This window comes from Mus musculus, chromosome 7, assembly GCF_000001635.26.
Source record: "Mus musculus strain C57BL/6J chromosome 7, GRCm38.p6 C57BL/6J".
NCBI classification, from domain to species: Eukaryota; Metazoa; Chordata; class Mammalia; order Rodentia; family Muridae; genus Mus; species Mus musculus.
The window spans coordinates 48,650,674-48,939,031 of record NC_000073.6 but is presented as its reverse complement, the minus strand read 5'-3'; the positions used below and the strand labels follow the sequence as shown (position 1 = coordinate 48,939,031).

General features: G+C 42.9%; 3 protein-coding genes, 5 long non-coding RNA genes and 1 pseudogene across 17 annotated transcripts, besides 1 other annotated feature; 5 read left to right on the top strand and 4 right to left on the bottom strand.

Moving 5' to 3' along the window:
* Positions 1–29,023: 29,023 nt before the first annotated feature.
* Positions 29,024–29,900, bottom strand: LOC115486410. The gene is made up of 3 exons (XR_001778365.1): positions 29,713–29,900; positions 29,315–29,418; positions 29,024–29,089 (listed from the first exon to the last, which is right to left on the bottom strand). It is a non-coding gene; the product is annotated as an uncharacterized LOC115486410 (long non-coding RNA).
* A 22,523-nt stretch (positions 29,901–52,423) lies between these two features.
* Positions 52,424–57,732, bottom strand: Gm2788 (predicted gene 2788). Its single transcript, NR_155436.1, has 2 exons — positions 57,515–57,732; positions 52,424–53,595 (listed from the first exon to the last, which is right to left on the bottom strand). It is a non-coding gene; the product is annotated as a predicted gene 2788 (long non-coding RNA).
* Positions 56,959–72,603, top strand: E2f8 (E2F transcription factor 8). 3 transcript variants are annotated; one of them, XM_006540554.3, is made up of 13 exons: positions 56,959–57,042; positions 58,631–58,754; positions 60,329–60,607; positions 60,934–61,090; positions 63,261–63,575; positions 63,899–64,060; positions 65,635–65,772; positions 66,746–66,946; positions 67,132–67,219; positions 67,816–68,341; positions 70,741–70,873; positions 70,993–71,378; positions 71,803–72,603. In XM_006540554.3, exons 2-13 carry the CDS (start codon positions 58,740–58,742, stop codon positions 71,983–71,985), a joined length of 2,583 nt encoding a protein of 860 aa, XP_006540617.1. In that variant the 5' UTR covers positions 56,959–57,042; positions 58,631–58,739; the 3' UTR covers positions 71,986–72,603. The 3 variants fall into 3 exon arrangements, with proteins under 3 accessions (XP_006540617.1, NP_001347741.1, NP_001013386.2); NM_001360812.1 differs by lacking the exon at positions 56,959–57,042 and adding an exon at positions 57,436–57,624; NM_001013368.5 differs by lacking the exon at positions 56,959–57,042 and adding an exon at positions 57,991–58,371.
* LOC115486422 lies at positions 58,408–60,991 on the bottom strand. Its single transcript, XR_882082.2, has 3 exons — positions 60,920–60,991; positions 60,585–60,701; positions 58,408–58,511 (listed from the first exon to the last, which is right to left on the bottom strand). It is a non-coding gene; the product is annotated as an uncharacterized LOC115486422 (long non-coding RNA).
* An 18,377-nt stretch (positions 72,604–90,980) lies between the features above and the next one.
* On the top strand, positions 90,981–108,634 carry Csrp3 (cysteine and glycine-rich protein 3). 2 transcript variants are annotated; one of them, NM_001198841.1, is made up of 6 exons: positions 90,981–91,034; positions 99,474–99,611; positions 103,397–103,565; positions 105,161–105,293; positions 106,377–106,470; positions 108,326–108,634. In NM_001198841.1, the coding sequence occupies exons 2-6, from the start codon at positions 99,500–99,502 to the stop codon at positions 108,400–108,402; spliced, it is 585 nt and encodes a 194-aa protein (NP_001185770.1). In that variant the 5' UTR covers positions 90,981–91,034; positions 99,474–99,499; the 3' UTR covers positions 108,403–108,634. The 2 variants fall into 2 exon arrangements, with proteins under 2 accessions (NP_001185770.1, NP_038836.1); NM_013808.4 differs by lacking the exon at positions 90,981–91,034 and adding an exon at positions 95,361–95,436.
* A 2,957-nt stretch (positions 108,635–111,591) lies between these two features.
* Zdhhc13 (zinc finger, DHHC domain containing 13) lies at positions 111,592–150,034 on the bottom strand. 4 transcript variants are annotated; one of them, XM_006540896.4, is made up of 17 exons: positions 149,895–150,034; positions 142,986–143,126; positions 139,081–139,203; positions 137,648–137,725; positions 135,972–136,116; positions 134,618–134,682; positions 133,680–133,842; positions 133,338–133,463; positions 130,106–130,239; positions 127,607–127,707; positions 123,456–123,580; positions 122,550–122,612; positions 121,793–121,886; positions 120,312–120,395; positions 116,305–116,462; positions 114,301–114,398; positions 111,592–112,163 (listed from the first exon to the last, which is right to left on the bottom strand). In XM_006540896.4, the coding sequence occupies exons 5-17, from the start codon at positions 136,098–136,100 to the stop codon at positions 112,025–112,027; spliced, it is 1,479 nt and encodes a 492-aa protein (XP_006540959.1). In that variant the 5' UTR covers positions 136,101–136,116; positions 137,648–137,725; positions 139,081–139,203; positions 142,986–143,126; positions 149,895–150,034; the 3' UTR covers positions 111,592–112,024. The 4 variants fall into 4 exon arrangements, with proteins under 4 accessions (XP_006540959.1, XP_030098440.1, XP_006540961.1 ...); XM_030242580.1 differs by having other exon boundaries at positions 137,648–137,708; positions 142,986–143,131; positions 149,895–150,029; XM_006540898.4 differs by having other exon boundaries at positions 137,648–137,708; positions 149,895–150,003.
* A 20,673-nt stretch (positions 150,035–170,707) lies between these two features.
* Gm32263 lies at positions 170,708–183,891 on the top strand. Its single transcript, XR_391444.2, has 3 exons — positions 170,708–171,033; positions 180,670–180,794; positions 183,159–183,891. It is a non-coding gene; the product is annotated as a predicted gene, 32263 (long non-coding RNA).
* Positions 188,052–190,031: an enhancer, noted in NCBI's record as "VISTA enhancer mm1586". NCBI's record gives its function as "enhancer in: hindbrain (rhombencephalon)[6/15] | trigeminal V (ganglion, cranial)[9/15]" and the evidence as "EXISTENCE:transgenic organism evidence [ECO:0001131][PMID:17130149]".
* On the top strand, positions 190,841–218,885 carry Gm45086. 4 transcript variants are annotated; one of them, XR_001778122.1, is made up of 4 exons: positions 197,169–197,213; positions 212,210–212,296; positions 214,278–214,652; positions 218,800–218,885. It is a non-coding gene; the product is annotated as a predicted gene 45086 (long non-coding RNA). The 4 variants fall into 4 exon arrangements; XR_001778121.1 differs by lacking the exons at positions 197,169–197,213; positions 218,800–218,885 and adding an exon at positions 190,841–191,024 and having other exon boundaries at positions 214,278–214,377; XR_001778123.1 differs by lacking the exons at positions 197,169–197,213; positions 218,800–218,885 and adding an exon at positions 198,565–198,598 and having other exon boundaries at positions 214,278–214,377.
* Mrgprb11-ps (MAS-related GPR, member B11, pseudogene) lies at positions 253,472–254,410 on the top strand (annotated as a pseudogene).

The following is a 288,358-nucleotide window of genomic DNA, read 5'->3' as shown; positions in this document are numbered from 1 at the left end:
TTAAAAATGGCACCTGGTGTGGTGGAACATGCCTTTAATCCCAGCAGATCTCCATGAGTTCGAGGCCAGCCTAATCTACATAGTGAATTCTCTGGCAGTCAGAACAAATGGTGAGACCCTGTCTCAAAAGAAAAAAAAAAAGAAGAGAAGAGAAGAGGAGAGGAGAGGAGAGGAGAGGAGAGGAGAGGAGAGGAGAGGAGAGGAGAGAAGAGAAGAGAAGAGAAGAGAAGAGAAGAGAAGAGAAGAGAAGAGAAGAGAAGAGAAGAGAAGAGAATACAGAGGATGGTTTAAGCTTTGTTGAATTGAATTTAGAAGATGCTAAAGAGGTTTTAAACATGGTAGAAGAGACAGACTCTGACTGCACCTACATATCTGGGTGACACCTCTGTGGCTCCCAATAGGCAGAAAAGGAAGTCAGGAGGAAGATTCCATGGGTATTTTTTTACTCAGGATTTTACAAGCATCAAGGATCAATTGCAACATGTGAATTTTCAGTAGCATCTTCAAAAAGGAAAAGAGTTCACATTTTAATTTAGAATGCTTGTGTCCTGTTATGATGTAAACGGTTTTTGTTCATTTGTTTTAACCCTTGGTCCCCAGCTGGGGGCGCTGTTTAGGAAGGTTGTGGAACCTCTGGAGACTTAACAGATGGAAGTGGGTCACTGGGCCAGTCCTGAGGCTTAATAGCCCTGCCCCGTTTCCTGTCTGCTCTCTGCTTTGGGAGTATAGTTACCATGTAAGCGGCTGACTAATATTTCCACCTTCATGCTTTCTCCACCAAACTCTCAAGCAAAGTTAAGTCTTTCTTACATCAGTCTCAACATGAAAAGTAATTATTTTTTGCATGAGAACAGATGACATTGCAGAATATCCTTGAGATAGAAAACATAAAAGAGTAGGTTGAATTATATAGGTCTGTACTTACAGGGGGCCAAAGGGGAGCGCAGTCAGGACATGACTTCATGATCTATTCTGCACCTCGTAATACTCAGAGACCCTTGAGAGAGTCTACACTTACTTCTCTACCTCAAGAGAGCTTGCTCTTCTCAAGATTTAGATTTCATCAGGAAAGAAAGCGGAAAAGGACCACTTCAGAACACAAGCCACATGCTACCTGCAGCTGTTTCGATGCCTCCCCTTCTGTAGATCTAGCCTTGCCCAAGTGCTAATCCGGGTGTGTGAGATGCTCATGCGCCCGCCTCTGATCAGACAGCAGCACACGAGTCCCCAGCTGCATGAGAATGGTTCACACTCCAGCCGAGGAACCCACCATCTCTAACCACAACAGAACGGAAGCAAGACTGGCAGTGCGCATGCGTGCCTTACCCACAGCCCACATCAGCCCCTGGGAAGGCTTTGTGGGTTTTGTCCTCCACAGGCTTCAGGATGGTGAGCTTCCTCTTGGTGGCATGTCTGGTGCTAATTTCTACTTAGCTGGCTGAAAAAGTTCCTTATGACGTTACTTTCTGCAGGTGGTCTCCATCTTTGCTCCTCTAAGTGCATAAGTCTTCCTTTTCATATTCTAGGGTTGGTGTTGCAGGTATAGTTGATGTCTAAGAAAGCCTCTTTCTCTCTCTGTGACTGGCTTATTTTCCTTGTTAAAGATGGTGCTGGATTTTTCTACTATATATATATATATATATATATATATATATATATATATATATATATATATATATATACATATACATACACACACATATATATACATATATATGTTTTAATATTAAAATCCCATATAATATATAAAATTGAGACTTCATATTCACATATATATTAAAGGTTGTCTAATATTTCTCCTAATACATATACACACGCTCACACATACACACACACACACACACACACACACACACACACACACACACATATATATATATATATATATAACAAGTAGAAAAGTAGTAAGATTTCCTCTTACTGGATTGTTCTCACTGCATTACAGCACCCTCACTCTCCACCTCCTATTCCTAATGCTACCTGAATTTTATGGGTACCACCATACATAACCCTTGGAGAGTGGACCACATGTGCTGACTGACAGCTTGAGGAGTGAGGAGGGAGATCATAGAGAGATGCTCTGCTTTCTGGCCAGGACACCTGGGTGTGTTTTTCACCAGACTGTGAACCTTTTAAGAACAAAGGTTGAATCTGTAACCCTTTCTAGATTCAGACAGGGTATGTTTTCCAAGGCTTTCTAAGCACCCCGGCTGTGATTCAAATGTGGTGCTGCTCAGCAAGTCCACAGCTGCTCACTCCCATACCCAACCTCACCCATCCTCCACGTGGCTCTGCCCTTGTCCTGTGTCTCTCTAGACCCCACTTTCACATTGCAACTTTTTTTTTTTGCCATAGATTGTAAGAAATGTGTGTACAACAAGTATCTGAACAAAGTGACCCTTCAACTTAATTGTGAGGTTGCGGCAGAAATCAAGTCCTATTCAAGTTCATGTCACTGGGCCCTACTTCAGCATGTCATGTGACACAAAGCAGCAAACACTACACAATTGGGCTGAATAATATAGAGAGAGGATTGCCCCCAGATCGGAGCACTTCCATATTATTATAAGTGTTGAGGCTTGAGTACCATGGAGTCAGGAAGAATAAGGATAGAAAATGTATTATCAAGTTCCTAAGACGTGCCAGGCACTGTACCAGGTGTTATCTCAGCATCAAAGGGTGCGGCTTCTCTAGTGATAAGTAATACTTTACGTATGAAGTTGTACCTTGCAGTACTGAGGTGAACACTGAAGTTTACAAAAAAATAAAAAGAGGTGGACTGGCTGGTTCCACACTGCAGAGCTTGTAAGTGGCAGAGCTAGATTTGAACCCAGGCACTTTGAGCCTGGAGACAAGACTCCCAGTATTAGGATATGCCAGGGTATAGACTGTGTCCAGACCAAGTCAGTTAGGTAGGTACGCAAGGAACTGAGGCTCCCCCAAAGCACATGATTAGAACCAAGCCACTACGTGGCAATTTCCTTGCTCTTGGAAATCATTTGAGTGGTGGTGGTGGTGGTGGTGGCGGTGGTTGTTGTTGTTGTTGTTGTTGTTGTTGTCTTGAATTTTGCACATGCAACAACCCTTGGGATCCAGCCTCAAGAGACCATAATGGTCCCGAGGGAACGAAAGTCCTCATGAACAGAAGCTGAAGAATAAAAGACCTCAGTCATTCGGAATAGAGTTGAGAGAAGCCAACAGATGGATAACATAACAGAGGGGGTCTCAAGTCCCACCTGACCCAGACTGCGGGGTACAGACTGCTCTAACAAGGTCCCCTGTTACAACCACTCACTCTGTGGAGCCCCCTTACCCTGGGCCACGTGCACTGCTCTGTACCAGTGTATGTGAACATGCCTCCTGCCACCTTTTCAGCTGCCCTCCTATAAAGATCTCTTCCTCTTTGCAAAAAAACAGTGCCAAACTGGCATCCATGTGCCCAGGCAGTGAGCCTTTCTGAATAGTAAGCTTTCCTCTCAGACAGTGGCTGCAACATGGGCAGGAGGTTAACTCTTGGTACATGGCCTCGGAATCAGAAGCAAGCTTTGCTTTGCCCTACAGCCATTCATCCCCTTCACACACATGACCTCCCCTCCTGGCCTTGTTTGAAATGGGGGTGCAGAGGACAGCATTCCAGCCACACCACACTCCCTAGATGCATCTATGAGACAGTGTGAGGGAGAGGAAAGTGGGGATATCTACGACACCCTTACATTCCCGGGTGTCCTGAGCATATGGGAAGCCTGGACATGCAGGCTCTTGAGCTCCAGCCAGTAAAGTTTGTGCTCAGATGGTCCCCATCGCCATCTGTGGATGGAGATGTTAATTTATATGTGATATCTCTTTAGTCTCTCACAACCACATGAGAGAGCTGTTAGCCTCATTTTTTGCAGAAAAGATGAAGCTTCTGCCTTCTGAGCAGTGAGTGGCCGAACTGGACTCTGCTTTCAGCTGTGTGTGTACCTGACATCCCAACCGGAGAGATCTCTGCTGGCAAGTTTGGCTCCAATTTCACCTTTGCCCCATATGCATGTCCCAACAGGCCTGGGTTACTGCTGCCAAGCTTGTGGGTGAATTGGTGAAAAAGAACAGGGGAAGGAGGAATGAGAGCACCCCAGGCCAGGAATAGGGAGAGGTGGGGAGGGGAAGGGAAGACACATGTGCCCCCTGCCTGGGAGAGAAGGATGAGAACCAGGAACCTAAGAAAACTGTGTCAGGGGGTCTTAAATGCAAAGCACGGAGGCTGAACCTGGGTGAGGACTCAGTGTCACCAAGACATCTTTTTGCTCTGTGTTCCGCAGCAGGCATAAGATCAAAGGACCCTAGATGTCCAAGTTTCCAGCCCCAGCCTGAATATGTGCCGCAAACCCAGAGTCTGTTTCTGGTCAAAGGTGCCATTTGGGGTAGATAATAGAGGCATACTGGGGATGTCACTGGTCAGAGGGTCTGCCCTGGCTGGGACTTTGGCTCCTCCTCTCCTCTGATCACATAATCAGAGCTGTGCAGTATGGCCTTAAAGTAGACCACATCCACTTTTACCTCTGGAGCCAAGAAAAAAAAATGAGTTTTGTTCTTCCCAAAGAGAGGCTGTTCACCAGAGAGTCCTCTCTTGCTCTTAGAGCAGATGCAGGCCTGCTCTGGCCAGCTTTGGAGCAAGTGATTCCTCCCCAGCGGTCACCTGATGCAAAAATCTGTTTAAGATCTGCAGAGGGTGATGGGGAAGCAGCTTGGAAGAGAACCCAGTACAGGGGAACTTACTCCTAATTCCTGCTTTAGAGAAATTTACCAATCTTGACAAGAACAAAAACCACAAAAAAAGATGTCTCTTAAAGCTGGGGAGACAGTTTAGTTAGCAAAGTGCTTGTCACAAAAGGACCTAAGTTTAATTCCCAGAACCACGCAAATGATAGGCATATGCCTGTAGGTCCAACACTGGGGAGGCAGAGAGAGGTGGCTCTCCAGGGCTCACTGGTCAGCCAGCCTAATGGATAAGCCACGTGTCAGAAGGCACCCTGTTGCAACAAGCAGAGCAGGCTGGTCTTAAGGAACAACAGCCAAGGTTGCCCTCTGGCCTGCACATGCATGAACATACACGTGCACCTGCTACCTGTGCACCCAAATATAAATATGCACACATACAAAATGGTTCTTCTATTAATGCCTATCTGTCACCATGTGTCCATGTTTATCATCTATAATTAAAATAAGACAGCAGAGACAGCCACTAGGAGGTGATGGCTCAGGTGCTTGTCCTGAGACCTGTCTTAATACTCACTAACTCACCTGTCCGCAGAACTGCAGACAGAACGAAACCTCATGTTGCCAGGTACTCTGTTGATTGAGAGATGGTAAAGCTATATCCATAACCCTTAAAACTTAGGATTCTAAAATAAGAATACTCGAAAACTGATCTCACCTTTCAAGGTTAAGATGAACTGCATATCAAGGGATGAAATGGCTAACCGTGTTTGAAGAGTGTATCTGTGACAGTCATGTCTAGATAGGACATGGGGAAAATCATTCAGTCTGGACAAACCATACATAGGAGCTTCCAAAAGACCCAAGTAAGAGCAGACACCAGAATAATGTGTATCTGCAAGCCTTGGTCACAGAAGCCAGGGGCTGGAGGCCTGCAAAGACTGCACAGCTGTTCTAGCCACAACCTGCTCCAAGCAGTACACACAGATCTCAGAAGGAGTGGAGAATTGGGGTAGACCCAGTGAGGCCTTGGGGGGGGGGGCAGCTGGGTGCCCCGAGGCTTCAGCTGCACCCCAGTGTGACTTTAGACAAAACCACTGCCTCTCTTGTCCTCAGGTTTATCCCCTGTATAAAAAAGGATATAGAGGTCACCTGTGCCTTTCCCTTTCCCTTTCCCTTTGGTAACCTGAAACTATGAATATCCTTGATAGAAGAAAGTCTCCATGTGTAGCCTAAAAGAGGCTATTTCCATCACCACATGTTTTGTCGGAACTCCTGCTTGCTCCTGCACAAGCTGGGAAACCCCATGTCACCACTCCTTGTCTGTGTATTTCCAGCAACCTACCCAAGAGTTCCCACCTTGGGCTCAGTTTTTGACCATATATGGGCACAATCCTAGCTCCTAGCTGACATGTCATCACTCCTTGCCTAAGCTCTATAAAACCCCCTTGCTTTTGACCAGGAGCACAACTCCGCTAACCTCCTGCTCTGAGATAGGTGAAACCATCCAAGAGCTATCTCTCAATAAACCTGCCTTTATATTCTTGATTTGGCTTGAATTGGCTTATTGTATCCACAGAGGAAACCTATTACCTTGAGGCTAAAAGATTTCTAAGCATCCTTTCAATCTAGACAAGTAGGAGAGGTTCTGTCTGTAGAAAAGTTTTGATGTCAGGGTTCAGTGGAGTGCAGAACACCACGGAAGGCAATGAATGAAGGCTTATGTGTTAGAGATACTCACTATTCAAGTTGTCTTCTCATTGAGGGCCTATGAACAATTAACCTAGCTGACTCTGAGAACACACACTGAAGCCAGATCTACCAAAAATGACACAGTGGCCCAGTTTCCTGGAGAAGGACCCAAGCAGGCCCACGGCAGAGGCTGAGCACCACAGTCTCTCTGGACTCACAGCAAATGAGAGCCCCACACACTTTAGACACAAGATGCTTTTTCATTCTCTGAAATACATACCCATATGCTTACCTGTAAGTCCTGCCCAGGAGACATCTGTCACCAACTCCTGTCCAAGCTGCCAAGTGACAGCTTGGGTTGGAACAAAAATGAAGACCCTGCTGACATTTGAATTAGGTTGGGCATCTTCTGGTTACCACATCAAGTCAGAGCTGAGGACTATCTTAGAGATCTCTCATCTCTCCTTTTGGGGTTGGGGGCCAGGATTGAATTGCAAGAACGAACTGCAAGTAAGACCACGTTAAAGGGGAGGTGGTCTCCAACAATTCTATCACTGGCTGCTTTGATTGTACCACAGGAGATTGAACTATATTGCTTTCCACTGGGGGCCAGTTTTTCCCAGGTGAGGCCGAGGATCCCAGAACTACACTTATAGGTGCAAACACTCTGAGCATTTACTTACCCAGCTCAGGCCCCTTAAGAAGGAAATCATGCAAAATAGTGGGTGTTGAATCCATGTATGCACACACAATGCCCAGGAAAATGGAAGTATAATGATGACATGGGAAGCTTTCCCAGAAAAGCTCTTAGATGTTGGGTCCTGGAGGCAGCAGAGCCTGTGGAGGCAGCGTGGAGAGGGAGGTGCTCCAGCCAGAGAGAAGCTTGAGTAGAAATCTAGAGGCCGAAGACCCTGCTGATGCCTCAGGACTTGCACTCTCGGGATCTTCAAATGAATGTTAAAACACCCATCTAAACTGCAAGCAAAAGAGGGGCTTCTACATGCTCTGAGACTGCTTAACAGTGCTCCTGACAGTCCATGGGCAAGACCCCATCCCTGATACCATTAATGATAACTCTATTCTGCTTGCAGACAGGAGCCTAACATATCGGTCCTCTGAGAGGCTCCATCCAGCAGCTGACTGAAACAGATGCAGAGTCCCACAGCCAGACATTGGACAACACTCAGGGACACTTATGGAACTGTTCAGGGAAGGAATGAGGGCCTTAAAAGCTATAGGAACACCACAGGAAGACCAACAGAGTCCACTAACCTGGACCCTTGGGGGCTCCCAGAGATTGAACCACCAACCAAAGAGCAAGCATGGACTGCACCTGGGCCCCTGCACACATGTAGCAGATGTGCAGCTTGGTCTTCATGCAGGTCCCCCAAAAGATGGAGTGGGGGATTTCCCTGAATCTGTTACCTGCCTGTGAACCCCATTCCCCTAATTGGGCCACCTTGCCTGGAGAGGATGCACCCAGTTTTGCAGTGACTTGATGTGCCAGGGTGGGGTGATACCCAGGGGGACCTCCCCCTTCTCAGAGGAGAGAAGGGAGGGGCTGTGTGAGGGGGGACCAGGGAGATGGGAGGGCTGCTATCAGACTGTAAAGTCAATACATAAATTATTATTATTATTATTATTATTATTATTATTATTATTATTATTATTATTCCTGACCTTGCCCTTAGTTCTTTCTTCTGGAAAAGGATCATTCTGCAGTTGGACCTGGAAGGGAAAGGGGGTGGGGGATGGGCATCTAAAGACCTGTAACAGATTTTCCACACAATTCTTTAAAATACTTCCTAAAAAATCACCCTTGGGAGAAGGACAAAAGAAAAGTAGCCACTTTTTTTTTTGTTGTTTTTTGTTTTTTTGGACAGAGACAAAGGCTTCTGCCCACTACCACACAAGTGGGCACCATCAAAGCAATCTCTTACCAATTTTGTGGACTCTGGGCAACCTGCCCTTCAGGACAGAGCTGGCCAGCTGGCTCACTCAGCAATTTGGATCGAGAAATCCCAGCACTACGGCCAGACCAGAAAGGGCAGTGCCATAGTCGCCACGGGCCACTAGGCATTCAAATCTGTTCATTTGACCAGGAGCAGGGAACTAAGAAAGCAAACAAAGCAGACCTGGGCCCTGTCATCGCTTGATAAATGGAAAATCAATTTAGTCTCCATAATCCTCCTGTGCCCCTAACTGCAGGAACAGTCACCACATGCTTTATTGCCCTGCAGAGTTTATTATCTGGCATTTAAAGTGACGCTTTTTAAAGAATTTTCACTACATCTGTGTTAGTTGGTTAGACTTTTTATTACTGTGACAGAAATCCCCCAAGAAAACAACTTAAAGAGGCAGAATTAATTTCGACTCATAGCTCTGAGGACTCCTGTCTGGGACAGGATGGGCCCATTTTCCTAGTCCTGTAAGGAGGCAATCTGTCATTGTGGAGGTCTGTGGTGACCACCACAGCCAGGAAGGAAAGGGAGAAAGAGAGGGAGGGGCCCAAGACATGGCACAGCTCCTAAGGACACCCCCCCCCCCAAAGATCGGCTTCTTCTAGGTAGGCCCCACCCTAAAAGGTTCCAGAACCTCCCAAAATAGTACTACCAGCTGAGGAAGTCTTCCACCGTCAAGCTTCTGGGCAGATACTTCATATCCAAGTCATGACAGCTCCTTCTATAGCGTTACTTAAAATTATACACGCATTTAAACATTTCAAATTAATATGTTCACTCTGAACTTACAGCATGAATTAATGTCATGTTAGATACTATCTTGGGCATTGATGAATTATCAGTGAGTATCTAGAGATGCACCTTAGCTGGTACAGTGCTGGCCTTGCATCATGAGGCTATGGGTTCTATTCCCAGCACCATATAAGTTGGGTGTGATGGTGCAGGTGCAAGCACTAAGGAGGTGGAGGAGGCAGGAGGATTAGTATCTCAAGGCCATTCTTAGTTGCAAATCAGACACCAGCCTGGGCTACAGCAGGCCCTATCATTAAAAGACAAAAATTACCACGCGACAACTCACAAGCAGAGTTAAGGAGAAGACCCTAGAAGTGCAGACCGGAGAAATGAATGAAGAGAGGAAGATGGGAGAGTGTGTCTCTCCTTTATGCTTTCTTGTGTTTTTCCAACATCATTGGCCTGTTCCTGGTGTGGCCTTCCACAGTGACAGCTCTTTCCCAGGGTGGGCAGCTCTATCAGTGACTTTCAGGAGCCCTGGGACATTCATATGAGTTTCTTTTCAGCCCTTTTCTGGGCTGTCTTTGCTATAATCCTGTTCTTCACCTAATAGATGGATGGTTTAGAAAACTGAGAATAGAAGAAGTAGATTCGTGGGGTGAAGGATATAAGAGCTAATGAGACTCTCAAAGGGTGCAGAAAGAGATGGGATGCTAGTAAAAGATGGGCTGGGGCCAGGCACTTCATTGCACTCTGTGCCCACCTCGCTGGGCAGATGCACTCTATGAGTTTGGTCAACACAGTAGGGCACCTGTAGTGGTCAGGAGAGATAAAACTGTACCAGGAAAGCCATTGCCTTCTCCACCCACTGAACTCCCCTCAGTAATAGCCTAAAGCCAGATCCACTTTTCTGCCTGCTTCTAGGTAGGGCTCCAGAGTCCAAGCCCAGAAAGACAGACGTCTAAGATCAAGCTCTGCCCCTCCTCAGTGATATGATCTTGGTCACAACATTTAAGCACTCTGGGACCTATTTCATCATCTGTTCCTTTGAAAGGATGGACAGAAAGAACATCTACAAAACCTGGGTCTCTACAGGCTTCCTGCTACTGTCACACTCACTCTCCTTCCTTCTCCTCTTAAAGTAGTGAACTGCCTAACAAAGGTCTTTCTTCCCCTGACTCCCAGTGAAAGTCTTTCTCTGTTAGTCTAGGGGTCTTCCTGTGCCCTGAGACCACACTCTGCTGTGAAGACAGTAGTGTCAAGAATTTGAGATTACATGAGTCACAGGCTGCCCAGCCATGGTGTTGCTCCAGAAGAGGTGGAGAGAGACACAATAATGAAATTTGTTTGGGGTTGGGACTGCCTGAGCTGGCCTGGCTCATCCCTGCTCTCTGCCACCCCCTGTTGGTTCGGCGCCAGAAGAGCTACTTTGCTGCTTACTACGAATGCTGTGGAAATGAGGTCAGAGAGGTAGCTCCAAGTGGGATCTATAGATGTCCCAGAGCCTTCCTACTCTGCTGTGATGTCTGCTTTGGGATGCTAACAGATCAGACCAGGTGCCTTTGTAATCTAAGGCTCCAAACAAACAGAAAACTCAGGCTCTCAACCCAAGCTTTGGGAGGTAGAGACACCAAGGCAAGTGGATGGCACTTTTTCCTTCAGATCCTTTTGCAACTGCACACATGTTGGAAGGTGATGCCCACTCCAAAATAGGGACTTCCCTCACCTATCCCTTCCTTAGAAAGACCCCCACAGACCTATCCAGAGGTGTGTCTCCTAGTTAACTGCAGACCTCTCCATGCTGACTATCAAGATTGATCACTATGGGCACTTGCTGCAGTTTAGATGAATTTGAAGATGTTTAGATGAATTATAAGAAATGGGCAGGAGCCGGGCGGTGGAGGCGCACGCCTTTAATGCCAGCACTTGGGAGGCAGAGGCAGGCGGATTTCTGAGTTCGAGGCCAGCCTGGTCTACAAAGTAAGTTCCAGGAGAGCCAGGGCTATACAGAGAAACGCTGCCTCAAAAAAAAAAAAAACAAAAAACAAACAAACAAAAAAACAAAAACAAAAACAACAACAACAAAACAAAAACAAAAAACCCCAAAACCAAAAAACCAAAAAACCAAAAACAAAACAAAAAAAAAAAAAAAAAGAAATTGGCAGGAACACTGTCCTTTCCTCACCCCCAGACCCTGCTAAGCACTGATGTTCATTGTTCCTTCTCAGTGAGACTGACTCAGTCTCAGAAGCCTTCTCTACAAAGTCTTTTCCACAAAAAGAGTCCCAGCCACCCATAAGTGTTGCTGCCCAAGATAAACTCTGTGTGTCTTCTCTTAGGGGTTCAAAGCACCTGCCCTGGAGCCTGCAACCAGAGGGGTGGGGGGGGGAGGATGTGGGTATCAGTATCCTGTTCTGTACCTGATTCTGTGTCAGATCTTTCCAAGAGGTCTGGATATGTGGTGGTTTGAATGAGAACGGCCCCCAAAGGTTCAGATATTTGAATATTTAGTCCCCATCTGGTACAACTATTGGGTAAGGATTAGGATTAGTGGGGCCTTGTTGCAGCAGGTGCGTCACTGGGGTCAAGCTTTGAGGCTTCAAAATCCTCCTAGCATCCCCAGTGCACTCTTGACCTCCTGCTTGGGGTTTTGAGATGTGAACTCATAGCTGTTCCTGCCACCATGTCTTCATTCTGCCATCATGGACTCACCCTCAAAAAACCAAAAGCCCCCAAATAAACTTTTTCTTCTCTAAGTTGCTTTGGGTGTGGTATGTGATCACAGCAATAGAAAAGTAACCAGGACAGGCAGGGTGCGAGATGTAATGAGTAAGTCAAAGCTGCGGGTTTCCCTCTCTTGAATTATACAGTCAGCCTGTTTTTGGAGTTCCATAAGGGGCAGGAATCATTACTCAGAAGCATCCCTAAGGCAATGGATGCTGGCGGTAAAGGGTGGGAGGGGGTGGTTCTTAAATGTGAAGGTGGTTGATACAAAGGACTCCTGCCAAGCCAGTTAGCCAGGGGACAGCAGACAAATAGGCACAGGGATAACTTTAACTGGTGTCTTCCTTAGGATTACTATTGCTGTGATAAACAAAACAAAACAAAACACCATGACTAAAAAAAATTTTTTTAAAAAGCAATTTGGAGAGAAAGGGGTTAATTTCATCTAACAGTTTCACATCACAGTGAAGATCACTGAGAACAGCCAGAGGAAAAACTCAAGCAAGGCAGGAACCTGGAGGCAGAAACTGAAGCTGAGATCGTGGAAGAATGTTGCTTAGTGGCTTGCTCAGCCTGCTTTCTTGTAAAACCTAGGACCACCAGCCCAGGGATGGTACTGTCCATCTCCCACATCAATCATTACCTGGAAAATGTACCACAGGCCAATCTTTTGGGCCTTTTTTCATTTCTCAATGTAGGGACACTTTCTCAATTGAAGTTCTCTCTTCCAAATGACTCTAGGTGGAGTCAAGTTGACATAAATCTAGCCAGGATAACTAGTGTCCTTTCCCCTGTTGTTGCCCGAGGCCACATCAAAGCAGCTGAACTGGAGCCTGAGGTTCCGGGGTGATAGCAGAGCAAGAAGAAACAGAGGCAAACTGTTGAGCTAAAGGCAGGAAATCTTTCAAAGTCCCCCTTGCCAGGCCTGGACATAGGAGTGTCAGACCCTGTAGCTGTCTGCACAGAGTTCATACTGTCAATAGCAGACCTGAAAGAAACTAGGACTAGTCTGAGTCACCTCTTACCTCTCCCCTAACCGAGTCAGATACCATATGCTGTGATGAGCAGGAGAGACAGGCATGGCAGAAATCTCAGATGTGGGGAAATCCCCAGGCAGGGGTCCTGCACCTAGCCCATGTGCACCAGTTCTGGCAAGGTGAGCTAGGCGTCCCAGAGAGAGATAACTTCAGAGTGATTTCTGGGCAAAGCCTGGGCAAGTGAAAATCTGCCTGAATTCCTCCTCTGGAATCCAGCAGGCAAATAAAGACCAGGAGACGCTATGGCCAAAAAACATGTAATGTATCTGTTTTTAACATCAGAAAGACAGAAACCTAACCTCGGTCAGTTCAGCAAGATTTTATTGAATCTCGTATATCATCACTCTTCTTCTGTGTGGCATTTGTTCTATTTAATCTGCTAGCGAGTACTCAGGCAGGCAGATAGGACTCTGTTTTCAATTATCACTGTCCTGTTGTTCAATTATCCTGCCTGTGGATATATCCACAAATATCACGCACTCAAGTAAACCTGGGAGGCTCCTACCTAACGCTAGCTCACAGGCAGTGTAAGCCCAGGAAAATCTCTATATGCTCTCTTCTTGACTCAACTGCCTCTCCTGTAAAATGGGCAGAGCAAGAGTACTTGCCTCACAGGGTTACCATGGGAATTACGTGAACTAATGCAGTCTAAGCACCTAGAACACTACAGAAGTGCCTAGCAGTTCCATTCTTTGCTATTTTAAGGAGTGAATATGAAAGTCGCTCTGTGGACAAATTCCAGGCATTTCCTGTTTAGCACAACTCTTCTGCTATGTCTTCCTGATAAGGAGAGAAAGAGGAGGGTTATAGCCAGGGCATTGGGGGCAGGACATAACACTGGAATGTGCTGGTGTCAGACCTCACAGAGCAGTCCTGGAGGCCACATCTATGCCAGCTATGGCCCTATTGGTGCAGATAATGTTCTTAACCGGGTGGAAGAAGAATGCTAGGTACTGGTAGACATATACCCTGCTCCACTTTGGTCTTTTAACAGCCAGTGTTGCCTCCCCTCCCTGGTCCTGGGGATGTCCATGGGAAGTCATGGCATAAGAACATCACTGTCATGATGTTATCCGCCAACATAGAGAGCGGGAAGAGCAGCAGGGTGGGGAGCAGCCTCAACTGCTGGCTTGACTGAGCAAAGTGTCTTTGTTGGGGTTCCACCATGACCAGAAGGAAGTTGAGGAGGAAGGGGTTTATGTGCCTTACACGTCAACAGCACTGTTCATCAACAAAGGAAGTCGGGACAGAAACTCAAATAGGACAGGAAACCTGGAGGCAGGACCTGATGTTGAGTCCTTCATGGGCTTGCTCTCCCATGCTTTCTTATAAAATCCAGGACCACCATCTCAGGGGAGGTACCATCCACCATGGACTGAGGCTTCCCCTTCAATCACTAATTAAGAAAACGTCCTACAGCCAGATCTTATGGAGGAATTTTCTCATTTGAGGCTCTGAACTTTCAGATAACTCTATCTCCCATCAAGTTGACATAAAACCATCCAGCAAACAAAACTACCTTGCTTATTCTGTCACCTTACCTGTAGAGTAAACTCTGGGAACAGACCTTTGTCCTAGCCCTTAGCCCATCCTGAACTGATGGTTTTAGCCACCTCTACAGTTCCTGAGTTCTACAGCCCTGATACCTCCCTCTGTCTGGTGCCTAAGGGGTGTCACTGGTTAAGCCTGCTGTATCCTGGGTTCTGTCTGCAATTATCCCCCCAGAGTGACATCTGCTTCTCTAGCAATGTACCAGCTCAAGGAAGGAAAACAGGATTTACTCCCAATGACAACTTAGACTGATTGGCCATGTCTAGCTAGAATGCAGTATCTGGAGAGTGGTCCGTGTACAGGCCAGTCAGCGTCAACTAGTGCAAGTTCAGGGGAAAGAGATAACAAATTTATGGTTTGTACATTGGCTGATACTATTCTGGGCCCAACAGCCCAAATCTTTAGCCTCTATAAGAAAATTTCCTCTATAGAAAAAATCCCTCAGATTTGACCTCTGAGGGTTCCAAGAAATTGCCAAATTCAGGTTTCCCAAAATGGAAAGCAATCCCCACAGACTCCCAGGGGACCACTAAAACCTTACTAGGTGGTGGCCAAGGACAGCCTGCCCAGCCCCCACAGGCCTTAAAGGCAGCCTATAAATTGTTCCAGCTGAGATGTTTCAGTTTGAGCACGGAAAGCCCCACATCCCAAGAACACGAGTCCCATACATTTTTGTTTGACCGTTGACGATACCGACAGCGGAGGTAACCAAACCTCCTCTATGTGGAGGAAGTGTGCCTCATTGACTCTGCACTCTGCAGCTCATCTGGGAGATGTCTAACCCCAAGGACTTCCCATTCCGTGGTGCGTCCACGGGGCGTGTGGCTGAAGCAGGAAGATGATAGAGAGATCCATCTGGAACCAGGGTACTTAGCCACTCTCACTGGCTGCAGGAAATGAGATCCATGAGACTGCCCACATGGCCTGTCTGCTAGTTACTCACTAATCCCAGGGACTTGTGGAACCAGGCAGGTCTTCCTTTCTCTGCAGTTAAGTACCACCCATCCTCTAACATCCAAGAGCTGATCTTCTCTAGTATGCAAGAAGCACTAAGCACCTACTTCTTTGGCACCCAGAAAAAAAGAAAATAGCCCTTTTTGTTTTATTGTAGCAAAGTCACCTCCACTTTGGCCTTTTAACAGCCAGTGTTGCCTCCCCTCCCTGATCCTGGGGAATGCCCATGGGAAGCAAGGGGGAAAAAATGAAGACCCAAAGGAAAGCATAAAGAAAAAGCACGTGCCACATTTCAAACCTCCATAGACACCCATCCAAACGAAAGCAGGAAAACGAAATTAACTGTGCCCCCCGAGTTGTGTGCTTCTGCCCGGACTTGCTAAGAAAAACCCGCTCTTGCCCACAGCCATGTCTGCTCCTGCTGGCATCTGTCAGCCAGAGTGTTTAATTGTTGGTAAAAGCGTGTCCCCCGTTATTTGAGCCCCACACAAATAGCGTAAATACAATTTAACCACCATTTCCAGAAATCACAAACCTGTGTGTCGTGCGCACCAAATGCTAAGGCTGATTAGCGCAAAATTTAATTTTCGTTAATATCAGCCCAAGACAAGTGGAGCATGAAATTACCCTGATATGTTGATATTATGCTCTGGAGTTCCAACTGTGTCCGGTAGACTCCCGTTGCTGGAAACAGGTGCGGCCCTCATGGGGGGAAGAGCCCCAGCAAGGAGCAGGGCTGGATGGGGAGGCAAGATGATTGGGTCTGAGGCCATGGGGGCAGCATTCCTACAACAGCAGGGGCTCAACAATCTGTGCCCGATGACTCCAAAGGAAACTGAATGGTAATTAGAGATGATGGCAGAAATTATGGACTCGTTGACTATGAGGTACTTTCTAAGAACCTGGGGATCTAAGATTTTTTTTAATCTTAGAGTAAACTTCCACAGGTCGGGTACTACTATTGCCTAAATAAGTCACAGCCCAGGCAAGGCGATTTTTGGCTACTACTTACCCCTAAAGCTAAGAATCATCTGTATGTCTTCGTGTGTTTGGAGGGAGGGGGTCAAAAGAAAACATTATAATGTGAATGAACTTTTTATGACGTTCGAACTTTGGTGTCCACATAACCTGTCCAGTCCGATTGGTGACTGGAACCCAGGCACGCCTCTCGTTTGGTTTTGTTTGCTGCTGCCCTGGGCTACCAGAGCAGACCTGGGGGTCTACAGCTGCAGACATGTAAACTGACAAGTCCTAAATGTTTACTTTTTGCCTCCTTCCTAGGAATGTCTGCCAATCTCTAAGCTAAAACAATAGTAGTTTTCAAATGAGCTCTCCAGAGGAGGGGCCAGGAGTCAAAAAGAGAAGAGGGGCATTTTGAGTGAGGCAGCCATTTTTTTGTTTTGTTTTGTTTTTTGGTTGGTTGGTTGGTTTTTTCGAGACAAGGTTTCTCTGTATAGCCCTGTCTGTCCTGTAACTCACTTTGTAGACCAGGCTGGCCTGGAACTCAGAAATCTGCCTGCCTCTGCCTCCCAAGTGCTGGGGTTAAAGGCATGCGCCACCACGCCCTGCTGAGGCAGCCATCTTTGTGTCCATTACACACAATGCACTTTTGTTTGGAAAGTCGAACTCCTCCAGGATCTGTACAATGGATTAAAAAGTGCTTTCTCTTTGGTGATTTCCACTTGGCCTTGGCATGGTGGGCCATAAAGTGGCTCCAGGAAAGTCAATACTAGCCACACACACAGCTCAAACAATAACAGGGTATGTGTATTTGAACACAAGCGTTTATCAAGCAAGCACACAAGGAAACGTTATAATCCCCCAATGGAGCCCATGGCAAGAACCCTCCCATGTGCAGGCTTCTCTTCCCTGTGTGCCTGTCAAGCCCCCACTCACGTATTTTAAGACAAGTTAGTGCATATCATTGATTACAGAATTTGGGCTATGCTAATATTTTTATTAATCCCTGGAATGATACCCTCCCTGGGGAAGGATCTTTGTAGCTAGTAATAAGTCAAGGCTCTTCAAATTACATTATCCTGGTTTTCTGAGTAGTCCAGTGATATTCCAATCCCAATAATTCTGTTCATTGCTCTGTATTGAATACTCATGTGTTACTTTTTTTAAAAAGGAATCCTGGGGCTGGAGAGATGGCTCAGCGGTTAAGAGCACTGACTGCTTTCCTGAAGGTCCTGAGTTCAAATCCCAGCAACCATATGGTGGCTCACAACCATCTGTAATGAGATTGGATGCCCTCTTCTGGTGCATCTGAAGATAGCTATAGTGTACTTACATATAATAAATAAATAAATCTTTTATTTTTAAAAAATCCCTATTTGTGGTGTAAATACTTCCTCACCCCACTCCCAGGGCCATCCCAAGAATCCTAATAAGACAGATACATGGACTAGAAGGCCCACAAAGGGGGTATGACGCACAGGCTGAGATGGAAAGGGTATGGCCACAAATTCAGGAATACCATGACAGTCACCATACACAGAAATAAATAAATGCATTCTTCTCAACTTTGTATTTCTGGGCCCCAGAACTGAGAATCAATTCCTGTTATATTATACTTCAGAATCTATGTCAACTTGTTGTCTGAGTTTCCAGAAATTAATGCCAGCTACGAAAGGTTTTATCATTTAATTATAAAAATTCCACAATCCGAATGAATCTGCTCATTGCTCCATATTGAATACTCATGTGTCATTTAAAAACTCCTAATTGTGGTGTATATACTCCCCCAGGCCCAACTTCAAACTTCCAAGATAGCATCCATCACCAGGAGGGTGAGGAAGAAAGAATACACTGTATCATAACATGTTACTCTGTAGTTGATTATTTATATTCAGACTGGGTACAGTTAAACACGCGTTGACTTTTATCTCTCTCTCTGTGTGTGTGTGTGTGTGTGTGTGTGTGTGTGTGTGTGACAGAGACAGAGAGAGACAGAGAGACAGAGAGACAGAGACAGTGACAGAGACAGGCAGACACAGAGACAGAGAGAGACAGAGAGACAAAGACAGAGACAGACAGACACAGAGACAGAGAAAGACAGACAGAGGAGGCAGGGCATGCCTGTGCATATGCATGAGCATATATGTGTGACTATATATGTAGAAGCCAGAAGTTGAAGTCAGTTAGCTTCCTCAACTTGAAGATATATTCTTTTAGACGAGGTCTCTCACTGCACCTGAAGCTCTTGGGTTGGCTAGACTAGCTGACCGGCCAGTGAGCTTCAGAGTTCCTCCTACTCTGACTCTCTAGTGCTGGGATGCCAGATGCATACTGCCTTGCCTGGCTTGTTATGTGGGTCCTGGGAACATAAATTCACGTCCCAGTGCTTACACAGCAAGCATGATAGGGGTTGCTTTATGGACTCGGCCACCTTCTTGGCCCATTAACCTTTCTTTTAAATTTATGTTTCTACATATTGATTTTTCAAATAATATTGGTGTTTAAGAGCTGGCTTGCAAAAATTCTGAAAATTGAATAATCAGCTGCCATAATCTGGTACTTCTTCCCCGAGGCAGATGTTCACTGGCTGGTCATGTCCAGCCTTTCCTATGCCAGCATGGTACTCTTTCTGGGTGAAACCCAGCTGCCTGCCCCTGAAGCCAGTGCCCCATCAAATACGAACAGCACACACTCTACAATGACAGGCTCTGCACAGTCTTCTGGAGATTTTAGTTGATGATATTCCAACCCATAGGAACAGACTTGCCACGACCATATTTTCCCAAAGGAGTTGTGCTTTTTGTATGGAGAGTTTTCTTGGTTTGTTTTTATTTAGTCTAACAGTCTAGCCAGCACAAGTAAGAATGCAATATGTTAAGTGTTCACAGAAGTTTTTGATTGGCTGAAGGGCTCTTGGATCAAAACTCCCACACATATCTGGGCTCCTTCACAAGCCCAGCCTGCATGGGAGCCACATGACCACAGGGACAGTAAAGCTCTCAGCATTAACCATGCTGAGGAAGGTGGATGACGTTCGTGAAGCACTTACTATGCACAATTCTTTCTCACGTGCTTTTATGTGAGTAAACCAAATTCATCCTAAGGTAGGTACCATGCCGTCATCCTAAACTCACAGAGAAGAAAAAGAAGAAAGATTCAGAATAATAGAAACCTAAGATTAACTTCATCAAAGCTAGCATCCAACCCAAGAAGCCACACTGTGAATCATCAAGTGTTTCACCATAGTCAGGTGTCTCACCATGACCACACAAATAAGCTGAGAAGATTGGGAGGGTCTGCTCACTAGTGCCAGAGAAGAGAAGAGATACAGTTTATCAGAGCTATGACTTCTAGGCTGTTTCCTGATACATATGCTACTCATTCCATTCCTAAGCCACCCCCTTTCTAGTGTTGTTCTGAATGGCAATCCACAGTCATAGGAGCATCCTTGGAGCTGGACCCTGAGCTCTGCATGCAGAAACACCCATGATGGGTTGAGCTAGTAGTGTCTGTGTATGACTCACAGCTGTGCTAAAGCGGGTGTGGGGGTCTTCCTCCCAGATCTGTAACCCACAGTCTAATGACAAACACCGGCAGACTAAAATTAAGGGATGCTAGTATCCCTCAAGGTGTCACAGCTAAGGAAAGACAGAAACTGAGACAGGACCCCCCACATGCAGTGTGGTATCCCAAATAGAATCCAGAAGAGGATGGTAACATAGGAACAGAGGCTGGAGTTTAGAAACTACTAGCAACATGTTAATAATTTTCCTTCAAGTTTTGAAGGTGCCCTGATGACACAGATTTTAATGGCGGGAGAAGCTAGGACCTGGATACCAGTAGAGAGCTTCCTTGTAACCCTTACATTATGACACAGTTGTCTAGTTCAAAGAACATTGGTTCCTGCAGTATATGCACCCCTGCCTCCTTTTGAACAGTCTCCCAAGAAGTAAAGGAGAGGTTTTCTTTCAATCAGGATGATCACATTTTGGGTCAAGACATTAACCGTCTTTTTTTGGACTCACAGATGACTACACAAGGCACCCCAATGGTGACTCACAAGTTCCTTTCACCAGAGCCCCTGCCTTCTCCCAGGCTGGCAACAGCACCTGGTCCCTTGAGTCAGTAAAGCCAACTGGTCATATTGGGACCCACCCAACGATCAGAGGGCAGGCAGGGGCTGCTCTTAAAGCCTGGCTAGGTGGGTCTGTTCGGACCACTGCTTAAGGGCAGATTGCAAAGGATCATCTCATCTGAGGCCAAGTGTGCCTCGTGCATGAAGTGTGTGTGTGTGTGTGTACGCGTGCGCGCGCGCGTGTGTGTAAGAGAGGCAGGTGGGAGAGAAAGGAAAGAGGGGAAAAAACAGGAGAAAGGGGAAAGAGAAAAGGAGAGGCAGACAGACAGAAGGCAGGGGGTTGAGGGGGGATGGGATCCTGAATCTGAAAGAGGAGGTCATGGTGAGTGGTCTCAAACAGGCTTCTGGAAATACCCCAGCAGGGAGGCGGCGAGTTCTTTTGGAAACCATCAGAGCAGGAAAGTGGTGTTGACCTACCTATTGTGCCGGCCCTTTCATTATCAGCAGGTAAGGCAGAGACTGAAACCACCCCTCAGTACCCAGGCTAATAGTCTCTGTGACTCCTGTCTCAGCTCCCCAACATCCCCCCATCCCCCGCTCCATTCAGTCACCTTTGGAGACCAACTTTTTACCTTTATTCTGTCAGCGACATCTGCATACAAGACATCTGCATACAAGCGTCTTGACTTTTACTTCAACAGTCTCCAAGACCCCTGGTCTTTCTTTCTCCAACCAGGCTAAGTCTTTCCCTCTCTCTCTCCCCTCTCCTTCTCACAGGACTGACTATTCTGTTTCCAAAATCGGTCACTAGATGCTTTTTAGCTCTGCCTGTGTCTGTGGCAGCACCCACAGCCCCAAAGCACAGCCACTAGGTGCCAGACCTCCAGGGCATCTTCTGGGGCTGGGATGTGGTAAGTCAAAGTCAGGCACAGCAGTGAGTCAGTCCAGAGCCAGGGGACAAGCGGAAACATCCACACCCTTCCTTCGGAGCAAAGTTTGCTCTTAACTTTAACATTCCTTTCTCAACTGGCTCATTTGAACAGAGTGAAGTTTGGACAGGATATTAAAGAAAGCAACGTCAGGAAGCGGAAACCACACCAGGAATTTTAAGAGATTACTTGACCTGAATTGTTTCTCACCAGGAATCAGAGAACTGCAAGACAAAGAGGATGCTGGAGCTGCACTGAGACAGGCACAAAGGGAGGCCCTCAGAGATGGAGCCACGCATTGGGAAGGATGCTAACAAATGTGGTGTCTTGAGACTGCTCTGAGAATGGAGGGTGAAAACGAAGCCAGAGTTGCAATGCTCTCCTGACATGAGAGGTCACTGCCAAAAGGCCTGAGTAACAAGGAGTGTCAGAGGGCTGGCCGGGTGACAGAGGGATGGGGTGATGAGCAACTGGGATAATGGAGATGGTGACCAGAAACAAACAGGAAGTCACACTGTACTCTCTCCCTTCTCCTGATTCCACAGCAGGTAAGCCTGCTCTGGCTTCAGCTGGCAGAGGCGAAGTGGAAGAACTGAGTACCAAAAGGTGTGTGGGACTCACAGTGATGGGATGTGCCTTGATCCAGGACTCAGGGAAATGGAGGAAGGAGCTCTGGTGGCCCAATTTAGACTGCACGGAAAGTCTGAGGCTAGAATAGGCTACAGAGAGAGCCCTGCCTCAGAGAAGAATAAGATTAAAAATAAAACTACGTGTGAAATGGAAGCTTATTACCCTGCAGGAGGGCAATGGAAATAGAAAGGGGAAAGGCAGACCCTTACAACTTACCCAGTGACTGTAGCAGCAATAAACCATGAACATGTATAGCCATGTGAAAACAATGTGTGTGTGCCTACCCGCACAGGCTAATAGTCTCTGTGACTCCTGTCTCAGCTCCCCAACATCCCCCCATCCCCCGCTCCATTCAGTCACCTTTGGAGACCAACTTTCTACCTTTATTCTGTCAGCAACATCCGCACACAAGCTTCTTGACTTTTACTTCAACAGTCTCCAAGACCCCTGGTCTTTCTTTCTCCACCGGGCTAAGTCTTTCCCTCTCTCTCTCCCCTCTTGTTCTCACAGGACTGACTATTCTGTTTCCAAAATCAGTCACTAGATGCTTTTTAGCTTATTACCCTGCAAGGGGGCAATGGAAATAGAAAGGGGAAATACATATGTGTATGTGTGTGTGTAAAAAGCTAGCTTTCAATTTCTAATAACAGAAAATGTTTATTAAGACAAACAACCTAATTCGTCACTTGTAAGGACCCAAGGAGGTTCACACCTAGAGAATCTTCATCTCACAGATCCGAGCAGTAAAGTCTACAGATGGTAAGGGGGTTGCTTGTGATGCTCAGAGTAAAAGACCAGAGATCAGGCCCCATAGAGTTCATGTATGATCCCCTCGTCTGCTAAACATCACAGTTGAGGCTCTACTCTCTCTTCCCACACCCCCAAGGCCCCCTCCTGAGACCACTGGGTTCCTTTCTGCTGTCTGCCCATGTGCAGCAAATAGCTCTAGGTCTGAGTTTCGTCAAAGCACCACATTAAACACCACAGCACCAAAAGGAAAGCAGAGAAGAGGGCTTACAAATCAGCACCGCGGTACAATTCACAGCCAATGCAACTGTGCTGTATGTAGATAGAAGCGATAACTTGGAAAGATAACAACAATGAACATCTAATTACAGGGCCACATGCTGGGTGCGGCACTAAGGTCTATTGTCTCTTTAACGTATTTTACTGTCATAATAACCCTAACATCACAGATCTTATCGCTGGCAGCTCCACTTTACAGAGGAGATTTCCAAGACACCTGAGAAGCTATAGAACTCCAGGTCAGAGAGCTGCTCACTGACAGGATCACAGCTGGCACAGAATCACGGAGCGCAGAGCATATGCCATGCACCACGCCACCTCACTCCAGGAGAGTGAGAGACCCTCCTGGTCACTAAGATGGTCATTAAGGACACCGTTTATAAATTAGTGTATATATTCTACCTTGTGCATACAGTGTGGATTCATTTCAGAGAAATGTCGGGGAGGGCTTAATATACTAATAAAAGTTCCCTGAGTGAGGTGGTTGATGCTTTTAAGTAACTATATGGCTTTCCACACTAAAGTTTTCATAATGACATTTTAAAGAGTCTTAAAGAAATGAGTGTCTCCTTGAGCAAACAGTCTGTCACTTGGAACAACGGAAATATTTGGGATGAAAAATAAAGGCTATGTGTGTCCCCAGTAGGCAGACACAGCAGAAATGAGACTTAAAAGTGTGTGTGTGTGTGTGTGTGTGTGTGTGTGTGTGTCACCTGAGCGAGACAAAGAGCTGCACTGACAATCCCCCTACACAGAGATAAACCAGGAACCACAGCCTGTACCCTGTTGTCAGCCTGCTCTTTCTCTGCACAGGAAGAAAGGTTTTTCAGGTTTAGTGAATGGGAACGTGACCATTGTACTTTGAAACTCAAGCCTCCCCAATCCTAATCATAGGACAGCTGGGTCCCACTGAATACTGACATCTGTGCGTGGATAGCATTGTCTGCTAGCTGGATGTTATCCTCTGCATCGGGAATATTCTCCGATTTCCCCCAAGCCATGTGTTGCCTTGGAAACATCATGATTCTCACAGAGATCTAAGTAAAGAGAAATAATAAAAAATAATAAAATCTCACACTTAAAAGTCTAGTTTTCGTGCCACCAAGGTATTTCGCTAACCTCTTCCTCTGGATGAAAGGACAGGCAGGCCATGTGGCTCGCACTGAGAGTCACCCAGATAATTACTAATTAGAGAAAACACACTGCTCCCTGTTCTCTGGGTAATTCGGGTCAAAGTGGAATGAAGCAGACTGCAAAGGCCAGCGCTTCTGTGAACAGATTCAGCCCCACATCTAATACTGAGACAAGAGAGACAGTTCTTCACAAGAAAACATGAAAGAGCTTACCATCACCATGCCAACTCACACTGAAGGAAGGGTGTCCAGGGATCTTTCCTCCGAGTGACTGTCTACAAACTTGTTTTGTTTTGTTTTTTATGGTTCTTTTTTTTTTTTTTTTTTTTTTTTGAGACAGGGTTTCTCAGTACAGCCTTGGCTGTCCTGGAACTCACTCTGTAGACCAGGCTGGCCTTGAATTCCGAAATCCGCCTGCCTCTGCCTCCCAAGTGCTGGCATTAAAGGCGTGCGCCACCATTGTCCGGCCAGACTTGTTTTGTAAAAAGCCAGATATGGAATACCCCAGCTTTGCAGGACCCATGGACTTTGGCGGAACCACTCAGCTGTGGTGTAGATGATAGGTAACAAGGGATGATCTGAAGAAAACTTTATTTGTAAAAACAGACCATGCCATGTTTGACCCACGGGCAGTCATTTGCTTAGCTTTCTCTAGAATGTAGGCTGGACATTTCCAGGGTGTGCCTCTGATACTCAGGGATGAGCCTGAGGAAACAGGCAGGTTGGTAACCCTGCCCTCAGTGGCTTCTTCAGAGAAAGCATTGTATCCTGTAAGACTGGCTCTGGCCTAAGCATGAGGTAAACTCCCTGGAGTTTACACTTAAGATAGGGAGGCATAGTAAACAAGTGAGAGCACTTCTATTAAACATATGTAATGTAAAGATGATAGATTAATGCAGTGGGGGAGGGGAGACAGTTTGTTCAGCATGCTCAGCGACCACTCCTAGTCAAACTACCCACTAATGCAAGAGTAAAGGAAAGTTGTGGCAAACGTGGATATTTAGTTATCAAGCGTCAAAAATCCAAATGAAGAGCCTCAGGCACGGGCCTTCCCAGTACCTCTGCAGAACAGAAAAACCAGTCCGGCTGGAATGAATATAACAAATAGGGAGATTCGGTCAAGGGTTACTGCTGACGAGACCTTCCCAGTCGGAGGACACCTCTTCGACCTCACCTAGCTCCCACAGGAAGCTCACCTGCAGCTCTCAGGGGCTCGGCCTCTTGCTTGATGGCTTCTGCATCAAATGTGGTTAGTTCTGGGGGTAGCAGATTAATAGGACACATTCTGTCAAATAAACACAAGAGCTTTCTTTCCAGGCAATTGAATATGCATTTAAGTAAAATAAATTGACTGGGGGGTAAAATTTGAGGTTCTCATCAAGCGTTATCTTATTGTCTTCCTTGATGAACATGAATGTTGAGACCAGGAAGAAACTAGCTACCTGATTCAGGGTCCTGTTCACAGAATGGGACAAAAAAAAAAAAAGCAAAAGTTTTTTTTTTTTTATCAAGAGATAGCAGCTTCAGTTTCTGTTTCTACTGCCAAAGCATTAATCTTTAAAGTAGAAATCATGGAATAAACAGGTTAAGAAGACACTGAAACCTAGGTAAGATAGTCTTAGGCTATGCAAATAAGAATACCGGCTCAGATCCACACCGTGGCTAACCCCAGGCAGAAAGGATGTTGGAACTGGGAGAACAGAAGAGAGCCCTGAACAGGCAATGCTGTTTTCAAAAAGGATAATGAGGCAGATGCCAAAACCCCCACCTACACGTGAACATCCCTCTCCAGACAAATCAGAAAGTGCCAAATGACTTTTTTTTTTAAAGGATATGGGGAAGTGGACCTTTTTTTGTTTTTGTTTTGTTTTGTTTTGTTTTGTTTTTTTAGATTTATTTATTTTTTTATTTTATGTATATGAGTACACTGTAGCTGTCTTCAGACACACCAGAAGAGGGCATCAGATCCCATTATAGATGGTTGTGAGCCACCATGTGGTTGCTGGGAATTGAACTCAGGGCCTCTGGAAGAGCAGTCAGTGCTCTTAACCGCTGAGCCATCTCTCCGAATGACTTTTAAAATTCAACATTTAATGAGCGGTAGGGAAGAGGTGCTTGTGCAAGCAGCTCAGTCAATGGGGACAAAACTCTCAAGGTCATTCTACCACACTTTTGGAAGAGTGTCACATTCAATAGAAGATGACTGTCCCAGTGTTGAGCCTGAGCTACGGTACATAGTGAGACCTGTCTCAAAAATAGGTAGATAGATAGATAGATAAATGATAAGATAGTCAACTGGCCACAGATGTTGGTCTTTTTCCTTCTCAGGCAAAAAGAATTGGTAAGGGGCTATCAGTGAATATGAGATTTTAAGATTTGATTGCCTGTCCAGCCCTGGAACCTTGGCAAAAATTAAGATTTGATCAGCCACGTGGAAGGTCAGACAAACCCAACACAGGGGCCCTGGCCTGTCTTTCTTACTGCAGGATGTAGCAGCTAAATACCTCCACCACCGCACCTGTCACCACCTTTCCCCAGGGGAAATTCTTTTCTGAAGAAATTGAACAATTCCAAGCAAAAGACTCATAGTGAAAGCTGAGTTTCACCAAGTACCAGCTTCCTCACCAACTGCCCAAGACTGAGGGCTGCCACAGGACAAACCATGGTGACACACAAAATCCACATTGCAATGCCTTAGTTTTAGATACAGAAGAACAACCTGGAAACTCTTTGAAAGATTCAATGTGAAAAAGAGATGACAACCAACCAACAGAAAGAAGGCAGGTGAAGGATACAGATACAGCAAAGGAGGTAAGAATTGGAGGGAAAAATACACCCAGTAATTTTCCTTTAAAAAAAAAAGAAATTGCAGCCAGGCACACACTTCTAATCCCAGTACTGGGAGGCAGAGGCAAGTAGAATTCTATGAGTTCAAGGCCAGCCTTGTCTATACAGTAAGCTCCTGTCTCAATCCATCCATCCATCCATCTATCCATCCATCCATCCATCCATCCATCCATCCATCCATCCAACAAATAGTACATGTACAAAAGAGCAGAACACTGTGAAAAAGAATGAGAGAGAGAGAGAGAGTAGAATTAAACATGTCATAAACAGAGAGTTGGTAGATAACGTTGACCTCTAAGAAGAAAAGAAGTAACAAAAACTGAGAATACACTAGAGGACTCAACAGTGGGTGAGAAGGACTAGTGGCTAAAGAGATTTCCTGAAGAGGAGATCAGACACTAAAGGGATGAGTAGGAGGGACAGTGACTCAGTGATGAGCCAAGCCACCTGGATGAAGGAGCCATGTGGTCCCATTCCTGGGATCACAAAAGATCCCAGCAAGGCTTTGAAGTCCTTGTATTCAAAACCAACTCCTACAATTCTTGAAAGAAAACCCAAAAGAGCTACCTATAAGAATCAGCCAAATGGGCAAAGACTCAAGAGCAAAGTTGTGTCTTTGAGACAGTAGTTTTTATCCTACATCTTAAGATGTGGCCAAGGACCAGACTCTGCCAAAGAATTACTAGCAAAAACAAATCCAGTGAAGATGCATAGATTAAAAGCCCACAGTTTTACTATCAGTCTCAACAGACCAAAAAAAAAAAAAAAAAGACTCAATCAAATTAACATAAAAAGGTTTGAGCATTTCTGCTTCTGTGTTTCCCACAGCAGATGGATGACATAGAGCTCACAAACTAAGCCTGGGCCAAGGCCACATGTGGGAGCAGAAACATCTGCAAAGATGCTTTCAAGATTCTAGTTCTCAACCCAGAGTTCTGGACTCCGATGATGGTTTGAATGGATCAGAGTAGAAAGAAAGTATGTTGAGTTTCAAACTAGTGTAAGCCACTTGTCTTCTTGGCTCTTCTCTCAGGACGCTACTGAGAGATATTCCAGCACAATGAAAGGGGAAATCAAAGGTCAACAACCAGCACAGGTTAGAAGCAGATGCATGGAGGAATCCAAGTGCCCAGCTATGCAGGCCTAAGCGGCCGGTGCTTCTGCCTTTCGTTTGTGCAATCTCCCTCCATAGCCACAAGTGTAAATCCGTGCTGAGGCCTAGAGAAATTAAGATGGCCCTGTGAGCAAGGTAGCAGAAAGAGGCTTATCTGCCTCTGCCTTTGAGGGGCCCTCCCTGGTAGATGGGGCTCAGTTATTCTCAGGTTCAGTATCAAGGCTGTCCCTCACAGACTTCCGTAGAGTATAGGCAAAGGTAGCAGAGAGCGAGGAAGCTTGGTGTCTGTCCTCCTGAGGCCTGCTCAGTCTTACCCTCTTTTCTTTGCACACACTAGCGGTCCTAATGAACAATAAAAACTCTAAAATGTTTAGATTCCATTCAAGTGAACGCCATATTTTCTCTAATTATCCCTGCTGCTCGAATCATTTTGTTGTGTGCTTTTTGAGCAGGAGGAGGGGGTGGAGAACCAAATTAATTCCTTGGCAACAAAAACCTAATTAATCAAAACCTGTTCTCATCCATTCGGAGCCTCTTTAGCCCGTGGAAGCAGCAGCCAAAAGGGAACAGGAACATTTAGCTTGACAGAAAAAGAAGACAGGTGTGTCCTAGGATACCGGTTTCTCAAGATGCTCTGTGGAGGCAGGGCAGCTTACAGAGAAGAGGGTGTCCTGAGACTGCCTGGGGTAGGCTGGAGCCCCAGGTTGGTGAGGCCTGGCTGCATGACTTTGAGCAAGTCTGGTTACCCGTCTTTGGTGGTTAACCTTCCTGGTCAATTGATTCGGTTTAGAATTACCATGGAAACAGGTGCTTGGGTGTTTCCAAAGAGCTTTAACTAGGGTGGGAGGACTCATCCAGAATACAGGCAACACCGGCCCACAGGCTGGAGTTCCAAGACTGAATACAAAGAAGAAAGTGAGCTGAGTACCAGTCATCTCTCTGCCTCCTAACTGCAGATGCAGTAAGACCAGCTGCCTTCAGCTCCTGCAGCCATCTTCTACCATGATGGGCTTGGGCATCTTTGAGCTGTGAGTAGAAATAAGTCCTTCCCTTAGTTGCTTCCTGTCTGGTATTTGGTCCCAGAAATAAGAGGTGCAACCGATATACCACTCCGTACTGCCCGTTTATAAGACAGGATTAACGGCACCCGCTCTCATGGTGTCAGTCAGTGGAAAGGTGGAGTGGTGTCAGCGGCACCCTTTCGGTGATTGACACATCTCAGGATTGGTGCTGGTGGTTACTGTTATTTACCTGCAAATGTGGCTGCAGTTATAGAAGTTGGCTATTTGGAGAACATTTTAACGGCTTTTCCAGGAGCCTCTTCTTTTAATTCCTTATGTTTTTAGAAATATACTCTGAAAAAAAAAAAGAAATCAAAACAGATGCACAGAGATCAAGCTGCAGGGATGTTCGCCATGCTGCTCACTATAACTGAAACAAGGAAACCATCCAAGTGCTTTAAACAGGACCAGGCAAGACAGTCACACTGCCCCACCCCCACCCCCCACAGCAAACATCCCTGCCAAGTTAGGATGTTTACTAATGAAGTGGGTTCTTTGTGGCTAAACAGGGACGTAGCCAGCCAGCCAGCCAGCCAGCCCCCAGCTTCCAAAGCACATCTCACGTTTATTTTGTCAAGTATTTCCAACCTGTATACACACAGTCAGAGAAAACTTCAGGCAGGAGAATTTTGTCTTGTTTCGCTTTGTTCTTTGGTGTTTGTGTGGTTTCCTTTCGCTCAGTACTTTTAAACTTCCTTGTAATGAGCCACAGTCTTTATGGTTTGAGAACCAACACGTGGGTTTCAACATATGAGTGTTGACCAAAGAGTCCTAAGCACCTGTGGAAGGGGCAGACATTCGCTGTCACCAGGCCTGTTTTACACAGATGCTCCCTGCCTGGTGTCTAGAATACTAACTTTTCAACCCCTGTCTTCAGGATTCTGACGGCCAGTGAAGAAGGCTTCCTCAGACATGAGGAAGCTTAAGGAACTCCCCCATAGCATGCTTCCTTCCAGCAACTGCCTTCTCCATTTGTGCTAGCTCCCTCCTGTCAGCGTGACTGATGGACTTCCTCTTTCTTTTCTTCCTGTCCCCACATCTCACCTCTTCCTTCTCTGGCACTCCCTCCCTCCCTCCCTTCCCTCTTCTTCACTCTCAAGGCCCCATGGTCAGTTAGGCAAGGTATCAAGGGGAAGATTGCCTGGTGGCTTATCATCATCACCTTCCACTTTCCTGACATCACAGAGCACCACACAGCTGCTAAGAGTTGCAGAAACCCTCTCCTATCTCGTTCTATCTTCATAGCAGCCCTCAGAGGCAGGGGGAGGTCCCTACACTCTACACATGAGTGACATAAAGCGAGGCTCAGAAGGTGATGAGCAGGTCTTTGTTCCAGCTCAGCTGTGGGTTGGCATAGGCTCTTCCCTCAAACTGGGCTTCAGGTCAGAGTTCCCGAGGCAGCAACCTGAGGAAGTGAGGCCTAAACTGTAATTGCTCTCATACCTGAGGATCAGCTGGGGGATGCTGAGCTACACAGGAGAAAGAAGGAAACAGAAAACTCATTTATAAGCTACAGGTCACTATTGAGGCTCTGTCCATGTTTCCCTAGTTAATTGGAGCCTAAAGTAATCCTGTAATTAAGCCTCAGAAATACAGTTTCAGGACAGCATGGTGGTTCAGGTTTTTTATCCTAGGACTTGGAAGGCATGTGCAGGCAGATCTCTGTGAGTTTGAAGCCAACCAAGGCTATATAGTAAGACCTGTTTCAACCATCACCATCACCATTATCATCACCACCATTACCACCACCATCCAGTTTCAGGATCCCCTGAACCTCCATGAAGAGCCCTTGGAAAGTTCCAGAAAAAAAAAAAGTAAAAACCAAGATTTGACCATAGCTAGACAAAGCAGAGAGGGGGCAACGATATCCTAAAATTTTCTTGCTCTGATGGGGGCTTCTAAGTCATGCCTGAGAGCCTTTCTAGTATGTCCCCACAGACTTGTGCCAGGTACAAAGCCGACGTTGATAGTAGAATGCCGCTCCTGTTTGGCAAAGCTGAGAGAACCAAGCCATGTTTTACACAAGGTGGGATGTTCTGTCTGTAAGAGCAAAAGAGAAAACAGTAAGAAATCAGAAGAGAAATCACAGAGCTCTCAGATCAGTTAGACTCAGTTATTCTACATTTATCCATTTGATTCAACACATACTACATAGACTTCAGTGTACTGAGTGATAGATCAGCTTACGGCCAGGCGGGACTCATGAGCTCACCCTCTAGCCATAAGCTTCCCTCATGTGCTGTATCAGAGTTCCTAGAAGTAGCCAGCCATACTAATAGTTCTGGCCATAGATCTTCTTCCCAAGCTCTGCTGTTCTTCTGTCCAAACATGTCTTTCTGTCTGTCTGTCTGTCTGTCTGTCTCTCTCTCTCTCTCTCTCTCTCTCTCTCTCTCTCATTTTGGCTCCATGTGAGGAGATAACAGATGAGTGGAGCCCCCATGGAACTGATGCTTCCTATTTTCTGGAGCCAAGAGATTGAGGAGGACCGGACATCCGGTTTCCTTTGGGGATCCCATCGCTCTCAGGTAGGAAGGAAACACAAGTGAATCCATTCAGAGAGACCCCTTGGAAAGACTGGTATAAAAAGAAATGGAGGCCCCCAGGCCCAAGCTAGCTTCAGATGCTAGACCCAGGAGTGAATGAACTGTCAGGTGTCATGGACCTTGTAGAGACCCTTGACACTAGGGATTGGACCCGGGTCATTCTTCCTGTGCCTTGTCTGTGACCCACAGAGTCTGTGAGACTGATCAGTGAATTGTCCTATGCCCCTAAGTTGAGGGGTTATTTGTTATTCAGCAATGGGAGCCGTTACATCTCAGTTCTTGAACAGAACATGGTATTGCAGAGCTCAAAGACCATATTTTAAATCCTGGCCCTGCCGTTTCCCAGCTCTGGGGTCCCAGCAAAGTCGCTTCACCTGCATAACCCTCACTTTTCCGTTCTGAAGGAAATAACATAGTCAGTATAAAATTAACCTCACGAGGCTGAGTTAGGAAAAACCACCACCCTGTGCATTATGCAGCAAGGCTGGAGCTGTGGAAACAGAAGTTGCTGTGGGTATCCTGGGAACGTTCTGCCCATTCATGGACACTGAAGCTGTCAGATAATTAAATGATAAGATAGATGAGCCTGTCTTCACCCAGAGAAAGGAAGTCATTGCTGCCAGTGAGCCTATAGGAATTTTACCCTGTGAGCTCTTCGTGCCAAGGCCAGGTCTGCACAGGGAAGCCTTCTTTCTGTTTCACATACCAGCAGCACTGTTTGGGGGCTACTTAGAGTCACCTGGAGTCTCTTCTTTGCTCTGGAAACCATCCTGGCCCAGTGACCTAATCTTTGCCCACTCCAATGTCCTACAAGACAACTCATCAAGACAGCTGTGAGAACACAGGAAAATTCCAGATCATGCCTAGGGACTCTACCCACACCTCTAACCCCACACCCCTCTAACCTCAGCTTTTCCCGACAGCCATTCTCATATCTGTTCTTTGTATCTTCCAGGTTGCCGTAGCCTGAGCTGCAATGTTCTCTGATGCTTCTCACTCTGGTTTGCCATGTGGTGGTGTCGTATACCTGCCCTTAGCTCAACTCTAGCATCAATAAACAGCTACCACATGTCAATCACTCATGCCAGACACATTCTGCATTAGCTCATGTAAACCCCACAAGTCTCTGAAGTTGGAATGACTGGTCCTGCTCAAGAGAAAGAATAGATGCTACTTGGAGAAAGGAGATCATTAGATGGAGGTCAGCAACAAGCTGATGGGAAAAACAAAAAACAAAAAAACGCCGAAATCAGCACATTCTTTTTGCGTGCTTCTTTGTGGGCTTGGGGGGGGGGGCAGTATTTTTGTTTTGCTTTGTTTTGAGATAGGATCTTGTGTAGCTCATAATGCCCTTCAACTCTCTGGATTGCCAAAGTTGTCCTTGAACTCCTGATCTTCCAAGATGTTCTGATTACAGGCATCCAGTACACCCAGCTTGCTCAGGATATTCTTAACTCTGCTTTGTTACAAACATGCCCCACTGAGAGCATGTGCACCCCATCTCCACGGGCAGCTGTCTCAGTCATTGTCATGGTTACTCTACTCCTCTCTGGCCTAGTGTCTTTCTCAAAAACTTATGGAGAGCTGTCTGGCCACAGGCCTCTCCAGTGTTGCCTTCATGACCTTAGCTCCCTGTGTAGACACGGCCAGGACATCGCCAATCCCAAAGGCTGCCTCCCTAGGATGATGCAGATACTTGAAGCAGATTAGCTACAGGTAGTAGGGATAAGACTGGCTACAATGAGAGAAGTACAGCATCCAAAAGGCACAGAGGCAAGCTCTGGGATGGCTTCCTTAGCTCTGGCCTTCCTGTGGTGCTCCTGGTCATGAGTTAGATCCACAGATAAGGCCCTAGCCCAGAAGCTCTCTAGTTTCTAAGGTAGATAGTGTGAGAAAGAATGTAATTTCCTAGGCAATCTTTCCATTTACTGCTGCTAATTATCAAAGCAATTGCCAAGCCCTCCCCTTCAGCTCATCTGGGAAGAACTTATCTCCACCTGTCGTGAATCTAACCTAACCTGACAAGGTAACACTGTAGGTGCTAAATAAGCGCACACCCATGAATGCAGGTGTGCACACTCTAGCTCAATATGTGTTCTATGAGGAAGGACCACGTCTGAGTTCCCCGTCAGTATACTCTTGAAGCCTGGCTTTACTTCTTGTATAAAACTCCCCTGTCTCTTCTTACTTGGACCCTCTCTATAGTCTCTGCATTCTCCTGTGTTGCTAATGTCCCTAGTGCACCATGCCACATCTTTTACTCCCACAGCAAGCCCCTCTGTTGGCTGAAAGTAGCCATCAGATGCCAGCTAAGTGTCTTCATCTCCAGGCTGAACATGCCCGACTCCCCAGTATCCCTGTCTATGCTAGGGATTTCCTCTCCTCTCTCTACTGGCTTCAATTATCACCTTTGTAGAAGGGTCCCCAGAGGATGGTTTCCTGTCTAGCCACCTCTAGACATTGTCTTGTGGTGGTGCTGCCAGTCCCCCGGGATGGGGATTATTATGGTCTAGGTGTGGTCTGATGAAAGCATGGTTCTGGAACATGACAGAAGGAAAGCTACCCTGAGAAGAAAACCCTAGTGGAATAGATGACAGTTTTGTTTAGAAAGTAGAGAAGAGAGAACTGTTCCTTATGGGCCTGTGCTTAGGCTTGAAGTAGACTCTGATGCAACAGATAAAGGACAGGAGATGATGGTGTTCTGGAAAAGGCTCAGACCTACTGCCAGGCATGAATGGGTGGCTTTTAAGCAGGAGGAAAGGTGAAGGCAGGAAAGTGGAAAGGTTGTTTTGTTTTGTTTTGTTTTTGTGTTTGGTCTTTTTTTTTTTTTTTTTTTTTTTTTTTTTTTTTTTTTGGTTTTTCAAGACAGGGTTTCTCTGTATAGCCCTGGCTGTCCTGGAACTCACTTTGTAGACCAGGCTGGCCTTGAACTCAGAAATCTGCCTGCCTCTGCCTCCCGAGTGCTGGGATTAAAGGTGTGCGCCACCACACCCGGCTGGAAAGGTATGTTGTACTTAAGAGATACTAAAAGAGTATAGTCACAGGACAATGTCTAGCAGTAGCTACAGGAGCCATTCTCGGGGGAACCCTCTACAAAGGCCAATGGAGAGAAGAGAGGAAATCCGCAGAGCTAAGTGGGATACTAGGGAGGTTTAGCTTAGAAACGAAGATGCTCAGATGGCATCTGACAGCCACTTACAGTCAACAGAGGGGCTTGCCATGTGAGTGAAGACTGTGGTATGATGCAGTGGGGACTCCAGCACGGTAAGGAATTAGGTAGGACGTCTAAGTAGGATACAGATGCTCCACAGCCCAGAGGGAAGAACTGGGACCAAGGATGTTTAGGGGTCAGTTGGCAGTCCAGCAGCGAACATTTTCTTCTAAATATGGAACACCGTAACAGAGATATGGATTACTTATCACTAAGAATCTTCCATATGAGGCAGAAATGTTGATCTCAGCAAAACCTCATCATCTGGTGTGCTTACCCCCTCACCAGCCACCCCAACTTCTAGTTACCTATCACCTTCCACTAACAATCCACAGCACCTTGTTATCAACTAATGCTTCCTTCCCTGTGCATTAACTCATAATCGTTCTCTCCTCCCCCTGTCCCTGTATTATTATCTACTGCCACAAAAACAGACTGTACGGACACTGTACTGTGTCCTCTCTAAATTCACATGTGGAAGTTCTGATTCCTATGTGATGCCATGAGGAGAAAGGGCCTGTTTGGTTCCGGGTAGAGTCTCTGTGACAGGACTGGTATCCTGAGAAGAGAAAGAAACTCGGGCTTCTGTTTTTCCATTATATGTGGAAGTCAGAAGGCAGTGCCTGATCTGGCACAGTGACCTTGGACTTCCCAGCCTCTAGAACATGAGAAATGAGTGTTTCTGTGGTGTTCCCTGTCGTGTTCTGTTTCAGCACCCCAAACTGGATGTTGAGAACGCTCAGTGGCTCCCAATGTCTGGAGCAAGAATCCAGGAGATGCTGGATCTCTCTCAGTCTTGAGTCTCACAGGCTGTGCTGGAGATTCTGGATGGGGCAACTGTCCCCCAAAGGGTAACTAGGGGAGCCTTCTCCATGGTCCATCCCTGTGGTTGTGGCAGTGATCCTCTGCTTTGCCACAGCCTGCTAGTCAGAGGTCGTCACCGGCTGCTTATGCATCAGTTTTCCAGGCCAGACTGTCGGTAAGAGCAGTGCATACTCTTAACAGCTGAGCCATTTAATTCTTCAGCCTCTTTATCTTAGAGGTTTTGAAGTATAGACATTATCACACGCTTGTTGGATGAATGAGTGTCCTTTGGTGAGTGTTGAATTGATGCAATACCTAAGCCACTATAAAACAATTTACATGGCTGAGTGGCTTTGTGATTGCCACAAACAAACAAACAAACAAACTCCCCAAAAGACAAAAACTACCAAACAACACCCAAGAGAGTTCAAGCAACTTACCCCCAAGTCCTGTTTCCAAACCATGTGTCCAGGGGCCACATTGCAGAAGCTTAAATAACCTAGGAATCCCCAGTAGAAGATCTGTGGCAAGAGAGACTGCTGTCCCTCGAAAAGGAGATAGGAAGCAGACCTTTATCCTCTCCCAGGCTGAGGCAGGGGCTCCAGAGAATTTAACATTTAAATTTGCATAATTGTTTCCTCTTGACTGGCTCCCCCTACCCTGCTAGGGCCTATGTCCTAGAAACGCATTTCCCAGTGACAAGCATATTGTCAGCATAGATCAGATCTATGCACTGCAGCACCCTGATTGGCAGGCCTATTAAAAACAAAACAAAACAAAACAAAACAAAGAGCCCCCAAAATGAGCAACTTTGGGGATCAAAATGGGGAAGCTATAAGAACACATCTTAGCCCTCTCCCACCTCAACCCAGGCTGCTAATTGTGAAGCAGTGTGTCTGGATAAATTATATGGAAGAGATAAACAACTTGAGCTGTGCTTATTAAAAGAATAGCAAGTGGCTCAGGCCTTCCTGGCTAAGCCTCTCTGTGATCACTGCATTTATTTCACCCCCCAAAAAGTCTGCCTGGGTTTCTTTTAAGCCTGATAAACTCATTAGGTTAAGTTTCAGCCTCCATAAGAATGAAGGCTTTTCTATACATTAATTTATTTTAGTAAATAATTATTCTGTTTGGGTGAGGGAATACACGTCTCCATAATTTAATAATTGGGAGGCTATTAACGTGTGATTAATAGGAGTCATAAATGAACACTGATAGTTTAAAATTACTTTTTTCACTCTGAATCAATGAGATAAAGAGGGGTGGTGGGGTGGGAGAGTTTCCCCCCTCCACCTCCCACTCCTGAGAACAGAATGTATTATTTCTTCTTGGTGTGAGAGCTGACTCTGACACCTACTGTGCTTCTCTTTAGAGGTGTGCGTGTGTGTATGTGTGTGTGTGTGTGTGTGTGTGTGTGTGTGTATGTGTGTATGTGCATGTGTATCTGTGTGTTCATACTAAGAAACAGAAGAGCTAAGGAAAATCGGCAAGGAGGCAGCACAAAGTGGCCCGATCTTTCTAGTCTAGAGATCCCTCTGCCTCCTACCACCATGCCTATGAGAATTTGTTGCTCTGGCTCTGAGGAAAGCTAACAAGAAAATAGCAAATACTGGTAAGGACATGGAAAGCCATGAACTCTCATGTGTCCTTGGTTAGCGATGAGTCGGCGCAGCAGTAATGGAGCGGTATGGACATCCCTCAGAAAACTGCTTGCTGTGCAAGAACGAAGACCCGAGTTCGGATCCTCAATGTCCACTTAAAGGTGCTCATCTGAAGTCCCAGAGCTGGGGCAGGTTGGGGATGCGTCTAGACAAAGAGCAAGTTGGGGGAAAAAAGGTTTATTTGGCTTCTAAGCCACAGTTCTTGATTGAGGAAAAGCAAGACAGGAACTCAGCAGGACATGAAGCTGAAACCACAGAAGAGCCTGCTGACTGGCTTTCATGTTCATCTCATGCTCAGCCTGCTTCCTTATATAACCCAGGCCCACCTGTCCAGGGGTGGCACTACCCACCGTGGGCTGGGCCCTTCCACATCAATCAGCAATCAAGAAAATGCCTCAGAGACGTGCCAGGAGTCAATCTGATGGAGGCAGCTTCTTAACAGAGGTGACTCTAGTTTGTATCGGGTTGACAATAAAAAACAAACAAACAAACAAACAAACAAAAAACAGTATAGTATGTGATATCGCAAAGCCCGTGGTCAGGCGAGAAATAAGTTTGCAGAGAGCTATATAATACCAAGGGTGACAGTCCTCCTACACCAGGAGCAGGAGACAGAGCTGTGGCAGCAGTGTTAGGGAGGGCTCCCTGCAGGAGGTATCTTCATGGGGACTCTTACTGCATTCTCTGCCTTTTTTGTTTACTAGTAGATGTACTTATTTCTGCACTTAGATGTGGGTGTCAACCCTCTACACAGAGAGAGACACACACACAATCTATTATTAACCATGTCTGGTTTGCTGCTAAACTAAACAGAAAAACAGGATGCAAAGCTGGCATTAAGTTCTCACAATAATCCTTCCTCCCCACAGGCCCAAGGCCCTGAGACAGGCTCCAATGACATTACAGACCTGGGGACACCATTTCTACTGGACATTTAGTACGTTTTAGTTAGTGACACGAGTAAATAAAGTTCATTTCAACTCTGAAAGGATAGGACCAGGTGCCTTGAACAGCCAACTATCCACGAGTGAGGGGAAACAGAAACCTTATGCCTTAGCATCACACCTGTGGCTGCACAGGAAAGACAAGGGGGGGGGCACTGTGGCTCTGCATAGCAAATAGCCAGGAGCCATGCTGCTAGAAATCAGTCACAGTGAGCTTGTGTGATCAGGGAGGGAGGCACAGAGGAGGGGGCTTAGACCTTTTTGTCCCGCCAAGTCTGGGGGTGAGGGGGTGCAGCACATTCACCAGCCAGTGGCCGAGATAGCTGTGAAGGAAAAGATCAGGCTTACACAACTGCACAGAAAGCAGAGCACACCCAAGGACGACTCACTGTGGCTTCAGAAAAAGAGGCAGGAAGAGGGGAAGGCGGGTGTGGATTCTGTTCACATTCATGACCCAGAGAAGCCCCCTCAGGAAACAGGATGGTAGTGACTCAGTCATTTATTTATCCCATGAGAACTAAGAGAGAGGTGACATTCCATGAAATAACTGAGTTCCACGAGAACTCAGAAGAGGCAAAAAGCAGAGCTGAGCCTGATAGTTCAGGCGGTACAGGTGGTGTGCCCCTGTAGTCTCATCTACCTAAGAGGCTGAGGGAGGGAGATGGCAAATTCAAGGCTCACCTGCGCTATTAGATATGTTCAAAAATAGCTGGAGAAACTCAGCAAGACCCCGTCTCAAAAAAACAAGTAAAAATAATGGGGATGGAAGCAGAGAAGATATGTTCAAAGGTGGGGCAATTGTACAGTGTGGAGATCCCAGCTCAAAGGATAGTATTGAAAGAAAGGGGGGAGAGAGAGAGAGAGAGAGAGAGAGAGAGAGAGAGAGAGAGAGAGAGAGAGGGAGAGAGGGAGAGAGGGAGAGGGAGAGGGAGGTGGTAAAAATACAATATTGCAATGTAGGAGTATTAATTGTAGCATTGTAGAAGCTATCAGCAATACATCAAGATGAATCACAGTTGCTCCTACTGAGTAATCGGGTTCCCCAGTCCACTCATTTCCCCTACAATGATAGACTTCAGGCAGACAGGAGGCAGAGAATCCAAACCAAACCCCTTCTATACCACAGAAAGGATGCTGATTCGACCAAAAGATCATCCTCTGAGTAGCCACAGGACCTCAGGAAACTGGCCTCGGCTTCCAAATTGCTGAGTTTTGCTCTGCACTGCCTGGCTATTCCAACCGACTTCAACCTGGGTTTTGTCCTTGAAGCTATTGCTGCATATATAAGAAGAGCCTTAGTATTTCTTGGGTGCAAATCTTGCTGGTGCTTAGTAACAACAGCCCATAGGGATGCTGCAAGATACTGGGAAGGCGAGTAAGAGATGTGAGAGTGCAGAGGAGGGTGTCGCAGTTGCTTCTATTTTTAACAGGTGAAGAAGAGGTCCCAAGAGCCCATTATCAGCCAACAGGAAACAGAATGAGAACTCCTGACTCCTTGTTCTGAGTTCTGTCTGCCAAGCCATCTTACCCACACGGCAAGAGTGTTGAGCATTTCTTGGTTAAAGGTCTTCCTGGCATTGAGGAACAGCATCCGGGAGAGATGTTATACGGATGCAGGGAAAACATACAGAGCGAGCACACCGTGCCAAGCTTTGCGCTCCGTTCTCTTCGTGTACTGACCTCTTTCGCAGTGAGACAGGGACATGAGGTTGCCATCATGATCTCTACAAAGGAGGAATTGAGGCAAGGGTTATGAAAGCTGCGTGAGTCCGCACATCCAGTGAGCAGCTGCTGTCTCTTCATGGAAGCCATCAGGTTGAGAACTGGGCTCTGACTGTTGTGAGACTATGGCAGCAGACGGACCTGGCTATGCTTTCCCAGGAAAGAAGCCACCTTCAAGGGTGTAGAGGAAGCGTGACCCCTGCTTACACGTACCGCCGTTTCCGTTGATTTGAAGCAAATCCTGTGATCTCTTTTGTGGTCCAGTATCTCTTTGAACATATTTTCCTCTCCAAAAGATTCACCAAAAATTTGCCCTGGAAACAAGAAGCAATATTGTTACTTGTCAATTGCTGTGACAAAACACCATGACCAGGGCAACTTATAGCCGGAAGACATTATTTTAGCTTACTGTTCCAGAGAGATACAAATACGTGGTGGAGGGGCAGAGGGCGTGGCAGCAAGTTGCAGCCATGGGGGCAGGAGCAGGAAACCCGAGAGCTCGCAGCTTCAAACACTAGCAGAAAACAGAGGGCAAGCTGGAAGTGGGGCAAGGTTTTTTTTTTTTTTTTAATCTCAAAGTCTACCCCCATGATGTCCTAGCAAGGCTGCATCTCTCAAACATCCCCAGATAGCACTCCAACTGTAAGCATGTGTCTAAACATCTGAGTGTAAGGGGGACCTGCTCATTACTGCCACACACATCCACCCTCACCTGGAGTCCAGAAGCACTTGACAGGGTTAGAGAGCCCTTTTGTCTACTAAAAGGGCTATCAGGACTCTTTGAATCCTGAAATCTGATGCAGACAAGTATGGAGTAAAACTAACATCCCTATACAGCCATTCCCATCATACTTCTGTGGCAGAGCACTTGGCCCTATGTAGTCGATTTTTATGATTCTGGTTACTGTATTCTCTATAATGCCTCCAACCGCGATTCAGAACCACGGCTGAAGTACAAGGTTAGGATCTTGACACGTTCTAAAGTCTCTGGCCATATTTTCGTCTGCCAATCGATTCACAACCCTCTTTGATGTGTTTCTGTTCGAGACACCTTACTCCACATACGAATTCATTAAAATTGATTCTCCTCCAACGGCAGAGCTGAATAGAACCTGTCAAACACACAACTCCTCGGTAGAGCACGCCACAGCTTGCTGCGCTTAGGAACGCTGGAGAGCACGCAGCCTGTTCAGGAATGTTTCAAACAGCAGACTCGAGAATGCACAAGTATGAAAAAAAAAAATCCAAAAAGCGCTGCGCAAAGTGGATCACACAAAAGGCACTTGTTTGTGACAACTGAAGCACAAAGAAAACCACCTCCTGGCTTCACTTCCCCCTGGGAACGCTCCGGAAGAGTGGCTCAAGTTTTCTCTGCTGCTATGTACATGTCTAAAACTGACCGGAAAGCACAATTAACATCGATTTATGGGTGACAAATGCACTCTAGCAAGTGATTCAGAAGCCGTAGGCCACGAGGGTCCAATGCATACGTAGAGATCCCTCGACAGTCTCTCATGTTGAAAGGCAGGGGTTGGTTTCGTGAGACTGAATGGATTCTGTTTTCAGAAACGACACATCTGACACCCATAGTGAGGCCTGACTCTCGCAGCCACTGTGCACCTCAAGCTAAGCACTGTGGGAAGGAGAGTGAAAGGGCATGTACTTAGATGTGGGTAGAAACCATCCCTGGTCCTCATCCGTTGTCCTGCCAGCTATCTGGGAGGAAGTACCACCAAGTTCAAACTCTTCTGCAGTATGTGCTGAGCCCCTGGCTCTGGAGTCGGCTGAGGAGCCAAAGCTCCCTCCACTCCAGCTCATCTCTGTCACTCTTCCTACTCCGTCTTGCTTCTGACATGCTGGCCTCCTTGATGTTTCCTGGGACACCCCACGCAAGGACAACCCCTGCTTCGAGCCTTTGTACCTGCTGCCTGTTCTACCAAGAGCACCTACTAGATTGCCGCCGCCTTTCCTCTCTGCCCCACCCCCACATCCCCATTCATTCCCTGTTTTGCCTCAGTAGCAACTATTACTATCTGTTATATTACCACTTTCTTCATTTATTATCTTCCCCAACAAACGAAGTGATGAAATTTGACGTTTTAAAAATGGTTCATGTGCTGTGCACTTTCACTTCAGGAAATTCCCAAAGGTAGTACCGTCATGCTCATTGCATCTGAGGAGACCAGGATCCAGGGTCCATTGTGCGATTTAGCTGGGCATCTAGATGGAGGCTGAACTTCAGCCCTCCCAGCCTTTCCTCACTTGAGAGCCACCACACCAGTACTTTATTGTGATGAACCTATGGTGTCTTCTCTCCTCCTCCTCCTCTTCCTCTCCTCCTCCTTCCTTTCCTCCTCCTCTGGCACTTGAGATTGGTAAAAGAAAGATAATGTAGAGGAACATTCCAGAACAAGATACATGCTCATGATGCCACAGCAGCATTAAGGTGTTTGAACTGTCTGCACTGACTGCCCCAAACAGGTGGGAGCCACCGAGGGCACAGGCTTTTGTTCAGCAGCTCCGCCCTAAACCTAAAGCATTAGTTGTCCTAGGTCGTCTGGATTGGAATTGATGGGCCACGAGAAACGATTGGGGGAACTTGAAATCCTTTTGCTCTTGGTGCTGTAGAAGTTAAGTCTCCTCTCTTCATTTTCAGGTAAGAAAATAGATTTTTTTTTTCCCTCTGTCTAGAATGTGGCTTCGTGGCATCTCATGGAGTGACTCTTAGTGAGCTATAGGGTCTCCTCCCTAGAGTGACCTTGTCCCTCCCGAAGCATCTTATCAAATGACACTGCCAACCTGTCACCACCATGTTACCCATCACTACCAGAAATAGATTGTTCTCCCTTCCTCCCTCCTTCCCTCCCTCCCTCCCCTTCCCTTTCCCTCTTCCTCTCTTCCTCTCTTCTTCTCTCTCTCTCTCTCTCTCTCTCTCTCTCTCTCTCTGTGTGTGTGTGTGTCTGTCTCTCCCTGTCTTTCTCCGTGCAGTGTGTGTGTGTGTGTGTGTGTGTACATGTGTGAGCATGGACTGCAATTTCAGGGCCTCTCATGTGCTAGGCAAGCTCTGTGCTGTGCTGAGCTGCATCTCCAATCAGGATACTTCTGTCTATTTTTACTTGCTTTCTTCCCCCACTCACTGTGTCTCCTCTTCCTACACCTAGGACCCTGCTGAGTCTCTTCAGGACAGAACAGTAGAATGCGGCGAGGAAGCTGAAGAGTAAAGGGAGAAGCTTGCCTGAGATCAGTGCAGGAAAGGGTCCATGCCAGACACCAAATCCATTCAGTCCCCCAGCAGATGCGGTGGGCATCTCCTTCTCCATTCAGCTGCCAAGCTGGGTGCCTGGGTAGATGGGCAAAGCTCCTTCCCACTGGCAGGTCCCCAGCTCAGCTATACACAGGCTTGGTCCTCCTTGTCTCCCACACCTTCCTTGTCACCTGCACATATTTCCACCCATAAACACTCTCACATGGCTCTGCTGTCATGTAAGCGGATGACACCTGCTCCTGAGGTTGCCAGGAAAATGCAGAGGAGCAGGACCTGGAAGGAAGGGACTAATTGGACTTCTGAGCTGTGCAGAGAAAGCAGTCTATTGCTTCCCTGAAATCCAAAGGGAACTGAGCCTTTAGCTTTTTCTTCTCTTCCCTTTTTCCCCAGTTCTAGCAACTCCACTTTAAGATGAGAAAACTGGGTCACTGCAAACAAAACAAACGAACAGATACCCCACCCCGTCAAAAAAAACCCAAACCTAAACAGCAACAAATCTGCCGCAGAGCTCAGCTGAGGAGTGAGGCCCCAAAACATAGACAGAGAACGTGGACAAGCCCTGACCACTAGCGAGCGATGGACAGAAACTTGTGAGTCTGTATGTATACCTGTCCTCTGCTGCTCCCTATTCCCGTGTCAAGGGCTCTGGTGCTGCTAGGCCCAAGCCAACCCACCATCATGACTAGACCCATGTCCAGAACACTGTTTGGTACGGGAGTATCTCTGGATTCCAGCAAGAAATGACTTCCCACATATTTCGTCATTTTAGCACTTCTGTTTATAAAGATACTAACTTGCAAGGCTGGAGCACTGGCTCAGAGCTCAAAAGCACTGGCTGCTCTTTCAGACGCCCCCAAACTCGATTCCCAGCTCTCACACAGCAGCTCACAACAGTATAACTCCAGTTCTGGGGGATCTGATGCCCTTTTCTACCCTCTGTGGACACCAGACGTCCATATGTGGGCACATAGACACACAAGCAAATACACAGGCAAAGTAAAGTGCTCTTTCTCTGCCCTAAACCAGACAAGTATCAAAAATAAAACCATCTGGAGTTCCACCCTGAGCTGATATCTGACATTTTTGTGTATTCTTCCAGATCGTTCCCAGACAGCATTAGCTCCTCACAGCATTTGGTAATACCACTCACTGGAGGTGCTAACGTATTTAGGAGGCTAATTTCCTTGGCCATGCCTTTCACTTAGCAGGAAGCCATAACACAACCAGATTTAATTTGTCCATTTTTTAAAAAGCATGGAACAATTAACAGCAAATAAGTTGAATTAAAATAAAATTGAATATAGTCTTTCAATATGTCTTAGAATTTGATTTCAGACACAGTAATGGATATGAAAATGAAAGCTTTGGACTATACAAACGGTTGGATCGTCTGGAAACCTGAGCGCCACCTACTGGCCACAGCCTGCCATGACATGCCAACTTTCTAAAAACCCGGAGCCATGGTCGCCCCTTTTCCTGTATGGATTTGTATACTCTCCCAGGAGCTTTTCCAAAACCTCCTTTCCCCTTTTCACTTCACAGTTCCTAGAACACGGGAGTGCACTAATAAATTTTAGCTGAGTTAAAGCAAGATGGATGAATGGATGAGTGGACAGACGGATGGAGGGACAGATGGATAGGCCTTATTTTCCTTTTTTCCTTATTGTTCCTTGTGAAAAATAAGGGAATAATTCCTGCCCTTCCTGTTTTACAGGTTTCCCTGGAGGAATGAGTGCTTGCCACTGATCTCGACCTTCTGCTGTGACATGGTATGACAAAGCAGTGTGAGACTGTACCAGAGTCAAATGGCTGGGGCAAGCCCAAGGCTGCCCAAAGAAGTCTCTATGTTAAACATAAGAAACAGGGACAAATGTACAAACTCTCCAGCCACGCTCCCAGCAGGCATCTGGAATTGGACAGGTGGTTCCTGCCCTTCTCCCACTTTCAGCTTCTTTCACAGATCCTTCCCAATATCTGAAGCATGGAGAGGTAGGTGCCTCTCCTGGGCTCACTCGGAGGGAAAGTGATGGACGGCGCTGGTTGTCAGTTCTGAAAGGGTCACTGTGCTCCGGGATGTAAGCTGGCCCATCATATGCCCCGCCCTCAAGTTAGGAAAAGTGGTGTTCTGAACCGGGACTGTCAGCCAAGCTGACGGACGGTGTCCATCTGAACGTGTCCACCATCGACGTTGCTTGACAAGTGTGGTTCCAGCTTTGCGTTTAGCTCCTGCCAGCAGGGGCTGTGATATGAATAAAGGCACTATGATGTGGCAGAGGAGGGCTGGCATGGAGTTTCATGGGATGACCTAACAAGAAAATGACCGTGAAAATCCTTTGTAAAATAAAGCGCGGGGTTCTGAGTAAGATATAGCCACCACTTCCCCAAGCAAACATCATGTTAGGGTGTGACTTGACCCCGTGCAAAGGCTACAGAGAGAGATCCCCATATGTGCACACACCTGCTTTCTTATGGAATCTGACCCTATTCTACAGCTGTGCGAAGAATTCAGCCATGGCCCACTATGTCCTCCCTCCCCTGCTGGCTTTTTTTATAATAGGCTTACGTTTTATTCATTCTTTGATTTGCCTTTAACTTAAATGTAGACTTTAGGTTGCATTTCCACTAGATTTTGTGCACATGCACATGAGCACGCACACACCACACACACACACACACACACACACACACACACACACACACACACACAGACACACTTCCTTCTGGTTTGTATGAGGTGGTTTCATTATGTAACACTGTAGACCAGGCTGGCCTTGATCGTTTGTCCACCTTCCTGCCTCTGTCTCCCAAGTGTTAGGATTAAAGGTGTGATCCCACATCCAGCTATTACAGTACAGCAAAGCTTCTTTGTCTGGTCCATATGCCGTCTCAGCCTGCAGACACGGTGAGGACTGAACAAGTCACCAGGATCCAACCCACTGAGGATGTATTCCTGTCCAGAATTTACCGCTCTCTGGCCTGGATTAGAAGTCAGGAGATACTGACAGTGTGTCTATCTGACAGAGGGCAGCACCAACTGCTAATGTGAGAGTGCTGCATACCCAGTGACAAGCACACAGGTTTTCCAGCTCTGGGAGTGGGGCAGAGGGTAACATCGAGGGGTTTGTTTGTTTGATTGATTGTTTTGATTTGTATACTTGCATATGTATGTTCACATGTTTGTGTGCATGCGTATATACAACTGCATATGCACACGTACATAGGAGCCAGAAGTTCTTTGAATACCATCTCTCAAATGTGGTTTGCCTTGTTCATTGTGTTTATTTGTTTGTTTGGTTGGTTTTTGCTGAGGTCTCTCATTGGCCTGGAACTTGACAAGTCACCTAAGCTGCCAGGTCAGCAAACCCCATGGATCTATCAGTTTCCACTCACCCAGCACTGAGATCATAGATGCTTGCTACCAGGCATGGTAGACAGGAGTTCTGGGGATCAACTAGGGTCCTCCTGTCTGCAAAGTAAGCGCCTTACTTACTGAGCTGTCTCCCCAGTCCCTGCACACCTCTGGATGACATTTTCTGGCCGCAGTGGTTCTTAACATTTCCCTTGCTGACCCTGCTTTCTGGGCAAACAAACAAAAAACCAAACACAAAGAAGTTCATAGCAGAAGGCGTCACATAGCCACATATCTTCCCTGGTGCAGGAACTTCAGGTGCCAGCAGCTAGGTTGTTAATGTCATTTAAAAAAACCAACAACAACAACAACATTATTTTATTTAAAATACGATATCATTTTGACCTTGTGATACCCTGGTTAGTGTACATGTTCACCTACTAGGTAAAGTCCCTATAATAGGCCAGGCACTATAGCAGGCTCCAGGGCATTTCTTAAATCCTGAGTGCAGAATCTCGTCCCTAGGGGGTGGTGCCTTCTCTGTCTTGGTGGACCCTTCTTCCCTGACCCCTGTATCTCTCAGCCAAGGTCAAGGCTTGAGCCTCTGCATCTCTCCACTCTGGGCTGTCCTGGGCACTCCAAACACTGGCAAGGTGCTGGGGCACAGAGTCAGGGAAAGTCTGGGCTACTGGACTGTCCATTAGGTCACTGTAGTGACCCAAGCCTTGGGTCAAGAGGCATTGATTCCAGTCCAGGGACCGTAGCTCAACAAATTTGCAAATTTGAATAAGCCCTTCTGAGCCTATTGTTTAAAAGCCCAATAAAGAAGTAAGCTAAGGAAACCACATCTTAGATTCACATCAGCACAATATTCTAATTCTTCCTTTGCAGGTCCCCAACTCCGGAGTAGGGCTTCTATTCTCTTCTGACCGACCTTCCCGGAACAACAAGAAAAATTCACAAGGGGTTGTGGGGGTTAGGAAGAGGAAAGAAGGCAGCCTGCCTTACAATGACACATCTGCGGGCAATGAACAGCCTGGAGCCTTCAACAGTCACTGAAGGATACAATTTCAAGAGTATCCTGGGACCTTTCCTGGCCTGTCACCTGATTTCTTTTAGACCCAGACTAATTTTGTCCAGACTCATGCTCTGAGTTAATTGTCAGGCCCCCATTTGAATTATTCATGAGTCTCCACACTGGGTAGTGTGAGTGCTGTTCTCTGCAGACGTGTTCATCCTTCCACATCTTCCATGACTGCTAATGATGAGCCGTCCGGAGAGGCAAAGCCCTTTGACATCCTTGTCTGAGTTTCTCTACTACACAGGAAGACAGTTCCTCCCTTACCTCTGACACTAGAAGACCTTTAGGTGTGTGGCCGCAGTTGCCTCAAGCTGAGATTCCACATGCAGCTCACGGCCAACGGAAAGTCACACAGACAGTTAAAAAGAAAATAATGAAGGCTGCCATGTGATGATTAAGCTCCAAAGGAATTATGCAATTAGCAAAGGACGTGGATCATACAACATGTGAGTCTAATTGCAGTGCAAGAAAATCTTGCTAAATTAGATAAAGACAGGGTTGCAGCCGCTCTGGTTCGCAGATTGAGTTGTAAAGTTGAGGGAAATATAAAAGTTAATTATAAGACAGGAGCGATAGGCACAGGGTATGTACATGCACGGGGAAGATTAGGATTATTAACCAAAGGCGCCATCTCATGCCAAAGGTGAAGAATGATAGACATGCCAAGCCCACAATCTGACCACTGCATAATGAAGACAGGACACTTTATAAGATGTGGAAAGCATGCTTCACCTTCACACAGCCAGCACCTGCCACCCCAGTGCTGACAGGTGCACACTGGTTACGGAGTCTATACAACAGCCATTTTGAGAGCAGGCCTATCCATCTGCTGGGCTTTTCTATGCAGAGGCAAAGAACCCCGGGAAAGGTAGAGAGATGCTTAGGAATCACCTAGGAGACACACCTCTGGGGGATTGATCTGGGAAGGGATAGCTCACTCTGAACGTGGGCAGGACGTTCCTGAACTGGGGCCCCACACTGAAGGAGAGAGAGAGAGAGAGAGAGAGAGAGAGAGAGAGAGAGAGAGAGAGAGAGAGAGAGAGAAAGTGTTCGTGCTCTGCTCCCTAACTGTGCACACAATGACTAGCTGCTCACATCCCCACTCCCATGCCTTCCTTGGACTACTCCCTTGCTCAAACCAGGAGCCACAATGATGTCTTCCTCCCCCAAGTTTTCTCTAATCAGGTACTTGGTTGCAACAATAAGAAAAGTAACAGAGATAGCTGCAGTGGAAGCCAGGGTTCTGGGGGCAGAAGACCTGGACTTGAATCTCAAGCCTATCACTACCTGTCAAGGCTGTTGCAAGGCTCACAGGAGTGATGCCTGCTACTAGGACTAAGAACACTGTTGGCAACAGGAATCAGTCTCCGTATTGTGACTGTTCCTCACTACTGTATTTCTCCCAGCCATTAATTCAATCATTTGAACAAGGGCCCACCATGTTCTTTGCACTATGACAATGGTCAAACCAGTTCACATGCACGCACACACACACACACACACACACACACACACACACACACAGAGGCACACAAACCAGAGATACACAAAAACTGGGGAACACATCCACTGGGACACACACACAAACACACAGACCTCATATTCACTTTTCGATAAACTCTGGCACACAAATAATTGCACTGAAGCAGCATGCGAGGTGTACTTCTTAAATGTTCTAGAATGTTGAAGGAAGATCCCCTAAAGCAGCTACTGGAAGCTTCTCTATCGCAGGGCTTCTCAACCTTCCTAATGCTGTGACCCTTTAATACTGCTCTTCGTGCTGTGGTGACCCACGGCCATAAAATTATTTTTGTTGCTACTTCCTAATTATAATTTTGCTGCTGTTGTAAATTGTAATGTAAATCTGTGATATGGGGGCCCCTGGGAAATGGCTGTTCCACCTTCCAAAGGGATCACGACCCACAGGTTGAAAACTGATGCTCTAAAGCTTGGCCAGGAGATTCGGAACAGAGAAGGCTGAGGGGCAGGAGGATGTTAGGATGCTGCATAAGCAAAGATTCTGAAATAAAAAACAAAAACAAAACTGCCACTAACAACCAAAAAAAAAAAAAAGCATTACAACAAAACAAAACAAAGGCAACTTTAAATGATCACAGATAGCGATGGGTAACCCTGGGGGAAGAGCTCAGAGAGCGTGACGACATGGGAGGGAGAGTCCACATCAGGACTTTATGCTATGGACAGTGTGGCTGGCCCTGGCACATGCAGGGTTATAGGAAGACTGATCTGACTAGGCTGGGTGGACAGGATGGAGAGCCTAGTGACAAAGGGAGCAGGTCACTGCACTGGCCCAAAGTGTGCTAGTGAGGTTAAGAGTGAAGACAGGATATAGGGACACCGAGGCCAACGGATGTGACTCAGTAACCAGATGGCTGTCCAGGGAAAGGCAGCCCCAGCCTGGTGCTACATACCTACAAGCCCAGTATTCAGAAGTCTGAGGGAGGAGGACTGCTGTGAGTTTGAGGCCAGTCTGAGCTCACAGATTTAAACCACTGGACCTATAACAAACTCTGTAACCTCTCCCTAGGGGTTAGGGGTGGGGCTGCCTGGAGGTGGGGGAAAGACTCTGTGATTTTGAACTTAGCCCTCTTTTCTTCCTAGGGGAGGAGGCCAGCTGCCCCTCCCCAGGTTCTAACCCCCCAAGAGCTTCTGTTGTCTCTGCAAAAAAAGGGGATTGAACTACCACCTTCGCTGGGGTAAATGAGAGCAAATGGGTGAACCAGCTGGAGTCGATGTGACGTGCCTGTGGCAGGGTCTGCCACATAAAAGACTGCTCAGGAAGGCTTGAAGAGAATGTCTTGAAATGCAGAACACTAAAAGTATAACAGCTCAAGCTGCCCTGCTCCTGTCTGTTCATGTTCTGATGACTCAGAAGATTTTTCCGGGATCCTGACACTCATCAGCACTGTCACCCTGCTTAAGCCTTATAGGGACGCTTCTTTGGGCCATAATGAAATAAGCCAGATCACTGTGCGGACCCTGCAGGCAGAGCTTGGGGCGGGGGTGGCTGACAGCCACCCCTGTGGGATGTATCTGCAAATCTGGGTGGGTTTTTTGCTGTGTTCTCATCTGCCTGTCATTCCTCTTTCCCAACCGCCCCAGCAAAGCTTCCTCCCACATGCCTTCTATGAATTCTTGTGACTGACTTTGTGGTGACGGTCCCAGGGGCTGCTGACCAGTCATCCGGTGTGTATGTGGACTTCAAAGGCCTGTTGACACAGCTGCACACCCGACCCTAGGATCAGAACGGCCTGAAAGGTGTCTGCTGCCACTCCCTGAGAACAACAGAGCCCACCCAAGGGGACCTATGCTCTACCCCAGCTCTCAGAGCGCTGTGGTTTAGTCACTGGAAATTCCACACGAGGGACCTACCACAGAATTTGGAAATTACAGACAAGACTCCTGACTTGATACTTTCCAATTTTTCTTTGTCGCTGGAGACTTTTGTCCCCAAGCTGATCTCTCATTGCAGGCAATTACCCACTTGAGTCAAACAGCTGCTAGTTAAGGGGGAAAAAAGTCATGACACCCATGGACATGCCAAACTGCATAAGGAAAAGCCCGTGAGCTCTCAATTCTATACAAAGAAGTACAGGCAATTGAAGAGAGCTAGGAGAGGGAGAGGTGACCCTCCTCAGGGAAACACGTGTCAACTGGGCCAAATGGTGAGCCCTGAAACATTAGATGGACCCAACAGGTTATGTCAGGGAATATACATGTATAAATGCAAACATACACATAATAGCATCGATGAAAGAGACCATGAATTTGCAGGAGAGCAGAGAGGAGTATGTGAGGAGGCCAAGGGGAATTCAAATTATAATCTCAAAAATGAACAAAACCATCAAGAGCAGTCTGAAGCAATCCTCTACTGACCTGAAAGATGTTCATCTGTAAAGCACGGATGGATCCCAGTTGCTAGGCTTCAAAGTCTAGTGGGTTCCGATTCCCAAGGGAGCCTGGCACCAGTACTGAATTGAACAAGGTCCAGGGATTTAACTTCCTCGTGCCAGACGCAGACAACCACAGCTCAGAGGGGTCTAAGATCATGCAAACGCTAGCTCCTTCTGTGGAACTAAGGAGCTAGGAAGGGACTTGATTAGATTGCTAAGATTATTTCCTTATCGTCAAATCACAACTAATGCTTCCAAACAGTGATTCCCCCGCCCTGCCCCACACTGTCTGCTTGATTTCCACACTGCCGATAAAGCTGCCTTCACAGAGAAGATACTGAGACTCAGAGTGGCCAGGAGCTTTCCTGAGGTCCTAGACCTTGTAGATGTGGAGGCAAAGTTGAGAGCAGGAGCCTTCGGATTCCGAGCCATTTCGTGAGTAGCTACGGACTCCAGGACTCCGGGGACAGAGTTGGACTTGCAGCGGTTAAGTGTCTATGTTCTGGGAGCAAGGACAGAACAACATCCAGGAGAGGAGGATGCTGACTGACACACAAATAAGCCAGGAAAGGTCAACCCACCCACTCAATAACTCTGGTAAGAACACATACTCTTAAAGCGCTCTTTAAGAACTAGCTTTCTGAGGCATTCCTAGATACTAAGTCTTTCAGACATGTAAAGAAAGTCCCTGACGCCAGGCTTCGGAACACTGGACATCCTCCCACAGTGGGCACCTAGGGGGAGGTTGGGAAGGGGCAGAGGGTGCAGAGGCAGCCAATCAGAAGAATCCGCTTACAAGGAATCTCGCTGTGGTGATTAGAACATTTTTTTTTTTAAAGGCAAATCCAGATACACACATGTATGGATTGTTTTGGATTAGATTACACATGGCAATATATAACAGCTTTCTTTATTTAGCACATGCTAAACACTGCTGTTTTTCATGCACTAACTCATCTTCTCCTTGTAAGGCCCACTCAGGGTTATATTTTAATTTCTCTTTCAGTATATGTGTATGGGGGTTGTTGAGAAAGTGTTCATGTCTACAGCATTGCAATATTATTATGGGGCTTTAAAAGCAAAGTCTGTTTTACTCCAAATCCTATGCTTTGTTTTTTAATTGTGTGTACATGTGTGGTAGGGGCTATGTCCATGCTAGTGACCTCAGAAGACAGAAGCATTTGGATCCTCCAAAGCTGGAGTTGTTGGGCATTGAACCCAGGCAAACATCTTCCTCTATGAATAAAATTATTATTTTGGTCCTGGGGATGGAGTCCACCTACAGTCTCATGCATGCTAGGCAAGCACTCTGCCCCTGAAATATCCTACCCCAGCAACCTTGTATATAGTTCAACTAACAATAAAACGGTGGCAGTTTATTCCAAAGATTGAATGTGTTATAAAGTTCAGCCTATTCTAAAAGCACATGGGCAGACCCAGATGCAGCTCATCTCTAACTGTGGCTGCGAGACCATCGATTGACTGCCAACCAGTTTCCACATTGACAAACCCTTGGAGCTTTCACTGAACATCAGCTAGGATGCAGAGAATGACCCCGAGTGAAGGGTAGATCCTGCTCTCTTAACCGTGTGACAAACTGATACAGTGAAGAGTAAAACTGTAACACACCTGAGCATTTGAGAGATAGTCAAATTAGATCATCAAATTCATACCGAAAAGGGGTATTCAAAAGGGCTGGGGAGTGAGCAAGAGACCGGCTCAGGAATACTGCCTAGAACCTCATATGGGAAGGGCCATGATCTTCAGAGCCATCAGAGTCTCCCTCTCTCTCTCTCTCTGCAGCACTCAGGTCCAAGGCCAGAGAGAACACGATCAGGTTCAACAGCCTCATTTGCACCAATGCCAGCCACTTCAGGGGGTTGCGGGGTAGGGGCACAGCCACCTCCAGTGAATCAGAAGCCACAATTCTGAAGAACCCAAACAAGCCACCAATTTGTACAAAACAGGTTCACATCCCTGGAAAAGAAATGAGAAAGGGAAGGCCAGTGAGAAAGTGGAGCTGGATCTAGTGTTGGGATCCAATTCATCCTGAAGTTGATGCTGAACACAGGTCCCAGTTTCAGGGCAAGAGGTTTAGATACATTTTAGTGAGTGAACATGTAGCTGAGGTGTTTGTGTGCTCCCATGGATTCTCTCTCTCTCTCTCTCTCTCTCTCTCTCTCTCTCTCTCTCTCTCTCTCTCTCTCTCTCTCTCTCTCCCTCTCTCTCTCTCTTTCTCTCTCTCTCTCTATCATTTTAATCTGGTCATTATGAGAGTCACTTTTCTCACCTTACTGAGCACTTGGTGCGTGTTCACAATTGCACTTGACGCTTCAGGCGGGGAGAAAAGCATCCTCGCTACTTGGTAGGATAGCCTGCTAAGGTAGAACCTTAGCCAATCAGTGTTCACCGAGCCCTTCCTCTCCTTGGTCAGGGCTAGATGCTGGGAAGACCAAGTGAGGACAAAGTCTTCTCTCTCCTGTTCTCTGGGATCACAAGGTGGGGGTCAGAGGGAGGAGTCCATAGTAGAAGGGCACCTACCAGGATAGGGATTCTGTGCTCAACAGGATGTGAGGCATCTGGCTGGAGGGGATCCACACAGATGATCCTCCCACCACGCTTCCACGCTTTAAGCAAAACGCAGCCCTGGCTCATCAGGGAGGTAACGGGGATTCTGCCCTGGTTAGGAATTTGTTTGTGTGTGGCCAGTCCCCACCCCTACTCCCCAGAACCTGTACACATACTTCTGCCGTGTCCTGGAACTGGGAAAACTGTCCTTCCACCCTCCTGATAAGCACAAGAGGACGTGACCTCAGTTCTAGAACCGTTGTAGATGCTACGCACACTCACACAATGACAGAATTCAGACTCCACTTCTATTAAAAAAAAAAGGGGGGCCTTTTAGAATTTTATGTTGTTTCCTCAAGGCATCTTAAAACTGCAGGGGCAGTAATTGCTCAATAAACAGCAACAATGGCAGCTGCTGCAGCCGAGTCCCTAGCTGCAGATATGTGCCCAGGCCCAGGGAGGAGCTGCCCACAGCGAGTATAACAGGCAGGTTTTCAGCTCTAGCTAGGGCAAGCTCTGACCAAGTCCTGCTTCCACAGCCAGCAAGCCCAGGACCAGTGCCAGCTCTCCCATCTCCTAGGTCCCTTGCTCTCCTGTTCACTGTCTTGAAACACTTTCAATTTGAGTCTGATACCACTTATTCACAAAGTAACCATTTTTGTTCCAGGGACAAGGGAGGGCTGAGGTCTGGTTGTGAACAGCTGTGGTGATTGGTATGATTTAATGCTCCCAACAGCTGGTTTTGGGTGGATATGCCAATGCATATGGCAAAGGCTAAAATCCAATCTCTACAGGAAGCTGGACAGACATACAGCTAGTCACTGAAGGACCTGGGAGGAAGGGACTGTGAAAAAGAGAGGTCTCAGAACCCACCAATAGAAAAACATTTCCTTAGCCTCTCATCCTATCCTGGCCATGGGGGAGGACTTGCCCATGATTATGGGAAGGGACACGATTCAGAAACCCCTAAGGTTACCTTTGAATCTAAGTACCTGAGATGACATCCGTCATCCCCCTACCTTTGATATCTTTTTTTCATAATACTTATTTATTGTTGAATATGTTACACAATCTTCTGAGTTGTACAACACAGAAGAGTGACAGTGGGGTGGAAAAACTGGCCCAGCTCAGTGAGATATGAGCTATTGTGCAACTCATATGACCAGACACAAAGGCATGGAAATCTTCTTGGGTTATATAATCAATAACAAAAAAATAAGATTTGAAGGGAAAGTAAGAAAAGTGACTTCAAGCTTGTCCTCCAACCCCTCGTTTGCACAGTAAGCTGGAAGGTATTCTGCGGTCATCTTTCCTTTAAAATCACACCAAACTTCAAATTGACGCACTATACTTGCGTATGATGCTGGAGATGACCCCTGGGGCCTTGAGCCTGTTAAGTAATCCCTCTGCCCTGAGCTAAATCCCAAGATCCTTGCTTCCTTTTCAAGGTCTCATGACTGACAGCGTCAAGACTTTAAACCTCTCTTCGAAGCACCATTTTTTCATTCTGCTCCACGACTTTGATGACAACTGACAGGGAAGCCACCACTAAACAAAAATGATGTATCTCACCCTTTCTCCCATGTTGAGGGAGGGCTGGAAATGACTGTGACCTGGACTACAAGTCACCGACTTTGCTGTCCTGAGAATTTTCTGAGGCAAGGCACTAGGATATAAGAAGTGGTAAGGGGTGGGGGCTTGGGGGTAGGGTAGAGGTCCTGAATTCTGGCTCTGGATATAAGCTGGGCATCATTCAATCCTTCGGAGCGCTAAGCACTGACAGGTGAAAGATTTGACAAGTAGCCTGACAGACAGTGGCTTAGACAGAAGCCCACACACTACTTCTTGGTGATATATTTAAACTTAGTCCCTGCTCAGTAAAGATGTATCTGTTCTGTAAGCATCCTGTCCTGCCTCATGACGGATTTTTATTTTACATCCGATGCTACAGCCAGCCAGCCCCTATGTATAGCACGTGAATATTCAGGTCCAGTCCTGGTCTTGAGGAACACTTGGGTGACCCTGAGCACCGGAGCTTCTGATAGCTACTAGAACTGAACAGAGAGACACAAAGATGTGGCAGCATCTTGGAAGCCACCCTCAGGAAGAAGACCCTGGCTCATCACCTAGACCTCTGCCCAGTGTGCATTCCCTTTGCACCTGGATCCCGGGGCGGTGTTATGGCATCCACGCCCTAACCACCGCCAGGAAAACACAGTATCTCCCTTGAAGTCAGTGATGGTTAGCTTACTGATGGCCAAGCTCAGTGATGGGACTTGGACTGCGTGGCCCCGAGTCCTTCTGGAGGCTGAAGATACAAAGTTAAAAGCAGGAAGAGCCCAAACCACAATCTTAGATGTAAGCGGGTTGGGCAACATGCGGTCCGGGCGATCCCAGAGTGATCAGAAAAGGGGAAATGTTACAAGGCAAAGGCGGGTGCAAAAGAACTCGAGCACGGAAAGGCATAGTTGGGGTGCCGAGCTTCTTTTTCCACTTCTGCAAAATGAGGGTTTTGGACGAGATGGTCTCCTAACTCTAAAATTCCCTTGACCTGTTCGATATACCAGGCCGATGTCAGAAGCTCATAAAAGGAAAAGGAAGAAAAGCGGGAAAGAGCAAAGAGGGGATCGGCAGACGCAGGACACTGGGGACAGGCTTGGCGGGTTTTCTGAGTTTCTCTCCCTCCTCCCACACCTGCGTGTTCAGAGATCGGCCAACGCCCCGCATCCTTGGGCTTCAGACAACGAAGCTCTTTCCTCCTCACACGTTTCTTTCTGGAAACCGTGGAGCAGAAGCTGCTAAGCAGTCATGCAAAGGGTCGCAGAGGGAACGGTGTCGCTAGGGTCCAGAGGGCAGGTGAGCAGACCCGGTTGACGTGGCACCAAGCTGGGGATGGCGGGGAGCCCTCGAGTCCTAGCCAGCCAGCTCTGGACCAGCCAAATTTCATCCCCCAACTTCGATCTCGGATAAATGGTGTTTGCAAAAAGAAAAAAAAAAAAAAAGAAAGAAAGAAAGAAAGAAAAGGAAAAAAGAAAAAGGAAAAGTTTTTGAGGACTTTTCCCCAAGTCTGGCTGTAGGCGGGGTCGGAGGGTGGTGCCTACAGTCTGATTCGCCGCGGCGGCAGTGCAGAGGCGCGGATTGGCGCGCGGGGCCCCGGGCCGGGAGAGCGGGCGTGGGGGAGGGGAGGCTCCGCGCCCGCGGGAGCGGCTCGCGCCGGGAGCGGGTTAATTTCAAATCGGGGGCTGGACTGCTCCTGGACGGCCACGCTCCCGCGGCCCGCCCGCCGGCCCCCCCCAGCCCCGGCCCCGGTGGCGCCCCCGGCACCCACCTCTGCGCGGCGGGGCTAAGCGAGTCTCCCTGAGACGCGCTGGCTCCCTGAGACGCGCAGCCAGGATTCGGGGCCACCCCGGACCGTCAGCTCTGAAGGAGGATTGACAGGTGAGCGGGGAGCAGACTGCTGCGGCGGGGTTGTGGGATCCCGGGAAGGCCAGGGTGAAGGCGGCCGTTTCCCGCCTCCCGCCCCGCCGGGGCCCGTGGGGAGGAGCCGAGCTCCCGCGCAGAGGGCGGGGGAGGGGCTCGCCCGCGCTCCAGCCCCGCGCACTCGGGGGCGGTGCCAGCTACGGTCCCGCTTTCCGCGCCAAATTTTTAAATCGAAGGCGGAAGGTCCGGCCCCGCCTTGGGGACCTCTAGCCAATCGCAGGCCTTCACCGGGCTTACTGATTGGCTCGGAGCCGTCGCCCTGGAAACCGTGAGATGCTGTCTGGCTGCCCCCGGGGGCGGTGCAGTTGGCGGGGAGGAGGAGCCAGTGCTTGCGCCGGGCGGGACGCGGGCTACTGCTGGGGACTGTACCTGGGACCGGGAGCGCAGCGTACGGTGCGCTTTGGCATCGCGGTGATTTCGGCACCTAGGGAATCCTTCCCTCGCCCCAGTACTTCGTGTATTGAAAGAAGCCTGAAAAAGGGGGTCAAGATCCCAAAGCCCTTTGTAAATGCCCGGTCGTGCGCTTAGAGCGCAGAGGCTGAATTGGAGGGTTGTTCTCAGGCCACTTCACAAGTCCTTCCTTCTGAGCCTGTGCACGTGTGTGTCAGGCGAGAAACTTCAGCATCTCCCCCGATGCAGGCTCGGTGCGTGCTCCATCGGAACCCGGGCTCGTGCGCTCCGTCCGCAGCCCGGATCAGTGCACAGGTGGGTGCTTGCTACAGCCATCTCGAACCTGAGAGAGGACTGTCACTGTAGATTCTGTGTTTGCTTGAAGTCTCGTGACAGAAGGGTTTGATGGAGGAATTTACTGCTGTCTGTTGGCGCGGTCTGCCTAGAGGCAATGTCTGTCCTCAAGGCAAAAATAAACCTGGTTTGTCATTTTTTGTTTGTTTCCGGGGGCTCTTGTGTACGTGAATCATTTTCATCAGCTCTTAATTCTTGCTTTACTTTTTTTCCTTTTAAGGATAGTAAAAAACTTTAATCGATTGGACTACTTAAACCACTGGAACTTGGGGAGGAACTTCAGATTTTTCGTTTTTAAAGACACACTAAATGTATGAGGAATTGACAAAATGGAGAACCAAAAGGTATTTTTAAAGTCCAGTCTATACTGTTGCAATGTCAAATGAAGTATCATCCTGAGTTTTTCGTTAATAAGTTTTCTTAAATTTTTCGTTTGATAGTCACGAATGCTGTATCCTTTTGGTTAACTTTTACAGAAATCCAGAAGGAAATTTTAATTTTTGAAGAGGAATAGGGTTGTCCAGGGTTAAAGTAACCTTTTTGTTTCAAAAGTTTAATATAAATTTAATATATATGGAAAAAGCTTTGGGGTTTTTTCTGTGCTTAAAAAATTATGTATATGTTATTTACATGAACCATTGGAATTCACAAAGGTCATAATTTGATACTGGATTTCTTTGTAAGATAACATTTTAAAATGTCAGCCCTTTAACCTACTGGGCCTCCAAATGCTGTTCCTGACAGATCTCCTGGAAGCATTTAGATGTTAGCTCAATGCTGTCCTTGGCAGTGTTCACTGAAACCCCACCCTTGGATCAGCACCTCCTGAGGGCACCATACTGAACTGAAAATTCAGGTGCCAGCCCCATGTGACCTCCCTCTGCCTCGCATCATCGTCTGCTAAGTAGCAGATTCAGCAGAAATACACACTGAGCCCTTAGTTTCATGGTTGTAATAGAGGATTGTTAACCCGGGCTCCCAAAGTTACTGAGGAAACAGTGTATCTCTGTTCTCTGAGTTGTTGCCTTCCAAATCCCTTTCTTTAAGAATGGTGTACTGCCTGGTGTCTAAAAGTGAAGGGGGCCCAGTCTCTACTATCTATATGAATTGCTCTTAACTTACCAGTGTAGGTAAGTGCTAACTTACCATAGCAGAAACTAGCTCTGAGGCCTTAAATGGCTAACCTTACTTCCCTTGGTCCCATTTTCTGCATCTGTGCCTCAAGCGTTGATGTTGAAAGCAAATTTTTCTGGTCAGAAGTCCTGCTGGTAGGCGGGAGGCCCTAACCGTAAGGGCACCCTCACCTTGGCTGCTTGAGCCTGTTCCTGGTATATCAATGAGCAACCACTGCTCACAGCCACTCCACTGGGTGGGGCCTGGTGTGGGTCCTGAAAGCCTTTACCTGATGTCTCATTAGTAGGAATTTAGGAATTTAGAAGTGATCAGTTACTTAGAGTGATTGGTTCTAGTAAGGAAAGGGAAGGGACTGAGCTCTAAGCTATCTTTACAGCCCTCCTTTCTCAAAATAGAATTTAAAAATAAAACCTGTAGTTAATGTTATTTATTTATTAATGTAAATTCTTAGATCACATGGTGAAGACATTTAGATCCATAGTATCTACCAAGTTAAAAGTGGGAAGTTTAACTATTAAATTTACCGTAGTAGCAGGGGACATGCCTGTAATCACAACAGAGGCAGAGGCAGGAGGATTGTTAATTTAGGGTCAGCTTGTTACTACATAGTAAGTTCCAGACTGGTTGGAATGTATAGTGAGACCTTGTCTCAAGCAAAAAAGGAAAATACTGTCCAGAGATCACTGTGATATTCTTAACCTACTTGGTCAATATGAAAGGCAGAAAGCCTTTCTGCTAGGTTCTGTTTTACAATGAACTCAGTTATTAATTCCTCTTAAACCAGGAAAACCTCTTTTCTGAGCCACATAAAAGGGGACTGATGAAAAGCCCCCTGCATCCGTCCTCGAAGGCCAACATGGTGTTGGCTGAGATCCAGCCTGACTTGGGCCCTCTAACCACACCAACCAAGCCCAAGGAAGTCTCCCAAGGAGAGCCATGGACACCCACAGCCAACCTGAAAATGCTCATCAGCGCCGTGAGCCCCGAGATCCGAAGTCGAGATCAGAAAAGGGGCCTGTCTGACAACCGAAGTGCATTACCTGAAGCTAGAGACTGTTTGCACGTAGGTTTACAGGGAGGCTGGGTGGCGTTTGGGGGCTTGTGGATGAAGGGACGGTCAGTGTGGAGCCCGGAGCTGTTGGAAGGCTGTTGACCTGCTGAACATGGGAAGAGTTTGTAGCTTTGGAGCACAACACCGGGAATTGTACTCTATGAGTGATCTTTATCCCAGGCCTTAAGACCATTCCTATTCCCCTCCCACTTTGTTGCAGCTGTTCAAACCGCGTGCATGTGTGGGTAAGAGGAGTTAGTCATCTAGCACAGAGGCCCCCCAATAAATCTGTCATGCTCTATTCCAGAATGAGACATTATTTACCTTTCCCTCTGCAGGAACACTTATCAGGAGACGAATTTGAGAAATCCCAGCCGAGTCGGAAGGAGAAGAGCTTGGGGTTGCTATGCCACAAATTCCTAGCGCGGTACCCCAAGTACCCCAACCCTGCTGTGAATAACGACATCTGCCTGGACGAGGTGGCCGAGGAGCTCAGTACGTATGCCAGTTGCCAGGATGGTTAATGATTAGAGTGAGTCTGTGGACTTAACTCTTTTCAATCTGAGCTCATATAGTCACACTATCACAGATTCAGATAAGACCGTGTGGGAATTCAAAGCCTCACAAGTCCTGTTAATTTGAGCATAACTCGGTCTTGGAAGCAAACAAATGTCGGTGGAGAGTTTCTGGGTTCGGGTTGTCCCTGAAGCTGCACAGGAAGGAAATGGTGTTTTATGACTTGTTTCACAAACAGCTGCAGCTCTGGCATTCACCTTGACCCTGTCTGTCCCTGAGGAACTAGTGTATCCACAGGTGCATGAAGGGAAGATCTGCCTCTCTGCCATTTGAGACTGAGGATGGGTTAGGAGGCGGTTATTCTGTCTTTGGTATAAATTATGGGTGTCCTCTCTTTATCACTTGGTAAAGACCTGGTTCTAGAGCAGGAAAGGAGGCTAGCAGATAAAAAGCTTTGCGGTCGTTAAAATACGTTTTTGTGTGCATGTATAAGTATGGGTGTCTATGTGTGTTCCTGTGTGCACAGGGCCAGAGGCCAACTTTGGATATCTTTCCTTAGGAACCTTGGTTTCTGAGAACAAGGAATCTCACTGGGACCTGGGGCTCACCAATTCATCGAGGTTGGCTTTTCAGATGGGTGCTGTGGATCAAACTCAGGCTAGCACTCTCCCAGTGGAGACATGTCCCCAGCCGGAAAGTATCTTAGTCTCAACTTTGCAGTATATGCAGGATAGTGATTTAATGTGTAGTTTCACTCCATAAAGAAAAAGACCGCCTTTCTAAGCAGGAACATTAATACACTGCTTGGACCCACCTGCTCTTCATATACACTCTGTCTGGCTAGGTGATGTGTGTGTGTGTGTGTGTGTGTGTGTGTGTGTGTGTGTGTATGCAGGAGCTTGTATAGATCTGTAAACAGTAGAACCTATCTTCAGTAGAATAATGGTTACCAAGCAAAGGACATATGCGAGTTAGGCAATATTTGTTACAGAAAAGGGGCGGGGTTATCTAGAACATCATAAAAGGGCCAGGCATGTGGGAGCAGTGCTTTCTGACCATAAACTAAAGGCTCAGATCAGGCCTGGCTCTAATGCAGACATCCAGTCCAGGTCTTGTAAGAAGAGAAGCAGAGGCCTGTGAGGACTGGTGGGGAAGGGCTCCTGGTGTGTCTTTATGCTGGTTCTCAACTGGAAGTCACCAGGAACAGCAAGAAGCCACTAGGGGGAGCTCTATTAAGCACATTCCCAGAAAGGATAGATTCTGTCCCGGAGTGAAATGAAATCAATAGTGAAGGTACATTTCTGAAATAAGCAGAATCTCACCATGCAGAACACTGAAACCCTCTCTGGATTTACAAGAGCCGTAGAATTGCTAATCTTGGCGTCACTGGTGATAGGTGGAACGTGGACCAAATTAGATCCCAAAGAAATGTAACTTTCTGTTCTTTCATTTTGGTTTCTGAGAAATGACATCATGGAGTTTATACTTTTTTGAAATCTCAGCAGTTTTAAAGGAAGTGTGTGTGTGTGTGTGTGTGTGTGTGTGTGTGTGTGTGTGTGTTTGGTCTTAGAGACCAGAAAAAAATGTTGAATCCCTTGTAGCTGGAGTTACAAGTGGCTGTGAGCCGCCCACTATGGTACTAGGAACTGAACTCTGGTCTTCTGGTAGAGCAGCAAGCGCTCTTAACTATTAAGCCATCTCTCCCTCCATAAATCTCAGCACTTTGTGCCTGTGATATGACTGTGGCAGGTAGACGTGGGTAGTAGGAGGGGAATAAAGGAATGGGCTCAAAATTGTGGCAGTTAGACGATTAGAGGCTTGGTCTTCCCACTTCCCAGCTATCACTGAGGCAAGTCTGAACTTCTCTGCCTTCAACAGTAAAATACAGGTAACAATGGTCACCACACGCATTAGAATACAATTGTCCTGGATGATACAATCTAGATCCCTCCGTAGACGGTGACTGTAATTTAAATGAGCTCGGTTCTGTGAGAGAGCCATGCCTTTCTCCGCTCTACGGTGCTTGTGGTGTCTACTGTATTACTGCATTATTCAGATGTCCCTGCTGACTAGTAAGTAGGAAGAGTTACAGAGTACAGAGACACCCGTACTGCGAACACACAGTGAAAAGTCTGTGCCTTCTTGGCAGATGTTGAACGTCGGCGGATTTATGACATTGTGAATGTCCTAGAGAGCCTGCACATGGTGAGCCGCCTTGCCAAAAACAGGTACACTTGGCATGGCCGGCACAACCTCACCAAAACCCTCGGGACGCTGAAGAGTGTCGGGGAAGAGAACAAGTACGCTGAGCAGATCATGATGATCAAAAGGAAAGAATATGAGCAAGAGTTTGATTTTATCAAGAGCTGTGGCATAGAGGACCACGTGATCAAGTCACACACTGGCCAGAATGGGCATTCAGACATGTGCTTCGTAGAACTCCCTGGAGTAGAATTCCGGGCAGGTGAGAGGCGATATTGCATGGTGCTCCTTGTAGGTTGCAAAAAACAGATGCCACAGAGACTCCGGCGGCTACTCGGCAGCTGCCATAGCTTGTGTTGGGGTTGGGTTTGGTTTGATGAGACAGGTGTCTCTGTACTCGAGTCTGGCCTTGAGTTCCTGATGGTCCTCTCACTCTGCTCCCCCAGTATTAAGGATCTGGGCGTGTGCCGCCATGCCCAGCCACCACTGCAGCTGTTGGCTGTATGGTCCTAGTGGTGCTATTTTTAAGGCTTGTTACTTTGCCTCCTCGAATGTTAATTCCCTAATCCCCGTTCTTCTCCAAAGCTTCTGTAAACAGCCGCAAAGACAAGTCCTTACGCGTGATGAGCCAGAAGTTTGTGATGCTGTTCTTGGTGTCGACGCCTCAGATAGTGAGCCTGGAAATTGCTGCCAAGATTTTAATTGGGGAAGACCACGTGGAAGATCTGGATAAAAGCAAGTATAAAAGTAAGTGTCACAACTGCCCGGGAGGCCCGGGAACCATTCATGAACAACAGGACTCCACTTAACCGTTTGATCGGGCACCGAGCAGATTTCTGGGTACACGTCTATGTTTGATCTCTGCCCGCCTACCTCATCCCCACCCCTCCAGTGAGGCCACTGCTAACCGGTGGAATTCAGCAAGACATAGAACCTTCTTATGGTCTGGTGCTTTAGTGCCATCTGACACTGTGACTTGTCCCCATTTGACGTGGTTAGAAGCTCCCAGGACTCAAATGAGCAGTCCGTTGTCAAATAGCTCCAGCTTCGAGATCTCATCTCTCTACTAACGCTGATACGTGAGGGTAGAAGTCGTTTTCACTAAATTGTCCCCTGATGGTCTTGCAACACAGATGGCTTGCTACTTTGAAAGAGTTCTAGCCAGATGGCTGCTGTGAATTCAGCTGGTTCCTAACCAGCTCTCTCTTTCCATGATTGTGGCGGGCATTGAAGGAACCTCCACAGAAAAGGTGTGGAAAGGAGCCGAGCAGACAGGAGTGAGCTTCCTTCCACAGGCTTGTATCCACGGGAAGATGATGCAGACGTAGCTACTGGGGGAATCAATAAGGCAGAGCTGTCCCGAGAGCTTGTAGGTTGTCTGGGCCTTTGCCCTGAGATTGCCATATCCTGTAAAGCTCTATTAGTGTGTAGAAGTAAGTTAAAACATCCCTGGGTTGATAGTTCATCCACAAGACAGAATTAAGTAGAGAGTAAGGCACTAATACTGTCAGTGCTTGGAAAAAGTGTAATTTGAGGAGACACATCTTGATACTGCCAATGGGTCCCCTGCTTTTCTGAATCACCAGGGCTTTTCAACTCCACGCTGCCACTGGTCAGTCACAGCTTTGGAAGCTGTTCCAGGAACTACAAATGTGTCATTTGCCAAATCCTTGGGGGAATAAACACAGAGCAGGGCTGTGAAGCAGGAGACTCAATTTGTAACTCCGTACTCTGAACACTGACACAAGGCCAGACTTGTTAAAGGCAAAGTTTTTCAAGATCAGGGAGGTGTGTAGAGTCTTTGCATATTTTGCAGGGTTAGTATATATGTTTGTGGTATAGAACTTTGCAAGCTTATAATACTGTGTAAATCTCATTATAAACTATCATGGTTAGAAAAGCCATGCATTTCCAACTGCTCCATTTCTGATTCTTCCCGTTCTGACTCATGAGAAGACACCTAGGAATATGACATTTCACAAGCAGACCATCTCATCCAGTCACTTCCAACGGGAACCTAGTTACCACCGCCCTTTCAAAACTCAAGACCAGCAGTCACTCCTGAAAAATTTAAAACTCTTTTTTTTTGTTTTGTTTTAATTCAAGCAGTGTTGCTAGAAGCTATAGTTGTGTATATATATATATATATCATATTATAGTTATTGTTAGACTAACTTGAAAGGAGTCAGGAGTTTCTGCCTGGTGCTGGCAGGTAGCTCTTGGATACACCTGACTTTCTTAGGAGACAAAATCCTGTGGTCTTTCATTATTCTATTTAATGCTATACATGCTTTTTTTCACCCCCTCCCCTCAACCCCCAGCAAAAATTAGGAGGCTGTATGACATTGCTAATGTCCTGAGTAGCTTGGATCTTATCAAGAAAGTCCATGTTACAGAAGAAAGAGGTCGAAAACCAGCTTTTAAATGGACGGGCCCAGAAATCAGCCCAAACAACAGTGGTATGTATGCTGTTGTTGTTGTTTTTATTTATTGTTTGTCTTTTAAATCTAGAGGGATTCTCTCCCCTCCTCCCTACATAGCCCCACACGTGGGAAGACTATATGTAGATAATTGGAAAAGCAGTGCAAGATGAACACTCCCACAAAAGGTGGCTACCGTGACTTTGGGCGCACTTGCAGGGAGAGGTCCTTTGGAACAGGAATTTGAAATGAAGGCTCTGGAGCAATAGTGAGGACTGCGAAACCCAGGGCCACAATATTTTCATTAACGTTTATGCTTGGCCAGTGTCTTCTGTGGCTGTGCTCGTAGATCTATTGTGGGATGCATTTCTGAAGAGGGGACCCCCAAGTGGAGCAGGCATGAGGGCCACCAGCTTCCACCAGCTCTCACATTCCCCTGATGAGAAAGTAAACAAGACTTTATATACTACAAGAGAGGAAAATCAATAGTGAATGCACTCCGGCATTTCTCTGGTCTTGAGATACAGTCCGATCTCCATAGCCACCTGTTTAATATTGAAGGATTCAACCATAGAATGAAAACATTGCTTTGGTCTGTAGTGAATGTGTGCAGATGTTTTCCGGTCACTGCTCCCTAAAGAATATGCCGTGACAACTCTTCGTAAACATGGGCATTATGTTAGGCATTTCAAGTAACGAAGAGAAGACTCAGCATAGACTGGAGGCTGTGTTTAGCTTCTATACCACTGTACGTGAGGGGCTTGTGCTTCTGCAACTCTTGGCACGTAAGAGGCATTCTGGGACATGTCCTGCTCAGATGTGGAGGACCAGCTACGCAGTGCAATGTCAGAGACGGAACTGTCTCTAACTGCAAGGTTCCCGGTGCAGAGCGTTGAGAGCAGGAGCACACCATGGGCACCCTACGCCGTTACCTTTTGCTGCATTTTGATTTCCTCTGTGACAGGGAAGCAGGGTCAACTGTGCTTTCACACAGTGGCTTTTTCCATTTCAGGTTCCAGCCCCATCATGCCTCTTCCTGCCTCCTTAGAGGCTGAGCAGTCTGCAAAAGAGAACTGTGCCAAAAACCTCTTCTCTACGCGGGGGAAACCCAGCTTCACTCGACACCCGTCCCTCATCAAGTTGGTAAAGAGCATAGAAAATGATCGGAGGAAGATCAGTTCCGCTCCCAGCAGCCCTGTCAAGAGCAACAAAGGTATGCTTCCCTGGAAGGCCAAGGCCCCACTCAGAGCACTTCCCATCAGCCTACTCAATCGCTCGCACACAAAAGATAAAAAGCGCTTTATGGGGTTTACCTGCAGTGTCTAGGTGGCGGATGCATGCTTTCTGGTCTACTCAATCTTTACCTTTGACCATCCTCTCCCTTCTCTATTTTACCAGCTGAGAGTTCTCAAAATTCTCCACCCGTCCCAAACAAAATGGCTCAGCTCGCCGCTATTTGCAAGATGCAGTTGGAAGAGCAGTCAAGGTAGGCTGGCAGTGCGGCTGGAAAGGAGATGTATTGCCATCTCAGTGTGGTCTTAGACACTTGGAAACTGGAGAGAGAGAGCCTTTATAGTATCTGTCCTTAGCCAAAACAGACCAAAAAGCTGTTGCTGTTGTCATGAAAGTGTGGCTTTAACTGGGGCAGAAAGTGGTAGGATGCGGGGATTGGCAAACGGTTCAGTAGGTAAGGTACCTGGTGCTCAAATGTGAGGAGCTGAGCTGAGATCCCTGATGCCCACATAAAAGGCCTGGCATGGCAGCACCCGTCTTTAATCACACAGCGAAGGTGTGGCCGCCGCTAGAGGCTCCGTCGAGCTCATTACCCCAGCCGCCACAGCTAAACTGATAACAACACCCATCTTTAGTCCCATTGCGGCCACTGAAGGATTCCCAGAGCTCATTGGCTGGCCAGTCCAGCTAAACTGCTGAACTCCAGGCTCCCTGAAAAGATGAAAATCACTAAGGAAGACGCCTCATGTCAACCTCTGGCCTCCAGTGCCTGGATGTGTCACACGCATCCACACAAGAATACTTAGGAGCAATGTGGTTCCATGATGTTCCATAAATCTTCTCTTTCAGTGAACCCAGGAAGAAAGTGAAAGTAAACCTAGCAAGATCTGGGCACTACAAACCACTGGCTCCCCTGGACCCTACAGTGAACACTGAGCTAGAACTGCTTACACCGTCCCTTATCCAGCCCCTGGGCGTGGTCCCCCTGATCCCTAGCCCATTGTCATCTGCAGTGCCTGTGATCCTACCTCAGGCCCCTTCGGGCCCATCCTATGCCATCTACTTACAACCTGCCCAAGCCCAAATGTTGACACCACCCCCTGGCCTGAGCCCAACCGTCTGCCCCACCCAGCCCTCTAATGCTACTGGATCCAAAGACCCTACAGACGCCCCTGCTGAGAAGACGGCCACAGACGCCGCCACAACCGGAAGCTTGCAGCCAGCACCAGAAAGGCATGGTGCTAAGCATCGAAGCAAGGAGACGACCGGAGATCGGGGTACAAAGAGGATGATCACCGCGGAGGACAGTGGTCCCAGTTCTGTAAAGAAACCTAAAGAGGACCTGAAAGCGCTTGAGAACGTCCCCACCCCCACGGTGAGTATAGCCTCAGGTGCGATGGTGCTTTTTAAGTTGTAGCAATCCCGAGGCTGACTCCACAAGAAGAATTCGGTGGCTTGTGAAGTTTACCAAAGCAAAAAACTGTCTCTCAGAAGACAAAGAATGATCCCTTAGCATCCCCTATCCAAATGAGGTCCCAGGCAGCTAATCCTCACATGGATGACAGCAGGGACATTTTTAAACCTTGAGAGGAAAAGCTGACTGTCTCTCTTTTTAAAGCGTCACAAGTGGCTGTCCCTAAGTCCTTTTCTCCGTTCCCATTACTGGAACACAAACACCTGTCATGAGAGTCATAAATAGTTTCTAAGCAGTTGTCACCACAACTGCAGGGATACACAGGCCTCCCTCCTGTAACTCATGCCTTCTGAGTCATTCCCCAGTGTCTGCTTGAAGTCATGTACCTGGCATCTGTTGGCTGGGAGAGAATTTGCCCACCCCATCTTTTCCTTCCTCAAATTTCCCACGTTTTCCTTGTAAGCCGAACCGTCAAGCTGATCTTATCCACCCAGAGGTACGGTGGATGCCTTGGCTTCCAGAGATGTTGGCCCTCTAGGTGATTTTCTTAGGTAAGATTAGATCAGGGAAGAGTGAATAGTTACTGGACGACTACACACATTGTGTGTTGTAGACTCGAAAGTCTTACTCAGAAGTCCCCCTTGAGTCACAGGACCATGGCCCATGAAACAAAGTGTCATTAACGGGATGCAACCGAGCACAGAAACAAAACTCAGTCTCTTCTTTTGCCCCTGCTCTTGCGCTATTTGCCTTCTCCACATCTTGTTCTTCTTTATCTGTCATGAGTTTATTTCTCCAACACCCCTCCCTGCCACCTACTAGGTTAGAAGAAATTGCCCCAGATCAAGTCTAACCCAGCACCCTCCTTTGATACCTGCTTCTGTGTACTCACCCCAGTTTTTGTGGGATTAGGCTGCGTGAAGAGATGTATAAAGGGCATTGTGATCCCTCCAGGACACCATATTGGCAGGATGGCATTGTATATCACTGCTTGTTGAGGCAGCTTGAGTCTGGAATCTTCCCCAAGGATGGCCTCCTAGGAACCATTCAAATCATCAGCTATCTCATGTATTATTTTATCCATGACCCTGGTGTACATTGGCCCTGGCTTGACTCAGTATTCTGGAAAGGCCATAATCTCTCTAGGCTAGTGTGTGTGTATGATTTTGCAATGGTTTCCTGGTGTTCCCTGGGTACCCCAGATTAGAGGTTTTAGATTTCTCATGTCCCCTAGTTCCCCTCTCTGTTGAATTCATTTTAACTCTTTAGTGTGGACTGAACAGAAAAAGAAAATGATTCAGGTGCTAAATCCATTCATTAGACATGTTCTGAGAACCCAGACCTGAAGGGATGGAGTGGAGTCAGTATGCAAATAAATGCAACCATATCTGATAGTAGATCATAAAGAGAGAGAAAACGAAACAGGATAAATGATCAGGAGATAGGGGTACAGGAGGCGGTAGGAGGTGACATTCAAGAGGAAAAACAAAATCCATTTTGCTATCTTCAAGAAATGGTATTATAGGCTAGAAGAATTATAAATGAAATTTGTTGAAATTGAGTAAGTCGCTAATCACAGTAACTTGTCCATCAGAGAGGATAACTATCAGTGGCATTAGCAGCCCCGTGTAAAATGCCAAAACCCAGCCATTAAGCGGTTCTCGGCCCCTGCATCTTTCAGGGCACCATCTCCCGATGACTTTGAACAATACCAGGCACTTAAGGAACAATTTAAGTCTTTCAGCACCGTGGACTCTGGACTCTGAGTTCCGCTAGTTCCCAAGGAAAAGACCATCAAAAGCTGGGGATCAAAGTGTGGGCTGTTGTTTTGACAACAGAGAGGCATCTGAAGGAGGATGAAAGGGGACCCCTGCTTCTAAGAGACGCTTTCAGAGTCCCCCGTCCCAGCACAGGGTGGGGGGCACATCATGGAGGCTTGTGCCTATTGGCATCTGGGCCTCTAATATGTACCAATTGGTGCTGCTTTTCTGCCTGTCAGCTTTAGCCTCTGGCTCAGTTTGCTTTCCACGGGACGAAGAAAGAGCCTGCTTGTGCAGTGCTTTTATGTCTAAAGCAGGAGCTCTGAAAACCTGGAAGGCCAGCTAGCACATGTGTTTGGCTCCCTAGGACGTAGGTTTCTGTTGAGGTACAAACAGCCCCTATACAATGGGCGTGGCTGCATTCTGATGAAGCCTGTGCAAAAAAAAAACAAAAAACAAAAAACAAAAAAAAAACAAGAGTGGGAACGGACGTGGTCTTGGGTTGTATTCAGCCACTCCTTTTACTAAATGGAGTACCTGACCCCATGTTCTTCTAGTGTGCATGTTGTGTGAGATAAATGCTTTCTCCTTATTTTGTAGCCCCTGTTCCCATCAGGATACCTAATCCCTCTTACCCAGTGCTCATCCCTAGGGCCAGACTCTGTGTTGTCTAACACTGAAAACTCAGGTACACCCTCTCCAAACCACCGGATCTATGGCTCCCCCATTGCAGGTGAGTAGATACCATGTATCATGTATTAAGATGTGAGCTGGCCTGCAGTTCACTTACAGGATGTCAGCTTCCTGGACTTCCTGCTTTAAGTCGTCACCCCCGCCCTCTTTCTTTTCCAGGTGTGATCCCAGTGGCATCATCGGAACTCACTGCTGTGAATTTTCCCCCATTCCATGTGACACCTCTGAAACTTATGGTCTCCCCAACATCTATGGCGGCCGTACCTGTTGGGAACAGCCCAGCCCTCAACTCCGGCCACCCTGCTCCCGCCCAGAACCCAAGCTCGGCTATCGTAAACTTTACCCTGCAGCACTTGGGACTCATCTCCCCGGGCGTGCAGATGTCTGCCAGCCCGGGGCCTGGAGCTGGCACAGTCCCGGTATCCCCACGTGTAGAAGCAGATAACTTGAGCTCTCGGCAAAGGAGGGCCACCAACCATGACTCGCCAGTCCTGGGCCAGAGCCAACTAAACGGACAACCAGTCGCGGGGACAGGGGCACAGCAGGTAAGAGGATTTGCGTGTTAGGCCTAAAACTTGAAGATGACCTTGACCTTCTGATTCTCTTCTTCTGCCTCCCACGTTACTGGGATTGCCATTTAATTTGATTATTTGTATCATGGGAGGGCACATGTTTGCCTTCCTTCATCGGAGAGGGAATTAATTATGGCAGGGTGAATGACTGAGGGCAACCCTTCCTTCCAGACCCAAGAAGAATGGCCAAGGAATCCATATTACTAGGTTGTCATAAGGTTTTGTTTCTTAGCAAAGTAATTGAGAGTTCAAAGGAATGCGCTGAGGCTCACCTTGCCCACCTAGGATATATTAGTCTCCCAGCAATCCAGATATCATTTAGCTGGGTCTTGAGTCTTCTGGGGAGCATGGTTTACCAGGGTTCTGATACATTTTCCCCTCATTTCTCTCCAATCAGCCTGTTCCTGTGACACCCAAAGGCTCCCAGTTGGTGGCTGAAAATTTCTTCCGTACTCCGGGTGGACCAACTAAGCCTACCAGCTCACCCTACACAGATTTCGATGGTGCTAACAAAACCTCCTTCGGAACCCTCTTTGTCCCACAGCGCAAACTGGAAGTCTCAACTGAGGATATCCACTGATTGACAAGATGGTGGTTTAATTTAATTTTCTAAAGAGCTATTTAATGAGACAATATACACATATAGATGGAGAGAACACCACCTTTAACAATACTGTAAATATTTGGGGTTTTTACTCAATATCACAGCAGATATACACACATGCGCATGCGAGTGCACCCACCCATACACACACACACACACACACACACACACACACACTCATACATGCGCACACATTTGTACAAGACCAAATTCAGCCTTCAGTACTATAAAATAAAATGTTGAACTAAGGTACATTAACTTCTGGGGGAGGGGAATTAATTTTTTCACCTGTGCCTCTATTATTATGCAAAGTAACTTTATTAAAGTTTACTTCCCTTTCAGCAAATGTTTGACTTACCTAACACAGCACCTGCTCAAACTTTTTGCACAAAGGAAATGCTGTGTAATGTATAATGTATTTTTACCTAGGGAGGCGATAGCTATATTTTTTTGTAATTTCTTTAATCCTTTGCTGTTGCAGTCTGTCTTTTTGTAGAGTTTACAACCCTCCTCAATCAAGTCTATGGAAAAAAATTATTTATAAAATGTATTTTTAATCATAAGTTGTTGAAATTAAAACTCTTCTAAAATGCACTTAACATTTTCATTTGGCCACATAGGGCCACTCTCTGTTGGGAGAAACTGACAATTTACCTAATCTCAGAGGCTGGTTCTTGGGAATGGCTTCCTTGGATACTCAGGGGTCATAGGTAGGTTTCACATTCTCCCAACCCCTTGCCCTGTCACAACCCAGAGCATTGCTAGAATAGTGAACGACGTGGTGTGGAAAGGCTAAGAGAGCGGGTGAAAGGCAGGGGAGCTAACATAGTCCTGGCTCTACCCAGCAGCCATTGTCCTACACCTTCTCTATGGAGCAGCTCTAGGGAGGGAAGAGCAGTAAGGGTTCTTTCTTGGCAGGGAACCAACACATACTACACCCCAGTGGGCTCTAGGAGAAAGAATAACTATGGTGTGCTCAAGGTGCATCCTCTTGACCCCATAAGAGACAGGCTGCATGCTGAGAAGACAAGAGCCGCCTCTGGCCAGGGTCTTTCAGGAACATCATACCTGTTTCCTATGTGCTAATGTTGGAAACTACAGACATTTGGATTGCGTGTTATGAACCCAGATCCCAAGGCCACTGAGATAGAATTTAAGGGAACAAGTCCATAGTCATTGCTGTGAGTCAACCTTCCCATCCATCTCCGTGAAACCGAAGACCTGTGGGAGGCTTTGCACTGCTCTGGACATTCATAGGGTCGCCTCTCTTTAGATATGCACTCTGTACGGCCAATGCCAGGTAAGATGACAGATTTTCCTGCTAGTTTAGAGAGCCCTTCTCCTTGAGTGTGTGTAGGTCCTGTGCCTTGCTTCCAATCAAGAAGTCACTGAATGAATGTGGTGTGCGTAGTCTTGTGTGTGGTTATCAGCTCCTATTGGACTAGTTCACATCTCAACTTGAATCTTCGCCGCTTGCTGGCTTTGAGGACTTAACCACCAGAGTCCAACACTGCAAGGAAATAGAGGTGGCCTTTTGGACCTAAAGGTAGCCAGCAGCTAACACAGCCAGAAGGAAACAACTCTAGTTCTGCCGGTAGCCACAGAGAACTGGATTCTGCCAGCAGCCTAACAGTGGAGAACAGGGTACAAAGGGTCCCCGAATGGCTAATGTTTTGAAGGTTTGGTCCCCAGGGCATCAGTGTTTGGAGGTAGGGAACCAGCAGATGAGCTGGAGCATGAATGATTAAACCGTTGACAAACTCATACTTTGATGAAATATGAGGAAGTGGTAGAAACCTTAGGAGGTGGAGCCTGTTTAAAGAAAGCAGTTCTTTGGGGGGGTGGGGGGGTCCTTCAAAGGTATGTCTGGGCCTGGCCCCTTCAGCAATCCTTGACTCATGGCTGCCATGCACAGAGCAGTTTTGCACCAGACAGTCCCCTTTGCTCCCCCCTCCCAAAAAACAATTGTCAAATGGCCATGTGCAGGGACTGCCAAAGTTGTTAGTATCTTTAGATTGTTTTCTGAGATATTTTGTCACCGCAACAGAAAGCTGACAAGAATCAGTCCTCGGGGGAGCCTCAGAAGGACCATAGCCCCAACTGCCTTGGCTGCAGCTTTGAACACCAAGCAGAGGTCCCTGGGCCATGCCAGGCAACTGGCACACTGAAGCAGATAGTACATGGGTGCTGTTTTAAGAGATACTAGGTTTGTGGTAACTCCGTTGAACAACAACAGATATGTGCAGCCACATAGCCCGCCAGCGCCCATAAATACCCTCTTCCTGTCAGGGTATGGTTCATAGGTTTTTAATGGGCATTCACAGAAGGAAAAGTGACTCCACGGGCTTTTCTGGGAACACACCCCATTTCCTTGGCTGGGAACAACTGTCAAGATACTAGGCACTGCACTAATAAAACTTCTCTGAACATTTTTTTCCCCAAACTCCTATCTCTCTCCCCATCTTCCCCTTTTGAGACAGGGTTTAATATGCCTAGGTTGACCTCAAAGTCACTATAGATGAAGATGACCTTGAACTACTGATCCTCCTGCTTCTACCTCCTGAGTGCTGGGCTTACAGGCCTGCCTCACCACTCCTCCTTTATGCAGGGCTAGGGATTGAACCCAGGGCCTAGTGTATGCTGAATCAGCATCCTACCAGCTGAACTATATCCTCAACTAGTTTCCCCTTAAGGAATTTTATTTCCATGGGGATGGAGCCCAGTGACCCATAGCTGGAGGCTGCCTCATGCCTAACCAAGAATGGATCAGACATCCAGCCTCATCTGAACTCCTGGAGTAGGATGCTGTGAATGTCTACCAGTCGCCTTGCCATTTTGACTCCTTAGTGCACTTGCAGAGGCGGCCAAGGTGCAAGTGCACTTGTCTCACCCTCTGCAAAGGCTCCCACCTATGTGTAAATCTGAACTGAAGCCATCTGCCAATCCCCTGATCCTTTGTCATCTGATAACTATCTCTTGCTCAGAGCAAGTCATCATTTCTGTGACTGGAGAAACCAAAGGACACCAGATCACGGAGAGAAAACACAGCTAAGGACTTCAGAATACCTACCTCGCCAGGACTTGTCATGATGGTCAACTGGTAGAGAAGCAGGTAGGAGACAACATGAGGTTCCAGCCAAGACATCCGAGGTCTGCTTAGATCCTGTAGACGGTCCCAGGTTTATGCCTTGCATTATGACTGTGGGGCTTCATGATAGCATAAAAGTGGTAGGCATTCATCAGAAGCAGGACTTTAGGGTTTTGAATCTGGATCATGTCCTGGGCTAGTAATAGGCATTGCAGTGGTCTCTTATACTGGGCATTGCTTGCTGCACCTCCCAGGCTCGTGCGATTGTGAAGGAATCCAGATGTTTTCCCCCAGAGCATTGCTCTGCTGATCTGTGATGCTGTTGGAAGATTTAACATATTATTCATTTTCATCTTAGGCTAGGATGGTCGACCAGGATGTAAGCAGAGGCATCTGCGTGTGCAACTTTTTAAAAGTCTGCATTCGATTTTACACATAGACATTTTGGTCCTGTTGTACAAAACTCATTTGCTTTGCTGTTTCATACAATATTCTCTATGTGAAAATTCTTCCCAAGTTTTATCATGAGTGAAAATATTTTTAGGGCTGGGGAAGCACCTCAGTAGTATGCGTGGCTGGTATGCACAAAGCTCTGGGTCTGATCCCCAGTCCTGCATAACAAAGACATGGTGGTACATGCTTGTAATCCCAACACTTAGGAAGTCAAGAGGGGGAGGGAGGATCAGAGGTTTAAATACTTCTGATAGTGAGCCTGAGGGCCACCTTCAGCTAATGAGAAACAAGAGAAGAAACATTTTTATTTTAGATACAATAGATTAGGATCTTTCTAAAATGATAATGTAGTCCCTGGGTTCCTAAAGGGGATTGTAACACAGTTTAAGCTTCTCATCATGGTTCTTAGGCTCCTGGCTACTATTTAGGAACACAAACTCAAGGAACAAAACATAGGCATCTGAAAATACAGAAGTTATTAATTGGGCAAATGAACATCCTTCTGCGATTTATAGCCCAGGATTTTATGCTTTTCTAGTTCTACATTTTAATTTTTTATTATGTTTGTTTACTTATTAATTAATTGATTTATTTACTTATTGTGTCCGAGTGTCCTCGCTATAGCATACTTGTGGTCAGAAGGCAACTTGCAGAATCAGGTTTCTCCTTCTACCATGGGGGAGCTGGCAATTTAACTCAAGTCATCAGGCTAGGTGGCAAGTGCCTTTACCTGCTGAGCTATATACTGGCCCGTTGGTCCATGTTTTAGAGTTCTTGGTCTCCAGCTTTGACGTCAGCTTCTGTTTGCTTTGTCCTTCTTCCATTATGATGGATCTCTTTCCTGACCCAGAAAAATCTGAAGACTTCCAAGGGAACTCATGTTATCAAACTTGCTTTTGTAAACCACTCCAAGAGGGGGCTGGAGAGATGGCTCAGTGGTTAAGAGCACTGATTGCTCTTCCAGGGGTCCTGAGTTCAATTTCCAGCAACCACATGGAGGCTCACAACCATCTGTAATGGGATCCAATGCCCTCTTCTGGTGTGTCTGAAGGCAGCTACAGTACTCATATAGACAAAATAAATAAGCCACTCCAAGTAGTAGATTCCTTTCTGACCACTTAGGGAAGATCTTTTCCTCTCAGATGGGGAACAGAACCATATCTTAGGTCAGACTTTCCCTGACCATCAGTGGTCTTTTTCACTATCCCAGAGGCCCAAATGTGTTAACACTGGAGAGCTACAAACCTCAGTAATACTGGAAGTATGCCAAATTATAATTTCATAGCTATATTCACTAGCAGTTCAACCCTTGGACAGGACAGTCATGTCTACATAGAGATATTCTGGAAACAAAAAAGTTTTAGAAGTGCTGGGTAGAAGTGAGGTTGGAAGTTGTAAGCAATAAATGCTGTTGGCTTCTGCTGTTAGCCAGCCTGAAAGCAGTATTGCAAGATAATTATTATCAAGCCCATTTTGGGAAGGCTACTTTCAGATAGATAAAGGCGCAAGTCTCCCCCACATAGTAGGCACGCAGGGCCAGTGTATAACCCACACAGTAGGCATGCAGGGCCAGTGTATAAGTGCAGATGTGCCTCGTGACAGCATCTGCACTGATCCCACTATATCACTTGCAGACTGTGGAGAAATAGTCTGACTCCAAGTTGCTCATGACAAATGAGAACAGCGCATAACAACTTGCATTACCCTCCCCCCGCCCCCCATGGGAGGCAGCCATCTTTGCTATCTCACTCAGGCTCTGCATCAGAGGCGATTTACTCTGTATCAAGCTGCTTATCCCAGAACGTTGCATTAAATTTTGTTATGCTATGGCTGAGTTGGTCCAAATGAGAATTTGCACAAGATGTCAGAAGCAGAAACAAAGCCACCGTCACTCTCTGAAGGTCACGGATATTTAATGCAGTGACAGACAGGAAGGTACCAAGGGGCTCCAACTTGCCGTCTTCTACTTCTTCGGGGTGCCAGGTTCTGCTTGGAGCAGTGACTGTAGCTTGTCACCAGAAATATGTTGTTTCCCTATTACTGGCCATCTTGTTCTCTTTGGTACCTAGACATCCTCAGCTTCTCAGACCAGCATGTATATATGGTTTCACGGATCAAAGCAACCTGACATTTCAAACTCCCACTTCCCTCTCTCCTCCCCTAAATGTGTCAAGGTCTATTTCCTTTAAAAGTTATTTCTAACTCACAGTAGTTCTTCTTCCCCTACTAAGTCCCAAATATAAGTCCCTCTGACTTACAGAGGAAATGGGTTGGAGTCTAAGATTGCAGGAGGCTACCTGCTTCCCACAGCCCAGAGAATAGGATGTACCTACAAGTCACAACTTGGCAAGCTATAGGCCATTTTATTGGCCAGAACTTTCAAAGCTGCAAATTCCAGAGCCGAAGCATTCTTAGATCAAAGTGCCCTTTACAAATGCATCACATGGAGTTTAGTCACCTCCCAGCAGCCTCTGACCCAGCTGGTGTAAATGCCTGGAGCTCCCTCACCCAAGATGTTTGGCTTAAGAGCTGAAGTCTGGTTTCTTATGCTGCTTGTGTGCCCTGGGTAAGGAACTTAACCTCTCAGAATTGTTGTTCTCTCCTGGAAACAACCTCAGTGAAGCTCACTGCTCCCCACAACAGACATGAACATAGAAGGGTGACTAGTGAAGGGGAAGGGCATCAGTGGAGTAATTGGAGTGTTGGATGGTGAAAACATAATATACCTGTATGAAAATACAATGAAAATCATTACCGTGCATGATTACCAATGTGCATAATAGTTTGGTGGTTAACAAACGTTCCAGAAAACAAAAGGAAGTTATATTGTATCTCAAGGAGTTGTGTTTGAGGTCCTTTATGGAAAGCAAACTTATTCAAACTTACTAGTGCTTCAAGGTGCAAAAGGAGAAAGAGCATTCAGACAATGGTGTCAAGCAAATGGGAAAGGGCTGGTCCTAAGGAGGAAAGGGGGCTCCAGGGAAACCACTAATCCTCAGACTTCAACACACAGGCCGTGCGTTCCTCTTGGCTAGTACCACATAAAGCAGGTTTAGAGCTGACGGCTGCTACTGTGGCGGGAAGTGGCTACTTCCATGAGAGAGTTCTGACACATGGAGATCCCTCTCATGCTTCTGTTGGGTTTATGCCTTCACTTGACTTCTTAGCCCTAGAACTGTCTGCCCTCTCCATCGTCCCTTCTGTGTCGTGATCTGGAGCTTTCGGTGAGGACTGAAGGGAGCCAGTAGCCTGGCACCTCGGGAACAAGGAGCTGTGTGAGTCATTCTGCATCATCGTCTTCCAGGTCCTGGAGATCCTACTTGGCATTGTTCAAAAGCTTCCTATTTCAACCTTAATTCTGGGTCCCCACACCAGTGCTAGGTTGGCTGTATCAAAACCACCCAGAAGGCATCAGTGGAGTGTGACCTACAATTTCAGAGGGTTCTTTTTCCCGAGGCTAGTATAGAATAGAGTTCTTGAACCTATGGTTGGTTTGTTGTTGTATTTGTTCTTTAAGATTTTTAGGTAGTTCTGTTATGTTGCTAGCTATGAAGATTAATAATCTAGGGAAATCTTCCAGTGTCCAAATTGTCCCTGAAGACTTCTGACGTTAGTCAAGACAAATAAAACCCCATCGCATGCTCTCTGGTTGCAAATCCAGCTCTCTGAACGTATGAGCAGTGTGGCAGTGAGCTGTGTGGTTCTTTACTTGGGACACTGGAACCTCCACCTTCAGAAGGTGAGACACCAGGTTGACTGATGCCAAAATGCACAACAAACCAAGCAATGTCTACGAGAAGGTTTCTAATGGGGCCCATGGATTTTGTACATAATGTTCACAGTGGCAGGGGATATTTGGAAATTAACTGGCCAACGTGAAGGTAAAAAGAGAAACCAAACAAAAGGAAAGGAAAGGCTGGCCAGTTCTGACAGGAAGAGATAACAGACACCAAACTGAATTGCAAAATAATTCTGAAGTGAATGCTATGATGCCGCCTTGGCGAATAAAGATGAATTCTCCTGAAATGATGGGATCAGCCTCTCTTCAGAATAATAAGCTTTTGAGAAAAGAAACAGTGGGAATTTAGACTTTAAGATATACCTGAAAAATTGTCCACTGGGGCTCAATAAGACAAATAGGCTAATGCATTACTTAACAGAGATATTATATTAGCCTGGCCCAGAGCCAGTAGAATGGACTAGAGAGTCCAGAGAGGCTCACAGTAACTGCAGTCAGTTAGTCAGTCAGTGTAGCACTTCAGGGGAGGAGGGACGGTGCCTTTCATCAAGTAGGGATAGAACACTTGGTAGCCACACACAAAAGTACAACCCACCCCCCCCCCAATCTTCACCTTGCACCCTGCAAAAATCTGTTCCATGTAGACACAGGCCTAGGTATAAAATATAAACTTACACAACATTTAGGAGAAGTGCTACGTTGGGTTGAGTGAAAATGTTTATGTACAACCCCCAAAGTATGACCTACAAAACTGGACTTATATAACCTATAACCTGGACTTCAAAATGAATTTTAAAATGTTCATAAGGATACTGTTTAAAAAAGGAAAATGGAAAAATCTGACCTGAAAGGCTGGCCTGTTATAGAACCTGATTTATATGAAAATCTGGAAAGGGCAAAAGTTTGTAGTGGAGAACAGATTAGTGGTTATAGGTGATTAGGAGCAAAAGTAGATGTGACCGTAGCGGAAATCACAGGACAATCTGGGGATCTATTAGGGTTCCTTAGAGGAGCAGAACTAATAGAATAAACATACAAATTCAAGGAGGTTTTATTAGATTGGCCTAATAATATGGTCTGGTCTTCCAACAATGGCTGTCTCACACTGGAGAGAATCCAGCAGTTTCTTGGTACACAAGATTGGCTGCCTCTGTACTCTCAGACTGGTGCTGAATGCTTGAAGACTTCTTGGAGAGTGACTGGTCTTTATTACAGTATAATGCTACAGTAATATCAGTGCAGAAATGCAACAGTAGCAGACAGCAGGATGGAGGAACTCCCCAGTAAGATTGGAGGAAGATAAGCAGGCAAAAATCCAAGTTTTCTGGTTCTGTCTCCCTTTTATCGGGCAGAAGGGACCACCCACATCTAGGGTGGGCCTTCTTACTTCAAATAATCCAGTCTGGGAAATTCATCACAGATCTTTCCAGCAGCTGTGTTTTAGTTGATTCCAGGTCTAATCAAGTTGACCAGAGTTTATCCTCACCAGGGTGGTGATGGTCACTTGGATCTATATGTTCATTAGAACACATACAACAATACACCAAAAGGCACATGCACTTAGAGATATGTTTATAAAATTGCTGTGCCATACTCTGGATTGTTGCCAGACCTTACCTGAAGGTCTCCTGTGATAAAGCATATTCACTGGTTTTGAAGATCACAGATCCCACTAAAGTAGGTCTTCTTTCCAGTGGATCTGCTGGAAATGGGTTACAGGGTCCCAAGCTGTCTGTCCTTCCAGCCTCGGGCAGGTGGAAGCCACTGCACTGTTCTCTCACAGTGGGCTGTAAGAAATGTTTCTTTTTCTATCACTGTTATCGAGTGGGAAACAAACCACGGCCCTGTAAAATAGCTTGGAATTTTTCTTCTATGTTAAAATAAAATCAACTCATCTGCTACTCTGCACTCATTGATTTTAGTTTTGTTTTGCTTTCCCCTGAAACAGTTTCTCGTAACTTTGGCAACCTGTAACCCATTTCCATCTGACTGGGAACTGGTTCTGTAGACCAGGCTGGCCTTGAACTCAGAGATCCACCTACTTCTGCCTCCTGCATGCTGGGATTAAAGGTTTGGGTCACTACCGCTTGTCAGTTTTCTTCCTCTTTTCCCTAGGTTTATTTGTGTATATATTTTACGTATGAGTGCTCTGTCTGTGTGTACACATGCATACCAGAAGGGGGTGTCAAATCCCATTATAGAAGTTTGTGAGCCACCATGTGGTTGCTGGGAATCGAACTCAGGACCTCAGGAAGGGTTCTTAATCTCTCAGCCATCTTCTTTCAGCTAATTCTTTCCAGCTCCATTTTCTTGAAAGAATTTGATTCCTTTCTTTATGATAGTTCATCATATATTTGAAGATTTCTTGTAGGTTTCATCTCCAGGTCTTCTCTGAGTATATGTGTCTGGTTCTTCGGGATTTCCTTTGCAACTATCTAAGATTATCACTTCCCAGAGCGTAGGCTTCTTTTTCAATATTTCTTCCCAATCACCACAATAGAAAATGATACTTAATTTTCAACTAGCTTCTACTTTACAAAGATGGGCTTTGTTATTGAAATGGATCCCATGGTCTCTGATTTCACATGTGCAGAAAAGAATGCATAATGAAACCTTCTTTGCAGGTCAGCCAACATTAAGTGTCAACTTTTGTGGTCAGTCTCTACTGGCTCCATACCCTCTGGGAATTCTTAGAGAGCTAGGAAAGTGTAGGATTGGGAGACAACCCACAATCCAAAGGAATTCGTAGACCTGCCTGAAACATTACCAAACAAATCAACGATAACTACCGCTCCACTCCTATCGTCGTATCTCAGCAGCTATAAAAGAATCCACAGCTATAAAAAGATCTGCAGTCGTCACAGCACATGCTCAACCTTTTCCTGAAGTGATTGATTCATGATGGCCATGACCACTTTCTTTCAAATACTACGGAGGCAAACTCTTGTCATCTTCCAGGAGCCAGGATGTCTTTCTTACGTACTAGCTGATCTCAGAGCAGCATTCCTTGCTTGAATAGCATCTGACTGCCTTGGCAGTCACACACACCATAGCTCATAGATACTGCACTGTATACAGACTCATTAAGAAATCCATTTTCCCTTCTTGCTTTATGGAGCATCAGTTGAAATCCTTTGACCTGGGACATAAAGACACAGCAAAATAGTTCAGAAACAGGTTTGAAGTCTGCCATCCCCACGACATCTGATCCTCAGCGAACTTTGGAAGCACATTGAATTTGATCACAAGTGGTTTCTTTTAGGCTTTCTAATTGCTAAGTCAAGGAAATACAAACAAAACAAAGCCTAATCTTACTAGGGCTGGTGGCTCATGCCTTTGTCCTAGCATCCAGAAAGCCAAAATAGGAGGATTACAAGCAAATCAAGGTCAGCTTGAGCTGTGTTTGACGAAAGTCTGAGCTACAGAGCAAAACTCTGTTTCTAAAATAAAGCAGCAACAAAACAAAGGCTAGATATGTGGCTCAGTTGGAAGAGTATTATTTACTTAGCATGCAAGGGGTTTTGGGTTTGACCCCTACCACTGCATAAACCAGGGAATGATGGCCTGTGTCAGTGATCCCAGGATTTTTGAGGTAGAGACAAGTGAATTAGATGTTCAAGGTCATCTTCAGCTGCATAGGGAGTTCCAGGATAGACTGGGAAACAAGAGGCCCTGTCTCCAAAGGAAAACAGACAAAACAAAAGAAAACAAATCCTATCTTATAGGTTATGAGAATAGCTCTGGATCGGGTTTCTATAGGGCACATGGTGGACCTTGCTGCCAGAGAAATGGGCATGAGACTAAAGAGGCAGAGAATGCTCAAAACTCAGAAATCTCTGAGCTTTTGGAGACAGCAAGAGTATAGCTAACTCCCTCCCTATTTCCATGCCTGCTTTGGGGCACCATAACCTTGCCTGTCAACTAGATGATCACAGGCAATCAATTATGAAATTCTCCCCCATGCAAACAGAACATCACCAGCATCTTAGTCTCAGCCAATAGAATGTATTTACCCCTCCTCCCAAACCCCATCCCACCCCCACCCCCACCCAAGGTTCATATAGTCCCTGTCCACATGGAATAAAGCCCACAATTGATTTTACCGAAGATCATCTGAAACTGACCGTTCACTCATTCTCTCCCAGCGGAGCCCAGGGTTGGGGGAATGAGTGTGTATCTATGCTAAGCAGTGGTGCATGGAAACCTTGTGACTTCTACCCAGTTCTTCTGTGAATCCCAATATTTACTAAGACACAAGGACCACTTTTAAGAAATAGAAACATCAGGAGTCCTTTTTATTTTTTTAAATGGAAAGGTTGTCACAGCATTCATTTGGAGCCAGAGCCAGTGTTTCATAACACTTTGAATGCTTCAGCTTTAACTGAGTTTGTGTCCATTTTGGGCAGCTTTTTAGAGGGACTTGAATTTTAAACTCAACAGGTAATAATCTCCTGTTTCATCTTCAAGTGTTTACCAGGTGTGGCAGGTGTAGTCTGTCCTCCATTTTTACTATCTCATGGATTACCTAATATCTACTTGTTTGCTTGTTTATTGATATGTTCTTACTCATAACCCTCAGATGGCCTGGAAGTCACCTTGAAGATTGGGTTGGTATTGAATCTATGGTAATCCTCCTGCCTCTGCCTCCCAAGAACTGGTGTGAGCCATACACTCAACTTCGTTGAGCTGTTTCTGAAGTCTCTTTTTTCTCCTTGGGTTGTTACCCACCATCCAGCACCAAAGCAGAAGGGGCTGCTCTAGCAATGCAACAAACTACCACAGCAGGGAGGAGGGCTGTTCTTGATTTTACTTCCCTCCATATCTAGAGCTCCTACTCAACAAAATACCCTGTGCCTTTCCTAATGCCTCATCTTATTAGTAGGGCCACCAAAGACAAATGACTATCTAGATTGACCACTTCTGTTGAGAAAGATTGTTCACACTCAGAGGGAAGTGAAGGCTCAGCTTACATGGCTGGAAAAATAAGGATGATCAAATTATAGCCTTGAAGGTCTTCTCATCTAGTGTGCACACCCCACAGATAACAAAACCAGAAAGGTGTATGGCTAGTAGTAGCAAAGCTATATATAACTAGAAACCCATAGCTGAGGAGCTTAGGAGTGTGACTCAGTGGGAGAGTACTTACCTAATGTGTAGATTCTGTACCCAGCATGGACAAAACATACACAAAAAACTGTCTATTCTAATCTAGTGTTCTTGCACCATCAACACAATAAATCTAAGTAAAGCCAATACAAGACCTCTAGCTGTTGTGAAAGCTTACTTAACCACTATTTGAATATTTTAAATGAAATGACTATACCCATAAGTAATGTTTTTGACTGAATTTTTACATCATTGGTTGCTGCTTATCTTAGAGATGGTGGGAATTTAGCTCCTTCAGATCAGTCAAAATCAGACCAGTGAGATGGGCCAGCAGGTAAGCTGTTTTGCAGCACATACTTTGTGAGCTGAGTTCCAACCCCAAGCCCTGTGTAAAGGTGGAAGGAGAGAACTGACTCCCCCAAAGTCCTCTGGCCTCCACATATTCATAAGTGCACACATACATACATCTCACACATAGAAATAATAGAAGTTACATTACAAAACTATCAAAAGCATTCAGTTATAGAATTTATTATGGTTTGTTTTTGTTTTTTTGTTTGTTTTGTTTTTTGGTTTTGTTGTTGTTGTTTTTGTTTTTTGCCAGGGAGGTAGGTACAAAGTCTTCCTGTGTAATAGCCCAGGCTAGCCTCAAGTTTCCATTCCATCTGCTTTGGCATCCTCAGTGCTGAGGTTGTAACAAAAGATTCAAACAAAAATCTCCAAAAATATGCTAGGGATCAAAATCAAGGACTAGCCCTTACCAAGCTCACTGAAAAACGTACCCAAAGAGGCACATCCCGCCTAGAATAGGGCGGTGTAAAGACCCTAGGGAAGAAGAATCACGTGAGTAGCTTTCTGAAGGATGAGGAAGATTCCACTAGGGACGACGTGAAGGTGGAGGACATTCCAGGCGGAGCACGGAACATGAGCAAAGCAGAGAGGCACGAAAGCCCTGGCTATTTTGGGAACACCGCGATTAGACTGGAGAGGCTGAAAGATAGGCTAAAGGAAGGGCTGAGGAGACGTTGGAAAGCTGGTTTGGAGTAAGATGAAGAAACTCAAATGCCATGTCAAAGTTTTGAACATGACCTCATGGCAGAGACCTTCCAGTTCAAAGTAGCCATGGTCAGATCTGCTTCGGGTGACTCTGGTGGGTGTACCAGATTAGAGGAAGGTGGCAAAGCTCAGAGAGTGTTTCTAGAAAAGTCTACCAAGACATCTGAGGGAGGGCAAAAAGAGGAGCCACAAGAAGAGAAGGAAGGAATGGATTCGGAAGACACTGACCATTTTTTGTTGGCAGAGGTGACCAGTGCCTATTCAATTTACTGAACTATCTACTAAGACAGTGTCACAGACTGAATCGTGGTCACGTGATTTGCCTTGGTCAGTTTGCTGGCTGTGGTAGGCACTTCAGAGTCTATATTGCTCAAGGATACTGTCTTAGTTAGGGTTTTACTGCTGTGAACAGACACCACGACCAAGGCAAGTCTTATAAAAAACAACATTTAATTGGGGCTGGCTTACAGGTTCAGAGGTTCAGTCCATTATCATCAAGGTGGGAGCATGGCAGTATCCAGGCAGGCATGCCACAGGAGGAGCTGAGAGTTCTATGTCTTCATCCAAAGGCTGCTCATGGAAGACTGACTTCCAGGCAACTAGGGCGAGGATCTTATACCCACACCCACAGTGACACACCCATTCCAACCAGGTCACACCTATTCCAACAAGGCCACACCTTCAAATGGTGCCACTCCCTGGTCCAAGGATATACAAACCATCACAGATACTCTAAAGGGATTCACTATAGAAGCAGTTTCTCCTGACCACGAAGGACTAATTAAATAAAGCTCTGCTAATTTTTAATGTAAGCTAAAGTTAAGTTTGTACTTTCTCTGTGCAGGCGTCAGACCGAGAGTCCTCCAAGGCATCGGTGTAGTAACACTGTAGCCAGTTTCCAACAAGCCATTGCCTTTGGTGTCGAGTCCTGGGTCCAAGCTTTGACTTACTAGCAATATCATCAAACCTCCCAAGCCAGTTTCTTCATCTGCAAAGAGGGGGTAATTGCAACTATATCCTTCCTCTGCTTCAGAGAGAAAAAAACAGACATAGAAGGGCAGAAAGACAGACAGATGAACGCAAGAGAACCCATTCAGAGAGCAACAGAGAGCTCTGAAGTTGAAAAGTATTATGTAAGAACACTGTTATCTTTATATGCCCCAGAACAGGGGAACGCCAGGGCCAAAAAGGGGGAGTGGGCGGGTAGGGGAGTGGGGGTGGGTGGGTATGGGGGACTTTTGGTATAGCATTGGAAATGTAAATGAGCTAAATACCTAATAAAAAATGGAAAGAAAAAAAAAAAGAACACTGTTATCACAGAACCGACCAATTAAAAATGCCCAAATAACGTGAACAATAGAGCTATTTGCTTTTTTCTGGTCTCACCTCCTTTCAGTAAAAATGACAATTTTGTTACCCAGTTTTGGTAGAAACAGCCATTGAAACACACTCAGGTGTCTGTCGTCTGTCCATTTCTATGCCTTTCACAGACAGGACACTGGGCCAGGATCAACCCCTGAGTGGAAGGTTAGAGTTAACTCTCTTTTTGAAATAAGAACCACAGACAAATATCAGACCACTGGTGCATAGATACAGCCCAAAGCCCTAGTTACTTTAAGAATGCTGCTGACATAGAATACATCAGGGCCCAATTATATTTCTTTTCAGAGGAGATTGGATGAGCGGATGGAAGCAGAGACTCCTAGTTGCCAGATTCTTCATTAAAATATTCCTTCTTTTGTGTGTCACCGTTCGGAGCAGTGATTTCTAAAGCCAGGAATTGTGAGCAGCCACCAGGGGAACATGTGAGATAATGGAGAATGAGAAAAAGAATTAGAGATGCTATTTTATTTCCTTCCTTCCCAGTGCTCAGCTTAAACATGCCTCGTAATGTGCATATTATAGGGATGTGTTAATAACTTAGATACACATAATATATATGTAAATGTGAGCATTCGCATATGCAATATTGGTATGTTGCTCAAAAATGTTTGCTGAACAGACCAAGATCAAGCTAACGTCAAGACCATTGTGGGAAGGGTTTTAGAGTTAGACCTACATCTGAGTGCCTTTGTTCCTTTGTGACTGATGTGTTCCAGTGACTTGTTAAGGGTTAGCTACTCCAGGGGTACTTAATAGGGGAAGATGTGAATTCTCAGCCCAGGGCTGCCAGACTTGCATGTGTGTGTGAGGACTGACTGTCTTAAGGAGTTGCATCTTCATTGCTCACCAATACAGTGAGAGGAATAATAGTACCTTCTTGGCAAAGCTATGGTGTGGATTAATGGAGAGGTTCTACAGCAGAGCAGCCCAATAGAACTTCTATAGAAATGGGCCTTTCCCCTCTATGCTACCGTAGGCACCTGACGAATGACACACAAGGACTAAGAAATCTCACATCTTATTTAAATTTAAACCATTTCAATCTGAATAGCCAAATGTAGCTACTGGTTAGACTATGAGATTCCAGAAAGAAATTTAATATGAAAAAAACGTAAAAAAAATGTAGGGAATAGGGGAAAACAGAAAGTGTCCATCAGAAGGTAAGATATATAGAAAGTAGAAGTTTTGGATTGCTGGAGAAAGAGGGCCCAAGCACACAGAGGAGCCAAGTGCTGAGGGTGAGGGCTGTTCTGGGGACACTTCAAATGGAATCAGTAGAAATATAGGTGAGAAACTTTGACGATCACCATCATAGTGAGCAAGGAAACAGGTCAAGGGTCAGTGTGGCCCAAGTCTAAGGTGCCAGGAGCTAGAGAGATCCACAGAGAACTAGCGACCTTGAGAGGTGTTGGAAATTTCCACCCCATACCTAGATAAAACAGCACAGCACTGTTCAGCAGGATCCATCCCTGCCCCACTATTGAAGGGAAATTATTAGGAACCCTAAAGTGAATGCATGAAAGAAACAATAACCAAGGAAACAGAACAGAGAAAATAGACTTGTCCTCAGTGTCATTAACGTCTGTAGAGATTCAGGATGATATGCCAACCATAGAACAAGAATGGGCTGGCTAAAAAAAGAAAAAAAATTAGATGTGCTAACAATTATATAGAGCCAAGTGCAATCCCACAAACATTTTGAGTTCAAGACCCAGCTGGGTTATGCGGTGAGACAAAATTTTGAAAAACTTATAAATGGAATTATTATTATTATTTTAAGATTTTAATTTATTTATTTATTATATGTAAGTACGCTGTAGCTGTCTTCAGACACACCAGAAGAGGGAGTCAGATCTCATTACGGATGGTTGTGAGCCACCATGTGGTTGCTGGGATTTGAACTCAGGACCTTTGGAAGAGCAGTCGGGTACTCTTACCCACTGAGCCATCTCACCAGCCCCGGAATTATTTTTAAATTAGTAAATGAATAAGTGGCTGAATATACTTGGGTGTAATGAGAATTCATTCTTGGCCACTGGCTCTCAACCTTCCTAAGGTTTTATCCCTTCAGTACAGTTCCTCACGTTATGGTAACCACCAACCATAGAATTATTTTTGTTGCTACTTCATATCTGTAATTTTGCTACTGTTATTAATCAAAATGTAAATATCTTTGTGTTTTTTTGATGGACTCACGTGATCCCTGTGAAAGGGTCATTCAACTCAAAGGGGGTCAATATCCACAGGTTGAGAACCACTGTTCCAGTCAATGGTGAGCTAAGACATATTTGAATAAATACAAAAAGAAAATGTTCTAATTTCTAATAGTCATTAGAGGGAGGAATTAATTTAAAACATTAAAAATTTCCAAAGCTAAAAAGAAAAACCATGAATTTTCAGACTGAAATTACCCACTAGATTTCAAGTGGCATAAACTTTAAAAGACAAAAAAAAAAAAATCGTGAAATTTAAGAAGTCATAAAAGTTTCCAAAGGAAACAAGTTAATGAGGAACCCGAATAAACTGGCACCACCACCATTGGCCACTCCAACAGGGCTGGGCTATTACAGATGGTTCCCTCCCAGTTCTGACTAAAGGCCATTTGGAATATAGATTCTCAGATGTAAGCATGATAATCGCCCAAGTGCAGATTGAATTTGGTCCCTAAAAAAATACACATTTACATCCTTCCGACCTCAGTATCTCAGGATGTTGTGCTGTATTTGGAAACAGGAGCTTCAGAGAAAGAACTGGGTCATAGGAGTAGGCTCTTATCCAATATAACTGGTATCCTTATAAGAAAGCATGCGACTGACCACATATACACAGAAGGAAGATCACAGAAAGACATAAAAGAGAAGACTTGCCTACATGCCTGTGGTTTCAGAGAAGCCTGTCCTGGGAAACTTAGATTTGTCACAGCTGAGACCCTTTTGGCTATGTAAGAATTTGGTAAAGTCCATATAGAATAGACTCTCTTAATGAATTGACCCAGGACATTCTAATGCTCAGATTTTAAAATGTAACATTAAAAAGTTACATTTTTAATCTTGTTTTATTGACTTTATGTGTTGATGTCCCATTCAACATTAATTATGTTAAAAAATATTGGTGTCAAAAGCACACAAAATTTTGATGGGTTTTGTTTTATTTCAAAGTTTTTGATATGTTTGTTTGTTTTTTTTTGAGGCAGAGGCTGGCTTCGAACATGTTATATGGCTGAGAATGGTAACTTCTGATCATCTAGCTTTCACCTCAAGGACTGAACTATAACTCACTCTCTCTCTCTCTCTCTCTCTCTCTCTCTCTCTCTCTCTCTCTCTCTCTCTCTCTTTCTCTCAACTTTAAACACTGCCATCCTACAAGAATCCTTAAGATCCCCCGACCTTGCAGGGCAGTCATCTCTGCTTTATATCTCAGACGAATAAGCTATGCTGTTCCCCATGATAACACAGATGGAGCAGATTTCTTATAAAGCAATGCTATGCCCATCTTTGTGAAATTACCACAAGCCCTGGTCTAAACCATGAAATATTCCATTAATCAATATAGTGACTCAAAACTTGAGAGAAAACATTTCTTCATTAGATACACAGGCCTTTGATGATTAGCTGATGTCAGTCCCACCTCCCCACACGCCCTCCTTGAAGAGATTAGTTAAGTGTGCGCCAGGCCCCCATCACTCTTATTTTTAGCTCTGAGTTCTCACAGTGCAATGACCTGGGTCTTGGAATTCCAAAGGGCTCCCAGGCATGGCTCATGATCCATTTGCAGGTAGCCTGCACTGATTTCCAGAACAGGCAGGGCATGGGGGTGGGGGTGTGTGGAAGGGAGTGTTGCAAAAATGATTTTAAATATAAAACCCTTTGTACAAGTCGAAGTCTTCAGTCAGAAGCTGTACACTTCACAAATGCATCCCTTGGTGCCTTAGGCAAATGGCAATTAAAATAGAACCCAACTGATATTGTTCTCCGGGAGGCTCCCGGCTGGCATGGGGGGTGGGGTGGGGAACACAACTAAGGGCTTTGGTCACGGGCTATTTTTGGCAATTGTGTTACTCGTGTCTTATTCACCCCCTCTCCTCAGCCTCCCCACTGCCCTTCCCTCAGCGAGCCAAGACTGGTGACAGCCTCTATATATTTAAAGAGGACAAGAGTCCCCTTACTCAGTTGAGCCGGCAGAGACCACACAGGCAGGCAGGTAAGTAGACCACAACAGGCATTTGGGCGGGCTGGCTGACTGACTGGGTGACTGGATGGGACTTTACGGAGTCCTATACAGTGGAGGCATATTTTACAACCAAGTCTCAGCACCCACCCTGGCTACAGATGAGGAGGATCAAGTTTATATACTTGACCCATATACAGCTCTAGCATTAGTTTTGAACTTCCTAAAAGTATGATTGATATTGGGTGGCAGGACTTGGGGAGCATGTGTGAAGGTCTGCATTTGATTTCCTGGCACCCTAAAAACAAAGCAAAACAAAACAAAAAGTTGGGAGCAATGGGCATGGGATTAATCTGGGTCTAAAGTCATTGTCATAGTGGAATGGTCCCATCTTCTGAGGCAGATGACAGGAAAGCAGAGTAAGATGAAGTTCAGATGTACACCGCAGCCTCAGATCGGCCACAGAAGACACAAATGAGTAGCTCTAAGGAGGGGTCTTGCTCACTTTTCCTTCAAGGGTTTGATAGGAAAGTAGTGACATTATTTAAACTCCACATTGCTATATGGTTATGAGACAACTGTATAGTATATCAGATCTGTCAGATATCCGATAGCACAGAAGAGCACCTTTCCCACCTCAGTTCATGAAACGCTGCTGCTCACAAGGTGTGGGTGGATGAATGAGATCCCAGATTGGTTGTTTTAAAATAAACACACACCAAAGATGTTCAGCCACAGGCATGCTTTTAGCTGTCTAAAATTAATCAAAACTGGTCCTTAGAAAAGACATCATGATGCTGAAACCTCATTACAACCTCTTATTAAATGGGAAGATGAATTCCTTGCCCGTGATGAGAGGTGACTCCCAGTATTCTCTCCAGGTCTCAATCAAGGGTTTCTTTTCAATATCCAGTCAATGAGAACAAGACATGGTTTTAAGCAATGGCCTGGATGCTGTGCAGATCAAAGCTGCCACCTCTGACGTCTGTTCTGGCCCTTAGCCATGGTGGTGACCCCTCCATGGGGGAGCTGGGTAACCATTGGAGGGCGCTCGTCTAATTGTGGTGTGGTGCAACGCCAGTTAATAAGCAGTATGGACTGCCTCCTAGCTCAGGGCTAGAGCAGAGGGAGGCACAAGCCGCGAAGTAGAGTAGGGGAATGGGGGTAGTCTGCATACTCAGTTTCCTTTGAGGGCTGAGCATTAAGGGAAACAAGGTAAGAGGAGCATGCTATGCTGGCTTTTACAAAACAAAGACCAGGGCTATCTCATAGGAAGCAAGGCGATGGCCATCTGCATGAAATGACCACAGCCCTCTCCATTACAAAATGCTCCATCGTTCAACCAGTTCATTGCAGTGTGTGTAAAACTGTTTTATGTCCCAGAAAATGTGGAGAGTTTCCTGATTTGGCTTTGATTTATTTCTGAATAACCCTCTCCTTGGTGTTCAGTGTGAGGAGCTCCCACGGTTAAGAGGAGGTATAGCTGAGCCAGGGCTTAGTGTCTGCCTGGACATACAAAATATCTGTCAGAGGCAAGGGAGCTCAGCAGAGAGGCAGCCTGGGGGCAGAGGAGCAAGTGGCACCATGCAGCAGACAAACCAGAAGGACCTCACCCAGGAAATGGAAACAGAACTATGATAGATGCAGAACTGTGATAGATGCAAACTCTTTTTTTTTTCTTTCTTTTTGAGACTGGGTTTCTTTGTGTAGCCCTGGCTGTCCTGGAACTCACTTTGTAGACCAGGCTGGCCTCGAACCTAGAAATCCGCCTGCCTCTGCCTCCCAAGTGCTGGGATTAAAGGCGTGCGCCACCATCGCCTGGCTTAGATGCAAACTCTTAACTCTTGGGAACCATAGGAAGAAAAGCAAAGTAAACAAGAGTCAAAGGTTCAAATCATAACTGCGTATCTCTTAGCTTCCCAATTGTCACTTTCAGAACAGTAAAATAAAGGATGACCACCTATCTCCAGGGATTTGCGTGGGCTAAATAAGATCCAGGGAAGTACTTTATGAATTCAATATGGCTGCATGCATAAATGAAGCCTTTCAGAAAGGGTGCAGGGCCTTCTCTGCATTAGGATGGATGCCCTGTGAAGTACGAGATGATGACAAAGTCTGGCAGTCGGAGTGGCTAACAAGCTGGTCAGTGGTGAGAGGTGATTGATGTGTTTGTCAAGAGAATGGATACAGGCCTAGGAGTATCGTATACAGGAAATACAACTCCAGGCAGGCAGCCTTCCAAGCGCAAGCATGCTGCCCAGATGTCTGGGAATACTCACTGTATAGAGAGCTGGGAGTCAAGTCCAAAGAGAAATATGATTCCTGCCTAGGTGGAAACTGAGAGGTGCAGGGATTTTTCTAGGAGCTCTGAAGCTCAGGGCCTACGCAGAGCTCCACTAAGGTCATTGTTGGACACAGCGGCCAGCATCGACTGCTGCTTACCTGCTCTCATGCAAGTTCAGAGCATGTGGGGGCTTCCCTAGAGTCTCAGAAAGTCCTGGAAAAGCCATTCTGTAGGGGAAGAAACTAAAGTTCAAGGGACTGCTGCAATCACACAGGGTCACATGGCCCGAAAGCAGCAGAGCCAAGATGTGATCAGGGTACGGCGTGGTCTTTAAAGCACAAAGGTCAAAGCAGAACCAAGAACAGAAGTAAGCATACTACAGAGATAATTTCAGAGCAGGGTACTGCAATTGCGCATTATTGTCTCGCTAGTCACATGTCCTCCATGCCTGAGAGCCAACATTCATGGCTATTTCTAAGCACCAAGGGCTTCCAAGGCTTTATGAAAGGTGGTGGTGGAGAGACTTCATACATACACCTGGCTTATACGATCAGGAGGAAGCCACCCACTGCCCTCGACTCTTACTGTAGGAGCAAAATGGGTGAGCTTCTCCTCAGCCATAGGAACTCTCTACGGGCTTGCTTCCCTTCAAAGCCCCTGTGATTGGTAAGTCAAGCTCAGCGAGAGCTTCAGAGAGGCAGAGTGGGTCGGAGGCCAACTCAGTCAGTGATACAGGCAGCCTGAGATGCGAGCAGACACTCCCCTGGGCTGACACCCACACATGGGTGGCTGAGATTCTAAAAACTGGAGAAACAGTTGATTTGTGGTCTGAAATGAATACTCACAAAGAAGGGAAAAAAAGAGAGAGGTTTGCTTGTTTTACAAAAAGAGATTCAAACACTGCACAGCAAATCACATCAATCAACTATCGTGGTAATCTAAAGGCAGCAACAATCATTGGATCCTTGTGTGCACTAAGAGTGTATATGTAGTCACTGTTATTGCCTTCAGCATCCTGGGACAAACCTGCTCATTTTGACATCCATGGGGGCTGTGCTCAGGAGTCAGAGCCGTGTGCCCCAGATCAGACTGCTAATGTCCTGAATGGAGCTTTAGTTCTTTTAAAAGCCTGCGCCTTCTCACACTTCATTGTCTGCCTTGCTGAATTAAGAGAAGAGATGGCACTTAAGAGGGAACTCTGCTGAGCAGCGTTTCTGCAAAGAGAGGCTTCTATCATTCACAGTTCAGGTCCTTAAAATTGGTCTCAGGGCTTGAAGGATGCTTTGCTGTATTTTAGTTACATAGATGTCCATTCCCAAAGGAGATGAGAATCAACAATGAAAAGAGACTTCCAGCTTTAGAGGAGTCCTTCCGTGTTTGAACACCACTTATTCCTGGGTTGTCCCTTATGTTACCAAGTTGAAGCCCCCAAGACTCCTCTTATCAATGCTTTCTATGCCCCATAAAGAGATGATGGATCTATAAGACCTCAGTTCCCACCAGATGAGATGCTTGGTCACTGGAATTGCTCACCCATGTCTGTCTCCTGGAAGACATGTTATAGCAGAAGCTTGTATAAGGGTCAAGTTAATTAGCCTTTTAAATGTAGCTCTCCCATTTTTTGGTTGTGTGATCTTGGTCAAACTATCTATCTAGCTTTCTGTATAGTTTTCTCATTTCCAGCTTAGGAACAGCACAATTTACTGTGTTGGGCTGCTGTAAGTATCACCGATAATGTATGAAATGCATTGATGCAAGCATGAACAGTGATTGGCATCAGTATGGGAGCACAGGTCTGGAGTCAGAGAGTGGAGTTCCACTCTCTAGGACAGGGATGTTAATTCCCCAAGCGCACATTTCCCTACCTGAACAGTTGGTTTCAACAGCACCTGCCTGGAAGGGTTACTGGTCAGGTGTTACTGCAGTGTCTGCTCCAAGGCCAGTGCTCTAGAACCTTTCACATCAGTGGCAATTTCTGAGATAGTACTAACTCTATCACAAAGTCCAGGCAGGGTTCCTATGAGAACTTTGTCTCAGCCCATGTTGACGTTCAACTCACCATGTGGAAGCTTCTGTTAGACTTGGCCAGCGAGCCAGCAGTGAGCTGAACAAGTTACTGAGCGGCTGGAGGTCTCTGCTCCAACTCTTGGCGTAAGCATCACTCCCAGATCCATTTATCTATCTATCTATCTATCTATCTATCTATCTATCTATCTATCTATCTATCTATCTATCTATCTATCTTTGTTTTTCTAAGACAGAGTTTCTCTGTTTCCAGGACGACAAGACTGTCCTGGAACTCACTCTGTAGACCAGACTGGCCTCTAACTTAGAGATCGACTCTGCCTCCCTAGTGCTGGGATTAAAGGCATGTACCACTACCGCCTGGCTGTCTCCCAGATTTTTAAATGGACTCTAAGAAGAAGTAACACAACCACTAAGTGGCTATTTTTGTCTACCCCACTTTGTCCTAGAATACCATCTTTTACTTTTATAGTTAGTTGCAGGGATTGGGGGGTGGGTAGGAAGAGAAAGAGAGAGAAAGGAGGAGGAGGAAGTGGAAAAGGATGAAGGGAAGAAGAAAGGGAGGAAGGGAGGAAGAAAGGAAGGGAATGCAGACTGCTGTCCAATAAGTAGTTTGGACTTATTTTAGAAAATTCAGATGATACAAGACAGTTTAGAGTGGTAGCAGAACCAATTAGAACTTTCATTCTGTTACTGGGTACCATACAGAAGCAATTCTCTGAGCACTTCCCAAAGAGCCCCCATTTAGGAAAGGATACTAACGGTAGGAGAGGTTAACGGCTTTCCTGGACCACAAAGCGTTGAAAAAGCTAGAAAGTGGACCCAGATCTGATTCCACTGACTCACTATATATATAGAGTTCCCACTTAGGAGCAATTCTCTTTCACAGTACTATTCTTTAAGAAGCCCTTTCAAGGCCATCTCTCAGTGGGATCTGAGTAGCCGAGACTGTCCAACCTGTCCCCAGATGGTATGGTAGACCTCACCTTCTACCCCATCCTTATAAATTCTTGTCTCCCCTTTTCAACTCTGACCCATGGTTTGTCTATGGCAACAGCAACCTCAGGAAACCCAGAAAGCAGTGCCAGGTGGTGTGATGGTGACCCAGGTGACAAACAGTGCTGACTGACAGTCAAGTCTATATTTGGTGTCCTACCTTCAGTGACCCTTGCCAGTTCCAAGTAACGCTGATAAACAAATGGCCCATCTCTTGGTACTGTGCCAAGGTAAATACTCATCCTGAGCCCGGTTCTGGGTGTTGAAACATAGCTATTCCAAAGCAATGCAGAAGCCAAAAAGGCCATTTGTAAGCCAGGACCTAAATGTACTTTCAAATCGCAGTGACTTAATTAGCACACTGGTAGTGTGTGAGGAACCTGCAATAGAGAAAATAATCACATTTGGCTTAGGATAGCTCAATACTGCTTTAAATTCCCACCATATTTCCATGACCCTCACACAGACCCTGTGCACAAGAAGATATTAACATTTATTTTCTTTAAGTTCCAGCGACAAATGACAATCAGAACCCATGTTTTCCGATTCAGGACACACTATGATACCTCTACCTTTTCAGCAATGAGCATTGGAAGACATTTTCCTTGCATAGCTCTAATTGCTGTATCAGTTCCCTTCTTCAGGAACGGATGTACGTCTCTTAAAAGAATCTTTATGTGTTTCTATTTTGGGTTTTGAGTCCTGATGTATGTAAGGCATAGAGTTCTGATCACTTACAAACAAGGCTGTTGAGCTGCCTTAGCTGGTGAGGAGGTATTATATGTAATCTCATTCTCATTTTGTAAGATATACCTAGACAAATGCATGGACACACACACACACACACACACACACACACACACACACACACACACACACGCACACACACACACACTCATATACTCCCCCAAGAGGCATATCAGTCTCCCATTAAACTCGCTGGGCATGCCGATGAAATCACTGGCAATAAGAAATGGGAAATGTGACCCAGGGCTGTTTGCACAGAGAGTTCCACATCATTCCTTTCACAAGGTCACTGTCATGTTCACAGATGAAACATATTACATTTCTTCTGTTTGTATTACCTTGAAACCCACGATCAAAATGAACATGAACACAATCACATGATGCCTCTCTTTTCTAGAAAATGTATTATCTTTCACAAGTGTAGGATGGATCCAGGAAATAGAAATTAGCTAAGAATTAACATTAAGTGTTTGTTCTTGTGTATCCATCTTGGCTGAAAATGAGTATGTTGGGCAATTTTCAAAATCCTTTGCAACCCAAGAGTCTATAGTTTGAATGGAGTCTAATAGAAATATGTAGGCTCTTTTTGGAGATAGGAAGTTATTATGCTTTTTTCTTTAATTCTTAAATCTTCCTGAAATGCTCTCCCAACTTTTTGTTTTGTATCTGCTGGATTCTTCTTCACCCTTAAAAACTGTCTGAATATGGTCTCTTCTGTGTCCTGTGACTCATGGCTGTTCTCTCGTCTGAATTACCATGAAGCTCTGGTGCAAGGTGTTCTGGCTCCTGTCTGCTTTCCTCACTAGAATATGGGCTTCTCAATGTCAGGAGACACAAGTCACCATTCTTCTATGTTTTTTACCTCGATTCACTACTTAGTACCCAGTACTTAGTACCCAGTGTAGCAGACAGGCAGGTAGTAAGCACGTGGTGAATGAATGAATGAATGAATGAATGCAGACTTGATTCAGCCTTTCCTCCCATTCTTTCTGTTCCTCTGACTCAATTAAGTGGCAGAACAGAAACGTCTACGAAGTGTTTCCTTTTTCTTTGAAGTTTTCGCTAAACTTTTTCTAAGTAAACAGAGAATACAGAGAAGAAGCTTGGATTTCTGATGGGAAAGGTATTTCAGGGGCTGCTCAGATAGGGACTGTCCCTCAGCCCAGTGTCAGGTTCAGTGGTCTGTTTTCTGTTTACTTTTTGTTTCCTAGCAAAATCTGTCATTGTTATGAGACTGTGAGACACAACCCAGAGAGCTGACCCAAGAGGGCTTAGTGCTAATCGCAGCTATTATTGGAAGGCAACTGTCCTTCCAGAAGGGAAAGGGAAGGCCAGAAGAGCCTCAGAAAGTGGCATGATAGTGCTTAGTGTCCATGATATCATGACACACTAAGCTTTTAAAAGGCCAAAGGATCCTGGGAAAGCCCAGTCACCGAGGCAGATGGCAAGGGGGCTTCATACGTGTGCTGGGTACCAACAGATTAATTCAGCTTTGCTCCCAGGAAGCTAAACACTGGGGTTCAACTTACAGGCCCACTCATGACAATTTTGCTTTACCCTTTGTTAACATCTCTTAAACACCATTCGCCAGTGAAAAGCTGAGAGAAGAGAGATGTGGCTATAGGCAGAATGTGTCTTAAAGGTGCAGGGGGACAGGTCAGTATTGTCTCCCATGAGTCCCCCTGAGCTCTGAAGTCCCTTCCCACACACTGAATCACCTGGTTCCCTAACAACACTGTGACACCCCAGAAAGAAGTGTCTGGGATTAAGTAGAAAAAAGGCCCTGCAGCCCCTCTAGATGCACATAACATGCTGAAGGCATCTGGGAGAGAACACAGTCTATCTTGCCAGATTGCTGAGCTACTACAGTGCTGAACTGTACAACTGGAAATGGTATTCTTAGACAACAGACTATTTACATAGTCTATATTTTTGCCAACTGGATAAGACTTCAAGCCACTATTTGCAGCATCCACACTGCCTGCTCTGAGGAATTCCAAACCAGAACCTTCACCGTATCTAGTCAAATTTAAGGTGGTCTGGGGAGAGTTGAGCCAGACAAGAACATGTCATGTTCAGAAGCTAAGCCCACTTCCGATGAGATACCTTTCAAACTTTAGATGACAAAATATAGTATTAGCATACAATTTTACAAACATAAGACTAGCAGTCTATTCCTTCCAGGAACCATGGGGGATACATAGGGGCAGATGTTTGTGGCATTTAACAAAGAGGGAACTGAGCTGATTTGGTAAATGGATTTCTCAAAGCCTCTAGCATCTGAGCCATTTGTTGAATGAGTGAATGAAGATGTGACCGAATGAGCCAGGCTGTCCCCTAGACCTCAGATCACTGTACTTCTAGGTCAGTTTCCTCTTAATGCCATCTAAACCTAGGGTATTTGCTTTATATCCTCTTAGATTGACCTTGGCCCAGAGTCTTCACCATGCCAAACTGGGGTGGAGGTGCAAAATGTGGAGCCTGTGAAAAGACGGTCTACCATGCAGAAGAAATCCAGTGCAATGGGAGGAGTTTCCACAAGACCTGTTTCCACTGCAGTGAGTTGGACAGACCCCTATGGGGGGCTCGGGTGCTACGGGGTTGGGGGGTTCAGAGTTCTCATGTAGTCCTACTACTGTCTGTTGGTGGTTCTCATGCTGTGGGCAGCATGTAGGAGCATGACCAGGAAGTCATGAGAAATGCTGCCTGTGGACTCCACGGGCATTAGGCACAGCACTCCCTCGAGCACTTTCTCTAGCTGTATACCAGCTCAGAGGTGCTCCCACCAGGCTCAAAGTCAGGACAAGTGGGTCTGGCCCTGTTCTCTGTAACTTAGCAGAGAAAGGAAACTAGGAGTTGTCTGGAGCTAGATTTGGCTCTTTGTGTGGTCCTGGTCAGCTGTCACTGAAGCTGTGACTGGTCTTCCCTAAGAAAGGACTTACTTAGGTCAGGAAGTGGGCAGCAATTCCATTTCTGTAAATTTTGGGCGTAGGCATCAGAACTTCTTGGAGGAACTCGTTACCATCAGCTGCCAGGCAGATTTACAAATGGCCAAACTAAAGGAGCTCTGAGCAACTGTGATCTACCTGAGAGTCTGTCAAGTTGGTCAAGTCACTTCTCATCTCTAATCCCGGGTGGCATGCAGAGTGAGGACTAAGGGCTAGTACTTAGTCCTTTTCTGGGAGAAATGGGCTATGGCTTTGAGATGGTCATTTACTGTCTCTGCTTCTAGTCTGCTTCTAGGTTAAGGTGATGGATAGCTCACAGTTAGCTTTGCTCAGTATCTGGCAGGGTCCATCAGCTGGATCAGGTCTAACCCTTATGTCCCACCCTAGTGGTTGCAAACAGAACTTCAGTGCCCAAGTTCCGAGTATGAGATTGAGAGCTATATACTCCAAATGTATCTGTCAGAAACAATGACATGCTGTGTTCTCAGCTGCAGGTCCATGGTCCTCCCCTTCTCAGCAAGCATATTTATAGGGGAAAAGGAGGGTTGGCGATTAGATTGACAAACCCACTAGTACTTTGGGTTTTAACAATGGGTAATTATCTTTTAAGACATCTTATACATTCCTCATATGGATGGCTCATTAATAACTATCTAGAACTTATTATCCATTCTGAAAGCCTTTCTGTCGTTCTCGAAAAACAGCTAATGTTCTTTAAAGTGAATAGCATCAGAAAGAATACTAGAATTAAACAAGAAGTAAAGCTTGAATCTAGGATTTTCCATCACTGTGTCCCTTGGGGAGTTGTTTTATCACCGTGGGCCTCAGTCTTTCTATCTATAAGATGAAGATGGATTTTCCCCATGGTTTGTTATAGAAGAAAACTGGGGACCTATACCTGGAAATTCAGCCTCCCAGGTTTTGTCTTGCTTGTATTCATTAATTTTGATGTTGGCATAGGTGGTGGAGTGGATGGAAGCTTCCCACTGGGGACTGTCTTGACTTCTGTCAAGACAGATGCTGGCTGTGCTCAATGGAGCCACAGGAGAAGGCCCTGGGCACTTGATAGCACATCCCGTTTGTCCCAGCCCATGGGTGCGATGAGAGATGAGCAGTGGGGGCTTCAGCTGTGGGGCTCTGGGGAGAGGCACACTTTCCTATATTATCTCCAAGAGATCCACCAGACTCCAGCCAAGCATAGGCTGGCAAGAATCAGGGCTCAGAGAGGCAACCCTACCTCAGTTTATCCTACCAGGGTTGTTCTGACTTCTAGATTATTCCAGAGCTGACTGAACCTTCCATTTTAGTCTATCCAAAAGAAATGAATGCAAACCATATAACACTCCATACTACTTACCCTGTAACCATACATGTAACACTCCATAGTACTCACCATTTTATAAGTATACCTATCAGGAACTAGGTAAAATCAATGTTAAAAATATCTCATTTAACACAATACATATGAGATATCTGTCCAATATATGTCTCATTACTTGTGAGATATTTTCTATTCTTTTAGTGTTCGCATTGTTTGAAGTTGGGTATGATTTTGTGAGCATATTAGTATATCATCCATAGCTGGTTGCCATGGTGCCGGACAGGACAGTTTTCTTTTGCTATGTAAAAAAGTTCTTCAGGGGCCAGAAGAGGCCAGCTGGATGGCTTAGTGGGTAAGTGTTTGCTGCCAAGACCGATGACCCCCCCCCACCCCACTAAATAAAATATAATAACTTACTTTTAAAAAGCTCATTAGAAGCCAGAATTAGCCAGGACTTGTGAGGTTCTCTTCACAAGCTGTCATGGAGAGCTGAGAGTGAGAAGTAGGTGAGGCACAGGAAGTGAGGTCAGCGTCAGCATCCGGAATTCAATGCTGTGAACCAGAGGGAGTCAGTGATATCTAATGACAAGTAAATTCACCCACTCAGTCACTCACCAGACATTTGCAGACCCGGGTGCTTTGTTACCGTCTGGATGTGGTAAGATAGAACAGCCCTGTCTTCTGGAATTCAGCATCTAAACCATCAGCAAATATGTTAGCAACCACAGAGGGCGGAGACTGATGGCAGCAAGGGCAGACATGGTATCTGCTTTTTACGCCCCAGTGTAAGACATTTCCCCTAAATTATTCTTCAAAGACAAATCCGTTCTTTATTCAAAGCATTTGAAAGTCTCTCATGCTATTGGAGACCCAACTGAACAACTTGATTTTTTTTTTTAGCAAAGAATTTTTGACCAGTAGGTACTTGAATAAATTCTCTCCCAGACTCCCCTCTTCAAAAGCTCCACAACCTTTAGCCTCTGGCCCATTCTACTTCATTGGGAACCTCAGCTTCTTCTTTTATTTCTGTTTCAATTGCACTATATATTTTTTAACAACAAAATACCACTTCAGGAATACATGCTTACCTGCGACGATCTCACCTGTGCCAGATTGCTTACAAAGATCACTTGGAGAAACTGTTGTTGTTGTTGTTGTTTTTTAAAGAAACAAATAAAAAGAATATACATGTCTTATTATTTCTGAGGTTATGATCCATTTAAAGAGTATTGCTATAAGCACTTAGCAGCCATTATTGCAAAGCACTACAGCGTTTTGTTGAGTCGTGGAAATTCTTTACACTTTACACTGTCTTGGTGTTGTGGTGGGTAAGAGGCTGTACATGTGGAGATTGTTTTCATGCTGTAGCCTCCTGGTCAGGGAACAAACAAGGGCTGCCTGTCAAGGGCTCAGGTAGAGACCTAAGTGAACATGAGCTGTTCAGGGAGGCTAGCTACAATCAGCTGTCCCAGAAATGAGTGGTTGAAAGGGGGATGCCAAGAAACAATGGGATCCCTGAGTTTGTGTGAGATTAGGAACAAGGAGCATTTCCAAATCCATGTATTCTTCATGTGTATTGTTAGATATTATTCAACGATTTAACATTTTTATTTACCTCCTTGAAAGTCCCACCCTCAGGATTGCTTATGTAACAGTGGGTATGCCTGAGGCCCTCAGTTAAATTCCAAACACCATATGTGCACACACACACATCACACACACACACACACACACACACACACACACACACACACACACACACACACACAAACTTTGGTCCTTACTTCCCATTCCCTGACACCATTCAGCATTGACTCATTGGCTGGTCAGGAGCACTGTGGCGAGCAGGTCCAAGACTACATACACGATTGCAGTGTTTTCTGCCCCCTTTCCAGCTGGGGATGCCAAACATCATAACTTGTCTCTTCTCTGAGTGTCAAAATGAGTGACTCAGGACAAATGCTCTGAACATTTCTGGAATCACAGATGTGTTCATGGCTTGGGGCTCTGTGCATCAGGTACAGAGAGAGAGATGGGGAGCTCACCTCTAACCCCCCCTTCCATTCCTCTGCAGTGGCCTGCAGGAAAGCTCTGGACAGCACCACAGTGGCAGCTCATGAGTCAGAGATCTACTGTAAGGTGTGCTATGGGCGCAGGTATGGCCCCAAGGGGATCGGGTTCGGACAAGGCGCTGGCTGCCTCAGCACAGACACTGGCGAGCATCTTGGCCTGCAGTTCCAACAGTAAGTTACTGCCATGCTTCTTCTTTCTCTGTGACTCTCAAATTATCAAGACAGTTCACTCTGTTCCCATAGCAACATTTTCTAGAAGTGGGAGAATGGACTCTATTGTTGATTCGCCAACAATAGGAACACTCACTCTGACCAAGTCCTAACAATGTGTTGTCTCTCTGAAGACTTTCTTTAAATTATCTGTCTTTCTAAAGGGCAATTACTTTTACATGGTGGTTCTTGGTTTGCATGTCAAGAGAGAACTAAGACTGTACAGATGTTTCATTATTTGGCCTTTGTAAACTGCACAGAGTCTCTTTGCTTCACCCTTGAGAGCTTCTGTGTAAATCACATAAATGCAGCAGGAAAGCAATGGCCATTCTCCGTGTGCTCGCCGTTAACGATTTCTTTCTTAGGCTGTAAGATGAGTAACGTCTGCAATGCGAGGGAAGGGTCTGGGGATGAGCCTCTGAAGGAAAGAATCAATTCTAATGCTTTTTGTGGGCCTTCTTGACTGCCCGCAGCCCATACAGTGCTGATGCTCCCCAACTCAATCCTAAGGGCTGGGAAATCACAAGGGCCATGGCCAGCTCAGTCTCCCCACCCCAAGCCCCAGTTTCATTGCTGATCACCATTGACCATGAGCCAGAATTGAAAACAGTCTGACAGTGGCTGAGCTACAGCTGCAGTCTGGCCAGCTGGTGTCTGTCTGGGCTTAGCTCTATGGTGGCTGGCCAGAAAGATTAGCTCACCTGTGTAAGTCCCTCAGAGAGCAGTCTGTTATTTGGTCCCTTAAGAACAGAGTCATCCACCATGGAGCCTGGAAAAGTTTAGGGACGTGTGTTCACTGTTAACTAGGGACACCCCTCCTTTATTTTTTCTCATTACTCACCATCCCAGCTGGAGACCTTTTGTTAAAGACTAGGACGTGATGCCAACTGCACTCTCTGTCTTGCATCATTTAAAGTCCATTTTCTGCCACTGGGAAAACAGGAAACCAGGGTTTCTTTCCAGCTCCACCAGCAGGAGATGCCGACTCTTATTATTGTCTGTCAGTCCCTCTTTCCTCACTATCCATATCCACTTCAAACACCAGTAAGGCTCAGGGGATACCAAGTATGAGGAAACATCGACGAGTACAGATGCACAGCACTGAGTCTTTCCTCTATTTTGGATACTGCTCTTAAGGGAGTAGGTGACGTTGGGATGAATGACAAGGGGTAAATTGTCATAATAGATAACAGATTTCACTACTCAGATAGTCAGCTGGTTTCATGATCATACAGAGAAATCTGAAGCAAAAATCAAACCAACAACAGCACAACAATAACAACACACGAACGTGTACAGAACACTCACCAAAGTGTGGAAGCAAAGGCGTAAAAGCTGACCCACATTTGCCCACCCACACCAACAGGAGCTGAGTTCAGTGCTTTAACACAGTCATCATACTTAACATGCTCAACAGCTGGGACAGGTCCCATGATTGCCCCCATTTTCCAGATGAAGAGAAAGAGGCAACACAGTAGAGTGAGGTACTCCACGCAAGACACAATTTTCAGAGTGTGTGCCAAGGGAAGTCTTCATTTAATTTATACTTCCACCAGATCCCCAAAGCCAGCTCGAGCAGCCACCACAAGCAACCCTTCCAAATTCTCTGCAAAGTTTGGAGAATCAGAGAAGTGCCCACGATGTGGAAAGTCGGTATACGCTGCTGAGAAGGTCATGGGAGGTGGCAAGGTGAGGTCACAGTGAGGATGTCTGGGTGAGCCAAATCCCAGATTCTCATCTCCACTGGATCTGTGGGAGAACTGAAAGTGGGAACTGTGGGTAGGTGCCAGACCCTTCATCTTCCTTAGCTCTCACAACCTGTTTAGAAACCATACATTTCCCAATTTTGTGACTGCTGCCCTTTAAGAACTACAACTAGTATACTTTGTCATCATAAGAATTAGTGTACTGGGGTGAAGGCATATAGTTATCCTCATGTGTACAAAGATGCGCATGTCCCTCTTCCTCCTCCCCTAATTCTGTGTCCACTCCCTCTGGAGGTGTCAGCTCTGGGACTCTATCAGCGCTGTCTACCTCAGCCTGATTCTGCTCTCACTCCAGTTTAGTCGTACATGTCCTGGCTTGCAGGAAAGTCATCAAACGTACACAGAAATGTGCCCTGCCCTGACGATTCTGTTCCAAGCCTGAAAGTCAGGGTGTTCACCAAAGAAACTGAACTGGGGGAGGGGGATGTGTATATTCTATATATGGCGAGGGGAGCCTTGAAGGGATCTATCTAACTTGAAGCTTAGGACTGTTCCCACACAATGACTAGCCATTTGTAGACACACAAGAACCAACAGGCCATGCCCAACAGACAATGATGTGTGAGAGAGAGGTGGCTTGCTGAAAGGCTAAGCCATGCACCTCTCTGCTATCATAGTTTACAGATAGTGAAAACAAGATTGGTTTGCCTGGGTAACTGCCTGGCTCCTAATCTCTCACTTTCTGGAACTTTAATATAAACATCACCACTGCCTGTTGGGCAAGTCTTTCTTAACTAGTTTGTGGTTCCCCCTGCCCCCGAACCTTGTCACTCAGGGGAAGCCCTTTTCTGTTGAGTTTATTCTGAAGATTCACACATGCAAATCATCATTCTAAATCCACTAGCAGGGTTCTAAGAATTGCTGGCTAAAGCCACTGCATCTTATTTTCTTGAAACCCCTGGGATTATTAGTTGAGGGCCCCTTAACATAAGAGAAAGGCTAGAGCAGTAGGACAGCTTTGTGTTCGGCTTGCCTCCCCGATAAATAACTCTCTTGTGACTCCCAGCCCTGGCACAAGACCTGCTTCCGCTGTGCCATCTGTGGGAAGAGCCTGGAGTCTACAAATGTCACTGACAAGGATGGGGAGCTCTACTGCAAAGGTAAGGGGTTGGACAGACATTCTTGAAGCTTGTTTGACCCAGGGGTCTAAGGGGAGGGGAAGATGTGCCATGCTTAGAGGCCTGCCTATGTCTGCCACAAATCAGGATGCTCAACTTGGAAGTTTGGGCTCTTGGAAGAAATGGTGTAGCCACTGGCCTCAGCTCTGGGCTTTCCCCACTGGAAATTTGCAGATGCTCAGGGGTTGAGGACCACAGGTACCTGGAAGGGTGAGGAGGAAAAATGGTGTCCTGCCTTAGGCCTAGACAATCAGCATGGTAATCCCTCTGAAAACGCAAACCTAGCTCTTCTTGTGGTAGATATATAGTGGTGCCTGGCTGAGGGGAGGGTCACCCTGCCTCATCTGTATGCCTTCTTCTCTCCTCCTGACATTTGCTTCTGGTGTTGCAAGTCACTTAGCAACCACAGGAACTAAATTGATCCTTACAGCCCTGCCCCTCAACCTCTTCCACAATTCCTTGGTCCTGTGTGGAGATGGCAAAGCCTAGCTCCCTCCTGACACCTAGTAAAAAAAGGCCATACTAGGGAACAAAGTTAATTTGTCCTCAACTCTGCAGCATCTCTATTCTGCAGCTCAGAAGAACATCATCATCTAATGATGTTTGTGGTGGACAGAGAAAAGGAGAGAGTATGTGGGGTGTGTGTGTGTGTGAGGGGTAAAGAGGGATTGCTACTTGAGATGAGGTAACAGGTATGGCAGCACATACCTGTAATCCCCACCATGTGGAAGGCAGAAGCAAATAGATAGTAAGTTCAAGGCCGATAGGTTATACAACTGTCTCAAACAGATCCAAAAACCATAGATAAACTTTCTCCATGATGGCACAGGACAGGAATTCACGTGCTATTTGACAGCTATAGGAATGTGCACACACAAACATAAGTATATATGTATATATATAAAAATATATGTATATAGGTATGTATGTATATATATATATATATAATTTATGAACTTTACATTCCTATTGAAGCAGCCCCCTCTCCTCCTGGTCTCCCTCCCCCCATCTCCCCTTCCCTTCTCCTCTGAGAAGGGAGAGACCCCTCAGGGTATTACCCCACCTTGGTACATCAAGTCACAGCAGGACTAGGAACATTCTCTCCCATTGAGGCCAGACAAGGCAGTCCAGTTAGGGGAACTCGATTCAAGGTAGGCAACAGATTCAGAGATGGCCCCTGTTGTAGTTGTTGGGGACCCACCTGAAGATCAAGATGCACACCTGCTACAAATGTGTGGGGGCCTAGGTTGGAGGCCAAGGGTTCAGGTTAGTTGACTCTGTTGGTCTTTTTGTGGAGTTCCTCTTCCCTTCAGCTCCTTTAATCCTTCCCCAACTCGTCCCACAAGACTCCCAGGGCTCTGTCTAATATGTGGCTGTGGCTCTATGCATCCATTTCTAAAATCTCTCTCTCTCTCTCTCTCTCTCTCTCTCTCTCTCCAACTATGGACATAGATAGAGATATATTTGGGCTTGAAGGGTAATATGGGTGTGAAAAGGGGCATTCCAGGAACAGGAAACAGCAACCTCTTAGGAAGGACAGTATAGTACATTACAGGAGCTGCAAGCATTTCTCAGTGCCTCGTGGGTGTGGCAGCGCAGAAGGCTGGGCAGGTAATTCTAGCTGGTTTATGCAGAGTATTGTATAACAGAGTGTCAGTAACTCCGTGAAGTACAAAGACATAAACGAAGGTTATTAGCAAATCCAAATACAGCTTGGTTTCTTTAAAAGTTAAATTTACCCAAAGGTTACCACTGGCAAGTAAAAAGGATGATGTTCAGGCAGGACCTAAAATAGCAATGCTAATCAATCTATTCTCTCTTATCTTCTGGTTCACAGTTTGCTATGCCAAAAATTTTGGCCCCACAGGCATTGGGTTTGGAGGGCTTACACAGCAAGTGGAAAAGAAGGAGTGAAGCTGCCTGCTTTCTCACAGCCCTATCAGTCAACAGCAGTGCCACGTGATCCCACAGATGTAGTTTGTCCCCAACAGCCTCCTTTGTAGCTGGACAGCATTTCTCTTCAGAAGCAGTCATAGGCTGCACCGAAGTAACAAGAGACCACTGGGAATGTTATCTGCAACAGATGCTTCACTATTTACTATTCTTGGGATGGGAGAGACAATAAATGTTTTAGTGGTACCATCTCTATATTCGTCTTCTTTGCAGAGAGGAAGAGGGAGGGAGGGAGGGAGGGAGGGAGGGAGGGAGGGAGGGAGGGAGGAAGGGAGAGAGAGAGAACACTAGTTTTAAAAAACCATCTGCAAAAGATGAATTTCAGAGTTGGCCATGCAAAGGAAGATGATGTTCCAGTGTTTGGTACGGAAGGAAGCGTCCTCTCTTCCTCATAACTGAGGGAAGAGAAGAAAACAGGAGGAAATAGAAGCCATGAAAGCAGATTCTGAGAGGTAAAGCTAAGCTAAGAGAAGGACTGAAAGGCTGATCATTTAGTCCTATCCTGGGCTTTCCAAATGTGTGGAAACTGGCTTGCAAGACTTGGCCTATGATCCTGTTACAAATGACAAGATGATGGTTTCCTCTTATTCTACAATTCTTTGGGGTTCAGCAAGTTTCTCAAAACTCTTACATCAAATTGCTGGCCTCACTAATAAAACACAGCCAATTAAACACGTCTTTAATTCTTTGGTGGCTTGAATCTTTAAGCAACCACGACATTTTCCCTACCTCTCTGCAATTCCTTAATTACTTGGAAAGCAAATAAAAAAATATAAATCTCTTGATAAAAAGCTATGAACACTAGGCAAACCTATCAGTTTCTCTATGCTTCAAGTTCCAAGAAATGTTATCTTTAAAACAAGCAGTCATGTTAGGGTGGTGGCGCATGACTTTAATCACAGCACTTGGGAAGCAGAGGCAGACAAATCTGACTCTGGTCTACAGAGTGAGTCCCCTGACAGCCAGAGCTACAAAGAAAAACCCTGTCTCAAAAAACAAAACAACTCCCCCGCCCCAACCCAAACCCAAACAACAAAACTCAAGCAGCCATTTACCTTATGTGATGAGTCGGACAAGGATCTCTGGATTTTAAGAGCCATACACTATTTTGGCTTGCCAGACTCCAAGCCTGCCCAGGAGTCAGTCACATGTGTGCCATAACTGCAGGACAATGCAACTCCCTCTTTCTTGGCTGCAGTTCAGACACCAGCCCCACCAAGTATGTGTCCAGGAGATGAAGATAAAACTGTCACCCATTAGCTTTGGCCTGCCTCTTATCTTCTTGCCCCACTTCCCAAAGTCTCTTTGCTTTTGACTCAAGGGTAATTCTAGAACACATCTCTCCATTCTCATTTGGTTTAAGTATGAGTTCACTAGGGCTGCCGTAATAAAGTACAACAGACTGGGGGGCTCAACCATTTAGATCATTTCTCCTGTGCTAGAGGCTGAAAGTTCATGATCAAAGGGTCACCATGATTGGCTTCTTTTAAGTCTTACTACTTGGCTTATCCCGGCTACCTCCTGTCTTCACATGGTCTTCCTAGCCAATGTTGTCTATGTCCTAAAGCTGGCTTTTAATCCTTAGGACACCAGAGTGAATCAAGGTGTATATATCATATGGATATATGATCTGATCCAATCCTAATTACTTCTCTAAAGGCTTTGTCTCAAAATACACAATATTCTGAGAGATTAGACCAGAGGACTTAACATTCTGAGGAGGCAATTCCACCCAGTAAATAAAAGAGCCTATTATATACGGACCTTCACAAATTAGTCTCAGTCTGGTCCTTCAGTTTAGGCTTCACCCAACTTCCAGCTACACTCAGGTTTAAATCTGTCCTAACATGCCCTGCTCTCTGCCCACCATTTAGTGGGCTCTTTGCTGATGCTCTTCTTTCTGCTTGAAATTCCTGTAAAATGGAGCTCCCCTCCATCTTTATTCCTTAACCTAATGGTTTAACCTGGTAAACTACCACCCATCAACTCCAAGTCAAATGCCTGAGCAGATGAACCCACCTCTGAGCAGAATCTCTTTTTTTCTTTTTATTAGATATTTTATTTACACTTCAAATGTTATCCCTTTTTCCAGTTTCTCCCCTCCCCCTGCTTCTATGAGGGTGTTCCCTCACCCATTCAGCCACTCCTGCCTTCCTGCCCTGGCTTTCCCCTACATTGGGGCATTCATTGAACATTCACAGGACCAAAGGCCTCTCCTACCCACTGAAGGTCATCCTCTGCTACATATGTGGCTGGAGCTGCATGTGTACTCTTTGGTTGGTGGTTTAGTTCCTGCCGGGTCTGGTTGGTTGATAGTGTTGTTCTTCCTATGAGGTTGCAAACCCTTCAGCTCCTTGGGTCCTTTCTCTAGCTCCTCCATTGCTCTGTCCAATGGTTGGCTGTGTGCATCCACCTCTGTATTTGTCAGGCTCTGGCAGAGCCTCTCAGGAGACAGCTCTAACAGGCTCCTGTTGTCATGCACTTCTTGGCATCCACAATAGTGTCTGGATTTGGTACTTGACTTACCAAATTCAGTACAACCATGTTATTCTATTTCCTGTTGCTTTGGTGCCCATCCTGTCCTCTGTAAAGAGTACCATTCACAAGCAATCCCTTGATAGTGTCCACTGAGCCTCTTCTTGGCCTCTAAATTCTGATGTGCTATTTGCATTCCTGTGAACAGCTCCTAATGTTTGCTATATTACAGTACAGTTTCATGTATGTTAGCTTCCCCTCTGCCTTTTACAAAGCTCCATGATTACAATAGCTCAACAAGTCACTGTGGAATAACTCACAGATACATGAAATGCACTTTCCATCTGTGAAGACCTAGAATATGGAGGAAGGAGAGACCCTTGAAGAACTGACCAGTGGCCCAGAGTGACACTGGTACACAGAACAGCATCATTCTGGGGTGGACAGGCCATGAGGAGAAGCTTAGCTTTCCCCTGTGACAAGAACAGGGAGGAATCAGTGAGAAAAGTAACTGGGAGAGCCGTGCAATCTACAGCAAGAGTTAGGTGGATGCAGCATTCTCTCTGGAACAGGAAATCAGTAGATACAATCACTGACCGACTGATAATTAACTTCACTATGTCTCTCTCCCATCTTTCCAAGACTCTAAAGATGTGAAGCATTAGAAACTAAGTCTCAAGTATAAAAAAATGTTTTTATTAAGTGTGAAAGCAAAACAGATACATCTATTTAAATATTCTTTACATATTTATAGATACAACAAAGACAAATAACTTATCAAAAATTACAAGTTTAAAGAGTACTATTTTTAAAAAGCCAATATAGTATTTGAAAATACTTTATTTTATCCATAATCAGTGACTATTAGGTTTTTTTCAAAAGTAACTCATGTTCTTGGGGAAAATATTTTCATATGTTTTTAAAAGCTGCTTGCCAAATTGCTCAGTAACAGGCCATCTTTCTGGGTCTGACGGAAGGTCCACTCTTGCTGAAGACTGTATCCCTTATCCTTTGACCGTGGTAGCTGAATATCTCACTTCACTTTCAGCAATAAGAGCACCAGCATAAACAAAAACAAGTCAGAGTGCATTTTGAGGTGCTTTTTTTTTCATACAGAGCGAAGGACTTTCTCTTTGGCTGGGTGGAAAACCATGGTGTACTGGGATGTCCAATCTATGATGCAGGGCTTCACTAAGCCAAAGCAGCCACACTGAAAGAAATCTGCCAGGTTCTGTGTGAATCCGAGGCTGTGAAGAAAAGAAGAAAGGACAGCTCAGCATCTCTTGCGCTGATCCTGACAAGTGTCCACCCAAACCACAAGCATTCACTGAGTATCTGCAAACCCACACTCTCAGAGGACCTCTGCGAAGGTAAGAGGTGAGTGGCCAGAACCTTAAAGCTGAAACCTAGCTCCATCTGTGGACCCAAATTCCCACTGAGAGACCCTGACAGCAGGTCAACAAATCCAATATATGTTTCTCCATCACTTCTCCTCGCTCCCAGTCACTGCCATTACTAACCTTACTCCTTCCATTCTCACCGGACTTTATCTGAGAGCTCACATAGGCTAGAGCTGTAACTAGGAAGGTGGCCTTTTCCCAAGCTTCTGGATGATGTTCCTGTCCCAGTTCTTTCCAGTTTACCTGACACACTGAAGACTGTCTTGTCCCGTAGAACCCTTATACATCCACACCCTCTTACTTTCCAAACTTAACCCTTTCAAGATACCTCTCTGCTCAGAGGAGCCTATCCAACCTCTTCATTTATGTATTCAAGACCATACTCAATGACTCCTGCAAACCTCCCACTCCTATGTCAGCTGTTCTCCCATGATTGTGAGCTTTGCGCCTGGAACACTCTCTCACCCTTATCTCTGGCTGATTCTCAAGATCTAGCTGATATTCACATTCTTTTAGAGCCTCCAACTGTAATTGTCTTTGGCATCACTTTTTCTCCATCAAATTCCTGAAACAGTTCTTACTCCAGCACAGGGAATACTTAACTTTAATGCACTCACCTATGTTCTATCTTTTATGCTAAAGCCAATCTACACACAGCAAACTGTGTATGCACCCCTGGACCATCTGCTGTTAGAATGGCTCTCTCTACATGACTAACCTAACTGGAAAACGTCTTTTCAGGAAGAGGGCTGACTGAGTAACAGTGGGAAGACATGCTGGCAATCACAGGGTCAAGCTCAAGAAATATTACTGAATTTGCTAACAAGTGGGCAAAGAAGTAAGATCTTGATTTGGACAGGAATTTGGAGGTTAGTCTCAAAGTGACTCTAAGGTCTTTAGTTCCTTGGTCTCATGTTCTTATCCTTAGCAAATAAGGCTCAACTTTCACCTGTGCTGCTCCATGGACGTTTCTCTAGGCCTCAGCCTGCCCTCCCTCCTCTATCAGACCCTGCCTGATATACATCTCTTCTACCTCTATCACGAGACGCCTGTATTTTAAGAACGTTGGGATTAGAGGCATGCACGACCACCTCTGACCTGCTTCCAGACTTCAATAAAGCAAATATTCACCCCTTTAGCTTAACCACCAAGACACAGACTATGACTGCCAGTTTGAAGTGAGCATCACCAGCTTTACACCACTCTCCAGTCCTGAGCACAGCCATCTCCTCTCTCCGCTATAAATCCACACTGTAATCTCAAACCAGTCTGATTCCTTTGTCTAACCGCCAAACACTAAGAGCAGGCTTTGAAGCAGACTGCTCATGAGATACACAGTGAGTGCTCAATCTCGAGAGCTCTCCGTCACCTCTGCCATACGCCCAGCCTCCAAGACACTGATGTAGGTGGCAGGAGATAAGCTTCAAAGCCTGTCCTTTCACATGACAAGAGCAGAGTTCCTACCAAGCACTCTAATTTTCAAACTGGGAACAGGTTTTACAGAGCTCAAGTTCTAACGAGATATACTCCAAATCTAAAAATGCAGCTTTTCCCTGACCCAGGTGGGCACATTACAAAGAGAATAAAAGAATTTCTGGGGCTAGAAGGCCATGCGGAAGTTCTGGCAAAGCACACTACCTGATGCTTTCTACAGAGAACCCTGAGGCTGGCTTGTCAGACACATGCCAGCTTAACTATCTCACACTGACTCCTTGCCAGCAAGACACAACCTTGTGACACTTGGTTCAACTGGAGAATCCCCATCTTGGCAAAACTTCAAAGTAACTTATATTTGCACTGAGTCCAGTGGACTGAATTCCTGACCCCATTGGGCATATGACCTTATCACTTAAAACCTAACCTTGAGGCTTCCAAGAAAAAACGGGCTCCATTCCATGAGATAGGTTAGAAAATGGGACTGGGTCAGGAAATCAGTACCTGGGAATCTTCCAAAGACTTGGTGACCAGATCAGAATTTACTTACTTGTATGGTGTTTTCCTGAGGGACAATGTCTGTTTCATGTGCCTGCTTTGCTTTAAGAGGCTGATTCTCTCATGGGAGGTTAGGCCCAGAAATGCAATCTGAAAAAGATGGAATTATAAGAATTACAACATGGATTAAGAATTATAACATCATGGCTCTACTATTCTTGAAAGCGCATTATAAGATGGTGGCAACTGTTTAGTATTCTCACCCTCAGACTTCCAGCAAAAGATCACACTGAGGACAAAGAGTCACAACCTTACCCTGTATTTTACCATGTAAATATGGCTAGACTTATTGTCTGGATTTTATTAACACTCAAGAAAGCTCTGCACATTAACTTGGAATTATAAAAATATCTTTTCACTAATTCTTGTCATGTCTTATGGCCATATTTAGATTTCAACAGAAGAACACACATTTGTTGAACAACCGAAATAGGGTCAGGTAGTATCAGTGCAATTAGCACAATTTTGAGTTCTGAGCTGTTCTTTAAAAAGGCTAATGCACCAAAGGGGACAACGCCTAAAGTCATAACTTTGAAGGGTAAGGACTAAGGTAATTAAGAAACTCTGGAATCATTATAGACCACAGTAGTTCACAGGGTTAGCTAATCTAAACCTTGGAACACCCCAAGTATCAATATCCAATTTGTATAACGGAGTTATTAGCCACCCTCCTCATACTGTGTTAAGGATCTGAGATAAATGTCTAAGACGCACGCTGAGGATCAGGAGGCGATGCAAGCTCAGTTTGCTATAATGCAGATAAAAGTATCTTAAATCACAATATTCAGGAAATCAAAGTTTTCAAAGAACTGGATTGCTTTGTTCCTTAAATAAACAATTGTGCAATTCTTGTTTGTGAAAATTATCTGAAACCTTTAGTCCACTTTTCTTCCTCAGTACAGACAGGTTTTGCTATGCAGCCCAAACTGGCCTTGAACTTCTTATTATCATGCTTTAACCTCTAGAGAGCTTGCATTTCAGGTGTTGTGACTCCATGCACACCTTAGCTATTAAGGATGTCTGAACTCATAAAGCAAGACCTTTGTTAGATGATGTTTTCTTGTCCATAAAATAGAGCTACTACTATGGTTTGTTCCCTATCTCAAGAGTGAATGATGTGTAAATGTCCTGGAAAGTGTTCTTATAAATGATAGTATCAACTGTGTGAGCACTCCCTGTGACACTGACTCTCGCTCACTACCTGAGCAGCTGTCTTCGTCAGGGTCAGTTCCTTTCCCCAGAGTCTTCTCGCCGTCCTTCTCTTGTCCTCTCACGCTTACCATTATTCCCCCAGTGGGATCTGCTCTGCTTCTGATGAATAATAGTCTAAACCCCAGTATTAATAACTTGCTAAAATGATCACTGTTGCCCATTCCACAGAGACAGCCCATAGTAACGGGACACAGGGCAGGGGAGGAAGCTCCGCAGAAAACTGAGGCTGTTATTGCCCTGTGTATGAACTTTTTCAACTGTGTTCACTTTGTCCACTGGTTAGTGACCTGTCTTTTATCTTCCCCTCTCTTGCATCTACCTAAGTGGTATATAAGGTAATAGAATCAGAAGAATTGAAGGACAGTAACTGCCTTGCGTTTGTCTAATACTTTACAGTTTATATCATGTTTTCACACATAAGAAGACAAGACCCCTGAATGGGACTGTTAGAAGGACCAAGTCTCCACTTGCTGGGTGACTCTGAGCAACTCAATTCACTTTTCTGTACCATAAAACTAAAAGGCCAGATTAGTCCATTTGTAAGTGGGGACAGTCTCAGCAATTTATTATTCTAACCTTTAAGCTGCTGGTGAGAACGGATGGACAATACTGTCCTCATCTTACAGACAAGGAAACTAATAATGAAGAGTGGGAAACGGCATGCTAGACTCACAGAGGGAGCCTTGGAGGTGGAACTGGACGCTGGTCTTCAGATTTTAAAGTCAAGTCTTTCTACACAACTATTAGTCTCTGAAAATGACATTCAGAGCCATTTGAGAAATACCTGAAAGAGTTGATTTATTAATAAAAATGTTGACCATGAGAAGTGGAAAGCTGCTAGCATGAAGATATACAGAACCCAGGGAGAACAGGCCACTATCTGATTGAGGTAGGTCCATAGTCCATCTTCCTTGAATGTTGTGGCACAATGATTTGACCAGTCTGTAAATCCACATGGGGAAAAAAAGAAAGAATTATTAACAATGGCAAAAAATATCCTCCAAGAAGATTAAAATTATATAGTTCTATTTAGGGAGCAACAATAACATAGATCTAAATTCGCCCTTAGGGATGGGGAGAGAGTTCAGGGTAGAAAGTATCCTTAGCATACACGAGCCTCAAAAGTAAAACAAAACAACCAAAACAAAAGCAGAAATCCAACTCAGAAGTTTGCTTTCTAAATGCCAGCTCAGCTCCTGGCAATGAGAACGGGCCTGAGTGGTCGTGAGGCTGTGATGGCACCCTACCAGGGGGCCCAGAAAAATCTTCACTTAGCACACTCAGCGTAAAATACATTGGCCAGAAAATTTTAAGGGCTTGACAATTGCAGATGATGACATCTAAGCTATGCTCTTTAAGGGACATTATGGACTAAATATATACACTGAATGTTCAGATGAACAGGGACTGCTGTGGGCACAACACATAATACACAATCCAAATGCCTTCAGGACACAACCTCTGATGGAGAGCGAGGCTTGGTGTACCTCTGCTACCAGCCATAATCCTCTTAGAAAGAAAGGCCAGGATAAAGGGCTTCACAAGACAGATTAGTCTAGCACAAGGATAGAGAGCAAGATTCAAACACTAATGCTCACTTTCTCCTCCAGGAAATCTACATGCCAATTAAGAGTGACCTATGAACTGAGAGCAGCTGCAAGGGGAAAACAGGTAAGAAGCGGCAGAAACAAGGAAACAGATCTTCAAGGTCACGGGGCTCCTGGGCTCTGTGACTGTACATAAAGAGTAGATCAATTCTGAAGTGAGATCTGCAGATTTGTTCTTTGATGATTCTCTGACAATCTTTACGCAGTTTCAGACATCCCCCCAAGGCAGCACGAGCATCTCCTGGGACAGGAAGAAAACGAGCCCAAGACTGTCCATTTTAGTCTTGAATATCTATTTCTCCTTTTTAAATTCGAACCATCTTTTATGAATATATGCCTAAAGCACCCCAAGAGCTGAGTAACAATCAGGGCAACACATTAAAGCAAATGATACATTTTAGAGCTCCTCATTAGTGTAGTAAAGGAAGAGGCATCCTATGTACCTGATGGGAGAAAGAAAAAGCAAGAATATAATTTCCACAGCAGGTGGAAGAAACAGCTGTTGAATGGGGAAAATAGCTAGCTTCTTTTAGCTTATGGATTTCTACTGCTTCCTCCTGGTTCCCCCCCCCCCCCCCTTAGGTAACAGCACCACCAACAGTGACTTCACAATTAGTATCAAAGATATGGCTGCAAGTGGTCATCTACATTATCTTATGCAAGGTAACAATAACAATTTAATCCATGCTAATACAGCCTTCCCAGGTAGTCAATGGCTAATGACAGGGAACTCGACACCCACCCCCTTTACTGAAAAGAGATTTTTTTTCTCACATAATAGAACTTTATTATGGTTTCCCCTCTCAATTCTCCCCCATTTCCCTTCCATCCAAATTCACCTCCTTTCATGACAGAATTCTTATTCCACACCAGTCATTCTCATCTTCAGGTAGTTCTGACACTCACACGCCCTCTCTTGATATGATCTAATACCTTTCTTCCTGTAACTTGTAGGATGCTGACTTTCTGATTTACCTCTTTCTACTTTAAAAAAAAGGCCTTACAAAAGACGAAGTGACTAGAGGCTGTGCTGAGACAGAAACAGCTAACAGTGAGGAGGTGTACAGCACGACTCTAGTGACAACAACATGAACGGTAGACAAAGGAGGAGGGGTGGCAATGAGGCCTCGTTAAGAGCAACGGGGCACAAACTCCTGTTTACTGTCTGGAGAAATGAGAAATGACTTAGTACCTTCATTAGTGACAAAGCATGCTCAGCTGGGCTATAGAAGTGTGAATCAATGTAACTCCTCACAAAATATTGTATGAAAACTGGTCAAAGCCAGAAAGAGAAAACAAAGAAGGGAAGAAAATAAATGTCTGTAATAAAAAAACCAACTTGGGAAGATTGAATGTGATGGAAAATTGCTGCTGTCCTTATCAGCATGGTCTTATGCTGGACCTCGACACCAAAGAACAAGATTATTTTTAGTGAGGAGAAGCAAGGGTGGTGCGAAGTCTGGCTCCTTTTGGCTTGTCAAGTCCAAGAGACCAGCTGGTCCATGGGCCAACTTAGAAGGCTTCCACGAACAGGCTTCATGGTCAAGTCTAAGAAGGCAGCTGTCAGAGAAACTTAAGATTTTGAATGTTTTTGTGCTTATAAGACAATCAATCTAAGGTGGTTAAAAATGCTCAGGACTAGCCGGGCGATGGTGGCACACACCTTTAATTCCAGCACTTGGGAGGCAGAAGCAGGCTAATTTCTGAGTTTGAGGCCAGCCTGGTCTACAGAGTGAGTTCCAGGACAGCCAGGGCTATACAGAGAAACCATGTCTTGAAAAACAAACAAACAAACTGCTCAGGACTGCTATGGATTTGGACAAGGACTAAGCTCACTTTTGACTGTATTAGACCTGTCTGAGCCGGCCATGGTTATGTTCCATAAAGCATTCCCTAGAGAATGAACACCCAACATGTCAGGAGGAAAAGGGTCTGGCAGTGGCTAAAGCCTGCACTATGACTATATCTGAGTACAAAGCAACCTCCAAGTAAGAAAACCCAAACAAAATAGAATCTGTAACTGTGGCTGCTTATAGACAGGGAAGTCAGGGAACAGTGTACAGTGAGCTGTCTTAGTGCTGGTGACCGGCCTGTTAATTAAGGCTGTTGATGCCAAGCCTGATGACCCGAGTCTGGTCCCTGAAGCTTACATGGTGGAAGGAGAGAACTGAGTCCTGCAAATTATCTCCCTCCCACCTCACCCCCACCCTGCAAACAAAAAATAGATAAAAGACAACAAAAAAAAAACTCCCCCCCCCATGCCTACATTTAAACAAGGAAGAGACAGCATGAGAGGACAATAGAGCTAAGGTTTGGGAGGTAGAGACAAAAAGAAAACATTGTGTTTCTGAGGACTTCAGCTCCCAGCAATAACCTAAGACATGAGGGGCTACAACCAGAGGGGAAACCAGATGTGAAAGATCAGAAGTCAAGTCCACGACTAAGTATTCTCAGTCTTCAAAATACATAAATACTTAAAAGCCTGAAGTTCTAAATACTTAGATAAATAAATGCCAGCACTAAAGTTCTAGGACACCCACTTCAGGGTGTGAAGAGTGTAGTTACACACTTCTTAAGAGTTCACCAATCCTTTAGACTTTAGTTGAAACCCTGTCCTTCACCAGTCACCCCAGTGTAATACCTAGGCACCTTTATTAAATGCTACTGAAGGCTAATTTCTGTTCCTGGACTGGAGAACAAGTGAGCCAATATTTTCTTCCCAACTGCTCCACCGTGGCAGCTTTCCCCTGGTTTCTTGGTTTTGATTTGATTCTTCTCAAATGGCTTACACTCTCAACTCTCAGAGCTTTGCTCTTTAATGTACTATGACCACTATCCTTCCACCTGCCCACCACCAGCACCTTCTTTTTCTCTCTTCTTTACTCACTAAGGTAAAGTGCTTTGTACCCCGGCAGCTGTTTCTCTTCACAGGAGGGTAAGCCTATACTTGACATAATCAATTTCTATTTGACCACTTAGATTTATCCAGGTATTCTTTCTAAGTACTGCAGAGTTACCTCTTATTATACTTCTTACAGTTTCTTAGTGTGAGGCTTAAAGGCCTCCATTTCATTCTTTCACTAGAGGTATAGTTTACATACTGGCCAGAATGTGACAGACAAGGGCTCACAAGGAAAAGAACTGGGTATGGGTGCATAAGCTTATAAGAAACATTTATACTTACAGACGAAAGATCCATATATGATCCAGTCACATACCATGGAAAGGGAAAGCAAGAAGAAGATGTAATGATGATGGTTGCCAAAACCTGAGTCAGAAAGAAAGAAAACATTTGACATTTTTTTTTCCTGTGAATCCCTAGACAATATTACTTTTCTGTGAAAAAATTTCTATGTAAACAGAAATAAGGCTTGCTTTGCTTTTGAATACTACTAAAGCAGACAGCTCTGATAGTCAGATGTCCATGTTAACTAATATTCCCTACTAGCCTAGAAAAAGACAGTTTGCATAGAGCAAAGTGAATTCGGCAGAACCAGCTTTGGTCTGGCCTCCACTGTTAGTGGGAGGTAGCAGGCGAAATCACATCTGGTCTCTTCCCATGGAATGCGTTCAGGAACATCAAAGACTAACTTGAAAGGGAACAGAAACAGCAAGTGTGAGGAGCAGCAAGTCCACACCATCCTTGGTGGACACTAAAAACAGCAGAGGAGGACCCACAGCCTACAGAAAGGCTGCAGAAGGAAGGGGTGATGGGCAACCGAGCCCCTTCCTACAGTATGTCAGGCACTTGGTGGTGAATGTGGGAGCCTTTTGCTGCTAAAAACATAAATGATCTTCAGTTACCACCATTTGAGTCTCATTTTCCTCAGAAGCAGGAATATTCAGTACCATCAAGACACACTGTGACAAGTATCCCTGGTTTATGATTACTAGTTGTGTTACTGTGGCAAGGCCACTTGGTTTCTCTGATCCCACAGTCTCACTTGTAATAGCAAGAAGAGACCAGACCTCTCTCACTTCATAGGTCTGTGTCAACCAAATAGGACTATGGAGACAGAAACACTGTCAAATATAATTTGATAAACACATAGTAGTTGGGCCCCTTATGACGGTTTCCCTGCTGTCATTCAATTTAACTGGTAGAGTATCAATCATTTAATCTTTATGACCGAAAGATTGGGACCCCATCCCCAGAAGAAAAGAGATCATCCGACTGTATCACAGGAATCTCCCTGATCTGCCACCTCAGGTTCCCCAGGGGGACAAAAGCAAACCCTTAGTGAAGACAATCACAGATTAACCTTGGCTCACTTAAGGAGGCAGGTGGAAAGAGAAGTAAGACAGTCAAGTCACACCTAAGGAGAGAGTGTGACATTTGGCGTGGAGAACTAATATGACAAAGATGATCTCAATCATTTACAGCTTTGCTCTGAAATGCAGACAGTAATAACAACCTCACAGGTGTGTCCTAACGATCAAGTCAGAGACCACACATGAAAATATTTCATAATCTCCAAGATACTACACAACTGACAATAACTGTCATTAACAATGTTAGTTACTTCCCAAGTCTTTATTGTAAAGATTCTTGAAGAGCTACAGAATGGAGACCTTGGACGGGTTTCTATTTCTTTCTGCACCACATTCATAACTACACGTGCTTAACTTCACCACAGAGGTTAAGTAAAAAGTTAAGTCTCTTACCTATGCAGCGTCCAGTCCAAAAGCAGTGCTGATCAAAGCGAGCCACACAGGAGTTGCACACGTGGCAATGGAGTGATCTTAAAGGCTTCCTTATCTGAGGGCAATTAAGAGAGGCCTAAGCAAAAATGGTCTTGGCAGCAACAGATCATAGCAAAACTTTAATCTTACGTCATAGAAGATGGGCACAAATAATCCCAAATAGATGATTCAGTCACTGCGAAGCTCTGGAAGGCCTTACTAATAGGCATTTCTGTACGTGACAGGAATGAGCCTCACTAAGAGAGCTCTGAATTCAGAGACTGTTCATACTGGCTAAGGAAAACTCAGGCAGTGCCACATTCAGCATGAGCACTGAAATAAGAAAATGGAAATCACAGTTCCACTTCAGGTTCTTCTAATCACCCACTCCCTTCTAAGCCTCAACTCAACTGCAAAGTAGGAGGTTTCAGCTATGTAGCTTTAAGATGCTAAGGTGCTTCTGACTTGCAGTGAATTCTGACATCCACTTCTTGTCAGGAAAGGCAAATGAAAAGCACTATGGATAAGTTACAGAGATTAGCCACAGAGCTTCGTGAGTATACATGTTCTTTCACATGCTCATAGTGGAAAACTGGTCTGACAGAAATACAAAATTAGAACCAGGTAAAAAGGAAAGTGCATTCACATGCCATGAGGATTGAATAAATGCTTATGTAACCAATGCTACTAAGAATTTGCCCTTACTATGAAAAACAAAGTATTAACAAGAGAGACTCACAAGACATGATGTGCAAAATGTTCTGAAGTCCAGAGAGCCAGTCTCTGCTAGGGTGACGATATTCTGAAAGACAAACACCTGGCCTTAGGGTGCATTTAACTGGGCAGTGCTATCCACAGTTATGTGCCATTTGCACAGCTTTTATGCCACCTCCAGCTTCGGAAGTAGCCGGAATAGCAATGTGGAATACTCTCAACCCAGTCACTCCATTCTTGAAATAATGTAACTTTTCAAGGTGTTCTTTTAGGCAGTGGCCAAGAAGTCTGACTGCTAAAGATTATTCTTCCATACCCCTTTACCACCTTCTCACAAATGGCAGTTACAGCTTGCTGGGGCAAAGAAAGAAACACAGACACAGACACAGACACACACACACCCGACTCATGAAGGATAAGCACCCAAACGGAAAGCCGCAAGCACAGGCCTCGCTCGCTCGCTCGGCCTTCCAGGACAGGCCTTTGGTGGTGGAAGACAAGGTTCTCCCTAACTTCTAAACTCCAGAAACAGATGCAAAGAGGCCATGTCTCTGGCAATTTCACACATGAGGAGGAAAAGGTACCGCCTCAGCTATTAGGAAGCAGGAACCTGATAAGGTACATTCTCATCACTTGGACATGCAGGCAGGCATTCAAGACTAAAATTGTAATGAAGAGGGAGATCTGACAAGTCTAATAAAACTCAAGTCTAGTAAAGATTGATGAGGGATCACTTTTTACAGAAAATAGGTGTTTCTAAAAAGACTTGTATACAAATGACAAAGTGTAACTGTGTAGAAATCTCATTTTGATGATCTAATCTGCCCACATTTTATGTTGTACCTATTAAGTAGCAGACACTATAGATGCAGCTGTGCCAAAGGCCAGCATGGCTGCATCTCTCAGAAAAACACAACAGAAGAAGACTCACCACTTTCCTCTCTTCCTCCGAAGCCTTAGTGAAGCCTGGATCAGTTGCCCAAGTCTTGTAGAAAAAATAGAGAAAGGCCATGATGCTGAAAATAAAAGCAAAATACAAAGGGCTACCTGCTGTATGTTAAAGCCATGTTAAGGAACACAGCCGATCTCTACTGAGAAAAGCATCATGTGTGAAGCAAGCAAATGTTACCATTGTCCCCATGAACCTCTCTCTCCTGCATCCCACCCCTGACTTCCCTATGTACACACACCACCCAAAGCGTCCCTCTTCCATGTTCTGATCCTACAGAGTCTGCTCCTGGTTAGTCAGTAACTAGTGCTTCATCATTGTTGAAGCCCATTTTAAATACTAAAGAAAACCAGCAACCATTCTGAAAACTGAAAAAAAAAAAAAAACCATCTAAGCCTTCCAAATATAAGTTCTTCAGGTGTAACTGTGGCTTTCCTCAGACCATCCAGAAACACATTCTTTGCTCTTTCTCACAAGACAATTCAAAGAAATGCACTTGGGTCTGAGATTTCAATGCACTTTCCCTGTAAAGTAGATAAATGCTTACATGAGTTTCTTCCTAGACTTTAGTAATCTGCCCTTGTAACTGTTCTAAATTAGAAACTGTCCTCCTGATGGCCAGATGGCGACGAAAATGAATAGAAATCTGCAATTGACAGGGCCGAGGAGGTAGGGGGCATCTCCAGGAAGAGACAGAGACCTGGGATATGGGAGGTACCCAAGAATCAATGGGGGTGACTTTAGCTGTGATTCACAGCACTGGGGATATGGAAACTGGAAAGGTCACTGCCTGTACCCAGGCAGGAACTCCAACGGAGCGATAGGGAAATCAACCCATCCACAAAACTTTCAACCCAGAATGTATCCTATCTATAAGAAATGCAGGGGCTGGGGTGTGTTTTAAGACAACGAGTAAAGTGAGGTGGGGATAAAGCAGACCATGCTGGGGAAAATGAGACCATACCATTATGGTCATGTCTGTATTTCTGAACCTTTTCTATTAAGATAGCAAATTCTTCTGACCTTTTCCTCACAGGTACCAAACTTGCACCATGGTGTGAAACACTGGCAGTCCTCCTTCTTCTGTTTCCTATCTAGGGTTTAGATATAATGTCTATTATGCTTGCAGAAAGGAGTCTAGCAAGGATGTCCTCTGAGAGGCTCCACGCAGCAGCTGACTTAAAGACAGATGCAGATATCCACAGCCAAACAGTGGATGGAGCTTGGGGACTTTTATGGAAGAATAGAAGGAAGATGGCCTTGATGTGCCTGGGTAGGGGATACCCATGCAGCGAGAAGGGGAAGAGGGATGGAGGGAAAGAATGTGGGAGGGGGTGGCTGGGAGGGGAAGTGAGTGGGATGTAAAGTGAGTAAGTAAAAGAAAATACTAATTCATAAAAAACAAACAAACAAACAAAAATAAACCCACTGCCCTCTTTGAACATTATATCCTATTTGGGAAAAGCTGTTAATATGAGTATATTAATTCTGAAAAAGATTATAAGGATTAAAAACTGTCCACTTTAAAATGTTTTTAAAGTGGTACTTTTTAAAGTTACAAAGTACCATTTTGCTCCAGAGAAGAAATGAGTGTGCAGTAATAAGTCAATGAGACAGTAGTAAGCCTGACTTTACCCAATGTAAATACTATTGGCCCAGCACAGTAAGTATTGCCTTACAAGGCGTTACTGAGCTACCTTCTACTAACTTCAGAGGCCATAAAACAGATGCTCAATTCTTACTACTCAAAGTTGGAAACTGAACTTTGAGCTGAATGTCAACACCTGGAAGGCTAAGGCAGGAGGTTTTTGAGTTGAAGCCAACTTGGGGTACAGAGGGAATTCTAGGCTAGTGTGAGCTGCTCTGTGTGGACACACACATTCCTGTACTACTACTAAATCAGAGTAGGACAGCTTTCTTGAAAGCTCAGTCATGAGTCACACCAACTCTCTTCCCTCTTTTGCTCCTTTTCTGGTGTAAGTGAGACCTAGGAGTTTGTGCTGGACTTGAACTCACTGTGGAGCCCAGGTCAGCCTCAAGCTTTCCATTCTCCTACCTCATCTCCCAAGTGCTGGAATCACAGGTCTGTATATCAGCACAGCAAGCTCCTCAGATTATTTGCTATTTGACCTAAAAACTAAGTCTTATCTATAGCTGACTCTGAAATCATATAGGGCTTTACACCTACCTATCTAGCACTTAGACTTAAGTATAGCCAGGACCATAAAGGAAGCACTCAGTGGCTCATCATTTCTTACCAAATCTTAATTGTAGTCATTACTAAGGCTCATTTCTTTCATCCAGTCCTTCTCATAAAATCCAAATACATTACTTACTGCACACATGAAAGAACCTAAGAAAACAATCACTGAGTTGTCCCTAAAACACAAAGTATTATTTATAAATGCCAATTATGTAGTGAGGACTGTATACAGCTCTTTATACATCATAGCATAGTAATTCTTGCAGCTTCCTCAAGAGTTTGGTACTATTGCCCCCTGACAGAAAAACAGACTTGGTGACGTTAAGTAACTTGCCCAATGGCACATTAACATAAAGAAAAGGTCATCTTTGTTAGTGATTATCCCTGCCTATCTTGTGAGAGCCTTGGGTTCAAATCCCTGACAGGAAGGAAAGCCAGCCTTTACACTGGGAGCAGTAGTACATGCCTGTAATTCTAACACTCAGGAGAGTTATCTGAATCTCAGTGAATTTGGGGCCAGCTTGGCCAAAACAGTAAGTTCCAGGGTAGCCAGCACCACAAAGTGAGATCTCATCTGCAACAACGAAATAAGAAAAAGGTCCTGAAATTTAGAACCAAGACAACATGCTTCCAGAGTGTTCTTCACCCTTTTCCCATAAGAGATCACTGGCTATGGGACAGAAGCCCAGGACCAATCCTAATTGGCAGCCTGAGAAAGGCAAGTCTAAATATTTGGGCTATGTCTTTACAGGCAAAACAGCAGCTGACCCACAGGGCAGTTCTAGCAGCATGTAACACTAGCCTTGAGTGAGCTGTGCCATCTACTGGCTTGCATGCCTTCACTCTAGCATGGGAGTTCCTCCTGACACTTAAGATTCTATCTAGCTATGAAAATCAATTTTTCTAACTTAAGTACCAAGCACTTCCTAGTTTACAGTCAAGTGAGAATTTCTGCAAATGAGGTTAATAAATGATGGGATTTTATGTCTTGTTAATTTTTGATTCTGCAAAATCAAAATAATCTGATGTATAAAATCTAGAATAACTGAAGTTGCTTATACTTACCTATAATTTCAAAAATTGTTCAGTGACATAAAAATACCAATCATCCCTTTTCAATACAATGTCCCCTGTCCTAGCTTCTATGAAAACTGAGTCACCTATAAATGATCTGATAGGAACTGTGGTAGCCTTCAGTGGTAATAAGAAAGCTGGTGTTCATTAAAACAACCACCAAATCAGTAATTACAGGACAAAGGTTAGAGATATTTTCTTTTAAGCCCAGTGATATCTATACTACTTATGCTTTCATTTAGGTTAAAGGAAAATAAGCCATATTAGAAACAAAGGTTGGAATTAATTAAACAGTTAAACAGTATTAAAGCAAAAACAGGCACAATGGCTATAGATGTGTGCACTCTGAAAACTCATATGCCATCCTCTTCGTTCCTATGGGAAAGATCCTTATATCTCTCTTATGTATTTCCTCGATAAACACCCTCTTCTTTTCAGAAATACCATTATCAGAAAGAGACGCAGAACATAGAAAGTAAGGCAATAAGCTAAGAAGCATACTTCTTCCCCATCACATTTCTTCTTGTCATATAAGCAAAGCAGTGTTACAACAGCTTCATAGCAAGGACAAAGAAGGAAGTCTGGAAAGCGATGAAGACTGGACATGTGTATGCTGTTACAAATGGATATAATATTTTGTTGTGTTTTGGTTTTTGGAGATAGGGTTTCTCAGTGTAACCATCCCTGGCTATCCTGGACTCGATTTGTAGTCCAGGCTGGCTTAGAACTCCCGGATATCTGCCTGCCTCTGCCTCCTGAGTGCTGGGATTAAAGGTATGTGCCACCATGCCCAGTTGGCATTAATGATTTTTGAAAGTAAAACAAGATATGCATTTCATCTAAGCTTAAAGGATATCAGGAAAGAATAAGATGAACCAAGTCATAAATATCCAAAAAATGGAACTTAGCAGAAAGACTGTCGGTAAGTACACAAGGTTCTTATAGCCAACCAAAAACCTGTAAAGAAAAGGGTAGAGCATGTTAGTGAAGTAAGGCACTGGTATGATTCATGTTAATTCTTCTAATTCTCCAATAACAATGACAGTTACACCAGCAGCAGCTTTCTCCCCTGACTGTCAGTTTATTCTTGCACATGAGAAAACTGTACAATAACCTTCCAAAAGTACACATTCCAGTTCCTCTAAGTTACTAATAACTATTTCATTCGTAGAAACAATATATTTTCAACGAATAGTTTATATTTCTATTGTGACAAATCATATTTTTCATATAATTTTTAAATATACCAAAATATACAAATGTAAATAGAAATTCACCTTCACTTGTAAGCAAGTTTTTGTCAAGAACTGTTTGTGAAACAGCAGGTGTACAGAACCTTAGCACTCTGACTCTGAGCTGGTGTCAGAAGCAGAAAGGACATGAAAATACACAACAGCTAAAAGGACAGTAGTCACCACACACTAACAACCTTACTGCTACAACAAGCAGCCTGAGGATTGCGTAACTGTTCAAAAGGTCAGTACTATAGTTTCAAAAGTAAAACACAGAAATGCCTTCCATATCAAACTCAATATAGTCACCTTATAAACAAATACATTTTACCCAGATACATCTTTTTTTTTAATTAGATATTTTCTTTATTTACATTTCAAATGTTATCCCCTTTCCTAGTTTCCCCTCCGAAAATCCCCTATCCCTCCCCCCCTCGCCCTGCTCCCCAACCCACCCACTCCCATTCCTGGACCTGGCATTCCCCTATATTGGGGCATTTAACTTTCACAGGACCTAGGGTTTCTCCTCCCACTGATGACCGACTAGGCCATCCTCTGCTACATATACAGGTAGAGCCACAAGTTCCACCATGTGTTTTTTTGATTGGTGGTTTAGGAGCTCTGGAGGTACTGGTTAGTTCTTTGATGTTTCTTCTATGGGGCTTCAGACCCCTTCAGCTCCTTGGGTACATTCTCTAGCTCCTTCATTGGGGACTTGTGCTCTGTCCAATGGATGACTGTGAGCATCCACTTCTGTATTTGTAAGGCACTGGCAGAGCCCCTCAGGAGACAGCTATGTCAGGCTCCTGTCAGCAGGCTCTTGTTGGCATCTGCCATAGTGTCTACCCAGATATATCTTAAAATTGCCATCAGAAATGGCTAGTGGTGGATTTTAAAAAAGAGTGGAAAGGAAGGCAAAGGTTGGTAACTAGTACCTATGACAGGAGCATTTAAATTGTTTAGTTCAAAGAAAAAAAATGCATGAGGACCATAGCCATAATTAAGATAAAAGCATATCTAAGAAGAACCAAGGACCTCAACTTGGCACCAGGTACATGCTACAATAGGAAAAAATGGAGTCTGTCTGTGCAAACTCCATGTCTGAACTAAGATTTTATAGGGAAAAGGAGGGCACTTGGTCTAATTAAATGGTTCAATGAATTCCCAATCTATAAGAGCTTGCTATTTGTGACAGGTGTCACATAGCAGTCTGGATCAAGAAGCTTAACAAGAATATGATGTAGGAATTGATCTGCCTGAGTGCTATGTGGGTACACTATAGGAATGAAGGCAGGAGACCAGGTAGGAGGCTTGGCAGGATAAATGTTGGGAGCGAAGGTAAGGGGAAAACCAAGGATGCAAGGGACTCAAGGATGACACCCACACTCATGCGGGGCTGACACCTTGTCAATAAGGCAGGGAAGAGACTGCAATATGAGAGGATTGATTACAAGTACAGACCACACACCAGATACTGTTCTAAGCATTTACACGTATTAGCCATGAACTGGCTATTATTGCAATTATACTCACTTACAGATGAAGAAACTGAGGCACAGAGAGAAAGAACAGCTTGTCTGAGATCAGACTGGTATGTATAAAGGCTAAACCTGGATCCAGGTCGTATGATTCATCAGTATAATCATGCACATTTCTCTGTGTGTTAGCTTTAAAGAAAACTACAATGTATTTACAGTGTCATTACCTCCCCTCATTATAATCAGGCCGCTTTACCGAAAAACAGTCAAATAGAAAAATAACTAGTGTAAAATGAATTTAGAGATAGACGAGGAAGAAAATTGTAAAAAAGTGGGCAAATGCTTCAAGATATAAAATGGTTAGAGAACTCTCTTCATTGCTGACAAACTGAATGATATAATATGTGGCCCACATTATTTACTTTCCATCAATTGTCAGTTCAACCACACTACTGAATTGAACAATTGGCTTTCAGCCCAAAGCTATGCCACCAAACCCTTTCTCCCTACCACCCTGAGGATGCTGTCACATGGTTCAGTAATATTTATGCTTAATGTCAATTTGAAATTCCAGCTGATAGAGAACAGAAGTAGATAGTTACATTGGGAATGCAATAATCAGCTTTGAAATACTAATATACACACCTTGGAAACAAAGATGTCAGAAAAAACAATGCTACTAGAAGACATCCTTTTAAAAGCCAAGAATCTGAATTGAAGTCCAGGATGTATCCAACAGCCCACAGGGTGATCATAGAGAGTATCAGCAGCAGGAAGAGCTATTGAGAAATTAGAGTTTTAGAACTTTTGATTGTACTCATAACAATAGCTAGTTCAGTACAAGAACTACTTTGTAAGTACAGTACAACTTAATGGAACTAATAAATTTTCTTCATATTGCTGTCAAATTTAAAAAATGATTGATTTATATAGTAGAGACAATCTTACAAATTTTGCTTAATATTTTGCATTGTTATTTCCCTCAAAAATGGCATTCTTAAAAGGAAAGTGGTAATAAAAATATTTTCTTTTAGTTAGTATTCTACATCACCATGAATAAAGCAACTAAAGGGACTACCAAAATCAATACAATCCAGACTAAACTGTAGGGTTATAGTAACTGCACCTTGAGCCCCAGCTAGTATGACCCCTCACTAAGAATACCAGAGAAATAGTTCTGAAGGGGCTGAGCATGGTTTGGAACATGTGGACCTGTGAATGGCTATGGACACCCAGGGCAGATCCAGGAGGCAGCCTGCACAATGGGCCTAGTGTTTTGCAAGTCTTGAGAGTAATCTGCACAGAGGTGGGAAAGCAGTAGATGAGGACCTTCCTCAAGATTATGAAGGCAGAAAGAAGCAGGATCTCCAACAACACAAGCAGTCAAAATTAAGAACAAAGGATTCCCAAATGTAACTAAGAAAGAATGATGGGAAAGCCAGGCTGAAAATCTGGGAAAGGTTTCAGAGAAGCAGGGAACAAAGGAGGGGTCTTGGGACTCAGGGGGTCAAAGACTAAAATATTTCTCTAGGTCGCTAGTGCTTCAGCTTGCTTTGACAATGTTAAAGGAATGAAACCCAGAGCCAACAGGCCATGGGTAGTGGTACTGGGCTCTACAAGCATTTTGGTGCTTTGTGTATAAGTCTCTATAAAGCAAGTTAGGTTTTTGAAATAGCAAGGAGGAAAAGTGCTCTTTGCCTTATTTTCCTCCACTTTTACTCATACATCTGGAAGGAGATAATTTCAAATGGCATCAAGTCTTCAAATTGTTTCCAGTTCTAACTTACTGATGTAAAAATAAATTTAGAATCTATAATATAATCACAAAATAGTTTCAGAACAGAGAAATAACTGTAAATCTTGGATATTTAACAGTCTTCTACACGAACCACACTATTTATTTACTGTGTGAGGTGCTATTCTACCCACGGGAGATAATGAACTGAAAGGCTTTCTTTCATGAAGCTGAAATTCCAGTTGAGAAGACAAGCAGAAATGTTACAGGACATAAAAAGCTGGAACATGTGGAGCTTAGCAGGTGTGCTAGCTAGTTCTAGGTCAACTTGACACAACTTGGTTATTTGGGAAGACTGAACCGAAATTGAGAAAAAGCCCTCACTAAATTGGCAGGTGGGGCATTTTTAGAATGGATGATTGATGTGGGAGGGCCCAGACCACTGTGGGAGGTACCCAACCTAGGCAGGAGGTCCAGTATGTCACAGGAAAGGAAGCTGAGCAGGTAAGGGGGACAAGGGATAAAAGCAGCACTCCCACACGGACTCTGCATCAGTCCCTACCTCCACTTTCCTACCCTGATTTCCTGCCCAGACTTCTTTTGAGGAAGGATTGTGAGGTGTAAGTTACAACAATAAACCTCCCCCACCTCAAGTTGCTTTTGGCTATGGTGTTTTATTACAGCAATAGAAACCCTAACTAAGACAGCAGGCAGCTGTCAGGATTTAGCTTTTACTCAGAAGAATGGGAAGATATCTGGGAATTTGAGGTAAATATGACTTACATTTTCAAGTACTCATCTGTTGTACTAACATGGCATTGGAGATGGGTGTGTGTGTGTGTGTGTGTGTGTGTGTGTGTGTGTGTGTGTCAAATTCTATCTATAAATGCTTTCATTTATATGCCTTTGCAGGAGCAACCAGAACCACAGCACTGTGAATATGGAGTAGACAGAGCAGACATTTGGAGTGCTCCTCTTGAGATGCGAAGATGAGTGAAGGTGGGAAGGAAGAGAACAGGCGTTCTGGTTCTATTTCGCCATCTGCAGGTGCCTACAGGATACTTCCTGATGTGCTATACTGCAGTGTCTACCAGACAGGGATTGGCTGAGTTGAATAGGTGACTGAGTTTAGCAATCTAGATGGTCTATGCTGAAGAGAGAAATCTGGGGGATGGCAAGATGCAGTCGCCTCTTAGGGAACTAACTCATAGGTAGAAAAGAAGGTCTAGGACAGAATCTTGGCATACTGAATTCGAAGAAGTTGGGGAGTCCCCTCCCTACTTTACCACAACTGACAATTAAGTACAGCACTTGTGAATTTTTATGTAAAAATCTTGCAACTGCTAATCAGAATTATTCTGAAAGTATAACTATTAATATTACTTGAAAAGACACTATTGTATTTGAAAACAAAAGCATTAATCAACCAAATATCCATTTTGTCAATGTGAATTATATTCACACAACTGTAGCTTAGTTTTCTTAGCCATTTAGGAGAGAAAGCTAAAGTTCCTAAACTTTTCTTTTCAACTGTTTAGCTCACTTTAAATTTGGAACACTATAGTGAGGAATTGCAAAGTTTTAAAAAATGTGATTTTTCAATAGGAAAATAAATCTACATGAAGACTAATGGGGCGGGACTAACATGGCATTTGTGAAGTGATGAGGTCAGGTTCCAGAGACATAGTGACGTAAGACCAGCTAGGACACCAGCATGGATAAATGGGATGACTGACAGCACAACCATGACAGAAAGGTAGGAAGGAAGAGCTACCTAAGCAGATGAGGAGGCTCAGTCAGAGGCTGGCAGGGCAGAAGGCCAGTTTTGATACCTCACATTGCAAACGTCTATGAGATGCTGAACTGTTCTCAAGTAGGTACCACTCTAACAATCAAACCTATTCTATACTTCAATTCATTCCTTAAGTCAATTTGCAAATATCCACCAGGTAACATATAGTTTAGCGCCATCTACCTGAGAAATTAACGTTGAACAACCAGTGAAATGCCCTATTTCTTACTTTGGGCAGTGTGATGCATAGGAAAGATGCTATGAGCAGATCCTCTGCAGCACAAAGTTTAATCTCTAGCCTTCTCTGCTGCCCTAAAGACAAAGGCTAACAACTTCTTCACACACAATACCTCGCATTTGTGCAGCCATCGCCAAAGCCGAAACTGTTTGTTGGCTCTCATCTTGGCCTCTGTTCTTAGCATGTGACTAATGAGCTGGTTTTTACTTTGTAGAGCCATATCAAGAGGTGTTTCTCCCTAAAAAAATAAAGTAAATTATAATAAATAACATATTTTTAAAATATATTACAGGTTTAAAACACTTTTTCACCAGAATCATAGACTCAACATGTTTATTCTAAGAGTAGTTATTATTGTTAATATTTATCTTCTAGTACCTAGCTACCAGTATATTAAATACCCATCTTTTAATTGAAGATACAAAGAATTGAAGAAAAGAATACCGGGTCATACCTTAGCATTTCGGATGTCCAGGCTAGAACCAGCTTCCAAAAGCTTATCAACTGCACTGACATTTCCTGCTGCAACTGCCCAGTGAAGAGGAGTGTTCTGATGTGTTTTATCAACAACACTGAGAGAGGGATTGAACTTTAAAAGAAATCCAGTTGGTTCTGGCCTGTGTCAAAACAGTAACAATATCACAAGGCATTAGTAAGGATGAAGATACAAGAAGAAATTGCAAAGAGAAAATTTAAGATTAGTGTATCGTTAACCAGCAAGTGCTCTGAAGAACTAAGGGATCTCTTCAGAGTTCTAGTCTAGTTATTGACAGGAAAGATCAAAGAAACAAGAAAGATGGTCCTTAAAAATGGCAGCTTACTGTATCCATGATGCAATTTAGATAGTAATACAGGAGATAAGAAAAATTTCTTCATGTTGCTGTTTTATTTAGTGATTAATATTTTAAAAAAACCTGTCTACTTAACCTTAGCCAATATTAAGTGCTGTACAACTAAACACTAAGCATGTCTCACTTAAGCAGGTATGTATCTGACCTCATCCTATAATAGACTCCCATTATGTACCAGCTTCATCAGTGTCTTCAGAGCAGTCAGCAACAGCAGAGAACCTCAAATTCACTGCCATTAGAGAAGTAGGTTTACCATAGAGATCTGTGATTATGAGAACATTTAAATTTGCCACTTCTTCAGGTACAAAAGAGGAATCAGTCACTTAATGAGTATATGCTAAGGAATATGAACTCAGTAAACTTTCAAACTTTTCCGTCAAAGCTACCAAGAGAAAATGTACTCAATGGTGTATTCTAAGTATACCTCCTCACGGCCACGTGGAAAATCTCCAGCATCTCACAGACCAAAGGACTTGCAAATGTATTTACAGAAAGCTCATAGGAACCAAGAAGCAGACTGACGGGATCCAGTAACACTCACCCAATTACTTTGTAAGCCGATAGCATGAGCGGCGTCTGTCCATTGACATCTGTCATATTCACACTCTAGTCAAAAAGGAATCAATTAGCAGAACTGTGAACACAGTATAAAAAGTTGCATTTCTTAGTAGATAAATACTTCCTTAACACCTTCATCTCTGTAACTGTTAAATGGTTTTAATATTACTTAAGTTAAAAAAAGTGCTTTTTTTAACAGGGTGAAAATCCATAGAATGCTACAAAATATTTTAAAGGGAGAATATGAATATAAAGTGTTGTATAATGTGAAAGAAAAATGGAGGGTAGTTGACAATCTCCACTGAAAATGAGAGCTCTTGAAGCCATCTGGCTTAAATCCTGCTGCATGGGCTCACACTAACATCCACTAGTAACAGTGGATTACCTATCTTCAGAGTCACTGCTTCAAATAGTTCAACAAGAAAGAAAAAAAAATCAAAACTCCTTTTATATTTACTGGAAGAGAAGGAAAAAGGGAAGCATATGCTGACAAGGATATAGTCCTTTTACAGACACGGCAAGTGTGAGGTACAACTGTGCTCCGATCATGTGAAAGAACGTAAGTTACTGAGGGTTCTCATGGCCCGGAGAAAGAGAACTCGGGAAGCAGCACAAGGGTCTCCTTTCTCGTACGTTTTAAAAACTGAAGCCCAAGAGGTTATAATTATTCCACTTCACTGCGCTGTCTGAGAGAAAGTGCTTATAGAGGGAAAATAATCAATCCAATGGCATTTGTGCAAACATGTTTCCACACTCATTCCAGACAAGACTGCTAACACACAAACCACCCTGCTGTCAGAGCACACTCCAGCAAGCACAGCTGACAGCAGAACTCCCACTGGTGACAGCCTATAATTTAATCCATGCTCCGAAGAACATCATTTTCGTCGAATTACTCAGAGAACAATAAATGAGATGCTCACATTCAAATTGGCCTCCCATTTGAGCTCAAATAATAATGAAAGCAAACGATGGGTTAATAGTGACCTGACAACCATTTCTCCACTCAAGCAGAAGGAAAATACAGGCTCTGAGGTCAATTGAAAAAACCCTGAAAATTACTGGTATCGTAAGAAAAACTATTACAGGTTTATAAGTTTCAGAACCATTAAGTGATGCTGAGCTAAAATAACCTGTCTTTCTCCCTCTGATGAAGCAAAAAAAAAAAAAAAAAAAAAATCCAGTGTTCAAGAGCTAGGTTGGCTTACTAAGGTTAGTTCCGAGTATCTGGATAGCCATTAACTCCAATTTAAAACTGACGGTAGACCAGGGCCAATAACCCTCCCAATATCTTCAAATTACACTACCCAGAATATAAGGTGCATGACAACACATACCTGTCCCTTTGAGATGAGATACGCTATGATGGGCATGTGCTGAAACAGGACCGCCAGATGGATGCTGCTGAATCCCTCTCCATCAATCAGAGTGGGGTCTGCACCGTGCTGGAGCAATAATATGACCATAGGCAAATGCCCTTGTCTGCGAACAGGAAAATTTCCAATGTGCTTTATTCTGTAGAAGCAGAATTCATGCAGAGAACCAAATAATACCTAGGAAGAAACTACAGAATCCCTCTAAGGCATGAGGGATTCTGGCTGGACAAAATAACGTCTTCTAGTAGAAAGGTATTTTACGTAACTTGACGTTGTACAAGTAACTTCTACTCACTAAAAAAAAATAACTATTTTTATTTATGTATAGGCGTGTATATGTGCCCATATGTGTGCATGCCAGAGGAGGCCAGAAGAGGGTCTCTGCTTCCCTGGAGCAGAAGTTGCGTGCAGGGAGTTGTGAAGCACTTCACAGTGGGTTCGAGAACAGAATGCTGCTCTTCTGCAAGAGCAGCAAGTACTCTTAACCACTGAGCCATTTTGTGAGCCACAAATGTCTTTTACTTAAGTAGTACAACTCAGAATTACATGACCATGCTTGGGGCAAATGATAAACTTGATAACCTCACAATCTAAATTAAACCTTATGCTGCTATAGCATGTAATAGCAATGACTAATGAGAACAATGAAAACCTTAAAATCCTGCCGGCTTCACCCATGGTTTTGAAACTAAAACATGATCATGAGCCAGAAATATTATAGTATAATATTAAGACTATGGATACATTGTAAAAATATTAAGATAGGAGCCATATATATTTATAAACCACATTATTAATAACCATATAGAGCCACACACACACATATATGTGTGTGTATGTATGTGTGTATATATGTATGTATGTATATATATATATATATATATATATATATATATATATATATATATATATATATCTCCAAACATAACTCATTTTCATGGACACTACCATCAGTATCTTGAAGGACAAGAGTGAAGCTTAGGTTCTTCAAAACTCTTGCCGATGGAAACAAGAGTCAGCTCTCTGCCTTGCAGTAACAATTAATTTCACTTGAGTTACAACCTCAGCAAGCAGGGTGGGTTAGGCAGACAGATTTAGACCTTCAGCTTCAGAGGATCAGTGCACCTCACAGCAAAGAAGAAGATACCATAAATGCCATGTTAAGCCAGCCTACTCAAGATTATCCTGCATCAACTTCAAAGGACTTTACCCATTTGATCTTAAGAGACAGAGATATACTTTAAAGAGATTGAGGGATTCAATCTCCTTAAAATGGCACTACACTGAGTTTCCAAATGAGTAGCTAAGGTTGAAGATTGACTTTATAGTTGAACTACTGTATTCATTTATACAAACCAAATAGAGATATTCATTCCAGTTTTAAAACAGAAATTCCAACACATTTGAGTCTGATAATCACACTGGAGCATAAGATCAAACACTAAAACAACTCTTTTAGAAACCCCAAAGCCTCACTTTATTTTCAAAAACAAAAACAAGAACAAAAAACACCCCCCCCCCCCCCCCAGAACGAAAGAAAACAAAAACCCAAAATAACACCCATTCCCCTGCCTGCAGCTGGGGTTATGACATGCTGCCACTAGCCACGTATGTCAAAACTTCCAAAGGCATCTTACCGGATGGCCCAGTGAAGAGGAGTTGAATTTAGGTCACCACCCAACTGATCTATCACAGCACCTTTGGAAATATAAAACCTGTTAAAAGCAATGAAAATGAGACATGAAATTTAAGATTCACATTGAGAAAGAAAAGGCTTTCTTCTATCCTTTCCCTCCCTCACAAGATAAAGTCTCATGTATCCCAGGCTGGCCTCAAACTCACTAGGCAGCCAAAGATGGCCTTAAACTAACTTCTGATCCTCCTGTCTCCACTTCCTGAGTGCTGGGAATGCAGGTGTGCACCACCAGACCCAGTTTTTATTTGGCACTGGGATCCAACCCAGGGCTCCGTTGTCTGATAGGCAAATACTCTACCAACCCAATTTTCTTCACACTATATTATAAAACAGAAATTATACTAATTCTCCTGAAGGGCCCAGATCTATGGAAGTCTCAAAAGGATGTATGACAGCATCTGACAAATCTCTGGTGAAACACTTAATACTATAGTCATAATTATTTTTGCTATAGTTAGTGTTCCCCTATCACCTACAAGCCCAACACATGGAAACTTTCCTGAACATTCTAATGACTATAGCACTCTTAAGTAGCTTCAAAGTGGAAAGAGAAAGGTGAGATTTTATCATTTTTACCATTTCATAATTAGACGTAGCATATGGGAATGAATTCTTAAAATAGTAAAAAGTGGATTTAAAATCATTTTAGAAAAATTAGAAATTATGAATGTTCCATTTTGGGAACAAAGAATATGAGGTACTGTGTATAGTGAACTTATTATGTAATGAAAATAACTTTCTTCTCTAGTTTAGAAAAGTTTATTTCCTTACTTCAAAGATGTGCTTCATGTATCACATTATCTAAAGAATACACAAAAGTTTGTCTGTTGGTATGATGTGTTATAAGATTTTAAACTACTAAATTTTAATTTTTTTAAGCCTTAAAAATTTTACACATATAGTCCTGATTTGAAACATATACATTCAAACCCTTACTACCCACCAGCATTGTACACACTAAATCAGAAGAACTACATAAACCATTATATGCTCATTGCAAATTATATTCCACATTTAACTTTTTTCAAAGTCTAATTCTCTACATATCTACTCCGCCTGATGTTATAACCCAAAATATTTCATTGCTTCTTCTAGACTAAGATGCAACTTCTATCTTGAGAAAGCAATCTTATTCTTTTGTTTTAAACACATCCTCTTTCACTATCCTTTATCTTTATGATGGGTCCGATTTATGACTGGCCTGCTCCGATACCATGGTAACTGATGTGTGGCAAATTCCAAGTTTTAATAGTTGCCTAACCCATACAAAAACAAAAGAGAGTTCTGGAATCATAAAGATCACTACATGTGCACAGATGCGTGCACACACACACACACACACACACACACACACACACACACATCCCATCTTACTTTACAAGTTCCAGCCTGTTGTTAATGGCAGCCCAGTGAAGAAGAGACACATTTTCTCTGTCTGGTTGTCTGACATCATATCCTGCTTCTACCAGCTCTTTACATCGTTCAAAAATTCCATATCTTAAATAAAAAAAAAAGAAAAGCACAATTAGTATATTATAATAATTTTATATGTCAAAATTTCTTCCATTTACCATGATTTTTATTATTATTATTTTTTAATTTGAGTGCAAACAACTTTCTAGTCAACATGGAAATACTAAGCAGGTTCCCCGTGGTATCCTTGGAGTCCTGTACCCTGGAATCCTTCCAGATCCCAACATCTATGCATCTGTTCAAATCCCTTATAAAATAAGGTGTCATTATCTTCCCACATACCTTATGTCATATAGGTTACTTCTACAATACAGATGCCATGTAAATAACTGCCATATTGTATTATATAAGTAATAATGACAGATTTAAAATTCTATGAATGTACAGTACAAGTTTAGGTGCAGTATTTCTGTTTTTATTTTTGCCTTTTTATGTTGTTTTTTCCCATTTGTTTATTTATTTATTCATTTATTCATTCATTCACTTTACATCCCAATATACGTCCCAGTATTCACAGCCCCTCTCCTCCCCCAATTCCTCTTTCCCCTTCTCCTCTGAGAGGGAGGAGGACAACATGTGAATGCTGAGTTCCACAATGGAAAAATTCTTAGACATGGTCTAATTCTAATGCACAAAAGGAACATAGTGCAAAGCCAAACTAAAGCAAGCTCAATGTACTAACTGATGGATTCACTCACATGGAGCCGAAACAACTGTCTTAAGCCTTGATCCTCACACCTGCTCTCCTTCAGTAATTTCATTTGTCTAAAAACATACGGTGTTGGCTCCTGACTACAATCTTATCTCTGAAGCAAACCACACCTAAGCAACTACCTTACAATGTAGGTGAAACCCTAAAAGCAAACTTGGAATGCGATAAATTCAACAAGAAATAGCCAGGATGTTGAGCCAGGCAGGAGGCCTTCCTGGAGAACTGAAACATGGCACACATGCTGTAATTTAAGAAAGGAGGACATTCTGGACAGGAAGAATAGTAGGTACAAAACCTGAGCTGTGAAACACTACATAGATGTTCAGAGCAAAAGAAACAACACAGCAATGGTGAGTGTAATGCAATGGAGAGGGAATGGTAAGGGCAAGACCACACAAGGTGGATGAGACTGAGTTCACCTTCAGTTCAGTGGGAAACCAAGAAAGTCATTAGAGAAGGAAAAGTGCTGAGAATTTGAGTTTTAAGAAAGATTACGTTAGTGGCAATAGGGAAGAAGCAGCTTAGATCAGCATAAGAATAGAATTCAGAGACCATAATGGAGGTGATAACTGTGAATACATATGAGAACATTAAGTGTGAGATGGACAAAAGGAACAGAAAAGGAGAGTCTAGAAGATATTGATTCTGCTGAGTTATTCTTTTAAATGCTTTCATAATTTTAAAAATCATATATTACCAACATACATTTTAACAGAAACTAACTACAACATACATTTTTAGCAGTTTCTCTGAAACTTATTTCTATTTAGAAGGACCTGAAAATTGCAACTTGCTCCTCAGAGGTCAAAACTCAAATCAACTGGCAAAAATGATCTCACTTTTTCACAATTAAATGCAAATATTTTGCCTGATAAACATTTGTATGTCCAAACAATACACGGAAGCTTCTGATAATGGCACATTGTCATAGCTGGACTATCCATCTTTTAAAGGTCACTTTGGACATTTTACTGGGAAAGACTATTCCTTTTATTTGAGAAACATAAGAGAACACATTATTGGTTGCATATAATGTTGTCTCTCTGGTTCTGTCTCCTTTCCAAATACCTATCTAAAGCATCAACATGTGGGTCGTGACCCCTTTGGAGGTTAAACAACTTTTACAGGGTGTGGGGTGATGGGCTGTGAGAGGAAGCCTGGTAAGGTTGAGCTAAGGTTTGAAGCCCGCGGGACCCTGGAAGGTTGGTAGGAGCTTTGCCTGCTCCCAGAACCAGGACCCTGTAAACCCGTAGCCACAGCCCCCCACAACCACCAGGTTTGTGGCTGTCAGACACATAAGGGCAGCACTCTAAGCTCTCCCACATGTAGATAAGATATCCTCAAGTTCTCAGACCAAGCCAATAGGAAGCACCTTTTGTTAGACCCTGACCCACCCCAAAACTGTATATAAGGATCCTCTCTAGAAGAAATAAAGGTGTGTGAGACCTACTCCGTTGTCTGAGAGCCTTTGTCATAAGAGCTGCAACACCACTGCCAGGGAAGAGACCTGCTCTCCCAAAAATGCCACCAGAAGCTCCACTAGAAGCTTCCCCGTACCCCTCGCTGGCTAGTCAGCCTCTGGCTGGCTCAGCCCGGCCAGACTCAGCGCAGATCTACCAGTGTAGCATCCTGGAGCAACAGAAGCGATGGCAGCAGCGGAGGTGGAGGCAGCTGCAGCAGCAGAGGCAGTGGAGGCAATTCCTCCAATTCCCCCTCCCTGCTCGCATTCTCCCCCCTTCGTCTGAACCCCTGAAAGCCTCCAGTACACAGGCCCACAGCAGGGGTCACTTAGGACCATCAGAAAACACAGACATTTATATGACAACTCATAACAGTAGCAAAATTACAGTTATGAAATAGCAATGAAAATAATTTTATGGCTAGGGTCACTAGAACATGAGTAATTGTATTAAAGGGTTGCAGCATTTGAAGGTTGAGAACCAATGGTCTAAAAATATCTCCACAAACACTTGAGAAGGTCTAAGACCATCAAAGGACCATCAAAGATGAGTTCTTACTGCGCTTCCCTGTGAAGGCGGATGACGGCTAGCATTCGGCACAACAGAGCTTACCTGATGACAGAGACATTACAATGTTCCCATTCTGATTAAAGCCAACATTCCCCTTAAGAATACTCTCATCTTCAGAGCAATACAAACTATCAAATAATATTCACCCAAAGCAGTAGACCCAGGGTCTTTAAACTAACTTTATATAAATTGGAAATCAGAATAACCCATTCCGGTAACTGTCAATATATGAACATTGAACATGAACATTAGTTAGTGTTAAAGCCAAACAGGGTTTTAACAGGAATGATACCAAGATAGACAGGCAATCCTAATTCGTTTATGTTGATTAATGAGTGTGACTTACATTAAATGGGCATTATAATGTCTATACTTGATTTCTAAAATATAAATTACTACTTAGTCATGTCTGATAAACAACATATTTCAAAATATGCTCAAAAGCAAGAGGTGAGATGGTCCCTGAACTGAACAGGCTCCATGAAGATGGCCCTGGCATCACTGACAACGTGGATATCCACATAATGGTCACAGTAAGTAGAAAAATTTTAAATTCATTTCTATTTTCAGCACAAGAAACAGACCTATTAGAATATACTTCTACCCACCTGTTCTGTGGTGCCAGCAAACAAAAATGCAGGAAATATATAATAATTAATGATTAAATCCATAAATGTGAGCTGCTATTTCCCATTCCACTTCTGTATTAGGTTGTAACACACTTTAAATTCAAATTAGAGACTAGTTTTAATCTTGTTTCAAATCATTCATTTGTTCAGTAAACATTTTACCAGGCAGCAAATTTTATTTGACAAAACTATGCAAAAGGCCTGGGGCTTCAAAGATAAAGAAGATAAGTTCTGCTGAAAACTTAATGGAAGTGCCCGATACATGAACAGTCAAGGTATACCACACTAAGTACTCTGATGCTGTAATGGCAAATGCATTTGGCACTGGTATGGAGCTGTTTGGATATAAAGTGCCCATAGAGTGCTATCAACTGCATACCCATTATCATAAGTAAAGAGACTCTAAGGATAAGACAGAGCATCCAGTAGACTCACTGTGTAGCTTTGACAATGTCACAGTTACTCGAGTCCTCTATAAGAGGAAGAATTTCTTTTGCTTTTGCAAGTTCTTTGTTTTCATGTACACAGATGCCGTGTCGCCCAAATCCTGGAACGTGGGAGCCATGGCTGTGATTCCTGCACTGAAGAGTAAGAGCAGTTGATAAAGCATGTAGAAGAATTAATATCATCATTCAATCATGTAATGAAGCATTTTATACCATTAACAATACCTATGTTAACAAATCAAATTGCTTTAATCCCTTACAGGAGTGTCTTAATGAAGATTTTACCTTCAAAGATGCTTAAAATGAGAAAAATCCAAATTATAAATGTCATAAAACAGGTCATCTGACAAGGCACACATGTGCCTTGGTAGCTGCAGTAGTAGAGGGTCATGGATACTGACACTGAAGGAGCATTACCAGGATCTTGTTTTCAGAGTCGTGGCTGCACACCCTAAAAAGTCTTCTCACTTCCTAATGATCAAGCTCTTGCAATTTCCTTTCCCTTTGAAGATGGAAATCCCAGAGGCAAGGAATATGACAAAGGTGGTGGAACAATGTAGTCTACGACAGGGTGAATAAGACTGTCTTAGCAGCAGCTCCTATTGGTTTTGCAAAAGCAGGCTGCTATGAAACAAAAGGGACCGCAAAAAACCCAGGTGGCAAGGACTGAGAGTAGCTTCTAGAAGTGAAAGTGACAGACATCAAGAAAATGAAAATGTGTATCAAGCAACCGCAGAGAGTTTAACTGCATTACTAACCACACAAGCTTGAGAAAGAAATCTAAGTTACATAAGGGAACACATCTTAGCCATGACACCAGCTTGTGAGACCCTGAGCAAAGGATCTAGGCAAGCTGTGTTTGGATTTCTGACAAGCAGAAACACTGAGCTAATAAACAAGAACTCTGTATGGTCATTTGTCATGCAGCAACAGCCAGTATAGAAGTGACCAGGTTGATGTAAAATGACCCAACATTATCATAACTTATTTATGTGGCCCACCATCAACTTATTTATGTGGCCACTTACTTGGATCTTCCTAGCTTGGGACTACTAACAGTACTTCTGTGCACACTTTTGTATATGTTTCTTGAGTATTCATGCATAAACAATTCTTAATAATATGTAATCAGTTTAACTGTCTGGCATTTAAGGTATGCTAAGCACATCTTAAAATGGCCACATCAATTAAGCTTTCCAGAGCAGGGCCTGGAAACTTTCATGGCTCTCATCCTCACAAACTGTTGGTATCATCAAACTCTGCTTGCTGTTGCTTTATGGGACTTCTAGTTTGTCTTAGATGGCAGCACTTAAATACCTGAGTGCAAGTTCTTTTCTCAGCTATTTATAAAATAAGGTAGGGCCTTCTACTTTAGTGTACAATACAATAACCAGGATTAGGTCTCACCACTGACTATCCTATTTTAAAGAAGACCTAGAAAACTGGATAAAACACCTGAAATAAACTATTTTAACTATGAATAACAGGAAAGTATCCAAGAAATGAGAACTTAAGAAACTTAAAGTTTGTTTTTGAGAGAAGGGGGGGTGCAGAGGGAGAGGGAGCACACATGAATGAATGAAAGGGCATGGAACTGGGTAGGTGAGGAGACTGAATTGATCTGGGAGGGATTGAGACAAGGAAAGAAAGCCATGATCAGAACACAGTGTGTGAAATACTTTTTTCAATTAAAAAAAAAAAAGTCAGAGGAGTGAACCTCTTTGAGAAAATATTTTCAATATGTCCAACCTGTGGCCACTAGCCTCATATACTTAAAGACACATATGATGTGGCTGAATATGACCAACAGGACACAGTAAACTTACTTAACACATTGAGATTGTTGGTGATTCTTTTAGGCAACTTTGTAACAATGCTGGGCTATAATATTAAAAGGGCTGCTAGACACCAAACCTGTAAGTTATTGTGGATGCTGGAAAGTGCTTGCTGATAGAAGTCTGATATGGCTGTCTCCAGAGAGGCACTGCCAGAGCCCTGACAAATACAGAGGTGGAAGCTTGCAGCCAACCATTAGACTGAGCTTGAGGGTCCCAGATGGAAGAGTTGGAGAAGGAACTGAAAAGGCCAGACCTCCTGGAGCTCCTGGGGACTGGACCACCAACCAAAGAATACACATGGAGTGACCCATGGTGCTAGCCATACATGTGGCAGAGGATGGCCTAGTTGGACATCAGTGAGAGAAGAGACCCTTGGGCCTGAGGGTGTTCGATGCCCCAGTGTAAGGGAATGCCAGGGTGGGAGGACAAGAGTGGGTGGGTGGGTGAGCACCCTCAAAGAGGCGGGGGTGGGGTAGGGTGGGGTGGAGTCTGGGGTAGGGAGTTTCCGAAAGGGGAGAACTGGGAAGGGGAAAACATTTGAAATGTAAATAAATAAAATAGCCAATCCAAAAAAAAAAAAAAAAAAAAAAAGCTGCTAGAGCCTCAGGGGCTTCTCTGTATAAATGAGAAGGCAGAGAATATACATGTAACAGGTTGAGGTGGCTCAAGGTGAGAACAGATTTCAAGAGAGAAATAAGCTAAGCAGGGAAGAAGTGTGTGTGTATAAGGGCTGAAGCTTAAGATTTGGGATCCTTAAAGTTTGCAATGTTTCCTAAAAACAAAAAGACATTGTTGGCATATATTCTAAATAAAAAAATTAAAAGAACGTATCCTATACAAGCATGTACAGATAAACTCTACAAGGTTAGAAAAACGCAGACTGTCTATGAAAAGCTCAACTGAAACATATAAATGCACACAGATATATACAAACATTAAGCATGAGGAACGCAGTGGTTATTGGAAGATATGACAAAGCAGTGTCAACAATATTTTGAGGAGTAAAGGAGACTTCTTGATACTATAGAGCTAATTATATAAGAAGATTTAACACTGGATGTATACAGAAGTCAAATGTTTAAATTCATGAAGTAAAAAACAGACAGAACTGAAAAAAGAAATCAGTTCACAATTATAGGGATTACAACACTTCTTTCACTTATTGTAGTATGAGAAGACACAATATAACACAGGATAGACAAAACAAAAACAAAAACAACCAAAAACAATCTGGGAACTTGAAAGAGACTTTAAAAGAGCACTATCCATCAATTTAGTCAACTGTTAGCACAACAGATGTACGGTATATTTCATAAGGGTCTTAATTTACATATCCCTAAGGGCAAATGAGGCTGAACACCATTTGAAATGAACACTAGTTGTGCTTATATCTATATGTGCTAATCTTCTATGACGTTTCTGTTCAAGCCTTTGCCACCCTCTCTTTTTGATCCAGGGTCTCACATCTAGCCTCTAACTTGTGATCTTCCTGCTTCAGCTTCCTAAGAGCTGGGCTAACAGTCATGTGCTAACATGTCCACCCGCTATTTTTCATCTGTGCCTTTTGGCCTTGTGCTCAATTCCAGGAATTACCCATGAAATCTCAATTATTGTAGCTACTGAGGAAAGTTCTAGCACTCATGCTGCCAAAAGATCCCTTTCTTGCTTCTTGAGTGAATTACATTGCTCATGGAGTTCTGTCTACAGGAATGTCCTCTTCTGGGGCTCAAATCTGTAAGAGGGGCAAACCAGAGGTGACAAAGGTAAATTATCTGCTGGGTTTGTGGAGCTTGATTTCTGGTTGTCTTTAATATGATTTCCCATTTACTTTTCCAGGGTCCTTCAGGAGATGTTTTAAAGTCTGCCAGACTTCATATCTACATTCAATGGGAGAGAGAGGTGTGCTTCTATCCCTTCATCTCACCCAGAACGAGAGCCATAATGCTCTTTTGAATAGATTTGTTCAGATCTATCTGCTGAATAAGCAAACACAGAATCATATAAAGTCAAAACTAACAGGTACTTAGCTACATTAAAAGGAAAGTAAGAACTTTTTAGGATTCTCTGTATCATAGTAAATATGAACTATTCAGATGGAAGAAAACTGGTTCTACATAGTCTATGATTCTGATCCATTTGGTTTTCTCTGGTCCACCTAAGATTCCAGTTAACAAATATTCAAGGGACCAGGATACCATGTTTTGTTTTGTTTTGTTTTTTTCTAAAATACATGGGTTGTTGGGGAGAAGGAGAAAAAAAGGAAAGACATATATAAGCTAAATACTTCTCCACAGGGAAGAAAAGGGTCAAAATTGAACATTATAATTGAAGCATAAAGTTACATCAGTGGCAGTTTTTATATCAGTCCCCAGTTTTTCTTATTTTCAAGATCAAGAGGTGAAGGTCTATGTCACTTTCTCTTGACTCTAAGCTCTGTGAACTGCTTCACTAATAAAATATTGTAGAAACATGGCTGTGTCCATTTGTAAGCCTAGGCTTTAGAAACTGGCAGCTTCCTCTTCCTGTCTCTTAAGACACATTTCTTTTGGAATCCAGCTACCATGCTGTGCAGAAGACCAGGTTATCTGTTGAGAGTCAGCATCAACTGCCAGATCTTCGAGGAAAAACACTCCTAGATAATACCAGTCCTAGCTAGCGACTTACAACTAGCTTATGAGTCTTTCCTGCTGAGGCTCTAGACACAATGGAACAGGGAGACAAACCAACCTGAACCAGTCTTCAGATTTCTGAAGCACCGATCCATGAGTTAACAATGGCTGTTTTCCATGCCATCATGCTTTTGAGCATGCTCAACAGAGCATCTTTAAGCTATACAGTAATTATGATGCAATCAAATTATTTTTAAAATAGTAAGCGTTCATGAAGATACAGTGGATTCTAAAGGAAAAACATGATCTGGAAAACTCTGGCAAGGGAGGTGTGACAGAAAACCATTAAACTTTGTCACAATATTAACAGAAGTATCAGAGTTAAGTTTCTAAATTCACTAGTGGGTGAACACTAGTGTTAGATTCTTTTTTTTTTTTTTTTTTAATGCTTGACACAAAGCAATGATTAATGCATCTGATACAAATCACTACCTTCATGGTACTTATGCTCAGCAGAGGAGAGAGCAAGCGCATCATCAGGATCAACAGCTTATTGCATGATATTAAATGCCGGGGAGAAATATGAACCCAGGAGGGGGGCCAGGGAGTGATATCGTTAGTGATGACAATAAGAAAGGCCTGCATTTTTAAGTATAAGGGCATCAAAATGCTACACTGTGGTGAGATTTGTCTGAAGATATTATAGAAGTGGAGGAATAAGCCACATCAATACTCAGGAGTGACTTCAGACAGAGCACTCCTGATAAAACAAGGAAGTAATATGGCCTGCAGCCCGGTGTACCTGGGAGTTTCTTGAGCAAACAAAAACTGTAAAAGGTGAGGTATTAAGCATAACTGAGATCCAGGCAGGCTAGGAAAATTCTGACAAAGCAAAACAAAACAAAACAAAACAAAACAAAACAAAAAGACCTATCGGCACTAAGAAGCAAATTCAACAACAGGGATGCTTTGTCTGTTTTGTTCATGAAGAATAGAGCCCAATTTCCGGGACACATTTACAACACATTTACTGGATGGATGAATGGAATCTCGGCTTTGCCACTCAGCTGCTCTCTAGCGTGTGACTAGATTGTCTTGAGTGTCCGTTCTCACTTTTAAAATTAGAAATAATTACTCTTACCTAGCTCACAAGTGAGTAGTGAAGACCAAGACTGGGAGATTTCTAAGAAGGGTAAGCTAGCTCTTCACGTTATAACTGAAGAAAGCAGCCATGGCAACTATCATTAACAACAGTCTATCTTGCCCCACCAACCTCAACCTCTAAAATCATCCTCTCCCTTCTGATGTCATGGAACCTGAGCTGGGTTATTTCCCTCTTAGCATGGAGGAGTAAAGCTAAGCTCTCACAGGCTTTTATTAATGAGTGACAGTAATTAAGAAATGAGGCCTACTCTTACTGACGTTTGAGCCTGAGAAAAATAATGAGAGACTGTTTCATGTAAAGAGTCTATGTTCTTTCATAGTAATTCAGGCTCCCTGCACATCATTTTTCATTTCTTTTAAAATGCAAGAACTCCCAATAAAAACACCTCAGCATGTTATTTTCCACTTAAACCTACACCAAACTGGTTGAAGAAGAAAAATAGAGAGCTATGAAGAACACTCTTGGGATTGGGGAATTTTTTTTTTTTTAAAGAGTCCAAGCAATGTGACAACCTCAAACTGCTTGAAAAAAAAAAATCAATCTACTTCTAGCATAACTTGAATTAGAGACTGTGTCAGTTTACTCTCCTGTAGATGGGGATTTCTTTTGCTTAAAAACTTTGAAGCTGGGATAAAAAGGTGCACATAAATGCATGTAGCACACGCTAAACATTTGCTAGGATTGAAGAAGCCTGAAAATATTAAGTTGTAATCTATTCAATGCCAGTTATAAGTCTTTAGAGTAGTCACAATCAAAAGGGACAAATTCTTAGTTCTCTTGGCTTTTATAGCTTCCCCTTTGGCCTCCTCTGTCCTCTGGGACTAATCTAGCCCTTCTCAGAATAGAATCCTTGGGGATTTTGCAGATGGTACCACGGAGCGCCCTTCCTCCTGCCTCCACAGCCTTGATGCTTTCAAGGAGTAGGAAGGATGTGGGTAGCAACAAGAGCTAAGACAAGGTGGAGAGAAGGCGGCAGCCTAGGCGCTAGGGCTGATAATTTCTCAACAGAATCTCTCAGACTCCAGGCTAAGGTCTAAGGCTGGCTGTGCTATCTGAGGTGTGTCACCTGACACCTTACAGGTTCCAGCCGACTTAGGCACCGGTGCGTGACGCCCAGCCGCCGAATGGAGGCGACAGGAGGGCCCGGCCTCGCTCTGCGGCCACCGCAAAGGACAAGCAGCATCTTTCTTAGTGTGGCCAAGGCCCAGATCCTGCTGTCCTCGCGGAACCGCCTCACCTGGCCGCGGCTTACGTCCCCACCGCCGCCCACGTCCAGCCGCGCTCACCTGCGAGCCCAGGCCCGGGCCCTCCATCACGACCCGCGCCCGCTCGGCCGCGGCTCCAGCGCAAAGTGGCGGCCGCGGCTCTCCAAGCACGCCTCAGCCGCCTCTCGCCCACTTCCGGCTCGCGCTCCGCCCTCCTAACTGCGCGCATCCTAGGGCTGTCAATCCGCCACGAGAAGCCAATCCCCGATCTCTCTCTCACGGGGGCGGGACTTTCTCACCTCTAGAGAACTGCCGGTCATCCCCGCCCCCTGCCCCGCCCCCGCTATGTTCTTTCCTTCAGCCCCACCCTTGGCACCACTTAGGGTTCCCACTCAGAAGGCTCTACAGGTGCAGGTTCAGGCTGTTGTTATTCCAACGTCCCCGAGTGGGCTACCCCAAAGCTAGCTGTCCTTGTGGAGTTCTCTCCCTCACCTCAATCTTCTCAACTGTGAGTCAAGAACAAACTTCATGTAAGCGTTTGGAAAATTAACTGAGGAAAAGTATTTACAGTCCCACAGCAGGGGTTTTGGCAGATGAAGAGCATCCTGCCTCATGGACAACCTCACAGATGTTAGCTGTTCTAGGCATTGGGAGTTCCTAACTGCTGCTCTTCAGTCATGTGCTCTTGAGCAAGATACTTTTAGCATCAGGGCCTGGTTCCTCATAGAAAGCAGAAGATGTGAGCGGTGGTAAAGGCACTTGCCAACAAGTGTTACGACCTGAGTTTGTTCTCCTGGATCATGGTGGGAAGGGAAAAGTCTTGATGCTTTCCACTGATTCTTACACACACACACACACACACACACACACACACACACACACACACACACAGCTCGTTCACCATGCCACCTCCACACACAAGTAAATTAATAAATGAAACAAAAATACGTTTTAACAAAAAAGAAAGCAGAAAATATGAGAGTTCCACAGGGAGGGTGGAGATATAACTGAATAAGCCTCTCCAGTCCCTTTTGGTAGACTGCATGGAGGAGAGGGCATATAAGTCTTGCACACATTGGTGGGCTATGAAACAAGAATACTCTTGGTTCTTACCAGTGGGGAGCTCTCTCCTACCTCAGTGTCCAGAAAACAATAGGGCTTTCCTGAGCCTGGACTCAACTCCGTTCTTTGTGATAATTCCTTGATGTGTCTGTTACCAAGCCCAGCTTGGTTAGATCCTTAGAGGCTAAGTCAGAATTAATATTGTGACTCTATGAAACCATGAAATAAGTGTCTGGAAATAAAGTGCTGGGTTACCCATGAAAAAATATTACCCTGAAACAGTAAAATTATAAGTGTATTATTATGGTCAGTGGCCCTACTTATTGGGCACACCATAGATTACCCATAAAGCCTACACCCACTGAAGATGGGAAACACTGTGTTTGTCTAGGAACTCCCAGTGCCCAGAACAGCACCGAGACCTAGAAACTATTTACCATAATTACAGTGACTAGATGGGTGGATGTACGAATGTGTCATCAACTTTTATGATGCTACGCAGAGCAAACTGAGTGACAAATCGAAGGATGGGCAAGTGACTTCCTCCAGAGCAAGAGGAAAGGCAGGTGGTTTGGATAACATAGGATGAAGCCTGGGGAGGCTCTCCAAGATGAGAGATCCTTGTAATGTAGTCACTGCCTGATCATTACCTAATCTGGTGTCTGTTTATTGATCACTTAGCGTGCATTAGCAACTGTACTGGTGCTCTGCATACGTTATATCTAATCCATGGGATGGTTTTAGCTGATTCCATAAATTCCCAATTTGCTTAATGCTTGGCAGAGAGAGGGTTCAATATCATTTCTTTTATTAGTTAGTGCTTTGGCCAATGTAATTTGGTTCTTTCCTCTTATTAAGGTGCCGTGGAACTCTAGGGAGGCTTGAAATCTCTCCCATGTTTTTGTTTTGATGTCCTATCATACTGGAAGAGTCTGCACTGAATAATTTCTGACACCCCTCTTCTTAGCCAGGCTCCGGAATCCACTCTGCTCCTTAGTTTTATCCCTCCAACAAGCTACTCGAAGTTAAGATAAGCACATCTGTGTCTAATTCCTCTATGGAAGGGAGCCCAGTGATGCGAAGGGCTGTCGCCATCTCTCACCTTTGAGAATACCTTTGTAGACATGCCCCAGTAGACAAGCATGACTGTGTGTGTGAGCTCCTGAAGCTGCCGGGGCTTGACCCACAGCTTCAGCCTTTAGTGATTTTGTGATCTTCAAAATGCTGCTCTACCTTTGTCCTTTGTCTCTCACCTGTAAGTAGGACACCAACTGATGTTTACTTCATGGTTCTGTTGAAAGAATGAAATGAATCGATGCGTGTGAAGTGTGTAGAGGACAGCTTGGTACACTCTAGGCTTGGTAAATGGGTTAGTTAGTATCATTATAATTGCCACACTCCTCCTCAGGTGGGGGATGAGCATTGGTTGGGACCAGTTGGATGCTATTGTGTCAAGGGGACAGCAAGCCTGGCTTTTAGTTTACACTCTGTGTGTGTGTGTTAGATTTCCAGGATTGCCATAAAAAAAAGCAGTACTGACTGAATGGCCAAAAGGCCGGTGAATTGCTGTCATATAGAGCAGAACGCTAGAAGCCTAAGGTCAAGGAAGGTCTCAGCAGGCTTGGTTTCTTCTGAGGCTGGTCTCCTTAGCTTGTGGATGGTCATGTCCTCCATGTGCCTTCTCAGATCTCCATTGCATGTATCTGTATCTTAATTCCTTCTCCTTGTGTGGACAGGATTTAAACTGGATTTGAGTCCACCCTGACCATACCTTACCCCTATTACCTTATATAAAAAGCCCTATGGGCAAATACAGTTATGGAGGGGAGAGGCAGAGCATTTGTCTGCCCACAACACTGTGATTCTAAGCAAACCATTTCCCCTTTTTGTAGATATCCTCATGTGTATATTTTCATGGAAGCTGAAGCTGAAAGCACTCTTTTATGGTTCCTCTTGGTTTTGATCACGTAGCTCTCCTAAGTAAGATTAATCCTTTTCTTTCTCTCTAATACTCTTACATAGGTGGAACTCTCCTCACCCTGCAAGCACAGATTAACTTTCTCTTGCATACCAGACACTGCTCAGCATTGGGAAAGCATTTGAGCAAGGAAGAGGCCTCTTCTCTTGATTCCCATGGCTTACTGTCTAGCACTAAGAGAAAGATTCTCAAACTAGCTCACCAGTACTCACCTATTAAACTCAGCCTTCTAGTACTCGCAGAGATCATTATCTTTCTTCATGACTATGGGCTATTTGTGAACATCCATTTTTATCTTCCCTTTACCGTGCTTTGTACATCTGGCAAACGGTGAAGCCAAACAAGAAATGTCCAAATATATAAACAGGTAACCAACCACAATGTAAAAATTTGTCTGTAAGGATGATGTCAAAGGTGGCCCAGATCCACAAATCATACTAAGTGCTTTTTTTTTGTTTTACAATGCTGAGAAATTATTTGACTTGAGTATTTCATATTAGGATATCCTAATGTCTGCTGCCACAGTGTCACAGTATCGGTGACTTTATTCTCCTTAAACTTTTGATTCTGGGCTTATTTATTGCTCCTTCTGGCTAGGCCATGGGCATGTTTTTAAGCAGAGGACTGTGATTGTTATCATAGTGGCACCAAAATGTCCTTTGGGAATGTCAAAACAAAGCAAACAGATGGCGATAACAATAAAAACAACAAAGCCCACGCATTCATCTGTGGACAGCTCCTCACACGCACCAGGTAGAAAATGCCAGTGCTCTTTGCCATAGGCTGGAGGCTAGGTCGGGAGGAGTGCTTGCTGAGACAAGTGTTGGCTGGGATCCTGATTTGTGCCAGGTACAGGCTAAGACACTTTTAGAGGCTAAGCGTAGTAGACAATGGTGCCTGCTCTTCTGGTGGCAATAGATAAAGAGGGGCAGAGATGGCACATGCTAAAGGGGAAAAGTTCCAAGAGGCCACGGGGACCCACTTGCCCGGGAGGCAGGGTGTGATAGAGAGTTACCTTCAGAACGTCATGGGACCTGCTCAGAGGTCTTGCTTAATCCTTTGTTTGTTTGACTGTGGACAAGTCTTACTCATAAAAACATTGAAAACCTTTTATTTCATTTGTGAAACATCAAGATCTAGTCATGAGATGTGAGCTATTTTAAACAACACTATGAATGTGTGTGAGGCGGTGGACCGTGAGAGGAAGCCTGGTTAGGTTGAGCTGGGTTGGAAGTCCCAGAGGCCCAAAGGGACAGCAGGAGCTTCTCCTGTTTCTGACACCAGGCCCCCTATCACATAACCACAGCTCCCCATAGGGAGAGTTATGACCATCAGTCAGGTAGGGGCATAGCGCCCAAGTCCCTCCACATGTAGATGAGGCATTCCTAACATCTCAGACCAAGCCAATAGGAAGCACCTGCTGTCAAACCCCATGCCACCCCAAAACTGTAAATAAGATCCTATCCAGAAGGAATCAAAGGTATGTGAGAATTACTCTATTGCCTGAGAGCATGTGTCCTATAAGAGCTGTAACACTTCCTGGGAAGAGAATGCTTTCTCTGCTTGAAGTTCCCTTGCACCTCGCTCACTAGCCAGTGGTTGCACTTCTCCCTCCCTGCTCCTTTCCCCTTCGTTTGAAAGCTCTCACCGGGCCAGGCCAGAGATCTCTGTAGGTAGCATCTGGTGCACAGACTGGCAAATGTGTGCCGAGTTAGGAGCCCATGTGTGGTTTATATTTTATGTGCTAAATTAGCCAGAACCATGTATGTGGGTAATCATGGGTGTGTGTGGGAATGTGTGGTTGTATGTGCACTCATGCAAGTGTATATGTGTCTGTGTCTATCTGTGTATAGGAGAGACAGAGATCACTGGGAGGAGAATAACAGACACAAAATATTCTACTATGGGCATTAAATCTACCTTGACTGATGGAGCTACGGCAAGACTCCCATCTCTACCTTTTAAATACATGATCATCACTGAGCATTGTTTGTGTACCCAGCTTCTCAGTCTAGGTGCTTCTCAAAGACACTTAAATATCCTCTCCTTGGGAGTGACCTTCCCAGATTCATAGGCCAGGTTAAGATGCCCCATTAAACATACTAATAGCACCGTCTAATGCTTCCATTACGGCCTTGATAGAACATTAGGGCTTATTGCATTCACATTTAGAACATCTGTCTTTCTTACATACGGTGAGCAGTTTTGTGAGCACAGAACCTGACTTGTCTCAACATAGACTTATTCCCAACACACGAAACAGTACAGGGCCCAGGGGAGCTGCTCACCCTTCAGTTGTTGAGTGCAAAAATAGATACCAGTCATTTTTTTTTTGTTTGTTTATATCTCTGGCAGCTAGCACAATTTCCAGGTGCTCAAAACATTGATCTGCATTAAAGAATCCCAACTCTGGCTCTACAGCTTGCAAATCACATTACTCCCACTTTGCCACTTTGGTTTAGGTTTAAACAAGACTATGGGCCAAGCAGAGCATGGACCAGCACCTCCCCTATGGCCTTGGAGTTATGCACCTCAGTGGGACAATCATTTGTGTAAGAACATCCAGCAAGACAATATCAAAGAGTTAAAACTAAGAATAGTCAGTGATGAGGGCAGCGCCATTTCCTACTAGTAGTGCTGGTATCACAGTTACCCGGGAGAATTAAATTCAGAATCTCTGAGTTAGCTTCAAGTTCAAAGCCTTTCAAAACTGTATCCAGGTGCTTTCAGGGACTCCTCAAGCCCACAGCTGCTCTGGAGAATCAAAGTGGGACATAGGTCCCAGAGCTTCACTCTAGGAAGGGCTACCACTCTGAGTTTCTACGTTCTAATCAGTCAAGTGGCAAGAGGAACAGCAACCACTTCACAGGAGACAAATTAAACCAAAGTATGTTCTCTTAGCTCACTGGTTCTCAAGCTTCTGGGACCCTTTAATACAGTTCCGCATGTTGAACTGACCGCCCCCCCCCCTCAGCCACCTACCATAAAATTATTTTTGTTGATACCTCATAACATAAGTTTGCTATTATTATGAAACATAATGTAAGTATCTGTGTTTTCTTGTGCCTTCAGGTGACCCTTGTGAAAGGCTCTTTCAACCCCCAGAGGGGTTGTAACACACAGAGCCACTGTCCTAGAAAATGAGGATAGCTCTGACTGTATAGCATGTCATGGGCCCATGACCTCCTGCTTGCCGGTCACTGAACCTATGCATTTCTATTCAGAATCTTTAAAGAGAGAGAAGCCACTTGGTAGTTATTTATTCAGTGACTTATGGGTTCTCTAGTTACTCATCTATCTTGTCCATGCAGCTGTCTAGAGTGTCTTGTTTCTGCCAGGACCTTCAAGGGTTTTAAGTAGGAACAATCTACAGAAGAGAGAACCTACAGTACACGCAATTCCAAGCACTCAAAGTCATTTACCCCCAAGTCTAAATATACCCAGGACCATTTATCAATGATCTGGGCCACAATGAGTGACTTGTGAATGGAGCTGTGGTCTTTGTAAAGCTCTAGGGCTGGAGCCCCCTTGCCATTTCTTCATGTCTGTGGTCACGATCAAGCCTTGCATGCTATGTGTATATATCCTTTCAACTTCTGCTTCTTCCATGCCATTCACCCCATTTTCTGTCTCTGCACTGTTCTCCCCTTTTTGTAAAGGTAGCAGCCCCTGGTTTAGGTCCCATCCTTGCTCTATGCAAACCCTATTTCCAAGTACAGTCACATTCACAGGCGCGAGGACTTAAGACTCGAGCATCTGTTTTTAGAGGGCAGAGTTCAACCAGCAGTTGAAAGTGAGGGGAGGAAGTGAGATCTCTCCCAATTCCTGTCAGTCTGAGATGCTTGATGTTGGAGTAGTGAGAAATGAGCTGGAAATCAGTCTGAGATGAGAAGTACTTTCACGAGAATGAGGCCAAGACAGAATGTGATAAAGAAGGGCTTAGAGATTATCATGATCTGAATATGCTTGGCCCAGGGAGTGGCACTATTAGGAGGTATGGCCTTGTTGGAGTAGGTGGGTCACTAAAGGGGTGGGCTTTGAAACTCTTCTTCTAACCATGTGGGAGCCAGTCTCCTGCTTGCCTCTGGATCAAGAGGTAGAACTCTCAGCTCCTCCAGCCCATGCCTGCCCAGACTCTGCCACGTGCCTTGATGATAATGGACTGAACTTCTGAACCTGTAAGCCAGCCCCAATTAAATGTTGTCCTTTATAAAAGTTGCCTTAGTCACAGTGTCTCTTCACAGCAATGGAAACCCTAACAGAGACAGATACCCAAGAGACAGTAAAGACCACTGGGATCCTGGAGGTAAAGGAAACAAAAATATCAGAAAATTGGGTGAAATGGATTTTCCTATCTTGGCCAAGTATAAACTGTGCGAGTCACAAGGATCCAGAGTCAACTTCTCACACCATCTAGGAGAGTAGAAAAATAATTAATATTCAGAGGGAAGAGAGCAAGACCAAGATGGGAAGAACAAATGAGAGGGAGAGGGGAAAACAAAGACTGAGGGGGGGCTGGGACCTGGATGACTGTCACCTCTGCCCCACAGCACAGCACTCTGCAGTGTGCTTGCCTCTCTGTATTATACCTGTCTGTCACTGCCTCCAGTCAGTGACCAGGAGAGCCCAGATCTCAATAAATAATTGCTGGTGGAAGGTGTAAAGAGTGGCAGAAACTCTACCCTAAAGACATGGTCGAGGAGGAAGAGTGGAGAAAGATATATACTCTAGAAGTTAACCCGCAGATCCATTTTGAAGAGCTGCTTAGGTCCCTGTCCCTAAAAGTTGAGTTAGGAGAAGAATGGCTTACCTTCCTCCTTTGCTTCAGGAAGCTGCAGGCTTCGGGTGGAAGTTCATTGTACAGGTGCTAACATCGGTCATCTGATGAGCTCAACTGTCTGGAAGCTTCATATAACATAACCATGAAGAGCTCACAGGGCTAGTCTGTCCCCAGGGTAGAACAGTTCAGAACAGAGAAAGATAACTGTGTCACTGGGATGGCCTGAATGGAGGACACTAGAAGCCAGGCTTCCAGTTGAGATCAGAGCTGAGCCACGTCACAGACCCATAGAGTATCTTTTCCTGGGTCATTTTCCTTCTCCCTTAGAGACGCAGAAATTAAACCTGGTAAAGAAGTTGTGCTGGGCAAAGGAAGAAGCATTGGGCAAGAATCCCAATGTCCTTCAAATATACACCAGCCATCACCGGCACAGGGCCTTGGACAAGACACTCAGTCTCTGATCTTAAATTTCCTTTCTTGCAAAATGAATCTGTGGATGAAGCATACCTGAGTGCATTTTGCAACATGGTACCACGCGAAATCTCCCCGTGTTGTTCAACTTATGGACCAGACAAGAAAAAAAAAAAAAGAAAGAAAGAAAGAAAGAAAAAGAAAATTATCAGCTACAAGGCCAAGATAGTTTGGTCCCAGCCCCAAACACCCATGGGAGGTTGTTCTCCAGTGAAGGACAAGATGGAGTCCTGTGTCTGAAAGAGAGAAACACTTCCATGATGCTACTTTGGGCAGAATCTGGGGTGAGGAACCCATGAGGAAAGCGAAAGGAAGTGCTCAAGGAACACCTCTAGAAGCCTGAGCATTCTGTCCTGACTTCCTTCAGGTAGATCACTGTACTATGAGGAAGATATAAAAACTGGTGAAAGCATTCCCAAATAAGCAGAAGTATCCTAACTGTATAAAAACGAATTCTTTTAAGCAATAAGGATGAAACTAAGAATTCTGGGAAGTCCTGGGTAGGTTAGAACAGTTACAGATACATAGATGTTTACAAAAATCATCAACACAAAATTGATCATTTTTTAAACTAATGGGTAATTTTGATTTACAGGTTTATTTATTTGTTGTCTATTTTATTTTGAGGAGTCAGTTTGCCAGCTGGGAATAACTCAGAATCATAAATCAGGCTTACAAGGATCTAAATTCAGGGAATGGAGTAAGCAGAGCTCAGGAAGTAATATAAGGGCAAATGTGATACCACGATGGGTAGTCCCTCCCATCAAGGTTATAAAGACTGGAGTTCTATCCCTGGGAAACACATGGTTTTTCACATGGAGGGAAAGAACTGACTTCTGCAAGTTGCTCTCTGATTTTTCAAATGTGTGTTGTGGCATGGCTCCTAAAATCAGTCAATTCATCAATCAAGAAATATAAAAAAATCTTAAAAATAAGAAATAATTTCATATTTATATGGCCATCAAAAGTCCTGTACCCAGAGCTTACAAGGTGGTTCAACAGGTAAGAGAGTTTGCTGTATAAGGGAGATGATCTGAGTTCAATTCCTAAATGTGGAAAAGGAGAAGCAGCTCCACAAAGTTGCACTGTGGTCTCTACATAGGCACTACAGCAACAAACACACACATTCATCTGCACACACACACACACACACACACACACACACACACATGCACACTCACATGCACACATGCATGCTTAGTTGCTCACTAATAACAAATTTAAAAACATGTGCTAGAGGTCCTCTACTCTTGTGTTCTGTGTGTCAGGTTTCTTTTACTCTGTCACATCCAGTAGAAGCTATCATTGTTATGTCCAGAACACGTATAGCAAAGCATGTATACTCTACCATCCGTCTTTTCAGTTACATTTAAGCGGATCTCTATATCACTATTGGTTCTCTTTGTCTTCAAATGTTCTGTGAACATTTTCAATGAAGTTTCTCTTTTACAGTGAAGCCTACTGATAATTGAAAGAATGATGGCACCACCCCTTTCCAGTGTGTTGTCTTCTGGTTAAACATCTTCAGTCGTCTCAGCCATCCTTCAGTTGTTATGGAGACGAAGTGATGGGGACTACTGAGCTGGGAGACAGATGGAGCTAGCTCTTCACTGGACTCTTGCCCAGGAGCTGGGTCTCCTTAGCCAAGTCACAGGTCTGCTCCTATTTTGTGAGGGTTTCTAGAAGCCTAAATGAAAGAACCATATGGCATGGTATGATACTTGGGAATGAGTGCTTTGGGTGGTTGGTGGCGCCAGAATCATGATTGGATTAAGAATATGTTAGTTGAAATTACTTCTTTTTCAGGAGGCTTCTACATAAAAAAGGAATGGTATTGAAACTTCTGTGAATGAAAAAAAAAAAAAAAACAAAAAACAAAAAACTGTGGCTATGTGACCTGGCCAGGATGAACAACAGGAGTACTAGAGTAAAATGAGAAAATATGAGTCTTGGAGGCCAAAGGAGTCTGTGAAGTGAGGATGACAGAGCTTCCCACCTTCCAGGTGACTGGCATTGTAGGAACAAATTGTATGGTATCTGTGATTTGCAGAGTGAACACTCCCCTTGTTCCCAGCTACCTTGGGCTTCCCCACATTCATGTTTACATGTTGTATTATAGACACATGTACACTCCACATTGTAGAAAGGAATACACATGTACATGTGATTACTAACCTACTAAACATCAACAGAATGAGGAAAGAAGAAAGAGATGGTAACTGGAGAAACATAGACTTCACACGTTTCAGAAACATGGCTGATCACCTGACTAGCTCTCAAATGATTGATTGCCTTAGCTCCCTGCCTCCCCCCTCAACATAACCTGTCACCTAGAGATTAGATGGAAGATAGTTTTCTAGGATGCGAATCTACTTGTTCTTGCATTGCTAACTTTCTGAATAAAGCATAAAAGATTCAATTTCTGTCTCTGTTCGTTGGCATCTGAGTGACAGGCAGCAGTGAACTTGGGCACTCTAGTTACATGATCACAATTTGTCAATGTCTGTTTCTTCCCGTAGACAGTAAGTCACTGTGCTGGGGAAGTGTTGATTCTGTCTATCAGTGCTTCCTGTCCATGGAAACGGGCCCGCCCTTCATCCTCAGTGGTTTCAGGACACTGCCATTCACATTCAGTACACGTCTGTTGTGAGCACTGGGCCAAGTCCATTGTCAGCCTGAATAATGATGATTCTCTATGCCTTTGTGGTCTAAGCAAAGCCATTCAGACTCCTACCACTCAGCTAACTCTCAAGGCTCTTGAACAGGCAAGTTTTTTTCTTTTGAATAATGAATTTTGAGAATACAAGCTCGGGACAAAATTGATTTAGCTAGTATATTTTGTGGGCCTAAATATTATTTTAGTTGTGGGAGGCCTCATCATGTCAACATATATACCTCTTTAGATATTTTCAACTCAGCGAATTTAACAGAGGTAAATGGTTATGTGGTATTAAAGGGGCTGAGAGGAAAACCAAGACTGGGTTGATGTCAAGCTTTGTACTTGTGGGGTTGGGGGGTGGGGGAGGGAAGCTGTCACCCGTAAGGCTGAGAGATGAAAGGCTGGAAGCCATGTTGGCAGATCTTGAGCCTCAGGAGAAAAAGCTTGGGTTGGACTTTCAGACACAGAGTTTTCCCAGAGGCACCAGGGCTGGGGCTGCAGAGAGCACTACAAACTGTGGGAGAACAGCTGAGGCTCTGAGGAGGTAGCTTCACATAAAGATGCTAGAAGTACCCAAAATGTCTGTTGTTCCCCACTTCTGTGGAAGGGAGGCTAGAGAAGTCCTCAGCTTTATTCTTGGAGAAAACCTCTTCTCTCCTCCCTTATTCAAGTTCCACCAGAGCCATATTGGCAAAGACTCTTAGAAGGCTATTTAGTAAGAAAGTATGGGGGTTGCCTGAAGTTCTACAGTCTGAGCTTCCTCAAAACCTGAAATCAGGCAAAAGACCATCCAATGTGCAACATGCTAGGGCTTGATCTAGGGTCTGGGATAACAGTAGACAAGACTGTTTATATCTAAAACAGATATAAACCTGTTGTCTAGCAGTTGTGAGATGGACATTACAAAGACAGCCCACATTCGAAGAAGTTAATGTGGCATTATGTAAGGGAGTGGTTTTTAACCTGTAGGTCACTACCACTTTGGGGTCATCTAAGATCATTCAGAAAATACAGATTACGACTCAGAACAGTAGCGAAATTACAGTGATAAAGTAGCAATGAAAATAATTTTATGACTGGGGGTTACCACATCGTGAGGGACCTTATTAAAGGGTCACAGCATTAGGAAGGATGAGAACCACTGATGCAAGGTATCATTTGATCTCACTTTCAAGAAACTGACAGGAGTTGGAGGTTACTTGTCTAAAAGTGAAACTGATTATTGGCTTGTTACCTGGGCTGGACTGTGATGATTAATTGCTTAGTGAAATAGTAATCTATACATGGCTCTAAACTTATTTTTAAGATGTAGATAACATTTAAAACTCTAAGCCTTTTGCCATATGTGGTGTGGATAGGCTTCATCCAATCAGTTGAAGGACTTAAGAGCGAAGATTGAGTTTCCCCCTCCCAAACAGAACACATTTCTCTCTCTTCAGCTAGCAACGTCGCAATTCTAACTTTTGGATTCCAGACGGTGATATCAGTTCTTACCCAGATCTCTTTCCAGCCTGCGACTTGTGTTCGGCTTTCAGATATGTCATTCCAAAACTACGTGAGCCAGTCCCTTAAAAACCTACCGACTATGGCCTCATGAACCAATGTATGTATCGCTATCAACTATCTACCTGTCTTTCATCTTCCTGTTCATCTTCTAGTTGTGTATAGATTAATCACCTATCATCGACCCAGTCCTTCCTATTGAGTCTTTTCCCCTGGAGAGTCATGACTGTTCCAGAGCAGGAGGAGATGGGTTTCCAGCCCAAGTTCTCCCCACATACAAACAAAAAGCCATGGAGAGCTTGTCAGTGCAAACTATACTGTGAAGTCTGACAAAAGAGTGGTGTTCCTAGAGGTGGGTTCAGTCAGCCCTCAGCGGCCTTCTGTAGAAGGCTGTTGGTGCAAGTTACACACATACTTGGCCATTTGCGCTCTCTCTCTCTCTCTCTCTCTCTCTCTCTCTCTCTCTCTCTCTCTCTCTCTCTGCTCCTCTCTCTTCCCCCCTCTCATGTTCATGTGTGTGTACCTATGTGTGGAGACAAGAGATCAATCCTGAATACTGTTTTTCAGCTGCCACCCACCTTCTCTTTTGAGACAGGGCCTCTTCATTGGCTTGGATCTCATGGATTAGACTGTGCTGGGTGGCAAGAGTCTCAGGCCCCAGTGATCCACCTGTCTCCAGCTCCTCAGCATTCAGGTTACAGCATGAACAGCTATACTTGGCTTTTTAATGTAGGGTCTGGGCATTGGAGGGTCTTCCTGTTCACACAGCAAACACTGAGCCAACAGATCTATCTACCTAGCCTGCTCCCTATTGTTTTAAACTGTAGTATTTTCATTCCAGAAAGTTACAAATACTTCGGGGAGAAAATAAAACAAAAATAATATAGAATGCCTTCATCATCTATTGACAAATTGGAAGGTTATTTCTTTATTAAGAAAACAAGCTTTGGGTCTTCTATTAAGGACATGGGGTCCAATGTAAGGTTCTGGACTGGTTAACTTGTCAAGTGATCTTTAAAAAGTATATGCCTACTTTAAACTTTACTTCCTGGATATTTTAGAGATCTAGTCAAGGAAGTAGCTTACTTGGCTCCACCCACTTCTCCTATTTCCACCCCCATACTCTGTCACTACCAGGAAAGTGGAACTTCCTCTCTAGGTTACCTTTCTTCCCAGGAAGCCTCAGGTTTCTTTATGTCCCCCTTTAGGGTTCTGGGTGCCTCTTTATTATTGAATTATTGCAATAATATTGCAAAGACTTCACTTTGAGATGAATAACCCCAGGGCCGAGAGAGTCTTCTTGGCAGGCTAGTGTATTCATTTGCTTCTCTGTTGGGATAACCACCATAAACATAAAGAAAATATAAGGAAAGGGTTCATTTTATTATATAGCTTATGGTGGCCCGTCATGAAGAATTCCATGCAATACTGCGGTGTACTGGCTTGCTCTCCATGGCTCACTCTTTTACTCTCTCTCTCTCTCTCTCTCTCTCTCTCTCTCTCTCTCTCTTTTGGAGACAGGGTTTCTCTGTGTATCCCTGGTTGTCCTGTACTAGATTTGTAGACCAGGCTGACATTGAATTCACAGAGATCCTCCTGCCTCTACTTCCTGAGTGCTGGGATTAAAGGCATGTGCTACCATGCCTGGTCCACTCATTTTTAAAAATACAACTGGGGGGCTGGAGAGATGGCTCAGTGGTTAAGAACACTGACTGCTTTTCCAGAGGTCCTGAGTTCAATTCCCAGCAACCACATGGTGGCTCACATCTGTAATGGGATCCGATGCCCTGAGGATTGTGACAGTTTACTCACATACATAAAAAATAGACAAAATTAAAAAAAAAAAACCATGGTTACCTTTACCACCTAAAATACAACCCAATACCACCTGACCAGTAGTGGCACCTCTCACTGTGGCCTGGAGTGACACCACCTGCAATGGGCCCTCTGACATCAATCATCACTAGAAAAAAATTCCTCAAAGTTTGACTACAGGCCCATTAGATAGAGGGATTTTTTTTCAGTTGAACTTCCCTTTTCCCAGATTATCCCAGTTTGTAATCAAGTTGACAAAGGGGCCACACCAGTACAACTAGACTTTCATTGGTAAACATAGAACAAATTATCTTCCTTTTCTCTGTTTTGTCCTGACCGTGAGTCACTGGGAATATGTGCTCCTGTCCTACTTTGCCTGGTATTTGTGCATGCCCAGTTCAGACACAGTTAAAAGCTCAACTGCCACTGGAGTTGTGAAAGTCAGGAGACAGTATCAGCTTTCCTTTATAGAAATTCAGTATCAGCTTTCCTTACAAGAGAAGCCAGACTTAATACCTCTTCAAGTATAAAGTTTAGCCCATTGCAATCTTACTCCTCCTGGACCACTGTGACCATCTCAGCACTTTCTCTGAATGCAGAAAATGGGATGTTCCATGGAGACAGGCAGACCCCAAAGGGGAGAATGGGAGGCTGAATAAAGTATGCAAAGCTGGCCTCCTAAACTCTTTTACAAGGTAAGTCACCTTTATATTTGAGATGAGGTGAGAGAGGCGGATGGAGGCTCGGGAGACAGAAATTAGAGAGGCGTGTTATTATAGGCTTCCTCCACAAGGAAGGATGAAGCCAGGGAGAGGAAAATTACCAGAACTGTTTGAGTAAATGAACGAATCAGCGAGTAACACGGGTGCTGATCAGCCTTCGCTGGCCATTTGCTGTGGAGACTGGATTCTGCATGCTGTAACCGTCATCATCATCGGCATGTCTCCAAGTAGGATAGCCTCAGCTAAATGCACTGTACTGCCTGGAATAGCTAAGGCGACACACTAAGAAAGTCACTGTTGTTTTCAGGTTAAAAAAAAAACTGCAAAAGCAGCTGCTGATATATGTCATTCAGTTTCAAAAGTGGAACACTTATCTGTTTGCCGGATAATTTTTCTTTGCTCAGGTTGGAGGGGTTGGGCTTGTTGGGATGGTTAGAGAAGTTGTATGAAGTCTTGCCTCAAGTGAGTTTCCTGTAGGGGTTCCCTATGGAGACAGCAGTGATTTGAGGTTATGTTAGGCCAGAGAAGATTTGCCTTGACTGAGGACTGTAGCTGTCCTGCTTCCTTCCCTGTGTTTAAGTGCCCCAACTCAAGAGGAACCTCATTTTCCAACAGTAATCCAGTAGTAAAACAGTAGGGCCTGGTAGAGAGAGGCCAGGATCTCATAAACACCAGCTATAGATTAACTTGACCCAGCAGGTGTTTCAGGAAGCTAGAGCTGGGGCACTGCCAGGCTCTGACGAGGAGTGTTGCCCATATACGTGATGTCCGGAAAGGCAGTGTGGCAGATCAAAAGTTAAAGGCCAGGAGTCGGGCATTTATTTGTTTGTCATTTGAGGCAGGATAGTCTAGGTAGCCTAGACTGGCCTTGGACAAGCTTGTGATCTGCCTGAGCGCCTGAGTTACAGGTGGGGGTCATCACTACAGGGTTTAACGCAAACATTTTATTTCATGTTAGTTCATTATAGTCCATCTATCTAATGTAGGTCTTCTGAGAATTAGGCTCTTCACCAGTGAAGTCAGGTGAGGAATGTTAAACACGTTCCAGAATCTCTTCCACTACAAACCACCAGACCCCAGGCACCTCTACCCTTGTGGAATCTTCATTGAGTAAAAAGTTTTCTTTTGAAAAATATGGTTCCATACCCTCTGTGTCTTCCTGCAGCAGATATTGTATTCTGAGTGTGATAGGTGAAGAATATTAATAAAGCACAGGGCACACTGACTTGAGATCTAATATTTGCACCGTGGTTTTCCATGATGGACGTCTCCGAGATCCTGGTTATTAGCATCCCAGGCCTCTCCACATCATATTCCACGATGTCCCCAGACACATGGCTCCAGGAATACCTCATTGTGAAGAATTCTGCTTCTCATAATGACTTTCTGCCCTAATTGTGACCAAAAGGCGAGGAGCTGATATTGGTTGGTTCATTGTCTCTATTCTGCTGGCCTTGGACTTTCTGCCTGTGGAATGATTTTATAGCACACCTAAGCTCTGCCTCACTTGCCAGCTTCTTCCCAGAGGAGAGAACAAAACAATAATATGCAGCCCTGACACCTTCAGAAACAAAGACAAAGTGTGTGCTACGGTGCAGAGACAAAGTCTTTCTCTTCAGAAAGTTCCATTAGCTTAACCTGCTGTCATTGTATCCATGAGCTGAAGTAAATGCTGGACAAAACACTGTACTGACAGGATATGGACCAAGTGGGTTAATCATTGATATAGGTGGAGTAATATGTCTATGGTATGCATTAATAAGCTCTATATTATATTTAATATATCTGCTTATAATAGAGACCTTTAAAATTTTACAATTTAATTTAATCTTAAAAAATTTATTTATTCAACTTACATCCAAGTATCAGACCTCCCTCTTCTCCCAGTATTCCTTCACACAGATCCCCCCTCCCCTCTGAGAAGGGAGAGTCCCCCTGGGTATCAGCCCCCCTCCTCATCAAGTCACTGCAGGACTGTGCACATCCTCTTCCATGTAGGACAGACAAGGTGGCCTGACCCAGTTAGGGAAATGGAATCCACAGGTAGGCAACAGACTAAGGGACAACCCCGGCTCCATTATTGGGGGACCCACATGAAGACCAAGCTGCACATCTGCTACATATGTTCAGGGAGACTATGCCCAGCCCATTCTTACTCTTTGGTTGGTGATTCAGTCTCTGGAGCCCCCAAGAGTACAGGGTAATGACTCTTGTCTTCCTGTGGAGTCCCTGTCCTCTTTGGGTCTCTTGATCCTTCCCCCAACTCTACCATAAGACTTCATCTAATCTTTGGCTGTGAGTCTCTGCATCTGTATTCATTGGCTGTGGGGTGGAGCCCCTCAGAAGATAGTTATGCTAGACTCTTGTCTGCAAGCATAACAGAATATCATTAATAGTGTCATGGATTGCTTCTTGCCCATGGAATGGGTCTCTATTTGGACCAGTCGTTGGCTGGCCGTCCCCTCCATCTCTGCTCTATCTTTGTCCCTGAACATCTCATAGGCAGGGCATATTTTGGGTCAAAGGTTTTGTGGGTGGACTACCATCCTTATCCCTCCACTGGGAGTCCTGCCAGGCTTCAGGAAGTGGCCAGTTCAGGATCCATAGCCCCTACTGCTAGGAGTCTCAACTAGAGTCACTTCTACAGACACCCTGAGGTCTCCTCTATCCAAGGCCAATAGAAACATTTCTTGTTGGCAATGGAACATGCATGAAAATACATATTAGTGTTGTTCAATGTATATGCATATGTGTATAGGTTTGTTTGTATGTGTGTATATTTTTATTTGGAATGTTTGGAAGAGAAAGGAAATTAGCACTTAATGAGGGTATTAGTTTCCATGATTTCTGTAATAGTTACCACAAACTTGGTATATTAATTTTCTGTAACCAAGTATCTGATAAAAAAACCAACAAATGTCTGTCTGGGCGTACAGATTGAAGATATAGTCCACCATGGTGGGCAGGCATGGAAGAAGGAGCCTGAGGCATCTGGTCACATTCTATTCATAATGAGGAAATACAGATGAAGGTTTGCTCCTTTCTCCCTTTCTATACAGACATGGATCCCTGCCTTTGGGGATGGCACCACTCACATTAAGGGTAGGTCTGCTATCCTCAATTAAATGTCTCTGAAAATACCCTCACATATATGCCCAGGTACCTCTTAGGTGATTTCAAATCCAGTCAAGCTGACATGAAAATTAATCATCACAATTAATTAAATAAGTAACTAATTAAAAATTACAGAAGTTCGTTCTCTTGGTCCTAGAGGGACATCAGCATCCTTGTGTCAAAATCAAGGTGTCAACAAGGCACAATCCTTCTGAAGGCTCTGAAAATCAGCTTTTCCAGCATTTCCTGTCCATTCTTTGGGATGCATGAACACACTGATCTTTGTTCTATTCCCATACTACCTTCTCCTGTGTGTATCTAGACCTCTTTGTCTGTCTTTTACAAGTATATACATGACTGCATTTAGGGAGCACTCTCTATAATCCAGAGTAATATTCCAATATCAAGAGCCTCAGTTTAAATGCAGCTGCAGAAACACAGCTCCTTCCTTTACCATATTAGGTAATGCTCACAGATCCCAGGATCAGGACTAGAATTTCTGTCAGAGGTCACATTTTACTCCAGCATTTGCTCTGCCTGCCTGTAGCTCCTCTGTGAGCTTTCTGTGAGGAATGTGCAGTAATAAAAGGCCCTGGTCTGGACATCAGGGGGCCTGAGTCTTTAGGTCACCAGACTAAGTGCCAGTACCCTCCCTTTTCTGTGCCTCTCAAAGATAATGGTAATTGATCACAGTGTGATTTTATTTTATTTTGCCAAACCTCTGGTTTTGAACTCAGAACTCTCAACAGAGTCTTCTAGGAAGCCAGTGTGTATTGAAGCCTATTTGATTTTTTTTTTTTGAGACAGGGTTTCTCTGTGTAGCCCTGGCTGTCCTGAAATTCACTCTATAGATCAGGTTGGCCTCGAACTCAGAGATCCGCCTGCCTCTGCCTCCCAAGTGCTGGGATTAAAGGCATGCGCCACCACTGCCCGACTTGAAGCCTATTTGATACCTCTGTTTTGAATGCTGTTTTCAATCATCTATAAAATCCCATGCATATCCACCTCTACATAGTATAAGTTTCAAAAACTGTAGTAAGTTGGGGAAACAGTTTCTGAGTGCTAAATGTGAGCAAACACAGACTAAGCATTCAGTAATGATAGCTTAAAAATAACATCATCAAGTCTGGAGATCATGTGCTCATGTCTTGCCTGGCTCGAAGTAGCCATCTGGTATGTGTTAATTTGAAGTCAGTCCTGTATGCTTGCCAGACATGCAGCCATCAGCAACTCTGTCAAGGGCTAGGAGCTGTGCACTCCACTAGGTAGTCTTCCTGAGTGTGACAGCAAGTGCTCTCTCATTCTAAACTCCAGCATCACTTTGTTTATCCTCTTCAAGGCTCCATGGGGTAGACCCAGAGACAAGCCTGTCTCTGTCTCTGCAGATGAATAACCAAAAACTCTTCCCCCAGTTTCCAAGTGTCTCATTTTTTTTCTTTCCTTCCTATCCCTCAACATTTTGGTGTCTTAAAATGGTTTCAATAGGGCTTGTTCTGAGATCCAGCTCCTAGCTTACTTCTATTGCAGACCAACTTGCTGTGTGATCCTGACATGCACTGATATGACAAAGCTTTCTCTGCTATAAAACAAGAAGTGTCTAGAACTGTCCTTCCTGACTTCTAGGGATGTTGGCAAACACCATGAATACAGGATTGTCACATGTAAACTGTTTCAAACTTGGTCTCATTCACAGTCTAGTTGAATGACCATGTCAAAGTCATTGAAAGTTGCTGGTCCACTTGCTGGTCCAGTTGCTGGTTTTTGTTTTGTTTGTTACATTAGAATGTTAATACCTAGGTTCTAAAATGGCTAGTGCAGGTAGTTCATATTGAATGCATAACACCTATCTAATGAAGTTCAGGCTTGTAAGAGCCGTTACTTTAAAGGGATTACCTTAACCAAAAGAGATTGGATAAGCAGGAGGCACAAGTAGGCAGGGTAGGGAACTCGAATCATTCAGGAAAGCCAAGAGCAGGAGTGAACATGTGAAGTCTTGGCAGTTGGCTCAGGAAGTTACAGCATGAGGGTGAAGACCAGGTGGATTGTGTTGAGGCAATCCCAGTGATAATAGCTACCACCTAGGATCAAATTATTCTGTGTGTTTGCATGCACAAATATTGGTCAAGTATTATTTCCCTTTTTAGACATGGCATAAGAAGACCAGAGAGGTCAAATGGCTTAACCAAGATCATGTAGAAGACAAAGGCTTTGAAACCAGGCTTGAGTGTTGTCCATGACCTCTGCTCTTAACTGCAAGGTTAAGGCATTTGTGGAAGCCCCTGCCCTGTGCTGACCACAGAGTAAGGTGTTTAATGCTGTGGGGTTCTCTACTGAAAAAGCAGGAGGATCCTTGGGTCCACTACTGGGTAGGCCCCAGCAGGAGATTGAAGACCATTTCTTCAGGTTTCCAGACTGTCAATGCTCAGGTGTTCCTGGGTTAGGAATGAAAAAGGATAGAAGAGATTGTGAGTTTGGACTTCTTGGAAATGATCTGTGATGTAGCAGCCTCTGTAGACTGAAGTACGTATTTTGAGCTTTTGTGTCCGCCGGCAAGAAAGACGCAACAAACCGGAATCTTCTGCGGCAAAAGCTTTATTGCTTACTTCTTCAGGAGCAAGAGAGAAAAAATGGCAAAACCCCGTCCCTTTTAAGGAGAATTATCCTCCGCCTAGGACGTGCCGCTCCCTGATTGGCTGCAGCCCATTGGCCGAGTTGTCGTCACTGGGAAGGCAGAGCACATGGAGTGAAGAACTACTCCTGGCACATGCGCAGATTATTTGTTTACCACTTAGAACACAGGATGTCAGCGCCATCTTGTAACGGCGAATGTGAGGGCGGCTCCCCACAAGTATGCATTGCCCCCTGCAGGTAAAGAAGTCTGTGGAGAAAGCTTCATCTGGAAAGAGCTCTGCTTTCTCACTCATCCTCCATGTTCTACAGCCTTGTTTTAAATGATTCCTTCCACCTCTATCATGGATTTAACCACCATCCTGTCATTACAACATCTTCATATCAAGGATGCAGTTCATTTCCATTGCCTGTGTACCCAGTCCTGGCTACAAGCTGTGTTCCTGTACCCAACCTCATACAAATTCAAACTATGGGCAATGTGATTGGTAAGTATAAGGTGAGGCTAACTATTATAGGAAGGAGTTATTCTTAGAAATTAGGCAGGACCTGGCTTATAACAGTAGAAGGTCAAGGTTGGAGCCTTTCTTGTTGTAGGACAACAGTCCCTCAGTGAGAGGCGGGCTGGATCGTGCCTATCTGCTATGCAAAGCAGAGAGATTAATGGCTACCAGAGGATGATGCTATTTTATAAAGGAAGATACTGAGGCTCAGAGACATTAAGTGGCCTGCCTGAAGGATGCACATCTGTAATGACAGAACCATCCATCATACCCAGGCCTTTGGTGTTGTCTTCCGTGGTCAACTCTACCATACTGTGCTGTGCATCAGTCTGTTTACACTTCTCATCATTTTCTGTCTCTGATGGGTTTATCACCTTGGTACCACTGTTCAGCATATTCTCTGTGTCTATGGAGGAGCCTTGCCTTACACTCTATGTCTTTCCCTCCTGGAGTTCTCAGGTTCACCAGGAGGCTGACTGAGGAGAGGAGTTGGGGCCAATAGGGGTATACAAATTGCTACACATCTTCCAGGGAGCTGGTAATGCACATCAAAAGACTTAATAACGTAGGTGATCTGTAATGCAAAAATTCCAGGACGAGAATGTTATTCTGTGGAACAACCACACAAGCAATACAACTACAAAACATAACAGATCTTGGAAGGGACCATGTAAAGACAGTAACTCATGAGATAGGATACACAGCAATGATGTCAGTTCACATTTACTATGTGGAAAGGAGTTACATGATAAACTGAAAAATAGAATGTGTCTATAGGATGATCCTGTCTTCTGTAAATAAACTACACCGGGGTATGAATGTGTTTATAGAGAATGTGTGCTCTCCTACTCAACTGCCAACCTCTCACTTAACTGACAGGTGAGTGAGTCCTCCCTTCCCCACATGGGAAGCCTCAGGCTGGCTGAGACTTCTAGGTGGAAGGCTCTGAGGTTTCGGATCCCCTCACATGCCTTTGCTCCTAGTGGACAGTTGTGCGCTTCCCAGGAGACACTTGTGTAATTATCTGCATGCCAGTTCACCTTTATTGTAATTTCACAATTAAATATCACATAAATAGAAAACCCCCAATGACACTTTAATACATGAAGATGAGTAATCAAGAGAATGCAGAGGCTATTTTGTTGTGGATAGATAAGGTAACTATGAAGGGAACAGGGGCAGACTTGAAGAGCCCAGAGCATCATTTCAGAATGCTTCACAGACAGTTTTAGGTTCTCTTTCCTCTTGCTTTAGTGTCTCATAGACAGCAGCATCCTTGATATCTATGAGAAAGGCAGTCAGACAACCTTCAGTTGCCACTCAAACAGCAACATTGAAACGTTGGCATGCTGTTAACAGATTAAATATGCAAATACATTCTTATTATTTTTATTTTTTATTTCAACAAAATCCTTACTTTGTTAATGTTTTCAACTAATTCTTTTGCTTAGCTAACTTGACTACAGACCTCAGCACAGTCATATTCAGTGTAGGCCTAGGAAAAGCAAGAAATGGATGTATCTAGAAGAAAACAGATGTCAGTTGAATCTTACATTTTTATATCTCTCTCTATTTTTTTAAAGAATAAGGCTGTCAGTTACTTTAAGGATCAGACAATACCCCCCCCCCCCCCCCCACTGAGGAAAGGCAAGTAGAAAGAACTCCATGGTGAAAGGAATGATATGTTTAGTTTCCAGGGTGCTCTGGGCAGACTCTGCCCATCTTTGCTGGTGACAGGCAGTGTTGGAATTACTTTGTAATGCATTTAAACTGTGATAATAAGCTTGGCTCCTTAGTTCTGCCCTATCCTGAGGGCCAGGTGATGTCAACACTCAGACATCTCAGGACTCTTAATTACTATGGGAAGAGGATACCACTGTGATGGGCATTCCTCGGTAACAATATACCAAGGGAGTCATGAGTCAGTGGGGTCACAGCCGGGATAGACAGCGGAGAAGAACCGCTTAAGTGACTCAAATTATCCTCTTTTCTCATAGGTTTGCTAAGGTGTCAAAAAGTCATATTCATTAAACACCCCATGTGCACACGCACATGCACATGTGCACAGACACACACAATTGATATTGTTTTCTTCCCTTGAAACATTTAAAGTAATACAATTCCCTTTTTTATTTAAAAATACTTATTAACTTTAAAAATTAAAAAAAAACTTCAGCTATAATCAGCCATTCTAAAATTTAATAAAAGTGCTGAAAAATCCAAACAAAACTAAACAAATTGGAGGTAGGAAATGACTCGATGGGTAAAGTACTGGCATGAAAGTGTGAGGACCTGAGTTCAAATCCCCAGCACCCATAATAGTTGGGCATGAAAGTATGTGCCAGTAACCCCAGTGCTGGGGAGGTGCAGAAAGAGGATACCAGGGGCTTGCTGGATACCTACTCTGACAAACTGGTGAGCTCCCAGTTCAGTGGGACACCCTATCTAAAAAATCAGGTAGAGAAGCGTAGCAGAAGACAGCCATTGTTAACCTTGACCACCCTACCACATGTGTACACATGCATGTGTACATATAGACCCAGAAGTGCACACATATGAACATACAGGTACACACACTCCCCCTACCCCTACACAACTAAAAGAAAACTAGACCAACTATTCCAGTGCCTTCCCATGATACCTACTGCCTCAGTTCTTAGCCTGTCTGAGAAAAACAAAACAAAACAAAACAAAACACAACAAAACAAACAGACACAAAACAAAATCAAATCCTAGTAAGGTTGAAGTCCTACCCTTGGAAGTAGGATTGCTAATTATTCAAGGACGTGTTGGGGTTCTGGAATTTGGAGCAGCTCAAAAAGAAAAGGGAAAGGAGAGCTACGGGGGGGGGGGGTATAATGCACTTGAAACGGTCTAGTGACATCATTATCTTTCTGAGGGCAGAATCATGAGTTCAAATCCTATTTGCTTAACCTTTGTCAGCTAGGCCGTAACAACAAAAAGGCTATAAGCATTTGCTTACCATGGTATTCCCAGGCACAGTGCTTTGTATAGACAAGGCAGTAAATAAGTTGAATAGATGAAACAAACTAAAGGCACTAAGTACAAGGTAGGTGGTCACTGAGTACAAGGCTCCTTTATTTCTTCCTTCTCAGTCACTATTTAACTTACTATGCTGAAATAATTGTGTATTCACAGGAAGTTTCGAAAGCAATATAGGGAAGTCCCTTATACCTGTTTCCCAGCTACCTACAATGGTGAATTCACTTGTATTCACTTGTTTATGCCTTTTCACAATCAATACACAACTGTCCATCATCACAAAGGATCTCTCTGCTCATATTTTCACACCTTACACCTCATCTGTTTCTCTCACCTGATCTCTTGGGTGTTCCCCATCTCTACATACTGTCATTTTGTAAGTGGGTTCATATAGTCTCTCACTTTTCGAGACCATCTTTTCCCACTTGCTATAGTCCTTTTCCAATCCATCCATATTGTTTTGTTTATTAATACTTTAGTCCTTTTCATTGCTGGGTCATTTTCATGGTACAGCTATATCATAGCATGTTAACTCTACCCACTGAACGACATCTGGGTTGTTTGCCATGTTTCTCTGTTATAAATGATGCTGTTACGAACATTGTTTGTCAGATTTTATGTGAAGATCCATTTCTCTGAGATGAATGCCCATGACTGTGACTGGCAGGTCACACACTACAAACATCATTAACATTTTAAGAAACTGCTGTCCATTTCCAGACTGGATCTACCACACTACATGTTCACCAAGAATCTTCAAGATCCAGTATCTCTCATCAGCATTTGCTTCCTCAGTATTTTTTTTTTTTTTGCCATTAGCATTGTATCAAGCATTAGAATTTGTGTTTCTCTGAAGGCTAGCAATGGTGGCCAACCACCTGCCTCCTGTAGGGCAACATCTGTGTTCTCTCATTTTCTAATTGAATTGTTTTTTGAGTTTGGAAGTTCTTTCTTTATCCTGGAAATGGGCCTTTGTCATATACACCACTTGCAAATATTTTTTTCTTCAGTGAGTACTTTTCATTCATAAAGACTTAATGTCTTTCATAGAACATAACAAATCTTGTTTTAATGAAGTTCAGTTGATTTCCCCCTAGGGTTGTGTCTAGGAACTCTTTTCCTGACAAGAGGTGACCAGTGTTGCTTTGCAGGTTGCCATTTAAAAGCTTTAGGGCTTTGCCTTTCCCATTTAAGAATTAGAATCTACCTGTGCCCATGTACACTGTATAAGACCAAGGCTCATCCTATCGACTGTTTATTTTCTGCCCTTTGTTTCTGCCAAGAGAGGTGTCAATGTCCGTTCTACAAGAGTCTCAGAAGAAAGATAATTTGTAGAGAGGCAGGATGTGTAAACAGCTCCACACAAGTAACTAATCGCCTTTCCACGTTCTAGAAGGAGCTGGATGCTATAGAAACCTAACAATTGGGCGAGTATTTTTTTTTCTGTCACCACATTGTGCAAACAAATGCTGTCAATCCTAGGTACCCAGGAAACTCCTGCTTACTGATGCATCATGTTGCAGCCTAAGAAAAATGTCAGTTGGAAGCAGAAAGCAAGCATTGCAAACTCCTATTGTACACGATAGCATATCATTTAAAGTTTGGAAATGGTGATTCTACAGGTAATTACAGACACATGCATTATTGATTGACCCAAATCCTGTGATCTGTGATAGGATGCTAAAAGAGATGTGACAGGAACACTTCATCCAGATGTGGGATCCAGGAATGCTTCCTGGAGAAGTGACATGGAATCTTAGGCCTAGACAATAAGTAGCAGAGAGGTAGGTGGACTGGAGGAGGTGTGACAGAAATAAGAAGACCCTTCAAGGTATTGATAGCAACATAAACAAAGGCTAACAGGCATAGGTTCTTAATTATCCAGTGTCACTTATGATGTGTAAGGGAGCAAGGTCAAAATGCAAAGACCCTCGAAGGTCATGGTATCTGACTACTTAGGGTATTGGCAACCCACTGGATGGCATCTAGGTCTGTATTTCAGTGATCTCACTCTTGAAGCCTGGGGGCTGACTCATGGGACTCTGGGCAGTAGGTCTGGGCAGTGCTTAGGAGACTGTTGCCAGACACATTGGAACCAACTGGAGCATTGGGAATAGAGCACAGCGAATACATTTACAACAAGGTAGAATCAGGTTCATGGAGGAGGGGCATTTAGTGTTTTTAGAGGCGAGAAGCAGTAGTCAGTGCTACAGCTAGAAACCAGACACTGTGTTAAAGGACTTGCTGAGGTTGGTACCTCTGACTAGACATTCCCAGTGAGAAAGTCAGTTCATCCTCCACTGTTGGATGGCCCTGCTGGGCAAAACTCTGCATCCTGTTAAGGAAGCTGTTCCTTATAAGGACAGCTACCTCTTCTGTAAGCATCTGGGCCACCAACACAACATTGTCCCACCATGGAAATCTCTAGTCACCCTGGACATTAGGAACAGGTCTGGGCCAAGAGCCTTAACCAGGGAAACAGGTTCAACAAGGCTCTCTCTGACTCATCCTTTAATACGAGGCAGACTGGATTTAGGAACCTGTGACCCAGTCACACCAGGAAGGATTTCCTGCCTCTTCTCCTCCAGTGAGAATCAATAATCAGTAACTCATCACTGACTATTGCTGGGTGTGTGGGTTTTTTTCCTGGTATGTAAATTCCTTTTGAGGTTAGAGATCTCCTTTTACAGAATTTAGTATATAACAGATTAAAAAAACCAAACTTCTTGACCTCCCAAATAGTAAACAACTAAATGTGCAAAAGAACCACCATTAGACAGGACATCAAAAGCTATATATCTCCTATGAAACAATACGTGCACAGATCTTTCAAAACTGTGTAAATGCAATAAAGAGCACAACACATTTTGGTCATTTTATTAAATGAGATTAAATAGTTTAAGTTTCAACTACTAAACAGAACTTTGAATGGTGAAAACACAGAACCTTTGCTGACTTTAAGTTTACATGGGTGTGTGTTTTTGAGTGGGTCATGGAGAACATAAGGTGGGACACTGGTTGTCTTCAAGAAGTGTGCAGCCTTGATGAGGGGAGAGAGTACAGAGGACAGTTAGGGAAAGGTTTTTACAGAGAAGATGGGGCCACAGCCAGACATCAAAGCATGAGGTAATATCAATTTATCAGAAGGATAAGGACTTAATATTGGGGTAGAAAAAGGATCGTGTGGGGAATGGGGATGGGAGGGGCATAGCAGCTAAGGAGAATCCAGGAAAGGAAAAGAAGACATTGTGGTCACATCAGAGACTGTATATATGATAACTGAAAGATAATACTACACAGAAAATATGGAGGGTTCCATCTCCCAAGGCTGGATTCTTATGGTGGCTGGGAGAGTCACCAAGGGCTCTTGAGCTAGAGAATGAGACACACAGTGGCAGATGCTTTGGTGTCAGGGTGTGATATACTCTGTCATTTCCAGGCGAATGGTATTCCATTGTGTCTAGAAAGGTAAAAGCCCTTCAAAGAAATGGTCTAGAAACTCCAGAGAGGCCTCTTACTGGCTTTGCTTTAGCTCATTCTCAGGTCACTTTCCCAGAGCTTTTATAGAGGGACACAGAGAAACAGAAACTAGTCACATGAACTGGGACATTTTGAGTAGCACCAATGAAACCTTGAAACCTTGGATTTGGGAACAGAACCGACTACATGATTTTCAGGGCCCCTTGTTGACTATTAGGAATTTTAAGTTGACAACACAAAGCAAAGTCCACATCACACACCCATGATCCTGGTCCTGAGTTGGAAAAGGATAAACACTGGTTCCTATCTAAATGCTTATGGTGGGTCACAGTGAGAGTTTTAGCTCTCTGTTCTGGGCAGGTGAGAGCTCAGTATTATAGCTACCACAGTACAAGAAAAGAACAATAGACAAGGGACAGGGAGCCTAAGTTCTAATCCTGGCGTAGGTTCTGAGTCATTTAACTTTTGTTTCTTGGTTTTCTGTCTCATTGCAAGGGTTCAGTGGTTTCCTGCTCTGTCCTTTCCATAATGAAGGGTGGCTCTAGACTGCATCAGGGTGTGTTGTTGGGCTATCTGGAAGGAAGACAGACTTTCAGTTGCATAATGAGCTGAGTCAAATGTATTTGTACCCCAGAGCAACCCCTCTCCTAACCACCAAGTGTGTGTGTGTTTGTGTGTTGTGTGTTATTTTTAAAGCACAAGAAAAGTCATCTTAGACTATTCTCAGATGAATGTATCTGAAGAGAGCTCATGCTCTCACTCTTTGTAGGTCAGGGAAACTGACTTTCTGTGTGCCTTAGTTCCCTCTTCTGTACAATGGGAGAACTAGATCTGAGGATAGCCAAGGTTGTTTTTGTCTCTCTGTTCTGTGTTTTCTTTGCATTTGTGGCCCAACACTTAGCACCCCATGGTGTTGGGATGAACTTACTTGTCTATGTCAACCAACCGTAAGCTCTCTAAGCTTGAAAATGACATGTGATTCACATCTGCATCTCCAGTTTTTGGCACAGTACCTATGCTTAAGTAAGAGTTTAATGAAAAGACCAATGCACATACAGGGTTTTGGGAGGTGGGGGTGAGGGTATGGGAGAAACTAAAAGCAAATAAGCTATAGAAACAAAAGCAAATACTCAGTACTGAAGAATAAAAAAGTTTCTGGCTTAGCAAAGATCCCAGACTTCATTATTAATCTATGTGATCTGAGAAGTTATCCTACTCAAGGCTAAAGGTGGGTATATCCTATGTGGAAATCTGGCACAGATGGATCTTTCAAGAAATTCGGTGTCAGAATATAGTGTAAGAAGCTTGCTACACATGTGGTAGAATAAAAGAAAAACTCTAGTAGCATAATTATTTTAAGTAGTTTCTATATTTATTAGCTAAGAGGAAGGAAGCAGGGGGGAAAAGGCTGGGGATTTTATTGAGGGAGGGTGATCGTATTTATGTCCTCCAGAGATCAAGAAGGTGAGAGAAGCAAGGCCACAGCTTCTCGTCCCTGCCAGTCTCTTTTAGCTGAAAATCTGACAAAAGTGTTCTGTGACATGCATACGGAACACAGCCATCAGTCAGGGGTTGGACAAAGTTGCTTTTAAGTTTCCTTAAAATTCTGCGACCACCTTGTCATCGGGGCACAGAGCTTACAAGGAGATGATGGTAGACAACATAAACAGTGAGGTAGACCAGTACTCTCAGCATGTGCTCATCAACTTCACTAGTAACTGGTGAGAGAAGATGGGCCTTTTGAGACAAGACACCACTTGTTTTGTATGGCAGCCCTAGGAAGGAGTGACATATGTGGAGCGCCTTATGTGGGGTCATAGGGCTTCAGATCATTGTCTTGTAATTCTTATGTGATCTTAGGTACAACCCATCATCTCTGTGGGTTGCAAATTTCCTTTGAAAAGCAAGAATATGAACAGGGTGACTGGTATGTTTCTGGTTCTTGGGTATTGCAGAGCCATCGTGAAGGAATTAACACTCACCTCACCTCTGTGCCTCCCAGGCAGGTCCATGTTTAATGTAAATCACCCCAGTACAAGGAGAAAGACAGGTCCTTGTCAAGTCTCACCCATGTCACCAGAGAGTCACAGTGTCAGCACCAGCCCCAACAGGAAAACCACATGCCTGCCAATGACACCCAGACCCTCCTGTTTGGGCTACAGTATGAGAGGGTCATGCTTGGTAAAGAAAGGCTTAAGTCTGACTAAGTGCAGCTGACATCCTGGTGGCAGAGCTGATCCCGACTCAGCTCCAAGTTCTCAGTTCATAATTTGCCTTGCAATTTATCATCGAATATCCACATAGGATTATTGAGGTGACTGATCTTTGTCACTGAATCTGTCATGGCACATTAGTCATCTATTCATTCAACAATGTGCCTTGAACTTTTATATACACTGAATGTGTTATCTCGAATGGATGCATGGTTGAATGGATGATGGATGAGGAAGATCATTAGGAAGAAGCCGGGCAATGCTCTAGCAGACCCAGGATCCATCCCATAGCTTTATTCCACTGTTAGGCATAAAAGAAACTTACATTAAAGTGGTTTGTGAATGGATGAAAAGGAAATGTGTTAATCAAGTAACAGCTACAAAATTAGCACTAGTTTGCAAGAAGCCCCCTACTACCCTGAAGTTCTGCTTTCATTATCTTTAGGCTATCCCATCCAGTGGCCGAAGAGGTTCCGTGTTTGTACCCTTCTAGCTTGGTAACCTCAAAATAAAGATAGTTTTTTCCCCCCTTAGGAGTTCCCGAAAATTCTTCAAGAGGCTTCTTAATGGCCCAGCCTGTGCCACTTGCAAACAAATATTGTGGTTAGGAGGGGTTGGGTGCTGATTGGTTGGACTTGTGGTCCTTACTAATATACTCACAAAGTATAGAGAAAATTTCATGCACAATGACGCTCAGGGACCAAGCTTGAGTGCAGGGTGACTGGCAGAAAAGAAAAGAAAGGGCTGGACGCTGGGCAGGAACAACCCTTACATGTCCTTTCCTTGGACAGCTTTCTATCTGCTGCCCATTTGCTATTTGCATGTTTACAGCTCTCTCCCCTGTGTTCACTGCACAGCCCTCTAGTGATCTTAAGCCCCTCTGGGATGTGGAGGCTAGCTTCTTTTGCTCACTTGTGTCTTTCAGGTTACCAGCCTCAGGTCTGTCTGTTGGAGACCAGCTCAAAGTCCAGCCGAGGACTAAGGTGAAGTGAAACTGTTGTGGGGAGCCAGGCTAAACCACTGTCTCCTATATAGCTGACTAGCAAGGAGGTATGCTTCCCCATCCAGTCCCTCCTCCTGACAGTCCATGAACTAGCTCAGAAGGTGAACACTTCCAGGTGTAGGTCAATTCTTTTCTTTGAATGCCAAGGAAAGAAAAATTCAGGGACTGCAGCCACCTTCCTTACCCAACTCCTTATTTCTGGCATTAAAAAAAAATCAGCCTCTGCCTTTCACATCCACACAGAGAAGGGTGGGGCCTGACTAATGAATGTTTGAGAAGTCCTTTGAGATCTTAGATGAAAGGCACCTTGTAAAATACAATTAAAAATAATAGGGGTAATTATTAGCCAGGCTGGTCCCTGCAGGATAATTACAGAGCTTTTGCCTGGCAAATCTTGAATTCATGCAGAAAAACATGGGTTCGAGCAAGAAGACTGATTTGAGATTTGGGGTCTGCCGGCTTCAAAGATGGAGTCCTCTGGTTCCTTCTGAAATCTGAGAAGCATGTCAGCAGGTCAGAACTGAGACAGGACTTAGGGGTTGTTGTCTGGGCAACATATTTGAATGGCAGATGAAGCCACTGGGTCCCTGAGAGGAGATGTGATAGTTTCAAGCTACATACCAGGCATTGCAGGGCTGCATCTCTGGAGGTTCAGGCCTAGGTCATCTGAGTTCAGAGGTTTGTGTCACCACATCCTCTTCAGTCCTTGCCAACATGATCTTTTGGTGGCACCAAAGAGTCTTACCTGAAAGTCTCCAGAATGGAGCCCATGTCCTAGCTCTGATATGTGTGAAAGATGGTAGTTAGCCAGTCAGTTTCTGGTGCCACACTCCAATAATAATAACAGCTTCCCTGGGCTGCCATGAGGAGCTGAGGAGTGCTGTAAAGGGAAGGCTGCCTGGGACCTACTTGCTCACTCTACGCTGTTCTGAGTGTGGGCTTCTCTGAGATTAACCCATTGCTATTTTTTTCATGGCCACTCCATGCGTAGTGAACATCTGTCATGAGTCAAACATTGTGCTAGGCTCTCCAGGGCTGTGATTTCTTTCAGCTATCCCCAGCTTTCCCCAAGGTCAACTGTTCAAACTCAGGTTCAGGTTGATTAGTGAACTTGTCCAAGACCATGCAGCTGAGAGGGAGGCAGGGCTTGGACCTGGGTCATATGTCATACTGCTCTCTCTTGTGAAGTGAGACAGGCATTTGATTGTCATCCAACTAGAACCTCACAGGGGTTATCTGCTGGGGAAAACTGGGAGATAAGGTATGGTATTGGCCTATGAGGATGTCATCATTATTTAATTATTCTGACGGTCTGTTTTGATGAAAGAAGTTAAAAGACTCTCCCAAGAGGGGCTGTGAGTCCCCATCATTAGCTTTAGATTGAAGAATTTTAGATCAGAACCTAGAGAAAGGGTTTGGTGACTAAGAGCACTTTCTACTTTTTCAGAAGACCTAGGTTCAATCTCCAGTTATGGCACAGCAACTTACAGCCCTCTGTAACTCTAAGTCCAGGGATCTGGTGCCCTCTTCTGGATTCCGGAGACACCAAGAACACATATAGTGATATACATATATGCAAGCGAAACATTCATACATAGAAAATCAAAAAAAAATCATTAAAAAACAAAATCTAGATCAGAGTTTGAGAGGTAGCTTTGTTGCTAAAATTCTTGTTGTACAGGCATAAGGAACTAAATCCAGTTCCTAGTATCCTCATAGAAATCCAGGAGTGGTTGTACCTGTTTGTAATCCCAGCAGTATGGAAGTATGGAGAGTTGGCTCCCTGGGGCTCATCAGGCAACCAGCCAGCCTAGATAATTGGCTAGTTCCAAGTGACTAGATGGATGGATTCTGAAGATTAACACTCAAAGTTTACCTATGGCCTCCAAACACACAGATGCACATTTGCACACAAAATGAGCACGTGCGTGCACACATACACATACAACACACACACACACACACACACACACACACTCATGGTGGGGGGAGAAAATCTAGATGAGTTCCTTAGGAACCAAGAACCTCTGCATTGTTAGGGCCTTGACCCTCTACCAGCATCTTAGAACATGGTATGTGGGTGGTGGGTGAGGGGCCTCCAGATCTCCTTCCGTATAGGGCCTCCCAGCTTCAATGGGGGCAACACTGGTAGCATCTTATCAACTGGGATTCTATACCAGCATAAATCGTTACTCCTGACATTCCAGCTTGAGAAGATTCTAGAGTGAGAAGTAGGTGACTGTGCTTCAGGCTAGTGAACTTTGGCTCAACTCACCACATTTGCAGAGGCCAAACACAAACAGGTCGGAGCATTCATGCCTCTGAGCTCAGCTTACTTGATGAGATATGGGATCAGGGAGGCAGACATTTGACATTCAGTTGTAAACCCCAGTGCTTTCCATTTCTTTCAGGCTCCCCATCAACAATGAAAGTGAAGATTAGAACCTACTGGTTATACCATATATGCGTGGAAGGGACCAGGCCTCTTCAACTGGCTGAGGTTGGCAAAGGAAGAAAGCTGACTGGAGAATCACTAAGCACTCTGCAGATCTCCTCCACAGCTCAGACTTTCCCCGATACCCTCTGGGAACCTGGCGAGGGAACCACTCTGCTTATAGATGTTTAAGTCATTCTTGTGGATGTGCCCAGAGTCCACAAAGAGATTGGCGGCATCTGACACAAGCAACAGCAAAGTTAACTCAGAGGTCATTGTGTCTGCTGCCTCTGGCAGGAATTTCTTAGGGCTTTTCTGGTGATATGACACCCCAGGTTATGAGCGTCTTCGTATCAATGGTCACTTGTGACGAAGTACTATCCTCTGGCTCCAGCCATCATCCATCTCTGAGTAATTCTCACCTACAGCTGAGGGGTCTGTCCTCTGGAACTACAGTGATGTAGGTGCCTCTGCTCAGAGCCACCAGTGATGACAGCTTTATCCAAGATGAAATCCTCCACACTTGAGAGGTACGATAGTGTGTATTGCATTAGGCATCAGAAAGACTTAGCTTTAAACCTTACCTCAACAACTTATTCACTCTGTGATTGAGAAACTCAGCCTCTCTGAGCCACAGTATAGCCATCCATAAAATGAGTACACTTTTTTGGCATTGTGAGGCTGTAACACATAGAAAAACCATTGCCAATCATAGGCACTCAAAACTAACTCATGCTCTCTTCACATGTCAAGATTCATTTATTTTTCCCAACATTTATTTAGTGCTTATTCTTTTACTTATTTTTGCCAAGTACTTTGTTTGGTGCTGAGGACTGACTAGAGAGTGAAATGTGGTGTCATGAATACCCCACCCACATTCTCACCCAAGCTCACCACTGACTAGCCCGTCTGAGATAGCAGGCTGACTTTGGATCCCAGGATCTTACTTCTTCTAGCCTTGTGCCTTCCTGAGTCTTTCTAAGCCCATCATCAACCTACCTCTGTACTTGGATGTTGAGAGACAGTGTGGGGTGAGGTTTATGGGGTTATTATCCCAGTTCCTTCCTGGTGCAGCTTGAGCATGCTGCAAGAAGCCACCACACTTCAGTGGGCAGGGATATGGAATACAACATGAACCTCATAAGGAGCATAAGGTGGGGCATTTTACCTTGGGAATTTAAAGTGATCTTACTTCATTTTATAGTTCTAACTGCTAGACTCTGGATGGCTTCCTCCGTTCACCTTCTACCCAGAGAAGTAGACTTGGTATGTAGAGGGACAAAGTCCTGTCCCTTTATCTGGGCCGTGGATACTTAATGAAACAGTACTAGTCAGAAATTCTTACATGCAGCCAAAGAAAGTCTAGTCCTGTCTCTGGCTCTAAGGAAGCTTCATTAGATCCATGATGGCTAGTAGCTGATGGTTTTGATTGTGTAGGCACTCAGCCTGCATTTGGGAGATTCAGAGTGTGTCTTACCTTCCTTGAGAGTTAAGAAGGGCAGTGATGGAACTCAGGGCTGGTGCACCTTCTGCCCTCAGCATAAGTCTAAGGCAGTCACACAGTCTGGAGGGGGTGAAGGAAGCTGTTGGCAGGAGATGGCTCATGAGGCACAAGGGCACCTTGAAAACTCCAGGGCTCTGAGCCCACTTCCTGGTGGCCATGCCTGCATCAGGAACTGCTCAGAACGGACTCTGAAAGCCGTGCTCTCTGATGGACCAAAAGGCAACAGTTGACAGAGTTGTCCAAAATGGATCCTCATCTTTCTCTTTGAGCAACTGGACCTTGAGAGAAGCAGGTGGAAGGAAACAGTCTTGTTTGGTGCCACTCTCAATCACCACACAAATTCTTACCCCAATTCCTGCTCTGGATCATATAGAACGACAAGGCTGTGCTTTGTGGCAGGGCTAAGTCCCAGGGCACTGGGAAAACTATAGATTCTGATGCAGGGATGGGGGAGGGGCCTGAGATGCAGTTGTCTTATGAGATACTAAGTGATGTTGAAGCAGTCTCTGAACTCTCAGCCCATGAGACACAGACACACAAGAAAAACATCTTTTGGGATTTTCTAACACACATGACAGACTTTAAGGCGGGAGAGCCAGATCCAAGGACACATGTGTGAAGAAACTGGCAAATACTGAGGAGTTTTATGCCCTTGCATGGGGTGGAACTGTTAAGCCAAAAATTTGCTAGGCAGAAAGGGAGGGCTGGTACCCTCCAATAATCCCCTTCATGAGGCATGGTGCAGAATTGCATTGGTGATGCTTCTGCATACAGCAGTCCTCAGGAGTAGCTATGTCCTGAAAAAAAAAAAAAAGGAGTGATCAAGAAAAAAGAAAATAAAGATCTGTGTCTGCTATAATTTTGAGGAAGAAGACTCCGTGAGGTCTCAGGCCAGTAGCATCCATGGCTATCACCTATGAAGGAACACTAAGATAAGCATGGCCTTAAAACTCCCAAGATGGTCAGTTAAAAAAATAACAAGTGCGTATCTGGCTATCAGTATGTCCTGATGTCTGGCAGAAGCAGTTTCCATCCTCTGGGTAGGAATGTGCCTTCAAGCTAGCTCAATAGAACCCCCAACCCTAGAGTCTCACAATGAAAAGCACACAAAGACACATCACCCTCAGCCAGCTAGGACAGAAATAGCACACCATTGTGATGGGGAGATAGGTTGGTGGGATAAGATACCCCCACTATGTTCATAGCAGCCATATGTATAATAGCCAGAACCTGCAAACAACCCAGAAGTCCCTCAAGAGAGGAATGGATACAGAAAATGTGATTCATTTACACAGTGGAATACTATTCAGCTATTAAAAATGAGGACATCATGAATTTTGCATGCAAACGGATGGAACTAGAAAATATCATCCTGAGTGAAGTAACTCAGACCCAAAGGACATGTATGGTATGTACTTACGGATAAGTGGATATTAGCCAAAATGTACAGAAAACCTAGTATACAACCCACGGACCGTAAGAAGTGTAACATGCAGAAAGGCCCAAGTGAGGCTGCTTCAATCCCACATGGAAGGGGGAATGAAATAATCATGGGAGGCAGAGGAAGGGAGGGATTGGGTGGGAGAGGGGAGGGGAAAAGGGGAACAGAATCAGGTATGGGGGGGGGTTGGAGAAGAGAAGCCCAGAGGGCCAAGAGAATGAGTGGAAATAAGCAGCCTCAGGGGGTGGGAGGTGGGGGAACCCTCTAGAAATGACCAGAGGCCTAGAGAGTGAGAGACTCTAAGGACTCGGGGTGGGGGGGGCAACCTTAGCCAGAATGCCCAACATTGGGGAGAGGGAATTCGAAGACTCCACCTCCAGTAGATAGACAGGGCCTCAAGTAGAGGGACAGGGTTTACCAACCCATAGTCAAAATTTCTGACCCAGAAGTTTTCCTGTCTAAAAGAACTGCAGGGACAAAAATGGAGAAAAGACTGAAGGTAAGAGGGTCCAATGACCGTCCCAACTTGGGATCCATCTCCTGGGAGAGCACTGAGGCCTGACATTATTGATGCTATGATGTGCTTACAGACGTGAGCCTGGCACAGCTGTCCTCTGAGAAGCCCTACCAGCAGCTCACGGAGACAGAAGCAGATACTTACACCCAACCATTGGACTGAAGTTGGGGACACCTATGGTTGAGTTAGGGGAAGGAAGCTTCAGGGGAGAGCAACCCCATAGGAAGTCCAGCAGTCTCAACTGACCCAGATCCCAGGGAGCTCCAAGAGACGGAGCCGCCAACCAGGAGCATACAGGGTTGGTCCGAGGTCCCTGGCACATATATAGCAGAGGTCTGTCTGGTCTGGCCTCAGTGGGAGAGGATGAGCTTAATCCTTCAGAGACTTGAGGCGCCAAGGAAGGGGGAGGTCTGGGGTGTGTATGGCACCCTCTTGGAGGCCAGGGGTGAGTAGGAATGGGGTGAGGAACTATGGGAGGGAGGACCGAGGTGGGGGCAATGACTGGAATGCAAATAAATATAAAGTACTCTTTTTTTTTTAACTTATTTATTTATTATACATAAGTGCACTGTAGCTGTCTTCAGACACCCCAGAAGAGGGCATCAGATCTCATTACGGATGGTTATGAGCCATCATGTGGTTGCTGGGATTTGAACTCACGACCTTCAGAAGAGCAGTCGGCCCTCTTAACCGCTGAGCCATCTCTCCAGCCCCAATATAAAGTACTCTTTAGTTGATTCCTAGTACCCACCTCGCAAGCTGGGCTTGGTGGCACGCCTTTCTGACCTCAGTGCTGGGGAGGGGAGGACAGGAACATCTCTAGGACCCACTGGCCGGTCAGCCCAGCTGAATTAGAGAGCGCTGGGCCAAGAGAGAAACCCCGTGGCAAAAAACAAGGTGGAGGGCACCTAAGATAATACTGGAGACTGAACTCTGGCCTCCACACAGGGGCAGTGGGCATAAAGTTTGACTGATAGGGAGGGAAGGAGAGAGGGCGGAAGGAAGGAAGAGAGTGAGATAGATAGACAGGCAAAGAGACAGACAGACAGACAGATAAAGAAGGCATAAAGTTGGGTGGGTTGGGGGTGGTAGAGAAGCTGGAAGAAGATGGGGGAGGGGAAATATGATCATAATATATTGTATTAAAAAAAAAAAAGACTGGTTGATGGTGGCGCACGTCTTTACTCCTAGGGCTCCAGAGGCAGAAGCAGTCGGATTTTTGTGAGTTTGAGCTCAGCCTGGTCTACAGAGTGAGTTCCAGGATAATCAGGACTACATAGAGAAAACGTAGATTGAGAAACAAAACAAAAATAAAAACAAAACAAAAACAGAGAAAGAAAGGATTGAAGGAAGGAAGGAAGAAAGGAAGAAGGAAAGAGAAAATTCAAATATGTCTACCCCTGGCAGTTAGTGAGTCTGCCTGAGCCTGAGTCTGGGATAGCCATCACAAATGCATTATCCTTCAGTGACCCCTCTGCCCAGCTTCTGTCTAGTATACCCAGCTTGCTCTCAGTTTCCTGGTTCCTTCCCCAGCTCCCAGCACTGACTTCTGGTCCTCCTTCTTATTTAAGGGACATATTCAGGGACTCCCCAGGTCCTCTTTCAACTACACATTGAACAACGCGGGGGAGGGGCACTGTCAGTACAAGGGTGGGTAGAATGGGGTCTCAAGCTAACCACCCTGGCCACAGGTATGATCACGCTCCATTTAATTGCTGCCCTCTGCGTGCCCACTGGTGGCTGACATTGTGAGCTTAGCTGAGACAGGCAGACACCACACTCAGCTAGAAACTGCCAGCACCAGGGCTTACACAACTGTGTTCGGTGGCTGCCCTTTCTCCATTATGCCACAACTTCCTCTAATTAGAGCCAAGTTAATCACCAACCCACCCTCCCTTTTATTGTGTTAAATAAACTCTGACCAGCCTTTTTCGGTGTTCCAAACTTTAAGTTTACCCAATTGGCTGAAAAGTCTATGGGGTCATTGCCAAGTGCAGTGTTATTTATGATCAAGGAAATATTAATGTATGTTCTGGTAGATCAAAGGTCAGTGGAGACAGAAGTCAACCCAATACCGCAGGGCACAGGGTGCTAAGTACCAGAAGAGATAGGTTCCCTGTGAGTGCAATATCTTTGATAAATAGAAAAACACCTTTTTAAACTCGAAGGGCAAACACAAAAGGCCCCACAAACATGATCATAGGGACACACAGCTGGGCCAACAGAACTTTAAGGTGGATCCACGTGAAAGAAGTCTATTAGCGCCCTCTTGTGGGAAAGTTTAACACTGCAGGGCCACAGAGGCCATCCCTACCCAGCCCTGTTCTAAAGCGTTCAGACACACCCTGCCCCACCTTGGCACCATTACTACCCCTCCCACACCCACCCAGGGGTCGTTAACACTTTCCCTGCCCCACCCTGGCCCTACTAGGCTGGCAGGCCTCACTAGGTGGAGTCACTTTTGAAGGTTTCTGGGAAGAGAGTGACATGGAGGTCCCGGACCGAGGCGCCCTGAGATTCAGAGACACTGTGTGGCAAGCCATCTGTTGAGACAGATGTTGAGGCAGCCGGTCTCCATGGTTTGATTCCAAAGACGAGAGAACTACAAAAGCCGTGACAGCCCCCTCCGATTTGATAGGCTTTCAGCGGTGGGCAGTGCTCATGAAAGGCATGTGTTCTGCCAGAGAAGCAGCAGCAGCAGAGGTGCGGTCTGGGGCTTCCCTCAATCGCAGACGAGCAGGGAGCCTTGGCTTTTATTTTGCTTCCTGGTGTCAGCCCTCCTCTCTGCTCCATCCTAGACTAAGCGTCAACTGTATGTTGAGCAGTTTCAGCTCTGCTTGATCATGGAGATTTGTACCCCTAAACCAGGTTTCAGAGGTTTTGGAGACGCCCAGGAAGAGAACGGGACAGTTAAGACGATCAAGATGACTGTTCAGTTGCTGCAGGGAACCCCTGCGCGCTGCCAAAGCAGGCTACTTAAGGATTACAAGATTTTAGCACCATTGACTGCCATCTAGTGTTCAAATATGGTAGCGTCACATCGCTTTTACAAACCTTGTAAAAAATGTGATTGCCTTTGAGAATCCGAGCTTGCTCTTTGTTCTCACAGTGTTAGGATCCCCAAAAGTAATCAATCGATCGATCAATCAATCAATCAATCAATCAATCAATCAATCACCCAATCACCCAATTCAATTCAATTCTTACTAAAAAGAGACACAGAAACACAAATGGCACATAATCTCATGTGAATTTTACAAAAGCTAATCTTTTAACCACTGAGAGTCAAATGGGGGAAGTAACAAGGAAAGGAAATTATGACCAGTGGGTACTAAGTTACAGTTAGATAAGAGTGAGTGTTGGTGTGCCAGCACACAGTAGGGTGGTTATAGAAAATGGTAATACATTTTCAAAAATCTAAAGGAAAATTTTTTCATAAAGAAATGTTTTAGGAAATAGGTACACTTGTCCGAATTAGAGCACCATGTAAAAGATCTATATATTTGGGTGTTATATGGCATCCTATAAATATGTACAACTTTTATGGCTCAATTAAAATACAATAATAATAATAAGGTTTTTCTTACGCAGCTCTATACATGATGATGAAACTTTTGGTGGAGGTCTTAAATTTAACCTGAAACTTGGCAATGAAATTTGAGGCAGAATAACAGGACTAACCCAGCATCTTTTGTACCTGGTAGTTTGAACTGTATCATTCAAATTTTTTAAAATTTTATTTTATTTTTTATTCACTTTACATCCCACTCACTGCCCCTATCCTTCCCCCATCCCCTCTTCTCTGAGCAGGTAGGAGCCCCCCTGGGTATCCCCTCCACCCTGGCACTTCAAGTCTCTGTGAAGCTAGATGCTTCTCTTTCCACGGAGGCCAGACAAGGCAGCCCAGCTAGAAGAACATATCCCACATTCAGGCAACAGCTTTTGGGATAGCTCCACTCCAGTTGTACTGGACTCACCTGAAGACCAAGTTGCACATCTGCTACATATATGGGAGCGGGGTGGGGCAGGTCTAGGTCCAGCCCGTGTGCGTTCTTTGATTGATAGTTCAGTCTCTGAGAGCCCTAAGGGTTCAGGTTAGTTGATTCTGTTGGTCTTCCTGTGGAGTTCTATACCCGTTGGGGCATGCAATCCCTCTTCCTATTCTTCCATAAGAGTCCCCAAGCTCCATCCACTGTTTGGCAGTTGGTGTCTGCATCTGTCTGAGTAAGCTGCTGGGTGAAGCTTTTCAGAGGACAACATCAAGCAGAATAAGAGTATAAATAATAGTGTCGGGGATTGGTGCTTACCCATGGTATGGGTCTCAACTTGAGCCCTTGTTGGATGGCCATTTCCTGGAGATGCTCCCCACCTCCTCACCCCTGTAAGTTGCAGATTTCCATTCAATTTTGTGCAGGGTGATAAATATGGATCTGTTTTTACTCTTCTACATATAGACATATAGTTAGACCACCACCATTTGTTGAAGATAATTTCTTTTATCATTGTTTGGTTTTGGCTTCTTTATCAAAAAATCAAGTGTTCCTAGGTCTTGGGTTCATTTCTAGATCTTTGATTAGATTTCATTCATCAACATGTCTGTTTCTTTACCAATACCAGGAAGTTTTTAATTTCTGTTGCTCTGTAATACAGCTTGAGGTCAGGCATGGTGATTCCTCCTGAAGTTCTTTTATTGTTCAGGATTTTTTTTTCTCCATAGGAAGTTGAGACCTGCTCTTTCAAGGTCTATAAAGCATTGTGTTGGCATTTTGATGGAGATTGCATTGAATCTGTACATTGCTTTTAATAAGATGGCCATCTTCACTCCGTTAGCATGGGAGATCTTTTCATTTTCTGATATTTTCTTCAATATCTCTCTTCAGGGACTTGAAGTTCTTGTTATACAGATCTTTCACTTGATGGTTGGAGTTACACCAAGATGTTTTATATTGTACATGGCTATTGTACAAGGGTGCTGTTTTCCTAATTTCTTGCTCTGGACCCATTTATTATTTGTATAAAGGAGAACTACTGATTCCTTTGAGTTAATTTTATATCCAGACACTTTGATGAAGGTGTTTATCAGCTGTCTGAGTTTTCTGGTAGAATTTTTTTGGTTCATATATGTAACTATCATTTCATCAGCAAATAGCCATACTTTCCCCCCCACCCCCACCCCCAATTTGTATCCCCTTGATCTCCTTTAGTTGTCTTATTGTTCTGGTTAGAACTTCAGGTACACTATATTGAATACATAGGGAGAGAGTGGGCAGCTTTGTTTGGTCCTTGATTTTAGAGGAACTATTTTAATTTTTCACCGTTTAGTTTGATGTTAGCTACTGGCTTGGTGTATATTGCTTTGTTTAGGTATGTTCCACGTACCTCTGATTTCTCTAATACCTTTAACATGTTGGGGCCTTTTATCAAAGGCTTTTTCAGCATCCAATGAGATAGTCATGTTTTTTAAAAATATTTTTTATTAGGTATTTTCCTCATTTACATTTCCAATGTTTTCCCAAAAGTCCCCCATACCCTCCCCCACTCCCTTATCCACCCACTCCCACTTTTTGGCCCTGGCGTTCCCCTGTACTGGGGCATATAAAGTTTGCAAGTCCAATGGGCCTCTCTTTCCACTGATGGCTGACTAGGCCATCTTTTGATACATATGCAGCTAGAGTCAAGAGCTCCGGGGTACTGGTTAGTTCATAATGTTGTTCCACCTATAGGGTTGCAGAACCCTTTAGCTCCTTGGGTACTTTCTCTAGCTCCTCCATTGGGGGTCCTGTGATCCATCCAATAGCTGACTGTGAGCATCCACTTCTGTGTTTGCTAGGCCCCGGCATAGTCTCACAAGAGACAGCTATATCTGGGTCCTTTCAGCAAAATCTTGTTAGTGTATGCAATGGCGTCAGCATTTGGAAGCTGATTATGGGATGGATCCCCAGATATGGCAGGCTCTAGGTGGTCCATCCTTTCGTCACAGCTCCAACTTTGTCTCTGTAACTCCTTCCATGGGTGTTTTGTTCCCAATTCTAAGAAGGGGCAAAGTGTCCACACTTTGGCCTTCATTCTTCTTGAGTTTCATGCGTTTAGCAAATTGTATCTTATATCTTGGGTATCCTAAGTTTCTGGGCTAGTATCCACTTATCAGTGAGTACATATTGTGTGAGTTCCTTTGTGATTGGGTTACCTCACTCAGGATAATGCCCTCCAGGTCCATCCATTTGCCTAAAAGTTTCATAAATTCATTCTTTTTAATAGCTGAGTAGTACTCCATTGTGTAAATGTACCACATTTTCCGTATCCATTCCTCTGTTGAGGGGCATCTGGGTTCTTTCCAGCTTCTGGCTATTATAAATAAGGCTGCTATGAACATAGTGGATGGAGCATGTGTCCTTCTTACCAGTTGGAACATCTTCTGAATATATGTCCAGGAGAGGAATTGCGGGATCCTCCGGTAGTACTATGTCCAATTTTCTGAGAAACGGCCAGACTGATTTCCAGAGTGGTTGTACAAGCTTGCAATCCCACCAACAATGGAGGAGTGTTCCTCTTTCTCCACATCCTCGCCAGCATCTGTTGTCACCTAAATTTTTGAACTTAGCCATTCTGACTTGTGTGAGATGGAATCTCAGGGTTGTTTTAATTTGCATTTCCCTGATGATTAAGGATGTTTAACATTTTTTTCGGGTGCTTCTCTGCCATTCAGTATTCCTCAGGTGAGAATTCTTTGTTCAGCTCTGAGCCCCATTTTTAAATGGGGTTATTTGATTTTCTGGAGTCCACCTTCTTGAGTTCTTTATATATATATTGGATATTAGTCCCCTATCTGATTTAGGATAGGTAAAGATCCTTTCCCAATCTTTTGGTGGTCTTTTGTCTTATTGATGGTGTCTTTTGCTTTGCAGAAGCTTTGCAACTTTATGAGGTCCCATTTATCGATTCTTGATCTTACAGCACAAGCCATTGCTGTTCTATCCAGGAATTTTTCCCCTGTACCCATATCTTCGAGGCTTTTCACTACTTTCTCCTCTATAAGTTTCAGTGTCTCTGGTTTTTATGTGAAGTTCCTTAATCCACTTAGATATGACCTCAGTACAAGGAGATAGGAATGGATCAATTCGCATTCTTCTACATGATAACCGCCAGTTGTGTCAGAACCATTTGTTGAAAATGCTGTCTTTTTCACACTGGATGGTTTTAGCTCCCTTGTCAAAGATCAAGTGGCCATAGGTGTGTGGGTTCATCTCTGGGTCTTCAATTCTGTTCCATTGGTCTACTTGTCTGTCCCTATACCAGCACCATGCAGTTTTTATCACAATTGCTCTGTAGTAAAGCTTTAGGTCAGGCATGGTGATTCCACTAGAGGTTCTTTTATCCTTGAGAAGAGTTATGCTATCCTAGGTTTTTTGTTATTCCAGTTGAATCTGCAGATTGCCCTTTCTAATTCGTTGAAGAATCGAGTTGGAATTTTGATGGGGATTGCATTGAATCTGTAGATTGCTTTTGGCAAGATAGCCATTTTTACTATATTGATCCTGCTAATCCATGAGCATGGGAGATCTTTCCATCTTCTGAGATCTTTTTTAATTTCTTTCTTCAGAGACTTGAAGTTCTTTTCATACAGATCTTTCACTTCCTTAGAGTCATGCCAAGGTATTTTATATTATTTGTGACTATTGAGAAGGGTGTTGTTTCCCTAATTTCTTTCTCAGCCTGTTTATCCTTGCGTACAGAAAGGCCATTGACTTGTTTGAGTTAATTTTATATCCAGCTACTTCATTGAAGCTGTTTATCAGGCTCAGGAGTTCTCTGGTGGAATTTTTAGGGTCACTTATATATACCATCATATCATCTGCAAAAAGTGATATTTTGACTTCTTTCTTTCCAATGTGTATCCCCTTGATCTCCTTTTGTTGTTGAATTGCTCTGGCTAGGATTTCAAGTACAATGTTGAATAGGTAGGGCGAGAGTGGACAGCCTTGTCTAGTCCCTGATTTTAGTGGGTTTGCTTCCAGCTTCTCACCATTTACTTTGATGTTGGCTACTGGTTTGCTGTAGATTGCTTTTATCATGTTTAGGTATGGGCCTTGAATTCCTGATCTTTCCAAGACTTTTATCATGAATGGGTGTTGGATTTTGTCAAATGCTTTCTCAGCATCTAAGGAGATGATCATGTGTTTTTTGTCTTTGAGTTTGTTTATATACTGGATTACGTTGATGGATTTCCGTATATTGAACCATGCCTGCATCCCTGCCATGAAACCTACTTGGTCAAGATGGATGATTGTTTTGATGTGTTCTTGATTTGGTTAATGAGAACTTTATTGAGTATTTTTGCGTTGATATTCATAAGGGGAATTGGTCTGAAGTTCTCTATCTTTGTTGGGTCTTTCTGTGGTTTAGGTATCAGAGTAATTGTGGCTTTATAGAATGAGTTGTGTAGCGTACCTTCTGCTTCTATTTTGTGGAATAGTTTGTAAAGAACTGGGATTAGATCTTCTTTGAAGGTCTGATAGAACTCTGCATTAAACCCATCTGGTCATGGGCGTTTTTTTGGTTGGTATACTATTAATGACTGCTTCTATTTCTTTAGGAGATATAGGACTGTTTAGATAATTAATCCGATCCTGATTTAACTTTGTTACTGAAGAATAGAAAATTACTGGCCTCTTGTGAGAACATGAACTTTTCACCTCGGAGCCCACCCCCTCCCATCTGGAAAACATACTTGAGAAAAACATTTTCTGGAACAACCACAGAATGTTTCAACAGGCCAGGTGTATTGCCAAACATAGGGATGACTCTTTGGTTGAGTAAACTTGTGGTTGTTAAACTTCCCCTATTCCCTCCCCATTCCCCCTCCCAGTTTGTGGTTTTTGCCTTTAAAAGCTTGTAAAAAATTTGAGTCGTGGTCGAGACTCCTCTACCCTATGCAGAGGTGTACGAGTCTCGGCCCCAGCGCGCTGGCTCCCCCCCCCCCCCGCTTTATTAAATAGCTTTGTGTGTACGCCATTTCAGTCTCCTCGTCTCTCTTGGGTCCGCGCCACATCCCGAGGCTTGAGTGAGGGTCTCCCTTCGGGGGTCTTACATTTGGGGGCTCGTCCGGGATCGACGCGACCACCCAAGAGACCGAGACCATCCCATCGGGTAAGTTCTGTCGCTTGGTAATTTTGTTTGTTTACGTTTGTTTTTGTGAGTCTTCTATGTTGTCTGTTATCTAAGTGTCTAAATGTGGCACCGCTGAATTTCTGTCTTTGTTTTTCAGTTCTGAGATTGTGGGTTTGAGTCCCACCTGTATTACCAGTTCTGGTATTCTGTATTCTGGCAGCTGCCACTATGGGCCGTAAGGACCTAGTGGCTGTGGGAGGATGACGGTCTATGGCCCCACAGGCTGCACCCCTGGAAGACGTTCCAAGGGAGACCCTGGAGAGAGTGCCCAGGGTATGGAACAGTCAGGAGGACCTGGCTGTTGCCTGGCAGAGTAAAGGAGAGAGGGTGTTCTCTCTGCCAGAGCGGGAGTGGACGTGAAATCCCACCCCATCAGGAAGGGAGTCGATGTGGAATCCGACCCCATCAGGAAATAGCGTTTGGCTTGGCTGGTTGTACAAGTCCAGGCATGGACAAGTGTGCTTAGAGATACTGGTGTCTTCTTTTTCTCTGTTGCTATCTTGTTTTTGTTTGTGGTTTTTGTCATGAGACACAGACACTGTACGTCAGAGGTAAAGTGAGATCCCTTCCTGTCTGTATGTCTGTGTGTCTGTGTGTCTTGTTCACTTGTGTGTCCTCCATTGGACCACCTTCTGATTCTGTTTTGTTTTTGGTTTGTCTGGTTTCAGGTCTGGTCTTGGTCCCAAGGAGTTGACTGATTATCTTGGTTTGGTTTTAGGCCGGTCTCAGGTTCTGGGGCCTTCCCATGGAGACAGGTCCATTTGGGTTGGTCATAGTGACAGTAAGCTTCTCTGGAAATCGCATGTAAGATGCCCTGTATTGGTCTTGCTTGTGTTTGTCATTTCTGTGGTACTGTGATTCTATAGTGGTTGCCTGAAAAACGGTTTCTGTGTGTGTCTTTTGTGTCTCTTTGTGTTCGGACTTGGACTAATGACTGACGACTGTTTTTTAGTTATGCCTTCTGAAATAAGCCTAAGAATCCTGTCAGATCCCTATGCTGACCACTTCCTTTCAGATCCTCAGCTGCCCTGCCTCCCACTCCAACTCCAGAGAGCAGCCAGCGGGTCACAGTGGTCCCGCCCATGGACCTGGAGCCTAGAGAGAAATGAGCTCGGAAATCCGGAGCAAAAGAGGGGTGGTCCCTGAGAAGTCAGTGCCCTGGATGTAGTGGCTGCTAAAGAGAAAAAGAGGAAGAGGCTGTGAGAGTAGCCAGCCAAGAGCTCCACAGGTTTCCCTGATTGCTTCTCATTCCCCTGTCCCTTGCATCCCGTCTCTTGTTAACAGAAAAACTGCTTTCACTTTAAGATAAGTGCCGGTTGCAGCCAGCTGTGAGAGCTGCACTCCCGTCTCTGCTCTAAAGTTCCCTCTTCTCAGAAGGTGGCACCACCCTGAGTTGCTGGCAGTGAGTCTGTTCTAAGCTCCAGTGAGGGAGGCATCTGCCCACTTGGGGCTTCTGTCCAAGGTAAGGAGCACCTGTGAGTCTAACTGCCAGACTCTGATGGGGGTCTCGTCTCTGTGGGACTAGAAAGTGTCCCAACAATCTGACCAAGGTAACAGAAAGTTACAAAAGCAAAGAGAAGGACAGGGTAAGTTGGTAAGAAAGTTAGTGTAAGTAGATAAGAAAGTGCAGAGGAGGAGAAACAAAGGAAGGATAGAGGTCTGCAAAGAAGTGAGCTAAAAGCAAATCTTCAGCAGACCCAGAAGAGATAGATTAACAGTGAAGAGAGGTAAAAATAAAGATGAAAGAGATTAGAGAGGTCTGAAATGAGAGAGATACTCTAAATGAAAAATATTTAAAAGAGGAACCAGTAAGTAAGAGTCAGACAAGAAAAAGAGTTAAAGAAACATGAGGCTGACAAAGACAGAGACCAGAGTCAGAATCAGAGCTGTGCTGTGAGACAAAAAGATAAGAGAAATGAAATGTTGGCCACAAAAGTCAGGAAAATTAGAAAACTTAGATAGTACCTGGCAACAAAAGAAAGCTTTTGGCTAAAGATCAATGTGTTTAAGAGATAGCAAAAGGGGTGCTAATACAGAAGCTGAGTCCTTAGAAGAGGCCGGTGGCCTACCTGTTAAAGCAGCTAAAAAAGAGACTGTGTTTCATACTCCTCCACCGACCAGTGTAAAACAAGCTAAAAAAGTTCCTGGGCACTGCGGGCTTTTGCAGATTGTGAATTCCAGGTTTGCTGAGTTAAAGAGATAAACAGCCCTTCGTATACAAAAAAAAAAAAAAAAAAGAACAATCTTAGATGGCCTTGGATGCTCTTGAGACTGCCCTAATGTTATCCCCAGCTATGAGACTCCTAGATGTGACTGAGAACAAAGGTATTGCCAAAGAAGTTCTTACTCAGAGATTGGGACCCTGGAAAAGACCTGTGGCATACTTGTAAAAAATTAGACCTGGTGGCTGTAGGATGGCCTGCTTGTCTGCACATAGTGGCTTCTGGTCAAGGACACAGATAAATTGACTCTGAGACAAAACTTGGCACATGTCCTAGAAAGTGTGGTTCAGCCCCCATGACCGATGGCTGACTAACGCTCTTGAAAACATTATCCAACCGTCCCCCTGACCGATGGACACATTATCAGAGCTTTTTGTTGACTGAACGAGTGACCTTCGCTCCCCTGCTGTCCTCAATCTCACTACTGCCTGAGACTTCACCTACTCATCATTGTGCTGACATTCTGGCAGAAGGAACTCATACTCGAAATGATCTGAAGGATCAGATCAGCCTTGGCCTGAGAGTTTAAACTGGTACACGGATGGCAGTAGCCTCGAGGTTAAGGGTAAGCGGAAGGCGGGGACAGCAGTGCAGTGATGGACAGAAAGCAAGTGATCTAGGCCAGCAGCCTCCCTAAAGGAACTTCAGCCCAAAAAGCCAAACTTGTGGCTTTAATACAAGCTCTATAAATGGTAAAAGAAAAGTCTACACGGACAGCAGGTATGCTCTTGCCACTGTACAGAGCAATATACAGACAAAGAGAGCTGTTGACATCAGCAGAGAAAGACCTAAGATGCTGTGGCTAAAAAAAAAATCAGATGGCAAATCTAACCGCCCAGGCATCCTAAAGAGCAATGATCCTGACAGTCTGAAGACTATCAAGTTATAGACAAATTAAGACTGGTAAAAGAAACCCTGTATAAAATAGTAGAAACTGAAGAAAGAAAACTAGTCCTCTCATGAGAAGACAGACCTGACATCTACTGAAAAATAGACTTTACTGAAAAAAATATGTGTATGAATACCTTCTGGTTTTTGTGAATGTTCTCAAGATAGATAGAAACTTTTCCTTTTAAAAATGAGACTGCTCAGATAGTCATCAAGAAGATTATTAGAAAAAATTTTCCAAGGTTCGGAGTGCCAAAAGCAATAGTGTCAGATAATGGTCCTGTCTTTGTTGCCCAGGTAAGTCAGGGTGTGGCCAAGTATTTAGAGGTCAAATAAAAATTGTACAGACCTCAGAACTCAGGACAGATAAAAATAATGAATAAAACTCTAAACAGACCTTGACAAAATTAATCCTAGAGACTGGCACAGACTTACTTGGTACTCCTTCCCCTTGCCCTATTTAGAACTGAGAATACTCCCTCTTGAGTTTTACTCTTTTTAAGATCCTTTATGGGGCTCCTATGCCCATCACTGTCTTAAATAATGTGTTTAAACCTATGTTGTTATAATAATGATCTGTATACTAAGTTAAAAGGCTTACAGGTGGTGCAGAAAGAAGTCTGGTCACAACTGGCTACAGTGAACGAGCTGGGTATCCCAAGGACATCTTACCAATTCCAGCCAAAGATCTGATCTACGTACACCTGCGTCATGCTGAGACCCTCAAGCCTCACTAGAAGGGTCCCTGCCTAGTTCTGTTTACTAATCCGCCTTATTCTGTTTTTGTTCCCATGTTAAAGATAGAGTAAATGCAGTATTCTCCACATAAAAATATAGACTTCTGAAATTCTAAGATTAGAATTACTTACAAGAAGAAGTGGAGAATGAAGAATAGAAAATTACTGGCCTCTTGTGAGAACATGAACTTTTCACCTCGGAGCCCACCCCCTCCCATCTGGAAAACATACTTGAGAAAAACATTTTCTGGAACAACCACAGAATGTTTCAACAGGCCAGGTGTATTGCCAAACATAGGGATGACTCTTTGGTTGAGTAAACTTGTGGTTGTTAAACTTCCCCTATTCCCTCCCCATTCCCCCTCCCAGTTTGTGGTTTTTGCCTTTAAAAGCTTGTAAAAAATTTGAGTCGTGGTCGAGACTCCTCTACCCTATGCAGAGGTGTACGAGTCTCGGCCCCAGCGCGCTGGCTCCCCCCCCCCCCCCGCTTTATTAAATAGCTTTGTGTGTACGCCATTTCAGTCTCCTCGTCTCTCTTGGGTCCGCGCCACATCCCGAGGCTTGAGTGAGGGTCTCCCTTCGGGGGTCTTACATTACCTGGTATCTGTCTAGAAATTTGTCCATTTCATCCAGGTTTTCCAATTTTGTTGAGTATAGCCTTTTGTAGAAGGATCTGATGGTTTTTTGGATTTCTTCAGGATCTGTTGTTGTGTCTCCCTTTTCATTTCTGATTTTGTTAATTAGGATGCTGTCCCCGTGCCCTCTAGTGAGTCTGGCTAAGGGTTTATCTATCTTGTTGATTTTCTCAAAGAACCAGCTCCTCATTTGGTTGATTCTTTGAATAGTTCTTCTTGTTTCCACTTGGTTGATTTGGCCCCTGAGTTTGATTATTTCCTGCTGTCTACTCCTCTTGGGTGAATTTGCTTTCTTTTGTTCTAGAGCTTTTAGGTGTGTTGTCAAGCTGCTAATGTGTGCTCTCTCTAGTTTCTTTTTGGAGGCACTCAGAGCTATGAATTTTCCTCTTAGAAATGCTTTCATTGTGTCCCATAAGTTTGGGTATGTTGTGGCTTCATTTGCAATAAACTCCAAAAAGTCCTTAATTTCTTTCTTTATTCCTTCCTTGACCAAGGTGTCATTGAGAAGAGTGTTGTTCAGTTTTCATGTGAATGTTGGCTTTCTATTATTTATTTTGTTATTGAAGATAAGCCTTAGTCCATGGTGATCTGATAGGATGAATGGGACAATTTCAATATTTTTGTATCTGTTGAGGCCTGTTTTGTGACCAATTATATGGTCAATTTTGGAGAAGGTCCCGTGAGTTGCTGAGAAGAAGGTATATCCTTTTGTTTTAGGATAAAATGTACTGTAGATATCTGTTAAATCCATTTGTTTCATAACCTCTGTTAGTTTCGCTGTGTCCCTGTTTAGTTTCTCTTTCCATGATCTTCCATTGGTGAAAGTGGTGTGTTGAAGTCTCCCACTATTATTGTGTGAGGTTCAATGTGTGCTTTGAGTTTTACTAAAGTTTCTTTAATGAATGTGGCTGCCCTTGTATTTGGAGCATAGATATTCAGAATTGATAGTTCCTCTTGGAGGATTTTATCTTTGATGAGTATGAAGTGCCCTTCCTTGTCTTTTTTGATGACTTTGGGTTGGAAGTCAATTTTATTCGATATTAGAATGGCTACTCCAGCTTGTTTCTTCAGACCATTTGCTTGGAAAATTGTTTTCCAGCCTTTCATTCTGAGGTAGTGCCTATCTTTTTTTCTGAGATGAGTTTCCTGTAAGCAGCAAAATGTTGCGTCCTATTTGTGTAGCCAGTCTGTTAGTCTATGTCTTTTTATTAGGGGAGTTGAGTCCATTGATATTAAGAGATATTAAGGAAAAGTAATTGTTGCTTCCTATTATTTTTGTTGTTAGAGTTGGCATTCTGTTCTTGTGGCTGTCTTCCTTTAGGTTTGTTGAGGGATTACCTTCTTGCTTTTTCTAGGATGTGGTTTCTGTTCTTGTATTTTTTTTTCTGTTATTATCCTTTGAAGGGCTGGATTCCTGGAAAGGTAATGTGTGAATTTGGTTTTGTCGTGGAATATTTTGGTTTCTCCATCTATGGTAATTGAGAGTTTGGCTGGGTATAGTAGCCTGGGCTGGCATTTGTGTTCTCTTAGTGTCTCTGTAACATCTGTCCAGGCTCTTCTGGCTTTTATCGTCTCTGGTGAAAAATCTGGTGTAATTCTGATAGGCTTGCCTTTATATGTTACTTGACCATTTCCCTTACTGCTTTTAATATTGTATCTTTATTTAGTGCATTTGTTGTTCTGATTATTATGTGTCTGGAGGAATTTCTTTTCTGGTCCAGTCTATTTGGAGTTCTGTAGGCTTCTTGTATGTTCATGGGCATCTCTTTCTTTAGGTTTGGGAAGTTTTCTTCTATAATTTTGTTGAAGATATTTGCTGGCCCTTTAAGTTGAAAATCTTCATTCTCATCTACTCCTATTATCCGTAGGTTTGGTCTTCTCATTGTGTTCTGGATTTCCTGGATGTTTTGAGTTAGGATCCTTTTGCATTTTCCATTTTCTTTGATTGTTGTGCCGATGTTCTCTATGGAATCTTCTGCACCTGAGATTCTCTCTTCCATCTCTTGTATTCTGTTGCTGATGCTGTCATCTATGGTTCCAGATTTCTTTCCTAGGGTTTCGATCTCCAGCGTTGCCTCATTTTGGGTTTTCTTTATTGTGTTTACTTCCCTTTTTAGACCTTGGATGGTTTTATTCAATTCCATCACCTGTTTGGTTGTGTTTTCCTGTAATTCTTTAAGGGATTTTTGTGCTTCCTCTTTAATGTCTTCTACCTGTTTAGCAGCGTTCTCCTGTATTTCTTTAAGTGAGTTATTAAAGTCCTTCTTGATGTCCTCTACCATCATCATGAGATATGCTTTTAATTCAGGTCTAGCTTTTCGGGTGTGTTGGCGTGCCCTGGACTGGGCGAAGTGGGAGTGCTGGGTTCTGATGATGGTGAGTGGTCTTGGTTTCTGTTAGTAAGATTCTTAAGTTTACCTTTAGCCATCTGGTAATCTCTGGAGTTAGTTGTTATAGTTGTGTCTGTTTAGAGATTGTTCCTCTGGTGATTCTGTTACCCTCTATCAGCAGACGTGGGAGACTAGCTCTCTTCTCTGAGTTTCAGTGGTCAGAGTACTCTCTGCAGGCAAGCTCTCCTCTTACAGGGGAGGTGCACAGATATCTGGCGTTCGGACCTCCCTCCTGGCCGAAGATGAAGGCCCAAAACAGGACCTTTCCCAGAAGATGTGTTGCTTTGGCCTGTCACAGAAGCTGTTAGCTTCTGTAGTACACACTCTCACCCGTGCAGATTACTTTTGGCGGAGTCTTGAACTAATATGTCTTCTGCTGATGCTGAGGCAACACCCTCCAGGGCTGGACGGATACCTGACCTCTGGCCGGGAAGGTGGCTGGATGTCTGGAGCCCGAAAAGGACGCTGCCTCAGAAGCTCTGTGGCTCCCTCCTGTCCCAGAAGCTGTTAGCTTCTGTAGTGCACACTCTCACCTGTGCAGACTACTTTCTGTGCAGTTTCGGAACCAAGATGGCTCTCGCTGATCCTGAGGCAAAGGCTCCCGGGCCAGGCAGACACCTGTCCTCTGGCCTGACAGACAACTCTTTTAAGGGTCAAAATTCCATCATGGCAGGAAGCATGGCAGCTTTCAGACAGGCATGGTGCTGAAGAAGGAGCTGAGAATTCTACACTTTTACCCAAAGAAAGCCAGGAGAAGACTGGGCATCCTCAAGCAGCTAGGAGGAGGGTCTCCTTTTTTTTTGTTTTTTTTGTTTTTTTTTTTTGACCTTCAGCTTGTTTATATGCTGGATCACCTTGATATATTCTCATATATTGAACCATCCCTGAATCAACTGGAATGAAGCCTACTTGTTCACAATTGATGATGTTTTTGTTGTGCTCCTGGATTTGGTGTGCGAGTATTTTATTGAGTGTTTATGCATCAATGTTCATAAGAGAAATTGGTCTGAGGTTCTCTTTCTTTGTTGAGTCTGTGTGTCTTAGGAATCAGGGTGACTGTGGCCTCATTCTATGAGTTCCTTCTGTTTCTATTTTGTGGACTAGTTTGAGTAGTATTGGTATTAGATCTTGTTTGAAAGTCTGGCATAATTCTCCATGAAAACCATCTGGACCTAGGCTTTTTTTCTTTTTATTGGAAGACTTTTAATGACTGCTTCTATTTCTTTAGGGTTTGTAGGGATGTTTAAACAGCTTACCTGATCTTGATTTAACTTTGGTAATTGGTATCTGTCTAGCAAATCATCCATTTCCTTAAGATATTCCAATTTTGTGGCGCATAGGCTTTTGAAGTAATTGAATTTTCTCAGTGTCTGTTGTCATGTCTCCCTTTTCATTTATGATTTTGGTTATTTGGATACTGTCTTTTTGTCTTGTGGATAGTTTGGCTAAGATTTTGTCTATCTTGTCAATTTTCTCAAAGCACCAGCTCTTGGTTTCATTGACTCCTTATATTGTTTTCTTTGTTTCTAACTGACTGATTTTACCCCTGATTTTGATTATTTGCTGTTTTCTACTCCTCTTTGGTGTGCTTGCTTCGTTTTTAGAGAGCTATCAGGTATACTTTTAAATTGCTGGTATGCAAGCTAATTTCTTTTTTTTTTTTTTTAATTAGCAAAGTATTTGAAGACATTTTATTTCGGACTTAACTTCCCTGTAAACAGATACCTCAAATCATGTAAGAATATTTTTAGGCAACTTAGAATCCCCATAAAAATGACTCTATTTTCATAAACAGTTTCAAAAATCATTTTGTCATAAATATGTTCTAAGTTTTTTTTCCATTTTTATTAGGTATTTAGCTCATTTACATTTCCAATGCTATACCAAAAGTCCCCCATACTCACCCACCCCCACTCCCCTACCCACCCACTCCCCCTTTTTGGCCCTGGCGTTCCGCTGTACTGGGGCATACAAAGTTTGCGTGTCCAATGGGCCTCTCTTTCCAGTGATGGCCGATTAGGCCATCTTTTGATACATATGCAGCTAGAGTCAAGAGCTCCGGGGTACTGGTTAGTTCATAATGTTGTTCCACCTATAGGGTTGCAGATCCCTTTAGCTCCTTGGGTTCTTTCTCTAGCTCCTCCATTGGGAGCCCTGTGATCCATCCATTAGCTGACTGTGAGCATCCACTTCTGTGTTTGCTAGGCCCCGGCATAGTCTCACAAGAGCTCACACAATATGTACTCACTGATAAGTGGATATTAGCCCCAAACCTAGGATTCCCAAGATATAAGGTACAATTTGCTAAACACATGAAACTCAAGAAGAATGAAGACTGAAGTGTGGACACTATGCCCCTCCTTAGAATTGGGAACAAAATACCCATGGAAGGAGTTACAGAGACAAAGTTTGGAGCTGAGATGAAAGGATGGACCATGTAGAGACTGCCATATCCAGGGATCCACCCCATAATCAGCATCTAATTTCTTTATGGAAGCACTTAGTGCTATGAACTTTCCTTTTAGCACTGCTTTCATTATGTTCCATAAAATTGGGTCTGCTGTGCTTTGCTTTTCATTGATTGTAGAACATCTTTAATTTATTTCTATATTTCTTCCCTGACCCAGAGATTGTTGAGTAGGGAGTTTTCAATTTCCATGAATGTGTAGATTTTCCGGTGTTTCTATTGTTGCTGGAAGTCAAGCTTTAATCCATGGTGGTCTGATAAGATCCAAGGTATTATTTCAATTTTCTTGTGTATGTTGAGGCTTATTTTGTGACTAACTATATGGTCAAGTTTGAAGAAGGTCCCATGAGGTGCTAAGAAGAAGGTATATTCCTTTGTGTTTGGGTGAAATATTCTATAGTTGTCTGTTACGTTCATTTCATTTATAATGTCTGTCAGTTTCATTATTTTTGTCTGGATGACCTGTCCATTGGCGAGAATGGGATATTGAAGTTTCCCACAATTAATGTGTAGGGTTTGATAATGTGATTTAAGCTTTAGCAATGTTTCTTTTACACATGTGGTTGGCCTTGTGTTTGGCGCATTGATGTTCAGAATTGAGATATCATTGTGGTAATTTTTCCTTTGATGAGTATGAAGTATCTTTCCTTTCTCTTTTGATTAATTTTGGTTGAAAGTCCAGTTTTTTATATATTAGAAGGGCCACTCCAGCTTACTTCTTGGGTCTGTTTGCTTAGAAAACTTTTTTTCAGCCCTTCATTCTGAGGTAATGTCTGCCTTGACTGGTGAGGTGTGTCTTTTTGTATGCAGGAGAACGATGGATCCTGTTTTTGCACATTGTGTTAGCCTGTGTCTTTTTATAGGGGAATTGAGTATTTGATGTTGAGAGATATTAATGACAAGTGATTGTTATTTCCGGTTATTTTGATGTTGGTGGTGTTAGTGTGTGTGTATGCGTGCACATGTGTGTTTGTGTGTACTTCCCTTTTTTTCTGGTAGAGAATTACTTATTTCCTGTGTTTTCTTGGTTGTACTTATCCTTGTTGGGTTGGAGTTTTCCTTATGGTATTTTCTGAAGTGCTGGATTTGTGAATAGATATTTCTTAAATTTGGATATGTTTTGAAATATCTTGTTTTCTCTATCTATGGTGATAGAGAGTTTTGCTGGGTAGAGCAGTCTAGGTTACCACTCATGTTTCTTTAGAGGTTGCAAAATATCTGTCCTGACCCTTGTAGCTTTTAGAGTCTCTGTTGAGAAATTGGGTGTAATTCTGTTAGGTCTGCCTTTGCACGTTATCTGGCCTTTTTCTCTTGCTGCTTTTAATACTCTTTCCTTGTTCTGTAGATTTGTGTTTGATTATTTTGTGGTGGGAGGATTTTATTTTCTTGTACAGTCTAATTGGTATTCTATAATCTTCTTGTATATTAGGCATCTTTTTCTTTATGTTGCCAAAGTTTTCTTCTATGATTTTGTTGATAATATTTTCTGGGCCTTGGAGCAGGGTCTCTTCACCTTCTTCTATTTTTTTTTTTAAAGAGAACAGCTTTATAGCTAGCAGATTTATTTACATTGAGAATGCAAAAGGAGAATATAAGTACACTCTAAAGAATGTAACCCAGTGTAAACATAAAGGCAGTTAGAGTAGATTTAAATGAAAAGCTGGTTGATTCTTGTGAAGAAATCAGAAGGGGCATAAACTATGAAGAAAGTTAAAAATGGGTGGACTTAGTGTACATAAAGGTCTGCCTATTGAAAGAAGTGAGTTCACCATTCTTTCACCGTGTAAAGCACTGGTCTTCACAAAGGGACTAGGGGATTTTAGTTGAAAATGAAAATGGGGAGAGGAAGCAGGATGGTTTTACTTTTAGTGCCCTTGAGCCTAAAAAGGCAGCTGAAACAGCCTGGAACTCAGTCTGTGTCCATCACTGAAGGAAGCCATTTCCCCTACTCCCTGCCATGTGCTTTCTCAGGCCTCTGTTAGTATAGAGTTTCTTTTCTCCGCTTAACAATTTTTTTTATTAGGTATTTTCCTCGTTTACATTTTCAATGCTATCCCAAAGGTCCCCCATACCCACCCCCCCCAATCCCCTACCCACCCACTCCCCCTTTTTGGCCCTGGCGTTCCCCTGTACTGGTGCATATAAAGTTTGCAAGTCCAATGGGCCTCTCTTTGCAGTGATGGCCGACTAGGCCATCTTTTGATACATATGCAGCTAGAGACAAGAGCTCCGGGGTACTGGTTAGTTCATATTGTTGTTCCACCTATAGGATTGCAGTTCCCTTTAGCTCCTTGGGTAATTTCTCTAGCTCCTCCATTGGGGGCCGTGTGACCCATCAATAGCTGACTGTGATCATCCACTTCTGTGTTTGCTAGGCCCTGGCATAGTCTCACAAGAGAGAGCTATATCTGGGTCCTTTCAGCAAAAACTTGCTAGTGTATGCAATGGTGTCAGCATTTGGAAGCTGATTATGGGATGGATCCCTGCATATGGCAATCACTAGATGGTCCATCCTTTCATCACAGCTCCAAATTTTGTCTCTGTAACTCCTTCCATGGGTGTTTTGTTCCCATTTCTAAGAAAGGGTAAAGTGTCCACACTTTGGTCTTCGTTCTTCTTGAATTTCATGCGTTTGGCAAGTTGTATCTTATATCTTGGGTATCCTAAGTTTCTGGGCTAATATCCATTTATCAGTGAGTACATATTGTGCGAGTTCCTTTGTGATTGGGTTACCTCACTCAGGATGATACCCTCCAGGTCCATCCATTTGCCTAGGAATTTCATAAATTCATTTTTTAAATAGCTGAGTAGTATTGCATTGTGTAAATGTACCACATTTTCTGTATCCATTCCTCTGTTGAGGGGCATCTGGGTTCTTTCTAGCTTCTGGCTATTATAAACAAGGCTGCTATGAACATAGTGGAGCATGTGTTCTTCTTACCAGTTGGGACATCTTCTGGATATATGCCCAGGAGAGGTATTGCGGGATCCTCCGGTAGTGCTATGTCCAATTTTCTGAGGAACCGCCAGACTGATTTCCAGAGTGGTTGTACAAGCTTGCAATCCCACCAACAATGGAGGAGTGTTCCTCTTTCTCCACATCCTCGCCAGAATCTGCTGTCACCTGAGTTTTTGATCTTAGCCATTCTGACTGGACCTTCTTCTATTCTTATTAATCTTAGGTTAGGTCTTTTGTGGTATCCCAGATTTCCTGGATGTTTTTTTTCAGGAAATTTTTAGCTTTAACATTTTCTTTGATTGATGTATCATTTTCTTCTATTGTATCTTTTATGTCTGAGATTCTCTCTTCACCTCCTGTATTCTGTTGGTGATGTTGTCCATCTATTGTTCCTGTTCTCTTTCCTAGGTTTTCCATCTCTAGGATTTCCTCAGGCTGTGTTTTCTTTATTGCTTCTATTTTCACTTTCAGCTCTTGCACAGTTTTATTTATTTCCTTCACCTGATTAATAGTATTTTCCTGTATGTCTTTAAGGAATTCATTTGCTTCCTCTTTAGAGACCTCTGTCTGTTTGACTGTGCTTTCCTGTATTTCTTTAAGAGATTTATCCATGTTCTCTTTAAAGGGCTCTATCATCTTTATAAATTTAATTTAAGGCAAATTTCTTGTGTTTCAGTTGTGTTAGGAGATCCAGGGCTTGCTATAGTGGGGTAGCTATGCTTTGGAGGTGTCACATTGCCCTGGCTTTTGTTAATTGTGTTCTTTCAAGGGCTTTTAGCTATTTGGGGGAAGGGAGGCTTACTTCTATGTTTCAGGATCTGCAGGTCCCATGAAGTTTGGAGGAGGGAAAGAATGAGGGTGTTAATGGGATAGTAGGCTTGGCTTGGCCCAGAGGTCACAGAAAGCAGCTAAGATGATTGGAGGATGGGTAGCTAACCTGTATGGCTCAGGATCTGCACATCTGATGAAAGTTGGGGGAGAAGTGGTAGGAGAATGGAAGTCCCTTTGGAATAGCAGGCTCCTCAGAGCAGCTTGTTTTGGCTCAGAGGGCTCAGAACAGGGAAGATGTGTGGTAGAAGGGAAACCTACATGTATGGTCTAGGAGTCACCAGTATGATGAAGGTGGATGGGAGGTGGTGGGAGAATCTCATTTACATTTTAATTTGACAATTCTGAGAGGCACACAATGCTGATATAATTCAAAATCAGGGCTTACTCAGATAGGTAACACACAAGATTTGCCAACAGTCTCATTTGTAAAGCATAAAACTTCACTAAGTGATCCACAGAGCACAGTTTGAGAACCACAAAGAGACGTTATTAGTCCTACTTAATGAAGGAGGAAAGGAGCTTAAGAGGGGTGAGTCCTGCATGGTCACTTAGTGCTACTGAGAGCTGCATAGGTCTGAGGTTTGTGATTGAATCATGTGTATGATTGTGTTGAAAGTGCAGTCATGAAGAAACCACTTTGTAATCTGTTCCTAGCTAACTATCTTCCTGGAATATTATTTCTTCTTGGCTTTTAAAAACAGGTCTCTCCTTTTCTGTGTCATTAGCCAGGCTGGCTCTTTCACATGCTGAAGCTTGATGCATGAGCAGTCTGTTTCCTTCACCTTCAAATGTGCTGGTTAGCATGTCTTAGCCTAACCATATATTTATTTTTAAATTTAAAATTAAATTTATTCTTATGTTTTAGATAAGATGCATAGCTTTGGGTGACTAGTCTGGAACACTCCATGTAGACCACACTGGCTTCGAACTCATACAGAGCCTTCTGCCTCTGCCTCTGGTGCACTAAAAACATGTATCACCATGCATGGCCTTGTTTTTAAAATTAAAATTTCAGGAGAAAGTGTGGGTCTTTCTTCCCCAGGATTATCTTGAATCATATTTTCTCTAGCTGATGATTCTTTTTAATTTAAAAGTCAGCTTGCCACAACTTGCCACACATAAGACTTGTTGACAATCAGGGGAGTAATATTGAATATACAATGGAAAAAATGGAGAGATTTTAATTCTCAGAATGTTTTTCTTTCTGTGGACATCTGCTATCACTTCATTTATTGAGACAGTCCTCGAATTTATTGTTTTTATTATTTATTTATTTATTTATTTATTTATTTAGTGTGTGTGTGTGTGTGTGTGTGTGTGTGTGTGTGTGTATGCAGGTGCATGTGCTGTGTATACATGAAGAGACCAAAGGCAACTTTGTGCAGTCAGTTCTCTTCTCCCAACTTAAAAATATTTAATTATCATTATTTTATATGTATGAGTGGTTTTGCCTGCATGTACATCTGTGCATCATGAATATGCATGGTGTCTGCAGAGACCAGCAGAGGGCATCAAATACCCTGGAATGGGGGTTACAAATAGTTGTGAGTTGCCATGTGGAAAGTGGGAATTGAACCTAGGTCCTCTGGAAGAGCAGCCAGTGGACTTAGCCACTGAGCCAGCTCTCCCACCTTTAAGTGGATTTGGGAGATTGAACTCACATTAGTAGGCTGGAGATTAATTGCCTTTGGCCAATAAGACATCCTGTGGGCTCACTTTCTTTTTTCTTCTCTCTCTCTCCTTTCTTTCTTTCTTTCTTTCTTTCTTTCTTTCTTTCTTTCTTCCTTCCTTTCCTTTCCTTTCCTTTCCTTTCCTTTCCTTTCCTTTCCTTTCCTTTCCTTTCCTTTCCTTTCCTTTCCTTTCCTTTCCTTCCCCTGCTTCCCCTGCTTCCCCTGCTTCCCCTTCTGCTTCCCCTTCTGCTTCCCCTTCTGCTTCCCCTTCTGCTTCCCCTTCTGCTTCCCCTTCTGCTTCCCCTTCTGCTTCCCCTTCTGCTTCCCCTTCTGCTTCCCCTTCTGCTTCCCCTTCTGCTTCCCCTTCTGCTTCCCCTTCTTCCCCTGCTTCCCCTTCTGCTTCCCCTTCTGCTTCCCCTTCTGCTTCCCCTTCTGCTTCCCCTTCTGTTTCCCCTTCTGCTTCCCCTTCTGCTTCCCCTTCTGCTTCCCCTTCTGTTTCCCCTTCTGTTTCCCCTTCTGCTTCCCCTTCTGCTTCCCCTTCTGCTTCCCCTTCTGCTTCCCCTTCTGCTTCCCCTTCTGCTTCCTCTTCTTCCCCTTCTTCCCTTTCTTCCCCTTCTTTCCCTTCTTCCCCTTCTTCCCCTTCTTCCCCTTCTTCCCCTTCTTCCCCTTCTTCCCCTTCTTCCCCTTCTTCCTTCCTTCCTTCCTTCCTTCCTTCCTTCCTTCCTTCCTTCCTTCCTTCCTTTCTTTCTTTCTTTCTTTCTTTCTTTCTTTCTTTCTTTCTTTCTTTCTTTCTTTCTTTCTTTCTTTCTTTCTTTCTTTCTTTCTTTCTTTCTTTCAGCTGAGAACTGAGCCCAGGGCCTTGCCCTTGCTAGGCAAGCATTCTACCATTGAGTTAAATCCTAAACCTCCTCACTTTCTTTTTTAAAAGACAGGTTCTTACTCTATAATCAGTGTTGGTATGAAACTCACCGTGTAATTCAGATTGACCTTGAACTCACAACAATCCAGGTTCTTTTTTTGATACATTTATGTTATCTTTTAAAATTATGCTTTTGATATTTTTCTTATGTAGAAAATACAATAACTATTTTTAAAATAAGAACAGACACTTGTCTATCCATTTTACAGTCCTACAGCATCAATACCACTATCTATTTAAATATTTAAAAAATTAAATATTTTAAACATTTATTTAAATTTATTATTTAAAAAATAATTTATATCTCTATTTAATATTTAGCTCAGGTTCATTACCTGACAAGTAGCTTACCTTTGTTTTTATCTTTCCATTTTAAGTCAATGTCTAATACACAGCATATAATTAGATTTTATTTCAAAATTTGTTGAGCTTTCTCCTTTTTCTTTTATGCAAACATTTTTATTCTTGTTTTATTTTTTGAGTGCAGTTTTTAAGATTTAAATTTAGTTAATTTCATCTCGAACTTTTCTATATTTAACTAATTTCAAGCATTTCTCTTATCTTAATTTCTTAGTATTTTCTTTTTTTACTGGGGAAGAACTGGGAGTAAAGGCTACATCTTCTAAACCCACAGTGACTTCAGCACACTCTGATTTAGCCTTTCCTCTCTCGTTGAACAGTGCTACTGTCCTGAATTTGCATGAGACATGGACCTGGAAGAATTCAGGAATGGGAAAGGAGGACAGACAGTACTCTCTTTGTCTTAGGTGAGCCTCCTCCTCCTTCTTTTTCCTCTTCCTCCTCCTTCTCCTCTTCCTTTTCTTCCTCTTCCTCCTCCTTCCCCCCACCTCTTCCTCCTTTTCTTTTTCTTCTTAAAACAAGCATCACACACATCCATTTACACATACTTACTTATTAAATGCCAGTGTGTGCCAGGCTCTATCCTAAGACCTGGAAATTAAAAGTAAATCTGTCCACTATCAATGACCAATAGTTCCTCTGATGATTGGGTGATACTTTGTATAATCCCCCTCTCTGGTCTCCATGCTGGGATTTTTGTCTTCTTGTGTGTGCTGTTGGCGCTCCTATGTGCTTCTCTGCTATGTCTGGAAAACTTTTCCTCGTAGTCATCCACTGCTTCTGCCTCTAAAACCCTTTTTGCATCCTCCCTGCAATGATCCTCAAAACTCCCTTGAAGTGTATGATCCCTGCAAGGAGGATAAGAAGTTCATAAGAAGACCAATAAAGTCAACTAACCTGGACCCTTGGGGGCTCTTAGAGACTGAACCATCAACCAAAAAGCAAGCATGGGCTGGACTTAGCCACACCCCCACATGTTGCAGATGTGGTCTCCATGTGTATCCCCCAATATCTGGAGAATGGGCTGTCCCTGAACCTGTTGCCTGACTATGGATCTCACTCCCCTAACTGGGGCACCTCATCTCTCCTCAGTGGTAGAGAACCATTTAGTTCTGCAGTGACTTGATGTTCCAGGGTGGGGTGATATTGAGGAGGAGCCTCTCCCTTCTCAGAGGAGAAGAGGAGAAGGGAATGGGGGGGAGGATCTGTGTGAGGAGAACTATGAGGAGGAGGCATATATTAGGATGTAAAATGAATAAATAAATAAATTAATGGAAAAAAGAGTGTGGTCCCTGGTAGGTCAAGCATGCTTCAGAAGATGACGTCTAGATACCCAAGAATACATGGGCAGCCCAAATTTGATTGGATGGATTAAAAAAAAAAAGAAGACACAAAGGTAGGTGGTAGGGAAGGAGGCTACATCTTGGAGGAGTTGAGGGGATTGAGTATAATCAAAATGCATTCCCTGGAATTCTAAGAGTTAATAAAACAAATAAAAACAATAACAACAAAAAGTGAGCACAACAGCTTAAAATCTAAATGCCTGGCATATTTATTTCCACTAAGCAGAAGCCTGCAAATATACATATGATACAAGGCTTGGTTTAGTTGAATGAAGTTCCAGTTGATTTTTCTGTTTGATAAGTTGATATTAAATTCAAATGCTTCCCTGTCTACATTTTCAACATGTTTAGCACCACTTCTCTCTGCTTCCAGATTACTGATAACCTGGAGAAGTTCAATACCTACTGCATTTCTATGCATCTGCATGTCTGGGTCTTCACTGACTTATAACCCTTTGTCTATGGTGCTGGCTGGAACATGCTCAGCGCCATTACCTCTGGACACTGCATGTCCACCTAATGACACATGCACTTCCTTCTCTTCTTCCTCTCCCTCCTCCTCCTCCTCCTCTTCCTCCTCTTCTTACTCCTCCTCCTCCACCTACTCTTACTCTTCCTCCTCTACCTCCTCCTCATTCCCCTCCTGTCCTCCTTTCTCTTCCTCTTCCTCTTCCTCTCCCTCTACTTCTTTCTCTTCTTTTGTTTTTGTGTCTTCAGATAGGGTTTCTCTATGTAGTCCTAACTGTCTTGGAACTTATTATCTAGATAAACCTTAAATTGAAGGAGATCCTCCTTACCTTTGTCTTGCAAGGTTTGAGATTAAGTGTGTATATTACCATACCTAGTCCGATGTGGTACTTCTGATACAGCCCAAGATTTATATCAGACATCATGTGTGGCTTAGTCTGCACTCCCTCCCCTTTGCTGGGCACCTCAGAAGGGGATAGTCATAGATCACTGCTTAAGGATGTTAATCAAGATTGGTGTTGGGAATTTAATTCATCACTACTGAACGACTGATTGTCCTATCTTTGATTTTCTGCAGGCATGGTCCATCCAACCCCATTTTGCAGGATCCCACTGACCTGGTTGCAGAAGACCATCATGCTCTGGTGTTGATCTTTCTCTTCTTTGGACTGCCAGGATCATGGGATGTCTGCTGAGGAAAGCTACAGGGATGGGGTGCCTTTGACTCTCTTGTATCTGCTACTTCTTTGGATATTATCATGCAGCATCTCTTACCATCTTTATCTGGTGACAGTTTTCCTGTCCTGTGATAACAGTGGCATCAAACCCGTTACTCAGTTCTCTGTTGTTTCCTTTAGGCAGTGAAAGTTCATGTGGCAGATCCTTTGAATGATTCTCCATGTGCCATGCTGGACCCTTTGGGGAGCAGGCTTTCCCAGTCATAGATATTCTGGTAAGCAGTTGAGATCCTCAGTTCTGGACACATAGGTATGGCTTCAGTGTTTCCTCAATCAGTTTGGGGAAATATTTATTAGCCTTGTTCAGTGGGTTCAATTAACTTGAGAGCAGTTAAGATAAGAATCATCCTCATGAGTTATGAGCTATGAACTGCCAAACAAACACTCAATCTAGTGTTTCTGCAAGTGCCTCTCTCAGAACCTCACCTCACCCTCTGTGAGTTTGACAGAAGGCTAAAGCATTGTAGAAAAAAGTCTAAATTTATTTCCCTACAGCACTTGACAGCACTAACAGATGCCACAGTGTGTGTGTGTGTGTGTGTGTGTGTGTGTGTGCGTGCGCGCGCGCGCGTGCGTGTGTTTGTGGATACATGTCTCCATGTGTGTGCACATGTGTGGCCAGAGATTGATTTTTTTATTCTATCACTGTCCATCTTAGCTTTCTTAAGGAAAGAACCTTCCACTGGACATAAGGATCATTTGATTGGCCAGACTAGCAAGCCCAGGGCTATCTGTCTATCATCCTAGCACTAGGATTACAGAATTTCTCTGCTTTGCCCAGCGGTTTTTTTTAAAAACATGGTTTCTTCATGTTTGCATAAACAAGTATTTTAGCAAATGAACCATCTGTGTAATCCCAAGATTTTTGATACAATTCTCTTCCCATTCTTTATACACTCTGTCTTGATTTTATTAAAATAATTAATTAGCTACACAATCCTATTTTATTTAATTTTGGTAGACCTACTGAATAATGAGTAAGTATGACTTGCCTTTCTCTTTAAAGAGGTTTATTTTTGTTTTATATGTGAGTGTTTACCTTCATGTATGCATGTGCACCATTGGTACACATCAGGTCCCTTAGAATTAGGGTTACAGATAGTTGTAAGTAACATTGGTGATGTGAACTGAATTCAGGTCCTTTGCAAGAGTAAATACCCATAACTTCTGAGGCATCTCTCCAGTCCTTATGCTCCTGCCTTTTAAAGAGAAGCCTGCATGAAACTTCCATTTAGAACTTGGAGTTACCATCTTTACACTTATCTCTTTGACCATCTACCAGTTTGACAAGTATGGAGCTCTGTAACCACATAGGCCAATATGCATATCTAAGGTGTGAGGTAGATTGTCCTCTCACAGTTTCTCATACATCCTCCATTACTTCCCAGAAGCAGTCTTCTCAGGCCTTTCCTAATGTCCTAGCCCTCCTATTACCCTAAGTCCCTTGTGACACATTTCTATTCTTCTTAATATACAATAGATGCATTTAAATCTTCTCTTTAATTTTTAAGAGCTCACAGACTTATTTACTTACAATAAAATTTCTCATGAATATTTAAAGAACTGAGTCACAATTATAATGGATTATAATTGGACTATAATGGATTATAATGGACAGTGATAAGCTAATATGATAAGCATATAGTTGCCATGCTTGCATAGAGGATACACCCATGTGGGTATATCTCAATGGAAACAGAACATTTTAATTCCTCTGAAAATTTCCTTCAAGTCTCCTACTGTTCTTGCTACCATAAGAGTCAGAAACTGTAGAGACTCTTGTTTTGTTTTGCCTTTCACTTTGTTTGCTTAGATTAATTCTATTTATGTGCTTGGATTTATCCATGCTATGGTGTTCCCTCATCATCATTTAAGGCTGATACATTTATTTTATTGTGTGTATTTATGGCATTTAACTATTTTCATTTTGATATATATATCATGTATATATATATATACATATATATATATATGTATATATATATATATATATATATACATGACATTATTTTCAACTTTTGGCTGTTCTTAATAAATCTGCTGTGAAAAATTATTATTTAAGACTTTTTTTGAGACAGTGTTTCTCTGTGTAGCCCTGGCTGTCTTGGAACTCACTCTGTAGTCCAGGCTGGCCTCAAACTCAGAAATCTATCTGCCTCTGCCTCCCAAGTGCTGGGATTAAAGGCATGCATCACCACTGCCTGGCTGTTTAAGACATTAAAAAAAAACAGAATATTTTTTTTTCTGGCACAAACAAAACTTTTGGATTATAGGAAGAGAATTGCATAATTCTATAGGACACACCCAATGTTAAGACATCAGAAAAAAAGAAAAGAACTCAAGGGTGATATCAGACAGTGCGAAGACATTCCATGCTTATGGATTTAGAAGAACTAGTATTGTGAAAATGGCAATCATACAAAAAAGTGATCTATAGACCCAGAACAATCAAAACTTATGTAGAAGCAGAGAAGGCCAGAATTACCAAATTGTTCTGAAGAGGAGACTATGGCAGGAGGTATCACCATACTCCCGGATTTCCAGTTACATTACAGAACCACAATAATTAAAAAAACTATCTTAGTACTCTCACAGTATAGACAAGGGGGATCAACAGAAGAGAAGCAGGACTGGATAATTGATTTCCATCTCCAGTATAAATTATAGCACAAATTCTGAGGTGGGGTTAATTGCCCTTCCTCTCTCTTACTCAACTCTCAACTCATATTTTGCCACACTTACCTTTGAGTATTCTAGGCACAACCCTTTGTCTGTCTTCCCTTTTCTCATTTTCATATCCACTCACTGTTGCTCATTGACCAGGTGCTTTTGGGGGTTACTATGAATTAATATAAACTGTGTTCCAGTATCCACTAAGGCTCAAGGCTTTTGCACATTAGTAGGCAACCAACAAATCTGTAATTTGACATGTGGCCTCAGGTCACAGTTTATGGCCCCATCTTGTAGTAAGCCTTGACTACTCTATCAGAAGAGGGCTTTGGTCATTCCACCCAGGATATCTTCTACAGCAGAGAGTATAGTGCAGATCATCTGTATCTGCACATATTCTACTGCTTTGAGCTTTCTGATGAACCACTGGTCTGGATGGCTCATGTCCACCAAAGCCTCTCTGACCTTGTAATGATCAGCCCACCATAGGACTCAGCAAAGGCACTGAAGCCTCACACCAGTATCATGGTCCTTGAAGGATCAACTTCTTTCCTAACCATTTCTCTTGTGTGCACAGGGCATCAGACACCATCTCTCTTATTCCCCATTTCTTCAGTAACTCCTGTCCTTCCTCCACTGATAGTCATGGCAATCCCAGCCTGCTATAATGAAGTGTCCCTAATGCTTGTGTGAGCCAGACGTGTAGTCATATTATTCAGTTTTTTCTGCTTTCTCAGCATTCAGAATGATCCAACCCACCCCCCATGTCCCAAGCCTGGCAAGAAGGCTGTTTCAGTGATTGTTCTAAATTACCTTCCATTATAAGCAGTACACATGTTAAGGATTATGACTATTATAGTTTGCTCTAAATCTTCAGTTATTCTTATTTGTCTCTTTGCTCATATGGGGAGTCTTACTTTTAAAGAGGAATGCCACTCTAAATCACAAAGAGTACTGACACCCTGGATTTCCGACACAGACAATTTACCTTTGAATGGTTTGTCTAAGTTACCTATCTCCCACCCAAGGCTCATGCAACCATCATAAAGCAAGAATGTACACTACCACACACTACATGGGCAACTATATAATGATTCCTCCTGCGGATCTCCTCCTGCAGATGGTTCAGTTCTTGTTACATGTCACAGACACTATCACCGGGGCTTGGATATGCAACCACTCCTTCTAAAACCATCTCTGCTTTTGTGGGTCCCTGTTAAAGTTACAAACTTGTGATTTTTTCTGGGGCATACATTCATAAGCATCTACATTACCAATGATAAACTTGATAACAGACAAAAAATAACAATTCTACTGAATTCAGTCTTAGCAAACAAAAATGTTTATTGTGGTAACTTACAAAAGTCTGGGTGAGGGGTCACTTGTGAAAGAGGGGTTACTTACAGGAGCATGGTTGATTCAAGGGCATCTATATCACCAGAAGACCATCCCAGCATGGATGACAACTATTGAAAGCTTCAATCTTAGACTCCCTGTAAGATCCGACCTCAGCTAGACATGTTAAATTGGAAGAGCTCCAGTTATCTGCAGCTGTTCATAGAACACCAGGATCCTTCTTCCTTCCTCTAGAAGGGAATGCTTTAGTTAGAAGGGTCTTGGTTCACAGTAGCTCAGAGCTGTGCAGCAGCAGAATTCTATTTCTTGACCCTAAAAATGAACCTCTGTTTTTAGACTGAGGATATCCCTACAGAAGATGCTGTCTTATCTGGTGTCCTCAGGTACCACAAAAGCTCATGTGTTGTCCTGTGGTAAGAAAAGGCTACACATTTGGTAAGAACCAGATGACAATGTGATATCTCATGGAGAAATAGGATCCTTAATTCACTAAGAGTAAATTTTAAGTGCTTAAAACATGATTTCATTTTTAAAAAATCTCCTGCTCTCTTCAAGTCTTCACATCTGCCCTTTCTTTCCTCTTGTGAATGCTGACTGTTCTTTACCTCTAGCTAGCAAGCTTAAGTGAATTGCTTCATTTCCTCCAGCCATAATGAGTGTCCAATGTGACACTGCCCATACCTGGCTTTCTGGTCCTGGTTATAGGAAGAGAAAAAGGTAATGAAGCTCACTTCTCAGACTGTTGCTGATATCCTTAGGCTTCATTGATATTATTGTTATGTATGGTTATTTACCATGATATGCCTCATATCTATAATCATCCCTCAGAAACTGAAGACAGGAAATAAAAGGGGAACTGAGCTATCTTAATTACAAAGATGTAGGGAGGATTGAGAGAAACATGCAGCATATTTCAGTGGAGAAGCATTCCTACTGCCAGGACTGAAGGGATGAAAAAAAGTTATAAGGATTCCAAATTGGCTGTGGTTGGGGGAAAGGATTACATGCAAGGTAGTATTGCTTTGGTACTTGTGCAATGTCAACTCACAGCCTAACAGAGAGAGGGAGGGGGAGGGGGAGGGGAGGGGGAGGGTAGGGGGAAGGGAGGGAGAGAAGGGGAGGGGGAGGGAGAGAGGAAGAGACATGAGAGGGAATTAAAAGCAAAACAATAAATATACCATCAAGCTACTTTTCTATTGAACACTGTAAATGAATGGTTTTATTTATGTCATTGAGAAATCAGCATGGATGAGAACCTATTGATGAGACAGACACAGTGATGTCTTTCTCCAAGATAAAAAAGAATATGAAGAGGACATATAAGATACTGATGGACCAGCCTGATTCCATCTTAAGGGTGGAAACCATTTTGTTATAAGATCAGATTAAGTTCATGTTTGTTGGCTAAAAAAATTAATGCTTGGCTGTGCTTTAACCTGTTTCTCAAGTTTGACAAGCTCCCCACCCTGTGGAGTTTGACTCACACTTTGTATGCACCCTGATTAGATAAGATGTTCTGCTACATAATTTTGAAATGTCTGGAAAAGGCCTATATAACCTCAATTACCCTGGAAATCTACCAAATCCTGAACCTCCTCTACTCTTGAATTATATAAATCCCAAACTTTTCTAAGTTTGATGCTATTTTTTTCAAACACCACTTTAGGAGGCTAGCCCTGTCTGACAGAAAATCAAGCTTGGCTTAATTTGGGTAATGATCTTTACTCTCGATCAGTAGGATTGACCATACTAATGGAAAATTTGTGTCTTTCTGACTTTGTGTCTTTCTGAGCCCATACAGTTTGTATTTCCAAGAATGTTCTCTATCTTAGTGTGACAAACTGGCTTTTCCTATTATCTTTTACCATTTTAATTACATCTTCTGTAGTGTTACATCTGTGGAATGATCCTATGGCCACCATAGCTTCTATGAGAGTAGAAGGAAGTAGATAAAATGTAGTACACTAGCACTTGCGTTTTTAAAACTTATGGGGTTTGATTCTGTACAAAGCAATAGTGACTTAAATAGAAGAGAAAGTTTGTAAGGTCTTGGTGCACCTGGGAAAGGACTTCTTTGTCACTAGTCATCTAGTGACTAAGCACGCTGTCATCTGATATCAACTGAGGCTGGGAATTGTCTTCACTTTTTAGAGCTTGACCTCTAAGAATCAATATGTTGCAGAAGAAGACAGATGAGGAGAAATTGCCAGTGTCTAATCTTCCGGTTGACAGTCATTTTCTACATGCCTGTGAAGGGTTTCCCCAGGGACACTGTACAGGTGTCATGCCTCATAACTGTGTAATGGATACATTTAGAACATGGATCCAGGTGGCTGAAGCTATAATTGAAACCATACTGGACCTTGTGATTTCAGCAACATCACAGTATGCTGAAACTCAGTTTCTCTAGTGCTCATGTGCTGGAGGCTGGAGATACAAACACAAATACCAGACAAGTTTAGACTTCATATGGGTTTGAGTTTAATGCAGGACCTACAGAAAGAAACCACATTGATAAATAGAGCTTCAAAGCCTGTTCACTGCAAGGAATAAAAAGACAAAGTTGTCCTGAGAGAGGATAAGAGATCTTGTAGTTCCTCTACAACTGATCAACAAGCCATGAAACAGGACTGGAGGAGCATGTGACAGATGCTTCCACCCACTGCTGACACTCATCTCTAATCAAGAATGCAATTTCTTTCCATTCAGATTCTCCCAGCCCAAGTGAGTTATCAGATGTGGATGACTGGCAGTTGCCTTTTCTGAAGCAAGAAAAAGCTCATTCATTTCTTATTTGAAATATATATATATATATATATATATATATATATATATATGTGTGTAATATACATATATAATGTGATGGTCCTGTTTAGATTTGACTTGATCATATTTTTTTGTGTTCTTTCCTCCATGAGTAGTTGGCCATGAACCCTGGAAATATGCAGGAGTAGTAGTAATAAACAAGGAGTCTGACATAGCCCCTTGGATACAAGTTTTTATCCTTGGAACTTGTCTTCAACGCCTCTGTGCTTCTTCCTCCTTACCAGTAAAATGAGAATATTAAACAACAATGACCTCAATGGGCTCTAAAAGAACTCACTTGGCTTCTAATATACATACTGTAATAACTCATTACTCTTTCCCAGGCTGAAATTACATGAGCATCTATGTTACCACCTACAATCTTGCTTGGCAAACTAAGTTCCTTTTTTGTTTCCATTCAGTTCTTTAATGAATTCTCTTCTCTAACATTTAAATTACTATTCTCTACAGAGCAAAATACTATTCTCTACACATAGGAAAGGCAATGGGTCATTTTTATAATGAAACCGTAGAGGAAATCACTTAATAACTGCCCTCAACATTGCCTTACTTTCCCTCCTTCAACTGCATTGCCTTTTTTTTTTTTTTTTTTTTTTTTTTTTAGGGGCTGGGAATTGAACTCAGTTTTATTTTAGTTTACTTTTTGAAAACATTTTAAATTTTTTTAAATTTTAATTAGGTATTTTCTTCATTTACATTTCCAATGCTATCCCAAAAGTCCCCGATACGCCCCCCCCCACTCCCCTACCCATCCACTCCCACTTCTTGGCCCTGACATTCCCCTGTACTGAGGCATATAAAGTTTGCAAGACTAATGGGCCTCTCTTTCCACTGGTGGCCAACTAGACCATCTTCTGATACATATGCAGCTAGAGACACAAGCTCTGGGGGGTACTGGTTAGTTCATATTGTTGTTCCACCTATAGGATTGCAGACCCATTTAGCTCCTTGGGTACTTTCTCTAGCTCCTCCATTGGGGGGCCCTGTGATCCATCCAATAGCTGACTGTGAGCATTCACTTCTGTGTTTGCTAGGCCCCGACATAGTCGCACAAGAGACAGCTATATCAGGATCCTTTCAGCAAAATCTTGCTAGTGTATGCAATGATGTCAGCGTTTGGAGGCTGATTATGGGATGGATCCCTGGATATGGCAGTCTCTAGATGGTCTATCCTTTCATCTCAGCTCCAAACATTGTCTCTGTAACTCCTTCCATGGGTGTTTTGTTCCCAATTCTAAGAAGGGGCAAAGTGTCCACACTTTGGTCCTCATTGTTCTTGAGTTTCATGTGTTTTGCAAATTGTAACTTATATCTTGGGTATTCTAAGTTTCTGGGCTAATATCCACTTATCAGTGAGTACATATCAAGTGATTTCTTTGTGATTGGCAGGATAATGCCTATCAAGTCCATCCATTTGCCTAGGAATTTCATAAATTCGTGCTTTTTAATAGCTGAGTTGTACTCCGTTGTGTAAATGTACCACATTTTCTGTATCCATTCCTCTGTTGAGGGCCATCTGGGTTCTTTCCAGCTTCTGGCTATTATAAATAAGGCTGCTATGAACATAGTGGAGCATGTGTCCTTCTTTTTTTATTTGTAATTCATTTTTAATTGTGTATTTATTTCATTTACATTTCTAATGCTATCCCAAAAGTCCACCACATGCTCACCCACCCACTCCCCTACCCACCGACTCCCACTTCTTGGCCCTGGAGTTCCCCTGTACTGAGGCATATAAAGTTTGCAAGACCAATGGGCCTCTCTTTCTACTGATGGCTGACTAGGCCATCTTCTGATTCATATGCAGCTAGAGACACGAGCTCCGGGGGTGTGTGGGGGGGTATTGGTTAGTTCATATTGTTGTTCCACCTATAGGATTGCAGATCCCTTCAGCTCCTTGGGTACTTTCACTAGCTCCTCCATTGGGGGCCCTGTGATCTATCCAATAGCTGACTGTGAGCATCCACTTCTGTGTTTGCTAGGCCCTGGCATAGTCTCACAAGAGACAGCTATATCTGGGACCTTTCAGCAAAATCTTGCTAGTGTATGCAATGGTGTCAGAGTTTAGAAGCTGATTATGGGGTGGATCCCTGGATATGGCAGTCTCTAGATGGTCCATTCTTTTGTCACAGCTCCAAACTTTGTCTCTGTAACTCCTTCCATGGATGTTTTGTTCCCAATTCTAAGAAGGGGCACAGTGTCCACACTTTGGTCTTCATTCTTCTTGAGTTTCATGCGTTTAGCAAATTGTATCTTATATCTTGGGTATCCTAAGTTTTGAACTAATATCCACTTATCAGTGAGTACATATTGCGTGAGTTCCTTTGTGATTGTGTTACCTCACTCAGGATGATGCCCTCCAGGTCCATCCGTTTGCCTAGGAATTTCATAAATTTATTCTTTTTAATAGCTGAGTAGTACTCCATTGTGTAAATGTACCACATTTTCTGTATCCATTCCTCTGTTGAGGGGCATCTGGGTTCTTTCTAGCTTCTGGCTATTATAAATGAGGCTGCTATGAACATAGTGGAGCATGTGTCCTTCTTACCGGTTGAGACATCTTCTGGATATATGCCCAGGAGAGGTATTGCTGGATCCTCCATTAGTACTATGTCCAATTTTCTAAGGAACTGCCAGACTGATTTCCAGAGTGGTTGTACAAGCTTGCAATCCCACCAACAATGGAGGAGTGTTCCTCTTTCTCCACATCCTCACCAGTATCTGCTGTCACCTGAATTTTTGGTCTTAGCCATTCTGACTGGTGTGAGGTGGAATCTCAGGGTGGTTTTGATTTGCATTTCCCTGATGATTAAGGATGTTGAACATTTTTTCAGGTGCTTCTCTGCCATTCAGTATTCCTCAGGTGAAAATTCTTTGTTCGGTTCTGAGCCCCATTTTTTAATGGGGTTATTTGATTTTCTGGGGTCCACCTTCTTGAGTTCTTTATATATATTGGATATTAGTCCCCTATCTGATTTAGGATAGGTAAAGATCCTTTCCCAATCTGCTGGTGGTCTTTTTGTCTTATTGACGGTGTCTTTTGCCTTGCAGAAGCTTTGCAGTTTCATGAGGTCCCATTTGTCAATTCTCGATCTTACTGCGCAAGTCATTGCTGTTCTTTTCAAGGAATTTCCCCCCTGTGGCCATATCTTCAAGGCTTTTCTCCACTTTCTCCTTTATAAGTTTCAGTGTCTCTGGTTTTATGTGAAGTTCCTTGATCCACTTAGATTTGACCTTAGTACAGGGAGATAGGAATGGATCAATTCGCATTCTTCTACATGATAACCACCAGTTGTGCCAGCACCATTTGTTGAAAATGCTGTCTTTCTTCCACTGGATGGTTTTAGCTCCTTTGTCGAAGATCAAGTGACCATAGGTGTGTGGGTTCATTTCTGGGTCTTCAATTCTATTCCATTGGTCTACTTGTCTGTCACTCTACCAGTACCACGCAGTTTTGATCACAATTGCTCTGTAGTAAAGCTTTAGGTCAGGCATGGTGATTCCACCAGAGGTTCTTTTATCCTTGAGAAGAGTTTTTGCTATCCTAGGTTTTTTGTTATTCCAGATCAATTTGCAGGTTGCTCTTTCTAATTCTTGAAGAATTGAGTTGAAATTTTGATGGGGATTGCATTGAATCTGTACATTGCTTTTGGCAAGATAGCCATTTTTACAATGTTAATCCTGCCAATCCATTAGCATGGGAGATCTTTCCTTCTTCTGAGATCTTCTTTAATTTCTTTCTTCAGAGACTTGAAGTTTTTATCATACAGATCTTTCACTTCCTTAGTTAGAGTCACGCCAAGATTTTTTATATTATTTGTGACTATTGAGAAGGGTGTTGTTTCCCTAATTTCTTTCTTAGCCTGTTTATTTTTGGTGTAGAGAAAGGCCATTGACTTGTTTGAGTTAATTTTATATTCAGCTACTTCACTGAAGCTGTTTATCAGGTTTAGGAGTTCTCTGGTGGAATTTTTAGGGTCACTTATATATACTATCATATCATATGCAAAAAGTGATATTTCGTCTTCATCTTTTCCAATTTGTATCCCCTTGATCTCCTTTTGTTGTCGAATTGCTCTGGATAGGACTTCAAGTACAATGTTGAATAGGTATGGAGAGAGTGGACAGCCTTGTCTAGTCCCTGATTTTAGTGGGATTGCTTCCAGCTTCTCACCATTTACTTTGATGTTGGCCACTGGTTTGCTCTAGATTGCTTTTATCGTGTTTAGGTATAGGCCTTGAATTCCTGATCTTTCCAAGACTTTTATCATGAATGGGTGTCGGATCTTGTCAAATGCTTTTTCCGCATTTAACGAGATGATCATGTGGTTTTTTTCTTTGAGTTTGTTTATATAATGGATTACATTGATGGATTTCCGTATATTAAACCATCCCTGAATCCCTGGAATGAAACCTACTTGGTCAGGATGGATGATTGGTTTAATGTGTTCTTTGATTCTGTTAGGGAGAATTTTATTGAGGATTTTTGCATCTATATTCATAAGGGAAATTTGTCTGAAGTTCTCTATCTTTGTTGGATCTTTCTGTGGTTTAGGTATCAGAGTAATAGTGGCTTTATAGAATGAGTTGGGTAGAGTTCCTTCTACTTCTATTTTGTGGACTAGTATGTGCAGAACTGAAATTAGATCTTCTTTGAAGGTTTGGTAGAATTCTGCACTAAACCCATCTGGTCCTGCACTTTTTTTGGCTGGGAGACTATTAATGACTGCTTCTATTTCTTTAGGGGATATGGGACTGTTTAGATCGTTAACTTGATCCTGACTTAACTTTGGTACCTGGTATCTGTCTAAAAATTCGTCCATTTTGTCCAGGTTTTCCAGTCTTGTTGAGTATAGCCTTTTGTAGAACGATCTGATGGTGTTTTGGATTTCTTCAGGGTTTGTTGTTATGTCTCCCTTTTCATTTCTGATTTTGTTAATTAGGATGCTGTCCCTGTGCCCTCTTGTGAGTCTAGCTAAGGGTTTATCTATCTTGTTGATTTTCTCAAAGAACCAACTCCGAGTTTGGTTAATTCTTTGAATAGTTCTTGTTTCCACTTGGTTGATTTCACCCCTGAGTTTGGTTATTTCCTGCTGTCTACTCCTCTTGGGTGAATTTTCATCCTTTTTTTCTAGGGCTTTTAGATGTGTTGTCAGGCTGCTAGTGTGTGCTCTCTCTCCTTTTGGAGGCACTCAGAGCTATGAGCTTCCCTCTTAGAAATGCCTTCATTGTGTCCCATAGGTTTGGGTATGTTGTGTCTTCATTTTCATTAAACTCTAAAAAGGCTTTAATTTCTTTCTTTGTTCCTTCCTTGATCAAGGTATCATTGAGAAGTGTGTTGTTCACTTTCCACGTGAACGTTGGCTTTCCATTATTTATGTTCTTATTGAAGATCAGCCTTAGTCCTTTGTGTTCTGATAGGATGCATGGGACAATTTCAATATTTTTGTATCTGTTGAGGCCTGTTTTGTGAACAATTATACAGTCAATTTTGGAGAAGGTCCCGTGAGTTGCTGAGAAGAAGGTATATCCTTTTGTTTTAGGATAAAATGTTCTGTAGATATCTGTTAAGTCCATTTGTTTCATAACTTCTGTTAGTTTCACTGTGTCCCTGTTTAGTTTCTGTTTCCACGATCTGTACATTGATGAAAGTGGTGTGTTGAAGTCTCCCACTATTATTGTTTGAGGTGAAATGTGTGCTTTGAGGTTTACTAAAGTGTCTTTAATGAATGTGGCTGCTCTTTCATTTTGAGCATAGATATTCAGAATTGAGAGTTCCTCTTGGAGGATTTTACCTTTGATGAGTATGAAGTGTCCCGCCTTGTCTTTTTTGATAACTTTGGGTTGGAAGTCGATTTTATTCGATATTAGACTGGCTACTCCAGCTTGTTTCTTGAGGCCATTTGCTTGGAAAATTGTTTTCCAGCCTTTCACTCTGAGGTAGTATCTGTCTTCTTCCCTGAAATGGTTTTCCTGTAAGCAGGTATATGTTGGGTCCTGTTTGTGTAGCCAGTCTGTTAGTCTATGTCTTTTTATTGGGGAATTGAGTCTATTGATATTAAGAGATATTAAGGAAAAGTAATTGTTGCTTCCTTTTATTTTTGTTGTTAGAGTTGGCATTCTGTTCTTGTGGCTGTCTTCTTTTTGGTTTGTTGAGTGATTACTTTCTTGCTTTTTCTAAGGCGAGAAGTCCGTCCTTGTATTGGATTTTTCTGTTATTATCCTTTGAAGGGCTAGATTCGTGGAAAGATAATGTGTGAATTTGGTTTTGTCATGGAATACTTTGGTTTCTCCATCTATGGTAATTGAGAGTTTGGCCGGGTATAGTAGCCTGGGCTGGCATTTGTGTTCTCTTAGTGTCTGTATAACATCTGTCCAGGCTCTTCTGGCTTTCATAGTCTTTGGTTAAAAGTCTGGTGTAATTCTGGTAGGCCTGCCTTTATATGTTACTTGACCTTTCTCCCTTACTGCTTTTAATATTCTATCTTTATTTAGTGCATTTGTTGTTCTGATTATTATCTGTCGGGAGGAATTTCTTTTCTGGTCCAGTCTATTTGGAGTTCTGTAGGCTTCTTCTATGTTCATTGGCATCTCTTTCTTTAGGTTTGGGAAGTTTTCTTCTATAATTTTGTTGAAGATATTTGCTGGCCCTTTAAGTTGAAAATATTAATTCTCATCCACTCCTATTATCCATAGGTTTGATCTTCTCATTGTGTCCTGGATTTCCTGGATGTTTTGAGTTAGGATCCTTTTGCATTTTGTATTTTCTTTGATTGTTGTGCCGATTTTCTCTATGGAATCTTCTGCACCTGAGATTCTCTCTTCCATCTCTTGTATTCTGTTGCTGATGCTCGCATCTATGTTTCCAGATTTTTTTCCTATAGGGTTTCTATCTCCAGCGTTGCCTCACTTTGGGTTTTCTTTATTGTACCTACTTTCCTTTTTAGGTCTAGTATGGTTTTGTTCATTTCCAATACCTGTTTGGATGTGTTTTCCTGTTTTTCTTTAAGGACTTGTAACTCTTTAGCAGTGTTCTCCTCTATTTCTTTAAGTGAGTTATTAAAGTCCTTCCTGATGTCCTCCACCATCATCATGAGATATGCTTTTAAATCTGGGTCTAGATTTTCGGGTGTTGGGGTGCCCAGGACTGGCTGAGATGGTAGTGCTGTGTTCTGATGATGGTGAGTGGTCTTGGTTTCTGTTAGTAAGATTCTTCTGTTTGCCTTTTGCCATCTGGTAATCTCTGGAGTTAGTTGTTATAGCTGTCTCTGGTTAGAGCTTGTTTCTCTCATGATTCTGTTAGCCTCTATCAGCATACCTGGTAGACTAGCTCTCTCCTGAGTTTCAGTGGTTACAGCACTCTCTGCAGGCCAGCTTTCCTCTTGCAGGGAAGGTGGACAGATATCTGGCGTTCGGACCTGCCTCCTGGCAGAAGATGAAGGCCTGAAACAGGGCTTGTTCCCGAATCTGTGTAGCTTCTGTAGTCCAGACTCTCACCTGTGCAGACTAGTCTTGGCGGGATTCAGGATCCAAAATGGCTCCCCTAGGTGCTGTGGCAAAGCCCTCCTGCAGGGGGTGGACACCTCTCCTCTGGCAGGGAAGTTGTCTGGATGTCTGGAGCTTGAACCGTGGTCTGCCTCAGAAGCTCTGTGGCTCCCGCCTGTCCCGAAAGCTGTTAGCTTCTGTAGTCCACACTCTCACCTGAGCAGACTTGTCTCGGTGGAGTCAGGGAACCCGTTGCATTACCTTCTTCACATTTGCTTTAAGCTAGTGCCAGAAATACAGCTCATCATTGAACACATTCATAAAATAATTTAGAATTTTAGTAGCACCATCTTCTGTATCTCTCTGTTTAGGAGACATGATTATGAATTTTATTAGCCATATTGGCAAGTACAAGGCACTCTTCACAACTGTGGTGGTTTGATATGCTTGTCCCATGGGAAGTGGCACAATTAGGAGGTGTGGCTTTGTTGGAATAGGTGTGGCCTTGTTGGAAGAAGTGTGTCACTGTTTAGGTGGGCTTTGAGGTCTCGTAGTGCTCAATTTGCACTTAGTGTGGAAGAGACCCTCATCCTGGCTGCCTGTGGAAGAGAGTCCCATTCTTGGCTACCTTCAGATTAAGATGTAGAACTTCTGCTTCTAGCACCATGTCTGCCTGCATGCTGCCATGTTTCATTCTATGATGATAATGATCCGAACCTCTGAAACTTTAAGCCAGCCCCAATGAAATGATGATATATATATATATATATATATATATATATATATATATATATATATATTCCCCCCTCCCCCTTGGTCATGGTGTCTTCACAGCAATGAAATCCCAACCAAGACTACAACTAACTAGAATTTTCCAGATAGAAACATAAAGAGTGTTTTATTACCTGGCTAAGAATTCTGTGAATAACAATTTCAAACTGCTAGTCAAGATGTGCCTGTTGGTGCAATAGTGGTATGATTGCGATGAGAATAATAAACTGCTTCCTGGTTGGATTTGAGGTCTGCACCACAAGATCAAATCCATGCATAGAACTGTAAATTCAATTAAGAATCTGATTGATGAGGGCTTAAGCCCTAGGTAGGAACTTACTAGTGTGTCTTATCTCTTTTGACATAGCATCAAAACATCTCCAAGTATGGATATTTACAAACTTGGTCGAAGGCTTCTCCTAGCCTTATCCTGAGAAGTATCTTTTTGAAGTGAATGCTGAGAATTAAGACACCCATGGCTGTACAAGGTATTCAGAATAAAGATGGTCCATGTTCCAGCCCTAAACACAGGAATTCATAACATCACCCTTGGGCCTGAAATAATGTAAGAGAAGTAGATAGAGAGAAATACCATCTTCTAAGCATGACATGGTCAAGGTAGTCATGAACTCCCAGCTGTTTTGTTTACTGACACTGGGCCTATGCAAGTTGGTTCCATGAGAAAGTCAGCCATGGATAGAAAGGAGATTAGGATGGCCTTATATGGTATCAGTGGGAGGGGATACCCTTGGTCCTGTGAAGGTTCAATGCCCCAGCATAGGGGAATGCTAGGGTGGTGAGGTGAGAGTGTGTGGGTGGGTAGGGGAGCACTCTCACAGAAACAGGGTGGAAGGGAATGGAATAGGGGGTTTGCAGATGGGAAACTGGGAAGGGGTATAACATTTGAAATGTAAATAAATAAAATAACCAATAAAATTAATATCAGCAAAAATAAAAAGTATATTCACTACAAACATAAAAATAAAAGAATGAATGAAAGAAAGAAAGAAAGAAAGAAAGAAAGAATAAAGAAAAAAAGGAAGGGGAACAGAGGGGCTTGCTACTTGCTGCTGAAATACTGGCAAATAACAGTTTCTAGAAGAAAGACATTGTATCCCACCAGGAAGTGATAGATAGTTCCAGACCCATTGCACACATGACTCTAATTTAGTTCTCTCTCTCTCTCTCTCTCTCTCTCTCTCTCTCAGAGTTATAAATATGGAAAAAGATAGTTATAAGATAGAACTGAGGCTGACAAGTGTGTGAGGAACAAGAAAGAGGGTAGGAGAAAAGAGTAACCAGAGGCATTGTAAATATGTGTGATCTTGTCAAAGAACTGAATTTATTAACAAAAATATTTGTGTGATAGTGACTAACATTTTCAACTATAATAATGCTGTCTATTATGTTTTCTTTCCATCCCTCTTTTTCATCCTGGCTTTCCCTCTTTCGTTTCTTTCATTTGTTGATCCTATATTTCATGAGAACTCACTATCTGTCTTAGCAATTGGTTGTGGGAACAGGAACCCCAGAAATCTTGTCCCCAGATCAGTGGAAGTAGGTCCCCCACTTCACCTGCCCAGGTGCATGTTCCAGTGCACATAGTCCTGACTCTCACCGTTACCAGTTACCATAGCATGCAGTCAGGTGAAACTTCCCCTCTCCCTATAAGGTCATGTTAGGCAGCACCTGGAATTTCTCCTATGCAAATGAGGCATCCTCATGGATGTTAGCCATAAAGTATATGATAATCATGCTGCACCCCACAGGTCCAAAGAAGTTAAGCAAGAAGGAAGGCCCAATTGAGGATCTTACTTAGGAGGGGGAACAAAATAGTCATGGGAAGCAGAGTGAGGGAGGGATCTAGGTGGGTGAGGGAAGAGTTAGAAGAATAGGGGGCCAGTATCAGACATGGGGAGAAATGTGAGAGGCGCAGAGAGCCAGGAGAATGAATGGAAATATGCAGCTGCTATGGATCAGGGATGGGTGGATTCTCTAAGAAGTCCCAGAGACCGGGGATGAGGGAGACTCTCAGTAGTCATTGCAGGTGACCTTAGCAGAAATGGCCAGCAGTTGGGATATGGAACTTGAAGGGACCACCTCCAGTAGCCTGACAGGGCCCCCAGTAAAGGGATGGGGACACAAACCCACCTATAAAACTTTTGACCCAAAATTGGTCCTGCCTTAAACAAGTGTAGAAACAAAGATGAAGCAGAGACTGAAGGACTGGCTGACCAATGACTGGCCCATTTTGAGACCCTCACACTATTAATTGTTGTGGATTTGATCAAATGCTTTAATGTTAATTGGATTCTCCCAAATTGCACGAGAATCCTGCATGTAAGACACTCAGGGTCCCTTCCCCAGTTGGTTCTGATTAGTAAATAAAGTTGCTGGAGGCCAATGGCTGGGAAGGGAGATAGAGGTGGGAGTTGAGAATTTGCAGACAAGGGAATCAGGAGAAGAAGCAGAATCACCATGCTGGGAGAGGAATAAGATTCGGGCTTCAGTGCTGCAGGAAGAGAGTCCCCATCCCCTTCTCCCCCTGCCTTGGATCTGGGGTTGCAAAGATGGAATATAGATTTTAGTAAGTAATAATTCAGGAGTATCAGAAGGGAGGCGTTAGCAACATGGAAGGTTGGGTGTGGCTTAATCAGTCATTGAGCTGATTAAGGTGTATTAAATATAAGGCTGTGTGTGTGTGTGTGTGTGTGTGTGTGTGTGTGTGTGTGTGTGTGTGTATCATTCATTTGAGAATCCAGAGCATTGGGGTGGGTAGTGAGGAACTCATACCACTGGGGAGATTAGAGCAGATTAATCAACTACAGCAACACCCATGAAACACCCCACATACCCAAAGAAGTTAAACAAGAAGAAATGTCTAAGTAGGTATGCTTGAATCCCACATAGAATGGGTAACAAAATAGTCACGGGAGGCTGAGGGATGGAGGGGCATGGGTGGCTGAGGGGAGGGCTAGGGAGAATAGGGGGTCAGGATCAAGTATGGGAGGCGGGAGACAGAAGAGAGTCCCATAGGGCCAGGCGAATAAATGGAAATATGCAGCTCCCAGGGTTCCGGGGATGCTCTAGGAAGTCTCATAAACCCAGGATGAGGGGAGGCTCCCAAGATTCAGGGAAGATGACCTTAGCAGAAATGCTCAACAGTTGGGATATGGAACTTGAAGAGACAGTGCCCAGTAGCCAGACTGGACCCCAGTGGAGGGATGGGGACACCAACCCACCTATAAAACTTTTGACACAAAATTGGTCCTGTCTTAAAGAAATGCAGGGACAAAGATGGGGCAGAGACTGAAAAATGACTGATCAGTGATTGGCCCATTTTGGAGACCTATTCTATGGGCAAGCAACAATCCCTCACTCTTTATTGATGCTATGCTGTGCTTGAAGATGACTGAGACAGATGAAGAAAAACCACAGACAAACATTACCTGAGGCCAGGGACCCCTTTGGAAGAGTTAGAGGAAGGTTTGAAGACCCTCATGGAGATGGCAACCGCACATGAAGACCAACAGCATCAACTAACCTGGACCCTGGGACTGAGACACAGCTTTGAGACCAAGCAGACCTGGTTCCTTTCTCTCTTGCTTTCTCAGAGGTCTGTCACTTCCACTTACTGTTCATCACTCACTGCAACTAAATCTCTGATTTCTTGGTTTCTGATCAGTTTTCTTTTTTCTTCCCTTCCCACTCAAACTGCATGATTTTTACCTTTTTTTCCTTTCCTTTTCCTTTTCCTTTTCCTTTTTCTTTTTCTTTTTCTTTTTCTTTTTCTTTTTCTCTTTCTCTTTCTCTTTCTCTTTCTCTTTCTCTTTCTCTTTCTCTTTCTCTTTCTCTTTCTCTTTTTCTTTTTCTTTTTTTTTTCTTCACTTTACACCCAGATCACAGCCCCCTACATCCTCTCTTCCAAGTTCCACACTTACAAATCCCTACCTGCCCTGTTACCATCTTTCCTTCTCCTTAGAGAAGGGGAACCCTCCTTGGGTACCACTCCACCCTGGAATATTTCATCCCATATCAAGACTAGGCATATCCTCTCCAACTGAGGCCCAACCAGGCAGTCCAGCTAGGGAGAATGGTATCCAGTGACAGGGAACAGAGACCAAGGCAGTGCCCACTCTACTTGTGGGCAGCTGTACATTTTCTATAAATGTATAGGTGGTTTAGGTCTAGCTCCTATATGCTTTCTTGTTGGTAGCCCAGGCTCTGTGATCCACTATGGTCCCAGGTTAGTTGACTCTGTGGGTCTTCTTCTGGTGTCCTTGAACCCTCTGACTTACTCACTTCCATTCACTACTTTCCCACAAGACTCCCATGGCTCTGTCTGATGTTTGGCTGTGGGTTTCTGCATATGCTTCCATCTACTGCTGGATGAAACCTCTCAGGGAACACCCAGCTAGGTTCCTGTCTGTATGCACAGCAGAATATCATTAATGTCAGGAGTTGGCCTTCTCCCATGGGGGTGGGTCTTAGGTTGGGGCAGTCATTGGTTGTCTGTTCCCCCAGTCTCTGCTCTATCGTTATCCATGCACACATTTTGTGTTGAAGGTTTGTGTGTGGATTGATGTCCCCTTCCCTTCTCTGGAAGTCCTCCCTGGCTACACATTTCAGTTTCTTTCTTTCTTTCTTTCTTTCTTTCTTTCTTTCTTTCTTTCTTTCTTTCTTTCTTTCTTTCTTTCTTTCTTTCTTTCTTTCTTTCTCTCTCTCTCTCTCTCTCTCTCTCTCTCTCTCTCTCTCTCTCTCTCTCTCTCCTTCCTTCCTTCCTTCCTTCCTTCCTTCCTTCCTTCCTTCCTTCCTTCCTTCTTCCTTCCTTCCTTTCTTTTCTTTTTTTTTTTCTTTTCGAGACAGGGTTTCTCTGTATAGCCCTGGCTGTCCTGGTATTCACTTTGTAGAATACCAACTCAGAAATCCGCCTGCCTCTGCCTCCCAAGTGCTGGGATTAAAGGCGTGTGCCACCACTGCCCGGCCACATTTCAGTTTCTACATTTCCCTCTTGTAACAATCTTAGCTGGGGTCTCCCCATAGACTCCTGGTATCCTCTTCTGTTTCAGGACTCCAACTAGTTACCAGAGATGCTTGTCCACTGATTTCTACTCACACTGTCATCTCTCTGTCATCACTTTCAACCCCACTCCTGAACTGGGATGGCCCAGTTCTCCTCCCCACTTACTCTCCTACCCAGCTCTCTCTCTCCATCCACCTCTGATGACTATTCAGTTTCCCCTTCTGAGTGAGAGTTGCACATCCTCCTTTGGGGCCTCCTCATAATCCAGCTTCATTGGATCCATGGATTGTAGCATGGCTATCCTGCACTTTATGGCTATTAACCACGTACAAGTGAGTATATACAGTGTTTTTCTGGCTCTGGGTTACCTCACTCAGGATGATATATATATATATATATATATATATATATATATATATATATATATATATATATATATATTTGTTTTTGTTTTGTTAGTTTCTTTTTCTTATTAGATATTTTCTTTATTTTCATTTCAAGTGTTATCCCCTTTCATAGTTTCCCCTCCGAAACCTCCCTATACCATCCCCCCACCCCTTGCTGACCAATGCACCCAATCCTGCTTCCCTGTCTTGACATTCCCCTACATTGGGGCATCCAGCTTTTTCAGGACCAGGGTCCTCTCCTCCTATTGTTGTCTAAGAAGGCCATCCTCTGCTACATATGCAGCTGAAGCCATGGGTCATGCCATGTGTGTACTCTTTGGTTGGTGGTTTAGTCCCTGGGAGCTCTGGGGGTATTGGATGGTTCATATTGTTGTTCCTCCTATGGGGATGCAAACCCCTTCAGCTCCTTCAGTCCTTCCTCTATCTCCTCCATCGGGGACCTTGTGCTCAGTGCAATGGTTGGCTGAGAGCATCCATCTCTGTATTTGTTAGGCACTGGCAGAGTCTCTCAGGAGACAGCTATATCAGGTTCCTGTCAGCAAGCACTTATTGGCATCCACAATAGTGTCTGGGTTTGGTGACTGTATATGGGATGCTCAGCTTCTGGCTATTATAAATAAGGCTGCTATGAACATAGTGGAGCATGTGTCCTTCTTACCCGTTGGGACATCTTCTGGATATATGCTCAGGAGAGGTATTGCTGGATCTTCCAGTAGTAATATGTCCAATTTTCTGAGGAACCGCCAGACTGATTTCCAGAGTGGTTGTACAAGCCTGCAATCCCACCAACAATGGAGGAGTGTTCCTCTTTCTCCACATCCTCGCCAGCATCTGTTGTCACCTGAATTTTTGATCTTAGCCATTCTGACTGGTGTGAGGTGGAATCTCAGGGTTGTTTTGATTTGCATTTCCCTGATGATTAAGGATGTTGAACATTTTTTCAGGTGCTTCTCTGCCATTCGGTATTCCTCAGGTGAGAATTCTTTGTTCAGTTCTGAGCCCCATTTTTTAATGGGGTTATTTGATTTTCTGGGGTCCATCTTCTTGAGTTCTTTATATATATTGGATATTAGTCCCCTATCTGATTTAGGATAGGTAAAGATCCTTTCCCAATCTGTTGGTGGTCTTTTTGTCTTATTGATGGTGTCTTTTGCCTTGCAGAAACTTTGGAGTTTCATTAGGTCCCATTTGTCAATTCTTGATCTTACAGCACAAGCCATTGCTCTTATGTTCAGGAATTTTTCCCCTGTGCCCATATCTTCAAGGCTTTTCCCCACTTTCTCCTCTATAAGTTTCAGTGTCTCTGGTTTTATGTGAAGTTCTTTGATCCATTTAGATTTGACCTTAGTACAAGGAGATAAGTATGGATCGATTCACATTCTTCTACATGATAACAACCAGTTGTGCCAGCACCAATTGTTGAAAATGCTGTCTTTCTTCCACTGGATGGTTTTAGCTCCCTTGTCGAAGATCAAGTGACCATAGGTGTGTGGGTTCATTTCTGGGTCTTCAATTCTATTCCATTGGTCTACTTGTCTGTCACTCTACCAGTACCATGCAGTTTTTACCACAATTGCTCTGTAGTAAAGCTTTAGGTTAGGCATGGTGATTCCACCAGAGGTTCTTTTATCCTTGAGAAGAGTTTTTGCTATCCTAGGTTTTTTGTTATTCCAGATGAATTTGCATATTGCTCCTTCTAATTCGTTGAAGAATTGTGTTGGAATTTTGATGGGGATTGCATTGAATCTGTAGATTGCTTTTGGCAAGATAGCCATTTTTACAATGTTGATCCTGCCAATCCATGAGCATGGGAGATCTTTCCATCTTTTGAGATCTTCTTTAATTTCTTTCTTCAGAGACTTGAAGTTCTTATCATACAGATCTTTCACTTCCTTAGTTAGAGTCACGCCGAGATATTTTATATTATTTGTGGCTATTGAGAAGGGTGTTGTTTCCCTAATTTCTTTCTCAGCCTGTTTATTCTTTGTGTAGAGAAAGGCCATTGACTTGTTTGAGTTAATTTTATATCCAGCTACTTCACTGAAGCTGTTTATCAGGTTTAGGAGTTCTCTGGTGGAATTTTTAGGGTCACTTATATATACTATCATATCATCTGCAAAAAGTGATATTTTGACTTCCTCTTTTCCAATTTGTATCCCCTTGATCTCCTTTTGTTGTCGAATTGCTCTGGCTAATACTTCAAGTACTATGTTGAAAAGCTAGGGAGAAAGTGGGCAGCCTTGTCTAGTCTCTGATTTTAGTGGGATTGCTTCCAGCTTCTCTCCATTTACTTTGATGTTGGCTACTGGTTTGCTGTAGATTGCTTTTATCATGTTTAGGTATGGGCCTTGAATTCCTGATCTTTCCAGAACTTTTATCATGAATGGGTGTTGGATCTTGTCAAATGCTTTTTCTGCATCTAACGAGATGATCATGTGGTTTTTGTCTTTGAGTTTGTTTATATAATGGATTACATTGATGGATTTTCGTATATTAAACCATCCCTGCATCCCTGGAATAAAACCTACTTGGTCAGGATGGATGATTGCTTTAATGTGTTCTTGGATTCGGTTAGCGAGAATTTTATTGAGGATTTTTGCATCGATATTCATAAGAGAAATTGGTCTGAAGTTCTGTATCTTTGTTGGATCTTTCTGTGGTTTAGGTATCAGAGTAATAGTGGCTTCATAAAATGAGTTGGGTAGAGTACCTTCTACTTCTATCTTGTGAAAAAGTTTGTGCAGAACTGGAATTAGATCTTCTTGGAAGGTCTGATAGAACTCTGCACTAAATCCGTCTGGTCCTGGGCTTTTTATGGCTGGGAGACTATTTATAACTGCTTCTATTTCTTTAGGGGATATGGGACTGTTTAGAAGGTCAACTTGATCCTGATTCAACATTGGTACCTGGTATCTGTCCAGAAATTTGTCCATTTCGTCCAGGTTTTCCAGTTTTGTTGAGTATAGCCTTTTGTAGAAGGATCTGATGGTGTTTTGGATTTCTTCAGGATCTGTTGTTATGTCTCCCTTTTCAGTTCTGATTTTGTTAATTAGGATTTTGTCTCTGTGCCCTCTAGTGAGTCTAGCTAAGGGTTTATCTATCTTGTTGATTTTCTTAAAGAACCAACTCCTCGTTTGGTTAATTCTTTGAATAGTTCTTCTTGTTTCCACTTGGTTGATTTCACTCCTGAGTTTGATTATTTCCTGCTGTCTACTCCTCTTGGGTGAATTTGCTTCCTTTTTTTCTAGAGCTTTTAGATGTGTTGTCAAGCTGCTAGTATGTGCTCTCTCCCGTTTCTTCTTGGAGGCACTCAGAGCTATGAGTTTCCCTCTTAGAAATGCTTTCATTGTGTCCCAAAGGTTTGGGTACGTTGTGGCTTCATTTTCATTAAACTCTAAAAAGTCTTTAATTTCTTTCTTTATTCCTTCCTTGACCAAGGTATCATTGAGAAGAGTGTTGTTCAGTTTCCACGTGAGTGTTGGCTTTCTATTATTTTTTTTGTTATTGAAGATCAGCCTTAGTGCATGGTGATCTGATAGGATACATGGGACAATTTCAATATTTTTGAATCTGTTGAGGCCTGTTTTGTGACCTATTATGTGGTCAATTTTGGAGAAGGTACCATGAGGTGCTGAGAAGAAGGTATATCCTTTTGTTTTAGGATAAAATGTTCTGTAGATATCTGTCAGATCCATTTGTTTCATCACTTCTGTTAGTTTCAGTGTGTCCCTGTTTAGTTTCTGTTTCCATGATCTGTCCATTGGTGAAAGTGGTGTGTTTAAGTCTCCCACTATTATTGTGTGAGGTGCAATGTTTGCTTTGAGCTTTACTAAAGTTTCTTTAATGAATGTGGCTGCCCTTGTATTTGGAGCATAGATATTCAGAATTGAGAGTTCCTCTTGGAGGATTTTACCTTTGATGAGAACGAAGTGCCCCTCCTTGTCTTTTTTGATGAGTTTGGGTTGGAAGTCAATCTTATCAGATATTAAGATGGCTACTCCAGCTTGTTTCTTCATACCATTTGCTTGGAAAATTGTTTTCCAGCCTTTTATTCTGAGGTAGTGTCTATCTTTTTCTCTGAGATGTGTCTCCTGTAAACATCAAAATGTTGGGTCTTGTTTGTGTAGCCAGTTTGTTAGTCTATGTCTTTTTATTGGGGAGTTGAGACCATTGATGTTAAGAGATATTAAGGAAAAGTAATTGTTGCTTCCTGTTATTTTTGTTGTTAAAGTTGGCATTCTGTTCTTGTGGCTGTCTTCTTTTAGGTTTGTTGAGGAATTACCTTCTTTTTTTTTCTAGGGCGTTGTTCCCATTCTTGTATTGGTTTTTTTCTGTTATTATCCTTTGAAGGGCTGGATTCTTGGAGAGATAATGTGTGAATTTGGTTTTGTCATGGAATACTTTGGATTCTCCATCTATGGTAATTGAGAGTTTGGCTGGGTATAGTAGCCTGGGCTGGAATTTGTGTTCTCTTAGTGTCTGTATAACATCTGTCCAGGCTCTTCTGGCTTTCATAGTCTCTGGTGAAAAATCTGGTGTAATTCTGATAGGCTTGCCTTTGTATGTTACTTGACCTTTTTCCCTTACTGCTTTTAGTATTCTATCTTTATTAATGCATTTGTTGTTCTGATTATTATGTGTCGGGAGGAATTTCTTTTCTGGTCCAGTCTATTTGGAGTTATGTAGGCTTCTTGTATGTTCATAGGTATCTCTTTCTTTATATTTGGGAAGTTTTCTTCAATAATTTTGTTGAAGATGTTTGCTGGTCCTTTGAGTTGAAAATCTTCATTCTCATCCACTCCTATTATCCGTAGGTTTGGTCTTCTCATTGTGTCCTGGATTTCCTGGATATTTTGAGTTAGGATCTTTTTGCATTTTCCATTTTCTTTGATTGTTGTGCCAATGTTCTCTATGGAATCTTCTGCACCTGAGATTCTCTCTTCCATCTCTTGTATTCTGTTGCTGATGCTGGCATCTATGGTTCCAGATTTCTTTCCTAGGGTTTCTATCTCCAGTGTTGCCTCACTTTGAGTTTTCTTTATTGTTTCTACTTCCCTTTTTAGGTCTAGTATGGTTTTGTTCATTTCCATCACCTGTTTGTATGTTTTTTCCTTTTTCTGTAAGGACTTCTACCTGTTTGATTGTGTTTTCCTGTTTTTCTTTAAGGACTTGTAACTCTTTAGCAGTGTTCTCCTGTATTTCTTTAAGTGATTTATTAAAGTCCTTCTTGATGTCCTCTACCATCATCATGAGATATGCTTTTAAATCTAGGTCTAGGTTTTCGGGTGTGTTAGGGTACCCTGGACTGGGCGAAGTGGGAGTGCTGGGTTCTGATGATGGTGAGTGGTCTTGGTTCCTGTTAGTAGGATTCCTACGTTTACCTTTCGCCATCTGGTAATCTCTGGAGTTAGTAGTTATAGTTGACTCTGTTTAGAGATTGTTTTTCTGGTGATTCTGTTACCGTCTCTCAGCAGACCTGGGAGACAGATTCTTTCCTCTGAGTTTCAGTGCTCGGAGCACTCTCTGCTGGCAAGCTCTCTTACAGGGAAGGTGCGCAGATATCTTTTTTTTGGACCTCCTCCTGGTTGAAGAAGAAGGCCCAAAACAGGGCCTTTCTCAGAAGCTGTGTTGCTTTGGCAGTTCCCAGAAGCTGTCAGCTTCAGTGGTGCAGACTCTCACCTGTGCAGACTAAATTCCTAAGTTCCAGGGAGTCCTGGAACCAAGATGGAGACTGCTGCTCCTGAGGCTGAGGCTGCCTCCCGAGCCAGGCAGACACCTGTCCTCTGGTCCGGAAGGTGGCCGGCTGTCTGCAGCCTGCAAAGGGTACTGCCTCAGCGGCTCTGTGCTTCCGCCTGTCCCAGAAGCTGTCCGGTTCTCTGGAGCACCCTCTAACCTGTTCAGACTAATTTCCTAAGTTCTGCTGAGTCCCGGAACCAAGATGGCGACCACTGCTGCTGAGGCTGAGGCCGCCTCCTAAGCCAGGCGGACACCTGTCCTCTGGTCCGGATGGTGGCCGGCTGTCTGCGGCCCGCCAAGGGTGCTGCCTCAGCGGCTCTGTGCTTCCACCTGTCCCAGAAGCTGTCCGGTTCTCTGGCGCACCCTCTAACCTGTTCAGACTAATTTCCTAAGTTCTGCTGAGTCCCGGAATCAAGATGGCGACCGCTCTGTATCTTAATTTTTAATAGGTTTATTTGGTTCTCTGGAGTCTAACTTTTTGAGCTTTTTGAATATATTGAATATTAGCCCTCTGTTGGATGTAGAGTTGGTAAAGATCTTTTCACTATCTGTTGCTTGTTGTTTTGTCCTTTTGACAGTGTCCTTCACCTTACAATTCTATGAGGTCCCATTTGTCAATTCTTTATCTTAGCGCATAAGCCATTGATGTCTGTTCAGGAAAATTTCCCCTGTGCCCATGTGCTCCAGGCTCTTCCCCACTTTTTCTTCTATCAGTTTCAGTGTATCTGGTTTTATGTGGAGGTCCTTGATCTACTTGGACTTGAGCTTTGTCCAAGGAGATAAGAATGGATTGATTTGCATTCTTCTGCATGCTAACTCCCTGTTGAACCAGCACCATTTGCTGAAAACGCTGTCTTTTTTTTCCACTGGATGGTTTTAGCTCCTTTGTCAAAGAGTAGAGGAAAGCTACTGACTTGTTTGAGTTAATTTTTACTTGACCACTTTGCAGAAGTTGTTTATATCAGCTGTAGGAGTTTTCTGGTGGAGTGTTTGGGGTCACTTACATATACTATCATATCAACTGCAAATAGTGGTAGTTTGATTTCTTTCCAATTTGACCTTGACCTTTGACCTCCTTTTGTTGTCTAAAGCTCTAGCTAGAACTTCAGGTACTATAGTGAATAGATAGGGAGAGAGAGGGCAGGCTTGTCTAGTCCCTGATTTTAGTGGGATTGCTTTAAGTTTCTCTCCATTTTTTTTTGATGTTAGCTACTGGTTTGCTGAATATTGTTTTACTATGTTTAGGTATGGACCTTGAGTTCCTGATCTTTCCATGACTTTTAACATGAAGGGATGTTGAATTTTGTCAAATGCTTTTTCAGCATCTATATGAAATGATCATGAGGTTTTTTTTCTTTGAGTTTGTTTATATAGTGGATTACATTGATGGATTTCCGTATATTGAACCATCCCTGCGTACCTGGGATGAAGCCTAGTTGATCATGGTAAATGATTGTTCTGATGTGTTCTTGAATTTGGTTGGCAAGAATTTTATTGAGTATTTTTGCATCGATATTTGTAAGGGAACTTGGTCTGAAGTTTACTTTCTTTGTTAGGTGTTTGTGGTTTTGGTATCAGTGTAATTGTGGCTTCATAGAACGAATTGGGTGGTGTTCCTTCTGTTTCTATTTTGTGAAATAGTTTGAAGAGTATTGGTATTAGGTCTTCTTAGAAGGTCTCATAGAACTCTGCATGAACACCATCTGGTCCTGGGCTCTATATGGTTGGGAAACTTTTAATGACTGCTTCTATTTCTTTAGGGGTTATGGCACTGTTTAAATAATTTATCTGATCCTGATTTAACTTTGGAACCTGGTATCTATGTAGAAAATTGTCCATTTCATCTAGATTTTCCAGTTGTGTTGAGTATAGGCTTTTCTAATAGGATCTGATGATTTTTTTCAGTTTCCTCAGTTTCTCTTGTTATATCTCTCTTTTCATTTCTGATTTTGTTAAATTGGATGCTGTCTCTGTGCCCTCTGGTTAGTCTGGCTAAGAGTTAATCTACCTTGTTGATTTTGTCAAAGAACCAGCTCCTGGTTTTGTTGATTCTTTGACTAGTTCTTTTGTTTCTACTTGGTTAATTTCAGTCCTGAGTTTGATTATTTCCTGCTGTCTACTCCTTTTGGGTGTATTTATTTCTTTTTGTTCTAGAGCTTTCAGATGTGCTGTCAAGATTCTAGTGTATGATCTTTCCAGTTTCTTTTTGCCGGCACTCAGAGCTTTGAATTTCCCTCTTAGCACTGCTTTCGTCCTGTCCCATAAGTTTGGGTACATTTTGCTTTCTTTTTTTTCATTTTTTTATTAGATATTTTCTTCATTTACATTTCAAATGCTATCCTGAAAGTCCCCTATACCCTCCCCTACCCTGCTCCCCAATCCACCCACTCCTGTTTTCTGGCCCTGGTATTCCCCTGTACTGGGGCATGCTCTTGGTCTTGCAAAGATCATATGTTTTGCTTTCATTTTCATTGAATTCTAAAGAGTTTTTCACTTATTTCTTTCTTCCTTGACCAAGTTATCATTGAGCAGAGTGTTGTTCAGCTTCCATGTGTATGTGGGTTTTCTATTGTTTTTGTTGTTATTGAAGACCAGTCTTAATCCACCCTGATCTGATAGCAGGCATGGGATTATTTCAATCTTCTTATATTTGTTAAGGTCTGTTTTGTGACAGATTATATGGTAAATTTTAGCGAAGGTACCGTGAGGTGCTGAGAAGAAGGTATATTCTTTTGATTTAGGATGAAATGTTCTATAGATATCTATTAAATCCATTTGGTCGCTAACTTCTGTTAGTTTCACTGTGTCTCTTTTTAGTTTTTTGTTTCCATTGCTGAGAGTGGGCTGTTGAAGTCCCCTACAATTGTGTGAGGTGCAATGTGTGCTTTTAGCTTTAGTAAAGTTTCTTTCATGAATGTGGATGCCCTTGCAATTGGAACATAGATGTTCAGAATTGAGAGTTCTTCTTGGTAGATTTTTCCTTTGTTGAGCATGAAGTGTCCTTCCTTATCTTTTTTGATGACTTTTGGTTGAAAGTCAATTTTATCCATTATTAGAATGGCTACTCCAGATTGTTTCTAAGGATCATTTGCTTGGAAAACTGTTTTCCAGCCCTTTACTCTGAGGTAGTTTTTTGTCTTTGACACTGAAGTGTGTTTCCTGTATGCAGCAAAATTCTGGGACCTTTTCATGTGTCCAGTCTGTTAGTCTATGTCTTTTTATTGAGGAATTGAGTTCATTGATGTTAAGAGATACTAAGGAATAGTGATTGTTGCTTCCTGTTACTTTTGATGTTATTTTTTATGTTTGTGTGGTTATCTTCTTTTGGGGTTGTTGAGAGAAGATAACTTTCTTGCTTTTTTTAGGGTGTAGTTTCCCTCCTTGTGTTGACATTTTCCATCTATTATCCTTTGTAGGCCTGGATATGTTGAAAGATATTGTGTAAATTTGGTTTTGTTATGGAATATCTTGGTTTCTCCATCTATGGTAATTGAGAGTTTTGCTGGGTATAGTAGTTTAGGCTGACATTTGTGTTCTCTTAGGGTCTATATAATGTCTGCCCAGGATCTTCTAGTTTTCATAGTCTCTGGTGAGATGTCTGGTGAAATTCTGATAGGTCTGTCTTTATATGTTACTTGACATTTTTCCCTTACTGCTTTTAATATTCTTTCTTTGTTTTGTGCATTTGGTGTTTTGACTATTATGTGATGGGAGGAATTTATTTTCTGGTCCAATCTACTTGGATTTTTGTAGTCTTCTTGTATGTTTATGTGCATCTCTTTCTTTAAGTTAGGGAAGTTTTCTTCTATAATTTTGTTGAAGATAATTACTGACCCTTTAAGTTGGGAATCTTCACTCTCTTCTATACCTATTATCCTTAGGTTTCCTGGATTTCCTGGATGTTTTCTGTTATGAGCTTTTTGACTTTTAATTTTCTTTGACTGTTGTGTCAGTGTTTTCTATGTTATCTTCTGCACTTGAGATTCTCTCTTCTATCTCTTGTATTCTGTTGGTGATGCTTGCATGTATGACTCCTGATCTCTTTCCTAGTTTTTTTCTATCTCCATTGTTGTCTCCCTTTGTGATTTCTTTATTGTTTCTATTTCCATTTTTAGATCCTGTATGGTTTTGTTCAGGTCCTACACCTGTTTGATTGTGTTTTCCTGTAATTCTTTAATGGATTTTTGTGTTTCCTCTTTAAGGTCTTCTACCTTTTTACCCGTGTTCTCTTGTATTTCTTTAAGGGAGTTATTTATGTCCTTCTTAATGTCCTCCATCATAATCATGAGATATCATTTTAAATCAGAGTCTTGCTTTCTGGTGTTTTGGGGTAACCTGGGCTCACTGTGAGAACTGGGTTCTGATGATGCCCAGTAGCCTTGCTTTCTGTTTCCTATGTTCTTGCCCTTGCCTTTCACCATCTGGTAATCTCTGGTGTTAGTTGGTCTTGCTTTCTCTGATTGTGGCTTCTCTGACCTTCAAGCATGTGTGTCAGTACTCCTGGGAGACCAGATCTCTCCGGGAGGAATTTAGGTATGGAGAATTGTGGTACAGGGTCAGCTCTGGGGTGCAGACAGAAACCAGAAAAATCATGTCCCCAGTTGATCCTTGGTTCCTGTGTCCTGATGGCTCTGGGAGGGTCCCTCTGGGGCCAGGAATTTGAAGAGAAGTGGTGGTCCCACCTGTGCTCACAGGCTTGTCTGAGTTCCTGGTAGGCCAGCTCTTTCCTGGCACTATTTGGGTATGGAACCCTGTGACAGAGGATCAGCTCTAGGCACAGACAGAATCCAGAAGGCTCTTCTTTATCCATTCTTAAGTTGAGGGGCATCTAGGTTGTTTCCAGTTTCTCGCTATTATAAATAAAGCTGTGATACATATAGTTGAACAAATGTCTTTGTGGGATGCTGAGATATCTTTTGAGGACATGCCCAGGTGTGGTATAATATTCCTCAAACTATAGCACAAATTACAAACAGAAGGAACATTGCCAAATTCATCCTATGAGGCCACTGTCACTCATACCTAAACCACACAAATACTTAACAACAGAAAAGAAAATTCCAGACCAATTTCTCCTATGATCATTGATGTAAAAGTAGTCAATAAGATACTTGCAAACTGAATTCTTGAATACAACAAAAACACCATCTAATGTGATTAAATAGGCTTCATTCCAGGGATATAGGGATGGCTCAATATATGAACATCCATCAATGTTATCCATCATATAAACAAACTGAAAGAAAAAAAATCACATGGCCATCTTAATAGATTTTGAAAAACCCTTTGACCAGAGCCAATATCCCTTCATGTTAAAAGTCTTAGGGAGGTCAGGGATACTAGGCACATATGTAAACATACTCAAAGCAGTATTCAGCAAGCTAATAGCCAATATCAAATTAAACAGAGAGAAACTTAAAACAGTTCTACTAAAATCAAGACAAAACAAGGCTTCCCACTCTTTCCCTTTCTATTCAACATAGTACTTAAAGTTCTAGCTAGATCAATAAGAGAACTAAAGGAGATTAAGGGGATCCAAATTGGAAAGGAAAAAGTCAAGTATCTCTATTCATAGTTAACATGATAGTTATACATAAGTGACCTCCAAAATTCTACTAGAGAACTCCTAGAGGTGATAAACATCTTCAACAAAGTGGATGAATGTAGTATTGACTTTAAAAAAATCAGTAGCCCTCCTTTATATAAATGACAAATGGGCCAATAAAGAAATTAAGGAAACAACACCCTTCACATTAGCTACAAATAATATAAAGTGCCTTTGTGTAACTCTAACCAAGCAAGTGAAAGTCCTAGATGATAAGAATGTCAAGTCTTTGAAGAAAGAAACTGAAGAAATATCAGAAGATAGAAAGATCTTCCAAGTTCATGATCAGTAGGATTAACATAGTGAAAATGGTTATTTCACCAAAAGCATAATTTTTATTGGAGGTATATCCTTTTCTGCTGCCTTTTTAGTTTCCTTCATTTCTACCCTTGCAGAAGCAGGTTTAGCCACCATACCTGCTGATCACATTTTGAGTTTTTTTTCATTGCCCTGCTACTGAGTGCTATGTTGACCTTCTTCTTGGCCATGGTAGCAGTAAGGAGGATGTCCCAGAAGCCTGCAGGCAGTACATTCCCTAGATCCTTCCCTACGTTTCTGACAGCAAATCACTGTTCTGCAAATTCATCACATTTTATCATAATCTTTATGTTTATTGCTTTATCATTGTATAGCTTTACAAACATAAAGGTATGCCTGATACCCAAATAATGCTACACATTCCTTGTCATTCCTCACCTTCTGTATGCAAGAAGTTAAACAACAACAACAACAACATCCAGAAGTGGGAAGAGGAATCATAGGGGTTGGTGTGATCAGAGTACAAGAGATAGGAGCCAGGCCAATCTTGAGAACAGGCTTGTGAAGAGCATGACTCAAAGGAATGACATGCAGGGCAGATCCAAGTACAGCAAACTACAGGTATTTTTTCCCCTCTTGATTATCCTCCCTCAAGTACCAGTTTTCACTGCAGTCTCTGTGCTACAACTATTTCATATTGACTACTGACTCAAGAGACGCTTCTCTTTGCAACAGACCAGCTTACCACTTCTCACAAGAAGATTGGCAAAAAAGGTAAGGTGCTTCTTGAGACATTCTTTGAGACATTTTTCTTAGGCTGTGATCATATAATTACACTTTGAGGTGGAAAATCCAAGGAGCCTCATGTGTTTCTGAAGAAGAAGTCTTAAAAAGTCCTTCATGATAGCATTGTAGGTTGGCAGGCTGGACTTATGGAAGTCAGTGAACCAAGGTAGTTGTTTCCATTTTGTACTGTTTCTCATCCTTCTTTAATCATAACTGCTCAAATATGGTGCTACTGTGAGACTTCTCCCACTCTCTTTGACTTGGCAAGCATGTGGGGACAGGCACTGTTTCTAAAAGCACAGATCTAGTCTGTACCTCAGTCACCCATGTTTCCTGCAATGGATAGTTTCCATTTCTTTGTGCATTTCTCTGTCAGTAGGAAACATATGCTCTAAAAATGAGTGACTTGGGGGAACACAATTAATTATCATTTATCAACAATGTACATACTTAGGGAAAGTTAAAGCTATCTCTGACCCTCCCCAATATCACAGAATATGGAGCCTTATTAATTGTAGTAAAGTGGATGTCATCTGTACTCAGAGCTGGCTATTGCTGTGATTACAGGGTCCCTGTGCTCTGCCCCGGGCATTCAATATTGATTAATTGCTTTCTTTGATAATTCCCTTTATGCCACAATATACCCTGATTACTCTCCTCAGTTCTCTCAACTATCCCTCCCATCTCTGTCAGTCTCCTCCTCCCAGTTCCTTTTTGAGATTATGGTTTTTTATTTTGATTTTGTAACATTTGCTAATTGGGTCATTTGAACTATCTTATTGGCATGTGATTTGATTACTAATAGGTACCTGATTGAAGGCCATGATTGCTCCTCTCCTTTAATCTGTTGCCAGTTAATTATTCAGCTTGGAGAGGTAGTCCTTCCAGAATCCATCCTACAACCATGCCTGGCTGTTTATGGGAACCTCTTTTGTGCATGACCTGTGTAGGTATTCACAACTGTTCTAGGTCTGTGAATGGAATGACTGTGTTTTGCTGAGAAGATGTCATTTTGAAGCTTTTCCCTTATTTTTTATCTTCTCAGATTCCTTCTGCTTTTTCTTTTGCAATGTTACCTGAACATAAAGGAAGATGATATACATACCTTTCTTTTTTATTTTTAAAAATTTTTTATTTTAAAATATTTTTTTTGTATTTTTTTATTAGATATTTTCTTCATTTACCTTTCAAATGCTATCCCAAAAGCCCCCATGCCCTCCCCCAACCCTGATCCCCAGCCCACCCACTCCTGCTTCCTGGCCCTGGCATTCCCCTGTACTGGGGCATATGATCTTCGCAAGACCAAGGGCCTCTCTTCCCATTGATGGGCAATTAGACCATCCTTTGCTACATTATACATGCCTTTCTTAGGACTGGACACTCAACCATTACTTAGCCTTAGTACCTTGTGCTGCCATGAATCTCTGTTTTAATAAGCATTTTTTTGAGACAGGGTTTCTCTCTGTAGCCTTGGCTTTCCTGGAACTCACTCTGTAGACCAGGCTGGTCTCAAACTCAGAAATCCACCTGCCCCTGACTCCCAAGGGCTGGGATTAAAGGCATGCACCACCACTACCTGGCAATAAGCATTTTCTTAAAAACAAAGCTTCTGTAGACTGCACTCTATGCCAGTGCCTGGCAAATACAGAAGTGGATGCTCACAGTCATTTATAAGATGGAACACAGGACACCCAATGGAGAATCTAGAGAAATCACCCAAGGAGCTGAAGGGGTCTGCAACCCTATAGGTGGAACAACAATATGAACTAACCAGTACCCCCAGAGCTTGGGTCCCTAGCTGCATATGTATGCAGCAGAAGATGGCCTAGTCAGCCATCACTGGGAAGAGAGGCCCCTTGGTATTGCAAACTTTATATGCCTCAGTACAGGGGAATGCCAGGGCCAAGAAGTGGGAGTGGATGGGTAGGGAAGCAGGGTGAGGGAAGGGTATAGGGAACTTTTGGGATAGCATTTGAAATGTATATAAAGAAAATATCTAATAAAACAAACAAACAAACAAACAAAAACCAGAAGTTTCTCTGATTAAAGTTAAATTTAGTGACATGAGTAAATATAAATATTCAGAGATCTGCTTAATTCTATGGCAATTTAGTTCAACAATTGAATTCAGTTTTACTATAGTCCATATGATATCTCTAATCTTAAATTTTTGATCTGAATTCTAATGCTAAGCAATTATTCCTTCATATGGAGTGAGTTTCAAGTCTAATCAAAGTGCAGTTAGTTACCTTCATCACTATATTACCACTATAGTGTGTATGTTACCTGACTGTGTTGTCTCATAGATTACAGAATACATAGCCGAGTAAGGAAACACACACACACACACACACACACGGCTCCTCAAAGCAGCTTCCCCCAGATACATAAAGTAGCTCCCTGCAAACTAATTTTTTTAACAATAAATTATGTCTTAAAGTTTAGTTACAAGGTAGTAGGTTTGTCCATACTCTTTGTTCTAATTAACCCTCGTCATCTCTCATTATTTGTCTATTCTTCCACCCCTCCACTGTGTAAATCTTTTAGCCCTCAAACTCGTCTTTGTACTTTCACACTTTCTTCATTCCATTCTTTTGCCTCCATTAAGGCTCCCTCTTCCTAAGACCTCTTTCTAGTGTCCTTGTTTTCATGGGCAATCATAGAAGAACACAAAAATTAGAGATTTCAAGTTAACATTCACATAAAGAGACTATATAGCATTTGCCTTTTTGTTGTTCTTGGGGTTTATACCTCAATGTAAAATTTCCAGTAATAGCCCTTTACATGAAAATTTCACAATATAATTTGTCTTTGCAGTACAATGAAATTCCGTTGCTTATATGCACAATATTTAATTGTCCAATCATCAGTTGGTGAACATCTTGGCTAATTAATAATCTATCCTAGTTATTGTGAACAGAACATCAATGACCATGGATAATAAAGGATTATTTTTCATTAGGATACATTTTCATTTAGGATATATACCAAGGCATGGTATTGTCAGATACTCTCTTAGAGTTACTATTGCTGTGATGAAATACAAAGAACAAAGTAACTTGGGGAGGACAGAGTTTATGTGGCTTAAGCTTCCAGACCAGAGTTCATCATCAGAGGAAGTTGATAGGTGCTCAAGTAGAGCAGGGACATGGAGAAAGAGCTCCTGCAAAGGCCTCTGAGGAGGAGCTCTGCTTGCTGGCTTGCTCCTTTCGTTTTGCTCAACTTGAACCTTATAGAACCAAGGACCATTAGCCTAGAGATGGCACCACCCTTAATGGATTGAGACATTACCCATCAATCACTATGAAAATGCTCAACAGGCTTGTGTACAGTCTGATCTTAGGAGACATTTTTTCAATTGAGGCTCCCTCCTCTTTGGTGGCTCTAGCTTATGTCAAGTTGACATAAAACTAGTACAATTACCATAAAGGTTCTATTTCATTTTCTGAGAAATCACCATACTGATTTCTATAGTGGTAGCACAGGGTGATTCTCACCAACAACAGTACATTAGTGTTCTTCTTTCCCCATATCATCATCAGCATTTCTTGTTCTTTGGGTTCTCAATATCCATTCTTCCTGGGATAAGATAGAATCTCAAGGAAATTTAATTTACATTTTCCTGATGGCCACTGATGTTGAACAGTTTTTAAATTTTATCAGCAGTCATTCATATTTCTTCTCTGGTGATATGTCTGTGTTTTCTTAATTTATTTTTTAATTTTTGAGGTCTTTATATTTTCTAGATACCAATTTTCTGCTGTACATAGAGCTAACCAATTGTGTTGTATTTCCTTCAGTCAGGTATTTATTCCTGTCTTCTTTAAGTGCATTCAGGTGCTTACTCAAATTCTCTTCCAGTTACCTGAACTCCTAAACACGCTTGTAGTTGTCCTTTTGAATTCTGTGACTTGGGCTTCATTTAAACTATACTCACTGGGGATATGTACTGTAAGATTCATGATCTTTTGGAGAACTTATTGTTTTTATTTTCCTTATTGTTTGTAATTTTGTGATAGGACTTGGGAATTTGAAGTTTGGTTTCTGGTTAGTTCTTTTGGCATACGTTCTTGGTCATCATTTTGTAGTATTGGACGACATAATTTTGAGGGAATCACAAAGGAGCAAAGTTTGAGGAAGGGTCTCTTATCAGAGGCTGTGAGTTCCTACAGAGGAGGCCAAGTATCTAGGTTGATAGATAGAGTAGTCCCGAGAGTGTGTAAACAAGTACTGTGGTTTCTGTCAGGATGGGTGTGACACTGGATTGGCAGTTATATTATTTCAGGGTGTGGAACATTATCTTTCCCTGTTCTTCAAGCTCTAAGAACTCTTAATTTGCTGATAGGTTTACTTTTCAAGTAAACTGTTTCATGCTTCTGCAGCCTTTGCTGCACATCAGCATTCTTTATGTATCTTTTACTTCCGACACTTGTTGCTGTGCTTTGTTATGTAAGGTTCTTTTAAAATTCATGTCCATTTGCAATGCCTCCATTGTTGTAATGTCCCTATATTTCTGTAGATTAAGGAAAATCCTTAATAGTATAACATCATGGAAATAGTTTTCTGTGTTTTAGTTGGCATCTCAGACCTATCCTTTGCATAAAGGGTGCTTAGAGTCTCCAAAATTGAGGGTTTTTTTTTTTTTACTTTTCTTGCATCCCCATTCTCTTCCTCCCTCTATCTCCCCTTTCTCCCTCCTTCTCTCATTTCCTGCCTTTACTCCTTTTTTTTTCTTTCAGCCCAGGCTTTTCTGGCACTCACTATGTAGCTTAGACTGTCCTTGAACTCATCAAAATCTTTCTGACCCAGCTCCTAAAGTCTGGTATTCCACAATTAAGATACCATGTCTGGTAGATGTTTTTTCTTAAGCTGTTTTCCTTTCTAGATGTTTCTAGATGTCACATTGCTCTCTATTTACCACAGTTGTTACCCTCTTCCCTCTTTTTATCTTCCTCCAAATTTGTTGTTTTATCCTTCAAGAGTGTTAGAAATTCAGTTAATCTCAGAATCAATGCCTAGATTCTGGGCTGAAATTCTTCTAGGTTATCAATGTAGTCATTTAATAGATATTCCTGCATTGGGGGATGGCAAAGTCATAATGATTAGCCATCTTGCAGCATAAGCCATTCTTCCAGACACACTAGAACTTCCTCTCTCAGAGCCATCAACATTGATATTTCCCTTGTTTTTCTATTTGTTTTGTGGTACTAAATTTGCTCTAAAATAATTTCAAAGACATTTAATCTAAATTTCTAGTGACTATTGGGTTTATCATTAATTTATTCATTTTTGAATATTGATCACATATATATTTTGTATGTGATATATGATATATATATGTGTGTGTGTGTAACATATATGCATATATATATAAAATTTGTGAATAATAATAAATGAGTGAAAATTCTCAGTTACTCACTGTGTTTCAGTAGAGAGATGGATATTGGTTATATAGCAACACACAACAGAAAAGTGCCTAGTGTCCTCAAAGGCTTCCCTTTTTAGTTTCAAATCTGAAATGGAGACCAACTCACATTAGCCTATAGGTTTGGTTCTTTTCATACTGGTCTTAGTATGACTTGGGATTCCCTTTATGACTGTCATTCGTGATTTCCATGTTTTCCCATTTGATGAAACAGTCGTGCCTCTCCTCTGCCAGGACTGTTGGCATACAGCAGCTACTGATCATGCTTCTGTCTTCTGAGTTTCTGCAGCAGAGAAGAACCAGCCTTAGAGCAGAAAGAACGTTGGGTTCAGAGTTCTTTCTGACACAATCTGAGACAATGAGTGTTTGTACTGGGGCCACTAACTACTCTCATATCAGCACAGGACATGGGCTGTAAATAGCCTATCGATTTAAATTAAATTAAGGCTCCAGAATGCTGGTTTTGGTAAGTACTTAGTCTCTGTGGTCCTGTTTCTCTCCCTTAAGTAACAAGTCAGTCATTACCATGTAGCAGCATAGTGCTGAAAATCAGAGAGTACAAAGACAGCATGTGCTCATGTTTTTATTTATTTATTTACTTATTTATTTAATTATTTTGTTATTGTTGTTTCAGGAGCAAGTATTTCCTAAGCATGGATATAGACATTTCGAGCCTGGGCATTTACATCATAGCACCGAATGGAAGCAGCTACACTAATAGTGTTGATTGTTTCTTCAAAATCCAAGTCATGGGTTTTCTTTCCCTCATCATTTCCCCTGTTGGGATGGTATTAAATTCCACAGTGCTGTGGTTTCTGGGCTTCCAGATACGTAGGAATGCCTTCTCTGTCTACATCCTCAACCTGGCCGGGGCTGACTTTCTCTTCCTGCACTCTCAGTTTTTATTTTACCTTCTTGCTATTTTTCCCTCCATTCCTATCCAGATCCCTCTCTTTTTTGATATGTTGACAAAATTTGCATATCTTTCTGGGCTGAGCATTCTCAGCACCATTAGCATTGAGCGCTGCCTGTGTGTCATGTGGCCCATCTGGTACCGCTGTCAAAGACCAAGACACACATCATCTGTAACCTGTTCCTTGCTTTGGGCTTTGTCCCTGTTGTTTGCTCTTCTGGATGGGATGGGATGTGGCTTACTGTTTAATAGTTTTGACCAGTCTTGGTGTTTGAAATTTGATTTAATCATTTGTGCGTGGTCAATTGTTTTATTTGTGGTTCTCTGTGGGTCCAGTCTCATCCTACTTGTTAGGATCTTCTGTGGCTCCCAGCAGATCCCTGTGACCAGGCTGTATGTGACCATTGCACTCACAGTGTTATTCTTCCTAATCTGCTGTCTTCCCTTTGGAATCTCCTGGATCATCCAATGGAGTGAAACTTTGATATATGTTGGATTTTGTGATTATTTTCACGAGGAACTATTCCTATCCTGTATTAACAGCTGTGCCAACCCTATCATTTACTTCCTTGTTGGTTTTATTCGTCAGCGAAAGTTCCAACAGAAGTCTCTGAAGGTGCTTCTTCAAAGAGCGATGGAGGACACTCCTGAAGAAGAAAATGAAGACATGGGTCCTTCAAGAAATCCAGAAGAATTTGAAACAGTCTGTAGCAACTGAGAGGTTCTTTGATCAGACAGAAATGGTTTTTTAGAGAAAAAAATTTTTTCTCATTTCTGTGGGCCATTTTCACAGTTTTGTACAGTTTGTTTCCTGATATTCAATCAGTTAAAAAATAAGCATTTTTGTGAAAGTGGATAGATACAAGACTTGTCATACAAATACTGACTGTAGTATTTTTGGAGCTGTTACTCAGACTTCATCATCTCCTTTTGATGGGATTCCATGTAAGTGTCTGGAGTTGAGGAGATGTGTTGACCACTATTGACAAAGCCCTCATTCATCTAAAGGCTAAAGGATGTATAGAGAAGGGCTGCACTTCTTTAGTCACTGGAATTTATAGTGCAAAGCAAATATTAGATCCTGTAAAAATTCTTTGTCCAATTGGAATGCCTCCATTGTTTTAATGTTCCTATATTTTTGTTTCAAGAGTTAAATAGATACACTTTATAATCCTAGTATTCATTAAATTCTCCAGATTATAAAGAATATATGGAGTGATGGTCTTTCTTATATAAATTGCTTAGTAAACAAACATACATTCTCAAGAGAATTCTGTTAAATCTCTATTCCCCAGTAGAGTCCTCACCTTCAAGTTCTCTGTGTCTTTCATTTTTAGCATTGGAAGAGGGCTGTCAGTTTTGTTATGAGATCTGTCAACATCCATGCACATATGAAGGTGAAGAGAGACTGTCCTCTGTGGTTTGCTTTAAAATGCCCTGCTTATCATCCTATGGTCCAGCCTTTTTTCTTTCTTTCTTGCCTTTGCCATGAGTAACTTTCTCTCTAATTCCTCATGACAAATTTTCAATGAGGTCCTCTAGACTAGGTCCCCTTTAAATTAAACCTGTAAAATTACATCATTCTTTAGAGTCTACAACATTTATTTCTTCAATCATACATATTTGGTAACATTTTTTTAAAAAATAAAAATAAGAGCATTTTTTCTATCTATTTATTCATTTACATCCCAAGTGCTATTCCTTCCAGGTCTTTCCTTATTGATTCTTTCCCCCATCCCATTTCCCTTTTTCCTCTGAGAGTGTGGGCCAGACAAGACATCCCTTGTTGGGTAAAGGATACCATAGTTAGGCTACAGTTTTAGGGAGAGCCTTCATTCAGTTTTTGGAGGTTCCATGTGGAGACTGAGGTGCATATCTGCTAGATATGTGCTTGGGGCTTTGTTCCAGTCCATGTGGTGTGTGTTCATTGGTTTGTGGCTCAGTCTCTTAGAGCTGCCAGAGGTCTAGATTAGTTGACTCTGTTGGTCCTCCTATAAGTTTTCATCCCCTTCAGGGTTTTCAAGTCCTTCCCCCATTTCTTCCAAAAGAGTCCCTGACTTCAGTCTAATGTTTGGCTGTAGGACTCTAAATCTGTTTCAGTCCACTACTGGATAAAGACTCGCAGATGATAGTTAAGCTAGGTTCCTGTCTGCAAGCATAACAGAGTACCATCAACAATGACCTTGAGATGGGTTTCAAGTTGGGAGTTATTGGTTGGCCATTTCTTCAGTCTATTTTTTCTATAAAATCATATTTTAATTTTAAAGCTACACTATGTGATATTTTCAGTTGAAGCACATTTTTTTCAATTTTTATTAAATATTTTCTTCACTTACATTTCAAATGCTATCCCAAAAGTCCCCTATACCATCCACCTGCCCTGCTCCTCCAACCACCCACTACCATTTCTTGGCCCTGGCATTCCCCTGTACTGTGGCATATAAAGTTGGCAAGACCAAGTTGCCTCTCTTCCCACTGATGACTGACTAGGCCATCTTTTGCTACATATGCAGCTAGAGACATGAGCTCTGGGGGTATGGGTTAGTTCATATTATTGCTACACCTATAGGGTTGCAGACCCCTTCAGCTCCTTAAGTACTATCTAGCTCCGCCATTGGGGGTCCTGTGTTCCATCCAATAGATAACTAAGAGCATACATTTCTGTATTTGCCAGGCACTGGCATAGCCTCACTAGAGAGAGCTATATCAGGGTGCTTTCAGCAAAATCTTGCTTGCATATGCAATAGTGTCTGGGTTGGGTGGCTGTTTATGGGACGGATTCCCAGATGGGGCAGTCTCTGGATGGTCCATCCTTTTGTCTCAGCTCCAAACTTTGTCTCTGTAACTCCTTCCATGGGTATTTTGTTCCCCATTCTAAGGAGGGACCAAGTATCCACACTTTGTTCTTCCTTCTTTTTGAGTTTCATGTGTTTTGCAAATTGTATCTTGGGTATTCTAAGTTTCTGGGCTAATATCTACTTATCAGTACTCACTGATCAGTGCATATCATGTGAGTTCTTTTGTGATTGGGTTACCTCACTCAGGATGATGCCCTCCAGATCCATCCATTTGCCTAGGCACTTCATAAATTCATTGTTTTTAATTGTTTTTAATAGCTCCATTGTGTAAATGTACCACATTTTCTGTATCCATTCCTCTGTTGAGGGACATTTGGGTTCTTTACAGCTTCTGGCTATTATAAATAAGGCTGTTATGAACATAGTGGAAGATGTGTTCTTGTTACCAGTTGGAACATCTTCTGGATATATGCCCAAGAGAGGTATTACTGGATCTACTGGTAGTACTATGTCCAATTTTCTGAGGAACTGCCAGACTGATTTCCAGAGTTGTTGTACCATTTTGAAATCCCATCAGCAATGGAGGAGTGTTTCTCTTTCTCCACATTCTCGCCAGCATCTGCTGTCACCTGAATTTTTGATCTTAGCCATTCTGACTGGTGTGAGGTGGAATCTCAGGGTGGTTTTGATTTGCATTTCCCTGATGATTAAGGATGTTGAACATTTTTTCAGGTGCTTCTCATCCATTCGGTATTCCTCAGTTGAGAATTCTTTGTTTAGCTCTTTGTTCCATTTTTTTAATGGGGTTATTTGATTTTATGGAGTCCAGCTTCTTGATTTTTTTGTATATATTGGAAATTAGTCCATTATTAGATTTAGGATTGGTAAAAATCCTTTCCCAATCTGTTGGTAGCCTTTTTGTCTCATTGACAATGTCTTTAGCCTTACAGAAACTTTGCAATTTTATGAGGTCCATTTTCGATTCTCAATCTTACAGCACAAGCCATTGGTGTTCTGTATAGGATTTTTTCCCCCTGAGCCCATATCTTTGAGGCTTTTCCCCACTTTCTCCTCTATAAGTTTCAGAGTCTCTGGTTTTATATGGAGTTACTTGATCCACTTAGACTTGAGCTTTGTACAAGGAGGTAAGAATGGATCAAGTAGCATTCTTCTACATGATAACTTCCAGTTGGGCCAGCACCATTTGTTGAAAATGCTGTCTTTTTTCCACTGGATGGTTTTAGCTCCTTTGTCAAAGATCAAGTGACCATAGGTATGTGGGTTCATTTCTGGGTCTTCAATTCTATTCCATTGATCTACCTGTCTGTCATTGTACCAGTACCATACAGTTTTTATCACAATTGCTCTGTAGTACTGCTTTAGGTCAGGCATGGTGATTCCCCCAGAGGTTCTTTGATTGTTGAGAATAGTTTTTGCTGTCCTAGGTTTTTTGTTATTCCAGATGAATTTGCAGATTGCCCTTTCTAATTCGTTGAAGAATTGAGTTGGAATTTTGATGGGGATTGCATTGAATCTGTAGATTGCTTTTGGCAAGATAGCCATTCACTCTGAGGTAGTGTCTGTCTTTTTCCATGAGATGGGTTTCCTGTAAGCCACAGGATGTTGGGTCCTTTTTGTGTAGCTAGTCTATGTCTTTTTATTGGGGAGCTGAGTCCATTGATATTAAGAGATATTAAGGAAAAGTAATTGTTGCTTCCTTTTGTTTTTGTTGTTAGAGTTGGCATTTTGTTCTCGTGGCTGTCTTCTTTTGGTTTGTTGAGGGATTACTTTCTTGCTTTTTCCGTCCTTGTATTGGTTTTTTTTCTGTTATTATCCTTTGAAGGGCTGGATTCATGGAAAGATAATGTGTGAATTTGTTTTTGTCGTGGAAAACTTTGGTTTCTCCATCAATGGTAATTGAGAGTTTCGCTGGGTATACTAGCCTGGGCTGGCATTTGTGTTCTCTTAGTGTCTGTATAACATCTGTCCAGGCTCTTCTGGCTTTCATAGTCTCTGTTGAAAAGTCTGGTGTAATTCTGATAGGCCTGCCTTTATATGTTACTTGACCTTTTTCCCTTACTGCTTTTAATATTCTATCTTTATTTAGTGCATTTGTTGTTCTGATTATTGTGTGTCGGGAGGAATTTCTTTTCTGGTGCAGTCTATTTGGAGTTCTGTAGGCTTCTTGTATGTTCATGGGCATCTCTTTCTTTAGGTTTGGGAAGTTTTCTTCTATAATTTTGTTAAAGATATTTGCTGGCCCTTTGAGTTGAAAATCTTCATTCTCATCCACTCCTATTATCCGTAGGTTTGGTCTTCTCATTGATTCCTGGATTTCCTGGATGTTTTGAGTTAGGATCTTTTTGCATTTTGTGTTTTCTTTGATTGTTGTTCCGATGTTCTCTATGGAATCTTCTGCACCTGAGATTCTCTCTTCCATCTCTTGTATTCTGTTGCTGATGCTTACATCTATAGTTCCAGATTTCTTTTCAAGGTTTTCTATCTCCAGCATTGCCTCACCTTGGGTTTTCTTTATAGTGTCTACTTCCCTTTTTAGGTCTTCGATGGTTTTATTCAATTCCATCACCTGTTTGGTCATGTTTTCTTCCAATACTTTAAGGGAATTTTGTGCTTCCTCTTTAAGGTCTTCTACCTGTTTAGCTGTGTTCTACTGTATTTCTTTAAGTGAGTTATTATAGTCCTTCTTGATGTCCTCTACCATCATCATGAAATATGCTTTTAAATCCGGGTCTAATTTTTCAGGTGTGTTGAGGTGCCCAGGACTGGGTGGGGTGGGAGTGTTGCGTTCTGATGATGGTGAGTGGTCTTGGTTTCTGTTAGTAAGATTCTTACGTTTGCCTTTCGCCATCTGGTAATCTCTGGAGTTAGTTGTTGTAGTTGTCTCTGGTTAGATCCTGTTCCTCAGGTGATTATGTTAACCTCTATCAGTAGACCTGGGCGACAAGCTCTCTCTTGAGTTTCAGTGCTCAGAGCACTCTCTGCAGGTAGGTTCTCCTCTTGCAGGGAAGGTGCCCAGATAGCTGGTGTTCCAGCCTGCTTCCTGGCAGAAGCTGTGATCCACTCACAGAGGTCTTAAGATCCTGAGGAGGGTCCTGTGTATACCTTACGGGTGTCCGCAGACTCCACACCCAAGGTACCCCGGTGCTGGCCAGTCTGGAAGGGACTTGTGCCCCTGATCAGGCCGGGTTTCCTGCTTCCCTAACTAATGCAGTCTCAGGTCCCGCATGATTGGATTGGAGCAGACGCTGTGTTCCACTCACCAGAGGTCTTATGATCCCGTGGCGGGTGCTGTGGGTAGCTGGCGGGTGTCAGCCGACTCCGTGCCCTAGCTACCCCCAGGGTTTATCTATCTTGTTGATTTTCTCAAAGAACCAGCCCTGGGTGGTTGATTCTTTGAATAGTTTTTTTTCCACTTGGTTGATTTCAGTCATGAGTTTGATTGTTTCCTGCCTTCTACTCCTTTTGGGTGAATTTGCTTTCTTTTGTTTTATACTTTTAGGGTGCTGTCAAGCTACTAGTGTATGCTCTCTCTAGTTTCATTTTGGAGGCACTGAGAGCTATGAGTTTTCCTCTTAGGAATGCTTTCATCTTGTCCCATAAGTTTGGGTATGTCATAGTTTCATTTCCATTAAACTCTAAAAAGTCTTTAGTTTCTTTCTTTATTTCTTCCTTGACCAAGGTATCATTGCGTTGAGTGTTCTTCTGCTTCCACGTGAATGTTGGTTTTCTATTATTTATGTTGTTATTGAAGATCAGCCTTAGTCTGTGGTGATCTGGTAGGATGCATGGGGTAATTTCAATATTTTTTTATCTGTTGAGGCCTCTTTTGTGACCAATTATATGGTCAATTTTGGAGAAGGTGCCATGAGGTGCTGAGAAGAAGGTATATCCTTTTGTTTTAGGATAAAATGTTCTGTCGATATCTGTTAAATACATTTGTTTCATAACTCCTGTTAGTTTCAACGTGTCTCTGTTTAGTTTCTGTTTCCAGGATCTGTCCATTGATGAGAGTGGGGTGTTGAAGTCTCCCACTATTATTGTGTGAGGTGCAATATGTGCTTTGAGCTTTACTATATTTTCTTTAATGAATGTGGATGCCCTTTCATTTGGAGAGAACTCTCAGAACTCTCAGAATTGAGAGTTCATCTTGGAAAATTTTACCTTTGATGAATATGAAGTGCCCCTCCTTGTCTTTTTTGATAACTTTTGGTTTGTAGTCAATTTTATTAGATATTATAATGCTTACTCCAGCTTGCTTCTTCAGACCATTTGCTTGGAAAATTGTTTTAAAGCCTTTTATCCTGAGGTAGTGCCTTTCTTTTTCCCTGAGGTGGGTTTCCTGTAATCAGATAAATTTGTATCCCGTTTATGTAGCCAGTTTGTTAGTCTATGTTCTTTTATTAGGGAATCGAGTCCATTGATATTAAGAGATATTAAGGAAAAGTAATTGTTGCTTCCTGGTTTTTTGTTGTTGTTGTTAGAGTTGGGAGTCTGTTCCTGCAGCTCTCTTCCTTTAGGTTTATCGAAGGATTACTTCCTTGCTTTTTTCTTGGGTGCAGTTTCCTTTCTTGTGTTGGTGTTTTCCCATTATTATTCTTTGAAGGGCTGGATTCATGAAAAGATATTGTGTGAATTTGGTTTTGTCATGGAATACTTTGGTTTTTTCATATATCGTAATTGAGAGATTTGTTGGGTATAGTAATCTGGGCTGTCATTTGTGTTCTCTTAGTGTCTGCATAACATCCGTCCAGGATTTTCTGGCTTTCATAGTCTCTGGTGAGAAGTCTGGAATAATTCTAATAGGTCTGCCTTTATATGTAACCTGACGTTTTTCCCTTACTGCTTTTAATATCCTATCTTTATTTACTGCATTTGTTGTTCTGATTCTTATGTGTCAGAAGGAATTTCTTTTCTGGTCCAGTCTATTTGGAGCTCTGCAGGCCTTTTGCATGTTCATGGGCATCTCTTTCTTTAGGTTAGGGAAGTTTTCTTCTATAATTTTGTTGGAGGTATTTACTGGCCCTCTAAGTTGAAAATCTTCATTCTCATTTATACCTATTATCCATAGGTGTGGTCTTCTCATTGTGTCCTGAATTTCCTTGATGTTTTGGGTTAGGATCTTTTTGAATTTTGCATTTTCTTTGATTGCTGTGTCCATGTTCTCTATGTAATCTCTCTTCCATCTCTTGTATTCTGTTGGTGATGCTTGCATCTATGGTTCCTGATTTCTTTGCTAGGGTTTCTATCTCCAGAGTTCTCTCCCTTTGGCTTTTCTTCATTGTTTCTACTCCTATCTTTATATTTTGGATGGTTTTGTTCAGTTCCATCACCTGTTTGTGTTTTCCTCTAATTCTTTAAGGGAATTTTGTGTTTCTTCTTTAAGGACTTCTACCTGTTTAGCTGTGTTTGCCGGTATTTTTTAAAATTTATTTATTTTTATTAGGTATTTTCCTCGTTTACATTTTCAATGCTATCCCAAAAGTCCCCCATACCCACCGCCCCAATCCCCTACCCACCCACTCCCCCTTTTTGGACCTGGGGTTCTCCTGTACTGGGGCATATAAAGTTTGCAAGTCCAATGGGCCTCTCTTTGCAGTGATGGCCAACTAGGCCATCTTTTGATACATATGCAGCTAGAGACAAGAGCTCCAGGGTAATGGTTAGTTCATATTGTTGTTCCACCTATAGGGTTGCAGTTCCCTTTAGCTCCTTGGGTAATTTCTCTAGCTTCTCCATTGGGGGCCGTGTGATCCATCCAATAGCTTACTGTGATCATCCACTTCTGTGTTTGCTAGACCCCAGCATAGTCTCACAAGAGACAGCTATATCTGTGTCCTTTCAGCAAAATCTTGCTAGTGTATGCAATGGTGTCAGAGTTTGGAAGCTGATTATGGGATGGATCCCTGGATATGGCAATCACTAGATGGTCCATCCTTTAGTCACAGCTCCAAATTTTGACTCTGTAACTCCTTCCATGGGTGTTTTGTACCCATTTCTAAGAAGGGGCAAAGTGTTCACACTTTGGTCTTCATTCTTCTTGAATTTCATGCGTTTAGCAAATTGTATCTTATATCTTGGGTATCCTAAGTTTCTGGGCTAATATCCACTTATCAGTGAGTACATATTTTGCGAGTTCCTTTGTGATTGGGTTACCTCACTCAGGATGATGTCCTCCAGGTCCATCCATTTGCCTAGGAATTTCATAAATTCATTCTTTTTAATAGCTGAGTAGTACTCCATTGTGTACATGTACCACATTTTCTGCATCCATTCCTCTGTTGAGGGGCATCTGGGTTCTTTACAGCTTCTGGCTATTATAAATAAGGCTGCTATGAACATAGTGGAGCATGTGTCCTTCTTACTGGTTGGGCCATCTTCTGGATATATGCCCAGGAGAGGTATTGCGGAATCTTCCGGTAGTACTATGTTCAATTTTCTGAGGAACCGCCAGACTGATTTCCAGAGTGGTTGTACCAGCCTGCAATCTCACCAGTAGCAGAGGAGTGTTCCTCTTTCTCCACATCCTTGCCAGCATCTGATGTCACCTGTGTTTTTGATCTTAGCCATTCTGACTGATGTGAGGCAGAATCTCAGGGTTGTTTTAATTTGGCTTTCCCTGATGATTAAGGATGTTGAAGACTTCTTTAGGTGCTTCTCATTCATTCTGTATTCCTCAGTTGAGTATTCTTTGTTTAGCTCTGTACCACCTTTTTCACTTTTTTATTAGATATTTTCTTTATTTATATTTCAAATGTTATCCCCTTTCCTAGTTCCCCCTCCTAAAATCCCCTATCCTCTCCCTTCCTCCCCTGCCCCCAAACACACACACTCCTTCTCCTGGTCCTGGCATTCCCTTATACTGGGGCATAGAACGTTCACAGGACCAAGGGCCTCTCCTCCAATTGATGTCCAACTAGGCCATCCTCTCCTACATATGTAGCTAGAGCCATGTGTTTCCTTTGATTGGTGGTTTAGTCCCAAGGAGTTCTGGGGGGAGGGTACTGGGTAGTTCATATTGCTGTTCCCCCTATGGGGCTGCAAATGCCTTCAGCTCCTTGGCTACTTTCTCTAGCTCCTTCATTGGGGACCCTGTGCTCCATCCAATGGATGACTGTGAGCATCCACTTCTGTATTTGCCAGGCATTGGCAGAGCCTCTTAGGAGACAGCTATATCAGGCTCCTGCCAGCAAGCTCTTGTTGGCATCTGTAATAGTGTCTGAGTTTGGTGGTTGTTTAGGGCATGGCTCCTCAGGTGGGGCAGTCTCTCGATTATCATTCCTTCAGTGTCTGCTCCAAACTTTGCCTCTGTAACTCCTTCCATGGGTATTTTGTTCTCCCTTCTAAGAATGATCCAAGTATTCATACTTTAGTCTTCCTTCTTCTTGAGTTTTACTGTTTTGCAAATTATATCTTGGGTATTCTGAGATTCTAGGCTAATATTCACTTATGAGTGAGTGCATATCATGTGTGTTATTTTGTGATTGGGTTACCTCACTTGAATGCTATCCTCCAGATCGATCCATTTGTCTAAGAATTTCATAAATTTGCTGATTTTAATAGCTGAGTAGTACTCCATTGTGTAAATGTACCACATTTTCTGTATCCATCCTTCTGTTGAGGAAAATCTGGGTTCTCTCCAGCTTCTGATTATTATAAATAAGGCTGGTATGGACATAGTAGAGCATCTGTCCTTATTACATGTTGGAGCATGTTTTGGGTATATGCCCAGGAGTGGTATTGCTGGACCTTTCGATAGCACTATGTCCAATTTTCTGAGGAATCACTAAACTGATCTCCAGAGTTTTGTAATTCTATGAGATCCCATTCATCAATTCTTGATCTTAGAGTATAAGCTATTGGTATTCTGTTCTGGAATTTTCTCCTGTGCCCATGTGCTCCAAGCCCTTCCTCACTTTCTTTTCTATTAGTTTTAGTGTATCTGGTTTTGTATACACTGAAACTAATAGACCCACTTGGACTTGAATTTTGTACAAGGAGATAAGAATGGATTGACTTGTATTGTTCTATTTGCTGACTGCCAATTGAATCAGAACCATTTGTTGAAAATGCTGTTCCCCCCCCCCCCGATGGTTTTAGCTCCTTTGTCAAAGTTCAAGTGACCATAGGTGTGTCGGTTCATGTCTGGGTCTTCAATTTTAGTCCATTCATCTACCTGCCTGTCACTGTACTAATACTATGTATTTTTTTTTCAGAATTGCTTTGTAGTACAGATTGAGGTCAGGGATGGTGATTCCACCAGAAGTTCTTTTATTATTGAGAATAGTTTTTGCTATCCTGGACTTTTTGTTATTCCAGATGAATTTGCAAATTGATCTTTCTAAATCTATGAAGAATTGAGTTGAAATTTTGGTAGGGATTGCATTGAATTTGTATATTGCTTTTGGCAAGATGGACATTTTTGCTATATTAATCCTGCCAACCCATGAGCACAGAGATCTTTCCATCTTCTGAGTTCTTTGATTTTTTTCGTTCAGAGTCTTGACATTCTTGTCATACAGATATTTCACTTCCTTAGTTAGAGTCACACCAAGGTATTTTATATTACTTGTGACTATTGTTGGGCATTGTTTTGCTAATTTCTTTCTCAGCCTGTTTATCCTTTGAGTGGAGGAAGGCCACTGATTTGTTTGAGTTAATTTTAATTCAGCCACTTTGCTGAAGTTGTTATTCAGCTGTAGGAGTTCTCTGGTAGAATTTTTGGGGTCACTAAAGTATACTATCATATCATCTACAAATAATGATATTTTAACATCTTTCTTTCCAATTTGTAGTCTTTTGACCTCCTTCTGTTGTCTAATTGCTCTAGCTAGAACTTCAAGTACCATATTGAATAGATAAGGGGGAGAGAGAGAGAGAGAGAGAGAGAGAGAGAGAGAGAGAGAGAGAGAGAGAGAGAGAGAGAGAGCAGCCTTGTCTAGTCCCAGGTTTTAGTGGCATTGCTTCAAGTTTCTCTTCATTTAGTTTTATGTTGGTTACTGGTTTAGTGTGTATTGCCTTTACTATGTTTAGTTATGGACCTTGAATTCCTGTTTTTTTTTCCATGAATTTTATCATGAAGGGGTATTGGATTTGTCAAATGCTTTCTCTGCATTTAATAAGATGATCATGTGGTTTTATTCTTTGAGTTAGTTTATATAGTGGTTTATGTTGATGGTTTTCCTTATATTCAACCTTCCTTATATCCCTGGTATGAAGCCTACTTGATCATGATGTATAATCATTTTGATGTGTAATTCGATTCAGTTTGGGAGAATCCTATTATGTATTTTTGTATCAATATTCATAAGGGAAATTGGTCTGAAGTTCTCTTTTTTGTTTTGTCTTTGTGTGGTTTTGGTATCAGAGTAATTGTGGCTTCATAGAACGAACTGGGTAATATTCGTTCTGTTTCTATATTGTCAAATAGTTTAAAGAGTGTTTGTATTAGGTCTTTGAAAGTCTGATTGAACTCTGCACTAAACCCATTTGGTCCTTTTTTTTTTTGGTTGGGAGACTATTAATAGATGGCTTCTATTTCTCTAGGAGTTATGGCACTGTTTAGATAGTTTATCTGATCCTGATTTAACTTTGGTACCTTGTATCTGTCTAGAAAATTGTCCATTTCATCCAAATTTTCCAATTTTGGTGAATGTAGGCTTTTGTAGTAGGATCTGATGATATTTTTCTGGATTTCCCCAGTTTCTATTGTTATATTTCCCTTTTCATTTCTGAATTTGTTAATTTGGATATGGTCTCTGTGTTCTCTAGCTTGTCTGGATAAGGGTTTATCTATCTTGTTGATTTTCTCATAGGTTTGGTTGATTCTTTGTATGATTATTTTTGTTTCTACTTGCTTGATTTAAGCCCCAAGTTTGATTATTTCTTGCTGTCTACTCCTCTTGTATTTGCTTCTTTTTGTTCTAGCACTTTTAGGTGTGCTGTCAAGCTGCTATTGTATGCTCTCACCATTTTTTTTTTTTTGGCACTCAGAGCTGAATTTTCCTGTTAGCACTGCTTTCATTGTGTTCTATAAATTTGGGTATGTTGTGGGTTCATTTTTATTGAATTCTAAAGCGTCTTTAGTTTCTCTCTTTCTTTCATTCTCTTCCTTCCTTCCTTCCTTCCTTCCTTCCTTCCTTCCTTCCTTCCTTCCTTCCTTTCTTCTCTCTCTCTCTCTCTCTCTCTCTCTCTCTCTCTCTCTCTCTCTCTCTCTCTCTCTCTCTCTCTTCCTTCCTTTCTTCCTTGCTTTCTTGACCAAATAATTCTTTTAGGTCTGCCTTTATAAGTTACTTGACATTTTCCCCTTACTGATTTTAATACTCTTTCTTTGTTTTGTATATTTGATTTTTTTGACTATTATGTGATGGAAGGGATTTCTTTTCTGGTCCATTTTATTTGGAGTTCTGTAGGCTACAGTGCCACACCTGCCACACCTGCCTGTTTGCTGGCCTAATGACATGCTCTCTGCCATGATGGTCACAGATTCTAACTCTCTGGAATGATATGCCCCAATTAATTCTTTAATAGAAGTTTCCTTGGTCATGAGAAGTAAAAAAGTTATAAAGACATAAGTTGGTACCAGAATTGGAATATTGCTTTGATAGGTCTGACCATATTGATTTTGGAGGAATGTGGAAGATTTGGGAACATTGGAATAGGAAAGGACTTGAATGCTATAAGTGGGCCTTAAGTAGAATCCTGGAAGACAATAATGATACAATTAGCATGGACTATAAAGTTCAAGAGGTGTCAGAAAGAACAATGTTAGCAACTGGGCTAGAAACTATTTTTGTGATATTTTACAGATAATGTGACTTCTTTTTGCCCTTGTCCTAAGGGTATACCTGAAGCTAAACTGAAAACTTTTGGATTATTTTATGACAAAGCACAAGTAGGGTATAAAAAGAATGATAAAATGTCCATTTTGAGGAGCAAAAAAAACACCAGGAAATTTAATGTTGGAGCTAAGTGTTGTGCTCAAAGAGATGAGTAGTTCAAAGAAAGCCCTGATGGGAAATGGATTAAAGGGAGAGCTGTCCCAGGGCAAGACCTCACCCAGTTCAACTTCCAACTTGCCAAAGGGAAATGCCTATAGATTGCTAAAGAAAGGAAAAATACTCAACAAATAAAAGGAATAAATCAAAATTTATGGAAATGTAAGTCAAGGAAGAAGACAGGTCCCATAATTAGCAGGTGGCAGAACTTGGCAGCATAATCCATGTGGTTCTGGCCTTTGAGTCAAGAAGGATGCAGGAGTAAATGGATTGTGGAATCTTCCTCCAAGGTTAAGGAAAGCCACCAAGGCAAGGCATGTGGTGAATCCCTTTTAGGCCACTACTCACTAGAGGTAGCAGAAGGGAAAGGTTAATAGGGCAAATAGGGATGTGGAGCTGTTTAGAAATAGTTCTTTGGGATAATTCCAATCTTCATTGTTACTATATCAGCAGTTCACTTCACATGATTCAGTAGTGGTAGCTCAAGCTACTTACAAAACCCACTCTGAATCAGCAATGGCAGTTTGATCCAGAAGAAATTGCAAAGCTCTGCCAATCTGCCCAAGTCTGCAGAAGTGCCAAGAAGCCTCTGGAACAACATGAGACATTCTTTGGTGCACGTTTCTCTATGAAGTCATGACAAATGATGATTAAAGAAGAAGGAAAGGCAAACTGATGCCGCAGCATCATCAGCAAAGATCAGCATCCAGCAAAGCCCAACAATAACTAGAAAAGTATGAATCAATGAAATAGCATCATCACACACTGTCTGTTGGGTTATGCTTACACTCTTTCCAAACATCACCTTCTTCTGAAACACCTGCTGTAGAAAAGAATCACATACCCTTTCACCAGACTGCTTTCAAAAAAAAAATGTGTCTGTGCTCAGCAAAACATTCTTTCATGTGTCTGCTTTAACAAAAGCATCCTCTCATAAGACAGTTTCCAGAACCACATCACATGACACAAATGTGTCTCCAACTAAGCCAGAAATTTCCACTTCATGAATTGTTCTTGTTTGAATGAGAATGGTCCAAGTAGGCTCATGTATTTGAAAGATTGGTCCAAAGTTTGTGGAATGTTTTGGGAAAGATCATGAGGTAAGGTCTTGTTGGAAGAAGTATGTCACTTTGGGTAGGACTTTGAGGTTTAAAAAACCTGTGCCATTCCTAGTTAGTACTCTTTCTGTCTTTCTGTCTCTCTCTCTCTCTCTGATTTTATCTCTGTGCCTTTCTTTGTCTCTGTCTCTGCATCTCTATCTCTCTGCTTTATACTCGTGTATCAGATGTTAGCTCCCACCTACTGCTTCAGTGTCATGGCTGCCTGCTGCTATGCTTACTCCCATGATGATCATGTACTTTAATGTTCTGGAACTATGAGTCCTTTGATTAAATGTTTTCTTCATGTTGTCTAATCAAAGCCGTAAAAATGAGCTAAGGTGATTATCTTTACTTCATCTTACATTTATGTTACTCATTATTATGACCTATACTTTCTGTTTTCTGTTCCTTACTCACCAAATATTTGTGAACCATTATTATACTGTTGTTCTGTATATATTGACTCTAAAATACACATTCCACTTGTAAATGAGCTTATATGATTTTTTCCTTATATTCATCTTATAAATCATAGTATAGCGCACATTAAATTATGCACACTGCAGCAAAAAACCAGGTTTCCTTGCTCTTATCAGTTGAGTAATCATGTTTTGTATGTGACTGCCAGAGATTCATGACCAATTCTTCCATTGTTCTTTGTTTGGGTTACTCCCTGTATTGCATATTTGCAATTATTCAATAAACATGCAAAACCCTTTGTTTTGTAAAATTATGTATCTTTGTCCATCATTGTAACCTGAAATGACTTTATTTTCAAATAACTTGCTGGTGCCATTTTTAGGTCTTTATAATTATTTTGTTTTTCTTTCATTTTGAGATTATTAAATAATAAAACATTTTCCCTTCCATTTCTTCCCTCCAAACTCTCTGATATCTCCGTTTTTACATTAATCATGCCACTTTTTAAGTCAAAATTGATGTTATTTTTGCATATATATATATTCCTAAGTATAATGTGCTCAGTCTATGCTACTTGTTTTTGTACTTGACACTGTTGTATTACCAGTTGGTGTGTTTTTCCTAGGGGAAGACTATTTCTACCACTCTCAGCATTCTTTAGTTGTTTCTTGTATAAGGTTTATGTCTTGTGATTGTTTTCCTGTTCATTGTTGCTATCCTTGTTCAGCTCATGTTTAGGTAGTCATCCTGTTAAGATATTATTGGTGTAGCTTCGGATACTATTTGAGACACAATCTCATAGCAAATCTCTTGCTCTTAAAATCTGTCACCTCCCCTCCACCCTGCTTCATCTCTTTTGTAATGATACCAAAGCCTCAGGTGCAAAAGTTGCATTATAGATGTACTCATTGGTACTGGGCTCCATAACTACACTTTGACTGGTTGTGGTTTTCTATATCAGCCCCTCTCTGTTGAAAAGAGGAATTTACTTGATGAGGGGTGAGGAGTATACTCATCATCTAGAATTAAGAATTATCCTGGTTTAGTGAAATTGAGATGGGAGGTTTTCTTAGAAGATCAATGACTTTATTAGGTCTTGGTAGGTGGTTAGGGGTTTCATGTCAGGCATGGGTTCCTCCTTTTTGATCTCATCTTAAGTCCAATTAAAGAGCTACTGGTTTCCACCAAGGTATGTGTGCTACTATGTACCATTATGGTTATCACAATATTCTGGCCATTATTGTGATTATAGTTGGGGAGGATTGTTGGTTTCCATTCTTTGAAAGTTTATGTGGTTCCTTCCCATAAAGCTAGTTCTCAGGGAGTAGGCCTTCAAGTCAGTTTCAGCTATGGCATTTCTGGGTGTTGTATCAAAATTGAATTGAACCCTCAGCAATGGGGCCTTACCTTCCAACTATGTAAAGGAAATCAAGAGAAATATCTCACATGTTTTATGAGTCTCTTAGACAACCCTGTTGGCCTTTACATTTAAATGCACTGCAAGTCTCTCTCTTTAGTTTCTGTATTGGACAATGCATATTGAAGTGCATATTTATATAGATAGGTTACTATTGAACAAATGCACAGCTTTTATCTGATTGGGACTTTTCACTGATTTGTTTGTACTTCTGAGTATTAACCACAGGATTTCATGCAAAATTAGCTATATTCTCATCTCTATTCAATGTTTTTATCTTTCACATTCCAACATTTTTTTCTTTGGCTCTATTGAATATTTTTAATCAGTACTTTTTTCCTGTCCTAGCATGATATTTTTCCAAAATATTCATGGACTGGCTCAGGAGCAGAGAATATCACATGGAGCTTGATGACCAGAGCTGAACTTCTGGATTCCATAAGGTAGCTGTGGAGAATTAACTCATGAGAGTTTTCTTGACTTCTATACTTTATCTGCAGCATATATGTAGTTATGATAACAAAAATACACAAGTACAAGCAAAATAAAAATTAAAAACTTTAAATATTCATTTATTTACCATCCCAGGGTTTACGATGTGTACTTGAAGTTAAAAATGAGACGTAGAGCAGTATTTTGGCTCAGTATGATTCTGAGTTACTATTGCCTCATAGTCACATGAAGATGTTCATTAAAGATTAGGAAATGGGTGAAAAAGCAAAGTTTCTCACTGTAGTATAGTTATAATGCAGGGCACATTAATGGAGATGGAAAGAAAAGAGTGGCTTGTAATACTTCTAAGTCTGAGCAGCATGGTGTGAACTAATATACGAGAAGCCTGGGGAACCAACAGAAACTTAAGTCTGTTCTGAGTGGAGCTCAGTACCAGGCCTTCCTTGTGAAGCTCAGTGTTGGTCAGAGCCTCTCTTGAATATCTCCAAATCAGTGTTCACTGATTAGCTAATAAAGTAGCATTAGCAAAACAATCTCTATCCAATACCCATCCTCTGTTGGTGTCCGTAAGTGTGAGGGTGAAGCAAGATTTTACCTGCTAGAGTGTTGTAGACACCCCCACATTAAGCCTGAGATGCCTGGGATCCCTGATGACAAGGAAGGAAAATCTGCTGGGGATACTGCGTTTCAGAGTATGAGGCTATGGACTCTTGTGGGCCCCGGTATGAGTACTGAGAGGCCTGCTTCTTTAGAGCAAGCACTTCATGATGTCATCTATGCAACTATTCCTAGTACTTTCATTACCCTTATCTATTTACTGTTCCTTCTCTTTCTTCTTCCTTGATTAAACTAGTATTTGGTGACCTGGCAAGACCTAGTAGGAGCCCCCTTGATATCCAGGAACTAGATGTTACTGATATTATAAAAATGAAAGCTGTTCAATAATTCAAGAGAAATGTAACTGTAGAGCAAGCTTCACAAACTTTGGAAAATTGCACCCAATGTAAAATTGGATAAGGTGATGGTTGCAACATTTTTGGGAAAGTTTGATATGTTAAAATCTCTAAATCAAGGTGAAAATGAAAGTAACCTAGAGCCATGGGCAGACATGAGTAAATCTACAGCTGTTCCCCCATCCTTAGTCTCACATCTGTATAATTAAAACAGGACATTTTAATGAGAATGGAATAACGTACAGATATTTCCCAGAAAGCCAGCAATAGGTTGCTTGAGTTCAGAGATAATGGTCACAGCCCCCTCCTTACAGGTTAAATGAGGATGTTTTTGTAGACAGATGGGGTCCTGTGTGTTTGGCCTGGATTGGCGATCTTCTGGGACTAGGGCATGGGACCCAGTACTAGAAAGGGATACTGGTGAAGGAACGCACCCTTTGCTATATTTTTAAAGACCTTCTTGGAGCACATTGCCATAAGAATGTATTCTCAAAGTAAAAAGAATTAAATTTCTATAAAAAGAATTAAAATGTAGAAAATTAGGACAGCCAGGAGAATTAAATAGATGGTGTATAGGTTGGTCCCAGGAAGAATTACAAAGACTGCAGGGTTAGCAGAATGACCTCATGTTTACCCTTTTATGAAATCATATTGTCTCACACATATGTGAATGATACTGACTTTGTAACTGCAACACTGCTTCCCTCGACCTCACTGGAGACTGGTAGTCAGGAGATATAAAAATATTGTACTTGCTATAAGACTTTTATGTTTGAGATTTTATAGTTCCTTTTTTTTCTATTTTTAAATCTGTACTACTCTGAATCCCAAGAAAATATTGGCATAGGAGCATAGAGAAGTATTTGCCCCCACCCTCACCCCATGAACTTTGTAACCCAACTTCCTTGTATGATTTCAAGAAAAGACTGGGACTGAGTCTCCTGAAAGGCCCTGCCAGAGTCTTACAAATACAAAGGCAGATGCTTACAGCCAACCATTGGACTGAGCACGGGTTCCCTAATAGAGGAGTTAGAGAAAGGACTGAAGGAGTTGAAAGAGTTTGCAACCCCATAGGAAGAACAACAATATCAACCAACTAGACACCCCCCCCCCCAGCTCTCAGGAACTAAGCCACCAACCAAGGAGTTCACATGGCTCCAGTTACACATGTAGCAGAGAATGGCTTTGACAGGCATAAATGGGAAGAGAGGTCTTTTGTCCTATGAAGGCTTGATAGATGCCCCAGTGTAGGGGAATTGAGGGCAGCGAGTGGGTGGGTGGGTGGAGGAATGCCTTCATAGAAGCAGGGAGATGGACAATAGTATAGGATAGGGACTTTCTGGCAAACTGGTAAGGGGATAACACTTAAAATGTAAATAAATAATTAAAAAAAGAAAAATAGTGAAGCATTTGCCTACCGCCTATGAACTTTGGAACCCAATTTCCTTGTGTGATTTCAATAAAAGACTGGGGTTGAGTTAAGTATAGAGAGCACTCTGATTCCCAAGTTCAGGAGCACTCACTGCAAGAACAGCCTGTCAGGTTGTATCTCAATTGTGTGTCTTCTTATTCACCCACCAGGTATCCCTGGTCCTTGATGACCCCTGGTTCATGTTGAGGCTGGACCCCAGCACTAGAGGAACAGCAGAGGGGTTTGCTAACACCTCAGTGCCAAGCCTTTCACATAACAGATCTACCACTAGTAAAGAAACAAGCTCTGAACACAAGCCAGGACTGGAAGCAGAGCTGCCTAGAGAAGCATCTAATTGAAATCTAGGCACTCACTGGACAGGATTGAGTACCTGTCTACATCACTGCCAATATTATTGTAGGCACATGTCCCTATGCAAAGGATGTGTAATGGCTGTGGCTATGAGAATCAAGTACACACCCCTTTGTTATTAGTGTTGGTGGCCAAATGACTGTCTCTATCACATGTCCTCCATTCTCAGGCAATTCAACAACGACAAAGCAAATGATGTAAACCAAACTCTAAAAGTGTTTTGGTCCAGTGACACAAACCAATATTTTGATGCACACCATTACCAAGTTTCCTTTGAGTTTTGGGACAATACTAAGGCTCTAACAATTCAAAAGTTTTTTTGACTTAGTACCCTTTAGGCCAGAATCAGTCTAGGTGTTTAAGGGTACTATTGTCTTTATTAATTGGACTGTGATCTTAGGCTATATAATGTGTGGTAAGGCCTAATTTATTGTAGCTAAGGCATAAGAATAAGCATACCCTTTGTCCTAGAACTTTTTACAAAGTAGAAAAAAATCTTACACTGGGAACATCTGTAGTATATAGCCCATGGGATTACACAAGGGTCCATTTCATATAATAACTATCTGACCACGGCTCAATCTAATATGCTGGGTTTGCAAGTCCATGTCAACAATGATGTTACATATTGTGCCTTTCATATTATTTCATACTTTCATACTATTTCAACACTATGCTTATTTTGATGGGCTGTGACTTTATGGTGTATTATGCTTGATGTCACTGTGGGAATTCAGTATACTATGGGAATTGGGGATAATCTGTGCTTCAGGAGAAATGTTAAAGTCTATAACTACAGTCCTGTGATGAGACACAAATCAAATGTGAGAGTACCCTGGCACCAGAGAGATGCATATATGTGTGGGAAACCTGTAACATCAACACCCACTTGATATTGTAAAAGACACATTACAGAGGGGATTTCTAATATATACCTAAAGAAAAAAATAAAGAAGGTGTCAAAGAAAAATATAGGCTAACAAGAGAGTGCAGGGGAAAGAATAAAAGAGCATGAAAACAATAAGTAGTTTGGTAAAATGCTTCCCATTGTCCATGGCATGGCTGTTAAACACACAAATATGCAGCAGCTTTGGATACTATAGAAGAGCAAGCCAGTTAAAAATTCCACTCAGGCCCGCCATCTTCTGCCTGAACCTGCCGGAGGCCACCAGGGGCCCTAGAGTACTCATCACACTGCAGGACCTCGGGATCACCTCAGGATCACAGGTGAGTGGAAAGTGACATTATCTCCAAAGAATCGTGGAGGGTCTTGTGCCAGCAGGAATTGGGGACAAAGGAACCCTGCCTGACCAGAGGCTGGGATCTGTTCAGGTAGGGGCCATCCCCACTATCTTCTATGTGAACCTGGCCGAGGGCGTCAAGGGCCCCAGAGGACTCTCCACACCACAGGACCCCTAGCATGCCCAGGACCTCATGATCACTGGAGAGCACATGGGCGATAGAAGCAACAGGGCTTCTTGGACAGGATCCCATCGAGCCTTCATCCTCAACCAGGAAGCAGAGCTGAGACCCAGACCCCTGGGCACCTTCCTTGCCAGAGGAGAGTTGGCCTCCAGGGAGGGCTCTGACCCCAGGAATCAGGAGGTGGATCTGAGCATCTTCTGCATACCCAGAAGATGTTCCAACTTGTCATAAGGACATATGCTCCCCTATGTTCATAGAAGCCTTATTCATAATAGACAGAAGCTGGAAAGAACCCAGATGTCCCTCAACAGAGGAATGGATACAGAAAATGTGGTACATTTACACAATGGAGTACTACTCAGCTATTAAAAAAATGAATCTATGAAATTCCTAGGCAAATGGATGTATCTTGGAGGATATCATCCTGAGTGAGGTAACCCAATCACTTAAGAAGCCACTTGATATGCATCCACTGATAAGTGGATATTAGCCCAGAAACTTAGAATATCCAAGATACAATTTGCAAAACACAAGAAAATCAAGAAGAAGGAAGACCAATGTGTGGAGGATACTTCATTCCTCCTTAGAATAGGGAACAAAATAACCATGAAAGGAGTTACAGAGACAAAGTTTGGAGCTAAGATGAAAGGATGGACCATCCAGAGACTGCCCTACCTGGGGATCCATCCCTTAATTAGCCACCCAATGCAGACACTATTGCACATGCCAGCAAGATTTGCTGAAAGGATCCTGATATAGCTGTCTCGTGTGAGGCTATGCCAGTGCCTGGCAAATACAGAAGTGGATGCTCACAGTCTTCTATTGGATGGAACACAGGGCCCCTAATGGAGGAACTAGAGAAAGTATCCAAGGAGCTGAAGGGGTCTGCACAACCCTATAGGTGGAACAACAATATGAACTAGCCAGTACCCCCAGAGCTCGTGTCTCTAGCTGCATATGTAGCAGAAGATGGCCTAGTCAGCCATCATTGGGAAGAGAGGCCCCTTGGTCTTGCACACTTTATATGCCCCAGCACAGGGGAACAGCAGGGCTGAGAAGTGGGAGTGGATGGGCAGGGAAGCGGGACGGGAGAGGGCAGGGTATAGGGGACTTTAGGGATAATATTTGAAATGTAAATGAAGAAAATATCTAATAAAAAATGAAAAAAACTCCACTCTGTCTCCATTCACTGTTAGTAAGATTGCAAACTTCTGTAACCACTTCAGAAACTAGTGTAGAGAATTCTAAAATATATGACAGTGATCAGTTGTATTGCCTGCTACATTGCTCTTTGGCACATGTCCACAGAACTTGACATTCTACTACACAGATACCTTCTCAGCCATGTACTATTCACTCTATTCACAATATCTAGGAAATGGAAACAACCTAAATGTCCTTCACCTGATGAATAGATAAGCCATAGTGGACAGCTTCTATTTCAACAATTGATGTCACATATTGTGCCTTTCATACTATTTCATACTTTCATACTATTTCAGCACTGTGCTTATTTTGATGGTTGTGACTTTATGGTGTGTTATGCTTGATGTCACTCTGGGAATTCAGTATACTATGGGAGTTGGGGATAATCTGTGCTTCAGGAGGAATGCTAAAGCCACAATATGTGACATCAATTGTTGAAATGGACTTGTCTATAAAGAAAATGAAATTATGGAATTTGGAGTTAAATGGATGGGACTGACCAAAACAACACAGATCAAGAAACTTTAACAAAGTCAGGCTATATTTCTACCCACCTTCACCAGACTGGCTAACCAGAACCATACAGGTTAGATTTCATTCCTGTACCCATTGCTACTGCAAACCTAGTCCTGTGGGGAACACTTAGCTGCCCTGAGCAGCTTACTGTTCCCATGGGACCTTATTATCCAGCCATCTCTCTACTTGCCTTTTCCTCTCCTATAATCATCTTTCCTTACTGTCTCTAGGGTATACCTACCTGCTAGGAGACTTGCAATGCCCCTTGAGTTATATTGTTCAGCTCCATGTTATGCACCAGAGGCCCGCTGCAACAGCTTTATAGAGGGTAGACCCCATCCCAATGTCTGGTACAATAGGAACATCTAGATACATCCAGATGGATAAGAGACAGCATGAGAACACAATCAACATGAGCCAGGGCAATATGACACATACAGAACACAGCTATCCTTCTATAGCAAGCATGGGATATCCTAACATAACCAAAAGAAAAGAAAGTGACCTTACATTCAATTTTATGAAGATGATAGAGGCCTTTAAAGAAGAAATGAAGAAAATTCCTAAAGAAATACAGGAAAATACAATCAAACATGTAGAGGTCTTTAAAGAGGAAACAAATCCCTTACAAAAATTAAAGAAGATACGATTAAAAGGTGAAGGAAATAAATAAAACTGTGAAAGATTTAAACATGGAAATAGAAGCAATAAAGATAATACAAACTGAGGAAATTCTGGATATGGAAATCCAAGAGAAGAGAATAGGAACAACAGATACAAGCATCACTAACATAATACAGGAATAGATGGAAGAGAGAATCTCGTGTGTAGAAGATACCATAGAAGAAATTGATATATCAGTCAAAGAAAATGTTAAATTTAAAAATCTCCTTACAGAAAACATCCTGGAAATCTGGGATACCATGACAAACCCTAACCTAAGAATAGAAGAAGGTGAAGAGTCAAACTCCAAGGATGAGAAAATATTTTCAACGAGGTCATAGAAGAAAATTTCTCCAACCTAAAGAAAGAGATGCCTATGAGCATACAGAACACAAATTAGATTGAAAGAGAATAGAAAAGCCTTCCACAACTTAATAATCAAAACACCCAATCTCCAGAACAAAGAAAGAATATTAAAAGCTGCAGAGGGAAAAGGCCAAGTAACATACAAAGTCACTAGACTGGACCAGAAGAGAAAATATTCCCAGCACATCATAGTCAAAAATACTAAATCTACAGAAAAAGAAAGAATATTAAAAGCTGCAAGGGTAAAAGGCAGGGCTATCAGAATTACACCCAACTTCTCAATAGAGACTCTAAAAGCTAGAAAGGCCTTGACAGATATCTTTTAACTTCTAAAAAACCCACAGATTCCAACCTACACTACTAACTACCCAACAAAACTGTCAATTACCATAGATGGAGAAAAGAAGATAAAACAAAAATCAAATATCTATTGAAAAATACACCACTACAGATATACTGGAAGGAAAACTCCAACCAAAGGGAGATAATTACACCAAAGAGAAAACAGAAAATAAGTAACTCTATACCATCAAAAGCAAAACAAGGGAAGAACATGTGTTCACAAGTGTGCACATGCACACACATGTACATCACATCACACACAAATACACACATACTAACACCATTAACATAAAAATAACAGGAATTGTTCATTACTGGTCACTAATATCTCTCCATATCAATGGACTCAATTTCTTAATAAAAAAACATAGTCTGACAGAATGGATGATAGAACAGGATGCAAAAACAGGATTCATCAATGTATTGCATACAAGGACATACCTCAGTACTAAAGATAGACATTACCTCTGAGTAAAGGTCTGCATAAAAGTTTTCTAAGCAAACAGACACAAGAAGCAAGTTGGAGTAGCCATTCTAATATCTAATAAAATAGATTTTCAACTAAAAGTAATCAAAAGAGACAGAGAATGATAATTCATACTCATCAAAGGAAAAATCTACCAGGATGATATTTCACTTTTGAATATCTATGCCACAAACATAAAGATACCTACATTTGTAAAAGAAACATTGCTAAATCTCAAATAACACATTAAACTCCACACATTAAGAGTGGAAGACTTCAATACCCCACCTTAACCAATAGATAGGTCATCCAGACAAAAAATAAACCGAGAAATAATAAAAATAACCAATGCTATTAACCAAATGGACTTAGAAGATATCTGCAGGACATTTCTCCCAAACACAAAAGAAAATGTCTTCTCAGTACCTCATAGAAACATTCTATAAATTGGCTATATAGTTGGTCACAAAACAAGCCTCAACAGATACAAGACAATTGGAATAACACCTTGTATTTTATCTGACTGCCCTGGATTAAAGCTGGACTTCAACAACAACAGAAACATCAGAAAGCCTACATACTCATGGAAACTGAACAACTCTCTATTCAATGATCCCTGGGCCAGTGAAGAAATAAAAAATTAAAAACTTTCAAGAATTCAATGATAACAATGCCACAGTGTACCCAGATTTTTGCGACACAATGTAAGTGGTGCTAGGAGTAAACTTCATAGCACTAAGTGCTTCCACGAATAAATCAGAAAGTCCTCATATAAGCAATTTTAAAGTACATCTGAAAAGTTTACAAAAAGGAAGTAAACACACCAAAGAGGAGTAGAAGTCAGGAAATAATCAAAATCAGGGCTGAAATCAAGCAATTGGAAACAACGAGAATAATACAAAGAATCAAGGAAATCAAGAGGTGGTTCTTTGAGAAAATCTACAAGATAGACAACCCTCAGCCAGGGTAACTTAAAGACAGAGAGACAGTGTACAAATAAACGAAATCAGAAATTAAAAGGGAGAGATAACAATGCACAAAGAGGACGTTCAAATAACCATCAGGTCATACTTCATCCACAAAATTGTAAATCTTATTGAAGTGGATGATTTTCTATACAGATACCACTTCCCAACATTAAATCAAGATCAGGTAAACTATTTAAACATCCCTATAGCCCCTAAAAAAGTAGAAGCAGCCATTAAAATTCTCCCAATCAATAAAAGCCCAGGGCAAGATAGTTTTAGCACAAAATTCTGCCAGAAGAGCTTATAATAATATTCCTAAAACTATTTCACAAAATAGAAAAGGACCATTATTAAACTCATTCTATAAGACCAGGTTCACTCTGATACCTAAATCACACAGGCTCAACAAAGAAAGATAATTTCAGCCCAATCTCTCTCACAAACATTGATAAAAAAATATTGAATAAAATACTTGCAAAACGAATACATGAACACATCAAAAACATCATCCATTGTGAGTAAGTAGGCTTCGTCCTAGGGATGCAGGGATTATTTCATATATGAAAATCCATCAACATAATTCACAAGATCATCTCATTTAATGCTGAAAAAGTCTTTGACAAAATCCAACACCCCTTTATATTAAAAGTCTTAGAGAGATCAGGGATACAAGGCACATACCTAAACATAATAAAAGCAATATACAGCAAACCAACACATCAAAATCAAATTAAATGGAGAGAAACTTAAAGCAATTCCACTAAAACCAGGAACAAGACAAGGCTGCCCACTCTGTCTATTCAAGATAGTACTTGAAGTTCTAGTTAGAGCAATGAGACAATTAAAGGAGATCGAGGGGATACAAATTGGAAAGGACAAAAAAAACGTCATAATATTACTGTTTGTGGATGATATGATAGTGTATATAAATTATTCCCAAAATTTTACCAGAGAACTCCTACAGCTGATAAACACCTTAAAAAAGGGGACTGGATACAAAATTAACTCAAAGAAATATGTAGTCCCTCTTTATCATTATTTCTCTGTTTGTTGCTTTATCTTTGCTAATTCTGCCAGCATAGAGTTAGGTCTGATACCCAGATAATGCTACGTTACTGACTCACATTGCTTAGCATTGCTCACTTTCTGGATGCAAGAAGTTAAAAAATAACAAGCACTAATAGGAAACAGGAGCCATAGGGTTTGGTGTGACTAGAGGATGAGAGATAGGAGCCAGGCCAAATATTGAGAACAGGTTTGTGAAGAGCATGACTCAAAAGAATGGCATGCAGGGCAGATCACAGTATATGAAACCACAGGTCTTTCTGCCTCTCCTGATTATCCCTCCACAAGCACCAGTTACTCTGCAGTGCTACCATACTGACAACTGACTCAGGGGACTCTACTCTTTTCCACAGAGCAGTTTACTACCTCATATGTGAAGAATGGAGGGCAGGTAAGATGCTTTTGAGACATTCCTCCCAAAGCTATCATCTATTTTTCTTAGTCTGTGATCATACAACTATGTCTAAAGGTGAAGAATCTAAGGAGCCTTATGTGTTTCCACAGCAAAAGTCATACAAAGTCCCTCATGACTGCATTGTAGGTTTGCATACTGGACTACTGGAAGCCAGTGAAGCAAGGGAGTGTGCTCCCTTTATAATATTCCCCAATCTTCTCTAATTATACTGCTCAAACATGGCGCTATTGTGAGAATTCTCCCACTCTCGTTGACTAGGTAAGCATATGGGGACAGGCACTGTCTCTAAAAGTGTAGTTTTACTCAGTACCTCAGTCACTTGTGTTTCCTGCAATGGAAAGTTTCCATTTCTTTGTGCATTTCTGTGTCAATAGGAAACATGGTCTAAAAAATGAGAGACTGGGAGGGTCACAATTTACTATCATTTATCAATAATGTATATAATTAGGGAAAGTTACATGATACGTTTAAGCCATCTCTGACTGCCACCCCCAATAACATGGAATGGAGCCTTATTAATTGTAGTAAAGTAGAAGTAATTTGCACCTAGAGCTGGCTGTTGCTGTGTTTGCATGGCCCCTGTGCTCTTCCCCGGGCATTCAATATTGATTAATTGCTTTCTTTGATAATTCCATTTATGCCACAATATACCCTGATTACGCTCCTCAGTTCTCTCAACTATCCCTTCCATCTCTGTCAATCTTCCCTTCTCCCAGTTCCTCTATGAGATTATGATTTTTATTTTGTAACATTTATTCTGCATGCCAATTGGGTCATTTGATATATCTATTGGCACATGATTTGGTTACTAATGAGTACCTGATTGAAAGCCATGATTTCTCCTCTCCTTTAATCCCTTCCATGTTAATTATTCATCTGGGAGAGGTAGCCCTTCGAGAATTTATCCTCCATCCATGCTTGGCTGTTCTTGGGGACATTTTTGTGAATAATCTGGGTTGGTATACCCACCTGCTCTGTGTCTGTAACTGAAACGACTGTGTCTTAGTGAGGAGGTGCTATTTTGAAACTCCTTTTGTAATTTTGCTTTTTCTCATATTCTTTCTGACTTTTCTTCTGCAGTGTTACCCGAGCCTCAGGGAAGTTGATGGAAATGACTTTCTCTTAGCACTAAACACTATTACTTATCCTCACTACTTTGTACTGTCATGAGTCTCTTTTATAAGCATTTTCTAAACAAAGAGGCTTCTCTGATTAAGGTTGATTGTTGTGTTCCTATGAGAGTATAAACATAAATATTCAGAGTACATTTCAATGGCATGCAAATGTAGTTTAACAACTGAATTCAGTTTCACTATAGTTTCAGATATTTTCCCAATTTGGGATTTTTGAACTGATTTCTTTTTGACATTTTACATCCATATGACACAATATTGCCCACATTTAGAGTAGATCTTCCTTCTTCTGTTAAATCTTTCTGGCAATGCCCTCACAGACACACATAGGTGTATGTTTCCAAAGTGATTCAGATCTGGTCAAGCTGACAGTGAAGATGAACTGTTACCAAGATCCAGTTCAATTATATCTGGATTTCTGAACAACAATGCCTCCCCCTCAAATGTGGGGTGAGGAATTAGTGTTATTTTTTCAGTCTAAAAATATTATTTTATTGGAACACAGACACACATTTATTACTACACAGTCTGGGGCTGCTTTCAGAGAGGAACAGCAGAGCCCAGTAGTTGTGACAGAACCTTTATGGCTTGCAAAAAAATATTAAAGGCAAAAAAAGAGAAAGAAATCATTCTGATTTTCTGCTTAGGACACACACACACACACACACACACACACACACACACACACACACACACGCACACACTGTATATCTTGGGCTCAAGCCATTATTCTGTCCCAGTTACCAAAATAGCTGGAGCTATAGACCACTTCTCCATGCTAGAAAGTAAATACTCAAAGCCATAAACTGATTTCTAACTCTAAGCAATTAGTACTTTGTATGGAGTGAGCCTCAAATCCAATCAGAGTGCAAGTTACCTACATAACTATACTGCTCCTATTTCACAAGTGTGTATATCTAACCTGGCAGGCTAGTCTCATAGTTTGCTGAATTCATAGCTGAGTAAGATCATAGATACAGTCTGTACCAGAGGATCCTTCATATTATTTTTAGTATAGCCACTTTAATGAAAATTTCACAATTTCATTTTTACAGCTGAATAAATTCTCATTGTATATATGTGATAATATTTGTTGTTGATGGACTTCTAGGCTCATTTTCTGTTCTAGATTTTGTGATTAGAAGAATAACAAACATGAACATGAAAGATTATTTTTGTTAGGATATGAAGTCTTTAGGATACATGCCAATGCATGGTATAGTCAGGTACTATCTTAGCATCACTGTTGCTGTAATGAAATATAACCAAAGTAACTTACAGAGGAAGGGTTTATTTATCTTATGCATCCACATTGCAGTTCATCATAAAAGGAAGTCATGATAGGGACCTGGAGCCAGGAGTTCACACAGAGACCACAAATGGTGCTGTTTTCTGGCTTGCTCCTTATGGCTTCCCCAATCTGCTTCCTTGTAGAATCTAGGGCCATCAGCCCACTCATGGCACCTCTGATAATGGACTTGGCCCTTCCCTGTCAATCACTAACTAAGAAAATTCCCTTAAGACTTATGTACAGTCTGATCTTATAGAGACCTTTTCTCAACTGAGTCTCTATCCTCTTTGATCACTCTAGTCTATGTCAAGTTGATTAAAAAACTAGCCAGTACAATTATTATAAGATTTTTTTTTTTTACTAAGGAGATTTACTATCTCATTTTCTGAGGAATCACTATACTGGTTTCTAGAGTGGTAGCACCAGGTTGCATTTTCACAAACAACAGTAAATTAACATTCTTCTTTTTCTATATCCTCATCAGCACTTCTTGTCTACTGGGTTCTTGATGTCACTCTGTCTGGGATAAGGTAGAATCTTAAGGTGATTTTAATTTGCATTTTCCTGATGGTCACTGATGTTGAACATTTTTTCAAAATGTTCCAGATATTCATATTTCTTCTTTGGGGATGTTCAAATCTATGGATATTTCCTTGACTGGTTTGCTTCTTTTTTAATATTTTACTCTTTGGGATTTTTATGTTTTCTAGACAACAATCTTCTGCTTTATGTATAGCTCTTTAATTGTGTTATATTTACTTTAGTCAGGTATTTCATCTTATCTTCTTTCAGTTCACAGAGCTGTTTTTTCAAATTCTCTTTGAATTCTCTGAATTCCTGAACATGCTTGTAATTGTTCTTTTTAACCCCGCGTCTTCCGTTTCATCTAAATTACACTCACTGGAAATACATAGAATAGGATTTATAATGTTTAGGACAGACATGTTGTTTTTATTTTCATATTGTTTCATATTGTTTTATGGTAGGGTTCAAGCATCTGAAGTTTGTTCCTTTATTATTTTATTTGGTATAAATTTTACTCTTTGTTGGTGTCTAAGAGTCACCTCACAAACTATCCAGATACTGATCTCAGTCAAATAGACATAGTTTAGTCATGCACACCCAAAGCAATCCAGATTTGGAAGCTGAGACTATGACCTTGAATACTTCCCTGGGCCAGTTTAAAAAAGGCAAAAACCACCTATGCAGGTACAGGAAGCACTGCAGGGTGGTTGTCTCTGACTCAAGCTATCAAGACAAGACGACCTTTAATTAGATTGGTCTTAAGTGGAGCCTGTGGTTGGGGAATTTCCAAGTATAACACAGCTTAGAATATAACAGAATATGTGGTCAACCTGACCCAACAGAAAGAATTCTTAGTGTCAGTAGCAGTATGAAATGGCTGCCAGGCATGAAACAAAATGGCTAGTTATGCTAGGGGAGAAGGCTTCAACAGTCACCACTTGAAGTCCCCAGGTGGGTCATGGACTATATGATGTTTAAGCAGAACTCTGTTATTTTACTAATAGGTTTTACTTTTCAAGTAAATTGTCTCATGCTTCTGCAGCCTTTAATATCAGCATTCTTTATGTGTCATTTACTTTGGACATGCCACCACATTTTGCAATGGAGGAGTATTTCCCTTGCTTCATATTCTCACTGGCATGTGTTGTCACTTAGCCATTCTGATGGGTGTAGGGTGGAATCTTAAGAGTTGTTTTGATTTATATTTCTCTGGTGACTAAGGACATAGAGCATTTCTTCAAGTGTTTGTAGGGCATTAGAGTTTTCTCTGTTGAGAATTTTCTGTTTAGGTGTGTACCCCATTTTTAAATTGGGTAATTTGGGTTGTTAGTGTCTAATTTCTTTAGTTCTTTCTATATTTTGGTTATTAGCCTTTTGTCAAATGAAGAGTTGGTGAAGAACTGTAGGCTGCTCTTTTGTTCTATCGATAGTGTCCTTTGTCTATAGAAGCTCTTCAGTTTCATGAGGCCTTTTTTTTTTTTTTTTTTACTAACTGTTGCTCTTAGTGCCTGTGGTCTTGATATTCTGATCAGGAAGTTGTTTCCTGTAACAATGTGTTCCCTGCTATTTCCCACTTTCTCTTCTATCAGAATTAGTGGATCTGGTTTTATGTTGAGGCCTTTGATCCACATGGATTTGAGTTTTTCACAGGGTGATAAATATGGATCTATTTTCATTCCTCTACATGCCAGCATATAGATAGACCAGCCCCATTAGTTGAAGATACTTTCTTTTTCTCATAGCATGATTTTTCCCTCTTTGTAAAAAATCAAGTGTCTGTAGGTATATGAGTTTATTTCTGAATCTGATACAATTTCATTGATCAACCTGTCTGTTTCTGTACCAATGCCATGCAATTTTTACATTATTGCTCTGTAGTACAGCTTGATGTCAGGGATGGTTATTTCTCCTGAAGGTCTTTTATTATTCAGGATTGTTTTAACTATCCTTGTTTTTTTTTTTCTTCATTTTTCCATATGAAATTGGGATTTGTTCTTTCAAGATCTGTACAGAATTGTGTTGGAATTTTGATAGAATTTGCACTGAATCTGTAGATTGCTTTTACAAGGTGGCCATTTTTACTATGTTAATCATACCTATTCATGAGCATGGGAGATCTTCCATCTTCTGATATATTCTTCATTTTCTTTCTTCAGGGCATTGAAGTTCTTGTCATAAAGATCACTTACTTGGTTTGAGTTACACAAAGATATTTTATATTATTTATGGCTACTGTAAATGGTGCTGATTCCCTAATTTCGTTCTCAGCCCATTTATGCTTTGTATAAATGAGGGCTAGTATAAAGTTTTTTATTTTTAAATTAATGCACATTTGGGATGCATCCATTATTGTAATGTTCCTATATTTGTATAGACTAAGAAAAGTCCTTATCACTATAACATATGTAATAGTGTCTGCGTTTGGTGGCTGATTATGGGATGGATCACCAGGTGTGGCAGTCTCTAGATGGTCCATCCTTTCATATCTGCTCCAAACTTTGTTTCTGTAACTCCCTCCATGAGTATTTTGTTCCTTATTCCAAGGAGGAATGAAGAATCCACACTTTGGTCTTCCTTCTTGAGTTTCATGTGTTTTGCAAATTGTATCTTGGATATTCTAAGTTTCTGGGCTAATATCCACTTATCAGTGAGTGCATATCATGTGAGTTCTTTTGTGATTGGGTTACCTTACTCAGGATGATATCCTCCAGATCCATCCATTTGCCCAAGAATTTCATAAATTCTTTGTTTTTAATATCTGAGTAGTACTCCATTGTGTAAATGTACCATATTTTCTTTATCCATTCCTCTGTTGAGGGACATCTGGGTTCTTTCCAGCTTCTGGCTATTATAAATAAGGCTGCTATGAACATAGTGGAGCATGTGTCCTTATGACAAGGTGGAACATCTTCTGGGTATATGCCCAGGATAGGTATTGCTGGATCTTCCAGTAGTACTATGTCCAATTTTCTCAGGAACAGCCAGAGAGATCTCCAGAGTGGTTGTACAAGTTTGAAATCCCACCAACAATGGAGGAGTGTTCCTCTTTCTCCACATCCTTGCCAGCATCTACTGTCATCTGAATTTTTGATCTTAGCCACTCTGTCTGGTATGAGGTAGAATCACAGAGTTGTTTTGATTTGCATTTCCCTGATGATTAAAGATGTTGACCATTATTTTCAGGTGCTTCTCATTCATTCGGTATTTCCCAGTTGAGAATTCTTTGTTTAGCTCTGTACCCCATTTTTAATGGGGTTGTTTAATTTCTGGAGTGCAGCTTCTTGTGTTCATTGTATATATTGGATATTAGTCCCCTATCGGATTTAGGATTGGTAAAAATCCTTTCTCAATTTGCTAGTGGCCTTTTGTATTATTGACAGTGTCTTGTGCCTTACAGAAGTTTTGCTATTTTATGAGGTCCAATTTGTTGATTCTTGATCTTGCAGCACAAGCCATTGCTGTTCTGTTCAGGAATTTTTTCCCTGTGCCCATATCTTCAAGGCTTTTCCCCACTTTCTCCTCTATAAGTTTCAGTGTCTCTGGTTTTATATGGAGTTCTTTGATCCACTTAGACTTGAGCTTTGTATAATGAGATAAAATGGATCAATTCACATTCTTCTACATGATAACCACCAGTTGTGCCAGCACCATTTGTTAAAAATGCTCCTTTTTTTTCTCACTGGATAGTTTTAGCTCTCTTGTGAAGGATCAAGTGACCATAGGTGTGTGGGTTTATTTCTGGGTCTTCAATTCTATCTCATTGATCTACATGTCTGTCACCATACCAGTACCATGCAGTTTTTTTTTTAATCACAATTGCTCAGTAGTACAGTTTGAGGTCAGGCATGGTGATTCCAGCAGAGGTTCTTTTATTATTGAGAACAGTTTTTGCTATCCCATTTTTTCTGTTATTTGAGATGAATTTGCAAATTGCCCTTCCTAACTGGGTGAAGAATTGAGTTGGAATTTTGATGGGGATTGCATTGAATCTGTAGATTGCTTTTGGCAAGATAGCCATTTTTACAATGTTGATCCTGCCAATCTGGAGTCCACCTTCTTGAGTTATTTATATATATTGGCTATTATTCCCCTCTATGATTTCGGATAGGTAAAGATCCTTTCCCAATCTGTTGGTGGCCATTTTGTGTTATTGACAGTGTCGGTGTCTTTTGCCTTGCAGAAGCTTTGCAATTTTATGAGGTCCCATTTGTCAATTCTCAATCTTACAGCACAAGCCATTGCTGTTATATTCACGATTTTCTTCCCCAGTACCAATATCTTTGAGGCTTTTCCCTACTTTCTCCTCTATAAGTTTCAGTGTCTCTGGTTTTGTGTGGAGT

Coding starts and splice junctions, on each gene's coding strand:
- E2f8 (XM_006540554.3), top strand. Junction 65,773..66,745: donor AATCAGCCCAAACAACAGTG/GTATGTATGCTG, acceptor TTTCCATTTCAG/GTTCCAGCCCCATCATGCCT. Junction 67,220..67,815: donor CAGTTGGAAGAGCAGTCAAG/GTAGGCTGGCAG, acceptor CTTCTCTTTCAG/TGAACCCAGGAAGAAAGTGA.
- Csrp3 (NM_001198841.1), top strand. CDS start 99,500: ATGCCAAACTGGGGTGGAGGTGCAAAATGTGGAGCCTGTGAAAAGACG. Junction 99,612..103,396: donor CAAGACCTGTTTCCACTGCA/GTGAGTTGGACA, acceptor ATTCCTCTGCAG/TGGCCTGCAGGAAAGCTCTG. Junction 105,294..106,376: donor AGGTCATGGGAGGTGGCAAG/GTGAGGTCACAG, acceptor TGTGACTCCCAG/CCCTGGCACAAGACCTGCTT.
- Zdhhc13 (NM_028031.3), bottom strand. CDS start 149,921: ATGGAGGGCCCGGGCCTGGGCTCGCAG. Junction 139,204..142,985: donor GACATTGTCAAAGCTACACA/GTGAGTCTACTG, acceptor TTTTTATTTAAG/ATATGGAATTTTTGAACGAT. Junction 116,463..120,311: donor CATATATGGATCTTTCGTCT/GTAAGTATAAAT, acceptor GTGGATTTACAG/ACTGGTCAAATCATTGTGCC.